Genomic DNA, 268136 nt, shown 5'->3' on the forward strand with positions numbered 1-268136 from the left:
ATGTCATAACTCCAAATAAATCCTCATGCCGTACAGATTTCTCATTCCTTGCCTCCAACCTACTTCAACAAGATTCTATTTGTGACTAAAATACCCCAATCCCATGGACTGCAGGATCAGCTTTTCCTCTGTTATGAGGAAAAATCACACGATCCTGGATGGCAGGAGACAATACCTTCTGTAGTCCAGTAATCGGACCCCCACTGGGAGTGTTTGTACAGTCAATGTGTGTGTTTTTAGGCACTTATCTGCACACACAGCCCCTGTTCAAACCCGGACAAAAGCCCACACAGTCATTGAAGGATTGGGAGGAGAGAAGAGATGGATGACAGAGTGTGTGTGTGTGTGTGTGTGTAAGGGGGGGGGGGGGGGGGTGTCCTCCTGTTTTTTTTACCCCCATGCCACCCCCCCAAGTTAACCACCTCACAACTAGTAGCAATATAAAGTGGATTTCCTCTCACAAGAGCAAAATCTGCTCTCTTATGAGAGCACTGACACTGTCCTCCTTTTAAGGCACTGTTTCCTTTTGAAATTCACTCAGTTCAAGGGCAAAGCAGCAAGGCTGCTGGCTGTAGCAAATCTCTCCAGCTGAAGGGAGTGACAGAGGGAGGCATAAAAAAGAGACAATTGAGGGACGTCATCCCATGTGTCTTACAGAAACACATCTCCTTGACTATGAGTCAGTGTTAGGTTACAGGATGTGTAAAGGCAGTGTCTTTCACATGATGACTGGAGCGTGACAGTACAAAGGCACTTAGTGCAGGTCCCCAGGGAGGCCTCCAGGTGCCACATGTGGGGCAAACTCACTACTGCCCTCAGGAAGTAAAAAAAAAAATTTGATTACTCCCCCAAATGTCTCTGATAAATGAAGCATGTCCAGCAGGACATTCCCAGGAAAACAATTAGGAAGACCAAGGAAGGAAGGAACCAAGGAAGACTTGGGTGTTTACTATGAGCAATGGCTCCCATTAAGGCTGGAGGCTACATTCTAAAAACCAAAACCTATACCATTAACTACCTAAGATGTGACTCTGAATTTCTGTCCTCTAACTAAACCTCTAACCAAACTGTCACCTAACTTCAAACAGCTAGCATTAGCTAAAGCTAAAACAAAATGTATTCACAGTTTATTTTTCTGTATTTGAAAAATATTAGTTAACTGAATACATTTCTTGGGAATTTAGTTTGTTATTCCACATAACACCTAATTAAATTCACCATTAGAACTATAACTCCAACTATAGGCTACTAATAACCATAGACAGTATAAAAGATAGACGCAACTGCTGTGATGTCACCCATTGGTTTCTGAAGTACCATTTTAATGTGCATTCCGGCTGAAGGTCTGAAAGTCAGAATTTCTGAGTTCCCAGTTGGAATTTTTAAATGGAATTCCCCCTTCAGTCAGGTTTCCAATTCAGAATGTCAGAGCAGCACCACCAACCCTGACATAACAATCCAAGATGGCGGCTAAATAAGCCAACCACAGAGCACTGACCAGGCTCTATCCATGAATGTGCTGTACTGCTGTTTTTGAGCAAAAAAAAAAAAAAAACTGGCATTGCACTGTATTTCTAGTGATGCACGAGCACACATCCTGTTTTTCCTTGGTTTTCTGGGTTTTACCACTGGAACCCACAAGTCACTTCAAGCTCCAACAGCTGACGTCCAAGGTAAATGGAACTCAGCATGAATCCCCAAGATGAGCATTTCCACCATTGCCATTTTGCTTGCAACGAGGAAGGGCAGGTCTGGCTGTGAAACCCCACAGTCATTGGCTAACGTGGTATGACCAAGATTTTAAAACAGGCATAAGTTTTTATTCAATATGTCCCATAATGAGTGACTGAGCCCATGAACTCAGCAAGAAAGTTTTTACAGAGCTCAAGTCAGAAACAGCATTTTTCCAATCTGGAAGCTACATCCATGTTTTATATTTTGCAACTAGCCTAGCAGTCATCTTACTGTAGCTTGGGCAAGATAAAATACATTTAAAATAGTAAAATAATTCATTAAATTGATTTTGTTATAAATATTGATAAGGTGAGGCATCTAGCAAAGCAACAATATGGTTAATTTCAATGAAAACAGCTAGTAAAATTGGGCAAGAAAATGAAAACTATAAAATACTATTGCTTGCATTTCATTGCCATGAAATACAGCAGGATATAGATTTGTATCTGTGTTTTATTCCACTGGATATATGAATGTTATTTACATGCATATAATTTACATGCATTAAAGTATGAAATGAAGGCATTGCAACTTTTTTTATTGGCAACGCAAATCCTCAGCCTGAAAAATCTCCTATCTTCTTAATGTTGTATAGAAACTTAAGCTTCAACAACAGAAACCTCACCAAAAAAAAATGCTAAGGCATATTTTGCTTATTTAACTGACGGGATTTGAAAACAATAGTGAGACCTTAGAATAAAGATATTGCAGAAAAAATATATATATGTATACATATTATCACTTTTAAGTGGGTTATTTTATCCTACACACAAATTCCTATTAAAGTTGTTCCCACTAGTGAAGACACTCTCTGAAGAAGCACATCTGTTTTTGTGGAAGTAAATGGCAGAAAATTCAGGATTAAAATAACCATCAAGTTATGTGGGAATACAAGACAAAGCTTCATCTTTAAACCATTTATCTACTCTTTGCTTTCTCTGTGGTTCCCCAGGGAGCCACTGAAAGATCCCACTTCAAAACCTGCTGTTTCAAAGCACACAGGAGACTGAAAGCCTTACACAAACTAAAGGCAAAATAGAAAATATGTGTACAGGTGATTTTAAACAGGAGATGATAATGAAATGGGTCACACAGCATAAAACAAAAATGCAGACAACATGACAGTCTGATCAGGATTAAAGCATAAGTAAAAATTTAAGAGTTTTCTTTATGAATTTCTTGGTCAGGTAACATCACAGCTGTTATCAAGAAGGCTCAGCAGTGACTTCACTTCCTGAGGGTCCTCGGGAAGAATAACTTGGACTCAAACCTGCTGCTGACCTGCTGACATACTGTGTCACACCATGGTATGTCAGCTGCACTGAGGCAGACAGGGTGAGGCTTCAAAGGGTAGTGAAGACAGCACGAAGAATTGTTGGCTGCCCTCTCCCCTCCCTGATGGACATCTACACCTCCCGCTGCCTCAGCAGAGCCAAAAACATCATCAAGGACAGCTCACACCCTGGCTTTGAACTGTTTGACCTGCTGCCCTCTGGTAGGCGCTACAGGTGCATCAAAGCCAGAATGAACAGACTCAAGAACAGTTTCTTTGCAGAGCAATCACCACCCTGAACTCACACACTCACCCACTCTAAGTGTGCAATACCCACATCTCTGTGCAATATTTTATTATTTATACTGAACAATATCTATCACTTCTATATTGTGTAATATCCAATATTCATTCACTGTGCAATTTCATTCACCAAGTGCAATAGTCACCATTTTCATTATTACATGTGTATATATATATATATATATATATATATATATATATATATATATATATATATATATATATATATCTATATATATATATGATATAGCCCATGTATAATATCTATACTAGATCTATCTAGATCATATATCTAATCTATAATATATATATCATATATATATATATATATATATATATATATTATACATTCTGTTTTATTTTCTGTATATTTTTAGAAGTTCTATTTTATATTTTTGAAAGTGTGACTTTCTACAACATGGCACTAAACAGTAGCCTTCCAATCTCATTGTACCTTCTGTATAATGACAATAAAGGCATTCTATTCTATTCTATTCTATTCCAACTTAAGTCCATTTTTTTTGATGTAGCAAGATTACCCATAGTAATTACCCCAGGCAACCGTCTGCTTGCTGCCTGGTTCTGTGCAATGCTAGTTTGTATCTTGACCTCTGAACTCTCTTGAAGTCCCCAAGCCCTTCACACCTGGAGAAACCAGGGATGAAATCAGAATGGACACTTATTGAGCTGTTTGTTGTCTCTGTGTTGCCACTGATGGCTGCCTCACATGGGCTGTGTGAGCTACATGGTGACATGTTAAGAACTCCATAATCATGTCCTTAAGAAAAAAAAGTAACCGAACCCGATGCTCATGGTGAAATATAACGATTATTCAGTGCGCCTATGCCCCTCTGGTTTGCCTCGCTACAGCATAACAGTGACTCTACAAGTGTGAAGAGCACAGGATATTATATTTCACATGCACATGAGATTTGTTGTTTAGTCGGCAACAATTACCCATGGGGAAATGTTGTGCCCAGTGTTGTAAAATAGTGTAATGCGTGCGTTTAACGCGAAAACCCGGTCTTGCATTGTTGGAGGATGCGCGCTACTGGACCCCCAGAAGAATTTGAATGTCTAATATTTCATGAACAGCCATTTCAGCGATTTGACAGAAACTGCATGCATCAGTGTCCAAATATAAACCAACTGCGTTGATAAACTGAGGTAAAGTTTAAGTTGCTCTGTCTGTGTAAGATTTCTCCCGACTGGTTTTTAAAGAGCTTCCTCTCTGTATTGAAAATAGAAGCAGTTTGTTTTTACTCAGAAGCGCACAAAAGAGTTAACTCGAGGTCAGGTGAGTAGCCAAAAATATTTAAAACTGACGTAACGCGCAAAGAAAATAGATAAAGTGATGGTTTAAAAGTAATGAGCGCCGTGTCCTACCTTGCGCAGCGAGGATCACCAGCAGAAGGATGTTTGTTAGTTTCCCGGAGAGACTCATGGAGACATCGGCGTTTGGCGAGGCGTTTTGTGTATAAATAGCGATGCTGAATACTTTCTTCTCGTAATAATCTGCTGTAGATGTCTGTGAAGCTTCACGTTTAGGGCATCTTTTCCTTTGCGCTCCCGAACGTGGAGAGGTTGGTGCGCTCTGCCTACATGGGTAACTTCTGCACGTCCCGCCTCCCCTCTGCCTCCCCCGTCCCTGCGTCCCATACACACGCACGCACGCACGCACACGCGGGCGTGCACACACAGCCTAAGCACACACACATCCGAGGGCCAAATCTAGCAATCTGACTCAGAGTGACTCAGAGGTGATAGGTCTGGAATAATTAAGTAGTTTTCGAATATGGCTCTGGGATGGTAAGGAATGTACAAGTCCCCGTGCAAAAACATTCATATTAAAAATATTCTCTTATTTAATCTTTGATGTAGATTTATATAAATTTAGCAACATTCCTCCAAAATTTCTCCCAAAAAAATCAACTCAAATATTCCTAAGTCAGAGAATTATCCCCACCTCTACGCAATGAGTAGAGACAGACACAGCACTCACCTACACGCATAAAAGATCCCATATTTTCAATACTGAGCTGTAAATGACCTATTTAGTCACTTAATTGATTTTGCAAGCATAACAATGCAGGCAGCTTAAAGCATTAGCTGCTCTATAATAAAGTATTGAAGGCTGCAGAGTCTGCCCGATTCATATAATGCAAAACCATTAATGTACAGCAGTACTGTGTGGAATCACAATGAAATTATTCTGGAGCACCCAAGTCTTATGACTGACTTCTGCCTCGTCCTTAAAGGAATAATAATGTAGTAGTTGCTTTTGGATATCTGTAAGTGAAATATCAGGGTTAATTTAGCTCTTGAAATATTTTCCATTCGTATTTTAGTTTAAATAATATGCTCTTTCAGCTTCAGCTAAATAATTTTACCATATCACTGAAACCCGCATGCGACAGCATAAATATCTGGATCCAAAGTGTCTTTTCTATCTTTTATAAATTCATCTTTCATAAAACTCTTGTTAGACATGCACAGAATACTAATGTAGTAGAAACTGCTATATACACATGCACTGCCATACACACACACACATAAACACATATGTGTGTGGGCATGCGTTGGCCAAGATTAGTTCACCTTTAGTTGCAGTCAACCCCTCTACAGTTGTGTGACTACATAGGACATATTTTTTTGTTGATGTTTGTGACCATGTTTTCCTTTTCCCAATCAAATCAAAAATAGTAATTCAGTTTAATATTAGAGTGGTAGCAGTGAGTTTGATGCAATGTGTGCTGTTAACTGTTAAACTGCAAAGTACCTTGTATGTTGGAAGTTGGCAGGTAAGAAGCCAAGAGGCTAAAGACAAGTGTTAACTGCTCGGGCCTCAATTTTAAGCTCAATTAGGTTTGTCATTGATGAGTGAAGGCTTGCCCGGGAAAAGCTGCAATTACTAAGTGCCCTACATGGGTCCATAGGAGACCCTAAAAAAAAAGAATAAGAATAAAAGTGAGAAAGAAAGCACAGTAGTGTGTAAAGAAACATTCGACAGAGAGAGACAGCGAGAGAGAGAGAGAGAGAGAGAGAGAGGGAGGGTGTGACTGGTAAAATTAAAGAGATATGTACAACTAATATGCAGTCAGATCAGCTGACCATGAACTGTTATAAATGACCAAAAAAGATGTGATGTAGTGAGGGAGCATGAAGAGAAGAGAAGAGAAGAGAAGAGAAGAGAAGAGAGAGAAGAGAAGAGAAGAGAAGAGAAGAGAAGAGAAGAGAAGAGAAGAGAAGAGAAGAGAAGAGAAGAGAAGAGAAGAGAAGAGAAGAGAAGAGAAGAGAAGACTTCTCAATTTGCAAGATGAAAAGAAAAGCTAAGGAGCCTCCACTCTCTGCCTGAGATTGGAGAGAAACAGGGGATTTCTTATTGTCTTTCATTCATACTACTTTGTTGTTTTTGATTTACCTTTTTCATTATTCATTTTCCGTCTCTTTTGCTGTTGCAGAACCCTCTGCTTCTTTTTTTTTTAACCAACAGCTTAAAAATAGCGAATCATTTCCTGCTGCAGCCAAGATGCTGAATGTAAAGCAAATACTTGCAGACATTTTCCAGCATTGATTTCTAAAGACAAGATTCCAACCTGTAACCTTCATCCATCCACGCATCCATTTTCTTCCACTTATCTGTGCCGGGTTGCAGGGGCAGCAGCCTAAGCAGAGAAACTCAGGCCTCCCTCTCCACTGCCACCTCCTCCAGCTTATCCAGGGGAACAGTGAGGCATTCTCAGGCTAGCCGAGAAATAAAATCTCTCCAGCGTGTCCTGGGTCTGCCCCGGGGCCTCCTTCTGGTAGGACATGCCCGGAACACCTCACCCAGGAGGCGCCCAGGAGGCATCCTAGTCAGCTGCCCTAGCCACTTCAGCTGGCTCCTTTCGATGTGGAGGAGTAGCGGCTCTACTCTGAGCCCCTCTCAGATGATTGCGCGCTTCACCCTATCTCTAGAGGAGAGGCCAGCCACCCTTCGGAGGAAGTTCATTTCCAACACTTATATCAGCAATCTCATTTTTTCGGTCACTACCCTAAGCTCATGACCATAGATGACCAACCTGTGACCACTACTGTAAGTTTTAAGTGATGGAATAAACAATGTAGGTTTTCAGTAAGGATCTCTTCTGAAATCACGTTAGAAGCATTTGATGTAAATGTTGATTGATGGATTTCTGGTATCATAAAGAAAACAAAATATTAAAAGACAAAAGAAAAAAGAGTTTAATACTTTGTAACCTCATGTCAACAAGCATAGAAAACAGTGATAATGTTACTGTGGGAACTATAAAAATTTAATTTCAAACAAATGATATTTAAACATCCAAACAATCCATGAAGTGTGTAAGGAAGACAATAGGATTTATCATGCATTTTAAGAGATATTATATACTCAGCATACACAGAAATCTGAAATTAGTGAACATTACACAGGGGTTGTGTGCATAAAAGTATTTTTTTGCTACATTTGTTATTCAGTGAGTGCAGATTAATACTTGGGTTAGTGCCCATACTGTATAAATACTGATACGAGACAGCACAACAGACTGTAACACACCCACATAAACCCAGCAAAGCAAGAAAGTCAGATGAAGAAAAGGGAAGTAAAATAGAATCAGTTCATAGTCACAGAGCATCTGCAGGGAGACAGGAATTAGTCAGGTGCATGAGACAAGGGCATTGCTCCGTAGTGTCAGAATCAGTCAGTTGATGTCTACGAACCGTCTCAAACTGAGGTGACATCCCAGCCTGTTTACTCTCTGAAAGAGCACCAAATGAGAACCATTCTCTTTATACCACTTTTTATCACTTTGTGACTCATCTATGTTTGTGAAAGGCAAAAAAACCACTGAATTAAGACAGAGTTAGGGCTGAGCTCTCGTGGATTTTGTCAGTGAGATGTTCACTGTCACCCATCAGGTAACGAAATGTGTAATGAGATGGAACTTTATGTACTCACCATTATTTTTATGACTGATTGTTAAGAGTAGGTTTGTATTTATTGACACATAAGATATAAGATCCACAGCATTACATGACACTATAATCAAAAAGAAGTTTTTCTTTTACATGAGCCACCAGCAAAATAAGAGAACATATGTATGTCTTCTTACCATAGACAGACAAAAATAATGTGATTATACCAAACAGAAATGGTTCTGTGTGTGCAGAATAAAATTTAATGCACCAGTAAACTTGCGGAACAACAATTAAAAAAAAAAAAAAAAAAAGCAAATGTCTTTGCAAATACGTGGAGTACCTACTGCTAGTCTGCAAGTGTGGTGAAGTCCAAGCATTTGCATTCAGCCGAAAGGAAAAGGGCAAGAGTAGCTACAGTGTGTGCTAGACAGGACTGTCCTGGCTCATCCACATCAACCTTATACACGTTTTCTTTCTCCTAGGCTGAATGTATTTCCCTATTTTTGTTGCTTGCTACACTCCTCTGTGGCTTCTTCTTGCTTAATCTTTTTTTTTCTTCCTTTCTTTTATTTATTTATTCTTTGCTTCTTTCCTCTCTCCAGCTTAATTTTTGGATATTTCACCCCATAAGTCATAAATAAGGTTTTCCTTTATACCCTTTTCACAGTTGAAAGTTTAATTTGCCAAACACAGGTGGGACTAATAATATTACTCCTGCATCAATTGCTGGAGCAGAGCTATCAAAGTAATTAGTTCCACAATTTTTCCTGCTAAAACAAGCCAAAATGGCTGATATAAATAGAGCAATTTAAATTTAAATATAAACAGCAGCTCAAGATATGGAAGATCTATTAGGAGAGATCAAATCTGAGGGACATAAAAGAGAAAAGCAGAGAGCACAAGTAGGTTTAGTCTTTCCATGCCTAATTAAGTGTATTGTAAGTTCTTGTCTTTTCCCGTCAGCTAGCAGCTGTCTCATCTCATTACTTGTCAGTCACGCTGACGTCTGCATATGAACAACCTGTAGTCTGATGTTACTGCAAGTCTGATCCTTAGCTTGTATTATTGATCAAGTTGTGTCTGTGGCAAATTTAGGATCAACTTGGATTACAGCTGACCTCCTTTCAATCATACAGTAAGCATATTTAAAGCAGCACTCGTAAATACATGGGGCAGATTTGATCCCCATTCAGTTTACTTGAGCTTTAAGCATCTTGAAGCTCAGTGTTTTAGTTTTTCACCCTAAAACTGCATTTTGTTTTTCACTCTAACAGCTCTGCTCAGCATTGTTGCAGGCAGCAGCAGACAGATGTTTTCTGATCAAATTTTAAAAAAGGCTCTACACTACCATCCCTGCACAAAACTGCAAAAATAAAAAAAAGGGCAACTATTATTATGAAAATTTTATGCAATTTAAAAGAAATGTAATGAAGAAAATGAAGATTGTGTGTAGTAATAACCTCATGAGGTCATTTTTTGGGAGGGGGGTACAGTACAATATTTAATCTTGCAATAAATTATTTTAACTAGAGCATCATATTCATTTTCATTTGGTCATGTTAACTCACTTGGTTGGGGAAGGGGAAGATTGTGGTTTATTCTAATCCTGAAAAGGGCACCTATGTTTGTTTAACATTTAACCAAAACCTTTTTTATTATCTCCTTTTTGCAAAAAGAGTTAAGTGGGATTCCAGTTCTAATCACAGAGATATGATTTATGAAAGAAAATCTCAAATTTCCTCTTTCTGTCCTTGCTCTTTGACCTAATCTAAAACGCCTTCTTCCCCATAATCACCATCTTCCTTATGCTCTAATTCCACCACTCCACCATCACCACCCGCCGATATTCCCATTTTAAAAGCTCTTAGCATCCCCTTTCCTCCCACAGCTTTTCCTGATCTGCTAGCCACGCTACACTTGGTGACCCCACTCAGCCCTCCAAGCATATACGCCCTCAACCCCCAACCCCCAACCCTACCCTTTACCACTGCTCTCGTGCCTCCCTCCTCCTTCACCCTCCTTCTCCAAACCCATTAATGACACAGAGTCCATTTCTTATTCCTCATTCATGCAGTGTCCACTATAGGCAGTCTGTGAGGCCATGCTGTGGTCTGTTCCAGCCAACAGCAACTAATTAAAGTCCCTTCACTGCTCAAATCACAGTTATCTGATCAAAGCCCTTTGCTGTTAATTAAACTGCCATTTCTCTCTGCCATGCTTTTCCCACAGACTCTCCCTCCCTCCCTCACATTCTCTGTTCTCTCACAAAACATAAATCTAAAACATTTTGCACTCAATACATCACTCACATTAAACTTCATGTTTTATTGCCTCTTTCCATCTTGTTCTCTGAATGACCAGCAGTGTTATTTTCAGTTAAGCAGCTGCAGCCTGAGGGGTTAAAGTGAGCCACGCAAAGCTTACTCATTATCTGGCCCACTCATCTTTGTCCTAAGATGAAATCCAAACTGTTTTCTGTCTCTTTTTTGCTGTCACAGATGATCATGGCTGCAAGTGATGCTTGATCAGTTTGAAATGTGTGAAGAACTTTTTTAATTAATATTCTAATACCCTTCATAATCCTTCTCATTGGCCTCGAGGCAAGTATCCAAATCAATCATCTCAGCCTTTTGTTATTTTGACTCTTACCAGAGTAAAGATATTTGGTGTATACTATTGCAATATAATGTGGAGGATGAGGATTACATTTTATTTAGCTTTTTTGTTTGTCATTGTTTTCCATGATAAACAGATTTTAACATCACACTCTAGCTCTCTTCTGTTGCTGGGGAAGACACTGAGCTCTGCAGTATCTCACTTTATCCACTAGTGAGCAGCAGTAGACATTCAAATCTGTCAGCAGGTAGAAGACTTGAGGAGATATTTATTTCTCTGGCCAGGACATTACAGCGCAACCCCTGAGCCAAGTTGAAAACCCTCTAAAGTGTTTAGACCACATCTCTATGTCCGTCCCTCATCTCAGAGGCTCAGCAGCTCAGAGGAGAGGATCGATGGTTCCCCTGACTCAACTGCACGGCAGCTACACATTCTGTAATGCAGTAATGTAGTTCATAAATATCGACCACAGAGCTGAAATGGCAGGTATAAATCCTAAAGGAATGTCCTGTGGAGGATAATGGGGGAGATGGAGGGCAACGACCAACTACAGGAAACAGATCAAACTGCTGACGCTTTGATGCACAAGAGGCTGATTGCAGCATGCTGCGGGAATGAAACTGAAAATAGACAAAGAGTCGCAGCAAGTGTGCCATGTATGTGTGGATCTTTGAATGACCCACCTCTCAAGCATTTCCTAATCCAATTTTCTATCTATCAGACCAGCTTCCTGATCTTACTTCATGAGGTCAAAACTTCCTCGTGAACTTATTTTTGATCGAAGCATCCACTGTAGCTATACAATAAATAACATTTCAACACAATATACATGTATGTGTTTGCAATGAAGAATTAATGCTTGTTGATCTCTGACTACAGCATGAAACAGTCTCCAATGTCGCCTCCTCTGTCCGTCTAACAGACTGAAACAGTCCTGTGTTTCTTGTTTATGACCGACCTCGCTGATCTCTGTCGTCCTCAATCATACCTTTCCCTCTCTTTTTCTCTCCCGTGCTGCTTGTTACTCCCCTCACTTCCCTCTCCCTCCCCCACATCCAGTTTGATCTCTTTGGTCACACTTCAAGATCACACCTGGAAACTGTAAACAGCATCTCTTGCTCTCTCTGCCTCTCTCTGCTCTCTTTGTCCCTTCAATGTTGGATTTCTGAAGGAAAAAGTCTGCATGCAGTGGTGCCATCTCTGAAGAGGTACACCTCTAGAGGGACACAAGCACACACACGAGCACCTTTATTGTATCTAAGAGGTAGTTGAGCAGGTTGCTGACTCCACAGTATACAGCCTAAGGGTCATATGGGTATAATACGTGTGCTGCTGAAATCTGTGGAAAACCTACTTTCTTTTTTGCTTGTCTACAGTCAAAGTTGCCAGCTGAGACGATTTAGCCACAGCAGAAAAATTGCCAGGTCAGTCAGCAACCTTGGTTAGATTTAAGATAAGCTTGAAATTGATTTCCGTTGGATGGTCCTTTGCTTTAATCTTTGCTTAGGTTAAGTTTTGTCTTGGCTTTGTTTTGGGGGTTTTTTGGGTTTTTTGTTAGAGACCACTGTGCTGCAGAGGAAAGGATCGGTCTAGTAAAACCCTCTCACTGGCAAGAGAGAGGATGAAAAGATGACAAAGATCGAAAAGGTCACACATACAAATGAAGCACAAATAGTAGCAAATATGTAGAATAATCAAACTAAAACCAAAATGTAGTGTGACTGTGACTTTGCAGCCCTCCGAACCACCAACAACTTCCCACCACTCTCCAAGTGCATATGGCTCCTCTCTTATTGGAAACTGATGCAGATGTCAAGTATCTAATTTATGTGTCAGTGGAGGGATGATGGGGGTACAAATAGGAGCTATAATTGCTGAACCAAGCTGCTATTCAGTGGCTGTCACTACATCTGTAAGCTTAAGTCAGAGTCGTGTGTGTCTCAGATAGATAGATAGATAGATAGATAGATAGATAGATAGATAGATAGATAGATAGATAGATAGATAGATAGATAGATAGATAGATAGATAGATAGATAGATAGATAGATAGATAGATAGATAGATAGATTATATAATAATAACTGACTAATAAGAAAAATAATATTGTGAAAAATAATATTACATAATCTTCACACATGCTCCTGTTGTTGAAAATTTTGTTTTTCAAACTCCAGTTATTACTAAAAATGATACACTAATGAGACAAAATTAATAATGTCCAAAATTTAACTCTGATTGTGTGAAATGTGATTTTCTGTAACATGTATCTAGATATTTGGCTCAATCTGATACTTAAAAACAGAGTTATTATCATTTTGTATTTTTTAATTACCTCCACCTAGAAATTTAGGTTGTAAACCATTGAGTTTACAGACAAACTGATAAACAAACATTTGCTTATCATTTTATCTGTAAGCTTGATGGTTTGAAAAGTTTTTAATGAATTCTGATAAAACTTGTAGGGGTATGAAGTGGAGTCATGTTAACAATCTATTCAAATTTAGCTTATATCCACCAAGGACTTCATGGTCAACTTTACTGGTTTATTAACTTTATTTATTGGTTGAAAACTATTTGACTTTTTCTTCAAGGTCAATCTTTCATAAAATGTGTTTTATCTTTAAAACAATGTTGCAAACTATGTTATACCATTAAAGAAAGTACTGTCAAGAGAATGATCTTGTCATGGTCCTGGGCCGTCTGCCCAGCGTTTTGTGTTTAATTTTATTTTCCCTGTGTTTTCCCAGTTTGTTTTGGTTTTCATCGTTCTTAGTGTGGCTTTATCATTTGTGGTTTTCTTGTTCCTTCATCCCTGTCTCCCCGGCGTCTGTGTTCTGGTGTCTTTTTGTCCTTTTGTCTTACGCCTGACCTTCTATGTTTCCGTATTGAGTTTTATTCCCAGTGTTGTGACTAGTCTGCTTTTCTGTCCCTTGTCTGTGTCTCTGTTTCCCTGTGCCGTGTTCCTTCCTTAGTCACTTCCTGTTTTATTTTGACAGTCTTGTATTCCCCGTGCTTTGAGTTTAGCTTGCTTCCCCTGTTATTAGTTTCATTTGCTTCACCTGCTGTGCCCTGCTGTTTCCTCTTGCCCCGATTACCTGATGTGTATTTAAGCCCTCAGTTTTCTTCTGTTCTTTGTCGTGTTGTCATCTATGTCCAGCTGTGTGCGGTGCTGTTCCTTGTTCCCCCTAGTTTTAGTTCTGGCCACAGACCAGCCCAGTTTATTTGTTTATATGGTCCTCATTTTCAATAAAGTCCTTTAAGTTCATTTTTGCACCTTTTTGAGTCCTGCTTTTGGGGTCTGCCTTTCCGGCCTGCCACAGCAACCATGACAGATCTGCCTAGTTAGTTAAAAATATACTGCAGCATAATATTATATAAGCTCAAGTTATTCATGTCATTATTTTTAAATCAGTACCTATTATCCATTACATACTCCTACATAATGCTTGTGTAATCAAAGTAAACGTGTCATGATACCCTTATCTGATTTTTATAGCAGTACAAGCTTCTTAAAGTACATTTTAAAAGAACAAAGAAAAAAAAAAACAAATATATACAATATACAATACTATTACCTTAAATGTAAACACTGCTCAGAGAGGGAGCTGCCTCGGCAGAGGTTTGCACTCTGAGTGCTTCTTGTTTGTTTTTGTTTTTATTTCTTTTTTGCCTTTTTTTTATTCTTTAAAAATGTTTAGTTTTAGTTTAGTTTTTATTAGTTTCAGTGTTTTTATTAGTTTATTAGGTCTTTTTTGGTATTATTATATGGAGGGCATATTTAGAAGGATTTTAGGAAAATCAATATAGGTGTTAAATAACCTTTTGAAAGCAGCTGACTCACATTCTTGTAGACATCTAAAGTCTCAATAAAACCTCATCAGGCAAGTTAATTTTACTAAATTAACAATTAAAACAAAGGCTATTTCTACTAAATTTTCTATTTTAGTTTAGTTTTCCAACCTCGCAAAACTGTTTCAATTATTTTTAATTTTTTTCAAATGTCTAGTTTGTATTTTTATTTTAGTTAACTAAAGTGCTTTTTCCCATCTAGTTTTAGTTTTTAGTTCAGTTTTAGTCAACTATCTAGATTTATGACTGTGTGTGTATTCATTCACCCGCTGTCTCCCTTTAGCAGTCATACAGCCTCGTTGCCATCTAAAGCTAACAGAAGGTGAAGTTGCGAGGCCTGAGGATATAAGACTCACTAATGAATCTGCACTCAGCTGACTTTAACACTGACCCAGGACAGCACAAATAGAGCACATACAATCCAGAAATTTATGTTCAAAACACTTTTTTTAACTTCTTTATGTCCATAACCAGGTGAAATAACCTCTTATATATACCACAAATAAAGGAGGAAGCCAGTGAGGGAAAGTACATGTCTCAAGAGATTAATACAGAAACTGAGGCATGTTATGAAAAAAGACAGGCTAGAGTGATTAATGTAGATGGGATTCATCAGACATGTTTGTTGCTTTCATTACCCTTTATTGATTCATTTGAGCAAGACATCAAGTCCCCATCATAGTCCCTTACTGTTAGACAAAACTCAGCATGTCACCCAGCATGACTGTCTAGTGGGAATTCAACCATCCACCAAGAAGTCAAAAATGAAACAAATCAATCAAGCTGGATAAGAATAGTACACTTTTTTTTCCAGGCTAATGTTGGCAGCAGTGACAGACAAGTGCATTAGGAAGGTGAAAAATTATACAATGCTACTTAGAAATAATAACAGGACATGGTTTCAAGTAATGCCTCTAAGAACAGACCGGAAAGCCTACGATATGATGGCATATAATGAAAGTGAAGTGACAGGCTGTTTGGTCATTTTATCTAGGTCAGTGTGTATAAAATACTGTACAATATTATTGCTGCTGGTTTCTTGGTGATGGATGCTGACAAGCACTGCTTTTGGCCAGTGTACTGTACCTTTAAAAGACGCACAGTGAGCAGCAACAGCCTCACAGTCATTGGTTTGAAGAATTTTTCAGCACTATTTTCCCACCTTCACTTAAAACAAAGACGGTTTAACAATTTCTCATAGATTTAATCAGTTTATCAAGACAGCCCAGATTCTGCACAGTGAGTTGTGTGAGTGTAAACAAAAAGGTTGGGCACCCCCTCATACACACCCATCCATTATTATTTAAACAGTCCAGCAGTCAGCTGTTTCATGTTGGATGTATTTGTGGTATTGGCAAAAGGACACGGGGAGTGAGCATCTTCCGGGTGTCTTCACAACAGATTCACCTTCTTCTCTTCGGGTGCGTGTGAGCTGTGTGAGATCCACCTCTGCAAAATGAGTCTGTTTGGAAGATTCTGTTTCTCTTTGGGCTCTGTCACACTTACAGTTAGCAAAAAAATTCAATACAAAGTATCTGTTCTGCGTTGTGTGCATGCTAGTGCTAGTCATGCCCTGATACAGTCATTAGAATTTGATTTGGACCAAGATACAAAAGGGTAAGAAAAGAAGAAAAGAATTGAAATAAAATTAAGCCCTGAGTTGCTGTTTGTGTACATCTATTTTCTTATTTTTTCATTTTTGTTTAATATACAGGGCTGTGAAAAAGTAATTGCCCCCTAAAACCAATAACTGGTTGTGCCACCCTTGGCAGCAGGAACTGCTATAAAGTCTTTGTGATAACTCGCAATGAGTCTCTCACATCGCTGTGGAGAAATTTTGGCCCAGTCTTCTTTGCAGAATTGTTTCAATTCAGCCACATTTGGAGGGTTTTTGAGCATAAATGGCCTGTTTAAGGCCAAAACATCAATCAGATTTAAATCTGGACTTTGACTAGTACACTCCAAAACCTTCATTTTGATTTTTTTTTTGACCCATTCAGAGGTGGACTTGATGGTGTGTTTTGGATCATTGTCCCGCTGCATAACCCAAGTGAGCTTGAGCTTCAGGGCATGAACTGTTGTCTGAACATTCTCTTCAGGATTTTTAGATACAGTAAGTCGTCCAGGTCCTGAAGTAGTAAAGCAGCCCCAGACCATCACACTACCACCATCATGTTTGACTGCTGCTATGATGTTCTTTTTATGAAATGCTGTTAGTTTCACAGCAGATGTAACAGGACTCAAACCTTCCAAAAAGTTCAGCTTTTGTTTCATCCACAGAATATTTCCCCAAAAGTCTTGAGGATCATCAAGATGTTTTTTTGGCAAATGTGAGATGAACCTTTGTGTTCTTTTTGGTCAGCAATGGTTTTCTCCTTGGAACTTCCCCATGGATGCCATTTTTGTCTAGTCTCTTTTTTTTATTGTTGAATTATGAACTCTGACCTTAACTGAGGCAAGTGAGGCCTGCAGTTCTTTAGATGTTCTGGGTTCCTTTGTGACATCCTGTATGAGTTGTTGATGCGCTCTTGGAGTAATTTTGGTACGCCAGTCACTCCTGGAAAGGTTCACCACTGTTCCAAGTTTTCTCCATTTGTGGATAATGGCTCTCACTGTGGTTCACAGGAGTCCCAAAGCCTTAGAAATGGCTTTGTAATCTTTTCCAGCCTGATCGATGTCAATGATTTTGTTTTTCCATCTGTGCTTGAGTTTCTAAATATCCTGACATGATGTGTTGCTCTTTGAGATCTTTTAGCCTACTTCACTTTGTCAGGCAGGTTCTATTTAAGTGATTTCTTGATTCAACAGGTATGACAGTAATCTGAACCATGTGTGGCTTGTGAAATTTAGCTCAGCGTTCCAAAAAATGTGGTTAATCACAGTTAATCCATGATTTAACAAGGGGGCAATTACTTTTTTTACACAGGGCCAGGTAGGTTTGGGTAGCTTTTTCCCCCTTAATAAATGAAATCATCATTTAAAAACAGTATTTTGTATTTATCTTAATCTAATGTTAAAGTTACTTTGAGGATCTGAAATATGCAAATATGAGAAATATGCAAAAAAAAAAAAAACATTTTTTTAAAAGCAGGAATGGGTCAAATACTTTTTCACAGCACTGTGTTGCAGTTTCTCCCTTGTCTTTTGTTTCAAAATGCTCCAAATGCTCCAGGTCTGTCTGGCACTCCCACTCTTTTAAAACAAAGTGATGTTGTAATATGAACAAAATGCGGTTTAGCATTGTTTTGCTGAAAAGAAAACAAGGAATATTCTACTATTAGTGATGCACAGGTGCATACTAGAAAAGCTATGTCAAGTTTAGGCCTTGTGTGAAAAAAAAAAGCCAGAGTGTGGAAATGGATTCGTCAAGACGAAACCATTTCCAAAAGTGCAAATTAATTTCGTCATCCTTTTTATCCTTTTAGGTGGTTTTAATTTAGTAATCGTCTTGTTTTCGTCATGAAAGAAAGGGTCGTTGACGAAAACTATGACGAAAATATTTCGTCAACGAAATTAACACTGCTTCCAGAAGAGTTGCAGCTTTTATAGATGCAAAGGGTGGGCCAACATCCTATTAAACCCTATGGATTAAGAATGGGATGTCACTCAAGTTCATATTTGTGTGAAGGCAGATGAGCAAATACTTTTGGCAATATAGTGTACGCTGAGGATCTGGCAGTTCTAACACAAGCCTTTGCAGTGCTGCAGGCAACTGTATATAGATATTAGTGAAAGTGCGGCTGATGCGAGAGGCTACACCCAGGCTTGTGCTCTCTCTCATCCCACAACAGAATCTAAACTGAATTGAGAATGCAACCACATTTTTTTACATTTTACACAGCATCCGAGCCTTTTAGAAAAGCTGTTGTAGTAAATACTGTGACTCATGTTATAGCAGACAGTTTGGGTTATGAATGCATTTTTTAAACTTTTTTTTTTCTTTCTTTCTTTTACAAAGCTTGGGGGGTTGCAGAGCCTCTGAAATAAAAATATCACAGCTCCTGTGTGAGGGAAAGATGAGTGGACCAGAGGATGGCGGGCACATGGAGATTTAAAAAGGCAGAGCAGGGGCGGGGAGGAGAAAATGGAAAGGTTAAAATGTGTCATTTCCCAGTCAGAGTGTGGTGAGAGGCGGCCATATGATATGTGTTAAAATCTGCTTCTGGAAATAAAAAGCCACTTCTGGGTCAGGTCACAATGAAGGTTCAAGTTTCAGAATTATGCTCTATGTCCTCAATAATGGGGGTGTTATAACTCTGAAAAAGAGGCTGCATGAAGAGGCCCATTGTCCCAACTACACACACAAACACAAAGATCCACAGGAAAAGACGGTCAATCACCATCGCCACATATTTCCAGTCTTCAATGATCTGCAGAGACATAAAACAGTTGCATATTAAATGCTGCTATTGTGTTCATGAGCCTGAACAAAAGTGAACTGAACTTATTTGAATGGTTTTACTTATTACAGTTGATTTGTGATCATCATTTTCCCATGCTTCTTTTGTTTAAAAAAAAAAAAACAGTATCATGTGATGTTTTTATGACAACATAAAGTACAAATGCAATTCACCTGATAACTGGCACAGCCTAAAAATATACATTTCAGGATTCAAAGACTGTTGCCCTTTTCTATGATAGCAAATGTATTTATTTTCAGTATACTGACAGAATAATCTTTCTGAGACCTTAAAAAGCCAATAGTTGGCACTTTCAGGTAAACTTTAATGTCTTCATGCTAGCCTGCTTGTGTGTTTAACACATTTGCTGTCCAATGGTATGTGTCTAAAGGAGCACTTTTGGACACAAAAGGTGAGACAGCCTCCCAACATTAGACACTTGATGGGTGTTGCATTAGATGGTGTCAGATAGATGACACTTGCCTGCATCTAATTAGACAAACACCTCATGTCAGTGCCTGTTCTCAGATTTCAAAATGAAACCAACATGGTTACTCTTTGGCTAATTTTCTTTTAGATTCTGTCTTATATTTCTTCAATAGTTCACTAGAATGTCATTCTGAAAGGCTAATTTCATAGAAAATAAATAGGAGGGATAAAAATGATGGATCAGATGGACATGTAGAGTTAGGGCCATAAAAGTTTGGACAGTGATGTCACTTTTGTAATTTTGCCTCTGCACGCAGTTGCAGTGGATTTTAAATTGAACAATCAATATGTGGTTTACTGCAATAACTGTTTGGGAATAACAGCCATTTTTATACATTTTACCACTTTCAGAGGCTCAAAAGTCTGTTTGTTGTTTGATTTAAAATCCACTGTGGTAATGTACTTATGTATCATTGTTACGGCATGTTAAAATGTGAACATCTGGCAATAAGCCATGAGGAAAATGTGCATATATTTGGTTATTTTAAAAATTAAATAAATAAAGCATGGTATATTTTGGTATACAGAAGAGTTCACATGGCAATATGCAATATGGTCAAACATCTCCAAACACCTACCCCTTCGTCATCATCCTCACTCTTCATCTTCTCAGCAATATAGCGTACTCCATCAACTGCATCTTCCACATCAATGTTGCTCTTCAAGGTCATCCTCTTCCTGAACTCTGTGTTCTCTGACAAGTCACTGACCCTCCAGCCATAGTGTTTGGCCGACTCCTCATTAACAAAGAAGGATGAGGAGGAATCAGCCATTGCAGTGGAACTTCCACTTCCACCCTCTGCTCCACACCGCTTCTGGTCAGAGTACTTTTGCTTCTGGTGCTTTTTCCGGAATCGTTCACGGATGTTAGAGCTACCGGGTCTCCGCATGAAGAGGAAAGAGGGAAGCCGATACAGAAAGACACGCTTGACCCAAGGAGGCATGGTGTGCGTACTGGGTGACCGATGGTGCACATTGAGCACACAAACGCTGGTGACAATAGAGAAGGTGACCAGCACCATTGTAAACATTAGGTACTTCCCAATCAGAGGCACTGCTAGAGACGTAGGTGGCACAATCTTTGAGATAAGGAGTAAAAACACAGTCAGGGCCAGGAGGACTGAAATACAAAGAGTCATCTTCTCACCACAGTCTGATGGGAGGTAAAACACAAGAATAGCCAGTGATGTGATCAGGATGCAGGGAATGATCAGGTTGATGGTGTAGAAGAGCGGTTTTCTCTTGATAATAAAGTCATAGGTAATATCCAGGTATCTGATATCATTAGGGTCTTCATTCTTGCGTCCAGGCAGTGAAACAATATCCCACTCACCACTGGGTTTGAAGTCATCACGTGAGGCATAATCACTGAGGAGGATGAGATCAATCTCTGTGTGGTCGTAGGTCCAAGAACGAAATTTGAGAGTGCAGTTCTGCTGGTCAAAGGGGAAATCACGGACTTCGATTTTACAGGCCGACTTGTAGATCGCTGGTGGGAGCCAGGCCACTTCGCCATTATTGGAGACCACAGCATTGGAGTAAAAGGAGACTTCATAGGTGCCATCAGCACTGCAGAAAAGACAGAAGTAAAGTCAAGCACTCACAGAAGGATTGCTTATATCCCAGTCATTTAAACACAGAATTACTACTTCTTTGTATTTGAAGGAGCCAGCTGAGGTGCTTCAAGCATCCTTACAAAATATGCCAACAGAAAGCAAGACAACACTCAAAGTCATTGAGAAGAAGTTTTCCTTCAAGACTTTCTGGTAGTCTGGTAAAGTTATGAAAGGGTATGTTCTAATCCGAATCATATTTTCTATAATCTTACAGGTAGTTTTATTGCCTTGGCAAGCTAATATTGACTAAAAGCTCAAAATGATTCCTAAAATAAACCCCAGCTGTACTTGAACTCCACTGTTTGCCCTTTTCATCCAGAATAACATGCTTTTTGACAACTTTTCATTTTCAAAAACACAGAGTTATGTCAGACACAGTTTGAAGTAACAGAACATGATCCTCACTTTGAATATGTTTTCAAAGAAGTCCTGAATTTGTCCCTCTTAACAAATATATCTATGTACAGTGTATTTATTTTCTTATTTATGAAATGCTTTCACATAAGAATGTGGTTAGGGTGGTACCAGTTTCTGAAGCTACATTTAAACAAACAAAATTGCTTAATAAAGTTGTTCTTCTGCACATACCAAAAGAACTGTAAAAGTCCACTTGTGAACTTGGTGAATATTTTTTCTTTACCTGTATATAATTACAGCATAACATAAACTGATTGCTGCTGTAATGACTGCTAATCCAGTATCGGATGATGTTTCAGTATCACTGATCTATTTCTGATAACTGGATCGTATTTCATTGTCTCACTTGCTCCTGAAGTGAACCCCCTGAGTACCTGAAGCACTGCTGTTTTAATGTTTGTTAAACCCTGACAATGAATAGTGTTTTAACTAACATTTTGCTTCATTGTACTGCTTATTGACAATTTCTCTCACACCTTCGGCCTTACTTAATGAGAGCCACTGTGCTGTTGGTCACTCATTAATATCTTGTCACATTCTAAAGTAAATTCATTGATTGCATGCTGAGTAAAAGTTCTGACTACTTCCATGAGTCTGCAGAGGTGACTCGTGCAACAGTTTGAAGTCCAAAGGATGCATTTAGCATCTCAAGGAAAGAGCTTGGCCTGGGACACATGCTGGCATCAAGGCAACACCTGTCCCTCACACCTCAAATCTGCTGAGACTGACTTTTTTCTTCATCTCATTAAGCCTGCAGAGGATGCATTATAAATAAGTGGCCTATCAATTATAAAGTGGGTCAGGAATCCAACCATCACACTTGCCTCTAATGCTTTAATGCTGCTATGTATATCCAGACTAATAAAAAATGCAGCAGCCCCACCTACTTGCTGTGGCCTCAGGTCTCCAAACTTAGACCTTAACCTGCATCTCTGCACCTGAAGTTACAAAACAGGATTGATAATCACTGCTCGCTGGTCTCTTACGCTATTATGCCCTTCAGTTGTCCATTGTCCTTCAGCTGACCAGCAATCTAGGTTCATAAAAGTTGAATACCTGCAGGTACTGTAAAGTGCGGGATTAAAACACAAGAACTATATGTTTAAACAACTGTGAACCTGTCAGACTCTGTCAACCTCAACGGTTCCAGAAGCTGAGAAAACAATCATTCATCCAAGTCCAGGACCTTTTCTCTGTTTTTACTCTACTCCTTTTTTCTGAGTACTTTGGGGGCTTCTGTCCATGTTTGCTTAAAAGCCAAATTTAATTCATGAAACACAGTGATCATGATGAAAATCATGATTCAAAGTTCCAGTGCAGCTGTTGGGATATTTTATGGTGACACAAGAGCTTGCTCTGCTTTGGACCATTATAAAAGTTCAGATGATTTGGAGGCAGATGGTCCACTGTGGAGACCCATAAAAGGAGGAAGAAGAAGAGGAGAAAGAAAGAGAAAGATCAATAGATCGATAGATAGATAGATCTATCTATCTATCGATCTATTGATCTAAGTTTAGGTGAAACTTGGATAAATCTGGGCAGGGAGAGTAAAAAGCAGCATCTTGTTCTTCCCTCATTACCACCACTGAGATGCACTTGAACAAGGTTTCCAAACCCCAAATGCTCAGTGGACAGCTGATCAGATTGTGGTGGTATGGCAACTTCAGTGGCACATTTTAGAACATGTGTGTGGTCAAAGCTTGACACAAGTAAATCCCTCTGAAGTTTGTCGAATACCAGCATTTTAAATTTGTGTGAGGGGTGGCATTCAGTTACTACAGTTACTAGTTTACCATCAATGACTGGTTTGTGACTGAGATGGAGTAGGCGACAGCCTACTGAAAAACATAGAAAGTACACAAAAAGTTTCTGATGCTGCAGACAAAAAAGAAACTCAACATTCAAAGGAAAGATTTCAGTCTAATAAATTAAAACATCAACAGCAAATACAAACAGATCACCAATGGTGTGGCTTTTCTTCATCTTTAGCACACATTAACAGTGTTTGTGTAATTACTCTTGCAGCCCAAAGAGGCAGACAAAATTTTCACTCTTATGTTACCTTTTTTTCAGCAACTACCCCTAAATTCAGTTATAAAATTACTGAGTAATCAAAGAATTATCTTACTTGTGTTACATAAGTTCCCAAATTATTTGTACATGGGGCAGGTAGAAAAAAACATAATCATATCAACCGCCTTACTCCAGTTTGTGCTGAAGATAGATCTTATGTAGGCCCTCCTAGTTAGGACTGGAATTGATGTGGGCACATGTAAGATAAAGATAAAGATGTACAAAGTATTTTAACTAATTACTTTCTACAGAGAGTCCATACATTTTTAACAAGTAATACATAAAACATCTATTTCTTTCTCTTATCCAACTCAGGGTTAAAGGCAGCTAGAGGCTGTCCCACCTCTCAAGGCCTCTCACCCTATGACAGCTATTGCAGAGAGGCAAACAAGCATTCAAACTCACACTAACAACTATTGCCACTTCAAAATCTCCAATTAGCCCAACATGCAGGTTTCTGGATTGTTGAAGGGAGCTGGAGTACTTGGAGAAAACCCGTACCAGCCCAGGGAGCACTTGCAGACTCTGAACAGAAAAGCCCCATATCAGCTCTGTACTGTGTTGGCACATGGCATTGAGTGGAGGAATTGTATCTATAAACTTAGTTACAGAACTTTCAGAAAGGCATCTACTGTAATGACATTTATTCCCTACTGTTGTGTAAATGTAAATGTTATTAAGAAATGATCAGACAAAAGAGGGTTCTCAGGGAATACTGTTAAATGTTCAGTTTCTATGCCATATGTTAGAACATGATCCAGAGTGTGATGAAAGTGGTGGGTGGGCTCATTTACATTTTGAGAGAAGCCATTTGAGTCTAATAATAGATTAAATGCAGTACTGAGGCTGTCATTTTCAGCATCCACGTTAAAATCACACAATATAATTATTTATCTGAACTGAGCACTAAATGAAATTTAAAAACTCTAACTGCTTTTATTTATGATGCTTTTGTTCTCTGGCACAACAGAGAAAGAACATTCAATTCATTTTAATGGGGAAAATCAACAGTTAGTGTTTCTCAAGAAACTAGCAGATGGAGAGGAGACCCATCTGCTGACCTATATGGGTGACAGACGTGACATCCACAGGCCTTTGCATCTGTTAGTTGATTCTCCAGGGATTAAGGGCAGCACAACTTATTTCTCCAAGACTTTTTACAGCATTGAGATTCTGATGTATTGATTTTTCCCTGCAGCCATTTTACAGAGCAGCAAGATAATTTCCACATATGTCAAAATATTCTCACATCATGATTTGCATATCTGTGCCTGCTGTACAAAACAATCAATAATGTATAAGGGTGTCCTGTACTCCAGTGTAACTATGTTGGAAAGTTTGAATTTCTGTGTTTCTATCAGCACAGCAGTCGTGGGACTGTGTACTTTTCTGTGATTTTCCTCCATAGCTAAATTGTTAATGTTCAGTGGAAGCCTAATTTTGGCTTCCAAATTACTGCAAGCTGAAACTGAAAGGTAAATATTTATTATATAGTGTATACTCTGCTCAAATGAAGCAATGTGTATTATGTACTGCAAGTTTTACCTCAAATGGAACAGTGCATAATGATTAAACATAGTATTATTCAAGTGCACCAAAACTGGTGACCTTCTGGATTAACACTTAAAAGATAAAAATTTTTAACCCATAATCTCTCTGTGCTCAGTCAGAGCACAGAGAGATCTCACACCTTAAAAGCTCTCAAACCTTAAAAGATCTTTCCTGATTATGTAATTGTCTGCAGACACTCGACACAATGTCAACAAAATATTGTTGGGTTATTATTCAATATTTATTAACTTAAAAGAAGTGACAAGTGGGATAAAAAAGGAGCTAGGAGGATAGAGAGAGTAAGAGGATAGAATGAGAAACCTTTTAGCAAAATGGGGCTTTTGCAGCTAGTAAACTGAAGTTGCTCAATCTTTCAGTCTGTCCCTAGTTTCATCACTTAGTTTTACACACACACACACACACACACACACACACACACACACACACACACTCATTGTGTCTGTCACAAAGAGGACATACTTGTTGTAAAGGACAATGTCAGGCAGCCAGATGTGTTGTGACGGGAGTCGGATTTTCTTGATTCCCTCGTACTCTTCAGGATCCCACATTAATCTGTAGTCATTCCAGCCCTGGTGTAGAAGGGCACACAAGCAAATACAAACATATAAGAAAATATTTAAAATTAACAGTCACATACAATTGTACTTAGAAGTTTACAAATACTCATCATGAGCGTAGATGTCATTGTAATTTGGGGCTTTTATGATTTCTTTGACTTGCTCTTTTTCTGGGGTGAAATGATTGTACAGCAGATTTTAATGACTTTAAAAAAACAAGAATGGGGTGCACAAGTTTGAATTTATTTTGGATTTTCTCTAATCTGCACAGGATCTCCCCAGCCATCTCTTCCAGCTCGTCCGGGGGGACCCAAAGACAAACTGTGGTTTGCCCAGAAGTTCAATAGCAAAACACCACTCAGGTTCAGATTAGGCAGGCCGTTCCTCCTAATCACGCCCCTCCAGGTCTCAGTGTCATTGCCCACGTGAGCACTGAAGTCTCCCAGTAGGACAATAGAGTCACCAGATTGCGCAATCTCAAGCACCTCACCCAGTGACTCCAGGAAGGCTGGGTACTCTGAACTGTCATTTGGCAAGTAAGCACAGACAACAGTCACCTCACCTCATCCCCCCCCCCAACCTCAACACCCCCCAGGGTTGTGTGCTCAGTCCTCTGCTGTACTCGCTGGACACCCATGACTGCGAGGCCACATCAGAGTCCAATATCATAAAGTTTGCTGATGACTCAGCTGTTGTAGGATCTCCCACAATGAAGAGACTACAGGAGGGAGGTCCCCCACCTGGAGGACTGGTGCCGGCAGATCCACCTCCTGCTGAACATCAGCAAAACAAAGGCACTGATTGTGGACTTTCTTGTGATGACTTACTTCTTCAGGACCTTCCAAACGGTTGTACTGGCTATGGCCAATGTTTTTGCAATGGCTCTGGTTGATTTTCCATCTTCTCCCAGCTTCACAATTTCTTGTTTTTCACCAACAGATAGCTCTTTGGTTTTCATGTTCTCTAACCAGAACTGCACAGTCTGTACAGGCAAAACTCAAATCTGAAACTGAATGTAGATATTCAGCACTATTTATTGTTTGAATAATAAATGTAACAGGACACACCTGGGAAGCAAAACCCACCTGTCAATCACCCTAGGGTGGCTGTAGCTCAGTAGGTAGAGCAGGTCACCTACTGATCGGAAGGTCAGCGGTTCGAATCCTGGCTACTCCGGGCTACATGCCAATGTATCCTTGGGCAAGATACTTAACCCCAAGTTGCTCTCCGACCGTTCTGTCGGAGTATGAATGTGTATGAATGTAAGGTAATTAAAAAAGCACTTAGCTTCATAAAAATGGAAGTGCTTGTATGAATGGGAGTGCATGGGTGAATGTAAACAGGTTGTATAAGCGCTTTGAGTGCTCATACTGAGTAGAAAAGCGCTATATAAGAACTAGTCCATTTACCATTTACCTGTCAATCACATGAAGAACAAGAAAAATGGATGTTGATCTTTTGTCTCATATGCATTTTTTAATGTCACACAGCAAAAATAAAGGGAATGACCTCACTGTTCCGATACTTTTGGAGGGGAGTGTATGCTGTACAATCATTTCATCCTGAAAAAAAAACAGTTCCAAGAAAAGCCTCAAATTACCCTGACATTCATACCTATGATGAGTGTATATAAACTGACCACAACTGTACATACAAAAAGAGATTATCTATCAGTAACAACATGAAATCAAATACAACACATAAAATTACATTCAAAGGCCATTTATAAGTGTAGCAGTTCATGTAGTGATATTCAACCTGATTCTCAGAAAATAAACAAATAATGAACAAGATGTTTTAACACAAACCTGAGTGAGCCAACAGTTGGTGGTCATGATCTGCTCCCTCTCATTCTGAAACATAGACATGGCCGAAGTCTTTAAGCAGTGGCTGCACTGACTGCTCTTATTAGCAATAACAGTGTTCCCCAGTCATTTGAAATTAGTAAGGTATGACTCCATGATTATGGCATGTGCAGTTTTGGATTTGTGTGTGTGTTTTCTTACCACATTGATCAGCTGGGCTAGAGACACCTGGATGTAAATGGTGACCTGCTGGCTGGTGTTGACAGCTGGCCTAATGAGTTTGTTGTAGCGCTCCGGTGACAACAGGTGATTCACCAAACGTTCCTCCACCTCCGCACACAGGACAGCTGCACACACGCACGCACACACACACACACACAGAAAAGAGCTGAAAATAAGCTACATATGATTTAACAACTGATTATAACCCAAATTATGTACTATCAAATGCATGTTAAAAAAAAATACATTTTTAGTCTTCACTAGTTGAACACTACCTAATGACATACTGCCATATTTATGTTTTAATATTTATTTAAGTGTAACTCTATGCAATTGGTCAGAACAGGCTGCAAAAGCAGCAGCACTGGAAGCAGTCCAGCGTTGTACAAACAGATGACCGTGAAGGGGGGAAAAAAACAGAAAAAATTTAAATCAGTAGTTTTTACTCTAGCAGATTGCTGAATTTGTATGCAACCCTGTTTCACTTGCTCACAATAAATTAGCTGCAATTTTATTAGTGTAAAAGACAAATTTTATTACTTAGCATAAAATCACACCATAGCCCATATTTTTTCGACATACTGTGAGAACCTAATGGGAGCGACTCCAGTTTATTCTGTTTCACCGAGCGAAACGTCCTCTGGCTATTATGCAATCTCATTCTGTTGGCTGCCCTGTCAAAACTGTCAAAAATAAGCCTGATTTCATCATTTCGGTGGAGTGGTTGTTGAGATGAACCAGTTAGATCAAGGCTTACATTAGGCACTGAGTGCTCCTCATTTTGGGTACTGTGTGGCTTAAATTACTAGGTATGGTTAACTGGAGCCCTTGAATTTAACACAATAACAGAAGCATGCAAAAACGCACACAGATGCCCGGAGCTCTAACTGGTGAAGCGATGTTTAAATCTCGTGTTGTGAGGTCTCAACAATTATGTGCTGCAGTGATGCAGCATGCCGCACATTCAGAGATTTAATGGGTGTGTAATGAGAGCAATGGGAGTAATGTGTGTATATATATTTGTGTGTGTGTGTGTGTGTGTGTGTGTGTGTGTGTGTGTGTGTGTGTGTGTGTGTGTGTGTGTGTGTGTGTGCGCGCGCACGTGCGCTCGCGCCATGGTAGGAGTATTCATGTCTCACAAACAGGTCACCTGTAACCATATTTAGTGACAATCCAACACACATAAACACACAAACGCACACATGTTCTGCACCTGCCAACAGCACGGCCAGGCAATATGATGAACCCAGGCAGTTCATCATATTACTTAGTGTCTATTTCATTTTAAGTGCAAGTGTAATACATATGACAATAAACAGAGGGAGTGTCACCACATGCTACCCATGTAATCTCCACAGAACAATGTCTGAATGGAACAAAGAGTTTCATGTGAGCGAGTGCTTTAGAATAGAGACATTGCCAGACTTTGGTACTTTTTAAAGTGGAAGAAAAGGAAGCGTACCTTCCATGTTTATGATCTACCACAAAACAAGTCCACCAGAGCTTATCTTTACATTTTTACATGCTTTAGTGCAATTTTTTGGAGACTTTCAACTTGCTTTCAACTTACATCAAAACAAGCTTTATAATCAAATTTTGATAATATGTGTGTAATAAATCCATAGTAGGTAAAGAAATTGTGAAAAAGTGCAATAAACCACAAAGAAATTGAAAGTTGTCAAATAGGTTATATATTACAGCTTTATCACCATCCATTCTCTTCTGCTTATCCTGTTCAGGGTCGTGGGGGGGGTGGAGCCTATCCAGCTATTGTAGGGCAAGAGGCAGGGTACAACCTGTACAGGTCACCAGCCAACACAGAGAGACGGACAACCATTCACACCTATGGGCAATTTAGAATCACCAATTAACGTAAGCCCACTGGAGTACCGGGAGAAAACCCACACAAATATGGGGAGAACATGCAAACTCCACACAAAAAGTCCCAGGCCAAGATGGATTCGAACCCAAAGCTTCTAGCTGTGAGGCAACAGTGCTAACCACCACACCACTGTGCTGCCCTAATTTCATCAGGTTTATCACATATACAGTATTTTCATTTAAATGTCTTCTCTGTCCTCCTGTTTTGTCTTCAAGCTGTTCCTTCCAGTTTCTGCTATGTTTAGCCTTGTGTGTTTTTATGTTGTTTGGGGTCTGGGAGGCTTTTGTGGCAGCTTTTTGTGTCTGTGTGTGTGTGTGCTTCATAAATAAACTTTGCTTGACATGACTGATGGCTATGAATTTTCTGCCTACAGGACAATGTATAATGAAGGATGATGTGCAAAAAAACAAAAAAAATAAATAAATAGAAGAAGTGGATTGCATTAATACTGTGCAAATCTCAGCCCAAAGCAACCTAAACTTCCTGCTTCAAAAAGCATGTTACATAGTACATGTTACTTATGCTGAGTTCTAATCCCATTATTAGTTATCTTAAGAGGATAAACAAAATACCAGAGAACCAAAAAGTAAATGGGGTTTGTGTCAGTGTCTTAGTGAAGGGTAATGTTGCCAGTCCTCTCTTATGCAGTGTTGTCTATTTAGATGAGTCATCTTTGACTTTGCCAAACACAAAGAGTTTGAATTGTGATCTGCCTTTGCCAGGTCAAAGCAACCAACTAAAGCTGGAGGTGATCTTTTGCTTCTAAGAAGGCAGTCAATAAACAAATTGCTGTTTGATACACAGTATATCTAAACAGCTTTAGCAGTGAAGTCCATTTTCTCACCATATTCTATCCCAATAATGGTTTAGGACAGGTGAATTTCAGTGTTTGCATCAACTTAAAATAGCACACTGTTCTGGCACTTCACTTGCACAGGTTTGTAGCCATGCATTCGACTGTCTTATCAAGATACGTTCAAGAAAACAGTGTTTTGAAACATGTCAAAATCAAACTGAAAATGAGATGCACTGAGCTTTAAAGGCAGGTGATGGAAGAAGAGGGATACTCTACACTTGGTCACTTTACATTAACCTCCAGTGAGTCTCCATCTGAACAGGAGACAGGAAAAGTGTCCAGTGTCTGAGCAACTATGACAAGAAACCCTGAAGGTAAAAGTCCTCAGAGACAAAAAGCTGTGTCTGTCAGGACTAGACAGAGAGGAGACTGATGCCTGGAGAAGAGGACAATAGAGACACAACAATAAACAATAGGAACATCAGAGCATGAGACAAAACAATTCCCAGATTAGTATAATCATCAGATAATATTAAATAGGATATTGCTATATTTTTTCAATGAATAATGACAGGGATTCATGAGTTTTCTGTTAATGGGATTAAAGCCTGACAACAATTCATTGTTGACATGCAACAAACTGCCAGATGATGCCAGCTTCTACTTCTAATTAAAATCAACTGGTTTTACACATTAAGCTTACTTTACTAAGATGATGCCTTTACTGTCTTTTACCCTATAAAACAGCTGAATAGAGTCTTCTGATGCTCAGATCTTAGACCACAATCCTGTATAAGTTCAAAGTTTCAGAGGCATCATGGATATCTAAGATGCTTAAGCGTGAGAATGGGGGAAGAAAGGTGATTTACGTGACTTTGAATGCAGCGTGTTTGTTGCTGTCAGCCAGTTTGGTCTGAGCATTTCAGAAACCGATAATGCAAATAACCACTTGTTACAGTCAAGGTATACAGAAGAGCATCTCAGAAAACACAACACATGACTTTAATGTACTCAAATGGGCTCCACCGTCACCACATCTCAGTCTAACAGAGCAGTTCTGGGATTAGATCAGTGGTTCTCAAATCCAGGCCTCATGGCCCCGTGTCCTGCAGGTTTTAGATGTGTCTCTGCTTCAACACACCTGAATCACATATAGAAGTCATTAGCGGGACTCTGGAGAATTTGACTGCATACTGAGGAGGTAATTCAGCCATTTGATTCAGGTGTTTTGGATCAGGGACACATCTAAAACCTGCAGGACACCGGGCCACGAGGCCTGGATTTGAGAACCACTGGATTAGATGGAACAGAAGATTCCCATCATGGATGTGCAGCTGACAAATCTGCAGCAGCTGTGTGATGCCACCATGTCAATATGGACCAAAATCTCTAAGGAATGTTTCCAGTACCTTGGTGAATCTACGCAATGAAGAATTAAGCCACAATAAAGGCTGACTGATTCACTCTGCAATGTCCTGCATTTAGGTCCTCAGTCCAATCATCTAACCATGTCCCATAATTGTTCTCAAATTATAAAAGACATACAGTATTTGTGTCACTAAAGTATTTCAGTCTGCAGCTTTTACAGTTCCCTTGAAATCTAAGATTTTATTGTTATTGTGACCAAAGTCATTCTCATTGCCCTCTCTGTCTCGTTAAACATTTCAATGAGGAATCTTTTTGTCACAGAGAACAATCAGTAAGACCCAAAAAGCCATTTAGAGCATTAAATTAAGATGTCAGTGGCTATAGACAAAATTCAAATGCATCTATGCACTAAACAAAAAGAGAAATGCAAAAAAAACTTCAATTGAATAAATGCTGTGAAGTAATTAAATAGATGTGATTTATAATTTAAATACACAGCTTTATAGCCGTTTGGCCCTGCAGTGTGATTTCTTCTGTAGTTTCTTCAGCTTTTCCTTGGCTGCTCCCTGATTTCTGCCTGAGAGAAATAAGAAACGTCATATTGGCTTAAAAATGTGTGTGTGTGGGGGGGGGGGGGGGGGGGGGGTAATAAAAATAAATCCAGTACAAAACATTAATAAACCAGGAAAGACAATTGGCTTCATGTGACTGAAAGGGATTGAAAATGGTGAAAGGATGCAGTATAGATGGTATGGCATGGTGGGTTTGACAGTAACGGCTAAAATGGTAGATGATGCTAAAATAAGATGTGGATATGCCTTAAGTAGAGATGGAGCGGGAGGGAGTCTACCAGCAGGTCTCATCACACATGTATGCGCACACACTCACATACACACTCCTGTCTGCCTCACTGCACTCTCCACACCTCAATAATTCATTGCCGCTAAAATAAAAATGCCATCATCTTACTTGCACAGAGACTCAGACACAATCAGAGATTATTCTTCAAGTCTTTCTTATTCACATAAAATCAACACCATTTCCATCACAACATCAGGATAATTAAAAAAACAAACAGAAAAAGCTTTCAGGCATGCCGCTGAGTTTGAGTGATGCAGATGGACAGATAGGTTGTGTCACCAGTCAAGACTAGGGGGTGGGGGGGCTGGGGGGGCAAAAACAACAATTCTACATCCTGTAGGTTTCTTTTCAGGCTAGTGAATTATTCAGCGTATTACCATCTGTGGTAGCCTTTCGGAGGCCAAAACAATTTAGGCGTCAGCTGCCTTTGGTTTTACTCAGGATACCGCCCAAGTCGGTCATGTTATAAAATACAGTCCTACGTGCATATGCATCCACAGATTCTCACAAGTTCCAACAAGACATTTCATACTATACATAGCAAATCTACTGCCTGAGAGATTTTTGTGTTTTTAGACCCTCGTGGGATTTCTTTTGGTTGTTTTGCCCCAAACCTTTCCTCATCCAGACAGCCCTTCTGTCTGTGAGGATAAAACAAATTCTCTTACTACAATGATTTTTTTATTTTTATTTTTTTATCTGTCACAATCTCTCCCTCATATTTTTCTGTCCTGCTTTGCTCTTTTGTTCACAGCATGTCAGGAACATGTGCAAGTTTAGGATATAAGAGAGACCATTGGTGCAGTAAAAGTGTCTTTCTTTTGCTCTCAGCAGGCTCGTATCACCTTTACACAAAGCCGTTTTTAGGTTTGCAGCTTTTTTTGCTTTGCAACGCACTTTGATACTTCTCCTCATCTGGCGGCACCTCTCCTTCAAAGAACAGCATCCAAACAAGTGTTCCAACACAATGACTAATAGTTTACTATGAAGTGTTGACTCACTGATGCTGGCCCCTGTTGGTGAGATATACATCTGCAGTTATGAGAAACCAGTTTTAAATTCATGAGAAACTTCAAAACAAAACTAGGAGCTGCATGTTCCTGCCCACCCACATATAATACATCACGCATGAGCTACGGAGAAGCACAGGCAGGGCATGGGGATGGTTTCATGCAACATGTTAAATGTGGATAGTGTGTGAGCAAGTCTTCCAAGCATGCAATGAGCAAAACATGTCATAGGTTCTTGAGAGAGATAGAGAACACAGGAGGCAGGGAAATGTGTGATGCAGCACTGAAAATGTCAGATAAGTTGCAGCATAGGAAACATAAGTGCAAAAATATAGACTAAGACAGAAATGATGGTGTACAGGAACAGAGAGGGGATGGGACACAGAGTGAGAATTGTAGAGAAGCCAACACAATAAGACATAAAGCAAATGCATCCCAGCAGAGTGGCTGAATGGATTTCATCTTTCTCCTGGTCGCAGCCAGGAGAAAGTTTGGTAGAAGTGACAGGGTCGTACAATGAATCAGCTGCAGATAGAGCACAGGTGACAGCGAATGACTCACAGAAAACTTCACATTTGTACTTTTTTAAATGATATGAATACACCTGGCTGACGCTGCCCCAATTTTTAGCTGACTTACCAATTATTGAAAAAATTAAAGTAGCTTTTGTTGTTTTTAACTTCCTTGGTCTTTAGTCTTGCTGTTTTTAATTACTACAGCAGCTAATAAAAGATAGTCCCTCATATTAATTCATACTGTATATTATCTGCATATATAATGCCCTTCTTCCAGTAAAAATACACTCCACTGTTGGGGGGGGGGATTAAATCCCCAATCATTAAATTTAATTACACTGAAGTAGTTGTAACAATGTTCACTTGTACAGTTAGATAGCACTTATCTCAAACTAATGAGCAATTAAGTGGTTTTACAAAGCAGTTTTCCTTAATTTAAAACACTCTTTTCTCTCTAGCTAGTCATTAATATGGAGACGCAAACACAATGGGTACTGGGCTTTGCCCTGTTTAGTGCTGCGCATTGATCCAATTTCAGCACCACTGACAGCTCCAGAATAGATTCCCCCTTCCTGATTTAGGATCAGGAAGGATCTCATAGTTTCTCATAAGTTACTTTATTTGACTGGGGGGTGGTGTTACAGAAGATCATCTGATAGGTGTGATTCAAGTTAAAGTAAACACTCCATTTAAATGTCTGCTACTGTTATCAAAGTGTCTTGGTGCACTTATAGGCAAAGAAGCACAGCAAATGGCCCAAGAACATTATCATGAGATTTCATGTAGATCAAAAGCAATGCTTATATCCGCACTTACAACCACATAGCCAGCTGCTTAATGAGTCATGTGCAAAGCATGGTGCCAAATTTGTTATTTAAATTATTTAAATATGACTAAACATAGGCTTGGACCAAATTGAAAGCAGTGTAAAATGAATGCTCCTTACTCACATTTCACACCCTTGCCCTTAAAACGTAAATGTGATTATCACTCCGTGGGTTTGCTGCGTAAAGGGGAGCGTGTTAATTGAGGAGTGCAGAAAAATCACGTGCTTAAGTGTCTGGTGCGTGGAAAAGCCGCTACTTATTCCCACTGGCCTGCTTTCCAGTACCACCTATGTTTGTGAGGTAAAAGTGTGGCTTAAAACATTTTCCAAGAAATTATCCCTTCAAGAAAGCATAACGCTTATCAGAGCGTTAATGTGGTGTTTTCTGGCAATAAAATACATTACTTATCAGACCTATTAACTGGCATGCATGTGGCTCTAAGAGAGTGTGCAGTTTTCCAATGGCCAACCCAAGCCAGAGATTAAAGTTCAATTAAGTATTAGTCCCTCGTCCCGTTCTAAGAGGATTTGAAATGATTACTCACTTGCCACGGTGAGAACCAAGAGAGCCAGGGTTGCTTTCACCGGAGCTGCCATCGCTTCCTCCCCTCCAGTGTGGCTCACACTCGAAAACTTGCAGATGAGGAGTATTTCCCGCGTTGTCTTGTCCTCTGCGCTCGCTTTGCAGTAAGTAAAGTGTGAAACAAAAAAGAAAAATGAACAGGGTGGATTACATTGGTATCATTGCGAGGGGTTCCGCAAGTAAGAACCGGTAGCTTGGGGGCACTGAGGAGAGCACTGACTGCTGTCAGAACCGAGAGATGAAGAAGCTGGATGCCTTCTGCCAAAACGCACCGACTCCACCGCTGGTCCTGGAGCTGTGATTGCGCGCAGCGCAAACCGGCTGTAAAGATCAGAGCCCCCCTTACTTCCTCTAGAGCGATACAAACAACGCTTTCTTTGGGAATGTGAGTTAAGGAGCTAGTGGGGATAAGTCAGCCCCGTTATCGCCAAAGCAGCCATTCTTCAGATAAAAGATTTAAGTGCCCCCGATCCTTACATCACCCGCCCGCCCCAGTGCGCTCTCCGACCGGGCGTCAGTTTCGCTCTGCGCCGTCTTGATCGACATAGTTTAACATGTGTGACAACAAACAGGCGGCGATAACGGTTAGAAACCCCCTCCAGAGAACACATTAAATACCCACAAGCCACCTTATCGCCTCAATATAAAGATAATTTGAAGTGGAATTTTACTTTATAAAGTTTTTGTTAAAACTAGAGAAAAAACTAAATCAATCTCAACGGATTAATTGAATTAAGATAAAATATAGTTAATAATGAAGCAGGTTCTTGGCAGCAAAACAAAGGTCTTGTTGCCTCCATTAGAGTGCAGTATAAAATCCTGGAAGCATGCCACTTGGAGGAATACAAAATCAGTGTAAGATATTGAGCTGTGTTTGTCTCATTGGGAGGTCAAAGGTCAGAGTCCACTAAAGATTACTTATTAGAGGTTATCATGGAGAGATATGCAGGAAAAGGACAAACCTGTAATGAAGCCTGTACTTCAGCAGTGAAATACAAAACAGCAAGAACTCTCCATCCCTTCATATTCTTCAGTCCAACTTAGAGCTTCAGGGGTGCTGGAGCTTATAACCTGTAAAAGTCACAAGGTCATCAAAGGCACATAACATTGTCACAGCCACAACTACAACCAATTTTTAGAATCACCAGTTAACCTAACATGTATTTATTTGACTGGAGTACCCAGAGAACATGCACAGGGATCAATAAAATCATTCGTCATTGGTAGTTCATCAAACCAGTTGTTTGTATTTATCCAGAAACACAAAAACAGGCAAAGTGATAACAACACAGAAAACCCCAGTTTTGTTTAATGTCTGTTTATCAAATCTGTTTGCTCACAAAAGTCTGTGAGGAGGAATTCAGATACATTTTATATATATTTAACAAGTCAACTATAGATCCCCTATAGGGGAACTGGCCTCAGCTGGTGGCTCATGGATCTGGTTTGTGTGTGTGTGTGTGTGTGTGTGTGTGTGTGTGTGTGTGTGTGTGTGTGTGTGTGTGTGTGTGTGTGTGTGTGTGTGTGTGTGTGTGTGTGTGTGTATACTGAGAATGGAAAAGCTAGAGGCTTCCTGAGTCTGCACACATCAATGTAGTATAACTATCCCAGCGGTCCCTTTGGTGATGTGAGGGGAGGAGAGGGCAGAAGAAAGACATGGTCTTAAAATTTCCTACACAAAATGACTCCAGCTAATTATTTCACTGCATAGACAGAAAGGAGGAAGAGGGGGGAAAAAGCTGATTTAAGATCGCACATTAAATGTGAATAAAAGGCAAGCTTTCTTCCCAAGAATTAGCAGAAGACATGGATTACAGTTTCATGCTTGAAGTAAAACCCTGCATCCTCTTAGCATTTCATTAAGACTGGAAACTGAAAGGGGGATTCTCCAAAGATAAATAAACTTGCCTAATAGTGTATTTAAAGATCACTAATGAACACAATAACAGTTTATAATAAGAGTACAAATCATAGCCTAACTAGCAATGCACAAATTAATTCCAGATGTTCTGTGAGTTCCTGAAGCTGAGATATTATATATTACTGCCAGCTCAATAGAGCATCAGACAAGGAATTGTCATTCACACTTACTTCATACATGAATTGATTTGAAATCATGTTTAATTCAATGGCAAACTGCACCAGCCCCTTTATTAGCTACAGCTGTTCAACTGCAGCAACTCAATACATCTAGGCATGTTGGCAGGGTTCATTTCAAACTGATCATCAGAATGGAGAAGAAAGGTGATTTAAGAGACTTTGAATGTGGCATGGTTGTTGAAGCCTGAGGAGCTGGTTGGAGTATTTCAGAAACTGATGATCTACTGGTATTTTCCCATACAACCATCTTTAGTCCACAGCCTGAAAAAGAGAAAATATCCAGGGAGCTGCAGTGCTCTGGATAAAAATATCTAGTTAATCTCAGAGGAGAGTGGCTTTGATCTCATAGGAAGGCAACAGTAACACAAATAATCAAGAAAGGCGTGCAGAAGAGCATCTCTGAATGCACAACATGTCGAACCTTGAAGCAGCTGTGTTACAGCAGCTTAAGACCACACCAGGTGCCACTCCTGTCAGCTAGAACAGGAAAACTGGACAACAGAAGATTGGAAAAACATTACTTGGTCTGATGAGTTTGAATTTCTGCTGCAACATTTGGATAGTAGGGTCAGAAATTGTCATAAAAACCATGGATCATGAAAGCATGCATCCATAGTGCCTTGTATCAATGGTTCAGGCTGCTGCTGGTGGTGTAATGGTGCAAGGGATATTTTCTTAGCACACTTTAGGCCCCAAAGCAACAGTTGGACATTGTTTAAACACCACAGCCTACCTGAGTATTATTAGTGACCATGCCCATCCCTTTTTGACCACAATGAACACATCTTCTGATGGCTGCTTCCAGCAGGACAACACACCATGTCACAAAGCTCAAATAATCACAGACCGTTTTTTTGAAAACAACAATGAGTTCACTGCACTCAAAGAGCCTCCATGGTCAAAAGGAGGTGCAAACTAGTACTAGAAAGGTGCAGTGTATGCATCTATAAATACTCATGTACACATGTTTACTGTGTAAATCCATGCATCTGGTGTCAAGTTTGATAGAAGAAATAAATTTACATTTCTGAAAAAAACAGCTAACAGTCTTTTTTTTTTTTAAAGCTGAGCAAATTACAGTCTTAAGATAAAGTTTAAGTGCCTAATCCAGCTAATTTCATTGTACATCAATTTATATATGAAGAAACTGAACTAATGTTCCTTAAGTGATCAGCTAAGTGAACTAATCACATAAAGTGACTTGGCAGTGGCACTTGTTAATGGTGTGCCTCAGAAATCTATGACACAGCCTGCATTAAATCAAGCATTTGCTAAGTGTTACTTCTTTTCTTTTTCTTTTTTTTTCAAGTTTTCTTAGTGTGAACAGTAACACTATGGTTTATTTAATTCAGAAAATATAAAGTGTGATAACTGACCCATTGTGGCTTCATAGTCAGTGTCTTTATATGGTTTTCTGGCAACCAGCAGAGACCAAAAAACATATGAACAGAGCTCTGATCAGTCGAGGCATGGATATAGGACAACCTGGAGTGTCCTGTGTTGTCCAGCAGCACATCTTTTCAGTCCTCTGTGGATTGGACTTGTGGTGGCACATCTCCCACAGTGTTTGATTGGATTGGGAACTCTGGAATTTGGAGGAATTTTGATGGGATGCCCATGCCCTATAATATCCACAAATCCCAGGACAAAACGTTTTCCAACATAAAATGCAATGAGATTGTCAATGGTTTTCATGTTACCCATTTTCTGGTTTTAATGTTGTGGCTTGTTGTTGTTGTATTTTCTGATCTGATGTCTCAACTGGCAGGATGGTATATACAGCTACAATTCATTGTTCAAAGAAAATCATTAGTTTTACTGTATGGATGTCATGGTCCTGGGCCATTGGCCCAATGTTTTCTGTTCTTTCTCTGAGGTTCTGTTTTTGTTATATTTCTAGCTGTGTTTCTTAGATTCTCAGTTTGTTATAGTTTCTGTCCTGTTATTAGTTATTGTATTTTATCCTGGTTTCCCTTTGTTTTTGTCTTCTCCGTGTCTGTGTTTCTGTGTCTGTTTTGTTCTCGTGTCTTGGCCCTTTTCTGTGTTTAGTTTTGCTTCCCCTCATTTCCTTGAGTGTGGTGTTTAGGCTTCTGGTTAATCATGTACCTCTAAGTTCCCATAGCTTTAGAGTTTAGTTCTCCCTGTGTTTTCCCTTAGTGTCCCTCCCTTGTTGTGGAGTTTCTTGTTTGTTTTCCACAGTGTATTTGCTATTCCACATTTTGTGTCAAGTCTGCATTTGTATCATGTTTGGTTACTTCCTGTTTTATTTTGACAGTCCTTTGTCATGTGCGCTTTGTGTTTAGTTTTGCTTCCCCTTGTCTTGTCTCTGTAATTATTCCCAGCTGTGTCTCTCCTGTTCCTGATCCTTGCATTATCCTGTCTGTCTTTAAGTCTTCAGTTTTTCTCTGTTTGTTGTTGTGTCACTGTCTGTGATCCCTTAGCTGTGTGTTCCCCTGTTTAGTGTTTTCCCCCTTTTTCTCCCAGGCTTGTTATTAGTCGAGCCTTGGTCGAAATTTGGATTTTGTATTTTGAGTTTTTTGTATCCTGTGAGAAGATTCCAGCATTAAAAATACACTTCGAGTTAAGTGTGTTGTCCTGCATCCTGCATTTGGGTCACACAGCCATACACGACAGTGGATTAAATTCAATACTGTGTTAACATGATGTGAGCTTTCTTGGTAACCCTACAATAACACACGTGTTTTTTGCACAGATTCAAAGAAGCTGGTGGGCACATTTTACAGCTTTAGGACAAACCCTGCCAGTGGTTTCCAATCTTTTACCTAAATTTGGCTCTTCTGGGTAGTGACTCCAGCTTCATCAAGCAAAGATTCAGGAACAAAGAGACTGGCTTTCATCTGATCTTTAACCTCACTCCTTCCCTCATGCGATAATGGCATTTTACAGGTCATATGTTCATGAGCACACAGTCCATAAAATTAAGCCCTAGTCGCAGCTTCACAATCAACCAAATATTATTACCCTCCCATCAGAAACCATTACAGCCACACTCGAGCAACACGCGAGCATCCGCCTCCCAAAGTCCCTACCCGACACTGCTAATGAACATTATCTCTGCATCCTAAAAGCAATGGAGAGGAGCAGAGGGAGGCCAGATTTAATCAGCGCTACTTAGAGCTCACTGCAGGGATGGCTGTGGCTCTGAAGAGCCTACCAGCAAACACACACACACACATTTAAAGGATAAAATCTCTGTTCGCCTTGTTTTTACAGTGTAAACTGATATATGGGAGATTAACATTACGCACATCCACATACAAACAAATGCATAGACATGGTTTCATAAAAGCACTCGTAAAGACCCACTGATTCTGAAGGAATTAAGTACAAACCATGTGTATCTCTAGTATTTATATAACAAAGCACACCATTTAAATTTTACATTTTAGATTTTGCCAGAAAACATCTAAAACATTTAAAACAGCCTACACAGTTCTTTAAAAAATTCTTTGGACAATTGAAACCAAGATGAAAAGCATGATCCAAAGCATGCCGCATTATCTGTTTAACATGGTGGAGCCGATGTTATTGTATGGACATGTATGACTGCCAGTGGAACCAGGTAACTAGTGTTTATTGAAGATGTGACTGCTGACAGAAGTCTGCAGTCTGCTGAAAGAAGGAATTCTGAAAGGAGCAGGGCTATACTCTCTGCTCAGATTTAGCCAAATGCAGCAAAGCTGATCAGACGGCGCTTCACATTGTAAATGGATAATGAGACAAAGCAAAAGCAACCCAAGAGTTTCTCAAGAAGAAATGGGATATTCTTTAATGGCAAAGTCAGTCACCAGATCTCAGCCAAAAGGAGTATGCTTTGCAGTTACTGAATACAAAATTGAACGTAGAAAGATTCACAAACCAGCAGTAACTGAAGGCAGCTACAGTGAAGGCCGAGCAGGACAGACATTATTTAGTGATATCCACGATTTCAGGCAACCGTTGACTGCAAAGAACTTTCATCCAAGAATCAAAAACAATTCCTCCTCCAGGGAGGTTGTGTTTTTGGTAGCGTGTGCATGCGTAAACAAAACAGCTCGAAAAACTTTGAACAAATTCTGATAAAACTTAGTGGGGGTGTAGAGTGGGGTCATGTTAATAATCCAATACAATTTGGCTTACATCCACCAAGGTCTTCAAGGTAAACTTAATGATTTACTGGTCCAAAATTAACAAAACTATGATTCTTACAAGTGTGGTGTGTATTGTCAACATAAAGAAAGCAGTTGCAAACTTCTTAAAGTACGTTTAAAAAGAACAAAGAAAACAAAATGACAATACATTACTATTCCTTTAAAAGTAAATACTGCTCAGAGAGTGAGCTGCCTTGGTGGTGGCTCCGAGCGTGCAAGCCACCACCTGATCCACACTGCTGGATCAGTGGATATAGTTTGACTTTATTTTATTCTTTTAACTTAGATTTTTGTGTTCAATCTGGGTTTACAGTGTGAATAACTTTAATTGAACACAAAAAGCTGCCACCAAGGCAGCTCACTCTCTGAGCAGTAAATACTGCTCAGAGAGTGAGCTGCCTTGGTGGTGGCTTGCACGCTCGGAGTGCTTCTTATAGTTTGTCCAATTAATTTTTAGCCTCTGAAAATGCAGTACTGTATATAAAAATGGCTATAATTCTTAAATACTTAATTCAAAAATTTTTATAAAACCTCTTCAATCCCATATTGACAGTTTGATTTAAAAGTAAACTATCAGTACGTGATGCAATGATGTACAGAGGCAAAACTACAAAAAATATCTCTTTCTTCAACAAATTCTGGATCTAACTCACAAATAACACTTACAAAAGACTTTTAAGAACAGATGAATAACTGCATCTATTCCCAAAAGCTGCATCATTTTCTGGTTTATATTTGATCCAACTGGCCAACATCGCTGTTATCTAACATTGTGTTTCTTGCCTGCAGGCAGCATAGTCAGTAGCAGTGTTCCCAGTTTAAGCGGCCAGTTCCTGTGCTGCATTAATGTTGTCATAAATTCAGATCACAAGGGGATATTTGTGTCTTGGCCTGACAGTATGAGATGAGGCCACTCTTAAAGCCTGTCACACTTGCTCCAGTGGGACAGAATTGGTATGATGGGACATACTGGATGTGTAGTGACAAACAGAACTCATCGCCTATGTCATTCCAATTTTCCTGCTTACTTGTGTTTCTCAGCATCATCAATAGCCTTCAGTCTTTGCCTCTTTTACTTCTACTTGAATACTCCTTATCCAAGTGGACCAGCCTTGTGTCTGCTCACCTTTTCACCTTCAGTTCTTCTCCTTGAGTTGTTGCTGTCAATCTGCTCTTGTCTCCCTGGACTCAAACAGCATATAACCTCTAATGAGCTCCCTGGTGGTAGAAGAAAAATGACAGAAGTATTATACAGATTTTATCTGGACAGAACTCAGTTAAGTGCTTTGGAGCCTGCACCCTTGGGGCACATCCCAAACTACTATTGAGTGCCTGTGCTGCCCTGCACTATACTGGTGAAAAAGGAAGGTGGGTTTTCAGGATCTCATAGACAGCTTGCACACTGTTCTTAGATAAATACTAAACTACTCTTCATCAAATTCTGTTACATTGGAAGCCATTAGAGTATGTGTGACACAATGTGACATATTTGTAGATATGTAGATTTAATTTTGAAACAAGCAGGAGCAGGAGGTGAATGAAGCACAGGTCTATGACCTCATCTAAGCTGCATGTAAACACGTCAGTGCAGCTCTGCTGACCACACCATAAAGAACCAGATGTGGTTGAATTATCTGGTCTGGGCCAAACACATGACCCTTATAGAAGAGGTGAAAGCTGGGGCATGGAAAGGTTGCTGCTGTAGTGAAGTACCAACCAAATAAAAACAGCAGGGCAGCCTCATGGTCCTTTGCTTGGAGGGGTTATGATACTAGTAATGTTGCTGATTGATAAAGAGGTTATACAAAGGAATAACCTCTTTATCAATCAGCAACATTCCTAGTATCAGCAGCTAACATGAGAAATCTGTTGCTGTAATTGTTCTGCCGTAATAGTTTGTATAAAAAAATGTCGTTTTGTATATACTGAAAGGCTTGTTGACACCAGCATTTTAAAGTCAGGACACTGTTGACCTTTGAGTGTGCCCAAAAAAGACAACCGCTATTTATGCTTTTCAGCAAAGCTTAACCTGCACTAAACAAGCAGAGCTTATAGAGTCAGTGTGTGAGGGCAGAAGTTGATGGTACTTAAACTAAGGTTCTTAATCTGCTAAAAACCTTCGCGTGATTTTTGACCAACAACTGAATTTTGAAGCTCACATCTCAACGCTCATACAGTCTTGTTTCCTTCACCTCAGAAATGTAGCAAAAATCAAAGCTTTATTGTCATTCAATCATCTGGAACATTTAGTACACATTTTCTCCCACTTTCATTATTGTAACTCACTTTTCACACGCATCTCTCAGTCCTCCATAGCCCGTCTCCAACTGGTGCAGAACACAGCAGCAAGGCTGCTAACAAAAACTAGCCGTCTCTCACATATTTCACCCATTCTTGCGTTCCTTCACTGGCTTCTAGTGAAATTCAGAATGCACTTTAAATCCTATAATCAACATATAAAGCTCATTTAGCAGAGCTTCTGAGACCTTATCACTGCAGCTGGCTTCTCAGATTTTCTAACCTGGGTCTCCTAACATCCCAGGCTCTGATTTTAAAACCAGAGGTGATCATGTGTTTGAGGTTGTGGCACACAGACTCTGGAACAGCATTCCTCAGCCCATCAGATCAGTTGATTCTGTGATTTGTTTTAAATGATAAAGAGCATTGTGAAAAGGTTTTTGTTTGTTTGTTTTTCATTTTCATTTTTTTTTAAGTTTGAGTAAATTACTGTTAGAAATAACTTTTATCTCTCAGATTAGTTCAGCACACAGAATCACAATCACAGGGAAGACTGCTGACCTGACAGTTGTCCAGATGACCTGACAGAGTGCTGTATTGAAGCATATTAATGGAAAGCTGACTGGAAGGGAAAAGTGTGGGAGGAAAAGGTGCACAAGCAGCAAGGATGATCAAAGCCTTGAGAGGACTGTCAAGAAAAGTCTATTCAAGAACTTGGAAGAGCTTCACGAGGAGTGGACCGAGGCTGATGTCAGTGCAACAAGAACCACCATGCACACGTCTTCAGGAAAGGAGAAACAACTGCAGCATTTCTGATATTAAGCCAGTCCTGAACCAGAGATAATGCCAGAAGCATCTTACCTGGGCTAAAGAGGAAAAGAACTGGACTGTTGCTCGGTTGTTCAAAGTCCTGTTCTCAGATGGAAGAAAGTTTTTATTTAATGTGTAAATCAAGGTCCTAGAGTCTGGAGGAAGAATGGACAGGCACAGAATCCAAGATCCTTGAAGTCCACTGTAAAGTTTGTGCAGTCTGTGATGATTTGGAGCGCCGTGTCATCTGCTGGTGTTGGTGGGGGTTGGTCCACTGTGTTTTATCAAATCCAAAAGCAGCACAGCCTTCTGCTAGAAGATCTTAGAGCACGTCATGCTTCTATCTGCAAAGGATTTAGCACATGCCTGCAGCACCAAAACCTCTACTAAATGCTTTGTTGATCATGTTATTACTGTGCTTGACTGACCAACTCACCTGACCTGACCACCAAAGAGAATCTATGGGATACTGTCAAGAGGAAGATGAGAAACGCCCGACCCAAAAATATAGATGAGACGAAGGCTGCTATTTTTTTTTTTGTCAGCTCTCAGCGGAGACGGTCGCACTTTCCTTCTCTCCCCAGCCCTTCCTTTTTCCCCTGCTTTGCTGCTTGCTGCTTTAGAGCCTCTCTTCACACAACTTCCGAACTGGAATTTATAATTATGGATCTGGTCAGCTGGTCTCTCAACGCCATTGTTTTTGATCAATTTTTCACCATGAGGAGATTTAGGGAAGGAGAACCTTATTCCCTCTTATCAATTGACATTCCAGCTGGCTACGTTATGGATTCCTGTGTGGTGTGGAAGATGACGTGCCTGGCCATATTGTCAATGGAATACACATTTGGCTTATTGACACTGGGGTTTCTCCGAATTGGATCGGGAGATACCTGGTTTGTCGTTGCAATTCAGGAAGTCTAGGCAGCTGTCTGGCCTTGGTAAGGCTGCTTATGACGAGAACGTGGGAAGGGTACAGACTCAAACTCAGACTCTGTATATCTGGAGCTGATTCTGAGGGGTAAGATCTTGGAGATGTATGTATCTGTTTCTGCACGGCGAAGGAACGAACCAAGAAGATTCGGATGAATTGGATTTTTCGCCACAGAGAGGTGCCAGTAAGACTGAAGGCTGTCAACAATTTAATCAGTACAGTCTGTACCAAAACAAGTCGCAGAATCAGGAATTTGGCTCCCTGGCGGCCTTGGACTGCCGCTTATCAAATTGTCTCCGGGATTTTTGTAAACAGATGCTCTACGCCCCCGCTGTCCTGTCTTCTTCTGACCTGTGTTGGACTGATCTCCCTGACCTAGCCGCTGATGAACTCTACATCTTATCAGAACTGTTAGCTGAGGAGAGAGTTTGAGTCAGCCCCACAGTAGCCCGACCACCCACCCTCACCCCCCGCCTCCGCTGGCTCCCCTGTCCATCCCTCCCCACCCTAGTGCTCCCATGCTATATGTTTCTGCTCTGTCGCAGAGGTTTTTGTAACCTTATACTGTGTATGTGTGAATGTATACAAAGTATGAGATGATTTTTTTCCTCACTCATCCCTATATGTTTTCACTATTGTTTCTGTCTTTTTAATGGCAGCGCCTCCAGAAGGGGGGCAGCATGGCCACAGTTCACCTATCTCCCCATGTTTGTTCTGTTTGTCTTCTTGGATGGGTGTTCTGTTAACTGTAATTTCCCCATTGTGGGATCAATAAAGTATCATCATCAAACCAACCTGAGCTTAACTCACACCTCAGCAGTGCCATGTGCTGACTGCCTCCATGTCTTGCCACAATGATGGTAAAAGAGCCCCAATGAAGTGCTGAGTGTATAAATGAACATACTTTTCAGAAGCTGGACATTTCTATATTGTAAATCATTTTTTGATTGATCTTAGAAAATATTAGAATAATTTCAGATACTGGATTCCAGGTTTGCTGATGAGCTACAACCTATAATCATCAAAATTTAAAAAAAAAATGCTTGGAATATTTCACTTACATGTAATGAATACAGAACATGAAAGTTTAGCTTTTTGAATTAAATTAGAAAAAAAAAAGAACTTTTTCATAACAATCAAAAAATCTTTTGAGATGCACACATAAACTAACCAAAATTCTCTTTTTGTGCATTCAAGGACCTTCATTCATGGTGTGTGTGTGTGTGTGTGTCCTGTACTGTGTTACGTCACTATGACTCAGTCTCCCTAACCTCAGCACACCTTAGTCAATCTGCTTTCCAGCCTGCAGCCAATACCTTATCCTGAAATGGCATGTCCATAAACAAACACTACACACAGACCGGTGCCCCAGTTACACACATGCAGGTGAAAAGACAAACAAGAACACAGAAAAGTCAGGAAAAACTGTGTTTCCTTTCCCATTGATTCCACCTCATACTCATCTATGCTACTTTCATGTAAAAAAGAAATGAAAAAAAAAATTATTATAATAATAAGACGGATGGATGGACGACACTGTGAAAAAGAACAGTAAAAATAATTATCTTGTGGAAGACAATTTCTAAATCTTTATCTTCAGTATGAATAACAATGGTGACTGGATATACTATCTTCTCTCGTGGTGGGGAAAGACAGCAGCTGCAGCTCTGATCCCCTGGGTAAAATGGCCATCACACTGTCTATTGCATTATTATAATCATCATTTACTTGCTATCTTTGGAGCCTGTGGCATGATAATACTATCTCAGAGCCATCAGAGTGCAGCATATGTCGCTAAAGGTTTGATACCTATGGCAAAGTAGAACCTTGAATAAGTATGACTTTCTGCAGGTGACCAGGTCAGTGGAGTTCTACACTGCTCAAAAAAAAAAAAAAAATACTTTGAAAACACAGCAGATCCTGGGGGGGGGGGGGGGGCATGCTGAATATCTATACTGATATGGACTGGGTAATGTGTTAGGAATGAAAGGATGCCACATTGTTTGATGTTAATGAAAATTATCAACCTAAAGAGGGCTGAATTCAAAGACGCCCTGAAAATCAAAATGTTTCTGATGTTTCTGATTTCACACCAGTGGCCTGCTGGAGCTCAAATTGTAGCGCTGATTAAAAGTGTTACTTTAAATTTTTTAAGAACTATACTATACTGTCTAGAACTGCTTACCACCAGAGATGATGTTCTTTAATGTTTCAGAAGGCACAAAAAGGCTTAGGTATAGAAGATGAAAAAGGCTTTAGGTGAGCAGGCTCTTAAGTTTTTCCCTGTGTGGCAAGTATTACACTTCTTTCTTGATATGGACTGACTCTTGATAAAGACCAAACATTTTGCTGGAGCTTTCATCACCAGCAATGCTGCAAGGTCTGGCAAAGTGTCAGTCATGTCAGTACCTGTCTGGGGGATACAGCAGCACCAGCAGCATTCTACAAAGCTATCATGATATGCAAGTGAAAATGTACTAAAGAGGTGGTTAATGTGAGAGCCACACTTATCTTAAATTCACGCTGCCCCTGTAGGTTTTAAAGTATGCCCACCAGACACAGAAGGTAAAGATCATAAAGGAGTCAAATGCTTGGGGGCACTAAGGAGTGGAAGCAGGTGAAATAGGGCTGATGTGAAATCCAGCAGTGAGTGATTAAAGAGACACTCCAGCATAATGTGGTTGCTGCCTTTTGGCACTGCTGGTATCAGGTTTGACAGGGCTCTTTGACTGGTAACTACTAATACTACTCAGTGTAGGTATGATGGGTATTATGTCACTGAGAGTGATGTAAAGGCTGGAAGCAGGTGCCCATCTCTGTGCCTGGAAAACAATATTTGAAGGTTGTCATAATCCAGAGAGACTTTACTCATCAGAGCGTGAGAAGGTTCCTATTGTTCCACTGTAGAATGAAAAGGAGTTAGAGAAAGGCTTAGTTATCACTTCCTACTACTTGCTTCGTACCACTAACTAACTAGCGACTGTTTCTTCTGCTAACTCCTAAAGAAAGGAGGTCACAAGCAATGGTAATGGCTGGCTCATTTTCCACTTTTTTGAGGCATCAGTGCTTCTCTAGCTGCTTGGTCATGGCTGTTGAGACTCCTCTTGTAAGCACGACCCCTATCTGGCTTGAATGTTAAATGGTTGCATTCACAGTCTGCCTGCTCTTTTCCTGCTGTTTCTGTGAGTGAAGTTCAAAACTGGAGCCTAAACTCTGACCAATTTTTACTATCTGGAGGTCGGAGTCTGTGGCACCACGGTGCTGAGAGGAGAGATATTCAACATTGTAAGAGGCAAAGTATTTCAACGGCCAGTAGTCTCTGTGAGGTTGATTTGATTGTGTCTCTTGCATATCGAGGGTGCTGAATCTGTAGTGTTTAACAGGAACCCAACCAGCATAATGGATCGAAGGAGTCCAACCTCTGCAGACAGGTTGGGGATGGCACATTACAGAAATGACTGTGGTCAGATATTGTTATAGGAATGTTTGTTTATTCAAAACCTGCATGAAGTTACAGCTATAGCTCTCTGTCCAAAATCATAGTGAAGACTTTGAAGGAGGTGGGTCAGGTGACCAGGTGTAAAATGTAAGTTGAATCGATTCTGGTATTGATTTATAGACTAATGGAGTAATTTGCATGCTATCACAGTGAAGCTTACTTTGACCTTTCAGACAGAACATTTCTTTATCTTTATCTTTTCAGTTTTTCTTACATTTGTGTGAACTGTTGCTTTTGGAGTCAGGGTGCAGTCACAGTGACCACATTTTTATCAGTCGTTCCTTGAGTCCAAGTTAACATTTGTGCCAGGGGTTCCTGAGATACTGTATTCACAAAAATGGGACCCCCAAAAGTGGGGAAGAAAATTCGGATGATTGAATTTTTTCGCCATTGATAGGTGCCAGCAAGACTGTAAGGCTGTCAGCAAATTAATCAGTTATGATAGCCTGTACCAAAACAATTGTAGTATCTGAAATTTGGCTCCCGGCCTTGGATAGCCATATATCCCATTTTTCTCCTGTTTATGTAAACAGGTGCTCTATGCCACCGCTTGTCCCATCTTCTGACATGTGTGAACTGATATGACTAGACCGAGCTGCTGATGAACATTCCACCTCTTATCAGGAACTGTTAGCTGAGGCGGGAGCTGGGTCAGCTCCACAGTAACCCGAACCCACTCGCCTCCGCTGGTTCCCTTCCATCCCCGCCCCTCCCCACCCTAGCGCTCCCATGCTATTTGTGCTTACACTATGCTATGCAGAGGTTTTCTGAACCTCATATATCCCCCTGGTACAGGGCAAAGTATGAAATGTTTTTTTTCTCCTCACTTACCCTATTGTATTCGCTATGTTTCCATCTTCTTTTTAAAAGGGCAGCGCCTTTGATGGCTGCAAGGCCGAAGACACTTATCTCCCCTGTTTGTTTGATTTCTTTGTCTTTTCTTGAATGGGTGTTCTGGAACGTGATTTCGTTGTATGTCTGACATATAATGACAAATAAATTCTTCTGATTCTGATTCTGATTCTGACCATCAAAGTTTGTTCACCTCTTCCTTTTGTCAAATTGAACATTTGTGAATCATTTTAAGAAATCAAACATACTCCCAAGATACTGTAGAGTATAGATTACATAACCCACATCCTTCATGCACACAACATAGTTATTAAAAGTCTGTTATTGTCCGTTATTAGGTTTTAACCTTAACTAAGCAGGAAAAAAGATTCAGACAGGTGCTCAGGTCAGGAAGATCAGAGAAAAAAAAAGAAAGTCTGTATGTATGACATCACCTTAACAGGAGGTAAGACTGGCAGGCTTAGGTGCATCTCTTTTAGATCATGGCACAAACTGTTGCCAACCCAGTGTGAGATACAGGCCAACACTTCTCCATTTTCATTGTCTCAGAGTTTGCCTTGAAACCATTGCTTGAACACAGCAATAAATTGTATAAATTGTCCTTATTTGATATACTGGCATGAGCAGACATAAACCCAAGAACAAAAAAATGACCTCCAGAGAAATCATTGAGCCAGCTGGCATCAGATGTGCTTTCCAGCCTTGTAAAAACATATAAAATCACAGCAGAAAACTGATGTAATACCAAAACCATGAAGGCTTTAAAATGATAACCAAAAGGGCAGAGAAGGCGACGATAATATAAAGTCCGAAAATATTACTGCCCTCACCTAAATCAAACTATGATTCGAGTATTGGATGATCAGTCACACTCATTGCAGCATTTAAAGTGTTTTATGTGTCTATCTGTTCACCTTTATTGGTTTATGTGGGCACATGCATCCATTCAAATTGTGTGAATGGATGGATGGATGTTCGTTACAAAAATATTATGGCAGACATACAACCACAATTAGGTCCACAATTTTTGTAGTTTTGCCTCTGTACACCACCACAGTGGATTTTTTTTTTTTTAAAGGTCTCTGACTAATCAAGATGTGACTGAAGTGCAGACTTTCTACTTTAATTCGGGGGGGGGGGGGGGGTTGCATTAATCTTGGTTTCATCCAATCAAAAATGAAACCAAAGAATTTCTTCCAGCACTGTGACGGCTCTTTTAGATGCTACCTTTCTAGCCTTCCTGTTACTGAGTGTAACCAGTGGTTTATACCTTGTTTTAACCTCTCTGTATTTACATTCATGAATATATCACTTGATAGCAGCCTTTGGCAATGATACACCTATTTCCTCAAGTGTTCTGGACTTTCAACCACCAAGGAAAATTGCTTCAGTTGTCTTCTGTGGGCAGACAGCACGTGTGGTGTGGTGGTTAGCACTGTTGCCTCACAGCAAGAAGGTCCTGGTTTGAATCCACCATGCCTGGGGCCTTTCTGTGTAGAGTTTGGATGTTCTCCCCATGCTTGTGTTGGTTTTCTCTGCATAATTGGTGATTCTAAATTTCCCATAGGTGTGAGTGTGAATGATTGTCTGTCTGTCTGTGTTAGCCCTCTGAGAGGGTGTTCCCTGCCTCTCACCCTATGATAGCTGGGACAGGCTCCAGCGCCCCCGTGACCCGAAAAAGGATAAGTGGAAGAAGATGGATTCTTCTGTTGCTGAGCTGGTTGGTGCATTCAGTCTTTTTAAGAATTTTTAATTTTGTTGATTGATTTGGGAATCTTTGCCATCTTTCTGAAATTTATTTAAATTTTTCAGCCTAATGATGGCCTCCTTCACTTGCACTTTGCCTGACTCTGGCACTTCCATTGAGCCCCTAGTACTCCAGCTATTCACACACCCATGCACACAGTGGCAGACATGATTCTGTCTGTCTCTCTGTTTCTGTCGGGTCCATGTCTCATCTGTCTCTCTCACACCCAACACCTCATTTTCCACGAGTGACAGTGATGGCTTTTGACAGCTGGGAACATGATGACATGGCCAGCAGCCACCCAGCACAGTGAGAGGGAAATCCCTATGAAATAAATATTAGACACACACACTCTTCACTCAGGGAGACAGACAGGGAACAACCTGACCTGTTGACACATTCACACTTAACCCTCGCGCTGCTGAACAAGAAAAAAAATGAAACAACAGAAACAAAAATGGAGAAAGGAAGAATGCACGTACACTTGTGTGGGTATGGGTGTGAATGCAGGCGAGGCAGGCACCTCATTTTCTTTTTATATACAAGCAGGATGGCAAATTCATGTATCCTGTCAGCTTGGGAAAGCCTCCTCACTGACACACACACAAATACAGTTCTGGATTTGTACATTAGAAATGATGGCTGCTCAGAGGGCAACATGCTCTCTCTTTGTTGGCGAACAGAGAGAAAAAAGGGAGTGGTGCCTGATTTTCTGTGTTTTCATGAAAAAAAAAAGGCATTGTTTTGACTTCAAAGACAATAACATTTAGGATTATCATGGCTCAATTAACCATGTATATTCTGATCATGTAGATGTTTGCTGCTGGTGACGCACATACATTCATCCACCAGCCACTTTGTTAGGTACAACTGCTCTTTAACGCAAATATTTAATCAGCCAATTACATGGCAGCAGCTCAGTGTATTTAGGCATATAGACATGGTCAAGATGACCCGCTGAAGTTCAAATTCAGCATCATAATGAGGCAGAAAGGTTATTCAAGTGACTTTGAACATGGCATGGTTGTTGGTCCTAGATGGGCTTGTTTGAGTATTTCAGAAAGCTACTGGGATTTTCCTGCACAACTCTCTCTAGAGTTTACAGAGACTGGTCCCAAAAAAAGAAAACGTCCAGCAAGCAGCAGTTCTCTGAGTGAAAATGCATTGAGCTGATAGGAAGGAAACAGAAAATAACCATTTGTATCTCTGAAAGCACAACTATTCAAACCTTGAAGAAGATGGGCTACAGCAACAGAAGACCACGCAGGGTGCCTGTCAGCTAAGAACAGGAAACTGAGGCCACAATTTACATGGACAAATTGGACAATAGAAGATTGGAAAAGCATTGCCTAGTTTGATGAGTCTCAATTTCTGCTGCAACCTTCGGATGGTAAGATCAGAAATCGGTGTAAACAACATGAAAGGATGTATCCATCCTGTGACTGAGGCTACTGCTGCTGGTATAATGGTGTGGGGATATTTTTGTGGCACACTCTGGGCCCCTTAGTACCAACTGATCAGCATTTAAATACCACAGCCTACCTGAGTATTGCTGGTGACCATGTCTATCCCTCTATGGCCACAGTGTTCCCATCTTCTTGTGGCTCCTTCCAACAGGATAACGCACCATGTCACAAAGCTCTTAAACCATGTTCTTGAACATGAGAGTTCACTGTCACCAGATTTCAATCCAATAGAGCGCCTTTTTGACATTTCCAATGGGATAGTCACATCATGCATGTGTCACTGACAAATCTGCAGCAACTGTGTGAATCTATCGTGTCAACATGGACCAAAATCTGAGGAATGTTTCCAACACCTTGTTGAATCTATGCCATGAAGAATTAAATCAGTTTTGAAGGCAAAAAGGGGTCCAATCTTCTACTAGCAGTGTTTGCCTAACAAAGTGGCTGTTGTGTACATACACACATTTGTGAGGACATTCTTGACCCAAACTCATTCTGTTGAGATCTGCCTCACTTTTAACCGATTTTATACTCTTGATCTCAACAACAAATAAAAATAAAAATCTGCTTTTTTGCTGCGATTTTTTTTTTCTCAGAACCTAAAATGTATGCTTATATTGATTTTTTTTTTTTTTTTAAATAACTTGAGGTTGTGGCTACTAACTGGCTTTAACATATCGTGTACATTATATTTGCTTTATTGCTCCTCCATATGTAGTAGTGTTTGTCTGTGGTGCTACATAATCTAATAAAAACACAAATTACTTAACCCAAGGTACAAAAAAAAAGACTCAACTCAGAGAATCTATAATCTAGTAGAACACAGATCAAAAAGCTTATGTAAAAATACAAAAACAGGCTCTATGTTTTAAATTTTCTCTTTTTTCGCCCCTTTAATCTTCGATGTGAGAGTGACAGACTTAAAACTCTTCTTCTTCACAGACACTGTAGGACAAGCTGCCTGGAACATGTCACCAATCCAGGCACATCCTCAGGACAGAACAGACAGCTACTCACGATTGAGTGGAGAGCAGCTAACCAAGCAAACAGGCGGATATTCAAACCAGAACCTTTATCAGTTGGGGCCCTCCTGGCCAGCTAAAGCTCTACTTTAGGGAACACACAGTACTCTACGCTTAAAATTACTGTCATACATTTAGAAATTTTTTTGTAAGACAGTAAGTAGTGTTGTGATTCTGGGGATTCTAGCAGGAATCAATTATTTTTTAACTTAAAAATAAGCCACAACTGTTTGATTTCTACATTATTTTCATTTTGCAGTTCATTTGCACAATTACTTAAAATGTTGGAAGAAACTGAATTTTCCCACCATCAAGACGAGTTCATGTGCCATAAAAATTTGGGGAACTTCTGACCTCATACAACCATGGTGAAGAAATGATAGCTGAGTGAGTGGCAAAGAGAACATGAGGCAAAGCAGATTACGTGCTCCCTGGGAGTAACTGGGTAGTTTTAGACTGAAATCCCCCATCACTTCCACTTCGCTGCAGCGGAAGCAGGTTAAAGGAGTGGGTGGTGATGACAGCAGAAGCAAAGACAGAGAGGAGGAGGATAGAAGAGAAGATGCATAAGTAAAAGACAGTGAAAAGGAAAAGGAGAGTGGTGAGTGCCGATAGCTGAAGGAGACACGAAAAATAGGCTGGTGCAGGAAGAGGGGCAGAAAAGTCATTAAAGGAAAGGTCAACATGAGGTTATAGATCAGAAGATACAGGTCTAAGAGATGCGCAAGAAAAGGGGGCATTGAAGCAAAGATTTGGAGCAAGATGAAAACCAAAGAAAAAAGGGGAGGGGTTAACTGTAGGACAAAGTGGAAAAATAAGGATGGGAGGAGTATGACTCATCAGGCCCAGGCCAAGAGGCTTCTCATTTAATTAAACATGAACTCAAAATAAATATAAAGTTTTAGGCGCTTGATGCTTAGTTTGTTATCCATTACGCAATACCATCAGAGAAGCATCTGCTCAGCCCCAAATATATTCTAGTGCCTTAAAACAGATACAGCCAGCAAATAATTGTTTTCAGCAAAAAAAAAAAAAAAGTAGAAGTCTTCCAATAAATAAGCTGACCCACACACAGCACTGAAGTCACAGAGACTGCCTAAATGTACCACTGAACAACTGTGGTAAGCTCCCAACTGTGGTTAGTACAACCTACCTGCTAAATTTATTGGTCTTCAGAGTCTTCCTGGAAAACTGATCAATTTTACCTTCTGCAACACACTGACGATGGCGATGAAGAGCAATGTTTGAAACATCAGTCTAAAATCTTCAACAGGTGTTCAGGTGATTGAGATCCTGTGACTGCAAAGTTCACTAAATATGATTCACTGACCCCCAAGTGGTCTACAGATGGGGGCACTATCATTCAGAAATAGGCCACTCCCATCACAAAGAAATGTTTCATCACTCAGGACCATTTTATATGATGATTATCCCACAGACCCACAGTCATGCTAACCAACCCACTATCAGACCTTATTCTGATGCAGTGGGCCCTGTGTTCTGTGCGGGACAGTGCAGCTAGAGTGTGTATGCAGTTCCTAGATGAGAGGCTTTGATGCATTGACTGGCCTTGAGAAACTCTGGAACGTTATGCATCAGAGCATCCAATGCCACCAAACAGCACCACAGATTATCCAGTAGCTCACTGATGCCCTGATGCAAATCTGGGAAGCGATCCCCCAGGAGACCTTCCACTGTCTCATCGGGAGCATGACCAGATGTTGTCAGGAATAGAGGCCATACACACTACTGAGCCACATTATAACATAAGGTGGGTCAGCCTTTTAAACTTTGATTTTTTTGAGTAACTGTAATTTTAAATCAAGCTCTCAAAAAGTTGATTTTGATTTCCACTAACCATTGTTATGCTTTGTTTTTGTTCAACAAATTACAGTATAATTGTGGAAATGTTTCAACATGAATATTTAGTTCATCAAGATCCAATGTATGATTTGAGTGCTCCCCTAATTTAAAAAAAATAATTTTAGCAATATAGATTAATATGCGGTCTTTTTTAAGCCAGTTTCATGTAACGGCACTGATCATGAACCACAATGTCCCTGATTTGTGTTGGACTGTGTACATCTGCCATCAACTAATAAATGGCAAATATCAAAAGTAACAAAAAAAAAATTTCAACAGTAGCTCTTCTGAATAAAATATTTCTGTTCTGTTAAAGAAGCTTCATGCAAGCAAAAATGTAGCTTTGTACTGCAAAGACTAGAAGTGATGCTCAGCTTTTGCATTTAAATTTCAGTATGAACAGCAGCAGTTTGTGTTCTGTAATCAACAAAAACATAATAATAATAATAATAATAATAATAATAGGCCTGTTCCTGGAAACATGGTGTACACTTCTTCCCTGTCAGTGCTCAAACTTCAAGCAGACATTTACTTCAACACCACAAGATTTAAAGTGAAGGAACTGTCCCATTAGATTAAATTCTCCACTGTTGCCATTATTTGATGAGACATTTGTTCTCAGATTCATACACAGTTCTAGATACTGCACTTATTACCTCAGTTTATTATTCAACCAACTAATTTTTCTGCTATGCCATTTCATCATATTTCTTAAATACTGAATAAAGGTTTACCATTTTAACTTCAGTAATTATAATTTGTTCTAAAAATGACTGTGACAAGTGTGAGTGTACAGTGAGAGGTATAACAGTGTGACGGTTGTGTGTAGGTTGGCTGTCTTGCCATTTTGAACCAAAAACCCAATGTAGTCATTACCCAGAGAGAACATAATTTAGGGTTACTACCTTGTGAAAAATAACCAAAACAGCAAAGACCCAACAAACAATCTGCAATGTGAACTAGTTGCTACTACATAATTTTGCAATAGTTCTGCATATGGTTTCCATGAGGGGGACATTAAAATAACAAGGTCAGAAGATGGGGGAGTAAGAATAGTTTCAAAGAGCAGTAACACCACCCAGTGGTCACCTGAAAGCTGTTACACCTTCTGAAAAATATCTGGAAAGAAGAGTCATCCACATCAGCAGTCTGCAGTTTCATGTTCAGAAATCCAGCCCAACCAAACATGATGTTTCCCTGAATATATTCAGTAAAAGGGGGGGGGGAAGAATATACAAAATACTAATTTAAAAAGTTCATATCAAGCTTTTTATTTGGTATACAGATATTCATAGATTTATACAGTATATATATAGATTTATATATATATATATATATATATATGTAACATGTGCCACTGCAAAGTCACAGACAAACTTATTTTTGCTAAGGAAAAAAAAAAAAAAAAGGAAAAGAAAAATACATGTGCTTAATTTCAAAGTAGTGCTGTGAAGCACTTTTAATGAAAGATGATCAAAACCGGAATGATGAGGTAACCGCAAGGCAGGAAAATGATCACTTATAAAACAGATGAAGAATAATAATAATAATAATGTACTGAACAAATAGGCAACCGAGAACTATTGTGGCAGCATGGACCCTTAGTGTCAAACTAGAGAAGGTTTAAGTCTATAACATACATACACACAGTATGCATACAGACAGTGCATAAACGTACAAACAGGAAGTAAAGTCAGTCACACATGAGAGCAAAAACTCTCATATCGTTTCACTTGTCAACAGAATACTCAGACATACTTTAGGACATCTAAAAAAAAAAAAAAAAAAATCTCTCTCTCACACATACACACACACACACACACACACATATACCACAGCCCTGCATTAAAGAGTGGGCCCAATAATGCTTGCACAATTGTGGTGCATGCATGTGTATACACACACACAAAAACACTACAGCGGGAGAAACTGGAGGACTTATGTGCATCTGCATGAGAGAAAAGTGCGAGAGGATGTCATCCAATGAAAAATGACAGATGTACGAGAGCTGCAACATTTTTGGCAAAGAATGAAAAGAACAAAGGAGAACAGACTGCTGCACAAACTTATAAGGTTATGGTGCGAGTGTGTGTGTGTCTGTGTGTGTGAGCACGCACTTTTGCATCAATACACTGGGAGTAGGCAGTGCTGAACATGTCTGACAGACATTAAGGAGTGTCTGGCTCCCTCGTGTGGTCACTCCGAGTCTCTCTGGACCTCTGAGGCATCTGCTCGACAAATAGGGCACGTCCTGTTGGCCTGAGGGATAAAACAGCAAATTAGGCTGGAGAGATGGTCCTTATTTTCCAGTCGTGACACTGATTTTAACATTGTTAACTTAGATATTCAATGTGTAATCATTCTACCCCAATTCAGACTGAGGCTTTGTGCAATGCCTCATGCCTCTAAATCATAAGACTGGCAAGATTAGCAAGAACTTGGTATGAAAGAGCTTAATTTAGCATTGAAGTCTGCTGCATCTTCTGATAGTAGTGTCCTGGGGTTAGTGCGCTTACATAGATAAATACCATGAGGTGAATTTAGAAGCATTTCAACACATCTGGACTGAGGTTTGCTTTTGTCATTTATCAGATCTCTTGAAGAGTGAGATTCTCACTAGACTTCTATAATTAAGAGGTGTGACTGTATATTAATATTAATAGTGCTTGGACAGAGTGGGTTTATACCTTTCAACAACTTGAAATAGTTTTTCCACGTATGTTATGTAACACTTTGCTGGGTGACATTTGCCCTGTTCACACATGATCATGAGTGATGTTATTACATTTGGAAAGCTCCAATTTACACCTGCCATTAGAATCCATCACCACATCTATCTCAAGTGACAACTTGTGAGCGGCTCTCACTTTCATGCTTCAGATGCAAAAAAATTATGTATATCATTTCTCTGTGCACAGACCAAAGCAATGCAATTTTCAACACTAGTTTGCCAGAAATTAAAGCTAGAAGAAGAATTCAATACAATATTAAACTCAATTTATTCTTTGACATATTCCTGGCAAACCAGATCACCTATGATGTTTGACACACTCATAAATTACCATTTACAAACACTACCTAATTTGAGAACCAACAAATGAGCACCTAAGTTGTGGTTATGCAAAGATCACCAGTGAGAAGGTAGTCTTTTAAAGAGGCCTCAGGCATATTTGCATGCTCATTTCAAAACAGTGACCATATGTGGCAAAGACCACTTCAGAATGTGGTTTGGGTGATCACATCTTCCCTTAAAGTGTCTTGGGTGGACTTAGATCTCCATCTAGAGTGGGTCACTTACATTGATGTTAATGCCCCGTGCGAGCAGGGATGTGAATCTATTACCAATCAATACGCAATAAGCCTTGGCTGAACTCAAAATGTATGTGTACAGCAGAGATGAGTGTCAGCTGGTGGGCTGCATGCTGGATACACTTACCCTCAGCCACTTGTCGACACACTTTCCATGGAACTCATGACTGCAGGGCAAAACTCTTAGCAGTTGACGGGATTCAAAATCACTCATACATACCACACACCTGCAATTGGACATGTATTAGCATGCAAAGTGCAGCAAAACAAGAAACCTGTATAACACACTTTCCACGTGACAGACAGTGCATTCAGGCAGCTTTAAAGGGGCTGGTAACTGAGGGTGTCTACAGCATTTACAGTTTTACTAAATGGTATTCTTACAACATGCAAGTTGATTGCAATTATAAATGTCTGAAATGACAGACAGCTTTTCAGTTTGTTGATAATAGACTATCAGTTACAGGCTTTGTACGTTTTTATATATATAAAAAGAAAAAAGAAACCTGTATAAAACGTACAAAGCCTGTAACTGATAGTCTATTATCAACAGAAGTCCAAAATGAAATCCTCAACTCTGACTAGCTGAAAAACTAAAATAATAAACTGAAAATAATTCTCCTAGGCAATACTTACAGTGTTTGTTCAGACTGATGGTTATTTGGATTAAATCGATAAGAAGGAAGCTGTTCTATGTCCCCCTTGGTCAGTCCTCGGAGTTTAGCCTCTCCCAAGCGCTCAGCGAGATTCAGGAGGGCCTTTGGGAGAAAACATCAGCGACAACAGAAGAATGAGTCTTCAACCCCAAAGAAACAAACAAATAATACAGGAGAGTAAGAACAAACCTCATAATTTTCCACTTCACCATCATCTACATCCAGCTCTAGACTGATTGCAGGACCTGTAGGCTGGACTGGCAGCATTGATCTATAGGACAGAGATTTAACAAACATCAATAACATAGTGGCTCATTCAGCTCATGATTCATCACAATACACAGGTTAATGTAATGTGTGAAGTAAAGACAGAAAGTTAGACATTTTTCTTGTAACTAGTTGACTATATAGTACAACCTAATGAGAATCAGTATTATCTGCGTGTGGAAATGGAGAAGTGCCAACAAAAACCTTGACCTTGATCACAGTTTGGGTGAAAAGTCATTAGGTGATCAGGGTGTGCACGTTTAGGTAAGAGGAAGAAGATCAATTCAGCACTCACTGAATTCTTTGCTTTCCAAAAAATAAATAAAACTAATGTTTGTAGTGGCAAGGCCTCTTGGAAATTCCTTACCCTCAAGGAGATTTTCCACCATTCTCAAGTGTCTTTTACGAGAGTTTCAACAAAAACTGAATATCAGTTCTTGAGATTATTACTTCAGTTTTACCTTGTGGATGTGGACAGGGGATTTCTTCTTCTGTTCTTTTAGACACACAGCATAATTAACGTATTTATCAATAACATCCTAAAAATTCATCACATTCCAGCAATAAATATCAAGTTATCTAATATATATATATATATATATATATATATATATATATATATATATATATATATATATATATATATATATATATATATATATATATATATATATATATATATATATATATATATACACACACACACACACACACACACACACTATTCTCCAAGTAACTTCATTTCCTGATGTACTTACAGGAAGTAAGGCAGGAGGCTGGGGTGATAAGGTGAAGGTGGCAGCTGCTGTGCGCGGTACCGTCGCCCCGGGAGACGCCGAGGAATGAAGTTTGGATAGGACTACGTGACAATAGACAACAAATACAGGTCAGATGATTTGTAGAGCTTTACTTTTTTTATAGCAATACACATATTTTAAAAACTATTATAAATGCTCACCACTCCAAAGAATTCCTGTGGCAGGGGGTCATGGGAGAGAAAGTGGAGTTGTGTGGAGTGTGGAGTGAGTGCAGGGTGGGTGGCAGGAGGATAGTGAAGCCCAGCACCCAAAGACAAATGCTCTCCAAGTAGCTCCACATCATTCTCTATCCTCTGTAATGGCTGGGGAGACAAAGGGGCAAAATGTTCAATCAAAACAAGTACATGTTACTGCCCGGGATATTTCCAGTAGTAACAATAGGACCAATTTAACCACTCAATAAGAAATGTAATTAAAAAGCAGGAATAGCACAAAGGAAGAAAGTTTCAACCTTTAAAATATCAAGCAAATGAGCAAGTGCTCTAAAAAGAAGAAAAAAGAAAAGAGAATAAAATATTGTTGAATTCCAAATAAAACAATGTAATTCTCAATGAAAATGCTTTGTAATCAGTTAACTGGCAGCTGCTTCAATATGCAGCCAATATAAATTAAATAAAAGTAATAGATTAAAGCCACACAAAGACAAAATGTGCACAAAAGAGCCGTCATACCACAGTTTCAGTACATAACTTCATTTACTATTAAAACTGGCACCATTTCCATGTGGCAGCTCAAGAAGAATGCTACAAATTCCTTCAACTCCAATGTTTAAAATATGCATCATCTATTTAGCTGTGACACTTTAAATAAATAACAATAAAGGAGAGAAAAACGTTCTTTAAAAATGCAATGAATACTCACAAAAGCTGCATTTGATACCAAGTTATCAAAAGGTTTCACACTCACCGATCGTGCCTGCTGTGCTGGATATGGTCCAAACTGTCCAGGCTGTGGCAAATGAGGTGGATGGTGAGAAAGGTGTGTGGGAGTATGGGTGAGATGAGGTGGGGGGAGCAGGAAGGCTGGATCACTGGACAACAGTGATGGGAATGGGTAGGGCATGGGTAAGTGTTGCACAGAACAGGTCTGAAGAACCTAGCAGAGACACAGGTTTCATTTATTAAGTTATGTTGAAAAAAAGGATTTCTCAAATAAATAAAAATAACATAAGAACATGAAGCAACCATTTAACTAACACGGTTTGAATATGTGTCCATATTATTCTCACACCTTTTGAGAGCTCTACTAGATTAGGCTAACCTGCTTTAATGTTAAAAAAAAAAAATATGTATTTTTCTTCATGAAATACAGTCATATGAAACAAAGTTTTTTTTTCACTGTATAAAGTCCTGTAAAGCCTAAGTACACCTTTACTGCATCCATAACAATTAAACAGGTAAGTAGCTGCCAGCTGCTGCTAATCAAATGCACTCGATTAACTGACAGCTCTCTAAAAACAGAAGTTTTGGCAGTTTGTCGGTCTGGAGCATTCGGATGTGTGTTAACAAAATGCCACAATTGTCACAGAAGTGGACGTTAAATGTTACTTAACTGACATTCATTCCGAGGTCAGACTATGCAATGCTTAGAAAAACTGCAAAATACCCACGAGCTACATTTCAGACTACAGGCGTCAGATGGTGTTAAATGTTAAAGTTCATGACAGTACAATTAAAGTAAAAAGACTGAACAAGTATGGCTTGTTTGGAAGGGTTGCAAGCAGAAAGACACTTCTCTCTAAAAAGAACATGGAAGCACTGCTTAGGTTTGCAAAGTTGATTCTGAAAGAGAAAAAAAAAAAAAACAAGACTTCTGGAACAATGTATGTACAAACCTGTGTGCAAACCATGCATATGAATGTTTTACAAACAAATCAGTGATTTATTAATATTTTTGTATATGAATTTGTGTGTACTTTACAAACAAATTTAGAAGCGCCTCTGACCATGAGTACAAACAAATAAAGGCCTGGCTGTGTTGGGTCTTTAAAATGATTACTACAACATCTTTTGTTCATTATTTACAGTTTTTCAAATCACCAGAAGCCATAAAATGCTCAGAATTACATTTTTTTATTTAATTGCATGTAAAGAAAATAAAATACTAAAAGGGAAAGCTGTAGGTTTCAAACTTTTAATTCAAACATATTCTAGTATTCCTCATCTCATCTTATGGTAAATTAGCTTATCTGTCATTAACAATGACTTCTTACATTGTTGGATTTCATCTTTTTTAGTCTAATTTCTTGGCAGTATCCCACAGATGCTGGAGAAGCTGGGGTTTTTTTTTTGTTTTTTGTTTCGTTTTGGGGGGGGGGGGGGGGGTCTTTTCTCTTTTCATTGCCCCATCTTGGGGTAACAGATCACATGTTCCTTATTTCTGATCGATTGATACTCCCTTGGAAACACTTTGTAAAGTTGTGCCATTTTTGTCCTCAGATGCAATTGTTTAAGTTTCTACAGTCTGATTTTATCTCTTTTTTGCCTTAGCTGTGCAGGATTCTCTCCTACAACACTGTCACAGTTCTTTGCACTTCACGTCAAGATAAACTTGTTTCCTTATATAGAGAAATGGGGATGTGGCTATATGCAGATAGTATGCATATTGCAGGCACCGAGCACAGTCCCCTGATTTAGAGTGAGTTGGATTTATGAAATTTCAAGGTATTAACTAGCCATTAGGCAGACATTAAGTCAAAGTATTAGATAGTGACAGGTAAGTAACAGGGAGTACAAACAACATATTTAAGGAAGTATAGCAGCAGGGCTCTCTTTGGAAAAGAATAACTCCATCAGGAGTGGATTTTGGTAACTTTACAAAACCTTTGACATGCACATATAAAGGGGACTAAAAATAATTTTCAGAAAACCCCCAAAAAATAACACGAGCACTTTAAAGAAAACCAAGCACACTCACAGGAGGGGGGACACTGCAAACAGGATAGTGCTGACCACTGAAGACCACAGAGCATGCTGGGATCTGCTGTGGGGCAGAGCGAGGTGGCAGGCCTGGTGGTGCTCCCGGTGGAGTCACAGGATACGAGACTGGAGCTGAACCCTAAATATGGAGATCAGCAAGAAAAGGTTTACAACTTTATGGCTGTAGACTTTGATTTAAAGCTGAAGATCTGGAGTTAGTAAACTTAATCCACACTGTCTAGATTGTAAATAAAACCTTTTGAAAACTGAATACATCAGGGCCCCACAGATTTATATCTGTTCCGGCGCACATGTCAAGCTGATGATAAACCAGAGATCTTCATAAAGAGAAATAGCTGCATACACTCTTTTTCACGCAGATGAAAACTGGTCCTTCCATTTTTTTCTCTTTTTGAGTAAACTCTTTTCTGTCCTGGGGCCTCCTCCTGGTAGGACATGCCCGGAACACCTCACCCAAGATGCGCACACAAGGTATCCTAGTCAGATGCCCAAACCACCTCAACTGGCTTCTTTCGATGTGGAGAAGTAGCAGCTCTTCTCTGAGTCCCTCCCAAATAACTGCACTTCTTACCCTCTCTCTAAGGGCTTCAAAGGAAGCTCACTTCTGCTGCTTGTATCCACAATCTCGTTCTTTCAGTCACTACCCAAAGCTCATGACCTTAGGTGAGGATGACAACGTAGACTGACTGGTAAATCGTCAGCTTCACTTTCACGGAAACCTTCCGCCACTTGGCTACGCCTAGAAATACTGTCCATAAAAATTATGAACAAAAGCAGTGAAAATGCAGGTTGACTGCAGTTGTAAGGGCAGCCCTGGCACCAGGGCCAAATTTTCCACTTTGCCAAAAAACTTTCCTGCACTCCTACCAATTCAAAAAAAAAAAAAAAAAGTGTATTTTCCAAAATTGCACCCTAATGGGGGAAAAAAAAAAAAATACAAGCCAGACATGCTAATAGACAAACCTGTATTAACCATTAACCTTTTACCAGCATGATCAAAACAATATATAATTATTAGTCATCATATACAGACGCAAATAAGTTTTTACACCCACAAGTGCTAGGCTTTAATTTTCACACTGACTTATTTGTATCTTATAAAGTTATTTGCATGTTATCTCTCAATCTTGAGCAGAATAAATTGAAGACAAAAGCATACAAGATGATTCAGTTATAAACCGCAAGTCAGATTTTTTTTTTTCCCTCTCCTCAAACAAAGGCCACGTCATCTGCTTTGAACCCACCTGCTCATGAAGGTCCAGCACCACACTACTCTGTTGCTGGGAAGGGTGGGCGTGTGGGTGCTGTGGATGGGCTGCAGGGTGCATCAGCCTGGGAGACAGGTTTGGAGACTGGTGAAGAGGCCTTGGGGAGGGATTTGGGGGATGGTACCCAGGGCGTTCTTCAGGCCCAGGCCCAGGCCCGGGCCCTGCCCCAGGCCCTCGAGGAGGCTGCTGGCTGTAGGGCGGGTAACCCTGAGGAGGAGCTGGATGGCGGTAGTTTTCATCCTGATGGCCTGGTGATGGGCCATTGTGGGAGTGCAGGTGGTGGTGGTGGTGGTGGTGATGATGTGCACTGGGGTGATGGTGGTGGTGGTGATTGTTGTTGCTGTTGTAGTGGTGATGGTTGTTGTTGTGTGCATGGTGGTGGTGGTGGCGGGTCAGACGGTCTCTCCGGCCACGCTGACGTCTCATTGGAGGGCTGAGGTGGAAGAAAGAAGGAAAAACTAAAGAAGAGGCAGAAGGAGTTATGCTGACATTTGCATCATGAAATATATCTGATAAGCCACCTATAGCAAGATGCTTAAATTCCTGACTAAAACTTTAATTCTTAATATGTTTAATCAAATAAGTTTCAGAACCATTCAACAAGTGCATAGCACTCAAGTTAAGCTTTTTGAAATGAAATGTTTCATTCAGGTATTCAAATCAACTCTAAAATCCATACAAACTAACAGCCAAACACGCTGTAACCCGTGGAAATTCACAAATCTTAGCAGTTTGCTGTGATGCATTGCAATCTGCAGTGTATTTGATACCGTAATACATTCAAGTATTTTGTTTTTCCAACCCTTCAAAAGACCTACCCAATTTAACACACTTGATCATCACAATTTAATTATACTAGAAAATATGAGAAGATGAAAAACATTCAAAAGTGTTCCATTCACATTTACACAGAACACAGACACCAATATCCCTGCTGCTGCTACAACAACTAACAGTTTTAAGGCTCTTATCAGAACATAAATATTAACATACACTAATAAATTCTAAGAAGAGCAATTATGTTGTGGTCACAATTCCTGAATATTTGTTTTAGTTTGTTTCATGTCATTATTCAATAGACACCTTTAAGGTTTTTAAATGTTGGTTAGAGAAAATTAGAACTCAAAAACTTGATTTGAAATCTTTAAAATCGGTCACATTCATTACATTTATAGGCTGAAAATGACCAAATTATCAATAAAGTTCATGTTCATATGCATTTGTGTCACACACAAACCTGCGACGGTTTCTAAGGGGTGTGTGGCATCTCTCTGGCATGTAGTGGGGGTGTGGTCTGCGACTAGGAGGCAGCTCCCAGGGCCGTATGGGAGATGAAGGAGTAGAGGGTGGGGCGGAGTTTAAATCTAACATGGACTGCTGGGAGAGACGCTGCCTTTTCGGGCTTGGGCTGTCTTCCATCTGGACACAGAGGTGGAGGAGGAGAGGAAACCAAATGGTTGGTAGGAAAAAAAAAAAAAAAAGGAGAGAGAGAGAGAGAGAACAATAAGTGGGGGATAAATAAGAAAGAGCACAATGAAATACAAATTCTATTTAAACCAGGAAAAGAGCAAGGACAAGAGGCCATGGTCATGTTTCAATACTTACTTTGTCCCGATCCTCGCCACACACATTATCTGGATGAAAATGTAGCACTCCTCCTGCAGGCCGCACAGATAAACATAATCAGATAAGACAGACTGAGAAAAACATCACAAGACACATGGACATTTGTGAGCTAAGCCAACAAAAAAATACACCAACAGCAAAACACACACACAGCAGGTTGTCTCTGATTTTTATTTTCCTTTTCTTGCTTAAAAATTTCTACAGACTGCACAACCGCAAAAAAACAGAAAATAAAAATGTGCATCTGACACCTTGTTACACAAACAGTTACAGTGCTGTGTCCTCAGCTAGGTTTTGTCTTGCTTTAAAAAAAAGCAGACAAGAAAGCAAGTCATCTCTAGAAGATGTCACCCTGGACTTCTCTCTAGATGTCACAGACAAGTTACTCCCTCTGATCTTCCATGAAAAGCCCGTGCGCGCGCGCGTGCGCGCGCACGCACACACACACACACACACACACACACAATTAAGTATGTGTAACACGTAAGAGCATCTCGTTGACTTTGAAAATGTAACCTACTTCAAATACAAATGACCACTTTGCCCATCAACTTGCCATCACTTTTCTCAGTAGTGTACCATCAAAAAGGGAAACGGTTGACAAGGAAAATAACTGGCATCAACTGTGATAATAGGTTAAATTCCTATTAGGCAAACGTTCCACACATTTACTGATTTAAGCTTCACAAACGTCAGGATTTGTGCTTTTCCTTGTTTTAGAGTACTGAAAACAAAATGCGACAAGTTGGGACTCTTCACACAGAAAATGCACTCTTAAGTGAGTTTTTTACTTCATTGTAGGAACAAGTGATGAAGAATCTCTCTTCTAAGATCAAAAGAACATCACCAAAAAGGATTGAGATTTAGCATTTTTTTGAGTGACATACTAAACAAAAGAGAAAAATAACATTATTGAATAAAGCGCTAATGCTATAAACATAATCTCTGAAAAACAGTGCTCTCCCATCTGTTTATCTAACAGTCCACATGTGCAGTCTGGAAGCAACATGTGCACACAGACGTTTCAGCAGCTTAAGAAGGATGTCCTTGAACTTGGCTGACAAGAGTTTCCTCTAAGCAGTCCCCCAAAAAACCTTTAATCACCAAATGGGGGGGGGGCTCCTCCCCTCATGCTTTTCTGTTTCTTCCTCTGTAAGCCTCTCTCATCCAGACAGCCCTTTCTGCCTCCTCAGAAACAACAGATCTGAAGGCAGCCCCCTACCCCTTTCTTGTCTTTGCGACGCCACTCCACAGCCATGTGAAGTCTGCCGATAGTGACAGCTCAAAGATGCCCCGCTAGTGGCTGTGGAGAACAGAGGGATGGGTGATTGAGTGTCTAGCCAACATTTAGGCCAGTACACTGGCTTACATGTTTATTCATAATACCATCCCTTTTTCTTTAGACCTCATAGGGTTCTGGGCCTCAGATGGTCATGCATTTTGTGCAGAATTAGGCCGGTTAATGCTGATTAATCCCGGGGAAATAGGAGAACGGGTGGTGAGTCTGACTGGACGGGTTCTGTTGGTGAGCAGACATGACCTTGTATCCCTTCAAGCATGGCTGCTGGGAGGAGACTGACACCATTTCTTTCACAACAGACAATTGAGTCAGGCAGGGTAGTGAACTTAGAGCATCAGCTGTCATCAAAAAGCAATCTGCTCATGCTCTTTACTAAAGTTCAAAAACTCAAAATATCATGTAGGAGAGACAGGACCTAATTAGAGAAGCGCTCTATTTTACAAACATAATCTGCAGATGAAGATGCGTAAATCTGGAGTTGCAATCTCAGCCAGCTATTAAAGCTATACCAAGTGACAACATGCTTGAAACTGGAGGAGAAAAAGATGAGGGGGAAAAAAAAAAAACCAAAAAAAAAAACCAAAAAAAAAAAACCCAGAGGTAAGACGGTTGGATACATTTTTAACAACCCTAACTCCAACCCTGACACATACTGAATCAAGTGATGCCAAGAGGCGTAATACAGTGACATGTACAAACAAGCCTAGGCACACAAGAAATCTGTGATGCAGTTAAATATACACAGTGTTATTTTGCTTACACACACAGCACATTTTACACACAAACCCTTGCCACAAAGGATGAGGCGTGTGCAGATGCTAAAAGGGAATAAGAATATAGCTCACACAGATGGGAAATATAGCACTGAAACTCACTCAAACCCCACTGTGGTCTGTCAAATTCAGAAGCATGCGTTTCTGTGAGAGTATGTGTGGCTCATTTCGGGTGTTTGGCAACAGTGCTGCTATTATGACACGGCTCCATTAAAAGCCTGCTTTCATTCATTCATTGCACTTTTGTTTGCCTTTGAGGGAACCCAGTCTAGTTTTATAGACGGTTTCCAGTCACTTTTCACTGGAAACTTGCTGAACACTAAAGAGTGGTGCCAGTGGTGAGATAATAATAATTTAAATTTATATATAAAAAAAAAAAAAAAGGCTCAGGTGCAATTTCAAATTTGATTTTCTTTTATGTCAGCCTCATTCACATTTTCATCTTCTGTCTAAAAGGTTTACAGGTTTTTCTGTTGTCTTACTGATGAGTTTAAATTTGGTAAGGAAACACTACTAATTAAATAAACCTTTGATGGAAACTGGACAACACAATTAGATCTGATGTGACAAAGTGAAATGTGTCCATACAACTCTACTCAATAACATCAATCTTTACTATATTCAGCCATTCACAAGTAAAGAAAGATATGTTTGACTAATCTGAGACAATATCAAGCTTTACACAGGCTGAACTGCAAGTTGAAGAGTAAGGCTTAAGGATGAATAAAGGAAAACCGTATTATGCCAGTCTGCATCACAGCACTGAAACTAAAAATAAATCACTATCAAGAAAAGGACAAGGCTTGTTTCAAGGCTCCCAACTGCTCTATTAATCAGACTCCTCTCATACATGTCTTGCAGAAACTGAATAAGAGTATGTGGGATGTCTTAACCAGTGGGCTCATGCATTTGTCTCTGATCTGATAAATGAAACTGCACTGCTGCTCTATAGCAAATACAATTACAGTCTGAACAACTTATTTGTTTTATTCAATGTCAAAAGCAATTCAACTTAATTGCCAAATATCTCTCTCTAGGTAACTGTAATTTCAATGTCCCTGGTGTTACTTTCCTCATACTGTTAAATTGTATTCACAAGAGTAACACAATGTGACCTGGAGGCCTTCAGCACAACTGTGCTTGGATTATCCTAAAGAAAAACCTGCAGTGTGAAGTGTCTGCTAAAGGCCAAGATCATTTGTATTCTGAGAATAAAGCCTGACAATGACATACAAGGCAAAGTTTGTGACCTATTTTTTACACTCCATTCCTAGAGATGAGTGAAATATACATGCTCTAACACCACCAAAATTAACAATGATAAACTATTTTCCTTAATGCTCGACATGCATAAATCCAAACACATTTGAATTTTTTTAATAAAAACAATTCTACAGGGCAAAATTTTTTACCAAAAAACTTCCCAAAGTCCCTGTCAAATTAAATGTATATTAAACTTATATTTCTAAAATTTATTATATTATATATATATATATATATATATATATAAATAAAAGTCATTGGCCTTCCTCTTTAGCTACAATTAAGTTTATACACCCACAAGTTTCAGGCCTTAATCTCCACATTGCAAGAGTATTATTTTAACGTATCTGCAGTGTTCTGTTTCTACTGGTGGCCAATACAAGTTGGATTCTGGGAAAAAAAGTCAGGCAATGGCATACATTACAGAGTTTGTGAACTGGGTTTGCCCTGTTTACATGAGTAAATGCTTGCCAAACCTCTTAAGAAAAGGGACCACTGCAAACCCAACAGCGACCTATCGCTTGGCCTTTCAAGCAACAGCTGGCAGTGAAAGCACCAAGCCTTTTATGCTGCTAGTAATGTGGCTGCATCCCTCGGGGGTCTATCCTGTCTGAGTATGTAATGTAGATGTCATGCATCTAGCCGGGCTGCAGGCCCCGACTACTTAAGCCTGCTTACCGGCTCCAGGATGCCTGTGAGCTCCGTGCGAAGAATGGCGCTGCGCCCCTGCGGACAGGTAGCTCCCCTGGGTGTGCTGCTGCTGGTTCTCCGGGTAGCTACGACCTCCGTGGTGCGGCGCCCAGCTAGAGTTGCTCTGCTGCGGGTAGTTCACTCCTCCGCCGCTGGCGTTCACCAAACCCCCGTTACCGACCGAGTTACCGCTGCCGTTGCTTCCAACGCTGCCGTTCATGGCAAAATGAAAGAAACCAGACCGAGACCGCGACCGAGTCCTCGGGGGGTCCATAGCTAGAAAAGGACGAGGGCGGCGGTGGATGTACGATGTGGTGTACGGGCAGGTACCTCGCTCTTCAGACCGCTTCTCCGTGTCGCTCTACCCGCCCAGTTACCTCTGACGATCACCTGTTACTACGAGTGTTTTCTGAGGCATTAAAGCTATTGTTTTAATTAAACGAGACACCTGAAGGCAGCAGGTTCAAGTAAGCATAGCCTTCATATGTCGCACAAGCACCATCTGCATCGACTCCATCCACTCTTCCCCCCCTTTTGCTATCGATTCCGCTCAACTTGACGAAAACCCCTTATTTTCTTATCACCATAAGTATTAAAAAATACTAAATCAGCATGCGGTATAACAAAACGCGGGTTTATCTCTTAATTATCATCAGTGCTGTCCTCGTTACTAGAACAACGGTTTAACAATTTTCTCCTTTTGTGTTTTCACAGCGAAAGGTCGGGCTTTCCCACATTAAACAAAAGTATTTTATAAGCAGTGGTCCCACGAAATTAAAGTCTTAAATAAGTGAGACCACTGCCGACACTTATACTTAGAAACAACTGAAAATAACAGCTTGCCCTATACCACAAAAAAGCCAGCCAAATAAAATACTTCAATCCGACAACACAAAACATAGGCAAGATGGCTAGCTGTAAAGCGTTAGCAAACTAAAGAAAACCAGCTGTCCCGGTAGCTGCTTGTAAAATAAAGTTATTAGCATAAGTTTGCCAATAAATTAGAAGTAAATCGCAACGGATTGCCTACTGTAAGCAGAAAAGTTACACCCCTTTGCGTCGGCTAACTATACCTGCTTGTTCATTAGCATAAATTCGATTTTCCAGCTAGCCCAAGGCTAACAGGAAGCGAGGTCTAGAGGGGAAAACAAGTCCAACAGTGCCGACATTACGAGCTAGCGAGCGTCGCTCTGTGTCAATGTCAGGCTGGTCGGTAAGCAGTGCTAATAGAGAATATCCTATCTACATGACAAAGCGAACAGCTACCTTGTCCGTCAAGTGAGGTGGACAATATATGTCTAATTTAAATCCCCTCTCGCATTCGCTATCGAGTGTTTTCTCTAGTCAGCGGGGAGTGTAGTGGAGATCAATCAATGGGAGTTTCACATCGCTGTCAAGTCGAAACCAATCGAGAGCAGACAAATATGTAGCTCGTCACAAGAAAATTGCGAACTACTTTTAATATAAAATCACACAAAGTCGTTAAAAAAGGCACGGTGGAATTCGCAGAATACATAAGAGCGCGCGATATATTTCATTAGCATCGGTCAAGGTCGACTTTAACCGCTGGCTTGTTTTCGGAGTTGACTATTTTTGTCTGGCCAACCCCAGGCATCTGCTCCGCTCATTAATAATTCAGCAGCTTCAAAGCAGAAATACTATGAGACAAGGCTTTGAGAGCCGCTGGCATCCCGAGGCGTTTTTAGTTGGATGTACGCCACATCCACCGATACACTACATAAACCTAAACATCTTTCTTAGGTTTCCACGCATACGTCCCATAGTCTATCTTGTATTGTGATCACAAATCATGCAGTTCTGCGCAAAGGTCTTGAGTCACCCCTCATTTCTTTATATTTTACTAGAATGTGGGAAATAGGTGCAACGATTTATTGAAACAAACATACATGGAAAACATAGTTTGTGCAGTAGTAATGAGACTGAAAGTCAGTATGTTATGACTATCTTTGTTCTTCATCACAGCCTGAACTCTTAGGTAGCTTTCTTCTAATTTCTTTAAGTAGTCTTCAGGAATAGTTCTCTGGGCTTGTTGAAGGACATTCAAAGTTCTTCTTTGGATGTTGGATGCCTTTTGATTCACTCTGTCAAGATGATCCCACACTGCTTCAATAATGTTGGGGTCTGGGCTCTGGGGAGGCCAATCCATGAATGATGGTCTTCTATTGTATGTTTTTCTATTCAGGTATGCTTTTACTGCATTGGCAGTGTGTTTGGAATCATTGCCATGCTGAAAAATTGAGCTGTTTGCCAATCAGATGCTTTCCAGATGGTATTGCACAGTGGATCAAAATCTGACAGTAATTTTCTGTGTTCATAAATCCATCAGTTTTGACAAAATCCTCCACACATCTGTTTTACAGATGGCTGTAGACACTGTACCTCCCTCCTGACCTCCTCTGCACATATTGACAATGATTTGAATAAATTAAATTAAAATTTAGATTCATCACTCCATAAGACCTGTTGCCACTAATTTTCAGTCTAGTTATGTAATTTGGCATTTGTCCCCTTCTCCCTGTATTCCTTCCTTAAGAATGGCTTCTAGACAGTCACTCTTCCACTGAGACCATTTCTGATGAGGCTTCAGTGAACAGTAGATGGATCAACTGAAGGGCCAGATGTATCTCTTAGGTCCTGTGTCAGGTCTTTGCTGGATTTTTGCCCATTTCTTAAGGACATGACTTTAAGATACTGTTCATCTGCTGTACATAGTTTTTAGGCCAGCCACTTCTTCTGTTGTCCTCATTTGTCCTCAAATTATTTAAGGGCACACAGCACACCATGCTGAGATATCCCAAGCTTTCAGCTAATAACTCTTTAGGAATCACCTTGTTAGGGCAGAAATACTATTTTATGTCTGTTATCCTTGGCATTTTTCATAGATTCAGCCAAATAAACGGGAACAAATGGGATACTTTTGCAACAGGCTGTTAGAGCATGAAGATACAAATTTAAAATAGTTTTTTTGCTGTCTTCTGCTATGTGTGGACTTAACAGTGGCCCATTCCTTGAGTTAGGTGCATGTTTTCTGCGTGGATGATTAATAGGTCAGTGTTACGTGGCCTAACAAAACAAAAACAAACAAACAAATTAAAAAAAAAAATCCATCCATCCATCCTCTTTCACTTATCCTTTTCAGGGTTGCGGGGGTGCTGGAATCTATCCCAGCTATCATAGGGCGAGAGGTAGGGTATACCTTGTATGGGTCACCAGCCTGTCGCAAGTCTAACACAGAGAGACAGACAACCATTCACACTCACATTCACACCTAAGTGCAATGTACATTAGTTTTTGTCAGTATTTATGTTTTTCTGACTACTAGGCCAACCACACTCTCAACACATTAAATCTCAATAAAATTCATGTTATTGGAAAAAAAGATAATACTCAAAATTGTATAGGTGTAAAATATTAAAGTATTAAAGTACAAAACTAAGTACTAAGTACCAAAGTACATTCCTCTAACTGTATATGTTATTGTAGTTTTTCACACTGTCAATAAATACATAAATCAATAGATCACAGGCACAAAATGACTTCTTTGTAATCTAGTTACATTTATTAGCACTTAAAAAATAAATACATAAAAAAAAAAATCAACCGTCACCTTTTTCTGTGGCGCACTCTTTGTTTTGGAGAAAGAAGATTTACACTTCTGATATCTATGTCATCATGGGGATGCAAATACCCACGTTTTAGCCCTCCTCTTTTCTTCCACCTTTCTGCCTCTCGGCTCTTCCTGCTCTTTCTGCCACCTGTCTCATCCCTCCTCTTCTTCCGTGGAGGTGATGTGGACTGCTTGTGACCGTCGGCGGGCTGTCTGAAGGGGTCTCCAGGATAGGCTTCATCATCAGAGGTACAGTGGGACTTCATCAGTAATCCTCCTTCCCGTCTGGCTTGGGCCTCCCTCCTCAGACGCTTCACCTCGTGCCTCTCTTTGCGCCTCTCTGACCTCGTCTTCCTCGTGCCAGCTCGGCTGTGGAGCTCCTCCTTTGTCTTTGTCCACCCCTGGACTGATCGATTCTCCTCACCACTTGCCCCTGGTTTTTCAGACAGGTCTGAAAAACCATATGCAGGCTCTGAAAACACAATGATACAAAAGTCTTCCTTGATAACAAGTCTGATCCTGTTTTAACTGAATAATAGATTAATAGCAGCTGTTGAACTAATCAATGTTTTAGTTTATTATCTGATCAAACGCAGTGTGAAAAGAACACTTCATCAACCAACTCTGCAGTTTTCCTGAACTCTACAGAGATACTATGGCTGTTTTATGTTTTAATTCAGTCTCAGTGCTGTTTTCAGTCATTAACAGGCAGCACAGATAAACCCACCAATCTCGTCCAAGCAGCAGACTAAGTTGGCACATTTAAATGGTGAAGGGGAACATTTTTGCTACAGAGTTGTTAGAGCTCAATAAAGAGGTCCAAGCACTCACAATTCAGACCCAAAGTTACACCAATCTAAAGCAAGCATCTTCACACAATTCAAACGTGAATCTACTCTGACCAAAAAGAGGCACCCTCTGAAAATGGACCTTCGCCATTTAAAAGAGTCAGCAAAGATAAATGCCCAGCAACCTAATTTGTCATTTGATAAATGGTTGCCTTTGAAATGTTTTTCTAGCCAGGATGTGATCTGTCTGGATTTTGTATCTCAAGCCTTGTATCATTATCATGCTGTAATATTCCCCTTCTGCGATGTTTCTTGGGCAAAGTGAATAACAGTCTGGGTAGAATCACAACAAAAAAATATGATTAAGGCAATTCCAAGGGTGAAAAATGACAGGCCTTTCTAAGTAAAAAAAACAACAAACGTTTAGGTCCATATGTTTTTTGGACAATTACACTTTTTTTAAAAATAATTTTGTCCATGTACACCACCACAGTGGATTTTAAATCAAACAATTAAGATGTGACTGAAGTGCAGGCTTTTAGCTTTAATTCCAGGGGGTTAACTAAAGTATTGCATTACCTGTTTAGGAATTACAGCCATTTTTATACATAGTCTTCCATTTTCAGAGGCTCAAAAGTAATTGGACAATTGATTGACGAGCAGTTTCGTGACCAAATGAGGCCTGTTTCCTTGTCACTCTATGACAAATTAAGCAGATTGATCTTGATTACATTTGTATCTGGCAGCAATTCACTGGAAATCTCAATATGAGGCCCAACAAGATATCAGCACAAGTGAGGGAGACCATCATTAGGTTAAAAAGAGATTGCAAGAATTTTAGGAGTGGCCAAATCACCAATCTGATTCATTCTTAAAAAGAATGAATGCACTTCCCAGTAATACCAAAAGGCCTGAAAGACCACAGAAGACAACTAAAGTGCATGATGACAGAATTATTTCCATGGTTAAGAAAAACCCCTTCACAATAGCTAACTAAGTCAAGAACACTCAAGGAGGTAGGCGTATCATTAACAAAGTCTACAATCAAGAAACACCTTCTTGAATTTAAATATAGATGGTTTCCAACAAGGTGCAAACCACTGGTTACACTTAAGAACAAGAAGGCCAGCTCAGACTTTGCAGAAAGCATCTAAAAGAGCCTGCACGGTTCTGAAACAAAATCTGTGGACCAATGAAACCAAGATGAACTTGTACCAGAATGATAGTAAGAGAAAGCATGTGGAAGGAGAGAAACAGCTCATGATCCAAAGCATGCCACATTATCTGTCAAACATGATGGAGGCAATGTTATGGCATGGGTATGTATGGCTGCCAGTGGAACCAGAACTCTATTGTTTATTGATGATGTGACTGCTGATAGAAGCGGCAGGATGAACTGTGACGTGTCCAGAGCTTTAGTCACTGCTCAGATTCAGCCAAATGCTGCAAAACTGATAAGACAACACTTCACAGTGCAAATGGATAATGACCCAAAGCATACTCTAAGAAACCCAAGAGTTTCTCAAGACATGGGACATTCTTCAATGGCTAAGTCAGTCACCTGACCTCAAACTAACAGAGCATGCTTTTCAGTTACTGAAGACAGAACTGAAAGAGAGACCCACAAACAAGCAGCAACTGAAGCTGGTTACAGTAAAGGCCTGGCAGAGTATCCTCAAGGGAGGAAACACGACATTTGGTGATTTCCATGGGTTCTAGATTTCAGGGAGTCATTGACTACAAAGGATTTTCATCCATGTATTAAAAACAATCCTTGAATACATAAACTTATGTTAGTTTGTCCAATTACATTTGAGCCTCTGAAAATAGGAGGGGCTGTGTATAAAAATGGCTGCAATTCCTAAACAGTTAAAAAACTGAAGTCTGCACTTCAGTCACAAACTGATTGTTTGATTTAAAATCCACTGTGGGGGTGTACAGAGGCAAAGCTACAAAACAATGTGTCATTGTCTGTTCTGTTTGATGTTGTCTTCCTGTTGTCTTTGCTGAGAAATTTGGTGTTTATAAGTTTTTCATGTTCCTTTGCTGCCATCTACTGGGGAACAAGGGTAGTGTTTTTATGCTTGCGGCATCGACTGATGACGTCATGAGCAGTGGACATTGTTTGTGCGGGAAAACAAGCTTGATGCGCGATTTCTGTCTGTTGAGTTTCAAGTCAGCCCTTGAAGGCATCGTCGGTATGTTGTATTAATTATATGCATATAAAACAAGATCAATGTTAATCCACCTAGTTTAGAGCCCTGCTAACCTTTAGTAGAGTTCGATATTTGTTATTGTTGGTTAAGCTAATCTAGCTTCTAAGCTATTTTCTATAGCAGTGTCAAATCGCCCTCTGAATGGTATTGTATTTTGTTTCACAGTTTTACCCTACTTCAACTTACCATAAAGAGTTAACTGGAACCTGTCATCTGTGTGGTTTGTTGGAGAGGAGTTAACCAGCTGTCGACCCTGGCAAGGCGTTGGGGCAGGACAGTACAGTAAAACGACGTCTTCTGGCGGGCTGATTTTCGCAACTGGAGGACAGAACGACACCGTGTGAGTGACGGACCTGACAGAATCACAGTAACTGGATTGTCTTTTCAAGCAAGTACGATTAAAATCAGCGTCAAGATGTCGGAAAAAGCTTCGACCACACGATCCATAAAAACCAGATCAGATGCAGCCTGCTCATCTAAAAGGTCTTCAAGCTCCTCTGCTAGCAAGTTAGCTGCTGCTCAGGCGCGGGCAGAAGCAGAGGCTGCAAGGACTGAAGTGGCATTTGCTGCAAAAGAGAATGAACTGAAATTAAAGCAAGCAGAATTGGAATTAGAAAATAAGCGTTTGGAAATGACACTGAATAGAGTCCGCCTCGAAAAACAAGCTGCAGCTACAGCGGCCAAAGCAGACGTCCTAGAGGCAGCAGTGCAAGAAGAATTCAAGCAGGTTTTCAGCGACATTGATGTGCCAACCGAGAATTCAAAGGTACGCACAAAGGACTATGTTGAGGGAGCAGATAAATACTCTCCAGCAGAGCTATTAGAAAGCACTCCCGCCAGCATCCCAGACATTCAGACCCCTGAATATGCCCATCCCATTGCCTCTTACCACACCGCGAGTGAATTACCCCATCAGCAGAACCACATAATGCCACAATCACAGCACACTGACTATGTGCCTAAAACGACACCTCGCCCTGAAATAATGCAGAAGCCTTTAGGAAATGACTACAGTGACACTGCATATAACCAACCATTAGACAATTCCCACTTACTACCCAGTGTTGCTCACCAACAAAGAAGCCCTGTACATGCTCAGTTTGATGAAAACAGAGGAATATCAGACCTTGTCAGATTTATGGCCCGGCGTGAGCTTATCTCCACTGGGCTTGTGCAGTTTAATGACCGTCCTGAATGCTTTAGAGCTTGGAAAGCATCCTTTATGAATTCTATCAGAGACCTCAGCCTCTCAGCTAGTGAGCAGCTTGACCTTCTTGTAAAATGGTTAGGCAAGGACTCATCCGAACATGCTAGACGCATAAGAACTGTTCACGTGAATCACCCAGAACATGGACTCAGGGCTGTATGGAATCGGCTCAATGAGTACTATGGTGCACCTGAGGTAATTGAAAACTCCTTGTTCAAAAGGCTGGAAAGCTTTCCCAAAGTGCAGAACAAGAATGAGCTCAAACTAAGAGAGCTGGGGGACTTACTGATGGAAATACAGGCAGCAAAGGCTGATGGGGACCTGTTCGGCCTCAGTTATCTAGACACACCCCGCGGGATTAACCCTATTGTGCAGAAACTGCCATTCTACCTGCAAGAGAAGTGGCTCACATTAGGTTTTAATTATAAGGAACAACATAGGGTCACCTATCCCCCATTCAGCTTCTTTGTGAACTTTGTGTGCCTGCAGGCAAGGATGCGAAATGATCCTGGCTTCATGCTGGCAGCATCCAGCAACGAACAGTCTGGTTATCACAAGCCTGCATCAAAGTTAGAGAGCCAGAGGGCAGTAGCTGTTCTCAAGACAGGAGTGTCTCCTGATACCTCACTAACACCTTCTGACTCCCCATCTGCAAGTAAGTCCACCAGCAGAGAGGACCCAGCGAAACGTTGTCTCTTGCACAACAAGCCCCACCCTCTCCACAAATGCCGTGGATTTAGAGATAAGCCCATAGAGGAAAGAAAGGCACTCTTAAAGAAACATGGAGTGTGCTACAAGTGCTGCAAAGCCATACACTTGGCAAGAAACTGCAACGATGAGGTAAGCTGCACAGAATGTGGAAGCAACATGCATGTTGCAGCGCTACACCCTGGCCCAGCACTGAAAGGCAGCAGCTCAGAGAACCCTGCACCTGAGAATGGCGGGGAGACTCCTGTCTCGGCCACATGCACCAAGGTGTGTGGAAAGGACATCTCAGGGCGCTCCTGTTCGAAAATATGTCTGGTAAAGGTATACCCAGCCAACCACTCTTATGCTGCAGTCCGTATGTATGCCATCTTAGATGATCAAAGTAACCGATCACTTGTACGAACAGAGTTTTTCAGTATTTTCAATATTTCAGGACAGCCCTCACCATACTCCCTGAAAACATGTGCAGGAACAATAGAGACTGAAGGTAGACAGGCATGTGGCTTCATGGTGGAACCTGTGGATGGCAGCATTGTGCTGTCACTGCCACCATTGATTGAATGCAACGAAATCCCAAACAATCGGAGGGAAATTCCCTCACCCGAGGTCGCCTCCAGCCACACCCATTTGAGACATCTCGCAAAGCACATCCCCAATCACGACCCACAAGCCCCCATTTTGCTGTTGTTAGGCAGGGACATAATCAGAGCCCACAAGGTGAGAAGACAGGTGAACGGCCCACACAATGCACCCTACGCCCAAAAACTGGATCTGGGTTGGGTGATTGTGGGTGATGTGTGTATTGGGGACATGCACAAGCCGCCGCTTGTCCACTCCTACTACACCAATGTGCTGAGAAACGGACGCCCTTCTCTCTTTCAGCCATGCCCAAACAGCTACACGGTGAAGGAGAGATACTGTGTCACTGAACCCTTCTCACACTTCATCCTGCATGGAGGCAGTCATGCAAAGGCAATACAGAACACTTTGGACAGTGATGCGTTTCAGACAACAAAGGATGATGGCACAGAGGCACCGTCCATAGAGGACATGCAGTTTCTGAGCATCATGGACCATGGAGTCTACAAGGACGAGGGAAACAGCTGGGTGGCTCCTCTTCCTTTCAGAGCTCCCCGACCACGGCTGCCCAACAACCGTGCCCAGGCGCTGGAACGCCTCAATTCGCTGCAGCGCTCATTCAAAAGGAGACCTGAAATGAAACAGCAGTTCATTACGTTCATGGAAAGGATCTTTCAGAGCGGGCACGCGGAAGAAGCTCCCCTACTGAAACCCGGAGAGGAACACTGGTACCTATCGTGCTTTGGAGTTTATCACCCGAAAAAGCCTTCTCAGATAAGAGTCGTGTTTGACTCCAGCGCACAGCACAATGGCCTGTCTCTAAACCAAGTGCTCCTAACCGGACCAGATCTCAACAACAGCCTGGTGGGCGTTAAGTGTTTCAGGAAAGACAAGAATAGCGAACAGTGTCAGGGATGGCATCTTTGCTGCACACCTGCAACAGTGGATGTTCTCAACCAGAGCACAACAGTCATCATTAGAACAGTCCAGCAGGAGACCTTTGAGAGAGAACTAGAGTGCCTCTCATCCAACACAAACATTCCAAAGGGCAGTCTTCTCTGGTCCCTGGATCCCTTTCTTGACCAAGCAGGCTCGCTGAGAGTCGGAGGACGTCTCACAGCTGCCAATCTAGAACCCAGTGAGAAGAGACCGCTGATCTTGCCTGGAGGTCACCATGTAGCCACCCTCATTGTGCGTCACTTTCATGAACAGTCACAACACCAAGGACGCCACTTTACTGAGGGCGCCATCCGATCTGCTGGCTATTGGATACTGGGTGCCAAAAGAGTCGTAAACAAAGTAATTTTTGAATGCTTTGTCTGCCGCAAACTCAGAGGAAAATGTGAATTTCAAAAGATGGCTGACCTGCCACCCGACAGACTCAGCACTGAGCCACCTTTTACTAATGTTGGCATGGACGTGTTCGGGCCCTGGGCTGTTGCTGCACGTCGCACAAGGGGAGGACACGCTGAGAGCAAGAGGTGGGCAGTTCTCTTTACTTGCTTATCTGTCAGAGCCATTCACATCGAGGTCATCGAGTCTTTAGATTCATCCAGCTTCATTAATGCACTCAGAAGGTTCCAGGCCATACGGGGGCCAGTGAAACACCTACGCTCAGACAGGGGCACAAATTTCATCTGCGCCTCCAAAGACCTCAAAATCCCTTCAAATGCTGATGAAAAGACACTGGAGAGATTCCTCTCTGAGCAGGGCTGCAGTTGGACCTTCAATGCCCCACACTCCTCTCATATGGGAGGGGTGTGGGAAAGAATGATCGGTGTCACACGCCGCATCTTGGATTCAATGCTCATGCAAATAAGATCTAAGCTCACACACGAGGTGCTCACAACCCTTTTGGCTGAGGTCACAGCCATTGTGAATAACCGCCCACTTGTGCCTGTGTCTACTGACCCAACAGATCCTTTTATCCTCACACCCGCATCACTGCTGACTCAAAAGGTAGGCCCCTGCCCACCTCCAGCTGGCGAGTTTGACCACAAGGACTTACACAAGCAGCAGTGGCGCAGAGTTCAAAGCCTGTCTAACACTTTCTGGGACAGGTGGCGCAAGCAGTACCTGGCGACACTACAGCCCCGCAGGAAGTGGTCATCCGACCACCCCAATCTCAAAGAAGGAAGTGTAGTGCTTCTCAAGGACATTCACTGCAAAAGGAATGACTGGCCTCTTGGCATCATCACAGAGGTGTACCCCAGCAAAGATGGACGAGTACGCAAGGTTCAGCTGAGAATCGTCAGGAAGGACGGAACCAAACTGCTTCTCAGACCTGTTAATGAACTGGTCCTGCTGATTTCCCCAGATTAATAAGTGTGCAATGTTTCAAGTGTTAAGTAAAGAGAAGGTTTCTTAAGGTTAAATGAATGCATAACTGAGCCTATTTTGATGTTTAGGATAACGTAGGTAAAGGAAAGAAAAGTGTGAAACCCCCTGGGTATCAGGCGGGGAGTGTTCTGTTTGATGTTGTCTTCCTGTTGTCTTTGCTGAGAAATTTGGTGTTTATAAGTTTTTCATGTTCCTTTGCTGCCATCTACTGGGGAACAAGGGTAGTGTTTTTATGCTTGCGGCATCGACTGATGACGTCATGAGCAGTGGACATTGTTTGTGCGGGAAAACAAGCTTGATGCGCGATTTCTGTCTGTTGAGTTTCAAGTCAGCCCTTGAAGGCATCGTCGGTATGTTGTATTAATTATATGCATATAAAACAAGATCAATGTTAATCCACCTAGTTTAGAGCCCTGCTAACCTTTAGTAGAGTTCGATATTTGTTATTGTTGGTTAAGCTAATCTAGCTTCTAAGCTATTTTCTATAGCAGTGTCAAATCGCCCTCTGAATGGTATTGTATTTTGTTTCACAGTTTTACCCTACTTCAACTTACCATAAAGAGTTAACTGGAACCTGTCATCTGTGTGGTTTGTTGGAGAGGAGTTAACCAGCTGTCGACCCTGGCAAGGCGTTGGGGCAGGACAGTACATTGTCCAAAACTTATGGACCTAACTGTATATATAAATGGACCACTCATCATCACAGGAGATTATTTTGGTCATAATTCCCACTCAGTGCTCACTTTACATCTGTTTTTTTTTTTTTTTAGACCTAGCAGGCGGCTTTAATAAACTCACCCATCCAGCCCAAACAAAGATATAGCCGGTACATTTAAAAGAGAAGAAATGTATCCCTCTACAGCTTTAGTAGAGACCCAAAAAGAAGGCTAAAAAAAAGACTACTGTGCATCATTTTATGATAGTTTACATCACTGTAAAATAATAATTAAAAGCTATGATGCAAGCTTCGTCACCTTTCGCTCTTTCCTCTAGCCTGCGAAGTGGGAGAATGTCCTCCTTGGTGTCATAGTGGCAAACATAAGGCAATGATGGAAAAGTGCCTGTAACCATCCTCCTCCTAGTGCACTCCTGATACAGAAAGACAGGCAGTGACACAGATAAGGCAGAAGAAGAAGAAATGAGTTGAAGAATGGATCCAGGACAGTGGAAAAAGGATGCAACTGAGAATTAAATAGAGAGAGCATTTAGCTAAGATTGATTCAACACGAAAAGATTAAGGCTGGAGAAAACATTTTGGACAGTGGTGTAGCGAGGTGAAGCAAAAAGAAGAGAGAGCTGTGAGTTTAGGGGAAAAGGGATAAGCAACAGGGATAGCAGATGAGGCAGTAGAAATAAAGGCAGGCAAAGATCCAGTAAAATAAGGCAAGGATTCAATTTATTTATCACTTACATAACCATAATGCCCCCTTTTAGAGCAGTTGTAACAATGAACATGGCATTTCTTGTGCTTGAAGTTGTGGACTGTCTGTGGCCTGAGGGGCGCCTCTAACCTGATCTGGAAGAGAAAGGTTAAATGAAGGGCTTTTCAAAAAGATAATAGACATCTGTTGATTTATTGGTTGTTTTAGCAGTACGTACCTATCAAATAGGCTCCTGGCAACGGGTGTATATTGTACCATAATTGCTGTCTATTTCTACTTTGACTATCTAATAATAGGCAGGGGATAAAACTTTAAAAATTACCTAATTAAAAAGGTCTCCTGCCACCTGCTACCTAGATCAATTCTATTGCTTAATTTAGAGCAAAATCATTAAGAACTCCAATTAGGTTTACATAGTGAGCCAGAAAGGCTTGTTCATGTTCAGAAGCATTATGCATTTTGCTGAGAAAAGAAGATTAGATTTTAAAAGAAAAATAGAGCAGTCAAAAACTCACTGTCAAGTGGTACTGTCTCCACGTATCAGGGCAGGCCTGAGGAAAATACAGAAAACAGAGAAGAAATGTTTTCTTCAAGCAACAATGAAGACATAGAACTGTTTGCAAGAAATAAAATAACACTTCATAAATTGAGCCCACACACTCATGAGGCTACAGAATCTGTCAACAAACAACTGACAAATGTTTTCAACACTTCCTTCAACACATTATCACACTCTCCAACACCAACACTCAACGTGGCCAGACCTGCGAACTCACATCAGAAAGGTGCCCTGTCATCCCACAGCGCAGGCAGTGCTGGTTCCACACTGGAGGCATTTCACAAGGCTTGAGGCCGTGTGAAGGCAGTCCACATCTAGGACAGGGGCGACTAGGACATTTCCTCTGGATGTGACCCTGGATCCCACAAAGGACACATGTAGGAATTTTCTGCTGACAAAGAGACAAAACAGATTTTATTAAGATGTAAAGATGGGTGATATGGTCCTGTCAATCAACCTCTGCAGGTGTCCATGGAAATGCGATTGATGAACGAGTTTGTGTACCTTGCGGAGTGTGCAGCTTTTGGCGAGGTGGCCCATCCTGTTGCAGATGCGGCAGATCAGAGAACCACCAGGCGTGAAATAGCGGCTGGTCAGAGACCGATCCGCACCACACTAGATAAGATGAAAGATCCAAGACAAGACAGAGATTTTTAAAATGAGATTAAACCCATAACTTTGTCTTCACACTGCAAAATTAAAGGTACAGTAAGTATTTTTTTTTAGATTTTCAATAGAAAAAAAGGATATTGTACTCATGACTATACACTGATTAGTGTGCAATTGATGCATTGTCATAAACTTAGAATTAATCCATTAAAAAAGCAGGAGGAGGTACCGTGCTGCCCTGCCATCTTGAATACAGTGGCAGAGATGGAGTTTACTGTTCTGCCTAATCTAACTGCATTTTATGTATGTGAGACTGGCAACAGACGTTGTACACCTTATAAGTTACTTTTAATTTAAAGATCACAATAGCTCTTTCCGAACATTTGACATTTGTATATGTATACTCTCATCATCTCTTTCTCATTATGTTTTTCTCCTCCTCCACTACTGTTCTGTCTTTCCCTCATTTCCACCTCATCTTCCTCCCTCTCACCTCAAGCCTCATCTCCTTAACTGAAGTCAAGGCTCTAACACAAGAAAATGAGCATAAATATGCATATTTATTGCTAATATTCTCGCAATTACTTATTGTCAGCAGACATGCAACCCTCCCGTCTACGGACAGCTGACAAGAGCCAGCTAAACAACAACAGCTGGTTATAAGCTAACATTATGCCAGCTAAAGTTAGGCTTGAGTGTCCTAAAAATCTAACTTTCCCTCTGATAAACAGTTTGATTACACTCTGAGTGTCCGAGTTCAACAATGTTAGGGAAACTTTCTTTGAAGTATATCTAACACCAGCTACCAGAGGCAAAAACAGCTGCGCATACTGACCTCAACAAGTCCCCTCAGCCACACTGCCATCGGACAGAAGTGAGCTTCACATACTCATCGACTCATATCGGACTCCTTTCACAAAGTTTTACAGCCACCAGAGTAAATAGATGTGGACAACCAGCATACTGACAACTGAGGTAAACAGCGGACTGACAGCCTACACTCACTATAGATGAAGGGCAAGCAGAGTTGTTTGTCCTACAGCGGACACCATAGAATTGTGCACTTAAACTGGGAGGGTTAAGAAACAGAACTCAGTTGACTGCAATCTGCTGACATCTAGCCATGATATTTTACATACTGTACCTTTAAACTACGGACAATCGCTATTTTGAAAACCTTCATTCCGTCCTCTGACACAGTTTCATAGATATATATATGCTACTGTACTTCCCTACACAAATAAGCTCTCCTGTACTATTCATGAAAGCTAGTAGAAATCAAGTTACCTTGTCTTTCACTGATACAGCCCAGGTTTCTTTTACTGATTTCATCGTCTCATCCTTCACATCTATGTTGGAGAGAAAGACCAGGGGGAACATTAATAATTACAAGCAAATATTATCCACGATGAAATACCCAACTTTAAGTTGATCTCAGAATAGTTATTGAACAGCAACATCCAAACGAACCTTAAAAAAAAAAAAAGCTCAGGAGACTTTTCCAAGTATTCAGTCTTGTTAAAGCAGAAGCTCGAAAACATAATGAAGGGCACCTGACCTTTCTGAAGGAACTATCACTTATGTGTAAAGAAACCTAAAATTTTGCTGCTCCTGTGGAGCTGGTGGGTCAAATCAAAGTGGTTGTGTGCATCTCCCTGGTGTGAATATGATAATCTTCATCTAAAGCGCCTGGCTAAGCAAACTGTCTCTGTATACACTTTTAAAATAAATTGCACTCCCACACATTTACAAAAATAACTGCACTCACTGTGTCCATTTACTCTTTTTGCATGAAATGTATCTACAGAGATGTATTTCTAGCTGAAGTTATCTTTATTTTTCCACATTTTTCTCTCTATAGTCCACGTTGGAAGCTGGTACAGCCACACACAAAATAACTAAACTGTATCATTACAGCTTGTTATATAAAACATTACAGCTCATGGAGATCACTTAGGCTGATATTTTTTCCTAGGTGAAAAACACAACCATGCAATCATCCAGAGAATTTAACAGAAACTTCCCTAAATTTGCAGTATCAGCTGTTGTATATTCAGCACTACTGTGTAAGTAGCATTTGTTCATTGTTTTCACTGGCTGCAATTTAAATCTGTTTTCTCTCTAATTCAATAATTATTAAAGTACATTTACTGACGTCTGTCTTTTGATCACCAGCATCCAATTTTCCAAAGACAAAATTCTCCATTAACCATTCCTATACCAGTGAGCAAAAGCATGGGGTGACTTCTTTCTCCTTATCATCTCTTTTTTGAACTTATTTGAGTGCAAAATATCAAGTGCTAGTTTGATCATATACTGACATGCAAACTGATTATGCATGTAACTCATGGTTTAGAGACCTTCAGAAAAGATTCAACCCAATTATAATCAAAATAAACTAGTATCCTTAACTACCCAGGTCAGCAAACATTGGTGTTTGATGACTTTTGCAGATTGAAATGGTTAAATGTTCCAATGATGGTGGCTTACTTCTGTGTAATATTTATAACAAAGCTGCTCCATTATACTTTTGTAATTTTTTTTTCCCAGTATCTCATGGTTACAGTACCCACAGACATGATTTGTCATATGTTGCTCCGATTGTTAAAACACAAAGAGAAAAACCTTCAGATATTGTGCCATAAAACTCTGGAATGAACTATCATTCAACATGAAATATGAATGAATCTACACAAATCTTTATGTCAAAATGCAAAGTATTTTTGCTAACCTAAATGAAGAGAATTACAGAAAGTCAATTTACTACATAATTTTTACTGCATGTTTTTAGTAGTGGTGTGCGATACTGCAAAATTTGATATCAATCCAATACCAAGTACATACAGGTCCAGTATCACCGATACTGATACCGATACTTTTTAAAAATTATGAAGAATTTTCATGAAGTTTAAGTGTTTCATGATTTTTTTTTCCTTCATTCACTAATTTTCTGGATTTTTTCTTAAATGAACAAGCTGTACAAAATTATCACTCCAAAATGTTATAAAACATTTAAAACACATTCCTTTTTTTCCCCCCAAGTAAAATATCTTACATGTCACGTAATGTATAATGTCAAAACACTGTGGGGAGGGGAGGAGCAAAGTGTGCCTGCTCTGTGCTGTGACAGGAGCAGCACTGACACAGTCAGCTCACATCTTTGATGAAACCGCAGCATTATATACAGGAGAGAAACTGAAGCTAACGTATCGATCTCATTACACTGGTATTGATCAATATCAATACCAACATTGGTATCGATATTTTGGATCGATCCGCCCATCCCTAGTTTTTAGTTCAAGTGTTGAGGTGATGTAATGGTTAAATAATGTGCATTTTTTAAATTCATTCTAGGTGATTTTATTTGCTTTGTTTGTTTTGCTTAGCATAATTTTTGTTGTGTAATGCTTCCAAAAGATCAACAATGGAAATAAGTTGATCTTTATGGTTACTTTTTAATGCTTATTCTGGTTCTTGTTACATGCACAGTATCATGGTCTTAATTCAGATATGTCTGTGATAGTTTCAGTCTGTGATAGTAATCCTTTGGAATTGCATTTAATGCACATCAAATTCAAATGAAACTCCACCTTATTGAGAACATACATTAACCAGCCAAAAATTCAAAGGTGAAGCCATACAGTAGCACTAGCATTAGGACTACTGAAACCACAGTCTTAACCCAAAAGCTAACCCAGTCTAGTTTCACCTTCATCTCCAAAGTCCTCCCCAGAGCTGTTCCTGTAGCTCAGGTTGAGCTGGATCCCTGAGTCCTCCAACTGCTCCTCGCCGTCCAGGATCATCCACTCCTCTATGGGCTGGTCTTCATCTTGATCCTCCTCAACACTAGAAGATGAATCCAGCTCAGCGTCTCCAGAGCAGAATGGAAAGGCCAGGAGGAGCGGAGGGGAGCTTTCTCTGCTCAGCCGTGTAGCTTGTTTGCAGCTCATGTGATGTCTCTCCATTCCTCCTCCGTCCTCTGAACTGCTGGACCCCGCAATCAAGAAAAGGTCTTCGGAGCCTTCCTGGCCATCATCAACTTTATTTTCCTCAGTGTGCTCCATGGTCAGGTCTGACACAACCTGCAGGTGGAAAGCGCCACCTACAGGCCACTGTCTTCGCTGCTATCAGACAGCAGTAGCTGATGGGTCTTTTACAGGTTTTTATTATGTCGTGGATCCGGCAGAAATGAAAAAGTTTTGGTCTAAAACGGGATAATTACCGTGCGGGTGTGCAAACATTTAAAAATACCCTATTTTAACGGGAAAGTTGAGACTAAGCAGCGACGCAGTACACGAGGCGGTCAGCTACAGTAGCAGCTAAAAACGCAACCAAGTCAAATAACTTCCGTAAAGGCGATATTCGGCCTTTTAATTAACAAAACCAATACCTCGGATTCATTTAATTAATTTCAAATGAATGTTTCTTCCACACAGCGAAGATAAAGCTTGTTACTCCCGTGCTTGTTTACATATGTGAAGCGTTTTACCCGGCGTTTCCGGAAAAGGTTGGACAATCAAATCTGAACACAACGTGCACAGTCTGTCGAACAGTTCCCAGGTATAGTCACTGATAAAAGTGGCCCACATTTGGATCTGTTTTCTGTGGTTGGCTTTAGTTGTCAGCAGTTAGAAGCAAGACCATAGACCTCTAGAAGCAGTCAAGGTAATTAAAAGGTCATTTTAAAAAAGGAAAAGAAAAAATACATGATCTGTCAATATTAAAGTTTTACATACTGAAAAATAATCTCACAAAGTCTTGAAATTAAATACAAATGCAATGAGATGAATAATACATGGCATATTACACCGTATCGTTAAAAAACTAAGCCAAAATGCAGAAGCAGTGCGTGGAAAACGTATAACGCCACATGCTTCATCAGTCTGTCACATCGTTGTGGAGGAATTTTGGTCCACTCTCCATTATAATGTTGCTGCAGTTCATTGAGGTTTGTAGCCAGGGGCGTAGGACTGAGTTTCCTATTGGGGGGGACACATATCGGAAACCTGACAGATCCATAAATACTCTGAGAAAAGCATAAAAAAAATGCTATTTGATCTTTTACTTTCTTATTTTTCAAATGTTTCTTGGAAAAATAGTGTTGTGTACACTTATATGATTGCATGTATAATTTACATATGTATATGTTTTATAATCGTAGGACGTGGGCAAACTGGCTTGATCACAGATAAATGTTACCAGTGCATAGATAACTGTTACCAGTGCATAGTTACCAATGCACAGATAAATGTTACCAGTGCACAGATAAATGTTACCAATGCACAGATAAATGTTACCAGTGCATACTTACCAATGCACAAATGTTACAAACGAACAGATAAATGTTACCAGTGCATAGATAACTGTTACCAGTGCATAGTTACCAGTGCACAGATAAATGTTACCAGTGCACAGATAAATGTTACCAATGCACAGATAAATGTTACCAGTGCATACCTACCAATGCACAAATGTTACAAACGAACAGATAAATGTTACCAGTGCATAGATAACTGTTACCAGTGCATAGTTACCAATGCACAGATAAATGTTACCAGTGCACAGATAAATGTTACCAGTGCACAGATAAATGTTACCAGTGCACAGAGAAATGTTACCAATACACAGATAAATCGTCCCCTTAGAATTATAAGGTTCTGACATTTTTGACGAAACTGAGTTATTGTCATATACTTTTTGCTGACCCCTTATGAACAATATGTAAGAGATTTCTTTCAAATATATATATTTTGGGGCGTTTTATTCACAAAATAACAAGGTTCTATCTGCAAAATCAAGCTTTAACTTGGTACTATAAAGTTCTACCTGAGAACCAATAGGCACTTGAAATGTTCACAAGAGAGCCAATCAGGCTGCTTCTTTTTTTGTAATGTTGGTGCCCAATGTCAAGCAAAGGAGCAGAGGAGATGCTAGAGAAAATGTTTCATGGTAAGCTGGGGCTGTTTAAAAGACATCTAAAGCTTGAGGATTTCAAAAATGAGTTGACAACAGACAGAAGTACTAATGGCAGGAAAAGTCTTAACTTTTGATTTTTTTTTTTTAGATTGAGCTGTTTCTTTGCACTGTTAGCTACGAAGCTAGCGAGCTAACACTAGTTTTGTATTGTTTGTCTGTGGTCAGTGCTAACAAAAAAACAAACAATGTAGTTGGTAATATTGAGAATAGTCAAAGGTCATAATATAAGTTACCTCACGTATAAAATATTATTGATTGAAGAATGACTTCAGATTTTAATATAGTCTATGACCTAGCAGTGGTACCATGCTAATGAGCTCTGTCTATTTTTATTTCTGTCTTCAAACTCCAGAAGAGCAAGTAAAAGAAAAAAGCACCAGAAAAGGGATGGCAAAGAAATTGCTACATTTTTCCTGAATAAATACAACCGAAAGAAAACAGAATGATAGCAGAATGATTTTAATTAAAGATCCAAGTTTAAAAAATCTACCTTTTAAGTGGGATGAGTTTTTATTTGGATTTTTGTACTCAGTGGACATGGACTCAGAATCTAAATGTTTATTCAGAATTTTAAAGAATGCTTTTTCAGGTAGATTGCAGCTTGTAAAATTTAAAAAGATCTAGGATAAATGGAAAAAAAAAACATTGTGGTAAATTATCCAGAATTTGTCTGACTCTCTGTACAAATTGTATTGAAATTTGAGTTTGTTTATATGTAAAAGTATACTCCTCTACATTTATATCAAATGTTTATTTTGTTCTATTTATTTATTATAAATTTTATTTTTACTTGTTGGTTTTCATATAATTATAGGTTGAGTTATCTTAAGAAAACGTTGGAAAAATAAAGGATGGGGAAAAAAGAGGGCTCAGTCTGCCAACATGAGTTTAATGAAAAGTTAGATTTTTTTTTTTTTTAAATTGTACAATTTTAAAATTGTGTAACAGATGTTGTGCAGTAAGGCAGCATGGTGGTTAACACTACTGCCTCACAGCTAGATTGACATCTAGGTCTGGGTTCAGTTCCACCTTGGCCCGGGTCTCTGTGTGGAGTTTGCATGTTTTCCCCGTGTCTGTGTGGGTTTCCGCCCACAGTCCAAAGCCACCCAGTTACTGGGGTTGTGTTATTTGGTCACTCTAAATTGCCCATAGGTGTGAATGGTTGCCTGTCTCTCTGTGTTAGTCCTGCGACAGGCTGGCAACCTATACAGGGTGTACTGTGCTTCTCACCCTATGTCAGCTGTGATAGGCTCCAGACCCCCCCCCCCCCCCTCACGACCCTGAACAGAATAAGCGGAAGAGAATGGATGGATGGAGATGTTGTAGCATTGAAACATTCAAAGATAAAACTTTGTCAAGCATCATCTTCTTCTAGTAAAGAAGTCTAGTAAAGTCTGTAAAAACAGTTTGCCATGAAAGAAGAAATTTTAAAAAATGTTACAGAATTCATTAAATTCCAGTGCACAAATAAATGTTACCAGTGCATAGATAAATGTTACCAATGCATAGATAATTGTTACCAGTGCACACATAAATGTTACAATGCATAGTTACCAGTGCACAGATAAATGTTACCAGTGCACTAGCATAAAGTTTCATTACAAATGTATGTGAGCTTGGGGGCCCCCTGGTGGTGGTAGCCGCGTATGTCGCCTATGCCTCAGTCCGGCTCTGTTCATGGCAATGATCCCGACAGACTGTTTTACCTCATTCAAGAGTTTCTGACTCCTGCCGCTGTCTCCCACCTCCCAAACACTCAGAGCCGTTCAGAGGAAGTGGGGGAGCGCATGTTGTGCCTTCAAAATAAAAGCACGCGAGTTAAAGATTTCAAAATCAAGTATTTTTCTCCACTGCTGTGTAATTTTTGGTTGGGACAAATGCGTCTCCAATATTGGGGGGGACACGTCCCCTCCATCCCCCCGGTTCCTACGCCTACGTTTGTAGCCATTCATTAGGCACAGCTCTCTTAATGTCCCACCCAGTGGCGGATCTCTGAGTAAGGGGCCACAGTATTCATAGAAGGGCCAAGTATTTGTGGTAGATGTGGTGATATACGGACCAATAAAAATTAAAGCCATTATATTAAAATTATGGTAAATCTTATCACCATGAGGTGTAGGAATTCAGTGAACCTATGTGCCATTTCACTAAATAACACAATAAGGCATTTCATATATTACAGCATTAACTGTTGTTGCTCTCTCTAAATGATTTCTGACCTGATGAAAAGGGACTGGAGGTGCCCTGCTCTTGACCAGCCTGTGGTCTACTGTGTTCTGCTGCTCTGTCCCTCCTCTCACCCTGCTCATTTTCAGCTGGCAGACTCACTCTTTTGTTCAAAAACTGCTGAATTCCCACCTAAGACTGACCCTTTCTTTTCATATTCTTCTCTATCGCTGCTAAACATTATAGTTAATGTTAACACACAAATGCAAATTACAAAGAAGTACATGAATTAGTATTACATGACAAGTAGGGCCCAGGGTTATTATAATTAACGAAAACAAACGAAATAACGAAAACTGAAATTGAAAAAACATTGTCGTTAACTGAAATAAATAAAAACTACAATTAAAAGGAAAAAACGATAATTAACTAAAACTGTGTTGTGAGTTTACAAAACTAACTAAAACTAACTGAAATTATTGTGGATTGATCATTTTTCCGCTCTCCAAGTTTAAGTTAGGAGCACCGTCGGGCAGCTGTGTGCGTGCGTGTGCACGAGAAAGCGGCAGAGTCGCTCTGAACCGATCGGGTTCAGAGCTGGTCCACGCTGCCGCAACGCTGTGATTAACCTGTTCAGTTCTTGTGCGTTTCCGTCTACTTTATCAGTGAGAGAATAACAATCAGGAATAATAATCAAAGCATTAGTATAAGGCCTCACAAATGTCAGCAGATTCCTGGAGGGAGACTGCTGTTGGAATGGACGTGAGGAAATGAAGGAAGTGGAAAAACAGGGACAAATATGTTTGCAGCCAAAAAACTGAGCACAAAGAGCAAGGACCAAAAAAAGTCCCAGCTGGCACCGCAGCACACGACCACAAGGTAATTAACACACACAACACACACAGCTACACAAGCTTAAATGTGGACATGAGGTCGGACACTTCTGTCGGTTGTGTACAGAGGCCACAAAGACCCTGCAAGTCTAATCAATGAGCATCTAACCAAGCTAGCTCCAAAACAGAAGAAGCTTCGGGTGGTGGAGAACATCAGGATGCAGCTGGATTTGACCTTTGACTCCTTCAAAGAGTTTGTTAGTGTCAGTGCAGTAGAGTTAATCTACTGCACTGACACTGGAGTTTATTAGAAGTTTATTGTAGAATTTATTGAGTTTGGGAGTTCATATTTTTCTTTGTTTCTCCCTGTTGATGTTCATGTGTGTCCTAATTATTACACATTTAGCATGTAGTGCTTCTGTCTTGTGAACTGTTGGTTGTTGAATATATTTCTTTATGGTATCTTGAGTTTTTATTACACAATAGTCACTTTTGCGCATTGAATCTTGCACCTGACAAAGTTTGAAAATACTAAAACTAATACTAAAACTAATACTGAAACTAACGAAACTAAACTAAAACTAAGCATTAAACCTAAAATAAAAACGAGCAAAACCACTCTGAAAACTAATTAAAACTAACTGAATTAGAGAAACAAAAGTAAAAACTAACTGAAACTAAACGATAATGTAAAATCCAAAACTATTATAACCCTGGTAGGGCCTCAGTTAACATTACTCTTAACTAACTTTGCTTCTTAAATTAATGTTTGTCAGACTTACGCTATGTGACAGCTGTGAGTAAAAAGGGATTTATGACTTATCTTTACCAACAAACTCCTCAAAATGTAGACTGACATCAGTTGTTGGTTAAAAAACTTTCTCCACGAGATCTTCAAATCTTCTATAAGCTTTATTCACGCTGAGCATTCCTATTTGGCTCATTAGCGCTATTGGTGTTTCGGCATGGAATTGCATCCACCTATAATTTGATCCTTGCTCTCAGACAAAGGACAGATGAGTGACGGGACAGGGACACTTCAGGGGGCCAATGAGATTTCAGATGGGGCCAAGGCCCCTGTGGCCCGGCCCCTAGAACCGCCCCTGGTCCCACCACAGTATTTCAGTCAGCATGAGCCAACCATTCTGCAGTAGATTTGCGGCTGTGCTTGTTCTGTTGCAGAACCCACTGTTGGCATTATTTACTGTCAGATGGCCTCATGTCGCTCTCTAGAATACTTTGGTATACAGAGGAGTTCATGGTCAACTCAATGACTGCAGGTGCCCATGTGCTATGGCTGCATAACAAGCCCAGATCCTCAGCCCTCCACCATCGTGCTTGACAGTTGGTATGAGGTTTTTGTGCCAATATGCTGTCTTTGGTTTTCTCCAAATGTGGAGCTGTGCATTATGGCCAAACATCTCCACTTAGTCTTGTCTTTCCAAAGGATATTGTTTCAGATGTCCTGTGGTTTGTTCAGATGCAACTCTGCACACCTAAGCTGCGCTGCCATCTTCTTTTTAGAGAGAAGAGGCTTTCTCCTGGAAAACCTTCCAAACAAGCCATACTTGCTCAGTCTTTTCCTAATTGTGCTGTCATGAACTTTAACATTTAACATGCTAACAGAGGCCTGCAGAGTCTGAGATGTAGCTTTTGGAGTTTTTTCCACTTTTTCTGAGCATTGCACTGATCTGACCTTGGAAGAAATTTGCTAAGACAGTCGCTCCTGGGAAGATTGACAGCTCTCTTGAATGTTTTTCTCTTGTGAAGGATCTTTCTCACTGTAGAGGAATAGAGTTCAGATTGATTTGGAAATGGCCTTACACTCCTTCCTGTATTGATGGACAGCAACAGTTCCATCTCTGAGATCACTGCTGATGTCTTTCCACCTTGGCATTGTGTTAACAAACACCTGAATGCTCCAGACCAGCAAACCAAAACTTCTGCTTTCATAGAGGTGTTCACACTTTTTGTATTTGCATAATTTTAAAATCCAAGGACCAGATTATTTTATGTCCTAGTACTTAAAATTTAAACAGGTTACACTTACTAATGCTCTTACACCTAAGCATGATTTGATGTGCATACTGAAGAGTGTAAAAGCAAGATAGCTTATACCCACAAGATGATTTACTCTAACTTAATATGAGTCTCTAACAAGATGCACACACACACACACACCTATACTGGACAAACCTCAGCTAATTATGTGATACTTTCACCTAACAATGTCAGACACTGAAGCAGCCTGTTTACTGCTCTTGCTTTTAAACAATAAAACTGATTTATAATCAATAGAAATCATCTGCTGCCCAGACTATGCATTGTGTATTTCTTTATAAGCATATCTTTCTTCTGTATATACAGCAAATGATGTCTATGTGTAATTTTATATATATATAAAATATCTCTATATTTCTGTGATAAATAACTTTTTGCACAGGATTAAAAATACATCGCCTCCGGGGACTTAAGGGGCTCCGCCTTGGGGACTTTGATTCACGACTTCTGTCTTTGTAAAATCCTGGTAGCCCTGCTTACATGAGCTGCTGCACACATGTGTGCGTCCAAAGGCTCGAGCCGCTGTTCCAGCGCGCAGGTGCTGAAAATTTTAGACAGGAGCCCCTGACCTGCCTACACATCGCACCACGCAGAACTTTTGTTTTTCAGTTTCCTGGCTAATTTTAAATGTTGCATCTCCCCTAAAAAAAACAACTACCTAGCAACAGAAGCAGAAGTTCAACAGAACTACAAGCTTTCTAATTTTTAGGAAAAAGTCTGTGATGGAAGTACATTTTGGACAGGTTCCGTTCACCGTTACGCACAGTAAGTAGCCTAATGATGTTTCTTGATGAGTGAGTTTATGAGGCACCATTGCGCAGACTTAGTTACAGCGTTGCCTTCCTTTAATTCTTAAGCAGTAAGCGACTGTCCGCGCATTACGCGCAAGAATCGCTAGTCTAAATGGTAATACAATTTAACTGATGTTTCTTCATTCACTCCGGTGCTCAGGGCACGGTGGAGTCAATCAACTTGGCGGTGTCTTCATTAACGGGCGCCCGTTACCTCACGTGGTGAGACAGCGCATCGTGGAGCTGGCACAGCAGGGCGTGCGTCCCTGTGAGATCTCCCGCCGCCTGCGCGTCAGTCACGGCTGCGTCAGCAAAATACTGGCCAGGTAAACGGACTCTGTAATGAGTAGTAGTAGTATTTGGTTTATTTAGTCGTGTATTATACACAGAGGTCTTCTAATAACGCAGCATCTAAATGACTTGTTAACGTTACTGATGTTTGCTCGGGCTGTTAATTATTAGTATATTATTAGAGGATGAAAAACACATATTTTAAACTAATTTTAGTTCATCTGGAAATCTGTGCCCTTGTTTTAAAAAATTGTCTGAACGTCCTACTTATATTAATAAATATATTTTGTGTGAGCCCCCTGGTGAATGTAATTTATTTTTAATGCTGTGATATTTTGTTGTTCTTTGAGCCTGCAATGAAGCTTGTTGTTCTCACTGGAAAAAAAAAAATTATATTACCTGATAATGTTCTTAAAGGTGAAAATCCTGGCAAGGTACTGTCTTGGTGTGGTTGTTATACAGCATTGCCCTCAGGTAAAATGTTAACCCATCTGATAGATATCGACATTGTTTCTTCAGGTACAATGAGACAGGAAGCATCAGACCTGGATTGATTGGGGGCTCTAAACCCAAAGTGGCCACTCCCAGAGTTGTGCAAAAGATCCTCCAACTGAAACACCACAACCCCACCCTGTTCGCCTGGGAGATCCGAGACAGGCTGGTGCTGGAGCAAGTGTGTGACCAGAACAGTGTGCCCAGCATCAGCTCCATCAACAGGTATGTGGCCTCATGTGTACGTGTGGGCCTGACTACTTAAAGCAAAAAAATTGAGTGAGTTCTCTCTGTCTTCACAGAATCATCAGGAAGACAGTTCAGTCCGAGTCTTGTGAAGTTTGTAAGTTTTTGTTCCAATTCTTCACTCTCATGTTCTCACAAATGTTTAATGGCACTAAACCTCTGACCCTGCAGTGTCCTCAGCATCATCAGATGCCATGGGAACAGCCTGTTCCTCTCGATCCAGCTTTTCCATTAGCGGGATTCTGGGAATCACAAAATATAGCTGCAAGCAACCAGAAGGTAATGCAGTCTGTGAGTGTGATCAGTAATTGTTCGTGTTGAAAGTATAGGCTCATAAATATATACTATTAATTACTTTTTCTTCACAGTTGATTACTTTTCTTACTGTTAGTAGCTCTTCAATTTTTTGTTGAACACTATTGAGGACCAACTCCTGCAACATCATGTAAAAGTCCAGAGAGAAGGAAATGGTAGGGTGCTCAGTGTCAGAGGAGCAAAGATTTTGGGAGATGGTTTAGAGATTAAACAGGTCAGAGAGGTTGTGAGAGGCAAGATCTCAAAGGAGCTTGTTGGTGACGAGTCTTTCTGGGTAGCTTTGCTGGATACTTCAGATAGTTACAATAGTTCAAGCAGAAGGTGAGAAATGGAGCAGAAAGAAAGGAAAACTAATGACAGTGGCAAGAGTTGCTGCAGAGGTGGACGTAAGCTCAAAAATGAAAAAAGGTGGTAGTTTAACCCTGGACACTTTTCACAGAAGAGATTCCTTATTTCAAAAGTTTTATTTCCTGTTTAAACAAAAGATAATAAGGCATAAGATCAAATCCAGGATAAACCCTAGGTCGTGGATGATTGAGGATGGGCAGATAGTAATTAGTCATCAACTTCAAGAGATAGGTCTCAAAACTTGCGTAGCTGTGCCTTTCACTAAACAACTATGAGTTCAGGTTTATTGTCTTTAAATTTGTGAAAATTAGGAAATAATCAGGTCTTGATATCACAGGGGCAGTCGGACAGGGATTGAGGAGGAAGTTTAGATACTGTTTGGTGGTGATGTAGCGTTGAGAGAAAGATGAGGCCAAGCTTGCTGATTTTCTGTCCAAGTCAAAGTATGTTATGCAGAAATGGTACTATGCCCTGGGAAGCACATTTGGTGACAGAGGTTTTGTTATTTTAGAGGTTGTTTTCTTTTAATTTAGCTTTCATATTGAGTCATACAGTCTTCTCATTTGATTGTATTCATGTTGGTGTCAGAAAACCAGAAAGGTTCAATTCCCTGGTGAGCTGGGGTCTTTCTTGTTGGAGTTTGTGGAAGTGTGGGCATGTTGAGTGATTTATCTGTCTTTCTGGGTTAGCACTGCAATGGACCACTCCAAGATCCCTGGGGGCAGGGTCCACCCTGATGACACTAGTTGGATAAGCGGTGAAGAAAGTGTAAAGTTTCACTTTTTAACCAAATCTCTACATTGTTAAGATGTCTTCAAATTGTGTATTTTTAACATCTTTTCAACGACTTTTTGCTTGATGCACCTTAAATCCACATTATTTTTGAAAAATAAATATCTTAAAATCATAAAAAGAAAATGACATTTTTCGCAAGAGAAATGAAACACGTTTGAAATTGCAAAATAAAGAAAAACTTAACTTCTACTTCTATTGTAAGGGTTCACAGAGATGGATGTATTTACAGAGCAGGCTCAGCGAATTGAGTTGATTCTTTGCAGTGTCTGACCACACAGCAGACGGATGTGAAAAGCCAACAGTCTTGTGTTAATATTAGTCTGACTAAAACATCCTCCACAGCATGAGGCCCACCTCAGCTCCCCAGGCTTGTGTCCTCACAGCCAGCAGGTTCTCTCCTCCTCACTGCCTCCTCCTCACCTTGGCCTCTCATTACAGGCCTGCACACCCTCACTCCTCCATCACTGCAAGCATTAGAAGAAGAGATTGCATAGACAAATATGCATAGTTACCCCTGGAAATGCAGGCATGCGTGCACTTTATCATTCTTCTAATTAGAGGAAGTGAAGATAGAAATGGAGGTAGGAAGGGAAATAAAAGTGGACCTGGGCTGAAGCTGTTTTGTTTTCCAGTAGGGGACATCTCCTGCACTGTGTACCATGACCAGCCATGTTCATGTTATGACACCTGGGGACAGCCTGACCCCTGCCTGACTGCTCTGTCTAGCTTGACTTCTTACACAAGTCTGCCAACTAATCATAATCCAGACCTGATGGGTTAGTATGCATTGAAATTTGATCACTCATCTCTCATATTAGTTCACCTTTAATGTGTATTTCTCTCATTCATCCTCTTGTTTAGGACCTTCGTGCCAGTGCAGCTGAACAAGGAGCCTCGAGAAGAATATTGTCGCTTTAGGGCCAAAAATCAGGATGATTTCACAAGTCTTTTAATTGTAATTAATATTTATTACTGACATCAAGCTGGAAAATAATCAAAAATATGCTGAAATAAAACCAAAATGACATACCTCACTTTTCATGTTGTATTTACATCATTTGAAGCACAGAACATGCTCGCACCATGGAGGCCTAATAGAGCTTCATCAGTCCAACATATTATCCCCCATCCCTGTCGCCCCTGTGGCCACTTTCTCCTCTGTCAGTGGTACAGGGGTAGCATCATTAGGGGCCCCATGATGGAGAGCAGTGACTGATTTCTCTCCTTTGTGTGCATCTCCCTGGCCTCCCCTCCAGGATGAGAGATTAAAGGAGAAGATGGGAGCTGCTAGAGAGAGCAGCAGGGTCACAAAAAAAAAAAAAACCACCACTGAGAAAGAAATCTGCCTAGTAGTAGACATCAGTCTGCAGGAAGCATGAAGAGAATATGCACGTGATGTAGGGATTTTTTTGTTGTTGTTTCTTTGCTTTTATGTGCATATCTATGTAAAGACGCAGGCACACACCCACGCATATTGTGTATTTACAGCTAAATACATGCAAGAACATTTCTGAAGCATCTTGACATCTGTGTGCAAATAATTCAGCATGCAAACAAAACAAATCACTTATATAGAGTCAGATTCACCTTTTAAATTTGAAACCCCTATTCTCTGAATCTCTTTGACCTGTGAAATAAAATTTCTTGCCAAAAGATGGAAGAAACCTCAAGAGCATCAATAACCAAACAAATCCTCCTCTCAGACGGGAAGACCCATAAAAGGTGTTATAGATGCAGATTATATAGAAATACCAAACAGTATAGATAAACACAATGACAGGAACGTGGCATAAATACATTTTTAAACAAACTGCCAGATTTATGGAGATGTGCCCACAGTCATTAGACTGTGAAACAGGACTTAGTTGCCCCACGTTTAGAAGTATCATGGAATACATCTCTTGAGCAACTACACACTAGATTGTCCATCAGCTTCTGTACATTGAATCAAAACTATCATAAATACAGTTCATATCCTAATTTGAACTTTATGTGCAACAAATGTAAATCAGCTCCTGGTACTTTAATCCATGTGTTTTAACACTGTTTCCTTTGCTTGCCTGCTAGCCCATCATCTTATTCTTTAAAACTGGAAAGGTCCCAGAGTTCCCTCCTGTGCCAGATGGATGAGAGTCATCATATTCCATTTGAAGTTAGAAAGAGTTAAATTCAGTACAGTGCAAAAGTTGTTGGTCACCCCTCATTTACTAGGAAAATGGGAGATATGTGCAGCAAATAATTGAGGCATGTGCAAAGATAAATCGTAATGCAATACGTAAGTCCACAGAATTTGTACAGTTGTAACGAAATGTGTGTGTGTGTGTGTATAAACTTGTGCCCACAACTGTAAGTTGGTGTGAATCATTGTCATTTAAAACTGGTAACAAAAGATGTATCCAGTGGTGGAGGAAGCGCTCTCTGAATGCCATTTTGCTATGATTTTTTTTTTGTTTTGGATTAAATGTTTACGTTGTTATCTACAGTGTTAATTTCGTTTATGAAATATTTTCGTCATAGTTTTTGTCAACGACCCTTTTTTTCATGACGATAACGAGACGATAACTAAATAAAAACTACCTAAAAGGATAAAAACGATAACGAAATCAATTGACACTTCCGTCAACGAATGAAAACGAGATGAAAATGCTTGGCGTGGACGACATCTAATCAGAACTTATTTATTTTTGTGAAAGGGCAGGACAAGTTAGGGAAAACATCCAATCAAACGCACCGTTGTGCAAATTTGGTCTAAACCCGGGAAGGACAAACTAGCCTGTAATTTGTCTTTACTTCCGATAGAACTATGTTATGTAAACAATGTCAGCAGGGAGAGAGAAGAGTCGATGTATGGACACATTTGTCCTTTGATGCCGTGACAAACAAAACAATGTGTAAACCATTTGGGGCGACTATCTCGGGTAAAAACACATATCTTAAACAACATCTGCAAACCAGTCATCCAGATCTGCATGCAAAGGTAAGCATTTTAATGTCATGCAGGGTAAAGTGTTTTTCCCAGTTTAGCATTTGTGTTTAGAGAAAATCTCCACACGGCGGTGGATTAGCCTTTCCTAATCTTAGTCCTGAACACTGCCCTGTACCTTTCAGAGTGTGTCCTGCTGTAAAACGCTCGTATTACCTCAGTAAGGTGGTGTTAATGATCAGGTGTGTGGGAAGCAGGTGAAACGCTAATGTTAATATTATTAATAATATTCCATAACTTTTAATAAATGTTTAATTTTGTGTAAGTGTGTATAACGACTAATTCAAGGGAACTGAAGAAAAAGCATTTACATTTATATTACATTTATATATTACTTTATATTTTAGTTTATATTTCTGGGGTTTTTCTTTTGTTGTGGGGTTTGGTTATGTTTTGATTTTCTAGTTTCTTGTGTTTCCCAGTGTTCGGTGTCAGGTCTGCTTCTCTGTTCCCTTGAGTCACTTCCTGTTTTATTTTGACAGTCTCGTGTACCCTGTGCTTTGTGTTTAGTTTTGCTTCCCCTGTGTCATTAGGTTCATTTGGTTACCTTGTGTGTATTTAAGCCCTCAATTTTCTTCTGTTCTTTGTTGCGTCGTCGTCACTGTTACCCCCTCGTAGCTGTGTGTTATCCAGTTTGGTTTAGTTTTGTTGTTTCTCTTCTCCCAGGCTTCCTTGTATTCTTTGTTCTTGCCCTGGTTGAGATTTTGCTATTTGTTTTGACTTATGAGCCTCCAGTAAATAAATACTGTTTGAGTTTAGCTCTTTGTATCTAATCCTGCGTTTGGGTCCTCCCCTCCTCACCACACAGCCCCAACTGTGACACTGTGACAGGAAGTCCAGGGGTCTATACTAGGGCGATGGATTTTTGGCTTATCCAGGTAACTTTTGGGGTTAATGCCAGGCTTTCAGTACTGTGAAGGTGGTCCACTTCTTACCGGGGTAAATCGCTTTGGTAATTTATACTGTGAGTCTAAGCTGCTCCGGAGCAGGTTATGTTCCAGACTAAAGTTAAACAAGTATGAAATCACCACGTGCTGGCCAATCAGTTCTCCAGGTAATAGCATCACCATTCCTAGAAGATCCCTCGGAACTGCCCGTGGGAAGAGCGGGAGGATCTAAAGTTTTTCAGTTTCGTCTAAAGTCTTTGTGTTTCCCTGATGAGCATCAGTAAGAATCACAGATTTATTCCTGGTCAGCAGCAAACAATTTTAGAACAGTTTTATTTTTCCAGGGGTTAATACATGATCCTAAAACAGGAACAGAACACCTATACTGCATCTGCAGACCTCATATCAAATTTGTACGTAGACTAAGCCAATGTTTGAATTCTGTTTTTTATATTCAGTTTTTACTTTGAAACCCTTTGACAGCACCGAGTCTGCAGCTGAGAGAATAAAAACTAATGACATAAACTAATTCCATTAAAAAAAAAAGCCTAAACCATGAATATTAACCTAAAATCAGTTTTACTACATCACAGTGTCAACTCTCATATAAGAAAGCTTTCTGAATGATTTTAAACAACTGCTGCTTATCTACAGTAACCATGTCTTCAATGCAAATATTAAGCTCATTTGCAATATGAAGAGCGCACGTGTGTGTGTGTGTGTGTGTGTGTGTGTGTGTGTGTGTGTGTGTGTGTGTGTGTGTGTGTGTGTGTGTGTGTGTGTGTGAATTCTCCAATATCTGTTTGCAGATTTAAATTCAATCACTTAAATTCAATTTCAGATAATAAGATTAATCTCCAGTAAATAAATGTAATTCACTGAAATGTCCTTGAAAGTGATGAAAACAAGTCTCTCTCTGTGTGTATGTGTGTGCCTCCATGCTTCGTTGCTCATGGTGTCCGGGACCAAAGTACAAAAGCACAGATTAATGTGGGAATTTTTTTTATAATGCCAGCTACTTCCTCCTTTATAAATCACTGTTTGCTCATTCTGAGCTCACTGGTAGCGCTGAGGCTGAGGGTAAGGGAAAGACAGGCCTATCTTTGCACATTTATAGCCTGGTAATTAACCCTCATATTCTAGAGACTTCATGTTTGTTCATTCCTGTTTTCAGAACTGCATAAGGAAACAAAAAAAAAGAACAAAGCTCGTCCAGGACTCAGTTGTTTTCCCATGACTAGTAACTACATTGCTGGACAAAAAGGAGTAAACTGAGCCAACGCTGAACCAAACCAAGGCAGAGGAAAACACTGATTTGAGAGACTACCGGACAATGTCAGTGCCTCCCAGAATTGTCCACAAGAGGAGGGAGACTATCACAGCTCTGCCTCTCTACTACTCCGGACACCTGCTGAAGAAAGACAGCAAAGACAAGGTAAGAGTGAAGATGGAGAATGAACAAGAGAATGTGTAAATAATTAAGAATAAAGCCAAAAAAGCTGCTCATGACTGTATTAAATTATGCCACACACAGAAGCCACGCAAGTCTATCAAAAGTAAGGAATCATAACACAGAATGACCAGTTTCAGCCTGTTAATGGATCTTTTCTCTTGGCTGACATTATTTTAATGATATAGTTCAAAGAGGTGGGTCAGAATACAGTGTAATGTTGGTTACATGAAAAGTTTTTGAATACTAATCCACTGGATTACAAAATATATGTAATGTAATCTGAATACTTTTGGATTACTGTAAAAACAATGGAGACAGACAGCAAATTTGGTGCTGCACAACAGAAAAACCAAACACAAAATTTTATGTCAGTACATTCAGGACTTACAGATTACAAAAACTGTGCTGTGATACACACAAATCATGTAGGACACATTTTTTATGAGCTTGTTTTACATACAAAGTGTAAGGGAGTAATGGCATTGTTATTCAAATGTAATCTGGGCTGATTGCAGTTATTTAAATCCAACCTTAACTGTTTCTGCCTTGTGGCAAAAATGGGACTAAATTTAACTACTTTTTTTTTAATTGCGGTAAAGCAGAGACAGGAAATTAGGGAAAGATACAGGGGAAGACAGGCGGGCAAATTGGCGACAGGCCGGGACTCGAGCCCACGCCGCCCACACTGCAATGCAGCATATGTATGTGGTCGCCGGCTTTAACCACTAAACCACCTGGGTGCCCAAATTTAACTACTTTTTAACACTTTTGGGTAGTTCAGATCTAATAGTGCATCAAAATTTATAATTGTAATCCACAAATAATTATATATTACATACAGGTTTTTATTTAAATACTTAATCTGCAAATAATCCTACAGTAGTTGGATAAATACAGTTCTGTAAAAAAGAAGTTTTTCACTAAGTCCAACCTTACTGCTTCCCAGGGAATTAAGAGTGTGAGTAGGGCGCCTGGGTGGCTTAGTGGTGAAGCCGGCGACCACATACACACGCTACGTTGCGGTGATGGGCGGCCCGGCGCCGATTTGCCCGCGTGTCTTCCCCTGTATCTTTCCCCCATTTCCTGTCTCTCTCCCCTGTCACAAAAAGCCGCTGTGGCCAAAAATGAAGAAAAAAAAAAAAAAAAGAGTGTGAGTAGCAGCCAGGTGTTGATGATCAAATGTAGATTAACTGATCATCAGCAAATGTGACCATCTCTATAAAAGCAAATATTTTGGCAGTTTGCTCTTCTGGAGCATTCAGGTGTGTGTTAAGACAATGCCACAGTCTGTCCAGGAGATGACATCCCAGCGAATTCATTACAAGGTCAAATCAGTGCAATGCTCAGAAAAACCCAAGAGCCACATCTCAGACTCTGCAGGCCTCAGTTAGCATGTTAAATATAAAATTTTGTGACAGTACAATCAAAAAAAAAAAATGACTGAATAAGTATGGCTCGTTTGGAAGGGTTTTTCCTCCTCTAAAAGGAACATGGCAGAACAGCTTAGATGTGCAAAGTTGCATCTGAACAAACCACAAGACTTTTCGAACAATGTCCTTTGGACAGGAGAGACCAAAGTGGAGATGTTTAGCCATAATCCACCGCACAATGCTTGGAGAAAACCAACCATAGCATATCAGCACAAACACCTCATACCAACCTGATTGAAATGCTGTAGTGGGACCTTAAGAGAGCTGCGCACAAGTGAGTGCCTGCAAACCTCAATGAACTGAAGCAACCTTGTAAAGAAGAGTGGGTGAAAATTCCCTCCACAGTGGTGTGAGGGCCTGATAAAGTCCAGTTACTCCTAAAGGTGGTTCTACAAGCTACTGAATCATTGGGTGTGCGTAGCTTTTCATAGGACTGCACAAAAATTCTATGAAAACTGTCTTTTTCGTATGTATAGCTGAAAAATTGAAAACAGTAAAGTATAAGTACTTTAATTGTGCCTGAGTAATACACGTAGCTACCTCTGCCCCTGTGTGTTTATCAAATGACTTTCAGGATTTCAAGAATTACTATGGAGAACTCCGTGGAGCTTCGTTGTTTCTGTACAAAGATGACACACAGGATACAGTAAGCAAACAGCTCTGTCTGTTTTAAAAATTTTATTCACATTGTGTGTATGATATGTAGAATTAGGAGTACAGCTGAAGGGCACTAAAGAAGAGCTGGAGGCACTGAACTGATTGTTATTTTTTTTTTCAGTACATAGAGAAACTGGACCTGGAACAGCTAAAGTCCATGGAGTTGGACTTTCCATATCAAAAGAGAACACCTACCATCTTCACTCTCAGCCTCAACACAGAGAAAATGCAGCTTAAGGTCTGTAGTGATAAAACTAACTTGTTATTTTTCCATCCTCAATAAAACATTTTAAGCCTCAGATCTATTTTGTAAACCACTTCAAATAATCCCGTTACATCTAATCTTGTAATTAATTACTGGATAGATTAGTAATATATGATCCATGATTTGTAAATTAGACATTACTTAGGTAAAGTGAAATTAAACTGACTATTATCACAGTTTTCATCTTTTAATATGCTTTGTGTGTGTGCTGTTTGTGTGTCTCTGCAGATGGATAGTGCGGACACAGGAGAGTTGTGGAGGGGTTTCATCCTGACTGTGGTCAAAGTGAGCCAACACACACTAATAGATTAAGCTCAGTTATTGCCAGTAATACAGGATACTGCATGGCAAAAGCTTTCTTTGCACTCATTGTCTGAGTTCATATCTGCTCCAAGATATTACTCCCAACAAAAATTGTGATCTAACAACACAACTTGTCATTTCTGTGTGCCCTGTCATAAATTGTCTGTTATATGAACCACAAGAAACAAATGTTTCCTGGTTTAATAATTAGACAGTTATTTGAATCACTGTGCTGTGAAGTCCAAACTCCACTGAAAATGCAGAGGTGTTCATTAAACCAACCTTTTTTCTTTTGTTTTTTTAGTAACACTTTGTGAAATGTTTTTTGTACTTTCTCTCAAATTTAAAGGCAGCCTTTTCACACATATATCAAACCAATACAAATTACATTTAAAGTTTTGAGGCCATTTTTGCTGTTGTTTTTTGTGTTTTTGAGTTTAATTTTCTAAAGGCTGCTATTGAATGCCAACAAAAACAGCAATACTATATTTATTTATTTAGATAATTTTTTAACCTTCACTTGGTACAGAATTCACCTTCTTTTGTTCAATTTTGGTGAGTCTGTGCAAATTATAGCCTGAGTTTTCAGTAGTGACACCCGGTGTGGTCTTTTGCTGCTGTAGCCCATCTGCTTTGAGGCTTGATGTGTTATGCATTCAGAGATGCTCTTCTGCATACCTTGGTCATAACGAGTGGTTATTTGAGTCACTGTTGCCTTGACCTCTGGCATCCACAAGGAATTTTCACCTAGAGAACTGCCACTCTGTGGATATTTTCTCCGTTTTCAGACCATTCTCTGTAAATGAGAAAATCTGAGTAGATCAGCAGTTTCTGAAATACTCAGACCAGCTCATCTGGCACCAACAACCATGTCAAAGTCACTTAAATTACCTTTCTTCCCCATTGTGATGCTCAGTTTGAACTTTATCAGGTCATCTCAACCATGTCAGCATGCTTCAATACATTGGGCTGCTTCCATGCGATTGGCTAATTACATATTTTTGTAAACAGCAGTTGAACAGGTTTGCCTAATAACGTGGCCAGTGTTCTGAGTCTAATGGCATTAAGGTCAAGCTTGTGTTTCCTCACAGAAGGAGATTCCCAGTAAGCTGCAGCTGATGCCTGGCCAGCTGTTGCAGCTGGAGGAAGTTCTCGCTCAGGAGATAAGAAGAAAAGTCCCATCGTCGTGTCCACCCCTCCCACCCCGACCAGGCTTCCTGACAGGCCCAGATGTTGGTGCATCTTCATCACCCAAAGACAAGCCGGTGTCAGGGATTCTTGAGTAAGTTAAACTGAAGTGCTTTCTGCTGCTGCTTCTGTAAACAGTGATCATTTGTGCATCCTGAAACTTCTCGGACAGACTTTGAACACGTTTTTTGCCTCTTTAATAGACCACATTTATAATTCATGTACAATAAAGCTTTTTTTTTTTTCTTTGAATCCTGTAGCTGTTTCTTTGATGTGACTCGAAAGGAGGCTGAGACGATGCTTGAGGAAAACCCAGAGTATGGAAGCATCATCCTCCGCCCGTCTGCCATGGCCAACAACTACGCTGTGACCCTGAGACAAGTGACAGCCAGGTCTGACAGTCCACCCACTGAACCACTGAAATGCACCGGTGAATAACAATTGCAATGCAAAATAGATGGTTATAAATAACTATAGAATTTAATCAATTAATGTTTTTGTATTATAACTTTCCTTCTCCTGTACTGGCAAGTCAGTCACACAGCTGTAAAGGAAGTTTCCACCAAGAAATAACTGACAATACAAACAGTGATAACCAGGAACAGAAATAAGAGAACCATAATGTGAATTTTGCTCTGTAAAAACCCACTGAGTGTGCACAGAAAGTTAAACACAGAAATATGACCTTCTTCTTGGTCATGAGTGTGTGAAGAATTTGACTGTAATCTAATCATCACAACGTTCCTTCTGTTTCAGTGGGCCTGCGATGAAGAATTACAGAGTGACCCAGACAAACACAGGGTTTGTTATTGAACTGGACACACCAGTAAGTCCTTACAGTCCCTCACAGCTCCTGACTAATGTGACACAATAACAGTGTGCTCTGGTGGGAGTAATAACCATCCTTCAAAGCCACCTGCTAAACCTGGAGCAGAAATGATTCAAAGAAAATTATGGATCAGGCTCCTCCATACTTTACAGTTACTTAGATTACAATTTCCATCTGTAGTGGTGATAAAGGCGTGTGTATTTTTATTTATTTTGAACTACAGGTCTACTTAAATTTTATGTTATAATATGTAACTGAATATGCAGCCATCTGCATAAATTTGAAGCCAGGTGCATTTTTATTCCAATGTTTTATTTAAAGTCTGTCAGAAAACATTTTGGACATCTCTCTCTTTTTTTTTTAATCATTTTTAAAGTGATAAATGCTCTCAGCAGATATAAAGTCATTTCATTTTGATTTTTTTTAGGATTACATTGTTGTTTAAATGTAATCTGTCAGAGAAATTGGACTTTAAAGCTTGGTAAATGTACAGTTCTACTAAAGGAGAGATTTTGTCTCAGAGTATGTGAAGAAGCTCCACTCTGATCTATTGTCACTGAAGCAAGCTAAATGTAGTGTGAAATTTGCCAGTTGTTACAAAACAAGATTATGGCTATGGATGCCCTGGATCAGTATGAACAGAGTGAATCTGACTGTAAATACAGTCGTGTGAAAAAGAGTTTTTCCACATGATTCTACGCTGCAGCTCTGTGCAGTCCTGTGAAAAAGTCCTTGATTCAGCAGAAACACCTTTAGCAGCAATAAGCTGAAGTAATTGTTTCCTGTCTTACTTTATCTTTGACTTTGGCTTGTCTCACTATGTTTGTCTGGTTTGTTTGTCTTTTCTTGGACAGGTGTTCTGGAACGCAAACTTCGTTATATGTTTACATTCTTCTTCTCCTTCTCCTTCTTCTGTCTCTCACATCATTGTGGAATTTAGTCCACTCTTCCTTACAATGCTGCTTTAGCTCACTGAGGTTTGCAGGAATTAGTTTATGCACAGCTCTCTTAAGGTCCTGCCACAGTATTTCACTTTGACTCGGCCCCTTGATTCTTTTCTTTTTCAGACATTTTGTTGTAGATCACTGTGGGTCACTGTCATGATGCATGACCCAATTTTGGCCAAGCTTTAGCTGTCAGACAGATGGCCTCACATTTGACTCTAGAATACTTTGGTATACAGAGGAGTTCATGGCCAAATCAATGACGCAAAACAAGCCCAAATCAGCACCCCTCCATCACTGTGCTTGACAGTTGGTGTGATGTGTTTGTGCTGATGTGCTGTGTTTGGTTTTCACCAAAATTGGTGCTGTGCATTTGGGCCAAACATCCCGCTGTTCCAGAAGTCTTGTGTGCTGCTATTCACCCTCCTAATTCCTATGGAAGCAGCAAGGGTGTTTTTCACAGGACTGCACAGAGACCTGAGAAAACTTTCCTTTTCATATTACTGCATGTGAGAATCTAATTCTACTTGAGATAAATCATTAGTAGCATCATTAACCTAATCTATCTTTTGCTTTTCTTCACGTCCTCTCTAGGTGACGGTCCCCTCCCTAAAGGGCGTGCTTACATATTTCATTGAAAAGACAGAGTACCGTCTTCATCCCTACATTCCATCTCAACCCTACAACACTCGGATTGGTGAGAGCGCTGCTTTTTAAAATGGTTGAGTTCAAATGGACAGCTCCTAACAATAATTTGTCTTCAACAGAGGCGTCACCAGTTCCCAAGTGCCTCAACATCACCTCATCTGCACCTAAAACAATACCAAAGGCGCAGGTGTCACCTATGCTGCGATCACAGACCAAAGAAGAGATTCTGCCACCTCCAAGCAAGCCTGATGAGGGAGAATATGTAGTTCCTGATGATCACAATCCAAATCACGGTGAGAATCAGAGTGAATATTTATTTAAAAAGTAAAACAAACAAACAAACAAAAAAAGCATGAGGTTTAAATTGAGGCTTCTGTAGGTGCAAATCTAAATGACTTGAATGCTTTTGTCTAAACCAGCTCACTTTGATGATGAGCTCAGGAAAGTCTTAAAAAAACGGAGAGAAAACGTCTACGTTATGACTGATGAGAAGGAAGTCACCCCTTATGACAAAGAACTACACTAACACAGTACAGTGGACACCTAGGACTTCAACACTGTGAACCAGGGACTGAAGGAACTTCTCATGTCTGCAAGTATAGTGTCAAACTTTTACCTACAGCTCAGAGATCTTTGACTAAATTCTGCCACTTCAAACATGCTTCAGATGAACGTTGAAATGCCTAACACACAGCTGTACATGTGTAGTAGTAAAGAAGTATAGTGGTTGATTCTTTAATACGTAACACAACACAGATTTTAGAGTTGCCGCTGCTAATGACAACAAAAATCTTAGAAGACATTGATTTTATCAGACATGCATTTTGTTCCAAGTTTTCGTGAACAAATAGCTCTGATTATTAAGGGAGTATTGCATTATGACAGTTCCTACCAATAAAACCAAATTGATGATGTCATAATGACACAATTTTTTATTTTAACACCCATATTGTAGTAATTTATTCTTGTGTATATGTAATTCCTGAAATTTTGGTGTTGATATCTTAAATAGTTGATTAGTTGTGAGGATTAAAAGCCATTCCCAGGAAACCCAAAAGAGCCTGATCTGAACAGGGCTGAGACTAAGTTTTTAGCACTGCGCTCACAGCTTTGAGCAGTGGACATCCAGCGCGCTTTTCTTTTCCTAACTCCTTATCAGTTTTCCTACCCATGTTTCATCAAGGTCAAGGAAAAGAGGTTAGGAAAAGGAGACAGTAGGGACTTTTGGATCGCTCCCCTTGTTTTGGGGGGTATATAACCTTGCTGAACGTAGATCTCTAAGTGATATTTTGACCTGACAGCCTGATGATGCTAGGTGAAAAATCTGGAGGATCAAAATGATCAGTGTTTATTTCAGAGACCACAAATGCGCACCTGTCTCTGAAATCCAGCTGTCAATAAAAAACAGAAATTTCACCCCATAGTCAGTCTCCCAAAATCTGTAAGACATGAAATGTTTGTACAAATCTTTGGATCTATGGATGGGGTCAACACTGGGAAGTTTACACCGCCATCCCTAAAACAATATTGGCAGGAGCAGGCTCTGAACATGAGGGGGGAAATATGTTTGAGAGCCCCAGATGGCTGAAATGATTTGTAGATAGGATTTTCACATTGCATTGATATGAAATTATCAGTCAATATCTTTAACATGTTCTTTAATGAATGATTGTTTACATATCAAAGCATAAGGCTGCATCACTAAACTGCATTTTTGTGTTTTTAAGAGCTCTGATACTGTCAGCAGGGTTGCTGCAACAAAGAACTTTTTGAATAAAATGACTATTTTCATAAAAGTGATTTTGGCAACCAATTGACAAAATAATTTGATTAGGTTTTGCAGATTAACTTTTGTTTTTGTCTCTCTGTTCCTGCTCATTATTCATGTTAAAATGTGTTTAAAAAAAAAAATATATAATAGCCGAGAGCACGACTGTATTTTTGATCCAATTATAATTAAACTGTAAACATGAAACTCTTATTCTTCATTAATAAATAAAAAAAAGACAAGCCAGGATGATCATTATTCTTTATTTTTCACACACAGGAGTAAGCCAACATAAATTTTTCAAATGTTAATAGTTTTATAAGTTATTCCATTGAAATTGTACTTTTTTTGCCATTTAATTTTTTTATCTTTATGGTGGATCATGTTATAGGTTTAAAGTTTAAGGATCATTCATCACTCAATAAAGGACAGCAAGACTGTGAAAAATATTGAATAAAAAAGAAAACCAAACACACTCTCCCTTTTGTCTCCTCCTTGACTAGTGTTTTTTTTTTTTTTTTTTTAGAGTAACAATCTCTTCCTGATTCACATTTCTTATATTCAGGTCCTTTACACTCAGTTGTAGCAGCCTTCGTGTGAGAAAGACAAATAAAATATCTGTAATAAGTTAACATCTCAGGATTTAAAAAATAAAAACAGAATAAATAAGATGATTGTTCCCTAATGTAGACCTGCCTCCACTGCCCTTGTTGGTGTTACATTACTTTTCGGTGAGTGACAGCTGCAAGATCCTCTCCAGCTCCTCCTCTTCCTCCTTCCGCTTCCTGCAGCAAAATAAGTTTATCTGTCAGAACAATGACAGTAACATCACTTTAAAATAACTTTTTCTTGGATTTAAAAGGCATCTAAAAGATTGTTTAATTCTACCTTACAGGTTACAGGTTAACCTGATGGTTAAATCTGCTCAGTAACAGTTCTGGATAGAATTCATGTCCCCTCAAGAGCTTCAGACACAACAGGCATAAGTTAGCATCTTTAAAGTTAAAGTTAAACCACAATTAGACCAAACAAGCCTGGCTTGTTTGGAAGAGTTGCCAGGATGAAGACTCTTCTCTCTAAAAAGAACGTGGCAGCACAGCCTAGGTTTGCAAAGCTACATCTGAAAGCAGACTTCTGGAACAATGTCCTTTGGACAGACGAGGGGTGATGATTTGGGCTTGTTTTGCAGCCACAGGACCTGGGCTCTATGCAATCATTGACTCAACCATGAACTCCTCTGTGAAGTATTCTAGAGTCAAATGTGAGGCCATCTGTCTGACAGCTAAAGCTTGGCAAAATTGGGTCATGCACCAACACAGCCAGCATGGCTGACTCAGCCTGACTGAAATGCTGTGGTAGGACCTTAAGAGAGCTGTTCATAAATCAATGCCTGCAAACCTCAATGAACTGAAGCCATGTTGTAAAGAAAAGTGGGCCAAAATTCCCCCACAGTGATAAAAGAAACCGATAAAGAAAACAATTCCTTCAAGTCAGTGCAAGCTACTAATTCACGGAGTGTACTCAGTTTTTCACAGGACAGTAGTTGCAATGTATATAATTGTTAAAGAAAATCATCCCAGACATATAGATAGAAAATGCTTTGAATGTAAAAAAAATTACACAGTTCTTGGTGAAAAGCGTGTGAATTATAAGTCAAGAAATTTACAAATGAAAAAGAATTAATTTATCATTAAAGGGGTGACACATGCACATTTAATTTGGGTTACTTCCCCAAACAAAAGGCAACAAAAGCAGTGAGCGATATCAGACAGAACTGGCAGCTTGTTACCATCTGACATGAAGGAGGATGGAAGAGTAAATTACTCCTAAATATGCACTGACTCAGCAGAGATAACTGAGGATGACTGTCAGTCATCAAAATATTCCTCAACATTTTGAACTGTAATCTGGTTCCTAATTATGTCATTTTCACTTTTTGGGGGGATGTGTTTTCACCAGAATGCAGAATGAGAAGTGACCCCCACAGCCCTCCACTGTTTTTCCTCTTTCAGTGAACTCAAGCATGACAGCATTCATTTTGGGCATTTAACATCTGATGAAAGCCCTCAAGCCTCCTAATGACACTTTTACACTGCGTGTATAGCTAATAGTTTGCAGGTTCCATTATGCCTCTTTAACAGCAGCTGTACTATAAGCTGCCATTAACAGCAGAAATAATGAGACCACTACAGCTGAGGGGCTGAAATAGTTCTAATATACATCACATAAAATACTGTGCTATTTGGCTATGATAGTGCTGAGTAGCACTAATGGGGTGTGGACAAGGAGTAGTTTCTCCCTCACTATCATCCTCTCCTTAAAAGATGAAAGGCTCGAGGTGAGAGGACCAACTTTTCAACCTTCAGAACTCTGCTTTTCTTATTTTATGCTTCATGTTTCCAGTCACTTCTCCACAGTGTACTCCACCTCTCACCCAATGAGAGATGGATAGGATCCAGCCCCCCATGACCCAGAATTAGATGTGTGGTTATGAAAAAGGATGGAAAGATGAGTGGATGGATGAATCCACCGGAATCCAATTGCTTTCCTAAGCACCAAAAATTGTCAGCAACATTTGTTTTTGGGAGATTTTTGACACCCCAAAAAGTCACAGTTGTTGTTTGTCACACCATAGTGCCAAAATATGAGTTTGAGATGGAAAAGCAGAGGGCGGCACTCTCTGTGTGCACACTCCATTAAATTAAAAATAAAAAGAAGACTAATACATTGTCTGCTTTATAAATTCTATAACTGACCCTTTTTTTCACTCTTTTCTTGGATAGCATGACACTGCAGGTGAATGAGGGTTTTTTTTCACCAGGTGTTGTTTCTTCCCTGTCTAACAGCAATAGGTCACATAAACCTACAACTACAGAAATAACTCATTTCGTCATCCATTTTTGTCTCCAGTCTTACCTGTCCATCTCCTCCTGCTCCCTGCACGACAGCTCCATGGCGATACGCAGCTGCTCATCGAAGCTGGTCGCCACACCATAGTGCCCAGACAAGCGCGGATCAGTCACTGTGCTGTAGGAGAGTGGGGAGTTGGCGGTGGGGTCCAACGGGGAGACAGAAGACGGCTGGCTGGGGTCGGCCATCTCTTCTCCCTCCCTGCTGGCCAGTGAGATGGACAGAGACTCCTGGATCGCCCTGAGACGGGAGAGAAATGAGGATACTGTTAAATAAAGAAGGGTTTCTTAACAGGAGACCTTCAAGGCTTGGCTTCATTACAGGATAAATTTAAGTTGCTGCTCTCAGGAGAAGAGGGAACGAAAAAGCTCATCACTGAACTCTACTTAGAAATGTGTAATTAAGTTTCTTCACAACCCGGGGATTTCCCTGTATGATAAGAAGAAAAGTTGAAACATCCTGATTTTTCTTTACAGTAACAACTAGAAAGGGTGTTACCCTTCACTCACCTTTCGACTTGTAAAGTTTGTTTTCATAGTGGAGCGAGAGGTGGACCCCTGGCCAAAGAATAGCCTATTACAATTGGTTGTGGAGGTGTTATCACTTTCTTAGAAAGTGCAAGATAAGGATTAAACTGCCCTTCTAGTTTTTGTTATACTCTTTTCTTTGTACAAAAATAAATGATTATCCATCAACAAATATAATACATATCAGAGAAAATGTATGGAGGATGTTTACCTGCATATCCTTATATCTCTGGGAGTTTTCTGACTCTTTCATTCAGGCATAAAACCTTCACCTAGACTCTTGTCTCCAGTTTGAAGAGTGTGAAAGTGCATAAGAACTAAAGCTGGGCCTGACAGCAGATAAGTGTTGCATAGAATTTAGACAGACTGACTAATCAAGACTCAAACTGTGACAGCAGACATTTGGTCTTATTATTTTATTTGGAGAACAAATAAATGTCAGAATGACCAGCCAACAGTATAGGGAGCAGTCATTAACATGTGCTGCACAGAGAGTGACTCAGCTGCTAGGTTTATCCTCCCCTCTGTCAAAGACTAGACTCAGCGGCAGCAGGAGGAAACAGCGTTGAGGTGTGTTGTATCCTATCTCAGAATCTTTTAAGTAATTGTTAAGGATGTGCCCAGCTCAAGAAAAGAAGGCAGGTAAAAATTTAGCATGCGCTCACCTCTCCAGCTGAGAGTCTTCCTCATACAGGGGAGACTGTGGCACCGGGCGGCTGTTGGTGAGGGCCTCCCAGATGGTCACCTGAAAACCGGGCGCAAGTGTTACAACCAGCTTTAGATCTAAAGCCAACCTACACAGAGACACTTTGAGCTTTTTAAATGATTCACAATGGAATTAATTTGATATTACAAAAACACTCTTACAGTATTATTCCCCAATCGTGCTTTTTAGATGAACAACAAACATGAGTTATTTTTCAAAGATGCTGTAAAATGTCACAAGAAAGGGAAATGAATAAACTGAGACAGGAAAGTATGAAAGAAAAGGAAGAACAAAACACATGCAGGGCTCTCTGACCAAGTGCTTTAACCTGGTTTCTCTGACCTGGTCGCTTTCTGTGCCAGCATCCAGCAGGCTCTGCTGAATGGCAAACTGCAGCAGGTTATCATCCTCGTCCCTCATTGGCTCGCTGCGGCCCGGACCGAGGGTGGTGTAGTCAGGAGGGGGCTCAAACACTGAGGGGTCCACCTCACAGTGGAAGGGAGGAGGAGACTGACCTGTGATAAGAGGAGTTGCTTGATAATAATAATTATTATAATAAGGTCAACCACAAAATGATGGTGTTTGAAAACTTTGTCACAGGTAACACTAAATGTTGAGTCAGTACTTACCAGCTTCTCCGGGGCTCTCCGGTTTGTGAACCGTCACAGAACTGACCGGCTCGTCACAGCCGCACAGGTTGCTAAATGTCACTCTGGCATTCAACACATGAAACAGAGGAATCTCTAAAGGGGAGATAGAGGGAGATTTGAGTCACACATGAGAAGTAGTGGACTACAGAATGCCACAACAACAAGGAGGGAACACATACTGACTGATTATCCATGCTGCATAAAAACATTAAAAAAATCCTACAAAACCCAGCAAAGTTAAGACTGGGAGGTGATTTAGAAGTCTATCATTTCTGGGATTATCAACTGGTTCTCTTTAATATTATCCATTTTATAACAGTACACTTCATATTTTCCATGCCCACATTTGAGAATAAAACCCTAATCAAGACATTTGCCACAACTATGCCACAAAAATAGCTTTATTACAGAGAAACAGACAGAGCCCACCAGGACTGGATCTGGTGGGGAATCTTTAGTTAAACATGCGTGCTTGAGTCCAGGTTAAAAATAGTCAGGTCATTTTAAGGGAGAAATGTGGCAGTCAAAAAAATCCCAAATAGAAATGGGAGAATTTTATAATGCTAAAAATAGTAGTTGTCTGACCCCTGCCCAAACAAAGTCTTGTCCTTTGTAATAGCTGAACCAGAAAACATGTGAGCCTATTCTGTTTTTGCACTGACGCAAGTGCACAGGTGAGGTCCGCTTTGTAGCGAAAATGCAAGTCATGCCATTCATTAAGCGCGCTGGTGGGAATGAAATGAAGCTGTATTGTCATAAAATTTTGCATGAGTAGTATAACTATAACCTGAGACAATCCTCATGTGGGGGAGAGTGGGAATTCTTTTTTGTTTTGTTTTATTAAGTGGATTTTTGAATAATGTGGTTTTTATGCCCTGGTGACCATAAAAATTTAAGTCATTGTTCTCCTCTCATTTGTTTAGACAGGGGCTTGGTCTTTTTATCCCAAAATAACTACCCTGAGGCAATGCCAAGTTGGCTGCAGATTTTCAAATAGTCTAATTCAAATAGTGCCATCCCATTAACACATATCTTTACCAGACCCACCTATCTTCACAGGGAAGCCGGGGGGCAAGCGGAGGGTGATGAAGTCACGCAGCTTGGCAAAGTGGGCGTTCGAAATGGCCATGAGGTCTATGATAGGTGTCACCTGTTCGGCCAGGGACAGAGGGTGACTCTCACTCAACCACAGCGTTGCTTTAAACCTAGAATGGAGACAGCACGATAAAAAGAACACTTTTTTTTTTTAAACCAAAAATCCACCAATGTGGTGGTGAATATCTGTGAATGGTTTTAGGCTGTGTACCTTGATGTGGTTTTACCATACCTCTGGACTTTGCTGGTAAGCTCAACTGGACGTCCAATGTCCCGGCCGTTCAAGTTGAACTCCGGGTTGAAGTATTCCTCAGCTGTGATGGCTGTGGGGTTGTGAGGACTGGCGCACTGGGACACATTGCTCTAAGAGAAATATGGAGAGAGAGCGTTAAGTAACAGTGCTCATTAAAGGTGGCTGAAAGTGGTGTAGGTGGCGTGTGTGTAGATGTTAATGCACAGATACTGTAGAGACTCACCCCATTGTGAGCTGTATGCTGTTCAGCAATCCCCAGGAAAGACTGCAGAGGAGTCTTAGAGCCTGAGTAGGAAGAAGAATAAGAATAAAAGAGACAACTATAAAACTGCTCCGCAAATCCATTAAATTCACTCAGTATGGTCCGTTTAAAGTGGACTGCTAATTTCCAGCTTCTGCCTTACTAGAGTAGCTTTAGATCACTCAGGGTTCAAAATAATCCTTATTAATCTTCTACTGTGCCTTGGTTCAGCCTCACATTTTTTTTTTATATATCAGATGGACTGATGAACTGAAATGGAGCACTTAGTGCAACTTGATGCCTGAGCTTTTGTCTCACAGGGATTACTCATACATACACTGACCTCATTATTTGAAACTTTGACCACATTTAACATGAATATCCACCCTTGTAGCAGTGTATAAATGACCGAAAATAAGAAAAAAGCATACTAGGTCCACTTTAAGGAAAGCATTGGATACATTAAGATCAACTTTTTAATAATACAGTCAACATTTTAATACAATAAGTGGGTGAAAAATCTAAAGTCAAATTTCTCAGCCGTCATTATTTGGCCAAGACACACCTCAGTTACACGTGCATGTCATGGACAACAACATGTGCTTCCAGTTGTGTGGCTGTGTGTATCAGTTTTTACCTTTGCTTCTTGACTTGTCCTGGTCTGACAGATGCTCTGTCCTCGACCGAGTCACCAGCTCCACATTGGTAGCGCTGTAAACCTTTACACAAAGGAAAAGCACCTATGAGCATTTTGTTTGCTTTTACAAAAACAATTTTTTTTTTCCAACAGCTGTAAAACCAAGGTGTAGAGTCAGGATTAAGGATCATCTGATGTGAATTCAAAAGAACAATATGAAACAAATGAATTAAAAAAAAATCTAAAACTTACTGGGCTCATCACACACTTACCTTGGCTTCATACCCACTGACAACTTCACTCTTCTCAGAACGCCAGCCCCAGATTCCAGACTTGTTCCTAAACACGTAAAGACATAAAGTAAGTGCTCATGGTTAACTCCTGGGATACACTCTGATTCTGCATAGACCATGTGGATTGAGATGCGTGAAAAAAATTTAATGATTCTAGTTTGTGTAAATGTATACAGTATGTTACCGCTCAAATGCAATATTGCGAGTGTTGAGATGCGTAGAGACGATAGGCGATGTAAGTCTCTGGGCTGTGTTCTCTTGAGACGGCTGCATAGCTGCCAGGAGCGAGGGCGCATCACGGGGGGACAACACAAGCGGCTCTGTGTACACAACCTGCTTCTCATGATCCACCTCCATGACCACTGCCCCATCATCTAAGAAGAGACAAACAGATAGAAAAACAGCTGGACTGAATAATCAGAGGGCATACAAATCTCTATCAAGATCCAGGCGCAAGGGAAAAATGACAATAATTTAGACAGACTGAAAGCCATCAAAGGCCTCATCATAAAACTAGAAAAGCAGAAATGCATTTTAGTCTTTCAGGGTGGGCCTACGTCAGCTCTGCTTGTGGCCTTAAGAGCAAAACACACACACCTCCACCCTTGAAGATATAACTGCGCCGTCCTTTCAGCCAAGTCATGTGTTCGAAACCCAGGAGGGTGGTGTCCACACGGAGGCAAGAGCCGCTCTTCCACACCCGGTAGACATCACTGGGACACACCTTTGACACTAAGGGCACTGAGAGGGAAGTTGAAGAAAATGAGATGCAATTTAGTAACAAATGAAAAAAGTTTATTACAGTGAAGTAAGCAATGAGTGATGATTTGAATAGCTAATGAATTAAAAAATAACTGATATACGTCTGACCATTAACAATTTTTATTTCATTTTATTAACTATCACTGAGAGCCCCTGATATTGAGGATATATATATGCTATGATCTTTAATAAAAATGGTTGGTAATGATACTCTGATTTTAATCCGCTGAGCAACATCTGTTTGCTGCTGTTGTGGGAGCTGTCCAGCTACTTGTGGTGCTGAAACTGACCTCTGTGGAAAAGCATTAATGAGCAAAACTCACCCCAACTAGTGAACTCCCATTTCATCTCCACATAAAAGTCTCTCGCCTGGAAAAGACAGAGGAAACTCTTAGCTCTTCCTACATTTGTGCACTCCGATTCAACAAAGCTTGAAAGCTACTAAAAACATACACTTAGACTTAAACTTTTTCCTTCAGTCTTCAACTAGGCACTGAGAAATTGAAGGAACCGATAAGGGTCGTCCCAGTTCAACAGGTCAGGTGTCAAACCCAGGGACTTACATTTTGCAATCAGATGGATCTACCTGTCTTAGCTTGCTGAGCAGCTCTGGGATGCCCGCCAGTCTCTCAGTGGCACGCTTGAAGTCTCTGTACTGAAGCACGAGCTGAACAAGCTCAGGGTCCCCGGTGCTCACTGCCTCCTGCAAGACTGAAACATGCATTCGTTTACAGAGGGTGTTTCTCTTTCCCTCAGCAGCATGAGGACAGGAAACAGAGGAAACAGCAGAGCACTCACTGGTCCAGCCCTGTGCGTTGCAGTGTGTAGGATCTGCAGAGTATCTGAGCAGCACGCGGGTAGACTCCAGGTGGCCCAGACACACAGCCAGTTCCAGCGGGGTGCGCCCTCTCGGATCCAAGCGCTCCAAATCTTGCTGCAAAACCAAACACACAAGCAGCAAGCGTCAGCGCAATGCAGTGCGAGATGCCCAAAAAAACCCCAAAAAACATTATCTATCAGCAGCTGCAAATAAAAAAAAAAAAAAACATCCGTCTTACCTCTTTCTTCTGCAGCTCTCGATCCAGCTCCAGGTACTGATTGTTCCAAACCAGATAATGCAAGGGAAACGCTTCTTGAGCCATGGTGGACGTCGGCTTTAAAGTTAAACAGCAGTAAAGCTGCGATTTCTGCAGCGACACCACAGCAGACGGTGCTGCGCCGATCGGCACCGCTGCTTAGCTAGGTAGCCTCGTTTACAGCAGGGAATTGGTAAACTGAATGCAAGAGGTGTGTCACTGAGGAAAAAAACCTCTACTGAGTAAATATACCCAAGTCGCTAGCGTTAGGCAACAAAAAAAAATGACTACTGTACGTGCCTATTGAAATTAGTGGGCTGAGTTAGCTAAGCTAACTCAGCCCACTAATTTGATGTAGTTAACGTTAACTAGCAGCTAGCTGGGCTAACGTTAGCTAACTGGCTAATAACATCGTTTCCCAATCCTCTTGACGCCTTTGTTCCATTATTCGCAACTGAAGACAGCCGAAAACGCGCCTCAATGTCCGCTCATTTTTTCCACAATGTCCTTGAAGAAGAAAAATAGCGGGTGAAATCGCCGGCTGATGGAGTTAGCTAGCTTCTCCCCCACTGCTGCTGCTGCTGCTGCTGCAACCATTCCCCCCTTTTCTATCGCAGGGCTGTCAAAATAACACAAGACACGGCCTTTACTCCACTTTCACATCCAGGTCCCTCGAGTTGGGGCATCCGAGAAGATGCTGACAGCTGATGCCGGACGGGACCCCCTGTCCTAGCAGGCAAACGCCTAACGAAGCGGATCACATCAGTCTGTCCAAATTCAAGCTTTGCTTCAATTCTGTGTATTTACAGCCGCAGCAGCAGCAGCTTTATTTATTTATTTATTTAGCCAACGCTTTATTTCCAGGTTATGGAGAGATGCTGGGTGGAGCCACCGAGGAGTGGATGGATTACGGTATAAACAGGAAAATGTTAGTGATGTAATTGCAGTGAATCTTCGCCACTTAACAAAAAAAAAAAAAAAAAAAAAAACTCGACCATTGTTTATCATTTATTTTTTTCTTGAAAAATAACACAAACAACATAAAGTGAAAAAGGCTTCTGAAAATAATTACAATGCTACAGGTTTCCCGTTTTGATAATCTAAAAGAGGAAAAAAAAAAAAACACATTTACACAAAAGTATACATTTATATACTTATATTCATTTTTAAGGGATATGGCCAGGAGAGCAGTCTGGGAGACCTTTGATATAGAGCCATAACACTATAAGAGAACAAACAAATGAGCAGAACCCCCACCTCCCTAAACAAAACCATACATCTCTACACTGAATCTGACAAAGTCATGTTAAAAGTAGATGGTCATTTTATTTATTTATTTTTTAAATCAGTGAAAACAGAACCAGCGTATCAAAGACAGGTGGGGAGCAGTTTCATCTATAATAGTTTTGTTCTAAATGTTGTCTGTACAAAAACAAAGCAAAAGGAGTTTGGAAATTATAGCACCTGAAGTCTAACGTTTGAAAATGCACCATTTATCTGACACCTTATCCTTGGCTCATCCCCTACACTTTAATGCAACCTGCCCTTTGTCGGGGTGAGGTCTTGTTGCCAAGTTGATTGCCTACTCACACTTTAACTTTCTTACACACTTAGCATCCATGTATACCATACAACTGGACTTGTGTCACAACCAGTGTCTTACAAAGCTGAATATACATCTGGTAAACACAAGCCATTCCTGTAGCTCACGTTTCCTGTATTACATCAAAGTCCTTTCACCTTTAGTTGTCTCTTTTTTTTTTTTTAAGTATCAAAGCATAGCTGTTGTGCATGAAGCATAAGTCATCAAACAACTGAAATGAAAAAAAATAATCATAATATGCTTGAAGCACCCAAAAGTAGCTGAAATCAGGTAAGTCCAACAAAACAATGCAGTTATGTCCCACGGATTGAATTCAAAAGTCTCTGCTTATCTCTTTCTCAAGGTGAAACCTTGTGACGACAGTGAAGTCTGTCCAAAGATTTGATGACTTTGTTATCCACAGGATGTGTAGTCTAACACAGCTAATGAATTGCCCATGTTCTCCCACTTATGGCAATTAAAAAAAAAAAAAAAAAAAAAAAGATGTCTTTTCCACACTACATTAAGTCCCAAAAGAACAGCAAAAAGGCTCCTGAGTTCTTTTTTTCCTTTTAGGTACATGGCAAAAAAAAAATATGCACTGAAAAGAGAGCACTGTCCCAGTTGTGACATCCCCTTTGCCCCCTCCCAACACCACCAGTCAAGTGTGCTGCTCCCAGTTTAGACCCCACCCCCTCCTTTCCGTGACTCAGGTGCATGAGCTTCCCTGCCTTACTGTGTTCTTTGAGTCACACAGATTCACAAGACACTCCCTCCACTTTTGCATCTCAAATCATGTCTGCAGCGAGGGAAGGCGAGCGCTTAGGATATCCGCTGGATCAGTTTTTCATCTGATAGGCAGTAGAGTGTGTTGACTGACAACTCAGAGATGAACGCCTCGCAGGCCTTCCGGGAGACACCTTTACAGCCTCGCAGGTCAAGCAGCAAGATGCAGGAGAGGCGGCGGAGATACTTCAGACAAGTGTCTGTCAGTTTACTGCAGCCTAGAAAAGAACCATGAAAACGTTAAATTGAATAAAAAACTGGAAAGGCATAGGTATACCCTTTCTATTCACTTCCCAACAATCTCTCACCTCCCAGGTTGAGCTCTGTGAGTGTGTTTCGCGTGGACGAGCCCACTGCAGTCAGCAGATTGATAGAGTGGTCAGTGAGACTATTGCAGTGGGACAGATCCAGTTTTGTCAAATGGGGCATGTGGCGGATCACAAGTCGCAGAGTGGAGTCGCTAATGTCCAGGCCTGCTAGCCGCAAACACTGCATGGACCGCAACTGACTTCGATTGTCACTGCCTGGACCGGAGATGATGAAAGAAAGCAGACAGACATTTTATACATTTGGTAAAGGAAGCGGGGAAAAAAATAAAATCAAAAGAAAGCAGGAGAAAGACAGAAAGTCTATTACTAGATAATTAACTGATATCATGCACATCTTGTGATCAGTCTGAGGCTACTTTTCCTCACCTGGAGGAGTGACTAGATCCCTGATTTGAGCATCTTTGACTCCGTCTGCATATCGCAGGTCCAGTGAACGGAGGAGAGGGCAACCAGAGGAGCACAGAGCTGAAACAGAGGACCAGGAACAGCCTGCCAGCATCAAATCCTTCAGCCCTGTAAGATGGATAAGATTTAGTGTTTAACATAATAGATTATAAAATGAATTACCCTTCTATTTGTTAATACTGTTGCATTTATTTACATCTATATTGACCCAATAATCAAATTCAATAATTGTGTGAGAGAAACTGAGTGTGCATACCAGGCAGGCGGTCAATAAGCCAGCTGAGCTGTTTTTTAGAGATGTTGGTCCAGGAAAGGTCGAGTGTGACCGGCTGTCTTTTTATGATACCTGTCAGGGCCTGAGGAGTAACCGTGCGCTTGATGCTCAGGTCAATTCGTGCCCAAAGCCGCTTGTCTAAACACCTGCAGATGAAAATACACGTGTAAAGAACACATCTGTGCATCTAGTTCTCCATTTGCAGATATATGGCCTGCCGATAGAACCAAAATAAACCATCTATTAGGCTGAAAACCTAATAAAACAAAGTAGGGGACAGGGATCACCAGCAGGCCTTTTATCAAATCCAAATCAAGATGGACTATATTCCAATCTAAATTCCTCTGAATGTCATCAAGATGTGCTTTGACATCTTCAAGGAATTATATTATATATATATATATATATATATATATATATATATATATATATATATATATCTCAACTACAAGACAAAAAGTCCACTCATGTTTGTATAGCTTTCTTAAACTGTGAAGCTCATCTGAATACAAACACCAGCGGCAGAGCTCACATTAACCAAAAAACAACCACATCATGCATCATTTGTAGCTGATACAAGTAACGTCAGTGATTTGTCATTTAAATTAGGTAGAATCAGTCTAAGTTTTCCATTGCTTTTGTGAATGTGGAGATTTATTAGTGAAGTGTCAGTTAGGAGGTCTTACCATTTGTACCAGTTCTTGCAGACTGCCATGCAGACACAGAGATCTGCTCGACTTAGGTAGCGGAAGACGGACACCCACACCTCTCTCTCACAACTTGGGTTATTCCCCACACTCCCCCTTTCTGCTTCACCCCCTCCTTCCTGCAGTGCGGACAGAGGGATGCGGAGATGGGGAAGCTCAGAGGATGAAGAGGAGGAAGCTCCATTGTTCAGTTTGGCTGGCCTGCTCAGTCTCATTCTTTTTGAGGCCTCAAGACTCTCTGAGTTTGAAGTGCGAGTGCCAGTGTGTCCACTGCGTGTTTGCGGTGGTGAGTGCTGATCAGGACAGGGGTTGCGATTTCTAATGGGGGGCCTGACAAGGGTTCTGGGCTGGCTGTGTATTGTGGAAGTGGCAGTATGAGGGGCAATAGCCTCTAATTTCGGGACAATGGCTGATGGGTCCTGCTTAGCTCTGGTTGGCCTTTGGAGTGTGACTTTATTAAAATATGTTGCATCTCTGTCCCCTGTTCGACTGTCCTGCTCCATCTCCTCCTCGTCATCCTCATCTGCTCCATTTTGGTTGGCCACCTCAAACCCTTCTTCTCCTCTTTCTTTGGCTGCGTGTCCTTCTCGTCTCAACTGTGGCTGGTTCTCTTTATCACCTCCCCTTCCACTGTTCTGCCCGCTCTCCTCTTCTTCATCATCGCTGCTGCTGCTATTGGTGCTGCTGCTGCTGCTGTCTTCACTGTCCTCTTCCAACTCTGTATGACTTCTACCACCTCTGATGCCTTTTCCCGCTCCTCCTCCTCGCAGCCTCACACCTCGTCCTCTCCCTCTGCGGGGCTCTCCTTTGGGCACAAGCACCAGACCGTGGGAAGACTGCTGCTGCTCCTCCTCCTCCTCAAAGGTCCCAGTTCCTATTGGACTGCTGTGGTAAGAGGAGCCATTTGCCCAGGTGGAACCTCGGCCTGTGCCCTGAGGTAGTCTGCTCACTGGAGAGCGCAAACGAGGCAGCACCCTGGAGCTCAACAGCCTCGGAGAATGAGCTAGAGATAAACGTTTCTGATTGGAGGTAAAAAAAAAACAAACAAGAATAAAACATGACATGTTTCAGACACCAAATCCAGAGCTACAATATGGTCTGTGCAGTATTGTGTCATTTAGCAGCAGAAATAAAACCTTAAAAGTTGACTGAACACATTTTACAATTGCAGGACTTTCAAATACAATACAGAATAACTACAGAAATAAATGCACTGCTTACTGTTAAGATTTTGCTCTGATCCAGTCTCATCTGCAATAAACAGAAAAGGAGTTGGAAGAGTGGGAAAAAAAAAAAAAAAGGTCAACTACAGGAAAAATAATCTATGAAACAGCAAACGAAGTGTTTGTTTAGAGTTTAAGTCAGAGACACTGCAGAGTTCTAGCTAGGGCTGGGCGATATATTGAGATTTTAAGAAATATTGATATATTTTCATACAAGATATAAGATGAGGCAATATCGTTTATATCGATATAGTCTATGTCGCGTTACAATCATACTTGTAGATCCACCAGTTCAGCTTTCTCTTCTTCCAGTTTGTCTCTGCACAACTTCACACTGCCCCGCCTCTCTCCCTCACTGCTTCACTCGTAAATCAGGCAGGAAGCGACAGCATGGCAGTGTTGCCAACTTAGTGACTTTGTAGCTAGATTCAGCGGCTTTTCAGACCCTGCTTAGTGGCTTCTTCCGGTGACGTTGGCGACTTTTGTAGAGTTTTGGAAACCTGAAGTCCTCCGCTGTTGCCGTGTGTTGTGGACATACAGCATTCGTACTGCATCCGTTCATACGCTTTGGCATCGCCCAGACCCCCAAAAGTACCTGGCTGCAGGCAAGAGGGCACCACCATACCTCAACTCCATAGCAGAAGTTGGTTTGTACCGTAAGTCACGTGACCTTAATAGCAGAAGTGAGTCTTTTTCATGTGCTCATGATGCAGCTGGGGGATATGTAGACATTGCACTGAGCGCATGGGCCTGTTGCTGTGATACGTCAGCGCATATATCTATGGATTTACTGAGCTAGCTAGAATCCTGCTGACTGAAGGATGGAATTTTATTCACTCAGTCTGTTTACATGTTTTATTTGTACAGAGTACTAAATGTACAGGAGTGCACACAGGACGAAGCACTTCAGTGAAGTCTACTTCACTGGAGACTGGCTTTTTAAAGAATAAGTCAGCGTTTTGCTATTTTTGATCTGTCTTTTTTGTTTACATTTTAATAGCACAGCTGTCAGTCTCTTGTTATGCAGGAAAGAAGCATTAATTTATTTGAGGAGCATTATTATTTAAATATGCCAGTGGTTTATTTTTGAGCAGTTTCTCATGTACATCTACAGCTGAGTGCTAACAAAAGCGTTACATTTGGGACATGTAGCTTTGACTCACAAGTGCCTTTTTCTTTATACCTTTTGGGAAGAAAAAATATAGAGATATACATCAAATTGCCTGACGCTGTGCCTTGCTGAGGTGCCGTTCCGCCGGGCTGAGAATTTCAGCAGTTAGCTACTGGAAAGGATCGCTACTGTAACAGTAAAATGACCCCCCCCGCAACTTACCCTCTTTTTATATCTGAGCTGAAGCACACTTGCTCTTTTGCGGCTCTCTTGATGCTGCAGTAGCAGTTTCTGAGAAGGCGGTGGTGCTGTTGGTCGGCCTTGGGGTCTGCTACGTTTCCCTTGACTTGCCTCTTCACCGACTCCAATTCCTTCCCTGTATGAAAGTTTGGACTGTGGCAAGGATGTTGAGCCTTCTGACTCTCCACTTTCCTCATCACTGGAAGACTGATGTGGGAGTGCCATTATTAATTTCTGTATCAACATCAACTATAGGGCAACAGGAAGTGGCTGATAAAGAAGGAAAAACATGTCCTAGAGAATGAATGAACTAAAATACTAAGAGAAGGAAACAAAGGGCAAGTAAATGTAAGAAATGTGTTGAGGTACCTCTGATGCTGAACCTTTTCCTTGGTAACATTTGGGACATTCCCAACAGCTGGGTAAGTCCTTATTGATCTTCCCCTCACCAGGTTCCTGGAACACAACAGCTTAACATTTGAAATGGCAATAACAAATCCTGATCACAAATGCAGTTATGAACGTAGCAAAAAACACCAATGCAATAACTGTGTAATGTACTTAGTTTATACTCCACAGAAGCTCTGAAGCAGACGCACCTTAATGCATTGTCGATGGGCAATCTGCGAACACACGGAGCACTCCATAAGGGAGTGAGTGCTTGGATTCGCTTCATCCAACTCCCCCTCTCCACATATGGCACATCGTGCTGTGTTTGGTAAGGCGGGCTAGATGGTGGACAAAAAGACGAAATTTTACATCTAATGTTGACATCAAACTTGTTAAGCCTTGATTATACTTTCAGTATAGTGTGAGACCACAAGTGCCAGACCATGCGGACTCGCCCCAGCCGGTGAACTTCAAAGAGGTGTAACAGGAATGACTACTTGGCCGTCGGGTCTCCAGCCATCCATGTCCACAATGGAGTATAATAAAGGTTTTAGAATGGTTCTCTAATTCAGTCTGTCATTTTACTTTAGAATGAGGACCTTCAGTAGGCCTCTTCAGTTCAGTTCTTGTAGAACTGAAGAAACCTTTTGGATGAGAGGCGAAACATCTTCTAACAAAAAGAAGTCGTGTCGCCCTTTTTCAAGCTCCAGAGACAACTATAACCTGGATGACTGAGAATCTACACAGACATATGACCCTATACTTTTTTCTTCTACAGACATTTACAGACGGGCAGCATAATTTGGCTTAGCATAAGTATGAAATCTTACTGCTAGACACTGTCTCATGATGCAGCTCTTCTTCATGCGTCCAGGCCCGCCAAACTTCCTCATGTCATGGCAGTACTGGCAGTTGCCACACTCCTTCCTGCAGCAGGCAGCACAGCGCTTGCACCTCACCCGTCTCCGTCTCAAGGCGGAGATGGAAGAGCGTTTGGTGGCCTTCTGACCCAGAGGCTTGGGGAGGGTGGGACCCAAGCGAGGACGGTAAAGAACAGGTGGAGGGGGAGTGGGAGGGTGGTACCACAATGGCTACATAAACAAGACCAGCAGGCAAGCAATAGAAAACGCATGTTATGATTGAGTCACACAAACGCATCAGATAGAAAATAGAAGAAGGTTACAACATATGATCCTAGATGTAACATATCTGCTCAAAGACATATCTCCACATAGGAGTATCCTCCTATGTATTTGCAGCAAGATTTAAAAACAGTTTACTCACCCTTTCAGGCCAGCTGACAATGGGCTCTCCAGTGTAGGCCAACTTAGGGTTGTCATTGGCACACTCCTTCAGAACAGCCTAGACAGAAAAAAAAGAAAATGAAAAACAGTATTTGGCCTAAATACACTAGATATTTCTAGTGTGGATCATGTGATTGTTATGTAAGCTGATCCACACAAGGAACTTAAGTGACACCCACCCTCATGTCCTCAAGCAGGGCTGTGGCATTCCCAATTCCTGCAGGGGCACACTTTTTGTGGGCCGGCAGCTCCTCCAGTTTCCCTAAAAGGTTCCACAGTCCTTCCAGCTCAAAGGGGGTCAGTACAGGCCGAGGTTTGGTAACTTGGACTGGTTGTTCTTCGTCGGTTTCATCCTCTTTGATCTTAACTTCCACAAGTTCAGCATCACTCTCAACTCCATTGGAGGCTTCATTCCCAGTGTAATCATTGTTTTCAAGGTCAGCCGGGGTTAAGCCTTAAGAGTGAAAGGATGCAGTGTTTAAAATTAACTGACAAATTAATGCTGGTGTCCTCTGTGATAAAGGGGAAAAATGAGTAGTCTTCGAGTTCATTCATCCTTACCTATACCAAGGGAGTACTTCTGGAATTCAGGGGTGAGGTGGGAGATACTGGTCAGACAGTAAAGGTATCTCTCCAGGACGTACCAGCACATCTCATAGTAAAATGGGTACCTGAACTTTGCTGGCACCTAGGGAATCACAATTAAACGGAACAGGAAAAACTGCTAAATAATGGTTATGTAGCACTCTAGTCAAACACTATAAAAGAGAAGCATTTGTCACAAGTTTGTTGTGGTTTTCACTTCTTAGAAATAAGTGGGAGAAACATGGTGTGCCTGCAGACACTGCATTGACATTGTCTCAAAAATAAACTTTATATTTCTATTGACAGATCTGACCTAAACTGTTTTACAAAATTAGCCTTTTTGAATTTGATTTCATTCACCAGTTATAACCCCATCTCCAAATTTAGCAATTTTTCAGATAATTTAACACCTAGTTTTTCTTGATTTTTTTTTTCAGAATTTTCAATGACCTAGAGCAGGGGTGGCCAACTCCAGGCCTCGAGAACCGGTGTCCTGCAGGTTTTACATGTGTCCCTGATCCAACACACCTGAGTCAAATATAGAAGTCATTAGCAGGACTCTGGAGAACTTGACTGCATACTGAGGAGGTAATTCAGCCATTTGATTCAGGTGTGTTGGATCAGGGACACATCTAAAACCTGCAGGACACCGGCTCTCGAGGCCTGGAGTTGGCCACCCCTGACCTAGAGGAACCTTGTCAATTCAGTCACAGTGGCTTAACAGCCACTCAATGCATTAAATAAAATTATTCTACTAGGAGCCAAAAGATGCACACGTTTCAAATTTGAGAAAAAGACAGCACTGGTATCAGATTTCTATAGTTGGAGTACTTGAGTAGACACTGAACATTTTTTTTAAATTAAAAGTCAAGTTGTTGAGAAATGTTTGCCACTAACGTCTTTCCTCCCCTCATCATTTCCACAAGACCCTGAATCATGCATTGTATAACTGCAACAAAGTTTACAGTGAATTGAGCTGCTGCTCACCCGTGTGCGATCCTCAATGGTGTAGATGTTGAGCTGCATTGGGATATTAAAGCTGTGGAGGAAATTTCCCCCAAACACCAATGTGTCCTCTGGTGTGTACACAGCATGGATCCACCCTACAACATATTACACACAGGATGCTCAGTCATGTGTGTGAGGGTTTTACAGATAAAGGTAGAGACAGTGTATGTAACTGTGCATAGAGTGTCTGTATTTATTAACACTAAATTATAGAACACACCTGATGGGATTATGAAGGTGTTGCCTTGGTGGAGCTCTATCCTCTGACAATCATGACACTTGTCCCCCAAGAAGATGTCACCCTGTTTTCCTGATAAAACCCAGTTTTCATACATCTCCAGGTTCTGTGGTGAGGGCGGAATCAGCCAGAACACCTGTAGGGGAGAAAAATAAATCATACTGTGGGGGGAAATAATTATTTCTGCTGAATTACTCTTCCTTCTGAATTTCTACGTTTGCTCACTTATTTAAAAAAAAAAAAAAAAAAAAAAAAAAAGGGGAAGTTTTTTTAGTTTTTTTTCCCCTAAGAATATCAACCAAAGATCCAGAAAAAACAAAAAAAAACAAAAAACAAAACAAAACAAAAACATCCAGTACATAAAAGTTATAAATTGATTTAAATGTCACTTAGTAAAATAAGTATCGATCCCAAGGCAAAACACCACTTGGTACTTGGTGGAGAAACCCTTGTTGGCAAGCACAGCAGTAAGACGTTTCTTTTTGGCTCATTCTTCTTCACAGAAACTCTAAATCCCTAAGATATCTTTGCTGGTGTTTGGCAACTTGAAGCTTCAGCTCCCTCCACAGATTTTCTATAGGACTGAGGTCTGGAGACTGGCTAAACCACTCCATGACCATAATGTGCTGCTTTTTTAGCCACTCTTTTGTTGCCAATCTTCAGTGTTCTGGCTGGGGGAAGGAGGTCTGGTCCATTGGCCCCTCAATGCATTGAAGTCATCCTGTACCCTTACCAGAAAAACAGCTCCAAAGCATGTTTCCACCTACATGCTTGACTGTTGAGATGGTTTTCTTTGAGTCATACTCCACATTTCTCTTCCTCCAAACATGGCAGGTCAAGCTGATGCCAAAAAAAAATTTAGTTGCAACTGACCACAGCACTTTCTGCCAAGCCTTCTCTGAATCGTTTAGATGTTCACTGGCAAAATTAAGATGGGCTTGTATCTGTGCTTTCTTGAGCAGGGGGAGCTTGCAGGTACTTCAAGATTTCAATCCATAATGATGTAGTGTGTTACCAGTGGTGTTCTTGGTGACTGTGGTCCCAAATGCCTTCAGATCATTAACAAGCTCCTCGCCTGGAGCTTTGGGGTGATCCACCACCTTTCTCATGATCATCCTCACCCCATGAAGCAAAGTCTTGGATGGAGCTCCAGACTGAGGACGATTGATGGTCATTTTATATTTCTTGCATTTCCAATTAATTGCACCACCAGCAGTCACCTTCTCACCAAGCTTCTTGCTGATGGTCGTGTAGCCCATTCCAGCCTTGTGCAGGTCTACAATCTTGTCCCTGACCACCTTTGAAACCTCTTTGGTATTCCCCATGGTGGTGGAGAGGTTTGAATAGAAGAAACTGATTCTGTGGGCAGGCTTACTTTAACACCTTTGGTAACAATGTACCTAATGGTGTATATCCCTTTCTATAGTTATATATTGTACTGTAATAATAATTTTCTGACAAGATTATGTAGGCAGAAGATGTTTGTTTTTTTTTTCTCTCCACCAAAATTTCTGTATTTTGACTGAAGGGGTTAAACACATAACGAGCTGAGATCAGGAGCCTCTGTGATCGATTGATTGACCACAACCGTTGTAGAGGATCAAATACTTATTGGCACGCAAGTCAATTTATAACTTTTATATTATGTGGTTTTTTTGGATTTTTGGTTGATATACTGTCTCTCTTCATTAAAATGAAAGTACCATAAAAATTAGAGACTATAAGTGAGCAAGATTATAAATTCAGCAGAGGATCAAATAATTATTTCCCCCACTGTACGAAGTGTGAGTTTGCAGTGTATGTCAACTCCATTATCTGATCTTCCCTCTGGCTTGCCAACAAAGATTCAATTCATTCAAGGAATTGACATGCACTCAAAAATTTCCGTATCACTAATTTAATGATGGGACATATGGGTTTAGTTTTTTTGACAGATGTATGCAGTTAAACTGTTAAAAACACTGAAATTGCTAAAAGAGAAACCAATGAGCAGTTAATTTTAAAAGACCTGTGTTTTTTCTTTTTTGAATATTTATATATTTCTTATTAATAAGACAAAAGTATTTCTTATCCGCTTACTTATCTGATCGATTATCGATAGAAAACTCGATTACTAAAATAATCAATAGCTGCAGCCCTAGTAGGTTAGTTCAGTCTTTGCTGTAAGTGAAAAAGGTTAATCCTGATTCACTGCTCTTTCTCGCTGGTTAAGGCTGTGAAGTGGGAAACAAATTCACTTCATTCAACACAGTTCCTCATGTGTGCCTCACAGTTAGGGTTACAATTGTGCAGTAACAACCCACATGCACAAAGAAATGTGCCAGTCAAACTCCTCAAGGTTAAAAACTATTCTGGTGGAAACTTTGTTAAATCTACGGTTCTTGTGTGGCGTGACACTGAGACTTACCTTTCCTCCTCGCAGAATGTGGTACCAGACGGAAGTGCCCCCAAAGTCAATGTGGAAATCTGTGAAGCAGCCCTGCACACTCATGAGACAGTACCTGAGAGACATGAAGGAAAGATTGAAAATAATAAAAACATAACAAGGTTAAAATGTTAAGAAAAACAGACAAAACAGAACAGAGATAGCTAGGGGTGAACCACCATAGCCTTTGCATTGATACAAGAGAGTTGATGTAATGATGATTCACTACAGCACAGCAAATGTTAAATGTTAATTTACTCACTTCTGTACTTTGGGATAATGCATGTCTATGATGGCATTGGTGGAGTCCCTCTGCCGTTCCTTGAGATGACGGGGCCACATGTTGTCCACCCAATCAATACAGTCCACCTGTGTAATACAGAAGAACATATTCAAACTTTCAGCACCAAACCCAAACCCAAGACTACTCTGATGACTGGCACAACTTTCTGCATAAAACACACCACAGCTGGCCGATAACAAAAGCTGGTGATGATGTTGTAGACCCCCCCCCCCCAACTGTAACACATACAGTTAATCGTATGAAGCTGTATGTACATCTGTAAACGTGATGTGTGAAACTGTAAAATCTCACCGAAGCTGGTCGTTTCACCAGATTTTCCAGCCTGGTGTGGCTGAACTCCAGGCTGATGACGTTGTAGAGTTTTTCTCTTTCCGACGGGGGCGTCTCGTAGTATCGTCGCCACTGAGCCATCGACATCTCAATTCCCTTCTGGGTGTTCACATCCATAACGTCTACAATACGTCGACTACCTGTATGCACATTGTCAACTCAGATCATTGCTATTAAATCCAAATTCAACAGCCTGATACTCATTACTTACAGTGTGTAACACTAGTCATTTTATAAGGAATATTTTATGACTTTACTGTTTTCCCAGAATGCACAAATCTTTGTGAACATAAGAAACTTTAAAACAATTTCATAAAGATCTTAGGTTTGTTTGTCTTTTTAAAAATGAAATAAAAATCTAAGGACTGAAAAACAGAATGAGTTTGAGGGCTACTTTCAGCTGCTCGCTTGCCACCAGGGGTCGCCACAGTAACTCTGCATGTTTGATTTGAGTTTTACACCAGATGCCCCTCCTGAGCAACTCCAAAAGGGGATTTTTATCTCCAGCTGGAACTGAACCGGCAACCTTTTGGTTGCAAGCAAATATGTAAATGAAGCGGAACAGTTTGCAAAATTAAAAATCAATTCATTATTGCTCCCTCGAGTAGTCACAATGCTAGAATTTCAAGCTTGATACCAATGCCCAGGGAAAACCTCAAAATCTTTTTCTATAAAACTGGTGTAAAAATAAATGATCAAAAAAAGTTAAGAGATAAAAATTAAGAGGTGTTTTTCATAAAGATTAGAATACAAAATATAACAGTGACATTATTTTTAAAATGACTGATGTAGTGCAAAAATATTAACAATTATTTATGAAAATATTTTAAGAACTATATTTTTAGGTTGCCCGAGGCACTGCTGTGCTTCTAGTGACTTGGCTTCACATTTTTGTTGCTGATCAAATAGAGTTGTTAGGGTAGCTACCATTGTTTCTAATTGCTGGTAGACTTTTCTCAACTTCAGTCTGGTACTTTAAAAGAAACATGACAGTTTTAAGACACAAATAATTGTGCTATCCTGTTATATCAACACCATCTATTATAATATTACAGATGGGCAGAACTGATAATGTTTGCTGCCTAGCTCCAACATGTTATCATTAGCCATAGCCACTACCTTAATGGTAACTTATCAGGCAACTAATGTGGCTATTGGATAAAGGTACTTTTGGCTGCTTGATTTTTTTTTTTTTTTAACCCACAAAGGCTGCCAATGTGGATGGATTCACGTTTGATTTGGCAAAACTTTTATGCCAGATGCACTTCCTGATGCAACCCTCCCAATTATCAAAGCTTGGGACTTACACTAGAATACACTAGCCTGTGACCCCTGAGGCTGGGTTGTGGCCATCAGTAAATTACTTAATCTGAATGGGGATAAAAAAGGAACTTACCTACAAACAACTTTACATCACTCACACTAAAATCAGGATCTGGCATTCTGTAAGAAAGGTAATAATTTCACTTTTACTTTTCTTTGGTGGAAGACACACAGTGAATAGTTTTCTCTAATGTCAGCAGTGGTGAAAACAGTCAAATCAGTCTCTTACTGCATGCCAAGGCCATCAGTAGTCTTAAAGATAATAGGGTCCCTGAGTCCCTCCCTCTGGATGTATTCAAATGTGAAATCTAAAAAGGAGATGCACACATCAAAGACAAAAATACGCCCAAAAGACACAAACAAGACATTTATAAATAGCCCACTTACAACAAAACTGAAACAGTGCAAAGTGGCATAGACTCTTATCCAATTAACACACTATCAAGAAAACAGAGTTTACCAAAAAAACAGCATGTCACCTTACCTTACAAAGCTCTAGATGTAATCACAAAAGATCCTGCTATTAAAAAATTTAAATATACTTGCTGATGCCTCACCTTTACCCTCCATATGTTTGACCAAGTCACTGCCAAATCTCCTACAATCCAGCTTCTCCTCCAAGTCAAACATTCGTTTTCCTTCAATTTCATCATCTGAGATTCCATCATCCTGATAGCGGCGCCGTGTTCCTGTACGCTGAGGACATAAGGTGGTTTTCAGTTAAACTCTGGATCGTGCCATTAGTCAAGAAGGGCTCCTACCTGAAACCCTTAGAATTAGCTTGCAGGGGGGGGGGGGGGGGGGGGGGGGTATTTTGTACAAAAAATTCAGGATGTTTAAACAAAACAGCAGAATTTGAAATTCATTCAGTGCTTTTAACTTGGGAAACAAAAATTGTATTAACGTAAAATTCTGTAGGCCTTGATGAATTATGTGATACAGACTGAGAATCCCAGTTTTGTACAAAAACCATCCACCCGGAAGAACAACTGGACTTTCCAGTATTTCCAGAGTTTATCTGAACTTCACTGTCTGCAAATATCTCTCAAAACAATATATCTGAAAAATACTATTTATTAAACAGTTTCTGAGGCATAAAGGGTAAATAAACAAGGCGCTATTTTGTCTCATCCAGAAAACCTCACGGGTGTGAGGGGAAATCCCCTGCTCAGCATAGCCACACAGGTTTAGGGGTTAGCAATACTGGTGACTTTCCTGTCTTCATCCTGTGAGGACTGTGATCAATCAGTTTCTTGTCAACCTACTTAAGCTTTGTATCAGAAACTTAATCATTTACAAATGTGATACGAGTATTTAACTATCTGCATGATCACTAAACCACAATAATTCAAAGAACAGACAGTCTGACATCTTCAAGTTGAATAGTCACCGAAAATAAAGACAAATACATGAAATCTGTTCAGTGTTTAACTTTTACTAAATAATAAAAATAAAAAACGCATAGTTTTCATATGCTGTATCATGCATACTACAGTTATCTCACAAAAAAATAAATTAGCTGAGGGGCGGCACACTACAATCTATAATAGGGGTATCTATACCCCAGCAATAAAGAAAATACTAAAACTACCTTTTAGTGGCAGTGAGAAAGCTTTCAACAAAGAGCAGGATAAATGTAAACCAATCCAAACTGATCTTTCAGCTAGATACAGAATCAGTTTATGTGGTCAAACAAACAATACAGTATTACAATAGCAGGGGTTAATCTGCTACACACTGCCCCCCTTTAACCCCCTGCTGCCATTCACCCTATGCAGCACTGCTTGGCAAGACAGATGGATGAAACACAGCAATCCTGTCCTTAGATCTCCCCACCCCCATCTCTTCACCACATATGTAGTTTTATTTAAACATTAATGCTCCTTACTTTCGCAACTGAGGAGCATTGTATCCATTAATATGAAACTAAAGCAAGTTAATATTACAAAAGAAACTCTGGCTAATGCTTCCAGATAAAGTAATAAAATCAGCAAAGGGAATTAATAAAAACAGAATTAGGCAACCATTTAATGTGTGCTGTTATGTGTTGTACAACAAAAATACCAATCAACAATAACAGGAAGCCTTTTTAATTAATATAAATATATTTTATATTCAGCTCTGATCCCGTCATTGGAATAACTGGTATCAGCTGGTATAATGTTTTGAGTACAAACCGCAGCTTGCAGTTTATTGCTTTACAGCAACAGGGAAGGGGGTGAAACAGGGTCACAGAACAAATGCTGTCAGTTTAGACACTGAACTTGACCTTTTCTTGAACCCAGAGCCTTTACACAGGTTCACTGCCGTCGTTATTATCATCATTAGGGTGCCACACAAAACAAAAAACCACTACCGTGAACACAATGTGCAAGAAGAAAAGCGGGCAGTCCCAGCCAAACACATAAATTCTCATTCACTAAATTACTTTGTGTCCATAAAAAAATAAATAAATAAAAATTAAACACGAAGAAGTCGCCCTGCTAACACAAAACAACGGATCTGGGGATTTAACAGTTGGGTGAAGTTAACTTACCAGGCGCTTGCTGTACCGTGTATGAGAATCCTCCATTATCCCTATAAGAGAAACACAAGTTTCTGGTCACCCCAATTAAAAATCCAACTAAGCCCGACTATTATAGTTTGTTTTTACATCCAATCGGACAGAAACACACCCCCTCTCAGCTAAGATAGCCCCTGCTAACGTTAGCGAGCAGTTACTTTAGCCAGAAAGCTACGGTTAGCATCACACATATAATTACCAGCATAAACGTTCAACATGCGTCATTGTATGAAGATCACTGCCTATAAGCACAGCTTCATTTTAAAACAAATACCCAGAACCACCGTGTCTATTTTCTGCCGTTTTTTAAATGGCCTTATCGGCTAGCATAAACTAGCTCAATCGGTAAGTCGTCCGCTATCACTAACGCTAGCTAGCTGTCGTTAGCTTCTGTACGCGGTAGTTGTAAGCTTCTTTATCGTTACCTCCGCGTTTTAACTCCTTTTAGGTGCAGCGGTCACAGTAACGTTTCCCAACTAGAGCGTCCAAAACCTCCCCGCAAAGTTTCTCCCCATGTTATGGGGTAACAGCTGTGTATATTGTTGTGTTTATTATTGTGCGATAAAGTTAGAACGACTCGAAGACCAGAGACGCCATTTTCAGCTGGTCAAAAAACACACACACATACACACGAAGCGGAAAAAAAAGGAAAAAACGACTAGGACCCGCCTCCCTATTTACTCCACTGCGCCGAGATATTAGCATAGAGCCGCTCTCATTGGGCACAGTGTGTGCTATTTAGAGCAGATTAGCATATGTTAACATACGAGTGTGTTTGGTTTGTCTTCTCTTGTGTGACCGCTCAAAGATGGATTTATTTTTACTTCAGTTCTCACACTGGCTCAGGAGGTCTCAAAGTGCCCCCCCCCCCCCCCCCCCCCCCCAAAAAAAAAAACAACCCATGATTGCCTGTATTTAAACTGTTCTATAATCTGTCAAACGTGACTCATGAATGATATCAAGTCATTCTGAAACAGAAAGAACATTTCTGTCATATGGTTGAAGCCTCAATCACTTTTTTTTTTTTTTTTAGCAAATTTAGTTTTATATATATCCTTTATTTATCCAGGTATAAAGTCTCATAGAGATTAAAAATGTCTTTTCCAAGAGAGATCTGGCCAAGAGAGCAGCAGAAATTGCAACAAGCATAACGTCACAGTTCTATAAAGATATTTGAAGTGGCTGAAAAGGACTCGATTGATTATAATGTAGAACACAGTCTCTCTTGAAAAAGAGATTTTAGACAGAAACTGTTTTGATGCCGAAGGAAATTAGGGCAATGAGACTTTACCTGGTTAAATAAAGAATATAGGGTAGTGAGGTAAAGGTTGTTTTTCACTTAGGTATATGGTCTGAGCTATTTAAAAATCTTGTCTGTGGCCCAGGTGAATATTTTCAGATTGTACTTTTAATACTTTAATGTAAAAATAGATCCTGTTTTTATCAACAGGATTTGAAGAATGATAATCTGTTTTATTGCTTTTTTATATCTGTTCATTGTAATCTTCTTATTGTTGTTTTTTTAGGTTGACAATGTTAAGATCTGTCCAGGGACAACAGATGAAAAATAGCCTTTTGGCTAATTCTGGTGCATTTACTATAATGTTAATTAATGTACACTGTCCCTGTCAAATAAACTAATGAAAAAAAATAAATAAATAAAAAATAAAAAAACAAGTACAAAAGTATTAGCAACAAATTAATGTGTATGTGGTATATACACCAATACACCAACTGGTCACCATATAGGTTGAACTGTTTGTTAACACAGATCTCTAATCAGCCAATCATTCAAACATGTAGGCATGTTTATGACAAGCTGTTGAAGTTCAAACTGGGCATCAGAATGAGGAAAAAATGTGATTTAAGTGACTTTGAATTTAGTATGGCTGTTCATGCCAGGTGGGCTGGTCTGAGTATTTAACAAACTGCTGATCTACTGGGATTTTCCCACACAAGCATCTCTAGGGTTTACAGAGAATGGTCCTAAAAAAAGAGAACATATCCAGTGAGCCGCAGTTCTCTGAGTGAAAATGCCATGTTGATGCCAGAGGCGAATGGCCAGACTGAGCTGATGGGAAGGCAACAGTAACTTAAACTTGTTACAAGTTGCGCAGAACAATATCTCTGAATGTGCAACATGTTGAACCTTGAAGCAAATGTGCTACAGCAGAAGAAAAACCACTCCTGTGAGCTAAGAAAGGAAAATGAGGCTACAATATACACCGACTCACCCAAATTGGACAACAGCAGACTGGAAAAACCTTGTCTTGTCTGAATAATTTCCATTTCTGCTGTAACATTCAGATGGTAGGGTCAGAATTTGGTGCAAACAACATGAAAGCATGGATCCCTCCTGCCTTGTGTCAATGGTTCAAGCTGCTAGTGGTGTAATGGTGTGGGATATTTTCTTGGCACAGACTGAGCATCATTTAAACACCAAAGCCTACCTGAGTATTATTGCTGACCATTGTTCCCTTTATGATCACAGTGTACCCATCTTCTGATGGATGGCTGATTCCAGCAGGATAGCGCACCATGTCAAAAAGCTCAAATCATCTTAAACTGTTTTCTTGATCATGACAGTGAGTTCACTGCACTCAGATAGCCTCCACAGTCACCAGATCTCAATCCCATAGAGCACCTTTGGGACGTGGTGGAATGGGAGAGTCTTACCTTGGATTTGCAGCTGACAAATCTGCACAAATTGTGTGGGTTCCAACCTGGTAATGGGGAGATGCACCTAATGAAATGACCAGTAAGCTTTTATTGTTTTATGCATCTTATTAATGGTAAAAGAACTTGTGCTCAGTGGTGTCTCCTACTTAAACAGGAGCTAAATATTTAATTATTAATTCTTTTTAGAGTGACATATCAGTATTATGACAAGTTGCTCCTGCTGTATTAGCATGGACATTGAATTTTAATGTCTAAATGTAATAGAAACACTCAGATAACACACACTTGCATTTTAAAATTGTGCTTTAATGCAATACTTAAATACTTGAGTACACACATGGCACTATTATACCAGAGGTGCAACTGTGTAACAACACCAGCACATAGTCCCATCTGATGTAATGACCTAGATCTGTTTAGCTGATCTATGGTTTCATTTCACATTCTAATCTTTAGATTTAAAAATGTATATATAATCTTTATATTTTGCTTTAATAAAAGTACTGTATTCCACACACTGTATGTACTCAGGAAAACGGACCCTTACTTTTAAATGTACATTTTATTTAAGTACAGTGGCGCCAGCTGAAACCTTAATATAGCTTTACTAACTTTTTATTTACTAGGCTCCCTGTTTTACCTGTTCTTATGTTGCTCAATTAAGTTTCTTCCGCTTCCCATTCCTGCTGACTCTCCAAACACCGAGCAGGAAAGCGAACGCACCCTCACCTAGTCCCCGCCCCGCGTCGTGTGGATGGGCCGGGCTTGGAGCTGGTTAGGAAGAGCAGCTAGATGGGGATGAAATGAGGTCAGGAAGGATCCTCATACGCGGATGCAAAGTCGTGCCTATATTAGCTGCTGCTTTTACATCTTTGACATAGGAAAATAAGTGCATATGGTCAGTACTATGCAAGTCAAAACAGGGACATCAGGAGCACCACGCAGAGGCGCTCAGCTGCGCCTCATGCAAGAAGGGAGCCGCACACAACACTTGGTGTAACGCACAGAAATCTTTGATTACATAACAGGCTTTATTGAGATAACACACAGCCATTGAGCGACTGACAGTCGCTGCTACAGAAAAGACCATCAGTACGAGCGTTTCAGCAGCACAGACAGATCACACACATTCACGCACAACAAAGTCACACACATTTTTATTATATTATGACAAACTGGCCAAAAACAATACCACTAAACTGGACGCTTTGGAACATACCATTTTGGAGCCAAGACAGCAAAAATAATTAATTTAATATATTTTAAAAAAATCGTCATGTATGCTTGTTAAGTTTTATGAAATCGTTGGAAACGTTTTCCTGATAATTACAATTTCTCTGAACACGGGATTTTCCCTTGATGCACCACCAGGAGGCAGTAGACTATATGGACCAATATGATTAGAAGTCACATGCCAAGCCACCTGGGTGAGAAATCTACACACAACACATTTCAAACACTTCACACAGCAAGAAAAATCATTACAATTCAGATTATAATAGAAGGTAAGGTGCACGGGAAAGATGTGGTTCTTCTAAAAAAAACAAAAACAAAAACAAAAAAAAAAAGCTTCAAATCAAGCTTGGGGTCAACGTCGAGGAGCATCAAGGGAATATTCCTATTTTTGGAGAAATCCTCATGCCTAGAAACATCAGAGACAAAAGAAAGGCAGTCTTTAAGCATTCAGTGAGCCACCAGAAATAGTAGTGCTGGAAGGCTTTTTTCTTTTTTTCTTTTTTTTACCTGTGTAAACCCTTTTTATGAGAAGAAGCTGTAGAGATAGGAGAACCCAACAATCCCAATGATGGCACAGCACAAAGTAATCATCATTTTTTTCTGAAGATGCAATCAGAAGCATACAGTAGTCAGACAACAATAAGAGGAATTACGCTTCGCACAATTAACTGACAGGCACAGGTTTGAGGAAATGATTGAGCAAAAGGAGAACAAAGGATTATAGAGGTTAGTGTGCAACTCTGTGTGTGCATGTAAAGAGAGAGGAAAGGTGAAACGACTTACCCCTTTTTGCACGTGCACCAGTCTTTAAAAGATGTACTTTGCAACACTGTGGTTAACATGCTGACAGCAGCTACTACACTCCAATAAAACACACATTCACACCACTCCTCTGCAGCAAGCAGTCGCCAGAAATGTAAAAATTCAGTTACATAGTTACGATTCTGCAAATCACATGACAAAGTAAACACCAGTCAATTTAACACATAAAATCTTTAATTTCTGGTAAAAATCACTGACACTTAAAAATGGATACAAAAGCTTCAATTTATTTTTATGTTCCAGACTGTGCTGATGACTCAAAATAAAAGAGCAGACTGTGGGGCTAAATGACGATGCTGGGGGATTCTCATTTTCAAGTGCTTCATGGAAAACCAGAATTTAAAAAAAAAGGCATTCATTTAGGTTTAAAATTACAAAACTGCATCACTGAAAAACTCCCTTACGTTGGCACTTTTCTCTTTATGACAGCTTGATATTTTACCCATGATACAGTGCTTTCATGCACAGCTGGCATCACATGCTTTAATTACCCTGTTAAAGCCACGGGATGGCAACCTGTGCACTTTGGTTTAGTAAACTCTCAGTTTCAATGATTGTCTTTATGAAGAAACTGAATGAAATGATGGCAAACAACCATTACTCAACTGTGAGGTAACAAATCTAATGCAAGCTAATACACAAAAAAAATCCTGGCTTGTGCATGTTCTTTTTTTAAAAATACAGATGTTTTCCATGTACATTAACATTGCTTATTAAAAAAAATAATAATAATGTTCACTTTAGATTGTTCAGTAAGACTTGATGGGTTTTTTTGGAGGACGTAGTTTGTGGTGCAATTGAACTGGTTAGAGTAAGAGGCGTTTCCCCCACCCGCCATTCACCAATGACGGCAGTCTAAATATTAGACACACCTGTGAAGTAAAGAGCAGCACAGTCCGGAAGGACACAAACAGCCTCCTTGATGTTCATGAAGTTAGACCATCTCATCTCTAAGGGTGTGCAAACAAAAACTGAACATTATAACTTTCACAAACATAAGCTGTACAGCAGGGTTGTGTCTAAAACTGGCAACTCAGTAGTAAGATCTAAAATAAGCCTGTTAAGGCTTTTCCCAGTAGTAAGACGACTAGCCAAGGCTACTTTACAGAGTGTCCATTTGTATCTGACTTTATAACATATTTTAAACAAGTAAAATAAATACAGAGATTATTCTGGCACTTATGGGAAACAAACTACTAGTGTTACTACCAGACTCTAAAATTCCTTTGGCATTAAAATATTTTTACAGCACTTTAACAGGAGGGATAACCGTGTCCATATACGCAAAAGGTTTGGTTTGGCTTTTGAAAAAGAATCAAATTACAGCTGCTGCAAGTGAGCAAGTTCATCACACTTGCCTGTAAGTTCATGAAATGTGTTCCCATAAGTTCAATCCTTCACATTGTTAAAACAAACCACCCCGAAGCTCTCTAAATGTACAAATCATTCGAGAGCACCCAACAATTCGTTTACATGACGAAATCTGAGCTACATATTTGGAAACATTAAAGTGCTGGAACTCCAAACCCCCCAAAACAAACAAACAAACAAACAAACCCTACAGCAGTGAACATTTAATGGGGAGCTTTTCAATCTTAAAATCAGCTGATTCTTTGGCAGCAAATGTTGATCAGTGAAATGTTTAGTGACACTGGAGTGATGGTCCCCCCCCCCCCCAATTCCCTTTTCGCTTTCACAGAGGTACAATAGAGAATGTACCTTATAAGTCAGCTTTGGTCTTGTTTCCTCATTTGTGGCAGAGCATCGTCAAATGTCCAAAACTGAGGGAGTCAAACATACCTCTGTTTGCCTTTTTTCGCCCCCAGAGGTCAAACTTAACACCAGAACTTCAGTCATACTCAATTGAGAATTTCTTCAGGTTAAATATTCTTATACCCATATGGAGTGATCAGTATCAGTTTTTCATCTGCGGGCTGGCTGATGAATACGATGAAGAGGATGTTGAATACACATATGAGATGATGGCAACGATCAGTCCTGCTATAGTGTCTGGGTGAGGACGATGATGAGGATAATGACAAGCAGCACAGCACAGGCCACGGCAATAATTATCTTCTTCTACAGAGAAGGAGAAACATACAGAAATAGTGTTGATGATGGGATACAAACAACTGAAAAGAACCCACAAACCAGAGCACCAGCTTCGACAAACTGACCACTGATGCGAAACAGGAGAACACCACACCAAAGTATTTCAAACAAACAAACAAAAAAAAACTCCAAAACAAACCATACACCTCGAGTAAGCCCCATGGATGGTAAGAAAACACACAAAGCCTCAAAGGAAGTGCAAACTCCTTCCCAAAGCATGCCTAACAGACACACACCCATTATACAGCAGGTATTTGCTCAGTTACTCACCTTTAGCTCTCCTCTTACTCAAATATCTCATCATCATTTCTTTAATCCCAATGACAATCCAATTGCCAGAACCACTATGATCACCAAGACCACCACAATCACAACTATTATCACCATTTTCTGTTGGGGACAATCAAGACACACATTGTCATGAGATCCAATCTCAGTGGAAAGCAACAGTACGTCAGGCCTGTACAATATGATAACAATGGATATATCAGACAACACAGATTATTATTGAGGCTTATTAACCACACAAACTGCACGAGTATTTCTCAAGACTGATAAACAGGTTCTCAAGTTGACAGTTATGACTTTGTTTTCATGCTAATACAACCATTTTTTGCAAACGCATTTTGTAACAGCCAGAAGCAAGCCCACATCTTCAAACAGACAACACAACAGATGTAAATACAGCAGTCATGTGCAAACTGCATATAAACACAGCAGTAAGATTGAAGCTGAAGAGAAAGGACAGAAAGAAAAGAGGTTGTCAGTGAGTGTGTGTATGTGTTGTAGTAAATGGGAGGGAGGGTGCTTTTTATTTAGGTACTTGTTGTTGGGCCGGTCACAGTGGTGTCTAAAGCACAGGGATCCACAGGCCACAAGGTGGTAACAACAGGTATAAGGGGTCAGAGTGCAAAGGTCACCACAGGTGGGAATGGTCTTCGTGTGATCAAACAGGTTTCCCAAAAGCAATTATGCCCAACCTGAAAATGAGACAACCATGAGCAGGAGCTGGCTTCAGGACTCCTGCTTTGTGGCTGAGGCCTGTATGCAGGCCTCTCTGGGATAGGATCCCTCTGAGGGCAGGAAATAACACCATACAAGAGGACGTGACGGGCTCAGTTTGTTTTGAACCATAACACTCAGTGAGACAATGGTAGTTAACCAAGTTTTATTTTCTTAAACAGTCTGATTGTGGTGCTCCACAGTAGTTAATGCTATCATTGTGTGTAAATCTAAATTAGAGTAGCTACTGCTACAAATCTTTTAATTTAAGAGTACCTAACAGACGACTGCAGAGCATGCCAACATGGTTAATGCCATTATAATGTTAGTTACCTAGATTAAAGTTACCTTAATTTTGTGTGTGCACAATCTTGTACTATGCTGCATAAACTTGAGGGCAGAACAGAAGTTTACCCAGCTGAGACTGGCCTCTTTCCCACCAACAGGGTTCCGGAGCCCGTGCCGTAATTTGAACCGTTAGGCGGGTTTTCCACCGCGGAAACACTCGGTGCTCGGCCGAAAAACGGGTTCAATTCCGGCCCCGCAAACTAGCTGGTCTGGAACCAGGAACGCGTGCCGAAAGCGGCAGAGGGGCGTGACTCTGCCGTCTCAACATCAAGTTTTCTACCATATTACATGTGTATTACATGAGAAAAGCGAAGCGATTTTCACGGCTGTGAATTAGGTTGGGCTCTAAGGCTGAATTTGCTGCTTTGTATCAATTCATATCACAGATAAAAGAACACAAAGTGCGTACTTGTCGTCTTGCTCTAATCGCTGTCTGTGTTTCCCTCTGTGCTGCACACAGATGCTGCAGTAGTTTGGTTTGGACCCTAAAACATATTTGCAGCACAAGAAAGGGGAGCGTGTTCTCCCACGTTTGTGCGCTTCGGCTTCCGTGTCCAGACGAGGACCCGCCCACGCTCATACGTAAAGGAGCAGTTCACAGAAACGCGGTGGGAACGCGGGCCCGTTCTTAATCGTTTCGCCGGTTCCTTGGGATCGGCACGGGAACTTGCTCCGGCTCCGGAACCACGGCGGTGGGAAAGTAGCAACTGTGCATCTTCACTCTTGTATTTTTAAACTGCACATACAGCTCATTGTGGACTGCGCATTTCAGAGCCATACTCACCGTATTTGTTAAACCATACAAGTGAGTGACATGAAACCACACCCTTCGTGCATTAAATTTTACTGACAGAACCCAAGGTCAAGTGTGTCACTCAAACAAATGACCCATAAAAATACGAGTTTGACACTAATCAAATGTATTTTTAACATTAATGTGACCATCACAATAAACATCAAATAAAAAATGCATATTAATTTTAATGCACTTTTTATTTTTAAATGAAAATATAATGTGCAAATACATAAAAATGGCTTTGTCCAAAAGTTCAAATAAGAATTCAAATGAAATCAAAAACATTTTTCCGTCCAAAACAGCTGAAAAGTTTACAGACGATTCAGTTCATACAGGTTAACTATTCAGAATGAACGCTGATATTAATATAAGGGGAAAAAATAGTAGCCAATGTAGCTGCTCCTATTGTCCTTCACTCGTTAGCTAACGTGACTGAAATGGCGGTGCTTAGCAAACATTATCCATGAGAGCTTGTTTCCGACAGGTAAACTAACAGAAACATTACTGTACAAACATTAACATGTATCAACGACGCACTAACGTATCCATCCAGAGCTGACGTCACAGCTCTAGGGTGCCGGGTTTTAAACGCTCAGTACTGCAGTGATGCTGCCGTGGAAGGAAAGCTCTCCTTTGCACAGTCTGCATTCAGCTTTATTTTTGTTTTCTGTCAAATGCTCTCACACCTTTGACAATCTGTCTCCATTTTCTTTAATTTTCTCCACACTCCTCTCTGTTCCACCAGCGTTATGGTGTTTGTTACTTTCTTCTTCGTTGGTATTGTTGTTGCTGGCAGACAATGGAGGCAATACTGCCCCCATATCTTCCTGTAGTGAATTACAAAATCACACGATAAACGGAACAAAATAGATGGATGGGTTTAAAAGTACGACGCTTCGACGATGAAATTCCACGTCGAGAAATTTTTGTAGTCGACGTCATCGATTACGTCGATGAATCGTTAATAATGAATCGTATAATAAAAGTCTTTGTTCCTAGGAGATACAGTATTTATGACTGTAATTATCATTGACAATATTAATACAGAGAAACAAGGCTTTAAATGTTCTATGTTGTTTTACCATTTTATGTTTCACTGTGATTACATATGGCACTAAATTCAGGCTGACATTTTTCTACTTTTGGTCAAGCTTCTGTCTTTGTAATCAAGTCTGAGGTCAAAGTTAAGCTACCTAAAATTTTCAAAAGCCAAAAAGAACTTATTCTGGTAACAGATTAGAGTACTTCACATTTATGACTACTTGGATGTCACAGGTTCTCATCAATATTTTGTTAGATGCATTACTTATAAAGAATCAATTATGTGTTTAAAGTACAGTATTCTTGTAAATGTATTTATTTGTAATCCAGTGGTCTTCCATATTACAATCCCCTCTGTGATGAAAGGTTACTATTTTAAAAAGAACGGGACATTACTGTGTTAATAATACAATCATCATGAATCACTGCTATAACAGCACAGTCACTCCACATTGCTATATTAATTTACTCTAAAGATCACAATGTTGACAAAATTACAAAAGTATAGCTAAACACAGTTAGCATAGCTGAAACTGTTTTTTTTTTTGGTTTTTTTTGGTGGCATTTCCCATTCTCACAGTAGATCAGTCCAGAGAACAGAGCCTGCACCCGAGGCATCCCCAAATTAGAGGTGTTTTCACACCATTTACAACCCGTTACAGCCTGCATCACAGCTGTATGAGGGTGCGGTTTCAGCAATACCTATTAGCTTCCACTTAACACAAGACAGAAGAAAGCTGTTTTGATGTACTAAACATATTTTAATGTATAGTCAAGCTTGAGAACTCAATGTTTTGCTCCGTGGTGTCCAATTTATTCTGTTTAGTTGTTCATACAGTATCCCTCCGATCTCTGTCCTGCTTGTTCAGAACTGTACTTTAATTAGTACATGCAAAGTAATTATTAAAATTTAAAAAAAAAAGAAAGAAATTCCATTGCTTTTGGGAAACCTGATATTGTTTTTGATAATAATTCACTCACACGGCGAGCCTCTTGCTGAAACTTTGCAGCTTTTTTAGTGTCTGCTACAGCCCGCTCCACAAAGCCCACCGACTGGTCCATGTTGCTCTCAATCCTGTCAATCATCCCACCCTGACGTGAACAGCATCAGTGGTCACGAAAAGCAGCAGTGAAATAAAACAGAGTGGGACAGAAAGAGAGAGAGAGAGAGAGAGAAAAAAAAAAAAAGAAAGCCGCCACAAATCCAACAGTTGCTGTGAACCAGCAATGCAACAATTGGTGCAAATGGCAATGTGTGAGAGTACTGGATGAGGGAGGGTGAGAGATGTGGTGAGGGAGGATATGCAGGCACACTCTGTGGTTTAAATGTGTCAAACAGCGAAAAGTGCAACAGTATATAGGAGATAAGCAAGAGAAACAGAAGGCACAAGCAAACTTGTGCAATAGCTGAAAATAAAATAAAATACATTACCTTGCGTGCTTTGGTCTGATACCTTACAGCTTTTTTGGTCTCTTCTTTTGCCACAGCTATATGGTCCACTGACTTGGATAAATTCTGCTCTATGTTCTCTACCAAGTCACCCTGAAAAACATAACATTCAGTAAGGTACCAACACTACAGCAGAAATTAGTTGCAGACTGGTTTAAACAGAGAGGAACACATGTGGTTAGGGACGTATTACATGTTCATCAACCAAATAGATTCAAAACCTCCACTGAGGATCTCAGAGATTCGTTTTGAAGTCTATCAGTTAACTTTCACTGCAATAATTTTTATAGCCTTGACAGAGATGTAAGATCAGTGGCAGCAGTAGGGATTACGTTTCTTAAAAATCAAAACAAAACAAATAAACAAAAGAATGAGGGCATTAGCCTTGGTAGCGAATTGGTTCTCCAAGCCCACTTCTAGTTTTCCTCTGCAAGTAAGCTCTTCAAATGTAAAACTGTAATTGGCAGAAAGATTTCTTTGGATTTTTTTTTTTCTAACAACAGTAAACATATGCAAAACAATGACCCTTACCTTACACAAGCCTTTTCCTCAGAAAGCATGGTGCAACCAGCAAGAAATGTGTGGTTATATTTAAGTAACATAATAGGCTAACTGTTCTACTGTATGTGTCTGTACCAATTAGTTAGAAGTTCCATTGATGCCGAGTGATGGGATGGAGATGACATTGGCAGAAGAGAGCAAAGAGCAAAGGAAAGACATGAAGCTAGAAAAGAGGAAACAGAGATAGCAAACAGAGTAATGAGGAGCATAGAGTTTGATGCAGTCAGGACTGAATATGAAGCAATGAAGAGGATTTAAGGATGAAGTCAATTATTGAACAAGCAAATTAACTGGAATGATAGGTAGGTAGATGAAGAGGAGCATACCTGGCTCTCAACCAGCATGGCGATGTCTACAAACATATCGTGCAGCTCCTTAATACTACTTTCCAGACGGACGATGTCTTTGTGTCTGGATTCAATCTCACTCAGGGCTTGTTTGGAGATCCCTGAGTCTACAATCTGCGGAAAGGAGAGGCTTACCATCACCACACAGGATCAGTTTAAACACAAGCATGAAAACATGCCTGTGTTGGTAGCCAAATAAATATTTGACAGTGACTAAAATCGAATGTCACTCTTTATTGGTTCAAATTAGGCGCTGTGTCTTCACTTAAATTGGGACCAAACAAGAAAACAGTTGCTATAAAAGAACTTAGAGATTGTAATGCAGCCAGTACCAGTTAAACTAACCAAATGTTCAAGGAAACCCCAGTCAAATCCTCTCCAGCAGTTTGACTATTTTTCTCCTTACCAGTTATGCTAGGTCAAAGTTCAACCTGTTTGTCAAAGGAATTTGAGACATCATATCTAAAAATGTCAAGTCAAGCTGTGTGTCCTTGTGCAAGAAATTCCTCCCAAGTTGTGCTGAAAACTATCTTCTTTATCAGTCTGAGTTCATAGAAGCTTGATTTTGGCTACATTTTTTTGTTTTACCAGCTGCTACATGTAGCCAAAGCACCGTAATACAATACTCCTTATCTCAGTGTGTCATGAGCAAACAGTGAAAGTCAAGTTGACTCACAAGCACTATTAATTAGCTGACACGAGCAGTTTTAAATTTTACTGAGAAACTGATAACTTGGCTTTTCACAGTTCAACCACATCTTGACCAAGTTAATGTTGAAGTACTGCTAAACGTGCACGTGCACCCGAACACATACACACACTCTCTTACCCCTGCAGTGAACACAGCAGCATTACCGCTCTCCAACATCTCCTCCAGCTCTTCATCTGTTGTTGCTTTTCCAGCTGGAAAGGAAGAGGAACAGGATTAATGACAAAGACGACAGAACCATCAAATCTTTGTTGGTGCGTACAAAATTGTGACTCACTGATCTCGAGCTGTCTCTGAATACGTCCTTTACTCCTCTCTCGGAAGTCCACTTGAGCTTCATTATACTTTGTCATTACCTCCACAAACTTCCTGGACAGCACTGCATGCTGGAAGAGAACAAAATAACAATGAAATGGCTTGTAAACAATCCTTCAGAATGTTACAATAACTCACAAATTTAAGCAGAAACTTGAAGACAAAGACAAAAACATTTTTTAATGTCAATCACCCACTTCTCTTTTATTCTCTTCTTTACCTAAAATACAACACATAAAACCACCAGAAAATAATCAACCTCATACAATGTCCAGCATACTTATTTTATGAATGAAAAGGGGAGGTTTTCTACGAAAGGGCCCTCTCAAAAGGATACTTAAATCACCTAAAGGAAATAATTTACCTGTGATTTACGTATCCGCATGTCAGCAGACACCCTCTCCTGCTCTTCTGACTCCAGATTCCTCTCAATAGCTGGGAAGAAGGCAAAGTTACTTACTTTGAGCTCATTACATACAAAACCACTATTCAGTTGTTTCCTAATCCAATAAAGAATCAAGTTATTTGAAATAAGTTCTATGTATTAGTGGGAGGCAGACTCACTCTTGAGTTTGTTTCTTGCACTGTTGGCCAACTTCTTTATGTCACTGGTGATTGCCTCCAAGTCCTCCTGTGTTTCTGTGCAGAAAGCAGCATAATGCAGATTCTCAATGCTGATGCATTTACTGATATGCAGTGGGTAAAGTAAGTACTGAACACGTCACCAATTTTTTAAGCAAATATATTTTTAAAGGTGTTATTCACATGAAATTCTCACCAGATGTCGGTAACAACTCATCCAATCCACACATGCAAATAAATCAAACCATAGATGTCCATAAAATGTGTAAATGATAAATGACACAGGAAAAAAAAAAAAGAAGGAATGAATACATGAAGAAAGGGAGGTGCAAAAAGGCATGGAAAGTCATGACACCAGCTAAAATCTATCAGCAGTTAGAATCCTGCCACTTAGTACAAATTAAATTATACTGGTTCAGCCCGAACTGATGGTGTCTCAATACCAAGGTGTCACACAAACATCTCACAATGGGTAAAGCCAGTGAGTTCTCTCAAGAGCTTTGCAATCTTCTTGTTGCAAACATACTGATGAATTGAAGAATGTCTAAACTACTGACGATCCCAGGGAGCACTGTCCATCCATCCATCTTCTTCCACTTATCTGGGGCCGGATCGTGGCGGCAGCAGCTTAAGGAGAGAAGCCCAGATCTCCCTCTCCCCAGCCACTTCTCTAGCTCATCTGGGGGGGACACCAAGGCGTTCCCAGGACAGCCAAGAGATAATCTCTCCAGTGTGTCCTAAGTCTGCCCCGGGACCTCCTCACCCAGGAGGCATCGTAGTCATATGCCCGAACTACCACAACTGGCTCCTTTTGATGTGGAGGGGCAGTGGCTCTATTCTGAGTCCCTCCTGAATGACTGCACTCCTCCTCCCATCTCAGACAGATGGGACGAAAGGTCGGCTATCCTTCAGAGGAAGCTCATTTCTGTCGCTTGTATCCACAATCTCATTCTTTCAATCACTACCCAAAGCTTGTGACCACAGATGAGGGTAGGGACATAAATTGACCGGTAAATCGACAGCTTTACTTTCACACTCGGCTCCCTCTTCATCACGACAGCATCCATATCACTGTCCAATCCGTCTGTCAATCTCCTGCTCCCTTCTCCCATCACTTGTGAACAGGACCCCAAGATACTTAAACTCCATAGTGTTCTTCTTGAATCTCAGGTTTGATTGATGGACAGACCCTCCTTTACAGCACCCTGGAATAGACTTTACCAGAGAGTATGCTCCAAATATCGGGGGATCACACTCTTCAACCTCTCCAGTGAGCATTGTTGGGGGCATAATCCAGAAGTGGAAAGAACATCATTTCACCATAAACCGGCCACAACCAGGTGCTCCCCGCAAGATTTTAGACAGAGGCATGAAAAGAATTGAGTTGTTGTTGAACTCTTTGGATGCCATAATACACATCATGTTTGGAGGTCAACTGCATTTCACCCCAAAAACACCATACCAACAGTGAAGTTTGGAGGTGTGAACATCATGGTGTGGGTCTGTTTTTCAGGATACGGCACTTACATTTTTCATATAATTGAAGAAAGGATGAATGGAAAAATGTACCGAGACATTCTTGATAAAAATCTGCTGCCATCTACCAGGATGATTAAGATGAAATGAGGGTGGACATTTCAGCAAAAAAATGATCCCAACACACAGCCAAACTCTCAGTTGGTTTTAGAGAAAGAAAATAAAGCTGCTAGATTGGCCCCACCAATCACCTGACCTGAATCCTGATAATCTATGGAAGGAACTAAAGCTCAGAGTTCATAGGAGTGTTTTATGTGGAAGAATGGGTCAAAAAAAAAATCACACCTGAGCAATGCCTGTGACTAGTTTCTCCATACCAGGAGGTATCCTGAAGCTGACATCACCAACAAAGGCATTTGTACAAAGTATTAAATAGACTTCAATAAGCATGTTCAATATTTTTTTCCCTGTGTCATTTCTCACTATTACAGATAATTTATGGACATCTATGGTTTGATTTCTTTCCATGTGTGGTTTGGATGGGTTGTTATCGACATCTGGTGAGAATTTCATGTCAATAGCACCTTTATAAATATATTTTCTTAGAAAACTGGTGACACTTATTTTACCAGCTGTATATTGTGTTATATTGCAATGAAAGAAAGAAAGAAAAAAAAAAGGAAATAAATGTCAGAGCTAGTGGTGTTATCTTACTCTGATCTGACGTGGGAGCAGACAGGATGACAGAGTAAAGTTTTTTCACTTCTGTCACATTCTCATCGATTTTATCAATACTGTTTCTGATTACCTCGATCTGAAACAGAGACACGCCACAAATGGCAAACGTGAAAATGAACACAGGTCCTCATAAATACAACTGAAGCAAAAACAACCACACTCAGCACACACACTGCATGCACTGATAGCAACATTTACCTCAGCAAAAAACTCATCCATGAAGGCTGCATTATCCATAGCAATCTCCACATCGTCGTCATCTTGATCACACACCTAAAAGAATAAAAATAAGAGAGCAGGACTAAGACCAGGAGGTGGACAGAGGGCTCATGTGAGGGGTATTAGACACTATTCTGAAGTGTAAAACAAGCCATCAGCACCTCAGGTCTAAAAGGCTGTTAAAATGTGTACTGTGTTCATCCATCCATTCTCTTTCACTTGTCTTGTTTGGGGTTGGGGGGGTTGCTGGAGCCTATCCCAGCTATCATAGGGCGAGAGGCAGGGGCAGGGTACACCCTGTACAGGTTGCCAGCCTGTCGCAGGGCCAACACAGACAGACAGACAGACAACCATTCATACTCACAGTCACACTGATGGGCAATTTATAGTGACCAATTAACCTAAACCCAGTAACTGCATGTCTTTGGACTGTGTAAACTGGAGTACCCGGAGGAAACCCACGCAGACACAGGGAGAACATGCAAACTCCACACAGTGAGAGGCCCGGGCCAAGGTGGAATCGAACCCAGGCCTGTGGGGCAGCAGTGCTAACCACCACACCACTGTGTTGCCCTCCAAGAACAAACAGGAGGTGCACTACCAAAGCCCTACAAAAATCACTTCTAGTGAAACAATCATGTGCATGTTTCTGATCAAAATGTCAGAAACAGACTCCGTGAGGGTGGCATGAGGTCCTAACATCCTTTAGCAGGACCTGTGGTCACAGCCCAGTACCATGTAGATCAAATGGCATTAGCCAAAGAACTGGCAGGTCAGCCGCTGGCACCTCGTTTTCTTCACAAATGAGATCAGGTTCACACTAAGTATGTGTTTAAAGGCATGAAAGAGTCTGGAGATGCCCTGGTAAACAATATGGTCAAAAATGCTATAGCCTGAGCCATATTATGACCAAGTTGGATGCACCTGTGGATCAGGTCCATCTAAGACTCTTCTCATCTCTCTCATCAAGCCTAAAAAATTTAATTGACTGATTGAAGAAAAGGGATTTCCATTACCTTTACTTTAGCATTAAAGTATATTTTCCCAATGATGTATGCAATAAGATAAATACACACAATGTTATTTATTAAAAATAAATAATGATATAAACCAACCATGATTCCAAACCATCCTTCCATCCACTTTCTTAACAACTGATCCAACTACTAAGGTACCGGGGACAGAGCCTACCCCAGCATCCCCCTGGGGGGTTCAAACCTCTGTTTAAATAATTCATAGTCATGCCTGTGTACATGAAATTTTGTACTTAAAGCTTCAACACTGGTGCAAATAAAAATAAAAAACTCATCTCGATGAGGTCAGCAGTAGAGGTTCCAGGAACTTCCTGGTCACATGGAAAAAAATTGGTCTGGTGCATATATTCACTTATAAATCCACACCCTGAAACTAAAACACTTTATAATGTGGTTATTAGTGACCTTTAGAAGTGCTGCTAGGCCAGACATTTCACACGTTTCCGTTCTCATTGCCAAGCTAAAAAGAAAAAGGCTGTTTGAGGCTTCATATTTACTTCTCAGACACCAAACCAGACAACATGAAATGAAGCATCTTCACTTCCCACTGTCACACTATACCTTTAGTTTTCTCAAAAAAAAAAAAAAAAAAAAAAAAAAAAGCAGCTGTACTTTTTTTTATTTAAATGCCCCTTTTTAATTTTTTTTTTTTTTGGAGCAGAAAATCCACTAAAAACCATTTAGCCTATGAGCCTCCCCTCAGAGCTATACTAATGAAATTGCTTCCTGGTTAGCAGCTCAGCATGAGACATCAACCAGAAACACTGGCCTGACCCTAATCAGTTTACATCCAATACAATGCTTCACTCTGCTGAATACACATGTCACAAGTGATGGTTGGTAAATATGAGGCAGAACTGATAGTGAATATTTAAATCTAGGACCAGGGGCAGGCCCCAAGAACTCAACCCAGTTTCCTTTTAAGCTGGTTTTAATAAAACCTAGGCATACTGAAAGGTCATCATGGCCACGTTGTGATGGGGGGGAAGAAAAAAAAAAAAAAATAATGAGGCAAAAAGTCAGTAAGCTCTATTTGTTTCTTCCCTTCTAATAACTTCTGCTTTAAAGCTAAGTAAGCTCTGCAGGGTTCTAGCCAGCGGTTGACTGTATTGGTATCGTCACACCGGGCTGAAAATTTCACTGGTAGGCTATCACCACAATTAGCAAACAGTTGATCCTCCAATACTGCTGGGCTGTGAATTTTTTCTGGCTAGAGAACCCTGTTCTGATTAGACATGCAATGAGTTGTTTCAGGCGATATAAATCTTCACATTTAGCAGTTTGTGCTTTGTAACTGAGTTAGTATGAAGTCTGTAGTCTTCAGGCGTATACCTTGGGTCAAAGTCAAGGCTTGGAAAATGTTAAGACGTCACAGCGTTTTATGCCTCTGATCTCATATCAACTGACTCACCCTCAGGCTTTATGACAGTAAACTCAAATATTATGGCTCATTCACACTGCACAAGACTAGCCCTGTATTACAATCATTCTTTAACTTGCTAATGGATTTAGACTGGTCCTGTGCTCCTGTTGTGCTCCCCTGTTATATTCAGTAGTAAACCTTTTCATTCCCAGTGCTCAGTTTCTGGGCAGTTTCACATTTCCTGACATTTTATAGAAAAAAAATGATTAACTGAATGAATAATAAACAGATTCATCAGTATTGAAAGTAATCGTTAACCATTCTGTGCACCAACACTTACTGCAACAGCACAAATGCTGACTTTTAGACTTGGCCTTTAACCTTCCAGCCTTCATCTAAAATTTGAATTGCAAATGTAGTTGAGACTATTTGTTTCAGGCTTCCGTAACTACAACAGTCATGAACAAAGTTTTCAGGACACATGCTGGCGTAGTGCTTGCTTTTGAATCACTCAGAGTGTTATTCAAACGCAGCACTTGGACTCACGCATAATGCGCTTTCTCACACTGCATTTTTTGCACTAGTGAGATAAGAACAAGCACTCACTTCCTTCCAGTGTCTCTCATTCAGCAAAAACAAGAGGAAAGGGAGTGATGTGTACACCAAACCAAACACACAGAGGCCACTGCTTGTAAAAACAACTTAATAATGACAGGAACAGTCAGAGGGGGTGACTTCATCCAAGTCACTGAGAAAAATTTAACAGAATTACTCATTAAATTCACTTGCTCATCTCATGACTTTCCTTCAAGATGTCAGAAGACAAAGAAATTCTTGGATTAAATGCTGATGAATTATTTCAGATCTGTGCATAAAGTTTGGGAGTTGGCCAAATCTTTATCATTGGTTTATGAGATGTCAAACATTTGGGAGGCATGTTTAGACAGGTGACCTAAGTTAACATGAAACAACAAGCTTTAAATGGTGCTGCAAGCCAAAATCCAGTTTGACTGTCAGTGAATTAGATTTGCTGTCTTTGAAATAAAAAAAAACAAAAAAAACCCTACAAGAATGCTATAATCTCATGCAGAAGATTGCATTTCAGGGGGTAAAATTTGATAAACTGGATGTCAAGATTACAAAACAGCAGACAACGCTGCACAACAACAATGCACAAATCAGTCTGAACAATTTCTTCTCCCTTTTATGTAAACAGTTTCATTCTGCATACAAAACACTGTCATGTTGCATAATTCCGCTCAACATGGCAATGACTCTGCAGAGTTTTTTGTACACTGAAGCAAACATGTTAACCTTTTGACTCATTAATGGCCAGAAAACTGTCCATTTTCACCATTTCAAATTCTTTCTGAAAATTTAGACATACACCAATTAAGAGTAATAAAAGCAATTGATAAAAATTTAACTCTGGAAGAGACTCACATCTTGAAGCCACTGAAAGCCAAGTTTCATTGTGATGTACACATATGCCAGTTAGTCTGACTGCAATCGTGACGCAAATTAAACCATCTTAAAGAAACGAGTAATTTATTTCTCTGTGTGTTTATATATATATATATATATATTATATATATATATATATATATATATATATATATATATATATATATATATATATATATATATATATATATATATACACACACAGAAATAAACATGTTTACAGGGTGTTACTGAAAGTACAGGAGATAGTTTTTTGTTTTAAACAAATTCACCAGTTTAAAATGTATTAGTGGGTAAATCTCTGTCTAACTATGCTGTAGCTGCTAGTAGAGCTGCAGGACTTCAACCCATCAGCCAAACAAAAATATAAAATAAAATAATTAAACATCAAAACATCAAAAAAAAAAAAAAATTCCAAAAAGTAATTTGTAAGGATCTGTTCCTTTTTTGTCATATTCCTGTTAAAATTAATCTTCTTCAGGTGAATATGAAATTTTTTTTTTTTCCTTTTAAATTTAATAAATAATAATGCAGAAAATAATCAGGTAAAAGCCATAACAATAACTGTTAGTTGTCAGCTGCCTGGGCACTAAAATTTCCTGTGGGATGTTTTAAAATGAGCTGCTAGCCTTAAAAGCAGTAGAACAGGGACCCGGGGTCAGATTTAGAGCAGTATAGTGACAGAAGCCAATTTACTCCCTCAGTGCTCGTGTTAATGCAAAGCATCTGACAAGGGATTTAAAAACTCCATATGCCAATGAAGATGCCATGTTTGTACTGTTCCATTTTTACCACTGGGTGTAAATTGCTTTGAGTGGTTGATAAGATTTTAGAAGTGCTGCATAACTGCACTCTGTTTACAATTTGTGCCAATATCCGAGCCAGGTGAGAAAGCAAAGTAACAATAATAACCCAGCTCATCACTGAAAACACAACTGAAAATCATATGGGCTTGAATGAAAGTGCATTTGAAACTACAATGATGGAACAGAAAGGCATAATGACAGAAAGTTGTGTTATTTTGGCTCACAAGAGGAGTTACCATCTTCTCTTAGTATTTCTTTCTCTAAGTGAACATACAAAACACGTGTATTTAAGCAGCTTGCTAAACAGGAGGTTGCCTGATAAGCTGCCACATAAAACAGCATAATAACTCCAGTAAATTATGATTCAATATTTCATATTCTCCATAAAACTGCTATGGCCTTCAGTACGTCAGGCGATGTGACTATGACACCAGCGGCATGAGCAAACATTGACGTGAGCACATACACACATGCAGCCTAAATTACTGTCAGCAAGTTAAACATTAGAAAGGAAACTCAAGGAGGAAACTAAAGACAGAGCGGAGCGTGGATAGGGTGGAAAAATAAAGTAACTGAGGCGTAAAGGCAGGTAAGAGTAGTGAAGGAAGCAAGGATTACTAGAGAAAAAAAGACAAATATAACAAAGGCTATATGCTGCCAACTTCCAAATTAAATAAACTGCCCTACTTCTGTTACCATTTGTACTTCCTTTGATGTAAAGCAGGTTGTGTGAGGTACATTTTTTTTTTTGGGGGGGGGGGGGGGGGGGGGGGGGGTGGGGGGGGGGGGGGGGCACTGTTCAAACAGTTTTAAAAACAAAGCAAATATTGGCCAGCAGTTTCAGGTAGCTATAGCAACACATCCTCAACACATCCCATCTTGGGTTACAAATAAACACACTAGCAATTTGGTGCCATTGTTATAACCCCTAAAAAAGCAGGTGGGAAGAGAATCCAATGGATGTGTTTTGTGACAATTAATATGAAAAGGTGTGGATTTGAGCTGTCTTCCTTACTATCTTAACCAATTATTTGATAAGATTCACTGGCCACTTTATTAGGTACACTAGGTAGCTAGAACTGGGCTGAACCCCGCTTTGCCTTAATTGTTCATGGCAAGGATTCAACAAGGTGCTAGAAACACTCGTCATTTTGGTTCATATTGTCATGACAGCAACACTCAGTTGTTGCCAACTTGTTGTGATGTGAATCTCCCATTGCACCATAATCCCAAAGGTGTTCTACTTTATTAAGATCTGGTGACTGGAGGCCAATTGCATATAGTGAACTTAGTTGATATTAAAGGGCCACACCATTACATCGCTACCAGCCTGAACCATTGACACAAGGCAGTATGGATCCATGCTTTCATGTTGTTTACGTCAAATTCTGACCCTACCATCTGAATGTCGCAGCAGAAATCAAGACTCGTCAGACAAAACAACTTTTTCCAGTCTGTTCTTGTCCAATTTTGGTGAGGCTGTGTGAACTGTAGCCTCAGTTTCCTGTTCTTAGCTTACAGGAGAGGCACCGGGTGTGGTCTTCTGCTGTTGTAGCTTACCTGCTTCAGGATTCAACATGTGCGTTCAGAGATGCTCTTCTACGAATGCTGGTTGCAACGAGTGGTTATTTGAGATCCTGTTGCCTTCCTTTTGGCCATCCATTCTCCCTGACCTCTGACATCAACAAGGGATTTTGCCCAGAGAACTGCCACTCACTGGATATGTTCTCTTTTTCAGACCATTGTCTACAAACCCTAAAGATGGTGGTGCAGGAAAATCCCATGCCACATCATCAAGTAAATCACCTTTCTTCCCCACTCTTTATGCTCATCATGGCTAACAAAGTGGCCAGTGACTGTATTTTAATAGCTTTTTGGCAACTAATATAGGATGGCAAGTAATATATTCTCATCAGTGGTTGGGATATTTTAAATTCACGGTTAAAAAAAAAAAAAAAAAAAAAAAGCCAAATAAGGAAATTCTCATGGTGCTGGGACCAGATGCTTTTTTATTAAAGAACTGTAGTGAATACATCCGTTTTATCAGGCAACAATGAAAACAGAGTGACTCACCTAGGTTATTTTTAGCCAGGATACACCAGTGCTAGATAAATTAAGCTCAATTTCACAGGAATCACCTGAATAATATGACCTGTGAGGCTGCAGTTTAGTTCAGAAGAATCAACCCTAGTTCAGACTTTGTGCCCAAAACAAAATCCCTTGGATCACTTTCACCCAACATTTCCATTTCCAACCAATATCCAAGCTGTAATGCCACTACATCCATCAAATGAGTTATATTATCGCATAGTTCAGTATTTTTCTAATGTCAAATATTAAGGGTAAAGGCTTAAATAAAAGTGAGAAATGTTTTTACGCCACTTAACCTGAAACATCTTAAATGACCGTTTTTCTGAGGGTTTTCACTGTACGGAGTCAATATTGAAGAGTAAAAAACAGACATTTTAAGAAAAGTCAACGTTTCCTGGACGCTACTCACCGCTTTAAGTTGCTCCAATCGGTCCTTCATGTTTTTAGGCGGTTAGTTTCACAATTTTAAAACAAAGAAATGAACACAATATTGTGCAAAAAAGGTTACAACAAACAAACAAAAACTAGTCCCAATCTCTCAATTCCTCAGCCAGCTGGCACGCTAGCTGTACAACAAAAACCCAACGCCAGTAAGACAGAAATTAAACTCCCCAAAGTCTGACAGATGTGTCTGAGAAAACGACTTTTTTCTGAAAACAGAAGTCTTTCCGTCGCTTTTCCATACAATATGCTGCTGGGTTTGAAGCCAGTGTTTTTTCTTGCTAAATCTCCTCGCTCAGGGGATTTAAAACAACAGTTGTGTGGAGACGTATCATCTGTTTCTCCGCTGGCCACCAGTAATCATTCTAAAACGCACTTTTATGGCTGACGCATGCGCAGACAAGTTCCCGTCCGCTGGGATGAAGCCACGCCCTGAGCCACCTGCACTCGTGATGCATTCGGTTGTTGTAGGAATAATAAACTCACTAACCTGCCGATTTGCTGAAAACCCTTGTGATAATATCGAAAAAGGAACGAAATGTGATGTCCTGTCAGGGAATTCAGAGAAAGAGATAGTATTATAGACCCCGAGGGCTGCACATAACTGTCTGCAGAGGGGTGTTAAGGATAAAAATTTGCAGCTGATGTACATTTCAAAAACATGTTGTTAAACATCAAGCAACTTGGTAGGTCCAGTATAAAGGTACCTTTGAAGGAAATAAAGCCAGCCTTAGTATGTTAGTATGCCCACTAACATACTAAGGCAACAATACTAACATTATACATTTCCACTATAGTTTGAAGCTTAATATGTTACATACTGTCATTAGTTTCATTGGCATGTGGTAATAAGCCAAAGTCCATCCATCCATCTGTTTTCTTCCACTTATCCAATTCAGAGTCACAGCAGGGCTGGAGCCTATCCCAGCTGTGATAGGGCAAGATGCTGGGTACACCCTGGACAGGTCTCAACTCTAGAGCAGGGTTAACACAAAGAGACACAAAATTGTTTAAACCTACAGCCAATTTGAGAATAACCAAACTACATGCATAAGTTTGCACTGTGGGAGGAAACCCAGAGAGAACATAAAACCTCAAATAGGAAGGCCTTAAACTGGGTCAGAACCTAGAAAACTTCTTGCTGTGAGGCACATCACTGTGCCACTTAATAAACTAAAGTAAATTAAAATGTTGGTTTTGTAATACTGGAAGAAGTGAAGTCAAGGTGATCAGCAATCATGTGGAAAACACGAGTATCTGACACAATGTCATTGCAATGGTTGTTTCAGTGTTTTGCCAAAACCACAAATGTGAAAGTCACTGCTGATGTTTTGTAATAAGTGATCCTCACAACTCACCCTCTTTTCACCATGAATGTCTGAAACAAATGTTACTTCAACTCACCCAGTAGTTTAAGAACCTTTTTTCTTTACTGTTCCTCTCCATTATTTCCCCCCCTTAACTTTATATAACATAAAACACCGTGAAACCCTTAGAGGGCATTTGAGGTCAGCTGAAAGCCAATTTAATTTGAACTTAAGCTCATTATAATGCCAGCGTCATCAAAGATATTTCATGTTTTTTCCCCATTTTAATTAAGGTGCCACTGTTTCATATTCCCAGCTCTACAAGTTACCCAGGACAGTGAAAAATGTAGATTATATATGTTGTCTATCCCATAAAATGTAAAAAACAGTAAACTGCACATGGCTTAGATTGTTTTTATTATAAAGGAGCACTTATAATATGCTCTTTCAGTGATGTTATCTTATTTAGCACATACGTTTTGTTGGTTATTAACTGTATTAACTGCACTTTACTATAAGGATTATATATTAGCTATTGGAAATGACAAATCTATAATTTATAATGTAACGTGAATGCACCATGAAGGGTTAACACACTGATGAAGGCCACTACGCCAGTATTAAGGACGATTTAGGTGGTTTTAATGGCAGTGTATCAAAAGCAAGATCGAATTAGAAGCCATTTTTTTTTTGTCTGCTGACTAAATGAAATATCATTCAGATCATGGTGATGTAGGTTTAAAGTCAGCCAATCAGGGGAAGGGACAAACACCCTGTTTTCCTAAAGTTCTTATGCATGTTATTTGAGTAGGGCAGCTTGTATCCTGTTATAATAACTGCATATTTTGATGCAGTGTGTGTTACTCATCATATTCCAAACAGCCAGCAGCAATAAACATGAATGTAGGCCTAATGTTACAGCTGGGTGTCAGTAATCAAAATCGCTCTCTCCTCACTCCCACCCTCACCTAATGCATCGTGATCATTTGCTCTCCCTCCCAGCTAAGCCGATAAAGAAGAGTTTTATTACAGCTTGTAACCAACGGGTGTACTGGATGCCTCCTTCCTCATTTGTGTGTTTATTTTTATTTATTTATTTTTTTTGTTTGTTTCAACACACGAGGTCTAAAAGGTTGCAAATAAACTAGGTCCTGAGTCTGAATCAGGACATATGGTGCTGCATGGAGGACGTAAGATGTTGCACCCAGCTCCACGTAGTAACCGGCACACGTCAGAGTGAAGGTGCAGCGGAAACCTGTTACGTAATCCTACAGCGCACGTTCACTGTGCTCTGAATATTAAAAGACAAAAAAGCATGACTGACACCTAGTGGCCAGCAGGTTATAAACAAGTCCTCCAAGTGTCTTTTGGTTGCGTTATTCCTCTTAGATGTCTAACTTTCCCTGCGCAGAGCGAGGTTATCAGATTGATTTTATGTTCTGCTGCCTCTGAGCTCACTTTGTGAGTTGAAGGCATGTCCCTGCAAGCATAGCTGGCTGTATCAAAAATAGCGTCGATGTCAATAGTGGCCTAGCTGGCAAATTACACAATAGTGGGATGTGGAAACTTGAACGCTGCACTGCACTGACATGCTTAATTGTGCTTCCCCGCCACTGGGAACAACTAAGGGATCTGAGCACGTCAGGAGAAGTCCCAGGCTGTGGCATGTGCCTTGTATCCAGTACATTTTGAAATGCCTTTTCACATTATTCATCTGTATTTTTCAGACAAGGCGGAGGGATAGATACATTTTCAGGAATTTATGCATAAATAAATTGATAATGTGTTAGCACTTTTTAAAAAACAAATAGCTTCATACATTAAAGTGTACATACACTATTAAACATATGTTCTTACATTCACTCATACGGTGCTGAAAAAGTTTTTATTTGCCCCATTTCTGATTTTAGTTTTTTGCGCATTTGTCACACTTACATGTTTGAGAGCATCAAACAAATTTTGATATTGGACAAAGATAATTTGAGTAAATACAAGTCAAGAGCGGCACAACCAGTTATTAGGTTCAGGGAGCAATTACTTTTTCACACAGAGGCAGGTAGATTTTGATAACTGTTTCCCATTATAAATTAAGTCATATGAAATTGCATTTTGTATTTACTCAAGTATTAATATTTGTGTGATGATGTGAAATATGCCAGTGTGACAAATATGCCAAAACCAACTAAGAAATCAGGAAAGAGCCAAATGCTTTTTCACAGCACTGTCTACACTTCCACGCAAGAATTTGGTATAAAGCCAAAAGTAATCTATAACACTGAGTTCTCAACCATTACTGATTCAACTGACTTGATAGGCCAATGAATAGCTTCTCCAAACTTTAGGTGCTACATCCACAAGTGTGCTGACCTCTGGTTTTAAAAATAAGTGTGTGGCACAGTCTAGAACTTGATCAGATGGAGAAGCAGGTTGCTGGAAAAGGGTTTAAGCAGATCAGCTACAATAAGCAGGAGCTTGGCCATGTAGGGATGTATACTAAATTACATTTTAAAAACGAATTCTCAAGCCAATCAACGTAAGTGAGAACATAACTGATAACCAGCATTTGCATTCTTAAACCCAATAAGCTAACTGGAAAAATGACTTCTAAAGTCTTAAAGGAGACTTACAGCCCTATAAGGTTTGCCCACTTTGTAAAATTAGTAACATTGCCTTAGACATATTATAAATTTCCTTCCGCTGTACCTGAAAGGAAGGAATCCAATATATAACCACATTGTGTTCACCAAGGTTATCATTGTCCATCTCAGCATCACTGGCCCAGATTTTTACACATCAGACTTGGCTCCAACAGAAGTGATTGGTAGATTTGGATGTCAGGTTTCACTGTGGTATAGCTTTATCTGGTTGTATTGGATCTACTGTAGGCAATGTTGCAAATTAAGCTATGGCAAGAGGTTTCTATGTAAAACATTTTCTGGTGAAGAGGGAACAAGATAAATGATTAGTTTCTTTTAGCCACCTCAGTTTCAGTAATCTACTGTGCATATCATTCTCACAACACTTGAATGTACTGGATATATATATACACACACACATATAAATATTTTTATTTAATTACTAGACCATCCTTGAGACCCTAAAGCCATGGACATGCAGGCAAATCACAACAAACAGCTGTGTTATATTGAGAATGTTTTTATTCAAAGTTTACTCCCCTTAGTGCTTCCAATACACCGTACAACAGCATTATGTGAGCTGGGTAAGTGCAGTGGAGGGTGCTCAATGATGAAGAGTAGCACGTTGCCATGCCAACAACAACACTAGGGTGGGTGTGTCTTATACAGCGAAATTAGAACCACTTTTCCACCAAGTTTTCTTTTTTACTTAAGTTTTAAAACAAAAAAAATTCAAAAATAAAAAAAATCTGAAAAGGGATTTTACAGTAAAGGGGGGCAAAACTCCAACAACTTCCTGTCCATGGGTGGGGGAGGAGGGAGAGACAAATCTAGGTAACAGGTTAGAGGTCATCTTCTTCATCTGGGAGTGCTGTTTGTGATGCAACCTGGATATGGAAGAACACAGTCATGTTTCAGAATCTTCCAAGGTTAGAAGCAGTTGAAGCAAAATTTGCAACAATCAGCCTAATCAAACAAGCCTTTAGACTGATACTCACTTGAAGCTCTTCCTCATACTTAGCAGCAAGGGATGGGTCCATCTGGACTTCAGGGGGAGCAAGGGCAGGCATTGCCACAAACTCCAGGTTGGGATCACCGATCAACTTCCTTGCTAACCACAGGAAAGGCTTCTCAAAGTTGTAGTTACTCTTGGCAGAAATGTCGTAGTACTGGAAACAGAATGATTTACAGCAGTTACAAATAAAAGTCAAAAGTGCTTTCAACAATTCAAAAATAACCACTTTTGCAAGCAGTTATTACCTGCAAGTTCTTCTTGCGGTGAAACACAATGCTCTTGGCTTTGACTTTCCTGTCTTTGATGTCCACCTTGTTGCCGCAAAGGACAATGGGAATGTTCTCACAAACACGGACCAGGTCACGATGCCAGTTGGGCACGTTCTTATAGGTGACTCGAGAGGTAACGTCGAACATGATGATAGCACACTGAGCTGTTAAGAAAGCAGGAAAGTTTTAATGTACTATTTGGTGAAGGTTGGGGGGTAGCTGAATTTAAAATGTACATTCAAGCAGCATGCAAAGGATGCAAGGAGCACCTTGAATGTAGTAGCCATCTCTCAAGCCTCCAAACTTCTCCTGACCAGCTGTGTCCCACACATTATACTTGATCGCTCCTCTGTTGGTGTGGAAAATCAGTGGGTGCACCTCTACTCCAAGAGTAGCTGAAATTTCAAAGACAAGATGAATGAGAAGGAGGAAGACGGATAAAGGCCAAGCAGGACAGGTTATTCCCTATAATAAAGTATCTAAATTAACTGCAAACCAATTTAAAATTTGACATTCAACAAATCTGAAAGCAGGCTATCTGATGCCAAATCTAGTTCCAGAAGCAGCCTTGAGATTCAAATTAGTATCATATCTTTAACTCATCTGGACTACATTACTGAGTTGATTGCCTTCCTGGCAAGGGAATACTCACCAACATATTTCTTCTCAAACTCTCCTGTGATATGCCTCTTCACAAAAGTCGTTTTCCCGGTGCCTCCATCCCCTACTAACACCAACTGCGAGGCAGAGACCACACTTAGTTTAGACTGGTTAGTACTGGTTCACCACACTGCCCGTTGTTAGCATAGCTAGCGCAGCTCCTTTTAATTAGAATGCTGATTAAGGGTACATAAAGTGATGTCAGACAGCAGGCACTTACCTTAAACACCGCCACCGGAACACACTGTGCCATTGAGTCCGCCGTGGTTGCGACTTTTCTATGAAACAAAACGAGGCGGAATGTTAGTTAGCACGTTGTCATCATTAACTACCAGTGGTATCAACTACCTTATATTCATTTCAAGAAGATAAATACGACAAGAACCAAGCTACGACTTGTTTAAATGCTATTTTGGGGTTTTGAGCGATTTCCTACGATTTAGCTTGTAGCTAAACTCCATAGCGGTAACTTCTAGCATTTTCCATCCAAGCTAACGGACACACACGCGTAAAGACTAAACATGTAATGGTGTAGCTATGTAGTATAAATACGTTTAATTCACTGTGTGAGTTTGAGGTCTCTTTGAGAACAACAAATATAGCTCGCTTCTAAATGCGTATTTCAACACCAACCATCGCTTGCTCGCTAGCCAGCAAAGCTAAAAACGTTAGAGTGCGCCATACAACGGGCGAGCGCACTTTTTCTTGTTCGACTGAAACAATCCGACTGAAAGCCCATCTAATGTGTTCCACGCCGCACTTAGTCAAACTTAGCCCAAATTAACCTCTACCCATCAATATAAATCCACACATACATACTCTACTTTTCCAGTAATACTTAATATATGTATTTGCAGGAATACGCGCGGGTCTCAAGAACAAAGCAAGAAAAAAAATGAGGGATAGCTGTGCGTGCTAACCTGTTAGCTAGCGCGGCATGGAAGCCATTCTTTTCACCGAGCTAGCAGCTAAGTTAGCCACACAAGAAAACCGCTGGCCTTCCCTTGTTGCCCCATTCCTCATATGGCTACAGCTACAACACCGCAAGACACAGCATTAAAGTTCCCCCCTTGTTTTAACTGACTCGCCCTCCAAAGAGATGCAAACTGAAATATAGGATGGCTCGCATTGGGAGAGAAATAGAGAGACTCACCGGTGTCACTTCGAAGAGAGGAAAGAGTAAATGGCTGCGTTCGCGGGAGATTCAGCGTGGACTATGAGTCAGTTTCCGCCCTTATCATGTGATCCCCGCAGCGGTAAAAACGCATCATGAACCACCGCGGTACTAACAGAACATGATTCAGCATTCAGCCTTTATTTAAAGATACTCATCCACTCCTGAAAGACATTCATATACAGCTAGAAATGTGTAATTTCACACTACAGGCCGCAACTAAGGCTGGGATTTGGATGCGGGCTGATTCTGAGGTAACTTGTTAAAAAAAAACAAAAACAAAAAAGGACAAACCGGGGCTTCAGCAAAGTCCCCGTTTCCCTGAATAACCTTTGGATCTACATGCACTATATGTGACATACAATAGTGGAAAATGGAGCCAAATATCCAAAATGTTTGATGTTATCCTACCAACAGCCAAAGATGTTTGGTAGGTTAAACCGAGCACAGTCGGTACACTTTTTCCATTACCACACAAAAGCGAGTGAATAAAAACAAGCAATATTTCACAAGATGTTTCCTTTTTTTGTGTACTACAAGAACAATAATGCTGCAAAGATGCCTCACCAATTCAATGCAAAAGCTAACACATTTAAAAAAAAAAAAAAAAATTCAACACAAATATGTAACTCCATTTAATGTATTAAGCAACAGTAGGAACAAGGGTCAAGTTTTAGATATGATATAAAAGAAAAGCAACACATCTCAGTTTCAAATTTGCAGATTTGGGGTTAGTTAAATTTGCAACAGGCCAGTCAATAGATTTAAAACAGGATTTATTTCACTGTCTTACATAGCCTAAGAAAAACACATCAGTAATATACTCTTGTCATATTGCTAGCTCTAATGTGCTACAGATAATGGTCTATCCCATACTGTGCAAATTCAACATCAAAAAGTACAGCTACAACACAAAACATACAATTTGTGCGTTTTTAAAGATTTTCCTCATAATGTGAGGCTGCAAGGCTTCACTGCTTGTAACTGTAAAGCTACAGGTAATCTCTTTAAATGCAAATCAGGAGGGCTGGATGTGCCATTTTCATGTAAGACATACAGAATCTCCAGAGTCAGTCTATCTGTACAGATAGTCTGCCTGTATGTTGGAGGCTATCTCAGCCTCCCATCGGTCTCCGTTGTTAAGCAGCTTCTCCTTGTTGTACAGCAGCTCCTCATGGGTCTCTGTGGAGAACTCAAAGTTTGGACCCTGAGAATGGAATTAAAAAAAAAAAAAGACATCAACTGTCTATCTGTCTAAATGTATACATACTGTTTTGAGGGAGGGATGAGTGGAATAGTGGACATTTTTTGCTGCACTATTAGAGCTTTGGAAGCCTAGAGACTTGTAGATTTATTGTATTGAACTAGAGTAAAGATTTTTTTTTTTTTCACACAAAACCAGATGTACAAAAATGTATTTGCTTGTTTAGCTTCATCAAACATTCTATGCAGGACACAATGTACACTTTTCCCCCCCCTTTTTACCTCAACAATAGCATCAACAGGGCAGGCTTCCTGACAGAAACCACAGTAGATGCATTTGGTCATATCGATGTCATAGCGTGTGGTCCTCCTGCTGCCATCAGCTCGAGTCTCAGCTTCAATAGTGATGGCCTGAGATCAACACAGGAAGGAACAGGTAGAAAAATGCCAGAAGTTTAAATAAGTATTGTGGTTTAACAGTGTGCAGTATTGTAATATCAGAGATTTGTGGGTATAAGATCCAACTTTGTTGTACAGTACCAGCCAAATGTTTGGACACACTCCCCAACTACTACACACACACGCACGCACGCACGCACGCACGCACACACACACACACACACACACACACACACACACACACACACACATATATATATATATATATCTGTAGCTTTACAGTTACAAGCAGTGAAGCCTTGCAGCCTCACATTATGAGGAAAATCTTTAAAAATGCACAAATTGTATGTTTTGTGTTGTAGCTGTACTTCTTGATGTTGAATTTGCACAGTATGGGATAGACCATTATCTGTAGCACATTAGAACTAGCAATATGATGATCTGAGGGGTGGCTCAAGACTTTTTCACAGTAGTGTAGATGCAACAAAGTGCAGCAATATGGTGATTGTGGAAGATGTTTGTGTCAACAATACTCGGGTAGACGTGGTGTTTAAATGAGTGGTCAAAAACGTGCCCAAAAATATCTGCCACACTATTATACCCATGCCCACCGAAGCCTCAGTTTCCTGTTCTCAGCTGACAACCTACAGCTGCTGCGACCCGTTTCAGGGTTTCAATGTGTTATATGTTCAAAGATGCTCTTCTGCATACTGTAGCTGTAATAAGTGGTTATTTGATGCCTTTTAATCAGCTCCATCAACCAGAGACCTGCCACTGTCTGGATGTTTCAGATTATTATCAGTAAACCTTAGCTGGTGCTGTGAAAGTCCCAGTAAATCATCAGTTTCTAAAAATCCTCAAATGGGGTCAGAGGCTCGCTGGGTTTTGTTTTCCCCAATTTCTAGTCCAAAAAATACCCAGGTGTTTTAAAAAGAGAACACATATTAAAAACAAACATATCTTAATAAAAGGGACTGTGTGTTTGTCTTCACCTGAGCAGGGCAGACGGCCTCACAAAGCTTACAGGCAATGCAGCGTTCCTCTCCATTAGGGTAGCGGCGGAGCGCGTGCTCCCCCCGAAAGCGGGGTGACAGAGGGCCCTTCTCAAATGGGTAGTTGATGGTGGCAGGTTCACGGAACAGGTAACTCATAGTCATCGCCAAACCTGCACAAAGGCATTACCAAAAGAACCAAAAACACAAAACATAATGTGCAATGGTGGTATTATATATATATATATATATATATATATATATATATATATATATACACCCAACCAACAATGTGCCACTCCCACATCCACTCTGCCTGACGCACATTTGTTTGCAAGACTTGAATTTTTGAAAATGGGTCAGAAATGTCTTGCTTTGTTTTTTTTTTTTAAAAAAAGGCTGAAAGATTTCCTAAAATAGATGCACACTGCACTTTTAGCAAACTGGATCAAATCTTGCAGTATTAGTGCTTTTCAAAGAGACCTATTATGCTAATTCAAACACCACAGTTTTATTATTGAGCTCTATTAGAGTAGCTTTGGATTATTCCCAGTTCAAAATAATCTTCCTTATTTATAATGGGTCTTGGTGCAGCAGTTCATCCACTGTCTTAAAGGAAGAGGAGTTTAACTGCTGTTTTAATTCCTCTTCCTTCAATTGTTCTGCTTGGTTTCTTCTTGCAAACAGAACATTTGTGCATCAGGTGGGTGCGGCTGCTGTGTTCATAGCCAGGGCTGTGTCTCTGAGATGACTGATTAAGGATATCTAACCTCACTGACATCATACAGGACAAAGAGTTGTTGGGAGTTTCTGAAATGCAGTGTTTAAAGTAGTAGGCCTTTGGCTTATAGCTGTAAGATGTATGTATGCTGACCTCGTTATCTTAAACTTTGGCTATGTTTAATAACAGCATATACACCCGTTAAACATTTTATTACAGTTTATTAGGTACACCTTTCTGGAACCGTCTTGAGTTTTCATGACCAATAGCTGGTGTATGTGGAAATGACTCAAGCAAAAGTGGCTGTTTCCATCGTGCAATAATGTGACACAGCTCTATTAGCACAAGAAAAGTTATATTGGGGCTATATTAATTATTTAACTTGAATTTTTCTGATTAATTTGGTTTATTATAAAAACAAATACAGGTATAGGATACAGATCTAGGCTATCAGCACAGAAAACACAACAAATGTGACCTCTAAAGAGCTCAGTCCAAAGCAGGGTGGTGGCTGCCCGGTCAGTGACAGATCTCAGGTCTGCAGGCAGCTCTTGAGCATTTACATACTCTGAAAACAGAATAAAGGGACAAAGGAGTGAGAGAGTAAATCATAATTTGACACACTGGTGGTCACTCCACTGAAGATGTATGTATAAACTCTTGGTGTGTATACTTACTGTAGCCTTCTCTCTGCACACTGAGACTTAGTGGGCGAATTGCACCACAGCCATATCCAAATGTACCTGCAGAAGTTTACACATGTGACGTGAACATGCCTGATTTTATGCACTTAAATATTGCCATATTAATGACTCCATCAGCACCTTGTCTGGAGTAGCAGTGGAGAAGACGTAGACTTAGTGCTGCAGACATCTGACCAGAGAGGACTTCTGAAAGAGTAAAGACTAGTTAGAAGAATGAACATGCACACAGTAAATAGTCATGTGAAAAAAAGATGTGTCACACGGCTCTTTGCAGTTGACTAATTGATCATCAGCAAGTGTGACAACCTTTTTAAAAGCAGATGCTTTGGCAGTTTGCTGTTCTCGAGCATCCGGATTCACCCCAAGGACTAATCAATACTCAGAGAAACTGACGGTACACGTGGCCAGGAGAAAGTCTCTTCTCTCCAGAAGAGCATAGCAGTACAGGTTAGGTTTGCAAATTTGCATCTAACCTCAGATGAGACCAAAGTGGAGATGTTTGGCCGCCACCTTTGGTGAAAACCAACACAGCTTATCAACATAAACACTAATGAGTTGGGCTTTGCAGCCACATGACCTGGACACCTTAAAGTCCTTGAGTCCATGAACTCCTCTGTATACCAAAGTATTCTAGAGTCAAATGTGAGGCCATCTGTCTGACAGCTAAAGCCTGGCCCAAATTAAGTACTGCAACAGGACAGTGATCCCAAATTTATAACCTCAACCTGACTGAAATGCTGTGATGGGACCTAAAAAGAGCTGCGCATAAACACGTGTCTGCAAACGTAAATGAACTGAGGCATCAGTTTAAGTGTTTACTTCAAGTTGTTGCTGCTAAAGGTGCTTCTACGAGCTACGAGCAACTGTAAAGGGGTCGTTTTGTGGGGCTAATAATGTGGAAAACATTTTTATAAATGTCGTGTTAACGCAGAAAAGCTGCTCTACTCTGAAACAAGAGGAGTAAAGAAAGAAGAGACTGCCAACTGAGTCCCGCCGTCCTTTTAATCTGGCGCCCCAAATCCCAGGTATTACGTTAGCGATTTGCTACATTCACGGGACGCTGTCATAATCGGAAGAAATCCACTCTCGGATTATCCCACGATTATTGATCAGCATTCACTGTATAACATCTTAATATACACCGAAAAGTCGAACAGCTGAATACGTTATCAGCAGAAACATTACATAAAACTTTACCATTTCTTAGCATATAATACAAAGACACAAAACAGTTGATGCCTTTACTGTATCAGTATTAATATAAAATAGTTATAAAAAAAATAACTAAAATAAAAAAAACCTACAACTAAAGCGGTTTATTACAACTGTCTGTGTTGAATGCTCCTACCAATGACTGTAGAAAAAGTCTTTTACTCAACATATTGTCTATACGATACACTTGAACGCCTCCTTTCAAATAACATGCCAACAAAATTAGGTTCGTCCACTGTAATGCTACCGCACATAGTTTCCTTAAAGCTTTAATCTGCTTTTTTGTTTGTTCTTTAGTTACATCTGTTCAGAAAATAAATGTTTAGATTACCCAACTGTGTTTCTTGAATGTAAACTCGTCGGTCAGCAACTTTACAATCATATTAGCCAATCAATATACGGTAATTTGGCATACTGGAGCTAACAGGGCACTAAACTGAACATGGCCTAATTTTCAACGCTAACTAGTGTACCTTGCTATTAATATAAATCTCTCCTGGACTTACCACTGACACAAATTTATGATGATCAACACTGAGCCGCTAACAGTCCCTGAACTGCGCAATACTATTTATGTTGCATTCAAGGGCTCCACGTTAATGTACCGTTCACTGTCAGGTAGGAAATCGCAAAACTATTTCAACTAGTTTATTTCATTTATCTTTGGCTTCCTAAAATATGCATAGGTCTACATATTTTCCCTGCAATTAGGAGGTCTTGTAAAGGACATAAAATGCCAAAATGTACATTTATCGCTCATATGTCATGGGTGATAAATCATATTTAAGCATGTAAGCATAATTTCCATGACAGTTAAAAAAAAAATAGACTCCTCCATAATTTTGTACTCATTGTTTGTTAGACGGAAGTTGATTTGAAAGCCGCATTTGTGACGGTGAGAGATGAAGGCGTGGTGAACAAATGAGAGCATATGTGAGAGAGAGCAAGAGAAAGAGAGAGAGGGGAAGTTTGTCTTCCTCTTCCATCACTGGAGGATCTCACGCTTCAAGTCCTCAGCAGCCAACTAATCAAATAGGACGGAAATGTAAAAGGTAACTACATTTAAATGCATACTTTAAAAGCTTTAACAGCTGTGGATATGTTTATGATTTAACATAGTAAGAAATTCACTACTTTACATCAATTCTTAAAGCTGAGCCAGCAGATTTCATAGACCCTGGGTCAAATAAGAGACGTGGTAAAAACGTGCACAGAAACACTTGGAAAGCTGCTTGAGTGGGATTAAGATGTTTAATAACATCTTTGAGATTTGAGATTTTAAACATCTCTGACACACAGACACACCCACACTGTACTGGGTGATAAGAGTCTCGTCGTTTCACTAGGTAAGATGAAGAATTCTTCGAGTTCAGCCCAGAAGAACCTCAGTGAAGAGGACAGCTCTGGATCTGAACCGGAGACAGACCGCTTTGGCTTCATCCTGACCAATGGGTCCACAGCTGGGTGAGCACATCCGCATTGACCTTGTCTACTCTTACTCTGCTGTCAGCGATCTTTTTGAGGCCAGATGTAGGATTTCTCTGTTTTCATTCTCCTATCAAAGAGATTCTTTTGTTTTAAAGGAATTTTAAAAAATGTAGAAAGATGTGCAGGGTGGAGAAGTTGTCGAGATTGCACAGATCGGATCAGAAACCCCAGGGACTTTGGTAGTAGTAGGGTTTTCACCTGCTGTTAAATGATATAATTTGAAATTAAATATTGAAATCATTCTTATCAGATTATTTAACGGCCAGCAATTTGTCATTGCATGACTAGAATACTAAAAACCATCCCATAAACAGGATCAAGTTGAACCAAGAGTTTCTTATGTGGGCACATAACACCCCGTGAAGCCACAAACAAAGCCAGGAAGTGCTAAAGCAGTATTTGAGAGTAAAGCTGCACAGTTGAGATGTAGAGAACAGGTCACACAAAAGTACCAACTGTGAAAGAAATTAAAATTCAAACTATACTGCTGTAGTGGAGAATGTGCAAGAATGAAGGTCAGTTCGAAGCACCTCAAGAAACAAAGAAATCAAGATGACCCCAGCAAAGAAAAGAAATATTTTTAAGGCCGTTTCATAGGGAGGTGATGATTTAAAAGGATTTAGCTGAGCGCAATTGTGAAAATGCAGAGCGGTTTCAGCCACACCGGGTCTTCTTCAGGGCGGAAATGGCACAGACAGATTGTTTACACCTCTTATTCTTTATATATGATCCACTGAAGAAAAAAAATATTGGCACAGCATTTGCAAAAACATAACAAATGAAGTGAAAGTGAGATTATGTGCAAGTTCACTTTTAGAATCAGCTGACTACATATTCAATAATAGCCCTGCAGGGGATTGCACACGAAGAGGCGTAAATTAAGGATTAAAACTAACTGAACAAACTGCTACCTGTCATCTTCGCTTTCTTCATTGATAACATCCTGACCTGTTGCCATAGAGACTTCACACTGCTAACGTGTGGTTTTCCTGTTTCCTGTCTTGTTTTTCGGAGCACTGTGTGTCTATAATGACAACACACTAAACAGTGTGCAGAGACACAGCACCATGAAGGTCTCCAGTTACGGTTTTCATTTTGAGAGCCTTTATCTTGTACAACAAACAGGTGAAACATGTCAAAAATACTTAGCTGGTGTTTCGTGTGCTGTCTTGTGTCAGGAGTGTGGGCCCGTCACCTGAACTGGTCAGGCAGAGGGAGGCCAAGTGGATAAAGATCATTGATCAGTGGGATCGCATCTTGTCGAAGAAGAGCAGTAAGGTGTGTCCCATCTAAGACACCTGAAAATGAATCCTAGCACCAACTGAAGGGTGCTGCATGACAGACAGTGTGACACATCAGGAAAAAGCACAGTTAAAGAAAAATATAAGCGATTGCTGAATTCTGCAAATTTTACACCTCTGGTGACAGCAATAAAATACAGAATCACATGGTTGTAACCATTTGTTTTCTGGGTCTCTGTTGCCACCTTCTCATCAGGTCAAAGTGCAATGTCAGAAAGGAATCCCTGCCTCGCTCAGAGCCAGGTGCTGGCCTCTGCTGTGCGGAGCTTCCAACAGGATGAAACAACATGAAAATCTCTACAAGGCAAGAGAAACAAACACTCTCACTGTGATGGCCTAAGAAAGAGCAGAAGCCCAGCTGCAACGACTGCAGTGTAATTAGTGCAAACTGTATGTAAAAGATGGACGTGTTGACTCTCGCTGGTCTTTGAAGCTCTGTTTTTCCATTTGGCTGTCGCCATGTTAGTTTTTTTTAAGTTAGACTTCAGAAGCAATTGCTGGATCTGACTGAGAAACTGAGGAGTTTACATGCTTGTAGGGCAGCAGCTCCTGAATCACACTGTAGCCGCTGCCTAAAACTTCCCCTTCTTTGTAATTCGTTTTAGTTTGAATGGGATGATCGTCACATGTTGAATTAAATATGAGTGCAGGTTAGCAACTGAGGCTGTAAACTCATCAGAAAAGTTTTTACTAAAGTCAAAAAGTAAATGACCAGGCCTCAAATAGTCATTTTGTCATTTTTTCTATACAGTCTGACTTCTATTTGCCACCGAAGGAGTCTCCCCTTCCTGACCATTTAAAAAAAAAAGAAAAAAAAAAAGGCAGATTTAAGGCATTTCTTCATTATTTGGACTGTGAGGCTACATTGTCTATTGTTTATGTCCAGTCTTTGGTTTATAATGCATGTATGTTAACAGATTTATATATCTCTATATTCTAAGTTGTGGGATCTTGTGATTATTGTTTTCTTATGTTTTATGGAGTAAATGTTAAATTATTTATAATAAATTTGTTATTTTAAAGACTGAAAAGTCTATTGTATGGCACATGGTCTTATTTTTTTTGTCTCTGTATCAGGCTCTGGATGAGCAGCCGGCTCTGCAGAGTTGGGTGGATGTGATTGAGAGGGATCTGGACCGGCAGTTCCCTTTCCACGAGATGTTCCAGTCCAAGGACGGACATGGGTAGGCAAGGCTTCTGCTATTTGTTTCTGTTATGAAGCCGAGAGCTGAAAAGCCGTTTATTTAGTTTTCAGTGGGACTTTCCAAACTTTTCATCATTTCCCTGCTTTAGGTAGCAGTTTAAAGCTTACTGGAACAAAACAGCAGTCATGTTTTTTTTAAATGTATAACTCTACTAAAAGGTGATCATTGTGGTGTGTGTGCAGGCAGCGTGGTTTGTTCCGGGTGTTGAAAGCTTACACCCAGTATCAACCAGAGGATGGTTACTGTCAGGCTCAGGGGCCGGTGGCTGCAGTGCTGCTTATGAACATGCCTGCTCAGGTAAAGACTAGTAACAGTTTAGCGCCTGACTGATAAACAACCCATCTCAAAAATATTAGACTAATTAGATTTCAGTGGAGAAACAACTTTTGTTTCATACATTGAATCTACATTGTTTGTTTCATCTGTTACTTTTTAAACTTTTTTTTTTTTTTTTTTTTTAAATCATTCAATGGCAAGCTTCAGAGGTATAACAGTGGTAATAAAATCCTGACAGTTTACTGCTAAATTTCTACAATGCAGCACAGTTATTGCACCTAATGTTCACCTTTATGTAACCCTGGCAGGAGGCCTTCTGGTGTCTGGTTCAGATTAGTGAGCAATACCTGCCTGGATATTACAGCCCTCTCCTGGTGAGGACATACACATTCTCACACGCATACCTTGTTTTTTTAAACCTTGCATAAAAACATATAATTTACATGTAGTTTAGCAGATGTTAATTTCAAGGCAGATTCAAACACAGAGGTGAATCATGTACTGACCCTTAAAGCTGAGCGGCTGTCTGAGCCTTCTGTGGTGTGCTGTGTAGGAGGGAGTACTGTTCGATGCGGCCATGCTGACCTGGGTTTTGAAAAAGACGTGTCCAGCTGCACACAAACATCTGCAGAACCATGGAGTGGAGCCCCTCATGTTTGCCACTGACTGGCTGATGTGTCTCTTCACACGTCACCTTCCATTCAACACACTTCTCCGAGTTTGGGACCTGTTCTTCTGCTATGGTAGAGCTGACTTCAACCTTACCCAACCCCTTCAGGATTAACAGGAACAGCAGTATATTGAAAGTGATCACTTTGTCCTCTAGATTTTTGATCAGTGTTTAAATATCTGCACAATTCTTTACATTTTTGGGCACATATTGAATGTTAGAACTAATTTAGCACTAATGCCATCACCCCTTATGTAGCATCTTCAGCAGGTCCTCCCCCCTCTCTCGCTCATCCTTTACCCTCATATTCCCTCATCTCTGCTGTGTAGGGGTACGGGTGCTGCTCCAGGTTGCAGCAGTGCTGGTGCGCCGGGTGCTGGGTCGGGCTGAGCAGAGGAAGCAATGTCAGGGCCAAATGGAGACTCTGGAGAGGTTAAGGGGTGTCAAGGAGCAGGTCCTTGAGGAAGATGATGAATTCATAGCAGAGGTAAAACTGCTAAACCTGATAGGCTTTGAGGGAAGCATCTTGTTATTTCAAGACAAACAGTTTTTATCTTTAAAAATATAGAGTAAGTAAATTAATGTTAATATGGTAAATAGACTGGTTCTTATAAAGCGCTCTTCTACTCTACTTTGAGGACTCAAAGTGCTACAACAAGCCTCATTCACAAACATTCATACAAGCACTTTTTTCTATGCCTCAGAGCTTTCTAACTAACATTCACACTCCACAAGTTACCTAAAACCAAATGTATATATATATATATATATATACATACATAGGTCAGCCACCTTACAAATACCTCCATGAGCATGGGAGCTCTGGAGGTGTCCTGTGGTGCTTGGCACTGGTATGTTTGCAGCAGTTCTTGTAGGTTGAAGGCTGGAGCCTCTGTGAATACAAATTACTGAAATGGATTATGATCTGGGGAATTTGGACGTGAGGTCTCTGTTCTGGGCTCTTTCTGTATTCTTCAGGCATCTTGAACAGTTTTTGTGTTGTGGTGGGACACGCTGTCTTCCTGGGGTGTAAGTTGTCTGCAATAATGTTTGGGTGGGTGGCATATGTCAAAATAACATCCACATGGATGCAAGGACTCAAGGTTTGTGGCAGCAGATAAGAGCAACATTATTCACTTCATCTATCAGAAGTTTAAATATTGTGGCTGATGGGTGAATGCAAAGGCACTTCAAATCAATACAAACTTGTGAAATGTATTATTTTTATCCTATATTGAAATAGTCTTTCCCATGATTACACTGCACAAGGGGGCTACTGAAAGGTTTGATGACATAAAAAATGATGGTGAATTTTAGCACTTTAGCACTGACCTGATTTCAACTTCAATGAACTGTGGCGAATTTTGTAATACTTTTTAGAGAGCACTCTCCACCGCTGCCATCAAAACACTAAGTGGAGGAATATCAGAATCCACACAAGCAGCTGTGATATTTTCCCTTTAATTTGTCACCCTGACTCATGAAAAAATGACAGTGAAGCAAAATCCAAGTCAGAGTTTCCTCTCGTTTCAGGTGTGCTCGGTGCCACTGTCAGGGAAAGATCTGGAGAAGCAGACAGAGAAGGAGTTGGAAAAATGGAGGAAAGACAGACCCTCATCCACATTTGACCCAAGAGGTCGCTGCCATGGATACCGGATGGCATGGGCTAGAGCTCGACAGAATGAAATGGAGAGAGAGAGGAGAGAGAGAGAGAAAGGGAACCTCTCTGTCCCTCTAACTCGCTCAGCTTCCAGTCTCTCACTGTCTCCTTCCCTCCTTCACAAGAAGTGGAGGAAAGGGGGAAAAACCAACACAGGTGACTCTGAACGCAGTAACAAAGTAGTGAGACATCTTTCAATGGGCGCAAGGGAGGACTGGAAAAGCTGGAATGAGTTTGATTTTAACAAGGTCCAAGGAGTCGAGGAAGAGGAAGATGTTGTTTCAGAGGGACACAAAGAGGGACAAACTGAAAAGAAGGCACTTTCACAGACACCTGAGAATATGGAACAAACCAAAAATATCCCAACAGAAGAAACAGTAGGAGTAAAGGAACAGAGTACAAATGTGGAAACAAGAATCGCTGAAAAGGAGGAAGGCAATGTTGGAGAGATGGAGGAAAGCAAGGCCGCAGAGACAGAGGAAAGAAAGGCCGAAGAGACAGAGGAAAGCCAGCTCAGTGAAACAGAGGAAAGCAAGGTTGGAGAGAGGGAGGAAAGCAAGGCCGGAGAGAGGGAGGAAAGCAAGCTCCGTGAGATGACGGAAAGCCAGCTCATTGAGACGGGGGAAAGCCAGCTCAGTGAAACAGAGGAAAGCAAGGTTGGAGAGAGGGAGGAAAGCCAGCTCATTGAGACGGAGGAAAGCAAGGTCGGAGAGAGGGAGGAAAGCCAGCTCATTGAGACGGAGGAAAGCAAGGTCGGAGAGAGGGAGGAAAGCAAGGTCGAAGAGACGGAGGAAAGCAAGGTCGAAGAGACGGAGGAAAGCAAGGTCGAAGAGACGGAGGAAAGCAAGGCCGGAGAGACGGAGGAAAGCAAGGCCGGAGAGACGGAGGAAAGCAAGGCCGGAGAGACGGAGGAAAGCAAGCTCAGTGAGACGGAGGAAAGCAAGCTCAGTGAGACGGAGGAAAGCAAGCTCAGTGAGACGGAGGAAAGCAAGGCCGGAGAGACGGAGAAAAGCAAGGCCGGAGAGACGGAGAAAAGCAAGGCCGAAGAGACGGAGAAAAGCAAGGCCGAAGAGACAGAGGAAAGCAAGGCTGGAGAGATGGAAGAAAGCAAGCTCAGTGAGACGGAGGAAAGCAAAATGCTTTCAGAACCAAAACGAGAAACAACTATAGCCCCAAATCAGACTGTTGAAAATATTCTCCCTCCCATTGATTATACACCTCACTGTGAACAGGAAAAAAAGCTGGACACAGAGAGTGACTCACAAGTTCTAGAAGAACAAAGTCACAAAAGCAAAGACCAGGAAGCAGAGCTTAAAGATAAAAATGAAGAGACAGAGAAGCACATGGCTGCTGTGTTGGAAAACCACAGTGAGACACCAAGAGAAGTCGAAGCAGATACAAACACACAAAAGGAGATGCAAATAGGTGTAAACTCAGGTGAAGAGCAGATAATACAGGTTGACACAATATTGGAGGAGAGCACTGAAATTGAAAATGTGCAGCAGGTTGAGACGGATACAGAATTCCCAGAGTCTAAAAGTGAGACAAGTGTGGAGACAGAAAGAGGTGTTGAAGCTTTAACTGTTGAAGATGATGCTGCAATAGAGACAGAAACAGAACAGGAAGAGCTGATCACGGAGACAGAAGGTACACTTGAAGTAAAATACCACAGTACTGAGTCATTAGTAGAAACAGAAAAGGAAGCAGAGTTCCACACCCAAAGAGAGACAGAAACCAAGGGTCTGACACAGATTCAAGGAAATCCAGCCATACAGGAAGATTTAAAGGCCAAAATAACAGAAGCAGATTCAGAAGAACGTGTAGATTCACGGACAGAGACAGAAGAAGAAACATTAACACTGTCTTTATCTGAATGCACTCAAAAAGAAGGCACTGGTGCAGTAGATGATGCAGAGACTGAAGCTGAGATAACAGTAGAAAAAGACACAATGGAGGGGTCAAGTGAGGCAACAGAAAAAATAATTTTGAATGTATACTCAGAGGCACAGGTTGAGAGTCATTCATGCATCTGTGCTCAAAAAATCACGGAGGAAACACCAAGAGAAACTCAGACAGATGAGAAGACTGCAGATTCTGCAACGCCCACAGAAACGGAAGAGACCTCAACATCAGCTGATGAACTAAACCACACCACTGTGCCTGATGAGGACAGTTCAGTACAAATTAGTTCCTCTGAGACACAAACACCTGAACAGCCAACAACCCAAGTCACTGTGTGTCCTGAACACTCAAATCAAAGCATTCAGCAAATAGATCCCATGCAGGAGGAAGAAATGACCGAAAAGGTTCAAGAAAATACAGCAGGACAGGTTGATGTCTTTATTTCTTCTGAATCAACAAATGTTGCCCAAGTCCAATGTTCTCAATCTGCAAAAGAGGCCCCAGTACAAACCTCTGAGCGTCGCAGCAGCCGGTCATCTGGTGATTTCTGTGTTCGCAAGTCAACCACCTCGCATAGCTCCAGGTTAGCTCGCAGGCTTTCCGAAGATCTCTTCACCACCCCCCAGAAAACTTCAGAAAATCAGCCAGAAACTAAACACACAGAGTCACAGTGCAATCCTGAAGCTGTGACCCAGAAACAAGCAGCTCCTGATGTGATGCTTTCTGCAGCAGCGACAGAGGAAGCCCCTGCACAGCAGCAGCCACATCCCGACCCCCCTAAACGCTTTGGTCTCTTCCGCAGACTGAGAGGTGAGCAGCACAAAGACACCAAGGCTAAGAAGGCAACAAAAATGCAAGTACCAAAAATCTTGATTCAGGACTTCAGTGATATGACAGGGACCGGGAACCCGGTTGAGGAAGCAGTGGAGGTGAAACTTACCTCTAAGGAGAGGAGGCGGCAGCGGAGGGAACGTGAAAGAATGGAGAAAGAAGAGGAGAGGTTGAAAAAGAAGAGAGAGAAGGAGCTAGAGAAAGAGAGGGAAAAGGAGAGGAGGAAACCACAGACAAGAGGGAAAAGTTTTCAAGTGCAAAAAGAGAAAGGTAGTGATGATGTTGCTCATCTCGCAAAGACTGGCTCACAGACACTTAGATATTCTGGTCCCTATGCCGAGTCTTACTTTTGACATTCTTTTTACTGGATTTCAGATTCTGCATCACTGCCTTTCTGTGTTTGAGCTCCACATTGGTTAATATGTGGAATATCCCTCATCCTAAATATTTGTCATACTTGAACTTCTGGACATGTAAATAAATAATAAATGATGTTTACATACTTTGAAAAATAAGTTTGTTTTATTTTGCGGGACTTACACTGCACCTTGATTACAAACCGGACAAAAACCAAACAAAAATAAACTGGAATTGCTTTAGGTCTAGTTTTACATAATGACAATTTAGAAAGCCTCTGTACTGCACTAAAAGCCTCTGCATATTTAACCAGGTCCAAGTACTATTTATACTGGACAGTAAGGATTAAAATTTGTGTCCATTTCTTCAGTTTCAAGTAATCCAGGTGTCTTTGTTTAACAGTGCAAACACATGCACCCACTGTCAGTTTAGTCCATGTCTCCTCTCGCCCATCAGTCCACAGTTCTTTATGTTTCATCATCACTGTCGCTGGCCAGCACCTCCTGAGATGTCATCGGCTGTGTGCTCATCTGAGACGATGGGGGAAGCACCGATCCAAAGAAGAGGGACCGAAACTGTGAGAAAAAAAAAGGGAGGGAAATCTAAATGTTAGATACCAATACTCTAGTAATTTGACAGCATATATAGACATACAATAACTTATGTTATCTGCTTAAATGTCCAGTGACCACAGAATGTGAGGTAGGTGTATCTACACCCCACCCCCAACACCACTTATTTGTTTTTTTTCCAAACATGGTGCTGTGCAATATAGCCAAACATCTTCACTTCGGTGTCTTCTGTTTAAAGGACATTGTTCCAGAAGTCTTTTGGTTATAAAAAAATGGACTTCAAATTGATTGGGAATGGCCTTAGAACCCTTCCCAGATGGATGGGCAGAAACAGATGGTTCTCTAAGGTCATCGCTGAAATCTTTCTTCCTTGGCCTTTAGTGGAAAAAGAAGTTACAGCCGAGGGCGAAGATACTGCAGCACCTGATGAAGTGGTGCCTTCAGAAGAGCTGTCATGCTGTTCTTGACTGTGCAGTACTACTGTCCATTCGCCACCTTCATTGCCATCAGTACTGCACAGCTACATAATTCATCATCTTCACCATTCATCATTGTAGTATACTTCACTTGTGAGTACTCATAGAATTTTATACGTTGTTAAAATTACATAGGTTTAAGAGTGTAGAAAGTGTTTATAAGAGTTTGGGAAAGGTTTATAAAGCCTTAAAATATATATAAATAATAAAATAGATATTAATACCGCTATTTTGTGGATTTTCACCTATTGCGGGGGTCTCTGGAACATAACCCCCACGATAGTTAAGGGATATTTACCTATTTTTACCTGTATTTACCTAATTTTAAGACCTGCTCAGGACCAGATGATTTTTTTTAATTACAGTGTATCACAAAAGTGATTATACCCCTCACATGTCTGCATATATTTAAGTATATCTTTTCATGGGACAACACTGACAAAATGACACTTTGACACAATGAAAAGTAGTCTGTGTGCAGCTTATATAACAGTCTTCATGTAGAACAACAATTCGCCCTTTAAGGTCCTCAGAGAGTTCTTTGCCATGAGGTGCCATGTTGGAACTTTCAGTGACCAGTATGAGAGAGTGTGAGAGCTGTACTACAAAATTGAACACACCTGCTCCCTATGCACACCTGAGACCTAGTAACACTAACGAGTCACATGACATTTTGGTGGGGAAATGACAAGCAGTGCTCAATTTGGACATTTATGGGTGTAGTCTCTTAGGGCTATACTCACTTTTGTTGCCACTGGTTTAGACATTAATGGCTGTATATTGAGTTATTTTGAGGGAAGAATAAATTTACACTGTTCTATAAGCTGCACACAGACTACTTTTCATTGTGTCAAAGTGTCATTTTGTCAGTGTTGTCCCATCAAAAGATATTTAAATATTTGCAGAAATGTGAGGGGTGTACTCACTTTTGTGATACACTGTATGTCCTGACACATAAAACCTTAAAATTAAAGGAGCGTATACTTTATTTTTCACATGAGTCCATGAGGACAATTGCGGTAATGATAGTTTTTTTTAAAGCATCAGCTATTTTTGTGGGAATCTTTTCCTTCTGTCCTCACTTCCTCCCAAGTGAAAGAACTGTACCTATTGTTTCAAGGAGAGCTGAAGCCACAACCTGTTGCCCTGCCACCTTCTTTCCTGTGAAACCAAACCCATACCTTTTTATTCGGTGGTCTGTCTAAATCATCTGTTTCTCCTTCTTCTTCTTCTGCCTCTTCCTCCTCCTCAATGTGTATCCTTGTCTTGTGGCTGACTGCAGCAGGCTGTTTTGAACATGTGGCATCAGCTAATGAGGGCGGGGGTGGACCTGTGGTGGAGGGACCTGGTGCAGTACTGGTATCCATGGCGATTAGGTAGGAGTCTATGTCGTCATTCATGAAGTCATCAGGAGGGGGTGGAGCCACTGTGTGTGCTCTGAGAGGAGGATGAGGAGACAGTTTGGAGTGCAAGTCAGACAAAGATTACGCACAAGATTAAAAAAAGAATGTCTTACTCCTTTTGAGCTTTATGATGACTGTTTTATTTTCTGAACTTGCACAAAACTAATAAATCAACATGATTAATGGGACTCTCGGCTAATAACGTTGCCAATTAGTTTCCATCTTATGCTTCTGTTGTGTTTCAATCCATCTTGCACTGTACACCCACTGGGCTTCATGGGAAGTCCACAAAATGTACCTGGTGCAACTGCAGATTGTGTCAAGACGCAACCACAAACAGCTAGCTTATTTAGTTAATTATAACATCAATTCGCCAGATTTTTTCCGTCATCCTCAGAATGACAAAGGTGACATCATGACTACACATACTGTATTTTAGACAGAGATTAGATGGTCTGAATATGAAAAGTACAAAACTAGTGGACTTGGAAGCCATTTTTGTCCATGTGTACCGTCTAAACTCTTGGAGCAAGTTTGATTTTTATCACATACAAAATCCTATTTACAACAACTGTAAATGTTCAGTATGAAATATAAAAACAGGCAGCTGTAGCTTACAATTCCCAAAGAAGAAAAAAAAACACTGTATGTCTTCATTTACATTCTAATCCACCAGGTGGCACAGTAGGATAAATGTTGAGGATTTCCTGCCTATCACAGAGCTGTTAAAAAGCCATTGTGTGAAGGGTAAAGTACTTTTGTTTTCATTTTGTTCAGTGATGAGTGCTTTCTAAGTACTTCCTGCTCACAGGCATGAAAAAAATCCAGCACGCAAAAACATTGTTTTTGTTGTTGTTACCCTCTGCTGCTGTTTTTACGGAGGCTGGGATCATCAGAAAGTGTGGCCAGCACAAAATTTCCCTCCAGGACACTGTCTGTTACCGAAAGCACCACAGGGCTGAAACACACACAGACAAAATATATGTGTCATTAAAAAGGAAGAAACAAGTGATCAGTAAATATAATCCACAGGTGGGGACTCTCACCTGCCAGGCTCATCAAAATACATAGAAATAGGGAGACCAGTTGACTCTGCAAACACCAATAAACCCTGGATGAGAGAGTTTAGTTAGTGACTGTGCAAACCTTGCAAGCATTGCAAGAATACCACAACGTATTGTAGCTGCTTTCATCTGCTCCATAAATAACTTTTCTCAGTCTTGTCAAATAACCACCCTCCCTAACTAACTTATGTTCACGTGCAGTGGCCCATGTCATCTCTCTCACCCGTAACTCCTTCAAGCAAAAGGTGACACTGTTGTGAGCTTGGACAGCAAAATGGTCAAACTCATCTGAAGCCAAACACAGCTCCGTCAGCATGGCTTTGGATGCCTCTGAGCGGGCAGAAAATTAAGACGACAAAAGCAGAGATGCTTTAAAAACATGATCACATATGTATGGTAATAAAAAGAATTAAATACACTCAAGCTATGTTTTATTCATCTGTCTTGATTTTTCTCCTGCTATTTAATAAATGTTTCCAGTTTATGACTGGCTAAGTGCAGCATCTGAAACTTATTTGTATAACTCTTGTCACCTGCTTCTTCTTCCACATGGTTCCTGACCCACATCCGTTCATCACTCACTGACACAGTCACTTCTTCCAGAGATGGAGGAAAATGCACAACTGTGTCTACCAGCAGCCTGAGAACAAGGGGAAACAAATTTAGCTACAGTTACAAATCAAGTTACAGCTTCATTAAAAGACATTTTATTATTTGTATTTATTATTTATTTATAAGTATTTATTCATTTAATCAACCAACTGCAATGTAAAAATATCTTTGTTGGTGTTAAAAAAGCCTCACAGTGTTTGCCATCATCATGTATAAGGAAAGCAAAGACTGACAGCAAGAGGCAGGCTGTCTTTACCACAATTTGTAAAATAAACAATGAAGAGAGATTTTTACAGACCGGGGCTGGGCTCTGAATACATTGGCACAGCTGTCCTTATCAAACACTGCCTGCAGGCTCTCACTGTCCTGGAAAGACAGGTTATGTGTCTTCAGGAGGCCTGCAGAGAAAAATCACAGCAAGTTCATGAGCAAACAGAGAGCATCATAATGAATGCATTTCAATAAATGCAAAATATGTTTATGTAAATGAGATATACAAGTGCCATATAGCACCTTATTTATAGAGGTTATTAAAAGTGCTGCTTTACAGGCTAAAGGTAAAATAAAAGCATGCAAAAGATGACATGTAGACTGAAGTGAATCAGAATTAATGCACTGAAAGGGCTCATTATCCGGCACCATGGAGCCCCAACTGGCATTTGCCATAGAATACCAGAATTGGCAGGTTCACCAATATGAAGAAATGAGGGGTGATTCAAGGCTCTTGCAGAGTATGGTATAATTAAAAATATGTAAAAGCCACTGAAAAATGTAGTCTTTCACTTAGCTGTGAAAATAGCTACAGTTGAGGTACCTCTAAGTTCCAAAAGGATTACAGCAGTGGGCAGTCTAATCATGTTTTATTTGAACTCTGGGCACCACTAACTGACCTGCAGGTCAGACCAGGTTTATGCTCAGTGAACTTATCTCTTTTTAAATTTTTTTTTTTTTATTAGCCTGTCATGTCCGGCAGTTTCACAATAAGATCATCCAAATGCATTATTGTACCAAACATATTTGCTTTTACAAGAAGAGCTCTTTAAGTTTCCTATAGGCTACTCTTGCTAATGTTTGTATATCAGTGAACTTATCTCTGATATATTTGGGGTCTACACCACCAACAGACAGTAGAGTGTAAGTAGGGACTTCTCTGTGAGTGACTGCAAGAATGAAGGAATTGGAGTAATGTGTTCTTACATTTAATATGTCTGAATGAGATGTAAGCCTTCTTAAATCATCTATGGAAAACACCTTGAATGATCTGAGAATAAAGTGAATGACTGATACCGTGTTTGCAGTGCAGGGTGAAGGTGAGCCGGTTTTTCTGTTCATCCAGATCAATGTGACACTTTTCCACTGTCTTCTCCAAAGTGGTCAGCGATCTGAACACAGACTGCACACTCTGGCACACGGGGGGAAGAAGTAATACTTATCAATATGCACTGAAATATTCTGGTAACAGTCAACAGAAATGAACATTTTAGTCACAATAACTCATGTTAGATATGATTGTTGCCTACTTTTACAGTGGCTTGCAAAAGTATTCATACCCCTTGAACTTTTCCATATTTTGTCACATTACAACTACAAACATAAATATATTTCACTGGAATTTAATGTGAAAGACCAACACAAAGTGGTATACAATTGTGAAGCTGAAAGAAAATTATACATGATTCAAAACATTTTTTACAAATAAAAAACTGAAAAGTGTGGTGTGCAAAAGTATTGAGCCCCCCTGAGTCAATACTTTGTGGAACCACCTTTTGCTGCAATTACAGCTGCAAGTCTTTTAGGGTATGTCTCCACCAGCTTTGCACATCTAGTGACTGAAATTTTTGCCCATTCTTCTTTGCTAAACAGCTCAAGCTCAGTCAGATTAGATGGAGAGCGTTTGTGAACAGCAGTTTTCAGATCTTGCCACAAATTCTTGATTGGGTTTAGGTCTGGACTTTGACTGGGCCATTCTAACACATGAATGTGTTTGGTTTTAAACCATTACATTGTAGCCCTGGCTTTATGTTTAAGGTCGTTGTCCTGCTGGAAGGTGAACCTCCGCCCCAGTCTCAAGTCTTTTGCAGACTCCAACAGGTTTTCTTCCAAGATTGCCCTGTATGTGGCTCCATCCATCTTCCCATCAACTCTGACCAACTTCCCTGTCCCTGCTGAAGAGAAGCAACCCCAGAGCATGATGCTGCCACCACCATATTTGACAGTGGGGATGGTATGTTCAGAGTGATGTGCAGTGTTAATTCTCCGCCAAACATAGCGTTTTGCATTTTGGCCAAAAAGTTCAATTTTGGTCTCATCTGACCAAAGCACTTTGTTCCACATGTTTGCTGTGTCCCCAACATGGCTTCTGGCAAACTGCAAACGGGACTTTTTATGGTTTTCTTTTAACAATGGCTTTCTTCTTGCCACTCTTCCACAAAGACCACATTTGTGCAGTGCATGACTAATAGTTGTCCTGTGGACAGATTCCCCCATCTGAGCTGTGGATCTCTGCATTCTGTCCAGAGTCACCATGGGCCTCTTGGCTGCATCTCTGATCAGTGCTCTCCTTGTTCGGCCTGTAAGTTTAGGTGGACGGCCTTGTCTTGGTAGGTTTACAGTTGTGCCATACTCTTTCCATTTCCGGATAATGGATTGAACAGTGCTCCGTGAGATGTTCAAAGCCACTGTATCTCTAGATGAAAACTTTGCTCTTCCAAAACATTTCTGAAGAGTAACAAATGACCTACTCTTTGTTACAACTGCCATGTACGACTGTTAAAACAAGGAAGCTCTGAGGTTTTTGCAAAATTTGAAACCAGATAACCACAAACATATGGTGGTAACACAACAGGAAAGAAACCATTTGAAGTTGTCAGCAGATACAAGATGTTAGTTAATTCATCTGCCTGTGCTTGCAATCCTAAGAATGGGATCTGCTATTCCTAACTATGGTTACATCAGGAAGGTACAAGTACTTTGATTCTGAGACAGTGTGATACTGATCTTTAGTATATTTAAAATTAAGGTAATCAATAAACTATCAACCACACTGCCATAACATGGCAATCTGTGAGTGAGAATTCATGTAAACTAGTGAGAACAGGAAAAAAAAATACAGCAAGTTAAGGTTGAAATATTTAGTACTGTGGTAGTGCTCATATCAATCCAAATCAGTAGACATAAATCAGACTGGCAGCTGTAGTTTCAGCATGTCTTGTGTGATGGAGTGAACTTTTCTGATGTGACTTAGAGGTTGTATGCAAGGTTAATATAGTTATTTAAATGTAAATGTGAATAAAAAACATTTTACTTAAAACTAACTAGAAAACATAAGCAAGCTAACTGAAAAGAATACTGTATACTGTGACAAAAATAAAAAATAAATAGAGGAATTATCTTTACTTTAAGATTCTGTTAATTTGGTCAAATCTCTTACATAACCTGCCTGATGGGACTTTGGTCAGCATGTTTACTGGCAGTCATGTGAAAAAGAAGATTTTCAGATGATTGTGCAATCCTGTGATAAACTATGTACACGCTTACCTGCTAATCAAATGCAAAATGCATTAACTGCTATAAAAGCAGAGGTTCTGGCAGTTAGCAGGTCTGGAGCTTTCAGGTGTGTGTTAACACAATGCCAAGGAGGAAAGACATCAGCAATAACCTTAGAGAACCAGCTGTTGCTGCCCATCAATCTGGGAGGGGTTATAAGGCCATTTCCAATTAATTTGAAGTCTGTTATTCTACAATGAGAAAGATTTTTCACAAGTGAAACACATTCAAGAGAACTGTCAAGCTTCTCGGTGGACATCTTGACAGATTTATCCCAAGTTCAGGCTCTGCAATGCTCAGAAAAACTGCAAAAAACCCCCAAGAGCTCCATCTAATACTCTACAGGCCTCAGTTAGAATTTTAAATCTCAAAGTTCATGACAGAACATTTAGGAAAAGACTGAACAAGTATGGCTTGTTTGGAAGGGCTGCTAACCTCTTCTCTCCAAAAAGAACGTGGCAGCACAGCTTAGGTTTGCAAAGTTATGTCTTAACAAACCACAGGACTTCTGTTTGGTGAAAACCAAACACAACATATCAGCACAAACATCTCACACCAACTGTCAGGTACGCTGGTGGAGTGCTAATGATTTCAGTTTGTTTTGCAGCTACAGGACCAGGATACTTTGCAGTCACTGATTTGACCATGAACTCTTCTGTATACCAAAGAATTCCAGAGTCAAATTTGAGGCCAGCTGTCTGACAGCATTAACTTGGCTGAAATTTAATCATGCAACAGGACAATGATCTCAAACACAGCAGCAAATTCAAAAGAGAATGGCTGAAGAAAAAAAACAATCAAATTATTACAACAACCCAGTCAAAGTCCAGACATTAACCCAATGGAAATGCTATGGTAGGACCTTAAGAGTGCACAAATGCTCTGCATAAATGAATGCCCACAAACCTCAATGAACAGAAGCCACACCGTAAATACTGGGCCAAAATTTCTCCACAACGATGTGAGCAACTGATAAAGTCATCCAGAAACTGATTACTTCAAGTTATTGCAGCTGAAGGTGGTTCTACAAGCTATGTAGTCATGCAGTGTATTTAGTTTTCACAAGATTGCAACTACAAGTTAAATGTCTTCAAAAATCGATGTGTTTCCAACATCATATCTAATCTGAACTTCTGAAAAATACATCTCTGACATACCCACTTTATTATAATAAAGAAAATTGAAAGCTATAATAACTGGTTGTTATGTCATCATAAGATCTATTGGAAATGAACTCAATATGATATGCAGACTGCATAAAGCCCTGAAAACCGTAGCTATCCATTTCTCTCACACCTTTATTGCCATCTTGCAGCGGAAGTTATCCCCACTGGTAGTGGAGTACCTGCACAAGAAAGAGATGGGTTGAAGACAGTTAAAGGGGCGATGTTCTCTCATCCACACACTTTCTTTTTCTCTCACGCAAAGATTCCGTTTATAAACACAGGCATGCAGTCTGCACCTGCTGAAGAAGAGTGGTGCGAACAGGAAGCAAGCATATGCCGACCGAGAAGAGTTCACAGACCGCAGGGCCAGCTATGAGAGAGAGAGAGAGAGAGAGAGAGAGAGAGAGAGAGAGAGAGAGAGAGAACAGACAAAAAAAAAAAAAAAAATCAACTTTTTTCACTGACGCAAAGTGTGCACTAACAGGAAGCAACGAGCCTATCTGCTTGACAGGAGGAAGTGATGGTGTGTAAGTCAGCGTCAGAGCAGCTCACCCCATCTTCCTGAGGCTCAACGTACAGATCATCGCCGATCCTGGACAGAGAATGGATGGCTTTGGCCAGCACTGGACGGTACAGACACACCCACCCACCCACACACACACACAGACAAGATAATTATTGGCAACAGCTAATTAACGACATATATTCTAGCTAAAAACAGGGTTTAACAAGCAGGAAATGTTTGCTACCTTTCACGTTTCCTCCCGTCACGACACAGTGCATCTCTGCAAACTTACTTTTCCGCTAAATTAGCACATTGAGCTAAAAGTTAGCTAAAAACTAGCAACTACGCTTCACCAAGAAGTAAACAACCGGGTTTTTAACCGTTTCCACACCGAGCACAAATCTTCCAACCGAAAACATATTCCGTTTAGTTATACTCTAAATGTATTTCTCTCGACTAACCAGAGTCTCTTTCATCGATCTCAGCGTTGTTTACGCCGCCATTACCCGCTTACACAGTGTGGACCAATCAGAGAGACGGGAACTCAAAGGGGCGTGAGTTTGATGGTACACATGCGCACAGCGGCTCTAAATGAACGTTTTAGACGCTGTTTTTCGCTATTTATTTATGATCAACTCGGTTCAAAATACATAAAGATGGAGTGACGAAAAACAAAAAATAAGGTATTTTACAGTAGACAAAAAGTATATTATTATTATTAATTATATAAACTTTTCTTAATGATTAGTATCTTTATTATACTGATATACGTTCATGTCAGTATCAGAAAGAAACTGCGCATCTTTTCAAGTATTGTAGTGCACTTAATTCTTATTTAACCCTGTAGTGTAAGCCATCACTCAGAAACAGGGCAGTAAAATTACTGTAAAAAATGTAAAAGACATATTAATTGTCAGAAATGTATTTAAAACAATTCGAGTTTATCAGGGAGGATTTATTTATTTAGTTTGTGGTGATTATTTATTTTTATTTATTTTACTGAATAAAACACATTTTAGTAAAAAGTAATTACAAAGTTGTAGTGTGGAACAATAGTTGGTGGCTAACAAACAGAAAAATTGCATATTAATTTCCAAGCTGCAGTACACAGTCATGTTTGGGGAATGTACTACTTTATTTCTACTTTAATCTACTACTTTAGCAAAGACTTGTTGACATTTATAGCAAAAACACAAAAAAGCGGCAACACTGTTCACAGATTTGATATAAAGTGGGTTATTGCAAAGCTCTGTGGAAACATTTTCCTATTTCTGTCATTTGCCAGGCACATATATAGCGGCTGCTCTTAATGAACGCCCTATAATTATCAGTTAAGGGTCACAGAGGGTGTGTGTGCACTTGTGTGAGCAAGCGTGCCAAGTAGAGAAATGGGAAGGAAGGGAGGGTACATACAAAGATGGGGAGAAAGACAGAGAGAGGAGAGTTAATGTCAACACACAATTATCTCACCTCACCAGTCTTTCTTGTTGGTCTGCTTCAGTGCGTAAGATCTGAGGAACGCTGCCGTGCACAGTCTCTCCTCCCCTTACCGGTGATATAAGTGGCTGCTGAAGAAGAGGTGTGACTACAACAACCCCAGTGTAATGAAACCATGGGTATTTAGTGAAAGAGAGAGACTTGAAGACTGCATAAACAAAAAAAAAAGGGTTTGTCACTTTGTCCTAGGACAACAGAAAAAGACTTATGCTGCTCTTCTTGAGGCTCATGGAATAGAGGAGGCAGTCTACACACACTATCACTGGATGTTTAACTGTATAAGGTGGACCTTTCTTCATATTTGCTATGAAACAACTGCAGTATCATGGAAAAGGACTGGATTATTCAAAACGGTGAAAGCAGCCATCACAGGTGTCTTTCAACAAGAACTGGACCAAAGGGTGATATCTTCTAAACACAGGTATTTTTCTCCTGTCATGGTCATTGACAAGCGACATATCATATTACTTGAGTGGAATTCATCCCTGTGGATCCGGATTTACTGTGGTGGTCACATGTGTTTCTGTGATTTCTAGATTTAAAGGACTTGTTGCTAGATGTCTCAGTCAAATAATCCAATAGACTCTCAGGCCCTGCTGCAGTCAATGTTACAGAGACTGAAACTGCAGCCGGGAAGAGAGGGCCAGGCACAAGTGCACACAGCCAGACCTATCACAGCTGGTTCCACATGGGGGCAACTTGGCAAGAGAGAAGCATCGTCTGACTTCCAGAAAGTTAACAGCAGCCCTGGTGCTAATGGTATCCCCTCAAAGGAGTCCAGGAACCCTGCTGCATTCAGTAACTTTAGCTTCAAATTTGGTGAAATACAGCAGCCAGGTAATGGAGATAAAGTGGACAGGGGTTTAATTTCCTTCCCTTCCCAGAAAGACAACAGTGATGGTGGCACTGGTGACGGCAGGGTGTTGGGACAGGCCACACAGCCTGCAATCACCCCAACAGGAACAGGGCAGCTGTTTCCTACCACATCGTCAAAGGAAGCATTTAAGGACGCTTCCTTTGAGAGGACCGATACCGAGAGGTGGAGTTTTGGCAGTTCTGCAATGAAAAGAAACATGCCTTCTAATACAGATGCTGCCCAAAGCATGGGAGTGAATGAGAACCAGGACCAGGGCTTTAAACCCAAAGTCTACCCGTGGTCTTTGAAAACCACAGATGTTCTCGCAGTAAGTCAAGACAATAAAGAGCTAAATGTAGTAAATGGAGAATTTGGAGTGATGGGCGAAAACAAAGATGTGCAGGTTGCCTTAGACAGTCAAAAAACAACAAACAGCAGCTTCAGAAGAAAACAGTCATCTGAGAATAAAACCAGAAGGTGGACGCTGAGGATCAAGGAGAGATGGAAGGACAGGCAAGGTAAAAAGGGAAAAGAAGAACAAGGAAGTACAGGAGACCACAAGACTGAAGTGAGTAGTGTGTTTTTGTTACATAATCATAAAGAAGTCGTGATGTGAGGCTGCAACTTGTTTTTCACACAGATTTCACCCCTCAAACCAGGTAACAGAAAATCTCATCGATGCATCAAATAAGGATGAAAGGACCCTTTATTCACTGGACGCCAGTGCTTCCAGTAAAACGCTTCCTACACACACAGAGGATGCCACTAATGACAGCCATATCAGGTAACTGGCATACAAATGATCCTAAATTGCACAAATGCACCCAACCTGCACAACAGCATCGTGGCACAAACTAAAAGTCCTTGCAGTTTATTTGTTTTATTTGCTTTAAAACCTCACCAGTACAATATGTGAAGTATTTGAGATGATTCCAACCATAGCTGTAAAATTAGGCCGACATCTTTATGTCTGATGTGCGCCTGTGGTCTGGTGTGCCAAACACACCCTGTCACTGAAGCATGCGTCATTAGAAACTTTCGCACTGTGTACAATGACATTTTTTCTTTAGAACCCGCTATAAAAGGAAACAGCAATAGATGTATACACATTCTGAATGAGTAACTCGTAGAGGACGATTCTCTCATTAGGGCTTATCACAAGATGAAAAGGCACTCTCAGCCCAAAGATATAAATCAATAAAATAACTCCACAATTAGGCTCCACAATTTCCTAAAACCACTGGACCCTGTCTCTGAAGCTGTAGTGCAAGGATTTCCTACAAGGTACACATCCTTAGTAGCCTTTGGAAAGATTGAGGAATTCTTAGTTGGGAAAAAAATACTAATTACAAAAACATAATCAAGCAGTTGTGTGTATCTGTGTTTAGGATTAAAACAGACACACAGAATTGGTGTAAGACTGGTCTTTAATGTATAGGAAATGCCACCTAAACACCACTTGTAGGAAATAACAGAGCATTAAAAAAATAGGTAAAGCAAGTAGAGTATATGAGGTAGCTAAAAGTAATAGAAAACTGGTTAAAATTTGTATTAATGCAAACTTGGTTCATGTCAAATGAAAAAAAAAAAAAGCCTTAAAGCTATATAAAAATATCTGAAACTTGACAGGTGATGTCTGAGGGGGTAACTTTTTATCTGGTGTGGCCACTGGGGTAAAAATAAAAAAGGAGGAAACAGAAACAGAAAGTTTTAAAAATTGCCCCAGTATGCATTTATAGAACCAGGACCTCTTTCGTTGCAAGGGATTTTACAGAAATTTAGCATTAACTGTTTAGGAATTAAAAGCTAGTTTTATACACACTACCCTATTTTCAGAGCAACAAAGGTAATTGGACAAACTAACATAATTTTAAATATAAAGATTGTTTTTAATACTTTATAAAATTCAAGTATTTGCAGTTAATGACTGCTTTGAGTCTAGAACCTATGAACATCACCAACTGCTGTGTTTCCTCCCTTGATATATTCTGCCAGGCCACCAACTGCCATTGCTGCTTGTTTGTGGGTCTCTGCTTTCAGTTTTGTCTCCTAAACTGAAAAGCATGTTCTGTTGGGTTGAGGTCAGGTGATTGACCTGGCCATTGAAGAATATCCCACTTTTTTTTTGCCTTGAGAAACTCTTGAGTTGCTTTTGCATTGTGCTTTGGGTCATTATCAGTTTGCACCCTGAAGCAGTTTTAATCAGTTTTGCAGCTTTTGGCTGAATCTGAGCAGAGAGTATAGCCCTGTACACTTTCCATTCATGAAGGCGTCCCTTGATTGTAGACTTTGATAATGATACACCTGCCTCTTTGAAAGTGTTGGTGACTTGGTTAGATGTTGCAAAGGGGTTTTTCTTAACCATGGAAATAATTCATTCATTGTGCACTTTAGTTGTCTTCTGTTGTCTTTCAGGCTTTTTGAGCTGGTCAGTGCATTCATTCTTTTACAGAATGAACTAGATTGTTGGTTTGGACACTCCGGAAGTTTTCGCCGTATATGTTTAGTTTGGTTTTCAGCCTAATGATGACCTCCTTCATTTGCACTTCATTCTTTAGGGCTAATTAAAATTTTCATCAAAAGCTCTAAAATACAAATTTAGAATTTTAAAATCAGCTTCAGATCTTCTGTTTGCTTCATGAAAAAACAAGGGAACAGGCCTCTCCTGCCTGTGAAAATGCACGTGGGTCAGCTGCCCAGTGACCTTTTAGCCTCTGATAATGGTGACTGAAAATGTAATTCCTAAACAGTTAATGCTAATTTTTTGTAACCACATCTTTAAAATCCACTGTGATGGTGGTGTACAGAAGTAAAACTACAAAAATTGTGTTTTTGTCCAAAAGTGTACAGAGCCAGCTGTACACAAGGGTCTATATTTCCACCACACCTCATCTGAGTGAACTTGTTATTTTGGATAACACTAGTTAAATTCTCTTCCTGCTGTTGGCACTGATGTGATTTGGATACTGAATTCTTGAGTTTACAGAAGATTTTGTCCCATTTCAGACCTGCCAGTGACTTTGAATTGGGCCTTGGGTCGTTCAGCCTACTGGAAGAGATCACCAACGGCCAAGAGTGGGCTAAGTTCCTCAATCCCAACTTTTCGGCCTCATCATCAAATCAGAGACCAGCAGAGGAGCCAATGAGCCAACCCAAAAACCAACTAAATCCTCACCACAGTGCTCAGCCAAATGGGATTTTGAACCCACTTGGAGGTGGGAGCAACCAGTGGAGCTTCAAGAGTACAGAGCCATCACCAGCTATAGGCTTCAGCATGGCACAAACACCGCCTGTTACTTTCCCACCTGCAAAGATAGACTTTTCAGGAGGAAAATGGCAACAGACTGACCAATCAGAACCGATGGAAGATGGTCAAAACCACCCAGATGTGCAGTCTGGAGCGAGTAGACTGGGACAGCAAATAAGACCTCCATCATTTGTAGTGGTAAGATATTCATCAACAAAAATATCTCACATTAGTCGGGTTAATATTGAAATTTTTTTTTAGCTATAAGTATAAGAATCAGAATCAGAATCTTTATTGTCATTGTACACAGAAGTTGCACAACGAAATTTAAAATGCATTCCTTTCTAGGTGCCTCAGACAATAAATAATAAAATAATAAAAATATGAGTGATAAAAATGATTACTAAAATACAGTGCACAATAGTAAATTAAGACGAATCTAGCCCCAATACACACACCAACGCACGCACACAGTCAGCACTACCACCCCACATCACTGTCCAAACCACACAGAGTTCAGTTCAATGATAGCCCTGGCATAAAAGCTGTTCCTCAGTCTGTTTGTTCTGGCCTTCATTGTCCTGAAACGTCTGCCTGATGGCAGTAGCTGAAACAAGGAGTGTCCAGGGTGTGAGGGGTCCTGGAGGATGTTCTGTGCCCTCCTCTGGCAGCGGGCATTGAACAGTTCCTGGAGGGAGGGCAGGGGACAGCCTATGATCTTTTGAGCCGTGTTGATGATTCGCTGGAGTGTTTTCCTGTCTGCTGCTGTGCAGCTGTTGAACCACGCGCACAGACAGTAGGTCAGGATGCTCTCTACACAGCAACGGTAGAAGGACACCAGCAGATTCTGGGTCAGATAGTTGCTCCTAAGAACCCTCAGGAAATGCAGTCTCTGTTGGGCCTTCCTGACAATGCTGGTCGTATTGATACTCCAGGTCAAATCATCCTGCAGATGTACTCCCAGGAACCTAAAATCTGAAACCAGCTCCACTTCATCCCCCTCGATGAACAGAGGTTGAATGACATGTGTTGTCCTCCTAAAGTCTACTACCATCTCCTTTGTCTTAGTGGTGTTCAGGATCAAGTTATTCTCACTGCACCACCTTGACAGCCGCTGCACCTCGTCCCGGTATGCTGACTCATCCCCGCCTGATATGAGCCCCACCACAGTGGTGTCATCCGCAAACTTAATGATGCAGTTACTGGCATGTATGGAGGTGCAGTCATGTGTGTAGAGGGTGAAGAGTAGGGGACTCAGCACACAGCCCTGTGGAGAGCCGGTGCTGAGGCTGATGGCTGAAGAGAGGTGGGGACCTACTCTTACCCTCTGGGAACGGTCTGTCAGGAAGTCCTTGATCCAAAGACAGGTGGAGCGTGGTATCCCCAGATCTGACAGTTTAGTCACCAGTCTGCCAGGAAGGATGGTGTTAAACGCCGAGCTGAAGTCCACAAAGAGCAGCCGAGCGTAGTTCCCCCCCTGCTCCAGGTGAGAGAAGGCAGAGTGGAGGGCCGTGGCAATGGCGTCCTCTGTGGACCGGTTGGCTCTGTAGGCAAACTGGTGGGGGTCTAGTCTGGGAGAGAGACTGGAGATGACGTGAGCCCGGACAAGCTTTTCAAAGCACTTCATAACAATTGGTGTTAGTGCTACTGGCCTGTAGTCATTCAAACCTCTGATAGTGTTCTTCTTGGGGATGGGGACGATAATGGTATATGACAAAAGTATATGACAAATTTGTGATCATCCTGTTCTCTGTTCTCCTTTGTAGTCGGCAGAAAATCCGCTTAACCAGGCGCCTAAGAGCCGACTCACTGTCACCAGAAAGAGACACCATCAGTCAGCTGACAGCAGAGACGACAGGCTCAAAGCTGACAAAATAAGTGATGGAGAACAGGCAGACAAAGGTCAGAACAGCTTAATATTCTGTTTTAAAATGTTTTTCTCTTTAAAGGTTAGTCCAACGGCAACCTTAACAATCAGTTATCAATAAAGAATAATCATTTTTGAGAGATTTAATTTGAATCAGTCTGGTTGGGAAACCAAGTTGTCTGTTTTGTCTCTATTTTTACAGAGGGGGCCATGTCTCCGCCGAACTCTACCAGCAGCCAGATGATGGTTGAAACAGAAGAGTCACAACACGAGGACACCATACCTTTATACGCCCTAAAATCTCATCCGCCCTCTCTTTCTCCATCCCCTTTTAAGCCTGTGGGTCGCATACCGCAGGGTGTTCTCAAATACACCACATCCCAGGAGTCAGAGTCCTCAATGGAGACAGTGAAAAAAAGGGTAAGATAGTGTGTATTGAAGCGCCTCCTTGTGGTTTCAAAAAACATTACTGTCCAGAGAGCGCCTCAAATCAGTAATTAACTTATGTTAATTGTAGGAAGTCTTTAAGTAATTTTTTTTAATACACAAAAATAAAATGACTGGGATGATTTGGGAAAACATGAGATTATTTTAAAATAATCTCTATAATAATATCTATAATAATCAAAGACTCTATAATATTTAATTAAATGCTTTTTGTGTTCCATGCATTGTTCTCTTTCAGAGGCGAGTGGAGGAGAACCGACGGGTTCGTTTTGCGGAGGAAGTGGTGACGATAGAATCTCCATACATGGATCTGGAGGATTCAGAGTTGGAGGATGATTCAGTAGTAACAGACGAGGACTCTGTGACAGAGCAGGAGTGTGAAGTGCATCAGCCAGCAGCAGAGGAGGTGGCACCGGCCCGGCGGACTGCCCTCCCTGCTTGGATACTGGCTCTGAAGAAGAAGAACACAGGCAAGAAGCGCAGATAGTGACTGTGAAACCACACAACATGCTGCATTCATTCTCATGGACTTCACTTTCCATAAAGTAAACAAATATGTTTAAAATCAGGGGATATAGTTTGTCTCAAGGTTCCTCTGGTTTAAAACTGTTTTTTTTTTTAAAGCGACAGTATTTTTCAAAGTCATATCTGACCAGTTGTAAATCTTAAAACTCTGAAACATGGGGATGCATCATCACCTTTTCCCATTTCTCTTCTGAAAGGTTTTGATATTAAGATGCAATAAGGAAATAAATACTATGTTAGGATATATATTTTCTGCAGTGCACATGGGAAAATTTCTAAGTGGATGTTTTTCTTTTTCTTTCGTTGTTTTATTGCTCCTGCTTTATCAAGCAAAGTTTGAGCACAAGCTGAAAACTTTTACGGCTGCACTAGTGATACAAACAGGACTATAATGTTCAAGCATCAATTATGGATTTTATTTTTATTTTTTTTATCATTTTGTTCATACATTTATGTTGGATATATGCTGCAGTAACCCAACAGCTGAATGTACTGAAAGGGTTTGGTTGATTTAACTGCTGGAGTAAATCTTGTTCCATCTCGTTTTCCAGCTTTTATCAGAGGTATTGTATGTCCTCCTCCTTCAGTCTTACACAAGACAACAGCAGACTACTGTCTGGTCTGCTATCTGCGTCACTTACTTACTCATCCCCCATATCCTGTCTCTGGGTAATGGCTCCCAGTCCAGCCATCATGGGGAATAACCCCAAGGGAGGAAAAATATCTGAGCTGTAGTGGTTGAAAATGGTCAGAGGTTTCTGATTGACTGCTGCTCTCTATTCAGTGCCGCCATTTGATTTTTGTGGAGATGGATAGAAGCACCTGAGCACTGAGCTTACTTATTTTAATGTGAAAGCAGACTCTAAAAAAAAAAAAACAGATTAAAGATGGATGTAGCGTTTGAGCCGTCACCATCCCATCCCATTCAAATCATATGTCACGAGCAAGGGGTGGATCTGACCGAGACACCAAAGATACTGCATACTCATATGTTAGCAACTTGTCAATAACAAGGCAGTCCCGCTCTAAATCAAACCCTGCTTTCTTTTTCTTCTTTTTTTTTTTTTTTTTTTACATCGGACCATTGTTTATAAAATTAACATCATTCTTTTTTAAATAAAACTTGAAACTAGCAACTGAGACCATAAAATCATCAGGAAAATTTGAGAATTAGGATTGTTTTTTTCACAGATTGCTGTACAAACAGTGGAACTGAACCTGATGGCCTTTAAAAATAAAGCAGGTCTAAGGCACTTTAGTTTTGGCTAAAGTTCAGGCACAGAAACTGCTGTTATCTTTACTGTTCACATACAGTCAATCATTACTGTTATCATCATCACAACTCACATGAACCTTTGTGATTTTTTTTTTTTTTTAACTAGTGCAGCAGTTATTTCTGTTTAGATGTAGCAATATGGGAGGTTTTACAAGGTTAAGACAAAAAATGAAGCAACAGAGCTTCAATTTTGGAAAATTTAGTTATTTATCTTCTTAAATTAAGTGAGAAATTTGATACCACTCTGATATTTGTACCTCTTACTTTTTATAGAATAAACAAATTAAATAAATTATATACAGACCTGAAAAAGAAAGTTCACCCTTACTGCTTCCATGAGAATTCAGAGGGTAAGTAGCATTCAGGTGCTACTAATCAAATTGATCATGAGCAAGTGTGACCATCTATATGCATGCAGAGGCCCAGCCTTCCATGATGGTTTCTTTTCTTTCTCCTCTTCTTTCTCAGGTTTCTGCTGCCTGATGTACTCATAGAATTTTGTTGTTTCATCTAGGATAGTGGGTCTGACACTCACTAGTCCTCGGCTTCCTTTGTTCTGCTTAGCGTACAGTCTCAGGGTACTGGATTTGGGATGAAACCGTCCATGCATGGTAAAGAGCTTTCTTGTCTTGATGTCAGTGGCTTCTATCTCCTCCATTGGCCAGCTTATTGCCCCAGCAGGGTATCTGACAACCAGCAGGGTGTAGGTGTTGATTGCCCAGATCTTGTTCTTCCCATTCAGCTGACTCTTAAGGACTTGCCTTACTGTCTTGGTGGTTGCAACTTTCCTAGCAGCCTCTCCATGGTTCCCATTTGCCTGTGGGATTCCAAGGTACTTGTAGCTGTGCTCAATGTCTGCATTGTTGCCTTCTGGTTGTGCAATCTCAGTTAAGTTATATAAAAGCTAACGTAAAATTTTTTCTAAAGTATAAGTATCCCTTTTCTCCTTTATCTATAAGCTGCCATTCTAATACTAATAAATATATTCAGCAGGTGACAGGTTGGTACAGTGGGCTGGAGGCCTTTCTCTGTGGAGTTTGAGCTTCCTCCAACAGTCCAAAGACATGACATGTTAGGTCAATTGATGATTCTAAACATGCCATGGATGTGAAGTAGAAATGGTCCTTAAAGTGTATAGAATAATACGCTATTGAAGCTGGTTTTTATTCTGCCAAAAGACGAGCTGCAGCTTTCTTTCTTTCTTCCAGGGAAACAGAATGGTTCACAGCACTGTGTATCATCATATTTTATTATTTCCATTATATGCATTATACTGATTTGTGTTATCATATTAGTACATCAAAGCTTCACACTAACTGCTGTTGTTTCCTCTGTGCCCTCCCCTGACAGATATCCTCTCTCATAAATCACTGTCAGAACCATTAAGAAGCTCTTTAGCTGATCTATTAGTGTCCTGGTCAGTCTATAGTGGAGAGGGAGCGGGCAGAAGTGAATGATGGGAAAATGAAAATATGTGACAGAGGGAAGTAGAGGGACAGTCTGACATGAAAATCTGCAAGTAAACCGGAAAAATTAACACTTAAAAAATTGTACAGACTAAAAACTGAGAAAATAAGAGTTATATTAGTCAGTGAGTCTGCACAGTAACTGCTGCATGACTGTACAACATCCCCCCAGGAGTGGACTAATAATGGACCATTTGCAAACCTCAAACCACACTCAATTTTATCTCACAGCAGCACAAACACACACACAAACCAAGATTTCCTGTGTCTCTACACCATTTAGAGACTTGGGCACTATTTTAGAAGGACAGTTGGTGTCTGTGTGTACGTAAAAAAGAAGAATAATCCCAAGTCTTATTCAAATAGTTTATTCCCAACAGTGTTTCAGTATTATTTTGTTTTCCAGTTCAGCTTGCTATCATGAAATAAAAAAAGGTCTGGGATTTATTCAGTTATGCTTTTCAGCTGACAAATGATGTTGAAGATTATTGCAGTTAATATGTTGCAAAATTAAACTACTTAGAAAAAAATGCATTTTATTATTACTACAAAGAGGCTCTAGTTTGCCAGTTATTGTTGTGAGCTACAAGCCCTTCGTTCTTGTGGAGATGGCAGCAACATCATCCTTCTTTACCCTGTTCCACAAACTTGCCACACTAAAAGTAATTACCTCTTATAATAAGGCAAAAACGGAAAGAGAAAGAGGGAGGGGAGTCCGTTTCTTCACATTGCTGCTGTCGGTTAGATAGGTTGGTCATAGGTGTTGAGAGAAAGTGCTCCAGAGTCATAGGAGCTCTTGATACCAGGTTTGAGCGACAGCTGGCTGCCCAGGCTCTGAGTTACGGAAGTTTCTATCTGAACTTCTGACACCTGCACGGACAAAACAACAAGGAAAATATGTGATAAAAAGTTTGAAAAACATGTAACTGCACCATAAAAAGCATTACCTGTTCAAACTTCTTGGCTTTGTACTGATCTGCCCCTTTCAAGAAGTTTAGTAAAATAACATCACAGAGAACTGTACCCTGCAAGAACAGATAAAAAAATATACTAATGTCAGCCAAGAGTAATGAGAACAATATTTTAAGTTGATCAGAAGCTCATACCAGTCCAATCGAGGTGAAGGCAGCCACCAAGTTGATCAGTGTTGGGACTGTGTTAAACTTTCCTGCCTGGAAGAGATGGAGTCACTTTAGATGACATGCTGAAAAGCATATTTATTTTAAAGATGGTGATTTATTTTCTAAATATTTATGGTCAGAGATGGAAATTTATAGGTAATATTTTCACACTTTGGTTAATATGCTTATTTTCTGTCTTGCTGAGAGAAGATTGATCATGTTCTGTGCCAGTGTGGGAAGAACCAAAGCCACCACAAACACACAGTTTAATCTGAGGACTGAACTCTGGGAAACAGCAACCAAACAATGATTCAAGATTTTTGAAAAAGCTGCAGAAGATAGACACCATACACTCACAAGCCATGTTGTTAGGTATACCTGTTCACCTGCTCTTTATTGCAAATATCAGCCAGTGAGAGTGGCAGGATTAATTTAGGCATGTAGACATGGTCAAAATGACTGCTGAAATTCAAACCGAGTGTCAGAATAGAGAAGAAACATGATTTAAGTGACTTTGAATATAGCATAGTTGTTGGTGTCAGATAGGCTAGTCTGAGTATTTCAGAAACTGCTGACATACTGGGATTTTCCCCACACAACCATCTCTAGGGTTTATACAGAATGATCTGCAAAAGAGAACATATCCAGTAAGAAGCAGTTCTCCAAATGAAAATGCCTTGTTGATGTCAGAGGAGAACGACCAGACTGCTTTGAGCCGATAGGAAAGCAGCAGTAACTCAAATAATCATTCGTCACAACCATGTATGCAGAAGAACTCTGAAGACACAACACCTAGAACCTTGAAGCAGCTACAACAACAGAAGACCACATCCGGTGCCACTCCTGTCAGCTAACAACAGGAAACTGATGCTACAATTCGCTCAGGCTCACCAAAACTGGAAATTTGGAAAAATGTTGCCGGGTTTGGATTTCTGCGGCAACATTTGACTGGTAGGGTCAGAATTTGGTATATACAACATGAAAGTATGGATCCATGCTACTGGTGGTGTAACAGTGTGGGGGATAATTTCTTGGCACACTTGGCCTCTTAGCACCAACTGAGCATTGTTTATGCCAAAGCCTACCTGAGTATTACTGCTGACCATGTCCATCCCTTTATGATCACAGTGTACCCATCTTCTGATGGCTTCTTCCAGCAGGATAAAAAAAAAGCTCACATCATCTCAAACTGTTTTCTTGAACACGAAAATGAGTTCACTGTACTCAAATGGCCTCCACAGTCAACAGATCTCAATCAAATTGAGCACCTTATGGATGTGGTGAGCAGCTGACAAATCTGCAGCAACTGTATGATGCTATCATGTCAGTGTGGACCAATGTGGGCTGAGAAACATTTCCAGCACCTTGCTGAATCCGTGCCATTAATTTTTAAAGGAATTCTGAAGGCAAAAGGGAGCCTAGCCTACTATTGCTGGTTGGTGAGTGTATTTGCTTATGCAACTACTGCATATTTGGAAGCTTTAAACCTTTTGTGTTTATAAAAACATATGTGGGATAGGCTAACCCTGTTTCATGTCATTGTTCTGCGATAAGCTAACCTGCTAGTAGGATTGCTTCCCACAATTCTCAGCTCCACAAAATTATTTCAGTTCATGTCATTTTGGCAAAGTTCCTTTCTCTTGTCATACATCAGAATTTTAAGCACGTTTTCAGTGAACAGAGTTCCAATAAATGTCCCAAAAAAATTTACACAAAAACACAATGCAAATTGTTTGGTTGCTCTTATTTCAGGTAACTCACTTGGCCAGTGACCATAACATCAAATCGGATCGCAAAAGCCTTATGAAGAGTCCGAAATTCAGTCCCATTCTCTGTCTTAAAATATTTGGCAAATCTGTAATCAGAGAAGAGAAAAGATTAAAGGCTGATTTTTTTTTTTAAAGTGACCTTGAAGAGGAAGAATCACTTTCACTACCTGAAGTTGTATCCTTTTGACACAGCATTCTTGGCAAATGGCGCATCAAGTCGTGTGAAAGAGTACTTGGGCATACAATACTCAATGTTTAGGTCCAGGTTGCACTTCCACTCAATGTTTATTCCTATTTCTCCACCCTGAGAGAGAAGGATTGGGAAAAGAGAGACACACCCTGAGGCTCAGGACCTGTAAATATGTAGTAAAGGCTGTGTATAGATACTTATGTTGCAGCATTTTAGCCTCCAGGGTAAACAGTGAGGACACTTTGACCTTCATATGACCTTCTACGATCGTGTTTACCTTGCGTAACAGTTCAGTTACATTCTGCTTGGTGTAGTTCAGCACATCCCCCACACGAAAAATGGGGCAAAGGGGGGCCTTCTCTGGATGGTAAATACATTTCTTGATGAGATCAGGTGTCATTGTGGATGGAAAGTTCCCCCTGAGATATAAAAACTTCATTTTACGTGTTTATATTTTAAAAAAAATTTTGGACACTTTTTAAAAGATTATGTATGACTATTAGATTTTTTTCCACATTATTATTACACTCATGAATTTACAATGGTGTTTTCAGCTGCTTCAGTTTAGGCATGTGTTTTTGTACAGCTGTGTTCACCTGGTGACATCGAAGAGGGGAAATCGAACACTGTTTTTGATGAAGATAGTGAAGTTTTTCACATCCATTGGTTCACTGTGGAAGATAAAGACAGAAACAAAGGGGATGACCACCGAGGATGACCGGTGGTTGAGGTGTAGTTTGTGTGTGTGTGTGTGTGTGAATCTTACGTATTGATGGCATCATTCTCGGATGGACACCATCCTTCAATCTCACACATACCGCTGGATTTATTGGAGTTTTTAAGGCAAGCACCTGTAATTACACCTGGTATGTGGGACAGAGAGTGAAAGGAAACTGTGCTCAGGTTATGGAAGGGAGACACTGACAGCCATAATAATGATCAATCAGTGATACAGTGCTGTGAAAAAGTATTTGATCCCTTCCCGATTTCTTTTTTGCATATTTCCCATACTTAAATGTTTCAGATCATCAAACTAAATTAATATTAGACAAAGACCTGAATCAAGAAAAACAAATTACTCCAAGAGTACACCAATGACTCATCCGGGAGGTCCGAAAGGAACACAGAATAACATCTAAAGAGCTGCAGGCCTCACTCGCCTCAGTTAAAGTCAGTGTTCATGATTCAACAAGAAGAGACTGGGCAAAAATGGCATCCATGGGAGAGTTCCAACTGCTGACCAAAACAAGCACAAAAGCTCGTCTCACATCTGGAAGGTTTGAGTCCCATTACAGCATTTCATAACAAGAACATCACACCAACAATCAAACATGGTGGTAGTGTGATGGTCTGGGGCTGCTTTGCTGCTTCAGGACCTGGACGACTTACGGTAACTGATGGATCCATGAATTCTGCTCTCTACCAGAAAATCCTGAAGGAGAATATCCAGCCATCAGTTCATGCCCTGAAGCTGAAGCTCACTTGGGTTGTGCAGCAGGGCAATGATCCAAAACACAAAATGAAGGTTTTGGAGTGACCTATACAAAGACTAGATTTTAATTCAATTGAGATGTTCTGGCATAACCTTAAACAGTCTGTTCATGCACAAAACCCCTCCAATGTGGCTAAATTAAAACAATTCTGCAAAGAAGAGTGGACTCAAATTCCTCCACAGTGATGTGAAACACTCATTGCCCATTATCACAAAAATGGTTGATTGCCATTCTTGCTGCCAAGGCTGGAGCAACCAGTTATTAGGTTTAGGTGGCAATTACTTTTTCACACAGGACCAGAAAGGTTTGGACAGCTTTTTCCCACTTAAAAAGTGAAATCGTCACTTAAGAACTGCAGTTTGTATTTACTTAGGTTATCTTTGTCTAATATTAAAATAGATTTAATTATCTGAAACAAGTTAGTGTGAGAAATATGCTAAAAAAAAAAGAAAAAAAGAAAAGCAATGAAGAAGGGGACAAATTCTTTTCAAACACTCTACATTTCTCATATCTGAAGTGATAGTGATCCAGTCATGAAAAGTTTTGTACAACACTTCACTTGCAAACAAGGTAAAATTGGAAATATTCACCCTACCTCTTGATTTTGATTTATACTTTGCTGATGCAGTTAATATTATCGTAAAATATGCTCTAAAAATAAAAATGCAAAATAAGGTAAAGGACACGGCTCTTTTTTGTGAAGATAGAAATATTTAAAAAGGAAGGTAATTTTACAACTTTAACAGCAGCTGGCTCATTCTACCGCAGATATATTCCTCTGGAACAATTTTAAACATATAAACATCGTTGCACATATTTATTTTGAAGAAGGTTTTGCCAGCCTGATCAAAATCATAGGAAGTTCTCAGGATAAAACTATTTAACACAGCTTTTCTTCCTGGGTAATAACCGTCACACTCTGATTGCTTATGCCTCAAAGGTAGAGAAAGCAAATGACTCTTTTTAAATTAGCTCTTGACTTTACAAATGTCCTGGTTAGAAAAACAAAGAAACACTTTTTTTTTTTTTGTTACATAATATAATTCATTTCCTCAGTCTTTAGCAATTTGTAGCCATGTCTTACTGTCAGAATTTATTTGTTGGGTTAAAAGTTTTTCACGATTATTTTTCCATTTAGTATCTACTTACCAAGCAACCCTACAAATCTGATTAAAAAAAGTTTAAAGACAACGAATGCTGATATAAGCAAAGGTGGATGTGACTTGTATGAGTAACACTACAGCATGAGTACCGATGTGAAATCTTGTGTTAAAAAACAAACAAACTCACCATTGGAAAGGTTGGTGCCTAAATGCTTGTAGCAGTCTTTATCTGTGGAGCATTTTAATTTATCCTCAGTCTAAAAAAACACACACATAGAAACATAACTCATATTTAAACTTTCTTTCAGGAGTTGCTGATAATATGTCAGTGGATGAATGGCAACGCAAGACAAGAGAAGATCAGTTTGACAAAGAAGACGGCTCAGGTGCTTATCTGTTACATCACTGTTACATCACTCAGCCTGCTAGTTCAGGTACTATGCCATGTTTTTTATTTGTTGTTGTATTAACTGTGTACTTTTCTATTTGACTTTTGATTGTGATGCATTTTATTGCATTCTGCAAAGCACCTGAAAAAGTGCTAAATAAATAGAGATTTATTGTTCTTATTGCCATCCACCATACTGCAACAGACTGGCAACCTCGGTATAAAAGCTGAGATAAGGGGGGATGGATGGATGATACTGTCTACACTGCATTGTGGCGGAGTTAATTGCTCAAAGTGTTTCCTCTGCTCTTCAGTTCATCACTGAATCCTCACATCACTCACACCTAAAAGCAGAATCATTTGATGTCAATGCAACAGAGAGTCAAATCTCAATGTGATTTCTTTGAACAAATAAATGTATTAATAAAGCTTTACCGAGATATATGACCATGTGTGTATCCATGTGTTTTATTTTGGCATATTTTATGCTGTCTGGGAATAAGAAGCTACACTCAGGAGCTCAGGAGGTGGTTAAAATACAATCAGTAAGCCTTGAAATCTATTGAGAATTATTGGCAAATAGTAAAACATGGCAAAACGTGTGTTTGAATATGTACTCACCTCTGCACATCGTCCTTGGAATTGATTTTCAGTGACAATAAGTTTGGTGATGATGCAGAACATGCCTGAACCCTAAAACGCAACCGAATACTTAACATGTGCTTTGTGTTTATTTATTACTACACAAACATGCCCCACATATGAGACTTGGCAGAATAAAACTCATTCATCATAAAAATAATTTTAAAAACACATTATTGATAACTCACAGAAAACTGCAAAGTTTAAGTATTTCACATTATCATCAGGTCACTCACCTGAGGGGGGGACACATAGTCGGCCACATCCATGACACGATTTTGATAGAGAGTTCCAATATAACCAAAGCCTTTTACTTTGGTCATCACAGAGGACTCAACATTGGAGTCTGTCAGCTGATAAGCTTTCTCATGGATGAAGACCCAGCTGCACAACAAACATTTAACAGTAAGTCACAGGTTGCGGACATAATGAGATTTCTGAATTTCCCGCAAGTGTAGTTTTTTTCGAGGTGGTGAAAAAATATGCCCTTTGTAAGTTAGCTAAATTGATCTTTTTACAAGAAAAAACTACAACCACAATTACACATGAAATATGGGGGAAAAACAACAAAAACAAAACTACAGATCACTGACCCGACAAAATACGTGATGATGAGCAGCTGTACGATCCGGTTGATGATACCCACAGACCAGCTCTTGACCACCACAGATTTGGTGGTCTCGTAGGTGAAAAAGTCGGTAACTAAACCCCACAAAAAGTAACCCATTGCAGTGCGTCAGTGTGAGTCAGGTAGCAGCGACTCTGAGAGAACAGTGCAACTCTTCTCCCCAACAGGTGCCTTCTTGGAAATGTAACCCTTTCACAATATTGATATTACTTCTGGTTCAAATAAAAGAAATATGATCCTAATCTTCAACCTGATTGTATCTTTTCCTAGTCTGGTCTGTGTTTATCTCCTTCCTTGGATATTTGATGCCTTAAGTTTACTGTTTCTCTCCTTTCCTCTCCTCTCACTGTATCTTAGTTTTGTTGGTTTATGAAACTGGACCTCCCCTTTGCACAAAGGAGTGGGAGGAAAATGCCTCTTCTGTCCCTCCCTCCGCCTCTTTCCTCTCCACATTTCCCCATCTCCCACGTCTCTTTCCTCAGCGTCTGTGGCTGGAATTGAAAACACACTAACCATGCACCAGTGCATGCACAATTAGTCTGAGACAGTAATTGATAACCTATAAGTCCACTGTCATGCATTCAGTAGGTTTATAATTATTTTCATCATTCATATTTAAGTGTTAGTGTCTGACTGAGAGGGAATCTAACCCCCACACATTTCACTCTTAGTAAACTGTATAATAACAGGATGCTGAAAAAATAATAAAATTTGATGCTTTATTGGTTTAGTTCATAAGGATGAACAGACATTACAATAAACCAGTGAGAAATCATCAGAAGGCAGCGTTTATCTGTTATTTACTGCCAGACATTAAATTATAACAGAGATCACAACCTCCTGGTTGGCTGGGTCCTTTCTGAGTGGAGTTTGCTTTTTCTCAGTTCTCTAGACTCAAGTTTCCTCCATAATCACCAGATCTCATTCTAGTAGAGCACATTTGGGATGTAGTGGGAAAGGAGATTAACATGATCATGGAAGTGAGGTCAACATACCAGCAGCAATTGTGAATCTATGTCACAAAGTATTAAGGCAGTTCTGAAGCCAAAGATGGTCCAACCTGGTACCAGGAAGATGTACCTAATAAAGTGTCTGGTGAGTGTATATAATGATGTGTAGAGTGTAATGGTGAGGATCCAAAATGCAGGATAAAAGAGGCCAATTTCAACAACACAAAGGCGAACCTTTAATAGACGCAGTTAAACAGAGGTCCACAAAATAATCAATCATCCAGAGCAAAGAATTTCACAGAGCTGCACACAGGAAACAAAACAGATGTCGTGACATCAATTTATACACAGAGGGTCGATGTGAGAATGAGAAACAGGAGGGAAACGAGACACAGGTGAAGACAATCAGGACAATCAGGGGAGACAAACAGGAAGGAAAATTAAACAAATACTATATATATATATATATATATATATATATATATGGATTATGATATAGAAAAAAGGATAGCAAATTGTCCTTTAAGTGATCACTGCATTATCAATTTAAAACTAAAAAACAAAACAGTAGTAGCAAACCTAATAATTATTGGAAATTTAATTCAAAGTTTCTTACAAATTTAGAATTTTGTCATTTTATTAAGGAACTTATCCTAAAGATAGCAAACGACAACACTACTGAAACACCAATTCTTAAATGGGAATACCTGAAATACAGCATTAGAAAGCATTCAATTAGATTTGGACAAGATTTAAACAGAAAAATGAAAGCAGAAGAAACAATGGTGGTCAAGGAGCTTATGTCACTTTACAGTAAGTTAAGCTGGAGTGATGATGATAAAGTAACTATAAACACATTACAGTCTAAACTTGACAAGATATACATAAATAGGGCAAAAGGTGCCAACATAAGGTCCAGGTTAGTAATAAACAACCATAAAATAATAATAAGCCAATTCGCAGATGACACAGCACTCTTCTTAAAGAACAAAGGGCAAATACCGTTGGTTTTAAAGGAATTAGAGTTGTTTTCTCAAGCCTCAGGGCTGCAGCTGAATATAAATAAATGTGAAATTATAAGTATTCATAATAGTACTGAGTCCTCCATTTCCAATATATTCCAGTTAAAAAAGAGATAAAGTATTTAGGAATCTGGATCACTAAGTGTAAAGATACTAGTGTAAAAAAGAATATACAAGATAATATTGACAAATGCAGTAAGATATTAAATAATTGGCTTCAAAGGGACTTGACGTTGTTTGGTAGAACATTGTTAACAAAAATTGATTATATATCCGACATATTCCTTAGCTGTCCCTCCAAGACTCATAAAAGAGATTAACAGAATAAATTTTAACTTTATTTGGAAAAACAAACACCATTACATCAGAAAAAGCGATTTGCTAAAAAATTACGAAGAAGGTGGTATCAACGCAATTGATTTTGAAATTATGAATGGAACACTAAAAATTAGATGGCTCCAGTCCCTGTTAAGAAATGGTGATCTTATTTGGTTTGTAATGCCGACATTTGTATTTCAAAAAGTTGGTGGTATTGAATTGTTATTGAAAAGTGATTTTGAATTATCTAAATTACGTCTTCAACTCTCTACTTTCCATCAACAAGTTTTGTTACAGTGGAAAATTATGTTTAAACACAATTTCAGCCCTCATAATGTTCCACTGTGGAATAACAGAGTCATTTTGAGTGGGAGGAAGTCTATATTTATGGAAGACTGGTGGAATAAACAAATCTGGTCAGTTATTCACTTATTGGATGAAATGGTAATATCCTTAATTTGGGGGATTTTAATAACAAGTATGGAACTGATTGTTCCAAAGTAAACTACAAGAAAGTAATACAAAACATCCCTAACATCCTCATTCAGTCAGTTAAAAACAATTTACCTAATATTACAGCACCAAGATTACACAAGATTCAAATTGATTATGTGGATATTGTAGATAATAAATGTAGCAATAAGGTTTTAAACCAATATTCAATAAACAACATGTACCCAGGAAGAGCCAAAAATACACTCGCCTTACAGCTGTACAATATCTAAAATCGGGACAAAATATTTAAAATTCCCAATTCCTCCTAAATATAAAGAATTACATTTTAAAATAATAAATAACATTTATCCTTCAAATGAATTCATAAGAGAGAGATTTAAAATTGATGTTGAAAATTGTGGTCTTTCTAAAACTCAGCTGGAAACAACTAATCACTTGTTTTATGAGTGTAGAGAAGTTCAAAATTTATGGAGATTGCTTCATAACTTTGTGTCCTCTAAAGGCATAGATACAGACTTTTCACACACCAAAATATTCAGTTTGGCTTATGTGTCAAAGGAAAAAATGTGGAATTTTGGTCAATACCGTAATTATTGTAACAAAATATTACATTGTGCTCCCCCTCTTTCTCCGCTCTTAAAAACGAACTCTCCTTGTTCAAAAAATGTCTAGAAAAGATGCAGAAAACAAATGCTATAGGATTGTACGAAATAATGGAAGAATTTCAGATAGGAACCCCCTAATTGTTATTTTCATTATCTATTTTAGTTATTTTTCTTTCTTTATTTATTTATTTGATTTTCTGTTTTTGTTTTGTGCTGACTACCCATGACTTGCAATTGTTTTTTGTATACATTAGGAGATGTGTTTCCCTTTCTTTTACTGTTAGGTATTGACATATTGTTATAAGAAAAGTCGTGTTTTGTTAGCCTTACTAATAATAATAAAAAAGAAAATTTCCAGAAAAAAAAAAAAGAACGATGCGGCCCCTGAATTTGGACATTGTGCGTCAATATAATCTGTATGCCTGGAATTCATGCACTGAGAAACGTTCCACGGTGCAAAGTGCAATTAAAATGCGTTAAAAATTTTAATTCGTTATTTTCCCCGTAATTAATTAATCAAAATTAACGTGTTAAAGTCCCACCCCTAATATATATATATATATATATATATATATATATATATATATATATATATATATATATATATATATATATATATATATATATATATATATATATATATATATATATATAGTCCATGCTCAAAAAGTGGCTCTGTTGATTACTTATTGTCTTTTAAGATTTATGCTAAATGTAATACAATTCATGATGTAAATAGATGCTGAAAGAGTGTGTTTGCTTTTAGCCACACACAAAGTTTTTTTTTTATTTAAGTATACAAGAAAGCCAGACTGGAGCGCAGTTGTTTGTGGTTTCATGTAAGTGGCTGAGAAAAATTTGAATGAATGAAATAAAACCAGTGTGGGGGGGGATCTTAATGTTCAATATGCCCCCATTAAACACAATTTTGTCACATTTCTGCACATCAGCAGTATAGAAAAAAAAAAGAATACGAGTCCATACTTACAGATGACGCTCCAGTAAGAGCACTACAACAAATTACAAGTGTGCAATAAGTGCGACATATGATACGATTCATTTTCAATACACTCACAAGGACCAGTAGCATTAAAGCCTTTTACATCAGGGAGATAATGCAATGCAGTGACAGCATTTGTGTGTATGCGTAGTAGCATGTCATTACTTAAGTGGATCCATTATGTTTGTGGTCAGCTAATGGTGAGCTAATACAATAAAAAGATACATATACACAGGCACACACACATGCTGGGGACATGCAAACAAGAACACAAGCTTTCAGTCTGCATCTAACTGTAGTCTTTCTCACAAAGGAAAACTGGAAGCATTCCTGTAATAACCAAAGATACTTATATTTAAATATCTGTACACATGAGACACTATTCTGAGTGTAATATGAACAAGGAGCAGACGACTGCGTCATGGGTTCGTTACTGAAAGGGGAAACATCAATTCATCAAATGAGTTGCAAAGGTTTGTAAAATTAAAATAATACTTTATCATTTAAATTTGCTTTTGTCAACTGATCACTTATTTGCAGACCTCTGGCATTAAAGCTATCAATTTGTTGAAATAATCTGGATCAATTTCAGCCCACGCTTCCTGAAGTGTCTCCCACAAATTAGATTTGTATAATAGGCACTTCTTATGTAACATATGCTCAAGCTGTTCCCACAACAGCTCAATAGGGTTAAGATGCAGTGGAGGGTTGGTCATAGATTCAATACCTAACTTTTGTTCTCTTAATAGTTCCTGCATAGTTTGGAAGCTGTGCTTTGGGTTGTGGTCCTGGTGCAGGAGGAAACTACACTGCTCAAAAACTTTAAGGGAGAACTTAATCATCACAGTATTACACAGAGTCAGTTACATTTTTCAGATACTAATCTGTCTAATAACAGTTTCACCTGGATTCATGCAGATGTGAATGAGCATGGAGACACTGTGGCATCTGTCACATGTGCACAGTGTGAAGCTGCTCTCATCTATGAAGACAACAGGGCGCCAAAGGGTGACCTGCCAGCTTTGGAGTTCTCTGGCGAATGTTGATCTGGGTCGTATGAGTCAACATCTGACACTGACAGCAACAAACCTGGGAGTAAAACTGGACAGTAATCTTAAACTTGATGCTCAAACTAAGTCAGTAGTTAAGTCCAGCTTTTATCAGTTAAGACAACTGGCCAAGGTGAAGCGATTTCTTTCACGGCACCACTTTGAGATTTTAATCCATGCTTTTATTACTACCCGCTTAGACTATTACAATGCACTTTATGTTGAGCTGAACCAGACACTACTCACTGGACTACAGATGGTACAAAATGCTTCTGCTCGACTTTTAGTTGGTGTCGAAAAATGTGAACACATTACACTGATTTTAGCCTCATTTCACTGGGTCCCAGTTCATTTTAGGATTGATTTTAAAATTCTTTTATTTGTCTTTAAATGTGTTCATGACCTTACCACACCATATCTGTCTGACCTTCTCCACTTATACGTCCCTGCACGCTCCCTCAGGTCAGCTGATCTGTCACTGTTAGTTATCCCAAAGACAAAGAGGAAAATGAAAGGAGACCGTGCTTTTCAGTCGCTGCCCCAAAACTGTGGAATGATCTCCCTTTGCATATCAGGCGGGCTGACTCACTCTCTGCTTTTAAATGCTCTCTTAAAGCACATTTTTTTCTCTTTGGCTTTTAACTCAGTCTGAGATGTTGGTTCTTATTGTTTTAATTGCGGTTTTGCTTTTTTTGTTTTAAACCTGTTTGCTCTTACTTGTGTACAGCACTTTGGCCAGTGGCATTGATTTTTAAAGTCCTTTATAAATAAAGTTTAGTTGAGCTGAGTTGAGTTGAGAGAGAGTTGAATGTCAGTCAAGTTGCACGATGCTGGGCTCTGAGCACAGGTCCCACTAAAGGGCCCTCATTCCAACTTCATAGAATCTCTTTCTGACAGTTTGGTCAGAAACATGCACAGACTGCTAGAGATAATTTACCAGGCTCTGGCAGTCTTCCTGCTGTTCTCCCTTACACAAAGGAGATGATACCAGGCCTGCTGAGTGTAATGGTCTGTCTCCTGGTATCTTCTCCACACTCTTGAAACTGCGCTGGGAGACACAACAAACCTTCTGAAATTTCCTTTTTGGGTGGTTGTCTTGATGTTACGTCTCCAGTGGCTTTCATTTGCAGCAAAGCAGCTGAAGTGAACAGTAATTCAGTTCAAGCAGTAAAGCATTTCAAAAGGCTTTCAGAGATTCATATGCGCTGGTTCTCTTATTCTTATACTTCTGGTGAAAGCCAGAACAAATCTATCTTTAGCTTTCTTTCATGGAATAGCCTACATTTATATAACATCATTATAACATTTATTATGTGTAAGTATAGAAGGATTACTTTCAGAAAAAAGTCACTTTTTGACCATTTTAACAGTAGAAAATCAATAATTTCTGATTAATGATTCCATTAATGATAGATCATTCATTATAATTTACATCATGTCTGATTTAATGCTATGTTCCTGTTAAAAGGGAGTTTTTCCTTCCAGCTGTTGCCAGGTGCTTGCTCATAGGGGGTAGTTTTGACGGTTGGGTCTTCTCTGTAATTATTTTAGGATCTTTATCTTGGAATATAAAGTGCCTTGAGGTGACTGTTGTGATTTGGCACTATATAAATAAAGATGAATTTAATTTAATTAAAAAAAAAGAGATTTCTAGGTGAAGTTACACTTTTAGGTGGAAGGGGGGTATATTTACAAGAAGAGGTAAAAAAAAATTTTTTTTCATTTAATTTGTTAAACTTTTTGACTGAAATCTATTAGGAAATACTGTACGGATTTCCATAAATCTTGGTTCACACATTCATGCTTCCGTCACAGTTATCACTCTGGGAACAATTGCACAGCATTTTTTATTCCTTGTCCCCCTGTCCAACATCTTGAGATAATGTCTCCAATTTTGACTGGCTCTGCAGGACACCCACTTTTCTAAATTCTTACCTAATCTGCGTGAAAGGAAGGCTTTTAGCTTAAGTCAAATGAAGGTTAGTCTGTCTAGTGCTATAAGGGAAAGTTTCAGTGACCAAAAAGTCCCACGCTTTGCAGATTGTGGTGAATACATCACATTTGATGGAAAATACCACAAAGAAAATGAAGCCGCAGAATCTTCTGATAAACAGCTTTAGTCTTTTTTTTTTTCTAGTAACATCATCAGGTCCAAATTAAAACACTGATTTTAAATAACTGAGCCACATTTAACATGATCTTAATAAACATGCAGGATATTTCATCAGTTCTGCAGGAGAATACGGGAAGAGCATGTTATTGTGAAAACCCACATTAAGTGGAGATGAATTTTAGAGCCGGTAGCGTTTGGCTCTTAAAAACCACTCTCCAAACCACCTTGTACTTAGACCTCTATGACTCACTGAAACCACTGTCTCTCCAGCTTTGACTAGTGCTGTTAACACCCATTCCCAAACCACCCTGCCTGGTTGAGCAAGCATAATGTGCAAACAAGTGTAGGTCCTGTGCGAGTATCTTAAGAGCTTTTATTTTCATTCTGTGTTGAAAAACTACACTAAGAAACACTGAACATGATAACTTCTTCAAGGATCTTTATACCACATGTGGAATTTGTACACGTGGTTTATATGGTTGAACTCTTCTGGAACTATCTGTTAGAACTATCTGTATAGCTGTCACGAACATACTCTATAGACTTCTGATCAATACTGACATGTTTTTAATTTACATTTATTTAAAGGGATGTTTTTAAACTATATTTCTGATAGATAAAATGACCCAGTCTTTTTCCATGCAGATGTATTCACACAAAATCATGCAAAGTCAGTAAACACCCATTTATTTGATCAGCAATTTTGGTCCATATCGACATCACAGCATCACAGTTGCTGCAGATTTGTCAGCTGCACATTCATGATGCGAACCTCCTGTTCCACCACATCCCAAAGGTGCTCTGTTGGATTGAGATCTGGTGACTGTGGAGGTCATTTGGGTACACTGGACTGATTATCACATTCAAGAAACCGGTGTGAGATGATCTGAGCTTGTGGCATGAGATGTTATCCTGCTGGAAGAAGCCATGTTTTTCCTATTTTGGTGAGTCTGTGTGAATCACAGCCTGTTTCCTGTTTTTTGGCCAACACATGACACCCGGTGTAAGCTTCTGCTACTGTAGCCAAACTGCTTCAAGGTTTGATATAGCGTGCATTTAGAGGTGCTATTTTGCATACCTCAATTGTTTACACTTGCATTTGATTTTGCCTTCCTCTCAGTTCGAAGCAGTCTGGCCATTCCCCTCTTTTATCAAATGTGCTATACAATTTATCTTTTATTCACACACAATTGTACACCAGTTGCAAGCCACCTTGCAACATGCCAGTCTGACCATCAGGATCAGTTTTTGTATTTCCCCATGAACACAAGCACAGGAACATATGGAGAAGGAGATCAAACCACCACCTTTGCCATTAATGGTTTCCAAAACATCCAGAGATGTGATTCAAGTGGTCAAGTAAAGAAAAGAAGAAGAAAAAAAAAAAGAAAAAGAAAAAAAGAGCAACCAGTTGAGGATTTATTGAAAATGATTCATTTATTTGTTTTGGCATGAAAACATGACATTGAAAAAGCCACACAACAAAATCTCCAGTCACAGCTTTGCATCTGATAACTAATACCTCCTGCAATCCTTGGTGCTATGTAACTAAAACAAATATACCCACTGGTTTGATGGAAAACCCTTCAGTATTTCCAAAGGTACACGGGTTCTTCATCAAACTATTCAAATATCATTACATGGGTTTTCAGAGTCAGTCACAAGATGTGTGTGTACTCATAAAACGAACCACAAAGAAGAAACAAATACAACTCAAGTCTGTTAATTTGTCTGTCAGTGTGGTATCAACAGAGAGAGTATAAACGCTTGGTCCTTGGTATGTATGTGCGAAGTGGAAAAGTGTGTGTGTGTGTGTGTGTGTTCAGTCAGACTCCTCCTCTGAGCTTGCAGGTGTGGAGACTGCCTCTTCTTCCTCATCTTCATCTGATTCCTGCTTTAAAAGACAAAAAACCCAAAAAGAAATGTTTAGACCAAGAAGATGTTTATAATATGAGCTCATGTCAGAATATGATGGGTCGCTGCAGTCCAAATGAAACAGTTTCACTATGTTTACATCAGCATTTTCCATTTAATTAGTAAATACGTTGTCAGATTGTGCTTTGTGTCTGTTATCCAGATGTGAATATATCACATTTCTTTACAGGTAAACTCAAACTGTAGGGAACAACTTAGGTAAACAGGAAAAGTTTTCCTATGCCACCTCATACCCCTGTCACAAATATATTTTAACAGGAACCATAAACACAGACACGTTCAAATAAAAAATTCTAAAAGTATCTTCATTACACAGTTTTGTTTTTTCCCTGCTCTCTTTAGTTATACATGCATACGATGATACAGCGATACATTGTAGATAACTGGAGCTTTCTCAGTCTCGTGTCTTTCCCTCTTTCTTACCTGCCATCTCTGTAGTATGTGGCCTGTTTCAGTTACAGGATTTCCCTTGAATGCTTTTTCCTGCAGCTGTCCCTCAATCAGCTAACAGGATTTTAAAGGCTTCTCCTCCTAAAGAAAGTGTCTAGTTTTCACTGAGCAGCCATCAGTGTTTTGAATCACAAAAAAGAGTTTGCTGCATTAAAGACAATCATCTCAGTCATACTGCAGTTTTTGATTATTCTGCCAGGCTAAAAAGATAAAAAACTAAAAGCCACAACTATTTGTCTTCTACGTCATTCAGTAAGAAACAGAGTCAAGGAATCATATGCCAGTGGTTACAGCGGCTGCATGTCTGATAATAGCATTTACAGTTACTGGATTTACCTTCTTCCTCTTGGACTTGCTCTTGTGGTCAGAGTCTGACGAACTCTCCTCGCTGGTCTCGATGAACTCGCGGCTCTTGAAGCTGTCGTTGCCTCCCCGCTCCCTATCCTTATCTCCTCCGGCAGACTTCCTTTTCTTCTCATCCTTTTTGCCTGCAGATTTTTTACTCTCCCTAATGAGTGAAGGGTGCAGAGAAGATATATCACATATTTAGATATGACTAACTGTATCAAGAGTTATAAAAAAAAAAAAAAAAAAAAAAAAAAAGACACGACCAAGTTGCAGGTGCTGTGTCTTGAGTGGATGTGTTCTTGAAGAAAAAATCCTCACTGACAAAGTCTTAATGCATATATACAAGTTTATTATAAAAAAGACAATATCAAAACAGGCGCTTTTTTCCTAGCTACCTGGGAGAGGATTCCCAATCTTCCTAATTCAACTCAGCAAGGGGAGAACAAAGGTTATATACGGTTGGTGAAACCCCCGCATCCTAACTTTCCATATATGGCTTTGAAAACAGCTTCAAGCCATATAGCTGAACATATAATCATTTCCTTATATGGAAGGCCAGAGACCCTACAAGGGCCAATGTGCGGATGTCCAAATCAAATTACCGTTTGCATGAACCCATTAAGGAGGAAACCATACATGCATATATTAAGTTTAACATAGCAGTACAGACACCACACAGGCCTTACTTCTTGGGACTGGAAGTTCCTCCACCGCTCTCTTTGTACTCTCTCTTTGCTTTATCATATTGTTTTTTCGCCTCGCCGGCCTTTGATTCCCACTCCTAGAGGAAACAAAAGTGGGAGATTTTAGGGGTTATCCACAAATTAAACAACATGGAATACATTAGGCACAAAGACAGGACTCTTTATCAGTGTTTGGGTTTAATGAAACACTTATGCACATTTCTTGAGATGCTTCACAAGTTAAAATTTTGATATTAATATTGTTTTACTGCCTTGCATTAAGACAAATAGGTACAAATTGATATGCGACAAACAATTTTTACAGCTCTCCTGCTGTATGCATCTGTTTTTTTTTTCCTTTGTAATGCCAGAGGCAACCTTTTTAAAACTTAAACTAATGTAAACTTGCTGCAGAATTATGATCATGTTTCATGTCTGTTTAAAAACCATTATTTTAATGATGCATCAGAATAGAAGTGCAGAGATTCACAGATTACACAGAGGAAGATGTTGCAACAGTCTGATAAGAAAAAAACAAAACAAAACAACAACAAAAAAAAAAAAACCTCAGACATTTCCTTTCTTCCAGTTTTGATTTTTCCTCCTATATCAGTGCTGATATGGAGGATTTTTGTCTGCATGGTAACACCTATCCTTCAGGAGAGTACTCCAACAAGTACTCATGCCCTCAGCGCTCGTATAAATGGTAGAGAGCTGTGGCAACGTCAGTGTTTGTGTGCAAAGTCACCAACGCAGAGAGCGTGCAGTTTGTGTTTTCCCACTTAGGGTGGTGTCCTTTTTTGATGTTTCTTTTGCATGTATTTATTCTGGTACTGCAACACATGCATAAATAGGTGGACAATGGGTGTATTTTGTTCCTATCTATTGTTTTAAACTATTTTTCATAGAGGGGAAAAAAAAAAAAGCTAAAGCAATTTCTCACTCTTCATCCTCACCTGCTTCTCGTCTTTGCTCAGCTGTCTCCACATCTCTCCAGCCTTCTTAGAGATCTCTGTGATGGAGATGCCGGGGTTCTCCGACTTGATTCGCTCGCGGCTGGAGTTGAGCCAAAGCATGTAGGCACTCATCGGCCTCTTGGGTCCACCAGCATCCTTCTGCTTCTTCTGCTCACATTGAAGAAAATAAAGAACTGAGTAAAGAAATGTTTGAAATCGTATGACTTGACGTCTTTTTGTTTGTGACTTGGTGGCTGAAAAAATATATCTTTTTCGAGCCTGTCTCACCTCTTTGCGTGGCTTTCTTTCTTTTTTCTCCTTCACCACTTTGGGTTTTTTGGCCTTTTTCTTCTTTGCGCTCTCGTCTTCGCTCTCATCTCCTCCTTCACTGCTGTCGCTCGCTGAGGCATTGCTGTCATACCTGATTGATGAAAGAGACGTCAGTTATATTAGTAATGTTAGCTGGGTGAAATAAACCAAAGAGAAAGATAAAGCTGGCGGAAATACAAGCTTGTGCCATTATCAGTCACTTACTCTTCTGCAATCTCTTCGTCTTCCTCTCCGGGGTTGAAAGACTCATCTGAAGAAAAACAAGAAAAATTCAATCAAACCTGCTGATCTTCTCAATATGCGCTCTACCTCTGTCATAAAGACCTTTACTCACCACTTTCACCATCTGATTCATCGCTGTCATTGCCCTCCTCCCTGATCTTGCCCTCAGCCTTCATTCTCTCCAAGTAGGCGTCGTGTTGGTCATCGTCAGAGTCGCTGTACTCGTCAATTTTGCCCTTCATGCCCTGGAAATACACTGCAGGGTCAAAAACAAAACACAAAACACACAAAGCAACAGAACAACAGTACCCACAAGCTACTACCTACTCAGAGATAAATTACCCACATTTTCTTTGTTGATTAATTGGTGAGCCAATAAAAACAAAACAAAACAAACAAACAAAAAAACAAGATCCCACTCAACAGCACAAATATTCCAACTGCTTGTTTTTTTTTTTTTTACCCCAACATTTTTAAAAGCTCCAAGATATTTAATTTACAGTGATATTAAATCAGCCAGACAGACAAGTACAACTCAACATATGACTTTTGCATGTTTTGCTAAATAAAGAACTATAATTACCAAAAGTTGTTTTAGTTGATCACATTTCTGTCAAACTGAAGATAATGCAGGTTTAAAGGTTTAATCTGAAGGGATAGCTACCTTATTAGGCATATGAAATAAGAAAGCATTTTTGCTACAAAAAATGATGAATATTTATGCAAACTTTTGTGCCTTTCGCAAAACATGGATGTAGCTTTGGGTTGGAAAAATGAAGCTAATGCAGAAGTGCCTAAAAACCTGCATTATATTTTGATGGCTGTAGTTACAAAAAACAACTTCCAGTCCTACAGAATTCTACAAGAAAATCACTTTCTGACTTGACCTCGGTAAACACTTTCCTGCTGAGTTTATGACCTCAGTCACCAGGTCATACTGTGCTTCAAAATGGAGGATTGTATGTGGTATGAAACCACACACTCATTGGCTAACAAGGCTAATGGGTTTCTGGTTATGTATTTATATGAGATGGTCTGAAAGGGTTAACATAAGCCAAAACCACTGGAAACCATGAGACTACAAGTCAAGCATAAGACCACATAACATTATGTGGAGTTGTTACATCGTGAAATCCTGGAAACATGGTTCTCCATTTTTATCCCATTCAGCTTAACATCTTCCTTATGCAAAAATAAAAAAGGACTTTATAGCTTGAAGCTATGTTGTAACATCCGGGAAATGAAAGTCAAACTATTTTCTGCTTCTCCTACGTGGTCATCTCCATCAAGTCCACCAGTCGACGGACAAACGGGGAGGCTGCTGCTCAAACACCAAGAGGAAATGAAGAGGAGCTCCATTCATTTTCATTGACCTCTGCTGACCCCATCACCACGGAAACAGATGGGATGGCCTTGTTGAAAGCAGCTCATATATGTCAAAGAACATTACGGGTAATGCAATCAGCACTGCCGATGTAAGGCAGTGGTTGTGATGACAACTGTGTCGAGTGTTAAAGCCCACCAAAAGCCCCCAGGCCACACATTAGTCAGCATGACGCAAACACGCACTCACACGCACCCCAAACACACACACTCAAAGAGGGATCGTCAGAAGCTCCCTCATCTCCTTGTCCCATGATTAGTCATAAATCACTATCAGGTTCAACACCAACCATATTGGTAATATCAAACCAAATCAAGATCAATGGGCATAATCCTCAGAACACGCACACACGCCAGCAGCACGCCATGCAAGCAGGAAATCACTCCAGACCAATAAAAAAAATCAAGTGCCTAATCCACACGACACCCATGACCATACCCACCTTCTTCTACATGTGTACAAGGACAAACACAGAGGAGAAGGGCAACAAATATCAATATCTGGGATAGAAATCTGTCAAAATGTAATATCTGTACAAACTGGGAGGTGTTTCAGTGACTTGGGCGTTACCTCTTTGAAGCCTCTGTTCTTGATGTTGAGCTTCTTGGCATTAACAAAGTCAAAAAGTTTGCCGTACTCCTCTCTAGAAGGCAGAGAAACAAAGCAGGGGTTATTTATTTTGGGGAAGAAGATAACTGCACACAGTTTACCACAATAAGTAACCTAACCACCTACACTGTTGGGATGTTTAACAAGCCTCAATTCAGCATCTAACACTGTATGCTTTTACCAGTTCTTTAAAGAATAGTGCTTCAAATACAGACTTTACTCAGGTGTGTCACCAGTGTGTGTCGCCAACTCAGCTTCTGCAGAGTGGCCCTTGTCTCACAGTGGAACAGCTTCTACCTCCACAGTTTTGACTGCAGGGGCATAAAAAGCTCACAGAGGCTGCTGACAAGAACACGGACTATTGTAGCCAAGCACAGTCCAAAATGGCAAAGTTGTGCTGATGGACAATGATGTCGGTGATCAATGACTCACCAATCAAGTCAAAGTTTTGCTCTTTTCCACCACTAATGCATTAAATTAACATGTCATGACATTAATAATACACTGAAACTGCCTTACTATCATTTCATCTCCACATATAACTGACATTTACAACACAGACATGTCACTGACAATTCCACATGGGGACAATCAGACTATGGAGAAGATCACCCAACCCTGAAAATCCATTCAAGGGGCATGGCACATGCTCCTATTTATTTAGGAGAAGTATTTAATAATTTTAAAGGAGTGGATGAGTGTCCTTTCACAGAAAACCTGCGGTGCATCCTCTCCCATATTTTGGCGTCTGAACTTATATCATAACTGAGCAACTGTCTGAGCAGTACGGTGTTATTAAAACCTGAATACAAAAAAATCAAAAGGACATGCTGTTAGCAAGATGCAAATTTCTGAGTAAATGAAATCTCCTTGTTTCAGAAGGCACTTTAACCAGGTTTCTGCAACTGCATGCTGAGCTTGAGTTTTGGAGCGGATAGCATAAAATGAAATGAAAGTCTGACAACTCTAATCTGGAGGATCACTTTAGTGCTTGGCAGTATTATGTTACATCAGTGGTGATAAGATGGAGAAGCTGAATCAGCAGAGTGGTAAATGCAAACAACCAAAAGCCAAAGTGGATTTACTCTCCTCCTCTAAAGTGAGTTATTATAAGAAGAAGAAGGGAAAAAAAGCATATGATGAGTGAAAAATCACATCTAGACTTACATATGAACACATATCCCCCTAAACTTTCATTCAAATGTGAAAAAAACTGCATGAAACAAGGATAGCTCTGCTCCTGTTAACAAAAGCATTACAGATATTCCTGAATTAAGACTTTGTGTGCAGTGGCCTCACCTCTCAATGCTGCTAAAAGTGTACTGGTTTCCCTGTTTGGTCTCAATCTCAAAGTCAAAGGAACGTGTTGTGGTGGTGCCTCTAGCAAAGTTGACACAAGAGATCTCTTCAAAGCGCAAGTGAACAGGGGGCTTGTGGACGTAGATGAAACCCCTTTCCAGAGGATAGAGGAGGCCTGAGGATGCCTTGTAAGAGCAAGTGATGCACTGAGCTCCTGAGTGCCTGAGGAGGAAGAGATGAAAGAGAGTGAGACAGGTACTCAATTTTGTTAATAATTTTAAAAAAGGCTTTTTTTTTGGGTTTGTTGTATTTTTTAAAATATCAGTGTGTGAGATGCCTACCCTTGGAAGTTTCCGGGTACTGTGATTTTACGGTTGACCAGGGCCTTCATCACTCTGCTGACCATCTCATAAAGAGATCCTGACATGAACTTACTGAGTTTGCCCTCAAAACGACGCTCCACATCTTCTCTGTTATACACAGAAGAAAGAACAGAGTTAAAGCTGTAAAATTAAGTTTTGGAGGAGTTTTTAAATAATGCAAAGAACAGAACTTATTAGAGATGTTACTGCAGAGACATGGAAATTACTCAGACCTTTAGTTCCCCCTAGTGGACACATGCTTCACAACATTATAAAAAAAACAAAAAAAACATGCAGCGATCACACACAAATGCATTAGTCAAAATTAACTCTTTAGCCAATCTGTAACATAATTCATTTTGTACTTGTGCTATTTGCACTCACTCGCTCATGTTGAGGGTGAGGTTGATATCTTCTTCCTTGGAGAAGAGCAGAATGAGAAAGTGATAACGTGTCTGACCCTGCTTGATAGGAGGATCCAGACTGATCTATAAGGAAAACACAAAAACGACAAACAAAGAGGAAGAAGATCAGAAAATCTGAATTTAATGTGAACAATAACAAAAGTCACACGGCAAAGTCCACACACCACAAAGAACATCTGCCTCTGATCCTTGTGTGGCAGCAGGAAAAGACGGAGGACGGTGGTGTAGGGAATCTTGTAGTCGAATGTTTTACCGTGCAGGTGAAGAAATGTCGGGTAGATACGGATGTCATATCTGAAGAAAGGAAAAAGTTAATCCAGTTAATTTTCCAAAGTAATGTGAATTTTAAATAATACAAATGTATTTTAAGGCTGTGACCAGTAACACTGCCATTTAACCACAAGTACAGCTTCATGAAAATGCAACATTTATGTAATCTTTTGTAACAACTGAGGTATGCAGAAGAGCATCTCTGAACTCCCAATACATCGAACCCTGGAGCAGAAGACCACACCAGGTGCCGCTCCTATCAGCTAAGAACAGGAAACTAAGGCTATAATTTGCACAGGCTCACCAAAACTGGTCAGCAAAAGACTGAAAAAACATTGCCTGGTTTGATAAGTTTGGTTCCTGCCTTATAGTAATGGTTTAAACTGGTGGTAGTATAGTGGTGTGGGCTAAATATTTTCTTGGCACAATTTGGGCCCCTTAGTACCACGTGAGTATCATTTAAACACCATGTCCAGCCTTTAAGTTCAAGTTCATATAATCTCAAATTGGTTTCTTGAACATGACAATGAGTTCATTGTACTCAAATAAGCTCCACAGTCACCAGATCTCAATCTAAAAGAGCACCTTTGGGATGTGGTGGAATGGGAGGTTTGCATCATGGATATGCAGCTGGCAAATCTGCAGCAACTGTGTGATGTCATCATGTCAATTTGGACCAAAATCTCTGAGGAATGTTTAAAGCACCTAGTTGAAGCCGATCCAACCTAGTACTAGTAAGATGTACCTAATAAAATGGCTAGTGAGGGTATACCCTCTGTAGGTGATTGAATTTTAGTGCTTAAATCTTTTACCTTCCTCTGGGTGTAAGACACTGCAGCTCCTTGAAGATACAAACAGCATCTCCTGTAGCCTGGATCACATCAGCCTTAGATAACACATTCTGAGCAAATGCCTGAATGGAAAAAAACAGTTTTAGAACTATTATCAACAAAAACAAAAAAATAAAACTGCAGAAGTAAAGCATCCTTTGTCACCTCCACGGGGTCTTGTCGTTCATCAGACTGGCTGGGTGGGACGTAGAATCGGACCTCCATGAGGGAGACTTCTGTGTCGTCATTCTGGTGAAACTCCAAAGTGACTTCGTTCTTCCCTGTGGCACACTGAGAAACGTTGGACAGTGGGATCTCAAACGCTGTGTTGTCATTGACTTCGAACGATAACAGTGGCCCTGTGAAAGCAAGAAATAGGAGATGGTTAATATTTTGTATCTTCTCCCAATTGCCATGTGGGTTCTCAATGCCAGAGAAACAACTTATCTCTTCTTATAACTCATTTGAGTTTATATTAAAAAGTGTACAGCAAACTAATCTTCTCAACTCAACTGCTGATTTTCCCCTCACTTATCATTTTCACTATTTCAGACATTACTAATGCAGCATTTTATTTTTTTTTTACCTGAAAACTTGGCTGTTCCCCAGTTCCAGCCCTTCACACACATGTCTTTCTCTGTCAATTCCACCTTGTAGTTAGCCTTGAAAAACTCTGAAATCTTCTCAAAGTCCTGGTGAGGTGAACAGAAAGCAGGGAAAAGGATGGAGAAAGAGGTTGACAGAAGAGAAGGAGGTGAAAACAAAAGGAAGCGAAAGCCTCAAAGTTAGCAATGCAGTCAAAGCACTGGCTCCACATGGGTCAAAGCTTATAAAAACACCACCTAAGAAGAAGAAGGAATGGGATAATTAATCACAACGCAACTGTAACTATGTCTGCAGTTTGGGCCTCTTGGGAACACAGGAGGTGAATGTAATCCATCCACCCTCTCTGTCTTCTTTCCCTCCACACCATCACTGACAATCAGCCTGTTTATTTATCCTGCAGGACCCCTTACAACTGGAAAGGAATCACACAGAGTGACAAACACATGGTCGATCACACACACACACATACACACGGAGTCTCGGTAGTGCAAACACATGTGGAAGTGATTGTGGTGTGTGAGTGTGTGCAAGGTAGAACGAGACTCTGTGGGAAACCAAATTTACGCACCTGGATATCTGCCTGTCCATGAGGTTATTATAGCCAATTAGAGCCCAGAGAGTCAGAATTGTGTGCGCGCGCTCGTGCTTAAGTTCATCAGCATGTTTGTTGACCAGAATTAAGGCATTGTTTAGATAGGAGAGCATGCGCAAGCAGATGTGTAAATTCATAAAATCAGAGTTTGTGCAAGTTCTCAACTCCTCGAAGAAGTTTTGGCAGATTTGTTGCTGCCCAGCCCATTAAGTCATAATAAACACAAACCACCAGAAGACACACACACACATGCTTACCCAACATGACCACCCTGTCTGTCTTTTATTAGTCCATTTTAAAGCCTTGCTTTCCCAAAAGCCTTCATCCACTTTGTTAAATAACTGGTTTCATCATCTCAGTATTATACACGTGTGCTGACACTAACCATACAAAACAATGTGCTTCATACAGTTAATTAAAACTAGGCTAAAAACAAACAAACAAAAAAACCCAAAAACATTTGAGTTAACTGAAATAAATTCAAACAATGTTTTGCATTTACAAAACTAAACTAAAATTAAAATGTAGAGGTTAATGCCTGTAATTTTAGTCTCTCATTGTGGTCAAATCTTTCATCATGGCCAGCCTGATGAGGTGGTTTGGTGGTTGTGTTTATTGAGACTGGGATGTCTACATGACTGAGTCCAGTGTTTGTATTGTAATTCCTGTTCTCAACTCAAAACCTGCCCCTTGGAAACTTGAAAAAAATTTTTTAAAGTTTAAAAAACAAACAAAAAAAAACACTCCTATAATCATTAAAACAGTAAAACAGTGAAATCTAAACAGTCTGAAAACAAAGACTAAACCAAATACAAACTACGTAAAAATTACAAATACATATAACTATGATAGCTATTATACAAGAACTTGTTTGATTTTTTTTTCCTGTGGCACTTTCTTCATTTAACAAAACACAAGATCTTTTCTTAATGAGCTCTTGTACAGCTGTCAAGCAGCTGTATAAAGTACCGTCAACATCTGGACCGAAGCCGTTCCAATAAGATTATTTTAAACAGAAAAGAACTAATGAAAAAGTAAGTTTTCAATTAGGACTGAACCTAACAATTATTTTACTATAACAGTAAGGATTAGGCCTGTCCCCCAGAACATCATACTAAATAATCAGTTGATGACAGGAGTCTTGGTTGTGGCTGGTTGTGCACAGGAAAGTCCACCACAGGACGTAGCTACAGACAGACATTATCCATTTGTCAGTGCAGCTACACACTGTGTGACGGGCTTCTTTTTCAGGAGGTAAAAGATGCTGAAGAACGCATCATTCAAACTCTGCAGGTATTATTCTCCACAATTCTCAAAAATTTTAGAAAAACTTTTCACTGTTAGTTTGGATAAATCCACTGACAATTACAAACTACTACTGACAGTTAATATGGATTTAGAACAAGCCAGTCTACAACTTTAGCATTAACAGATCTCATAGAAAAAATTACAAATTCCATGGAGAATTAGAGTATTTCTTGATGTGAAAAAAAAAGCATTTGACACAGTTAATCAGATTTGGGATAAGGGGGTTGGTGCTGAATTGGGTTAAAAGCTATTTAAATAACAGGCAATTTGTGAAGATGGGAGAGTATAAATCAGAATGTTTGGACATTGTGTGTGGTGTACCATAAGGGCCATATATATATATATATATATATATATATATATATATATATATATATATATATATATATATATTAGGGCTGGGACTTTAACGCGTTAATTTCGATTAATTAATTACGGGGAAATTAACGCGTTAAAAATTTTAACGCATTTTAATCGCACTTTGCACCGTGGAACCTTTCTCAGTGCGCGAGTTCCCGGCATACAGATTATATCGACGCACAATGTCCAAATTAGGGGCCGCATCCTGCGAAGGACCCGGCCCACGTCTTTCGTAGCCCACGAACACCACAAAGGCCGGAAGTGAGTGGCTAGCCTTCATATCAGCGTCACCTGCCGTCACCTCTGCGTAGCTCATGTCGCCTAGCAACCGTGAGTGCGAAGCACAGCTGTGTAAAAACAGCTGGTTAAACGGAGAACGAACTTTTGCTCCTTTTTGTGGTTTAATTTTAAGTCTTTAATTCAAAATAAGCTGTTAAAACAAGCATAACACATTTCAACATCAAGGAATACAGCTGAGAGAATGATTAATTTCCAACTATAACAAGTGAGACATTAATGTTGAATAAAACTATCCAGTTATGATGCTTAACTTTAATTTCAGGTGTTTGCTTATCACAGGAGCACTTCCACCCTTCGTTGGTCTGTGTAGTAGACTGGTGGGAAAATGAACAAAATTTTGAAGTTTAAGCTTATGTATATTGATTTATTCATCAACCAAACTTAAATTAATATTTCTCATGTCAAATATTGAAATGCGATTAATTTCGATTAATTAATTACAAAGCTTGTAATTAATTCGATTAATTTTTTTTAATCGAGTCCCACCCCTAATATATATATATATATATATATATATATATATATATATATATATATATATATATATATATATATATATATATTTGCTGATGACATATCTTGTGCTCTGATCTTGTGCTCTGATGTAAATTTGTGAACTTTTGCAACAGATCACAATTAATAAAAAAAAAAAAAATGGTTTGACAAATACATTATCACTAAATTTTCTAAATCATATGTGTATATGTGTAGGCACCATCAAAAGCTTGTTTTGAGCCAGGAAAAACCCTGTAGAGCAGGGCTATTCAATTAGCAGCCGGGGGCCACATCCGGCCCGCGGACCCCCTTTGACTGGCCCACCCCCCGACTGACACAACGTAAGCTGCAAAAATGCAATTAAATCATATTTGCTGTGATAGTTTTAAAAATTCCCACCCTTCCTCTTGTACTTGAATGCACCGCTTCCAGTATCGTAGCAACGCCAGCCCAGAATACTCTCTCCAAGTACCACTGACAGGTCAAAAACGTAAAATTGACAATGAAAATCGCCATTTTAACCCTGCTTGGACTGATAAATGTGTTTATTTTACCCCAAAGACTGAACTCTAAGACTGAACGCATTAAGTCAGCATTACTTTGAATATGCAAAAGAAGCTTTAATTTTACAGTTATTAAATGTTCACTTGGTGCAGTTTCTTTTGTTGAAATATTTAATGCACTGCATCAGTTGGCCGTTCTAGTTCAACAAATGCACTATTGCAAATACATATAAAATGTTATAGAAGACTTTACTGTTGAAAAATTGTTATTATTACATTGTTTTGTTTTTTTAATTAAACATATGTGTGGTGAAATTTGCCTTGTTAAAAATATTCTAGTCAAGGTTTGGGCCAAATGTTAAAATTTGCAATACACTTGAATTATTTGGCTCATCAATAAATGATGAAGTATAAAGCCTTTATTGTGAATTCATTTATTTATTTTTATGATTTAGTTCAGTTGGTAGCATATTTAGAGTTAAGTCTCAAGAAATAATGTGAGTAGGGGTCTTCGGCCCAGTGGCATCTCAAAATTTTCAAATCAGGCCCAGAAGAAAAAGTAATTGAATAGGCCTGCTGTAGAGGTACAAAGACTAGGCGACTCATTGTTTGAAATAACAGCTGCCAGAAAAACCTTTGGGCAGTGCTAGTTCAAACTATAAAACCTCAAAAAAACTGTACAACAATAACCTAAAAACTGAGGTGTTGTCTTGCTTTCCCCTAACACACAAACAAGCTGTTTTACAACATTAAATACTGCTCTGTGATTTAAATGATTAACTACCTATGAATTGTTTCTGTTACCTGTCAAACTGTTTCAACTTTACATGCAGTGTGTTAGCCTTTAGCACCTGACAGTTGGATACATGAAGGCAAAAACAGTTTTGAACCCTAACAGTAAAACTCATCCACAGTGGGCTGCGGCATACATTCAACACCACACTCGTAATGTCAGCAGCAATGTTACGGGCCAGCTGCTCTCTAAATATATGAGTGACATGAACATAAGTGAAATACATGCTTTTACACCTTCTGCTTCTCCAGATGACAGTTACAGGTCAGCTATATAACAGACTCTCTGGCAGAGGCTCACCATCTTGCTCAAGAACGCTTCTCAGGGACAGATGAATTAAAGCGTCTGCTCCGCACGCCAGCAGCTAAACCTCCAGCCAATTCTCGATTACCGACACTAACCGTGGGATAATAAACAATGACATCACGGCCTGCGCGCCAACTTGAGAGGATCCATCTTGAAAAAAAATATGCTGATTAACCCCAGGAGACAGCCGCAGACTCCAGGTTAATACCCGCTCCTCTATCTCAGTGTTGTACTTCTGTGTGTTGACATTCCCCACACACTCAGAGCAGCAGGGAAAAGAGAGAGGGGCAAACAAAAAAAAAAAAAAAGAAAGAAAAAAGAAAATGGAGTGATAAAAAACAAACATGACCACAATTTTTTCTTGTCTGTTTTCTGAGCCAAATTGTTTCAGTGGATTGATATAAACACTGACTCACATGAGCCGATGATTACACTGTTTATGGAACACACATGCTCGCGCTGGTTTCGCTCATTAATCCCATTAGGAGCTTCGGGGAGAAGCGCCGATTCATTCGCATACTTCTGAGACGCACACACACACAGACACACACACGTGGTGGCATTTTCGCAAGATGGTAGTGTTTTTCTGAGGAAATGTCAGACAGGGAATTTGTTTATCAGAGGTCCCCTTGCTTGAGTTACATCCCTGGTTATAAACACAGCGCTGAACAAACCAGCAGTGTGTGTGTGTGTGTCAGTCTGAAATATTCCACTGCTGCCTTGTTCTCCTCCAAGTAAGGTAACAATTATTTCCCAGAAACAGAGAGAAAAGATTTAGATCCCGGGAAAAAAGGAGGGAAAAAAAAAAAAAAAAAAAAAAAAAAAAAAAAAAGGACAAAAACTTCAGAGACTGATCAGACATCTGAACCCCACACACACACACACACACACACACACACACACACACACACAAAATCTACAAAACAGCCTGCAGGCATGCAATGTGCATCCAAAACTCACTGTGTCCCTGAAGCCATCGTATTTGTAGACGTGTCCTGCGCTGGTGCCAAGTTTGATGCCGTGACCTAAGCACACCCGTCTCCACTGGGCCAGGTTGAGCTCGCTGGCAGGGATGTTATCCACCTTCCCCGTCTTGCTGCTCTTATAAACCACATTTTGCTTGCTGAAACGCAGCCGTCCGTCATTCTGCAGCAACATAAGGAAGAATTAAAAGCTCAAATGATATTTTATTCAAAGTAAAGCTAAAGATGACCTAATTGTTAAAGCTAGTTCATGATAAAAATCAAAACACTGATTACATCATCCCAAATGTGAATTTCCTTGTCATTTATGATAAACTTATCTTTGAATTTTGACTGCTGGTTGAAAGAAAAAAAAAAGCAACAGAATACATTTTCCTTTTGATGATTTCTTAAGATATAGATGGATTGAATAATAAAATAAATATTTTTTTTTTATTATTCCTTGCTTCCGTCCTTGTTCACAGCAGCAACCTCTTTACAACAGTGATTGCGCAAAAAAATAAAGACTAATTGTTTTCTTCACAACACAAAAATTCTGCTGCAGAGCTGATGAACACAAACTTTTAAAGTCTTGGTAAATAGACAAACGCTTCACTCGTTTCACACTCATGACTAACATACTAATATAATACTAATATGATAAAGGCATTTTAAAATTAACATGCACTTATTTTAACATGTTTGTTATGTAATTATGCAGTGATGTGAAAGTATTTGCACCCTTTCTGTTTGTTTAGTATTCATCATGCTTATGTTTCAGATCATTAAACAAACTTAATAATAGACAAAGATAACCTGAGTAAATACAAAATGCAGTTTTAAAATGATGATTTTAAAATAAGCCTACCTGGCCTTGTGTGAAAAAGTAATTGGACCCTTTCATTAAATCATGAATTAACTGTGATTAACCACATTTTTTGGAAAGCTGAGTTAAATTTCACTGGCCACATCCGGGCCTGGTTACTGCCAGTCCTGTTCAATCAAGAAATCGCTTAAATAAAACGATTCTGACAAAGTGAAGTGGGCCCAAAGAGCTCAACATCCAACACATCATGCCACGATATACTGAACTGCAGGCCTCATTTGCTTCAGTTAAGGTGAGAGTTCATGATTCAACAATAAGAAAGACTGGGCAAAAATGGCATCCATGGGAGTTCCATAGAGAAAACCACTGCTGACCAAAAATAACACAAAGGCTCATCTCACATTTGCCACCCCCCCCCCCCCCCCCCCCCCCCCCCCCCCCCCAAAAAAAACAACAACAACATTCTGATGATCTTTAAAACATTTGGGGAAATTTTCTAAACAAAAGCTGAACTGTTTGTAAGATTGCATCTGTTGTAAAACTAACAACATTTCATAAAAAGATCATACCACCAACGTTCAAACATGGTGGTGGTAGTGTGATGATCTGGGGGTTCTTTGCTGCTTCAGGACCTGGATGACTTGCTGTAACTGATGGAACCATGAACTTTGCTCTCTACCAGAAAATCCCGAAGGAAAATGTCCAGCCATCAGTTTGTTCCCCGAAGCTCAAGCTCACTTGGGTTATGTAATGAATGAATTAAAACAATTCTGCAAAAAAGAGTGGGCAAAAACTTCTCCACGATGTCAAATACTTGTTGCTAGTGTTCGCAAATGCTCGACTGCAGTTCTTGTTGCCAAGGGTGGCACAACCAGTTATTAGATTTTGGGGGCAATTACTTTTCCACTTAGGGCCAGGTAGGTTTGGATAGCTTGATTTCCCCTTAATAAATGAAATGATCAGTTAAAAACTGTATTTTTTTACTTACTCAGATAATCTCTGTGTAATATTAAAATTTGTCTGACATTTAGGTTTAGGTGTGACAAATATGCAAAAATCAGCACTGTAAATAATGATGCTGTGACATCTGCAAACAGGATCACATCTACTGATACCAATGACCTCAAAAGAGTGCGATGAAGACCTGAAAGACAGTTTGGGAGCAGAGGCAGTTGGTAAAGATACTGACCCAGGAGCCTTTGACCTCCTGGTAGATCTCATTGAACTCCAGTGTGTCTCCCATTTTGGCTGCAGGCGATGACTGATGCTCTACAGACAGACAGAGACGGAGGAAGCTGCATTAAACACAACCAAACATCTACAGCAAGGCTTATGTCATGCATGGTTTTCAAACCATTCCCAGATTGTGGCATGGTGGGGTCTGCAGTTTGTTGCTTCTCCTCATTGTGGGAAACTAGTGTTGTGTTGATGAAAACATAACCAAGCACGCAGCGACTGAGCCAAAACACCGAGAGGCAGAAAGCAACTATCCTGTGACTGCGTAAACACTATAAGCAGCTTTATGTCGAGTTTGGTTTTGTCGTATTATTTAATATTTCCGTTTATTAGTGTTTAACGTGCTGAGTAAAGTTGTGAGCCAGCAAAAAGCTAACTTTCGACAGTTAACAGTAAAATCTAGCCAGCAAATACTATCTTACGACAGGAATCTGTTAGTAATGGCTGGGTCTTTGTGTTTCTCAAAACAAACTATAACTATCATCCATGCTGCGCCACTAACAATAGCTAGGCTAACTTCAACTGCACAGGGACCGCTTGTTTTATACAACGATGCCGCATCGTAGACAACCGAGTCCTCAGATTACAGACGGCGTGCGTTAGAACGCCGCCCCGCTCGAAAAGGTACGTGCATTAAATGGAGCGCTCCACCAGCCGTAGGCCGGTAAAAAGAAATCATGTAATGTTTGGAGTTATTGTAGCAAACGACGTGGCTCAAAATAAGCACTCGTGCGCCACGTACTTCCTCGTTACTTACACACACCAAAGAATATATTTCTATAGCTGCGAGAGTATACAGTTTCAAAAACTTCAGGTCTTACTGTGACAGTGTTCAGCAGCTTCGCCTGTTTCCCGCGTGTAGCATCGGGAGCTAGTCACAGGAAAGACTCAGGGGAAGCTCGTATTTGCTTCCGGTTTTGAGACTTATTTTTTCCCCATCTTTTCAATCACAAAGGTATTTAATGGAGAGTAAAGTATAAAGACTATGACATGTTTTGGAAGCGAAACTTGAACAATGGAAACGTTTTTTTTTTTTTCAAAAAACTGAATTTCTGTTACGGAGCCTGCACGGGACAGAATGGGTTGTAGTGACCGCTCATCACCACTGGGTGGCATACAGCACATCTAGTGAAGCTGATGTGCCCCCCCCCCCCCCCCCCCTCCCCCCTTTAATGTCAAAAAATTTTGATAACACAGTATTAAACATAGACTGTAACAATACCGGGGGAGCTTATGTCTAATAATTTACAACAAAAGATAAATTATTACTAATATATCATTCTAAATAGTTATTTAAACTCTTATAATACATCATACAGACAGAGGTAGGAAGGCCCTCGATCAAACAATACGTACGATCAGACTAACCTTCAAAAAAAAAAAACCCTTAAGGCAAAATATACTTTAATTTGTTTTAAATCAGTTTGAGAAAATGCAACATAAGCCATAAGGACAAAATAGAGGGTGGCCAAATAAATGAACCCTTTCCCCTCTTTAAAACGGGGCCTCTGTAGGCCTACATTAAATCAGGACCCATTTAAGGACCTTATCATTTCAGGTTAGTTTAAAAGTTCAAACACGTAAAAAAACTCTGTTACATCAGCGCATGCATCTGAAAGAAAGCAAGAAGCTTTTGGTAAGGCCCTTGAGGACACCTTCCTCCCTTGTTTAATACAGCCTTGAGCATACACTGTCATTCCGCATAACCAGCCTACTTTATTCAATCACATGAACCGGTGGGCCTGACGGATTTGGAATATCTCAGCGATTACGAAAGAATTTTACTTGGATCCAGGACAAGTAAGAGTATCAACAGCGATGCTTTGGGGCGCGACAAGGCGCTGCGTGCCACGGGCTGATGTTCTGACTGGCGTGCTGAGTGACAGCTGGAGGTGAGAGAAGAAGATCCAGAATAATCTCACTGTCAATAAAAAACTAAGAGCCGAGGAATGGGGGGAGAAGAAAAGAAGCGCAGTGGAAGCAAGCAAACACTTGCCTTCATCCTCCCACAAAGAAAAAGAAAGAAAAACAGGCGCAATACTCTCTTATTGGGACGCAAATTATTTCCTATAATATTTGCGTACCAAGCGAGTCTCATATTACAGGCAGCTCAATTAAATCCAGCTTCGATATTTGTCATATTATTATGAGATTGATGTGCAATATTTTTAGGCCCATTTTAATAGTTTTAACGCATATGTTTACAAGTTTTAAATTAATTTGGGTCTGCGTAAAGACGACATGGGAGGAAAAATCGCTCCTCTTTGTTCATTTTATTTTTACTCTAAATTACACGTGGTAGAGTAAATGCACAGTATAAATGTAAAATAATAATAATTCAAATAAAATACAGGAAGTTAGAGAAAAAAAGAGAAGGAGAGCATGAAATTTATTCCGTATTTCTTGGACGATTTGAAGGTCACGCTGGCCTCCGGTGACCGGATCAAATCGGACTAGCACCTTATTAAAGGGAAGCAGATTTAAGATCAAACGGCGGCGCTCACATCGGGTTCACGAGGATGACGACAGGAGAGAGGGGAAGAAATGAGTTGTGACAAGTCCCGTGGTTCAGCGGCTCTGTCAAGTTGAGCCGTGATGCGTCAACCCGGTGAATCACCACCATTACCGAGGAGGAGGAGGTGGAGGATAACGAAAAAAGAAGAAGAAGACGAAGAAGACGAAGAGACAGGATGGGAAGGAGGGGAGGAAAGAAGGGGAAAGGGTATAAAAAGAGGAGGAGGAGGTACATAAAGGCTCCACCGTCGCTCAGTCTGTCACAGACCACACGCACCAAGTCAGCGGATCGTCAATTTCAGCGCCATCCTAAGACGCAAATGTAAGACCCTGAATATAACAAATAACTCCTGGATTGGCATCACTTGTGTTTCACTTTAAAGTCTTCTTAGCAGATCTAATTGAGCAGATTTTTTTTGTTTTTTTAAAGTTTGCGTCTTTTTTTTTTAATCTCCAAGAGGAGAGAGGAGATCATTATCGGGTTATTTCTGCGCTTAGTGGATGAACTTCTGAGTGCGCACCGACGTGGATAAAAGGATTTGAGGAAAATGAGGAGGTTCTGCGGAGGTAAGACCATGAATCTAAAACCTTTTATGGAGGCATGGGGGGAAAAAACAAACTTTGTCGCCAGACTGATTACAATTATTTAGCAGGAATTTTTTTATGAGCTTTTTATTTATTTATTTATTTAGCCTTGCATCTTTAATGATTATTAAAATTGTGAATAATTTAGAGCGTAATTTCTGCAAATATATTTCCACCCTGCGCATCTTTAGGGTTTAATTGTTTAATTGTTTCTTCCACTTAAAACCAAACATCAAATTATCCCAAACATCCAGTCAAAACAGTTTTTATAAACCTGGAATGAAATCACTTAATTTCTTAAAAAAGTTTTTTTTTTTTTATTCAATTTTCTTGCTGTTATTTTAAACATTTGTAATGAGTTTAAAAGTGGCTGTGATTCATCTCTTTGCATTTGGAAATTAATGATGAAGAGGCACACTTGGGTTTAGTGGCGCATCATCAAACTGCCAAGGATTATCAGGAAAAAAAATGAAAAAAACAGAGAAAAAAACTAGAATGAAAATGTGAATGGAACAAAAAAATAGAAGAACATGTAATTTTAGGGTAATTTTTTGTTAAATATAAATGTGAGAGGGATGAGAGAAACAGTGTGAAGAAAAGAGTGAGAGAAAGGCTGAGAAGTGTCTGCGAGAGAGAAAGATGGATGGGGAGGGATTCTTATTCCCAGTAAAGAAAAAAAAAAATGACAGGGGTTGAGGGGGTCAGAGACAGCTAAAGCCCCTGTCTAGTTAGCTGTCACCGATATGAGAAAGTACATGATTCACGTTAGTCACACACACTCCCCCCTCCCAGAACGACTGGTGCGGCTGCTGCTCCGTGTCTACAATATGAAGGGAAAAGGAGGTGAAAGAAGAAGGAAAGATAAGCAGCTACTGCAGGATGGCCCCGTAATGAAATGATGCTCTGAGCAAAAGATCAACAGCTCTGCCACTTTCTTCCTCCTCTTCCTCTGTCCTCCTCCCCTCTCTCGAGTCTCACATCATGTAGTGTAACTTTAGAAGGACAATAAATAGAAAGCTGAGTACAGAACAAACTGATACTCAGAGCAAATAAATGCACAGAAGGCTCAGCTGTTAAAGGACATGCTGTCTTTGTCTCACGCACACTTTGGCTTTATCTCCCCAGGTTGACATAGATGCACAGATAGATGTTTTTCCTTGTCATTATCTGACTTGAAATGGACCCAACCTCTGTGTACACACACAGAGACAAAAACAGACAAAGCCTGTTATTGCCCAGAGGCTTGAATTAGTGTCAGTGTGTTTCAGATAAAAGCTTTAGTGTGTGCTGGGCCAGTTAGCTCCAACACGCTGGCTAAAACGGAGGAAACAAAGACAGAGTGAAAAGACAGAGAGGTAGGGATAGAGAGGGAGCGAGCAGAAGAGGTGGAAAAGAGGCTAAAGTGAACCTTTCACATCTTTTGATTCGCTGCAGCGCCATCCCCAATTCTTCATGGTATATATGAATGTCAAGAGGATGTGTGGAGGGGAGAGGTTGTGTGTGTATGTGTGTGTAAAGAGAAAGGGGGGGAGAGACAGATAAAAGTAAATAGAGAAGGAGAGAGGGAGAGAGAAGAACTGGCGGTAGAGGGGTTAATGCAGTGCAGATTGACAGAAGTTAGCAGGACCCAGAGGGAAAGAGAGAGGAGAGAGAAGGGGGGGGGACTGATATAAAATGAGTCGGTCACGCTTTGAACAGTTACACATGCTGTTTACATTTTTCCCAAATTAACATGGCCCCTCGCTTCACAAAACTCTCCCTCACCGGCTCCCTCGTGCTCCCCTCCACCGACCCCTTTTCCTCTTCCTCCTCTTCTTTCCCTCCCTCTATCCTTCAAGACTCCAAAATATCTTCCTCACTTCCAGATCAAGATTTCTTTTTATTTGCAGTAAAAAATTTTTTTTTAAAAAATCTCGCTTTAAACTGCCATTAAAGTAGCAGAACAGCAAGTTTTTAGTGTATGTGTAGCCAGTATTTTAATGTTGCTGTGGTTCTTTTAGATTTTTATATACCGTGTGTTACTTTAAGTGACTATTTAACAATGCATCGTATATGAGAAACACATAAACACTTCAGCTGGAGTGACGTGCAAGGGAAGCTGTAGAATAAATATAGTAAAGTAAAAAAGTTCTGTATAAAGTGGTGTAAATTGGTGAATTTACACTGGATCCCCATGCACAGAGACCCCCCCCCCCCCCCCCCCCCCCCCAGCAAAAAAAAAAGATACACAAGAGAACATATAAAGACAGCTGTACAATGCCTGAATAAAAAGCTGGCCCATAAGTGATGCAACTTAAACTGAAACAGAAAGTGTGTAGTAAACATATAAAATGAGCCCTTTCTGGAGGTCTCCAGCTAACACATATTCACATTATTGGCAGTTGTGCCTTTTACTCAGTTATTTTCCTAAAAATGAAGGTAAGGACTTTAAATCCCTTGTTTTGCGGCTATTATTTTTACTCTCATATAAGACAATAAAAAGCACTGAATCAGAAGAATTTAAGAAGCTGGAAGTAAAAAATATTTAGTATTTTTCCTTGTTATTCTGAATACTTTTATACTCTTCCAGTATTTCGATAAACTGCTCCTTACTTTCCGCCTCCGCTCTTCGGCTTTCCATCAAGGCCGTAACAGAGCAGGGAGTCACAGTTCAGCAGTGGATTCTTCTCTGATTCTGTTTACAGGGTGTTTTTCTAAGCGAAATCTGTGAGTTCGGGATGGCAAGTGGTGGGGGTTTGTGGTAAATTAAAAACTGAAGGTCTGACAAAAAGGGGACGAAGGGAATGAAAGATGTTGATGGAGGAAACGAGTGGAGCCAATTAGTGAAAGGAAGAGAAGGGAAAGGTAATTAGGGATAGAAAGGAAGTAGACTTTAAAATGGAAGTTTGATGTTTCAGGGAGATTTAAGGAGAGAGTGGCAGAGATGAAGCGACAAAGAAATTGAAACCAAACATGGCGATAAAGCATGGAGCCACTGGAATCCAGTGATTTAAAAAAAAAAAAACAAAAGTGGGGAGGGGGGGGCAAGGATAGATTGCTTGTAAGGGGAAGAGGGAGACAGACAATGAGGCAAGAAGGGCAACCGAGCAGAGGATGTTGAGTTTACGACTTGCGAGAAATGGTTGCAAAGAGAGATTCTGGGCATAAACATGATTTTTATTGGATTTTTTTTAATGTGTGCTTTCTTTTGCCTTTGTTTTGGGGGGTCATTGATGTTTGGCAACCCCAGAGTGCATCCAGTGCCAAGAGGATTAATGTGAAATTCACCATGAACAAACTCCAGAGGAAGGACTCTCATGAGGGAAGGGATGGGAAAAGTTTGCACATGTGTGTGTTTGTGTTTGAGTATGAAAAGGTTTGTTTATATGTATTTGCTCGGTATGATGCCTGTGCATACATGGATCTACACTCCAGTGTGCACTTTTGATACATAAGTGTGCATGTGTGTGTGTGTGTGTTGAGTTAGTGAAGGAATGCACATTTGATTGAGTGCAGACTGCACATAAATCTGGCCTTTAACTGTACACAGAAACACAAAATTGACCCTGACCCCAGAATGTCAACCTTCTGTCCACTTGGCCCGTGCTCCCCTGTCCTTTACTGCAGTATGCCGATGCGTGTCTTCATCCCTGGCGTCCGCTGGTGTGTTTATGTTTTTGGTATATGTTATATGACAGAAGACAAAATTGCCCCCAGGTACAGTGCAGCCAAATAGTTAAAAAACTACAGCTCCTCTGATTTTTGGCTCGGATGCTTCTTCTGTGTCATCAGAGCCACACTGAGGCTCCAGCTATGCCTCTGCCACGTTAGCTGGAAGACAACAAACACACAAGACAATGCAGAGGATCAATTTTTTCATTTAGTGGCTGCAGTATGTGGATTTTAGCAAACACATATTAATAATTTGTGAACACGCTGATGTTGGCAGTGACACCCACGCTCATGATGTCTGATAAAGGTTGTAACACTGAAATGGAGCTTTTGTATAATGTGGTCAGACTGGGATGGACAGGAAACGCTGGGGGCGGCTGCGGCTCAGGAGGTAGAGCGTGTCGTCCTAATCAGAGGGGAAGCGTCCTTGGAAAAGACACCCATCCCCAAACCGATGCATCCATCAGTGTGTGAGCTTGATAAAGTGCTTAAAGTTAATAGAATAAAGTGTGTGAATGGGTGACTGTGGCTTTTAACATAAATGCACATAGAGGGGTCGGTAAGGCTAGAACAGCACTGCACAAATACCAGCCTTTTTACTATTTGTTCCATTTTGTGGTGTTATTTTATTGTTTTTGTAGTGTTATTATTTGTAGTGCTGTCTTAACAAATTGAAACAGTATGACTTTAGTTTACATTTGCTTAATTAATTCTATTAATGTTCATATTAAAATTGATTTAGAAGTCCCTGCCAATGAAAGAAATACATGTAGGCAATTGCTCCCAGATGTTAGCTGACAATGCTTTTGTTGGTTTTTTGGTTTTTTTTTTGGTTTTTTTTGTTTTGGTTTTTTTTTTGAGCTGTCAAAAGTTTCTGATATCTCTGACTCACAATTACAATCATAGTTTTTGCCGAGTTTGCTGCCCAGTCCGAGCATGATGTGAGTCCGGTCATTTTAGCAAATATTGAACAGATTATATCAAGATTTTTTTCTTCAAGTCTCAAAAGACTAAAGCACATTAATAATCAGAACTGACACATAACTTCAATATTCCAATCAAAGATTGTAGCAAAATGGAAAATGTCTGGACATATCAGTCATTTGTGTCCCTTATGTTGCTTGATATTGTCCTCTGTCAGAGTGGAGAAATTCTGCAGTGACTGGATACAACTGATGTGTGATGAGTGAGAGAATTAGCAAAATTCCTAGATTTTAGTTCTGAAAAACATGGCTTGGGCCAAATGTATGAATGTATATGACAACATCCAATCCAATCAGTGTTATGCAGGAAATGATAAACATCATGAATCTAGACCTGATTTACAACATCTTCTACATACTTAGGTTTCATCTCCTGTTTAAAACCTCTTTCAAGTGGTTAGAGCGATGGAGGGCAACCTTTTTTGGCACCGGAGTGAGTTTTTCCTGGACCAGACTGGAGAGATTTACTTGCACATGGTTTTCCCACAATACCAAATTCTGTTTAAGTGCTTGTATAAAACCTCAAATGGTGGCGCATGTTGGGAAAGATGAAATACTAGTCATCTCGAATGGAAGCAGCGCAGCACCCGCAAACACTGGGTCACTGGTTCACCAAAACACCGTGTGGAGGGTAAAATGCCAAATGTTTTTTTACCCATGAACACATTCTTGCGCCCCAACATTCAACTCTGAACTTTGACCTTGTGCTGATGTTTAATTCGGAACTATTTGGAGCGCACAAGCTCTGCCGCTAGAACCTCACGTTCAGCTCTGCTCTGCAGATGGTAGCCAGACTCCAGAGTGCCAGATCTGACTTTACACCAGTGCACAAACTGAAGATAAAAATATGATCTGTTGCAAGTAAAGGAGCCCCCTCCTCCCCCTCGTGTGTGCATATGTATAACTCTAATAAGTACATGTGTGTAGACTCACACACACAAGTGCACAGAGGCAGGTCACGGTCGGCCGTTGTAGGGAACTCCTGTGTTGGTGTAATGCAATCCTCCCATGGAGAATGTTCTGGTTTCAACCCTGCCCTGCGGAGTGTGCTTCCATTGCCAGGTACACAGACACAGTCCCAAGCCTACAGGGCTCGCCTTGAAGTCAAGCTATATGCCGACTATACCAAAGTTACTCAATCTAATATTATAGAACAACAACATGGCTTTCGGTTTGAGTTATCTGAGTTTCCTTGTACAAAAGAGCGGTTGTTTTTAGCCGCAGCAGAGGCTGCTTTAAGACATGTCAGTGCTCAATCAAAACAACAAGAGCCTTTCACGTCTGGCAATCATCTCCAAGCATGTGGCTGCAGACAAAAGGAAACGGTTTGGAACAGTTTGGGCTGATTTTTGCCAAGAAGATTTTTCCTTCTTCATCCCAGGATTCTTTTTTTGGTACCTGTTTATTCCCTTTGAAAGTGACCCTCCCTGCACACTGTGAGTCCTTTTCCTTCAGGGTTGTTTACTCTGAGAGTCAGCAATGTCATGTTGGTTTCGGAGTGTTTTGATGCTAATAGAGGATGTTCAGTGGGAGGAGCCAGCTGCTTGATGAACTCCAAATGTACAGCCATCACTGAAAGATGCTTAAGGCTTCTGACAGGTGATGTGGAGCACGGAGGAGGCTTGGCTGACAGGGGTTGCCCTAGATGACTAACTTCAAGGTGTGTGTGTGTGTGTGTGTGTGTGTGTGTGTGTGTGTGTGTGTGTGTGTGTGTGTGTGTGTGTGTGTGTGTGTGTGTGTGTGTGTGTGTGAGAGAGAGAGAGAGAGAGAGAGAGAAAGTTGCCATGGGCTCAACAACAGTGATTTAGAAAATATTCTGGGAAAATGCCTTGATTTAGTCGTCAGCTTGGGGTCAATGGGTAGTGAAGAATCACCTGCTATGAAAGCAGTTAGGGAGTTGTTTGTTCAGATTTTGTCCTGTCACTCAAAGCATGGCGCACATTTTTAATCCTATTTTAATTTGAAACTGTCTGTCATCTTTCATCAACTGAGGCTATAATATTAACTGTTACCATGTTACCATTGCAATTTTTAACATAATCAATTGGGGGTAAGTTAATTAAACTTACTTGCCAGTGTATTCTGATGATTTGCTTTAGTTACTGGTGTTTGGGTGAGTCATATCTTATCGCTTACTTATATAAAGAGCAAATTCTCTCTGCCTCAGTGCACTTATTTCTGGGACATTTTTGCAGATCACTCAGTTTCAACCCAACCCTGTTTGGGAATTCATAGTGATATGACAAGTATGAGTGGCTGAGTCAGAGAGAGAGAGAAAAGAAAAGGTGTTGACTATTTTAAGTTGAAACTATTTTATTATTATTTTTAATCATGCCCAAGTGCGAGCTAAGGGTAAATGTTCTGCAGGGTGTTGAAGTAATTCACTTAAAATCTCATATTTGTCCTGTGGGGCCCCGTAGTGAAAGATCAAAGGGAGAGAGAAAAGGGAAATTGAGGAGCAGTCGAGCTAATCAGGGTTAATTGTCTGCTGTTATTTCGACCTAAGGCACACAAGAGATAAGATCGCTGAGAGGAGAAAATGAGGATAAAGGTACGGCAAGGAAGAAAGGAACGTTTGAGTAGAGTGTGACTAATCTGGAAGGAGAAAGGGATTGCATTGGTGAAGCAACAGGACACTTGAGGTGTGTCTAAGTCAGAGAAAGACAGAGTGAGTGAAAGCGAGAAAGCCGGCACGCACACACACACACACACACACACACACACACACACACACACACACATTGTGCAATGCATATTTCACACCTGTTGAGCAGCAGCACAGTTTGCCCATAATTACGAGCATGAATCACAGCCGGTGTCAGGAGGATGAGAGGGGGGGAGAGAGAGAGAGCACGGAGAGGATGATGGAGAGCAGAAATGAAAAAAGGAAATGTTTGCTGGGCTCCATCAAGAGGCTGAAGGAGTGCTGATAGAGAGTCAGCGAAGAGAGAAAGTGTGAAAGTGTCCAGAGAGAGCGAGCATGGCACGAAGAGAAGTGAACGTACATAAAGATCCTTAATGTTGAAAATCACCTTTCAACTCCAATTTTCCAATTTTCTCAGTTTGAAACCAGAGACAGGGGTACTGAAAGGTTTCCACTTTTACAACCACACTGCCCCCCCCCCCCCCCCCCCCCCCCCCCCCCCACACACACACACACACACACACAATCATTGCATATACTCTCAGCAATGCGAATTTAATCCACATATATAATTACGGCTACAAACATTCTCACAAACACTCACACAGTAACATGAAACACCTACACAAACACTCTGAAACCTAAACAAGAACTCCACAGCAAACATACAACCCATACAAACACATTAATGTTTGTGATTGTAAAGAAAGCCACATGTCTTTGTTTTCGGGTTATCGGTCAGGAATGAACGCGTGTGTGACAGAGAGTGTGTGCACGTTCAAGCGGCTGTTTTCCTGACAGACTGGTGCATTGAACATAGGAGCCATTTGTCTGACTGTCTGAAGCTATTAAGCCAGGTTTTATTTGAAGCCAGAGTAAACCTCCGACAGCCAGAAACCTCTAAAATTAGATTGGAAGCGGAAAAAGCTTTATTGGCAGTGTCAGATGACTCTGACCTGGCAATATGTAAACAGACAAGGCCATCGTCATAGAGACAAAGAAATAAACTGGAATATTGTAAAATTCCTATAAACAGTGTGATGCGACTGGAGCAAGGTTTGGAAACTGTTGCTGGAGGTGATTTTTTTTTTTTTTTTTTTTGCCTGTTGAGCTCTCAATCATCAAATTCATTAAAAAAGTCCAAGTTAAATAATGACAACATGTCTGAGAAAATAAATAGCTGAAATAAATTTCACCTCTTTGTTTTCATTACAAATACCTCCACAAGCGTGCGTTAATTAACACTTGGACACCCAAGACGTGAATGTCATTAAAGACACATCTCACAGTGTTGTTTTTTTTATTTCTCCACAGTCGATCAACACCAGCTCGTCTTGCTATTGGCCACTGCCATGGCTACCGCTGTGGATGCTCTCCACAACCTGGCCAGTGAGAGGAGTTCAATACAGAGCACCTACGAGCTCACTAAGTACCTGGAGTATCAGCTGAAAGAGATCAAAGACGTATATGTGAGTAGTTTTGTGATACTGGTCAGTCATTTATCAAAATCTCTTCATCAGGGAAACAAAAACAAAATAAAAAAACTCCCATATTTTGTGGAAATATCAATAATAAATATACACACTTTTAAAGCAAAAAATAGCTCAAAACCACAAAAGTACACTATTAAAATGGCTAATCCGTGCCTTTATTATAAGAATGTGTTAAATGATGATGATAATAATGATGAAAATAACCCCTCACAACAATGAAAACAATAGACAGTTAGTGAATATTTAGCAGATTAAAAAAAACAGATACCTTCTTCAGGAGTTGGTTCCTTAGGAGACCAGACAGAGTTAAAAGAAGAATGAATATTGATCTTATACTTGATGGGTGATGTGAAAGTTTTAGCAGTGAAGTTACATGTCATCAAACAAGTACTTTAATATTTTGCAGTTATTTGCTGGTAGTTAAACATTCATATTTGCACTGTGCACATTTCTGCAGTTAACAACTGAAACTACAAACAATTTTGGGCCATGAAAGAAAAAGAAAGATTTTAGATTTTTAGTTGCCTTCTGTGTTGTCTGCACCTTTATTGTACTTGAACCCGATTTGAACAACACCATCTATTTTTCTCTTTCATCCTGGCTGCTCTGAACCTACAGGAAATGCACCCATTGAGCAGCTACCACCAACCATTTGACCTTTGTCAAGCTTAGCATGAGGAAGAATCAGTGTGACCATTTAAGAAAATACACTATATGCACAAAAATACAGGCCCACATACACATTACACCTCCAGGAACTGCTTGGCCATGGAAACCCATGCCATGAAGCTCCTGGTGCAGTTTTTGTGCTGATGTTAATCCCAGAGGAGGTTAAGAGCACTGCAGTTGAGTCAGCAGAGCAGAGCATTGGCGACTTTTACGTGCTGTCTGCCTCAGCACTTGGTGAACCTGCTCTGTAACTTTACATGGCTGAGTTGCTTCCACTTTGCAATAAAACCACTTACAGTTGATCGTGGAATACCTTCATGAGCTTACTTGTTGCAGTGGTGGCACACCAGTGCCAGTGTCACACACAAGTTCAGCGCACAAACCAGTCCTTCTTAAATTTTTTTAAAGGCTAGCCGATTGATTTATACACCTGTGGCAATGGGACTAAAAACAGCTTAATTTAGAGATTAAGAGGTGTGACCCAATACTTTTGTCCACAGAGTGTATATGACAACAAAACATCAGGAAAGTCTGATGGACATTGTATGGATAGCCAACAATAACATTTCTCCACTTTCCCATGAACAGAATTTCTTTTATTAATATTTTTTTTTATGGACCATGAACCTGTAAACAAGTAGGGCTGTGCAATAAATTCAACTGACTGCCATTTAGCTGACGTAACCTTTTTGCAATATATTGTATTACATTGTCAGGTTTTTTTTCTCAGTAATTCTAACCACTTTTCTGAAGTAGATTTATTTTATCAGTTTCTGCCTTGGGCAGTTTTGCTGTAGTTGAACTGCTCCCTGTGTGAATTAAATTTTTGGTTTGTAAACCACTTCAAAGTAGCTTTCCCAACACTGCCAGGCCAAAGATAATTAAAAAAAAATAACTGTAAAATTTAATGACAACTGGGAACATTTGTTTTTTTTTTTTTTTTTGAGTATTTAGTTTTAAAATGGCTAGAGTTGGGGTGTATCTAAGCTCCATGGGGAGCTGATTCCAACAGAGGGCAGCAGGATGGCTAAAAGCCATTTCACCATGTTTGGTTTGAGCTCTGGGCACCACCAGCTGACTGGTCCCTGTAGATCTGAGAGACTGCAGGCTTGTGCTCAGTCAACATATTTGTGATATTTTTTGGGCCAAGGTTTATGAACAACAAGTTGAGACTTGAATTCTATATTTAACTGAGAGACAGTGTAAGGATGCAAGAAATTGGAGTAATGTATTAATCTGTTGGTGGATCTGAAGAAGTTGCACTGTCCAACATCATTGTGGAGGTGAGCAATGCAGCAGTCCACCATACAAGAAATCCAAGCACAAATGAGCTTTAATACATCTTGCTAGGAAAATAAGTTTTTCATATTAGCTTTTAATGCCAGATTGCTACAGCTTTGATGCAGCCTCTAAAAATTTAGATCCTTATCAGTTATTACACCAACGCTTTTGCGGTTTTTCAGTGCCCCCGAGGTAAGCGCTGAGCGCCACCCTTTTCTTTTTTATTGCCAATACGAATTAGTTCAGTCTTTATGTTGCTGAAGGATGTTTTATTGCGTCCAGTTGTTTACCTTCTCATGGTACAGACATAGCAAATTTTCAGTCATTTGAGAGAGATGCATGGATCTGGCTGTCTTCTGCATAGCTAGTCTTGGCTGTTCAAGCAAAGAATTCAGCCTACATGTTGAATCTGAGGGGCCCAAACACCACTCCATGGGGGACTCTATACATCATGGTAGCCCTTCAAAGTCATAATTACTGATTCCAACTCTATAACTTCCTTTTTAAATATGAGCTGGACAAAATAAAGAACACACCTCAAAGCCAAGCCCACTTTTTCTGTCTATCTAGATGTAATTCCTGATCAACAATATTAAATCCTGAACTAAGATCTAAGGACAACCAAGGCTGTTTGACTCCCTGAATCATTATTGAGACAAACGTCATCTGAAATCTTTATGAGAGCAGTTTTTTTTTTTGTTTTTTTTTTGTGCAACGATATGGGCAGACATCTGAATGAAAGCTGTAAAGGATGTTTTTCAGCAGCGGCCTCACAGTTGCATTTTTTTTTTCAGTAGGACACAAAATTCCAGATGAATGATAGGCTAGTCTATAACTGAAGGCAGCTGTGGCACAGGACGTACTCATAGGAATGTCGGTGGTTCGATCCCCAGCTCCTCCAGTCTGCATGTCAAAGTATCCTTGGGCAAAATACTGAACCTGGAGTTGTCTCTGATACATTTATAAAAGTGCTTTAGGCATGGGGAAAAAAAGGTGAATGTATGGGTGAATGAAGCTCATAGTGCTTTGAGTGCTCAGTTGGAGTATAAAAGTGCCTACTTACAGATTTAAATGATGGTTTTATATGTTCTTTACATGAAATACTTTAAGCAAGGTGTTAATATGACATAACTCAGTTATTCATCTTAAATGATGGGACAGTCATGCTGATAAGTCTATTCACTTACATTCGTGATTACCTGCTTTTCTTTCTAGCTTTAAATGAAGTGCATGTTAATGCTTCTCCAAACATAATGACCACTCAATGTGCATGGCTGTATTAGTAACTACTTTTAAATTCTACAGTGCTTTTTAAAATATTATAGCTTGGTATTTGTTGGTAAAATATGTCTCTCTACTATATCTTTGTCCATGTTTGTGGTTGGACGTGCTACAAACTCTGTCTCTTGTATGTGAACAAGCTTATAGAAAATATCAAGTTGATACACATCATTATGTATGTTGAACTTGAACATGAAGAATTTGTCTCCACTATTTAGCTGGAGACTTCACAGTTCTGAAGAAACTCAAGCAACAAAACAAAACAAAACAAACAAACTTAACGCTTAACAAATTCATTCAGGTCTTTTTTTTTTTTAATGTGTGTTACTTGCTGAGATCTGGGACTTTGTCAAGACAAGAAACAGAAACTGCAATTTCAGATCAGACAGGTTTTTAGTCAAACCCTCTGGTTAACCAGATTATTTTGAAACTAAATTGGAATGAAAAAAAGAAGCCAAACTGAAAAATAATTGTCAAACATCACAGTTAAGCAGCTGACTTTCCCATTCAGCCTTCATACAGTCTATTTGTATGAGCTGTACATTGTTTTCCTGTGGATGTCTGTATAGGTTCTCAGTAATCCAGATCATGGTAGTCTTAAGAGCTTGAAAAAGGTGACTGGACTCTATTTGAGTGCTTTAGGAGCCCTCATTTTTTAAGTAAAAGAGAGGGCTCCTACCACAGTGCTACTAAGATTTCAATACACAGGAAAACTGGACTTCTTTAAATTTCACCTTTCATCCAAGAGGCTTCTTCAGTTCTAAAACTAAAAGGTGGAAAGTCCCAGGTAATTAAGCCCTAGTGGGGGTGGTCCCCTTCAGAGGTGGTCATTGACCCACTATTGATCATGTGTGTCATCATGTGACTAAAGGTGTGAAAAAAGGTGTGGGCCATTACCACCAGGAGTTTCAGGTGAAACCACAGTGAGACTTTGCCCTACCCTATCATGTGACCTATTGAGATCACCTAAAGTAAAGTGTGACTGGGGGTTGAGGCACTTGGGAAGTGCTCTCAAGACTGCATTGTAGCTGGTATTGTAAGCCACCACCTCTGTTCCTCTACAATGGTCATTCACATGGACATAGATGGCTTCTTTAACTCCTCTTTCAAACCCTCTGTCCTCCCGGTCCAAATTGCGAACATTAATATCCTCAAAAGTGTCCTTTCTCCTTTTGGTGCAGATGTACAGTTGAGTCTTGTCCTGTTGAAGTGGCTCTTCTATGTTGTACCATGCATTTATTGAGCGACTGTTTGGTTTCTCCAGTGTAGAGGTCTGAGCACTCCACAACATACACTGTGTTGCTTAGCTTGTGTTTAGCAGTTTTATCCTTGGGATAGACCAGTTTTTGTTTTAGGGTGTGGTTGACCCTGGTTTATCCCAAGGACAAAACACCCAAACACAAGCTAAGCAGCTAACCCCAACTCACACCTCGCTTCAGGTCACATGATAGGGTGGGACAAGGTCTCACAGTGGTTTTGCCCAAAACTCCTGGTTTGACCCATGCTTTTTTCATACTCATGTGATGACACACATGATCAATAGTGGGTCAATGACCACCTCCAAAGGGGACAACCCCCACTAGGGTTTAAATACCTGGGACTCTCCACCTTTTGGTTTTAGAACTGAAGAACATTTTCAAAAAACTTAAAGAAGTCCAGTTTTCCTGAGTATTGAAATCTTAGTAGTGCCATGATAGGAGCCCTCTCTTTTAATCTAAAACGAGGGCTCCTAAAGCACTCAAATAGTGGTTTAGATAATATGACCTTGCTTTTGATTTTCAGCCTGACAAGTTTTGCTTCATAGCAATTAAGCTATTTAAATTGTTATAATAAATGATTTTCAAACTATGAAAACAAACCTAAGTTGAAATGAACTATAACAAATCTTTATATCATCTCATTTTCTCTTCTCAAATGTCCTCCAGCTGACCTATCTTGGCCCTCCATTCAATGAGAAAGATTTTTCCCCTCCACGGCCCAACAGTACAGCTCTGACCCTACCGAGTGCTGCCACTCGAGTGGACCAGTGGCACCGCCTGGAGAACAAAGCCCGGCTGGCCCAGAACCAAAAGGCCTACTCTATTCTTCTGGGAGCCGTCAGAGAGCTTGCCCGCTCAACCCTCTGCCCTTCACTCAAGACCTCCCTGCTGCACTTCTGCACAGGTCTGGATGGACTGCTGGGTTCAATATCTGCACTGATGACTGCCCTCGGTGACACAAATCCTACACAAACTCCAAACATGAGAAGTAATACTGGCGAGCTGCAGTATTTACAGAGGGGAACAGGAGGTGACCGACCAGCTCCGCTCATGAGCCAGAACCTGTACAGATCCAGAGTCGGATCTAGATCGCTGTCTGGTCAGCGTGACAACCAAAGAAGTGGGGCAAAGTTAGTCAGAGGAGTTAGGGAAGATGGTGTCACTAAGGACCTGACAGAAAAAAGGAGAGGAAAAGAGGGAAGGAGAGCAGAGGCAACTGGACGAAGGAATAGTGGATTGAAGGAGAGGGTAAGGGGAGAAAGAGGGAGAAGAGAGAAGAGAGAAGAGCCAGAGAGAGGAAAATTGGGAGCCAGTGCAAAAAAAGCAGCAGGGAAGGAGGAAGAGGAGAGACAGGAGAGAAAGGGGGAGTTGGAGAGATGGGTGGGGAGGAGAAGGTTGTTGAATATCATGGAGGATGGAGAGGAGCAGGAGATGCAGCCCAGACCCTGGGTTGAAGTGTCATATCTTAGCACAGAAGGCTCTGACTCCCTTCAGCAACAAACAGCAAACCAGCAAGAAACCAGCAACCGCCAATACAGCTACAACCTGAATGCACATCACTTAGACACACTCAGAGCAGAGGATGGATTTATTGTAGAGGGAAACAGAGGCTCAGTGGTGGTGGAGGAGAAGCAAGCAGACACAGGTGAATATCTGAAGCAGCGTCGGTCACCTCGCTCACTCCTCTCCCCAACCCTCCAACCTCCTCTGTCCACACTCTCCCTCCTGTACCAGTTTGGAGCAGGTGAGGAGCACACCCTCCTCCCCCAACCAGTCCCTCTGTCTTTACAAAGGGGCACTTCCCTTCTCTCGCCTCCTTTCAGTCCACTCTTCACCTCCTCCTCCACCTCTTCCTCCTCTTCCTCCTCTTCACTCCTGTCAGTGCGGCCGACGATGAATGACTTCACCAGGAAGGTGGAGGGTTTCTGGATACTGCGAGAGCTGCAGAGCTGGCTGTGGCGATCGGCGAAGGACTTTAACTGCCTCAAGAAGAAACTCCGAGGCTGAGACACTGACAACACTATCACACTCACGAACACACGCAGACACACAAAAGTGCAGTATATCGGAAATCTATTATTTGCACAAAATCTGAGTGGAATCAAACTGACAGATTTAACAGACAAAAGCACATAAACACATGCATTCATACCATACTGGAATAAGTGAATGAAGGACTATTTGGCAGGCCACCAGAAGTGCTAATGGAATATAAGACACAAAGCCAACACATTGCCAGCACTGTCACCCGCCTAATGCACATAGCAGCTCATTGAACAAGACACACTGAGGCTGGGCTGAGTTACCGGACTTCACGGCTCATAGATCAACAGAAATACCACTGTAGGTGGTTAGACACACATACAAACGAGGGCAGACTGAGTGACAGGCGGCGAGACAGACAGTGCCTCCATTGAGTGAAAACTGATTCAGTCACCCCAGATGTGTGAATCAGCAAACATTCATTTTCTCTAAAGGACGAAGGGGAAAAATTCTGAATGGGCAAAAGACAAAAGAGGAGGAAAAATGGCCGGAGGGATGATGGGGGTGCAGAGGAGGAGAGAAAGAGGCAGAAAAGGAAAGGAAGCTGAGAGGAGGCGTGAGTCAGGGGATGACTCTGGAAATAACCAGCAGAGCGGTAGTGCTGAGTAATCACAAGTCAACTGGTCAGTTACAGTAACCCTACAACAGTGCTACACATACTGTCCAGACACACATACACACACTTATTGTGGGGTTTCCTGCCTTAACATGTCATCTACTTGTATGCCTTCAATTCAGCGCTTCTAGTTTTGTACAACCTGTTAAATAATTCACTCCACAGTAAGAAATATTTAATAAAATCAGAAAAACTAAAGAAATACTTCATCGCTACACTGCAGTGGAAAACATACTAATGTGCTTGCTGAGGGAGAGGTTGATGAGAATGTCAAAACCACTGTCATATTTGTACAATGAATATGAATCTAGAGCCAGGATTTGGTCAGCTTTATTAAGCATAAGGAAAATCATGAGAAAATCTACAAGCCAGCAGCTCTAAAGCTCATATTTGAACGTATTATTTTTTCTTTTTTTTTTTCTTTTTTTTTTTTGAACCAGGCAAAACACAACTTTTAAAACACCATGCTGCAAACCAGCAGAACCTGCAAGAGGTCACTGCTGTTTGGTAAAGATCAGTCCTGCTCAAAATCTTGAGTATAAAGTTGCATAACTTCAGCATCCATCTGATACCACAAATTGTAATTTGTATATGTATTTTTAGCAAATGAGATTTAATATGTTATGTGTGTGAGGTACTGGATAATTTTTTTTGTAGCCATTAGTGCCATGGGAACATTTTCTCCCTGTTCTCAACTTTCATGTGTGCTTCAAATGCCTTGTGCCATAGCTACAGCCACTGATTGTGCTTTCTCAAATGCAACCCCCCCACCCTCCAAAAAAACCAACCAAACAAAAAAACAACATGAAAGTGGACCTATTATGCTCATATTTATTTATTTATTTATTTTTAAATAATTGACTACTCTGCATAGGTTTTGTGTCACCCCTTATTTCTTTAGATTTCGCTTACAAGGATTGAGACCTTCTTGTGATTTTTAAAGTGGTCTTATAAGTTTTTTCCTTTGGACACTGGAAGAACGAAGTGGAGGAACGAAGTGACAAGGCTAAAAATTATCAACAGTAGATGAACAGTATCTGAAAGTCATGTCCTTAAGAAAAAAATCCAGCAAAAACCTGACACAGGACCGAAGAGATTCATCTGGATCTTCACTTGATGCATCTGCTGTTCATTGAAGCCACATCAGAAATGGTGTCAGTGGAAGGGTGGCTGTCAAAAATCAGGGAGAAGAAGCTGAGGTATGCCAAATTACACAAGAACTGGGCTGAAAAACAGTGGCAACAGGTCTTATAGAGTGATGTATCCAAATTTGACATTTTTGAGGTCAGGAGAGAGGTACAACTGTAAAACACAGTGGATGCTCTGTCAAGGTTTGGGGCTGCATTTCAGCCAGTGGTGTTGGAGATCTTGACAAAATTGATGGAATTATGAATGCAGAAAAGTACCATTGGATTTAGATCCTCCATGCAGCACTATTTGGAAAGGGTATGATTGGCAAGAGTTTTATATTTCAGTATGACAATGATCCTAAACACACTGCCAGTGCAGTAAAAGCACATTTGAATAGAAAAACAAACAATGGAACATTATCAGTCATGGACTGGCCTCCCCAGACCTCAAACCTCAATATTATTGAAGCAGTGTGGGATCATCAGAGAATGAAATAAAACCAGCCAACATCCAAAGACAAGCTTTGAATGTCCTTCAAGAAGCCTTGAAAAATATTCCTGAAGACTACTGAAAGAAATTAGAAGAAAGCTGCCTAAGAGAGTTCAGACTCTTTAAGAATAAAGGTGGTCACACCAAATATTGAATAGAATTATACAAAATCTGCCTTAAATACTGTATTTCCATCAGCGTTGACACATTTCAATAAATCACTGCACCTATTTCCCATTTCCCTTGCAAAATATGAAGAAATGAGAGGTGGCTCAAGACTGTTACACTGTACTGTATACTGCTACAGTGATGGCAGACAATTTTTTTCCTACTCTTTGCTCTGTGTCATATCATTGAAATACAGAGAATCCAAATAAAATATGGAGTTTTAAATGAGCATAATAGGTCCACTTTCCTGCTATCTCATTTACAGATAAAGGATTTATTACAGCAATGGAGATACCAATATGTTTCTGCTTCAAATTTCTGATGACTGATTGTTGTAACAACAACATGAAGCAAGTTGGAAAATTGCTATTTAATCTTATTTTCAGTGCCAAAATGTTGAACTTTTCCTTTAAGTAACTTCACATTCCTAAACACTAAAAAAAAAAAAAAGACATCCTGGGAGGTTAACAGATGGCTTCATTTTTTTCCAGAATAAATGTTATGTGTTTGCAATGTGCCTTAGATGATATGGTTAAAGGTTATGGATCATATCTATACTATTTATTGAACAAGATGTTTATTTATTTTTCTCCAGTGTGAAAATACTGTGTTGTAACTTGAGAGAGAATAAATACGAGCTTTTGTACAGAGCGCGGTGTTATTGGTCATTTGGGAGCCCATTGGGAGAAGAGAATAAAGAAATGCATATGGGATTTTTGTTTGCAATGGTTTCAGTTTTATAGGGATGGTTTCGGGTGATTGGCACAAGGGGAGAGGAGTTTGGGGTCAGGGCGTTCCCTGAAAAACAAAGGCCGGTTCACATTCGTCGCAAAAAAAAGAGTGAGAGAGGCGATGTATGAGAGGTTTTATTTGTCTGTCCGGGTGAAAATTTATGATCTTTTTCCTTTTTTCCTTTCATCTCTCTCTTCCCACCTCCTTCTTTGCTTTTCGTTCTCATTACACTATCTCACGAAGCTCCTCTTCCCACCAGAACACCCCCTGACCTGTGACAGTGAGTGATTTACATGAGGACAGGTACAAACACACTACCCATAATCCAGCCATGGTCTCTTGTTGTGTCTGTGTTTGCTCCATCTGTGTCACTACTTTTGATACTCTATTCTTTTTTCTTTTTTTTTTTTTTGCATGTCCATTGTCCGCTGCCCCCAGTCTTTCAGTCTTTTATTGCTTCTTCACCTGTTATCTTTTTTTTTCGTTCTTGTTTGGCTTTATTGCGCTCAACTCCACGTTTTTCCCATGTATTCTGCAGTGCCTCAGGCCAGATATTAAAGGATCAATGAGAATCTCCCTTCCATCACCTCCGAGGTACACACCTGCACATAACCTCACACTACCTCCCTGACACAAACCTCACAAACACCCAAACGTGGACAAATGTGCTGGCAAACAAGTGCACACATGAACCTTAAGTCCAGAATTAGCTGAGCAGGAAGTGGCTTGTATGGGAGGCTGACTGTGTTAATGCTGACGCATCATCATCATCATCATCATCATCACACAGACTCATGACTCTCACTAAGTGCTGGAAAGAGTTAAAAACCATGACACATATGTGTACACACACACATAAACACAAGGCGCCGTGTGTTTTTTTACAGTCAGTAAGCAGTGACCGAAGGGCTGCCAGCAGCCAACAAAGGCAGCTTTGTGGGGCCAATATGTGTGTGCGTTTATCTGTGTGAGTGTGTGTGTGTGTGTGTGTGTGTGTGTGTGTGTGTGGGTACCCTGTGTGGGCTTGCAAGTGCAGCACGTGTGTGAATCATTATCTTTATGTGTCAGAACTTCGCTGGAATGAGGCTTGTCATGCATAGCTATCTAACAGCCATCACTCACTCTCGTCTCTCTCTTTCTCTTTTCGGCGCTCTCTCCCTGTCAGCAAAGCAGAGACAAATTACTGTAACTAATACATAACAGGATAGCCGAGCCCTGTTAGTATGAGTCAGCTGGCAGGTCCTTCGATGTGAACAGATACTGAGTGACAAGGCACCGACATTATTGGCTTGTTTCGTCTATCAGGCAGTTGCTGCTCACACAGGCCTGTCTGTGTGACAGACAGGCCTATGATCTAATACAGTGGAGGAGCTTGGGCCATCTTGTTGAAGAAGAAGTTGTTTTATTTCCTCTTGAAGAACTTTTCTTTTTTTTTCTTTTTCTTTCTGGCTTCATTGCTCATTTTACTCCTTTACACTCCAAGGAAAACCAAGCTTTTCCTCTCTATTATCTCCCCTTTGAGTTCAAATGCTCTAGTGCCTCGTATTTTTTCCAACCATTTTCCATTTAGAGGGATTATCTCTATATAAGTTTGGAAAGATCAATATCAATTTTCTCCCTCAATGAATTGCAGGGTAATAGTAAAAGTCAAAACTCCAGCTTGTTTTGGCTTGTGGCCTACATCAGGATCACATGTTGAGAAGCCAAAACACAATGGTACAGCAATAAAGTTGCTGAAGTTTTGACCTGTTTGAACATTTGTTTTTGCCCTTCTCCATGAAGTAGGCGAAATTGTGCCAGATCCACTTTCTTTGTAAAAGCAATCTAGAGATTGATTTGAATTGGTATGTATTGTATAAAAGAAAAGCATCTAAAGGTATAAAAAAAAAGAACAACTGATATTGGAAATATTTGTCTCTAACAAAATGTGTAAGTCATATAAAGCATTTCAGTTATCCATCCATCCAGAAAAAGGCCAAGGATGTGAAACTCATTTTAGTTTGTGGGCCAAATATAGCCCAGTTTCAGTTTGATCTTAAATGGACCTATTAAACTATTAAAACACAACTTTTATATATATATATATATATATATATATATATATATATATATATATATATATATATATATATATATATATATATATATATATATATATATATATATATATATATATATATATATTTTTTTTTTTTTTACCTCTTTACATTTGCTTTGGTTGCTATTTGATTGCCACAATTGCCCATTGTTTCTCTATTTCTGGCCTGTCTTGCTCTTTTTACAGTTTCTCTATCACTTGAAGAGTAGTTAGTGAGTGTTTGCAGACTAGTTGAATCTTTAATGGAAACTACAGGCAAAGCAATTGCAAGGAGGTTTTCAGTGCTGCACTGTATACCTCTTTGTGACAATTTCACCCTGCAATTGCCAGCTACTAGTTCTCAACTGGTCAGGGAATACACATTTTTACCTGCATATTTGAAATCTCAGCTTAAGGCAGAATTAACAGTTTGATTTAAACAGAACCCCCTGTTGATGTGTGATGAAGAAAGGGGACTGCAGCAAAACAATGCAGGGTCACCCCCAGAGGAGAAAAAAAAGAGGCTGGTCCAGGCCTGACTGCTGAGGTAAATAAAGGTGACATCATCTAAGTAACTACACGTCCTGATAGATTACATTATAACAAGAGCAGCATATTTATGTTGTTTACTTTCATCACGATAAAAGACTAAACATTTGTTGATTGGATACATTTTTCCAAAATCCTGTCAGCGAGGATTACAGACTGTTAAGTCTGTAAACACATTAATTTTTCACTCAGGCTGGATTCCCAGGAACACATTTCAAATTCTTTGAAGAACTTTGCCATGTACAGTGTTTATTTTTTCCATTGTTATCTTACTGTAATACACATAAGCTCTGTCTGTCTGGGTGTTTGTTTGTTTCTTTGTCTGCAAAGTCCTCCTACACCATCAGGAGTTGCGCAACCAAACTTGACACACAGGTAGATCTTAGGCCCCTGAAAGTACTTATCTTATGGCATCATTTTATTATGTCATCATGTTGTCTAGCAACCACCTGGCAAAGCTTAAATTACCAGTTTTTAGTATTTATGCACTTATAATACTGTTTTAAAGCATAATATAATTTTTAGTTCGTGACAGTAACACCTCATTTATATCCACAAAAGTTGAATAATGCACAATTTATTATGATGTCATCATGTTGCCTGTAAACCACTTAGCAACAGGCCTGTTTTAAGCCTTTATGCACCTTATGAAAGTTTTAATTTCACAACAAATTTATATCCACAAAAGCTGAATTATACATGCCTAGTAAGCAGCTAGCAATAGGCTAAAATGAGCCAATTTTTAGCATATCAAAAACATCTACCACCCCTATGCTTTTCACTTTTATTAGTGTGATTAAGCATCTCACTTTACAAACAGCAGAAACAGGCCCTAATTCACTCTGTGATTAATTTTATTTACCGATCAAGAAGACTTCATCATTTTCAGGATCAGAATCATGAAAGAAAATTGTCATAGGATTTGGTTACATCGGCCCTGGTTACTTCCTGGGTGCTTGGATGCAAAGGAGAGTGCAATTCTTTTTAAGAGTTAAGAGATGAGGTTCCTCAGTGCACATGTAATAAAGGATATGCTAAATCCAAATATGTGTCTGGCGTGTCAAATTCAGAATACATTACTGGCATTAGAAAGTCACTTATGGTATTGGAATGCAGTAAAATACATCATAGTACACATTCTACTCTAAAGCACCTCAAAATAAAACTACATCATTGTAACCCATCAATGATGTGTACAGTAAAGGCTCATCATTTATGCTCATAGATGAACCAGAAATCCAGTGTATTCCTTTAAATTATATACATGCATTAATCGAGCTCTTCACGGTGCTCCTCTTTCTCCCTCTCTGTCTGTCGTCCTCCTGTTTGCTCTCTACGCCTCTTTTTGCTTCCTAATCTTTTTTCCATATGTGCCTCTGCCTCCCTTCACAGTGTCCATCCGTATGGCATCCTCTCTAACCACACCAGAAACCATTTTGTGTCATTTCTTGTCAGTTTTGTTTCATTTTCTCCCCATGTGTCCCCCTTTTCTCGGCTACAATCAAACCCTTTCACCCTTCCCTCAAATTCCCTCGGCCACCCCCGCGTTTTTTCCGCCTTTTTCCATCTGTCTATCTCTTTGTCTCTTCTTCTTCTTTTCCTCTCAGTCTCTTCCCTCTCCTTCCCTCTCTCTTCTGCTCACCTGCAGCACATAAAAATTCCTCTTTTCTTTCTCCAGAGGATAGCTCAGTCACTGTGGGATTTACTGCATTCCTCTATGCTTTCGCTCCCTCTTTGTCTCCATATCTGTCTCCCCTTGTTTCCCTCTGTTTTGGCAGCGCTACACAGCAGTGGATTCAGCCTATCTTGTCCTTTGTCTTTTTAACACATTTATATCCCTCTTTAAGTCCCTCTGTGCTTTCTTTCTCCATCCCTTCCTGTCTTTAACACATACTAATCCTATACCTGTTGATTCCATGACCCCACCCTGTTTTGTTTTGTTATTTTTCCTCTGGAGCACCCACTCTACCTGCTACACCTGGCCTCTCCCTCCTGCTGGGTTTCTTCCATGACCTGGAACATCCCGCCTCCACTTACTTAGCTGGAGGGTGCTGGGTTGGGCTGCAGCTTCTCACCACTATTTAGGGGTTGGAAGGTGGAGGGGGCGCTTCAGGGCCTGGGGCCTGGGAAGAGGTTGATTTATGAGTTAATCAATCGGTCGTCCGTGTGAGTGAGTAAAACCGCAGAGGTGTGTGAGCTCTTTCATGTCGCTGTCTGTGCTTGTTGACTCAGTCCCTTAGGAAAACAGCGGGAGCTGTCACTCCCCATGTTGTTCAGCTCTTCGACATGTTTTCAAAAGCAATTACGGAGAAATGGGGCTGGGTGTTCATCCACCTTGATGGTTGAATGCCTTGTCTGTGTGGATGTTGGTGTATGGTGTTAATGTCTTACAGAAGTCTCACCTGACCGTGAAAAACACTGACATCACAGATGTGCATCAGGGGGAATTCTATCTGAATCATTATTTTATGGTGTAAATGTCACGGCCAAAATCAGGATAAAAATAGATCAGTGACAACAGCAGTTCTGTTTGTTCAGCTTCAGATGAGTGATCTGACAAGAAGGCAGAGATCACAGAAAGTTGTGTTTATGCTGTCTCATCAGTTGTGAGTAGCTTACACACATAGCTGCCATTCATCTCCATTGTTTAAATTCACAACTGTTCACAGATTTTTAAGTTTTAAGTTTTAGTCTGGACTCAAAGAAAAACGTCTACAAATTTAAACACATTTAAGCAGCTGATCCAGGCAATTTACTTAACCCAATATCCACTTTTACTCCACTTTGGTTTGTGAAAGAAAACGACCTTTGAATTCGTCACTTGATAAATGATGAGAGCTGGTTTAAAGGAGTGTAAAGGAGTGGTGGAAAGAGTCATCACTCCTTGACATCACCCTTCTGCCATACAAGCTGTGTGCAATTAGTTCCTGTGAGCTTATATGCTGGGAGTTGCTGTCCAAGGGGCTGATAACAGGAGTGACCTGAACACTCGACTCCCTTCGAGTGGAAAACTAAAATAATATATAATTTAAAAAAGGGGTTTTGTTTTCCTTGGGTCCAAATCTTTGAATCTGTTACTTCACTGAGTCATTTCTCATGAAAATCAATCACTCCAACACTAGACTCATCAATCATTGGCATGGGTAGGATTAATATCGCTGTCATATTGTTTAGCAATTTCAAGCCACTGCTGTTCTACACTTGCAAGCAACTGCTTCTGAATGATGAAATGAGACTCATACCTATTTTTACTCTGTGGCAGTATGGTGGTACGACAAAGCATCATCTATCTATTTTTCTCCTTGACAGACTGTATATAAAAGATGGACAGAAAGTACAACCAGTGGTGAAGTGCTTTAAATTTTTATTCTTACCCAGCAGGTTGGGACTCTGGATGCATAAAAGTGGATGAGAAATGGCCTTTTAGCTCACTTGTTTTAGGACCTCTGTCAACACTTTCCTCATCAGTATGTTTTTCCACTTGTTAGATTTCATACTAAATTAATATTGCTTTGTGTTTTTAAAATTACAGTTCCTACTACAGTAAAACAGTAGGATAAAACCTACCTTGTAATTGGAAAGTAGCTACCACATAGATAGTTCAGTTTCATAGTCATATCCACCCTGATTAATGAACCAGTTTTGAATTTAAATTATAAATGTGGCTTTTAACAAATAAAAAATGAGCTAAGAATTTAAGTTACATTAACTTACATAAAATTGTGGGGGGTTTTGCATTTTTTTGCTATGAAGGACTTATTTTGCCTCGTGTTATAAATCAAGCACACCCTTTTTTTCATCAGGTTTGTTCAGCTTGAACCACTAATTACAGTAATTATTAAGAGTAATTATACCAAAACAAGGTATGAAGAAGACAGGACCTGGAGTTAACAAGAGCTATCTGGAAGTTGAAGCAGTAAAATGATTTTGTCTCCCAATTTTTGAGGGTCTCTCACTCAGTTTTTTTTTTTTTTTTGCTGCATTTGACTGAGGTGTTGGTAGGTTTCTGTCTTCAGCTCTTCATTGCTCTTTCTCAGCGGTGCAAATCACAGCCACCTGGGCCTCTTGGTGCCCCTGTTTGCATGTACAAACATCCTGTGATGTTGGATGCAAGTTGGTGGAAACACCTGCTAGTCTGGGTCAATTTCCTAATGGATAATAACCTCTGTTTTCTCATTTATTTAAAAAAAATTTTCATTCCAAGTTCAGGGAAATCCCCTGTAAAAATAGGTCAATTAAATTAATCACCACAGCACCACAATAGTGAAAACAGTGGCCAAAATGTTCAACTCAAGGCTTCAAGATTAGATTTTACTTTTTAAATTGTGGCTATGTCCGTCTTTTACCTACAGTCTATGGATATACTGGTCTCCATTGATTCGTGAGGGAAAACCAAATCCCTGTCTCCATTAAAATCAGTTAGAGTGGAGGCAAAATCACAGTGAAGATGGAAATGGAGTGTGGCAAGTTAACAATCACTTGCTACATCACTTACTTGTTTAATGATACTCAGAGGGATTATCAATAAGCATGTCAGTTGAATATATACTAAATATAATATCTAATCTAAGAGACTGACACTACAGAAGAAGCTACATCCTACAGCAAGGCCAATGCTCCAGTTTTGCCCCAAGAAAATCCTCACAAGAGCACAAAGTAAGGTGTCCTGCTGTGTTAAAGTAACAACCCATGCACCTCACCCAAAGTCAAGCAGAAAAGTCATGGGAAAGTTGTGATTTTTCAAATTTTGTAACGTCACAGCAAAGTGTACTGTAGTTAAACCATAAGCTGATGCTATGTTTATGCAGATTAAACAATGATGTGAATACCTGACCAATCAGAAATTGTGTTTAGATGTTATAACATCTACAGGATATTAGTTTTTACCAGCAGATTTCAGCTTCAGAGAACCATTGCATGTTTCCATGTAATGCTGTGTATTTTCTTTGCTTTCCCCAACTCTTTCTGTGTTTTTCCTTCTGCTTGTCAGTCTTTCTGGGGGTTTACATTTAACGTATGTTTGTGTGCGTATGTGGTGAGAGAGTGATGAAAAGCGAAAACAAGCAAAAGCTACTTTAGAGAGAAAAGACTGAGGAAAAGCAGAAGAAGCCAGATGACCAACAGATGACAAAGGAGAAATTTGATGGCATCTAATAAGTCTGATAACTAACAGGCATCCTTCCAAAATGCAAAACAGAGGGTGCAGCAGCAGGGATGGGTGTTGGGAGGTAGACACACACATCCAAACTCAAGGTATGTCAAAGTATGCACCTTTGTTCCCAGAGCCAAGCTATCCTGAGGTGATTCCAGCAACCACAGCCAGAAACTTCCCTCTGTGCATTTGTTTTGCTCATTT

At 40.1% G+C, this 268136-nt stretch overlaps 16 protein-coding genes across 39 annotated transcripts; 5 read left to right on the forward strand and 11 right to left on the reverse strand.

Moving 5' to 3' along the window:
* Window positions 1–17870: 17870 nt before the first annotated feature.
* Window positions 17871–35703, reverse strand: LOC115786987 (neuronal acetylcholine receptor subunit beta-2-like). Its single transcript, XM_030739531.1, has 6 exons — window positions 35652–35703; window positions 27828–27973; window positions 27630–27674; window positions 25724–25833; window positions 20165–21155; window positions 17871–19067 (listed from the first exon to the last, which is right to left on the reverse strand). The coding sequence occupies exons 1-6, from the start codon at window positions 35701–35703 to the stop codon at window positions 18903–18905; spliced, it is 1509 nt and encodes a 502-aa protein (XP_030595391.1). The 3' UTR covers window positions 17871–18902.
* A 22028-nt stretch (window positions 35704–57731) lies between these two features.
* Window positions 57732–72666, reverse strand: LOC115787373 (E3 ubiquitin-protein ligase RNF38-like). 2 transcript variants are annotated; one of them, XM_030740054.1, is made up of 12 exons: window positions 71266–72665; window positions 67231–67283; window positions 66863–67044; window positions 65602–66058; window positions 64335–64475; window positions 62325–62513; window positions 61559–61720; window positions 61359–61459; window positions 60523–60604; window positions 60314–60435; window positions 59805–59904; window positions 57735–58627 (listed from the first exon to the last, which is right to left on the reverse strand). In XM_030740054.1, exons 1-12 carry the CDS (start codon window positions 71549–71551, stop codon window positions 58565–58567), a joined length of 1938 nt encoding a protein of 645 aa, XP_030595914.1. In that variant the 5' UTR covers window positions 71552–72665; the 3' UTR covers window positions 57735–58564. The 2 variants fall into 2 exon arrangements, with proteins under 2 accessions (XP_030595915.1, XP_030595914.1); XM_030740055.1 differs by lacking the exon at window positions 64335–64475 and having other exon boundaries at window positions 57732–58627; window positions 71266–72666.
* A 2169-nt stretch (window positions 72667–74835) lies between these two features.
* LOC115786489 (zinc finger CCHC domain-containing protein 7-like) lies at window positions 74836–89782 on the reverse strand. Of its 2 annotated transcripts, none has more exons than XM_030738650.1 (8): window positions 89003–89782; window positions 86581–86642; window positions 85189–85299; window positions 84902–85072; window positions 84641–84676; window positions 84155–84259; window positions 83718–83832; window positions 74836–75377 (listed from the first exon to the last, which is right to left on the reverse strand). In XM_030738650.1, exons 1-8 carry the CDS (start codon window positions 89355–89357, stop codon window positions 74902–74904), a joined length of 1431 nt encoding a protein of 476 aa, XP_030594510.1. In that variant the 5' UTR covers window positions 89358–89782; the 3' UTR covers window positions 74836–74901. The 2 variants fall into 2 exon arrangements, with proteins under 2 accessions (XP_030594510.1, XP_030594509.1); XM_030738649.1 differs by having other exon boundaries at window positions 84902–85075.
* A 7110-nt stretch (window positions 89783–96892) lies between these two features.
* On the forward strand, window positions 96893–100634 carry LOC115787317 (paired box protein Pax-5-like). 3 transcript variants are annotated; one of them, XR_004020492.1, is made up of 7 exons: window positions 96893–97094; window positions 97281–97446; window positions 97931–98128; window positions 98206–98221; window positions 98321–98428; window positions 100243–100383; window positions 100469–100633. XR_004020492.1 is itself a non-coding variant. In XM_030739974.1 (7 exons), the coding sequence occupies exons 1-7, from the start codon at window positions 97052–97054 to the stop codon at window positions 100489–100491; spliced, it is 723 nt and encodes a 240-aa protein (XP_030595834.1). In that variant the 5' UTR covers window positions 96898–97051; the 3' UTR covers window positions 100492–100634. The 3 variants fall into 3 exon arrangements, 2 of the variants coding, with proteins under 2 accessions (XP_030595834.1, XP_030595835.1); XM_030739974.1 differs by having other exon boundaries at window positions 96898–97094; window positions 98206–98246; window positions 100240–100383; window positions 100469–100634; XM_030739975.1 differs by having other exon boundaries at window positions 96900–97094; window positions 98206–98246; window positions 100469–100634.
* A 3909-nt stretch (window positions 100635–104543) lies between these two features.
* LOC115787158 (signal-transducing adaptor protein 1-like) lies at window positions 104544–111741 on the forward strand. Its single transcript, XM_030739737.1, is given in 11 exon segments — window positions 104544–104557; window positions 104652–104912; window positions 106935–107006; window positions 107139–107255; window positions 107511–107567; window positions 108677–108867; window positions 109034–109165; window positions 109530–109599; window positions 111141–111243; window positions 111314–111487; window positions 111614–111741. Coding segments are annotated over 10 exon segments (1146 nt in total). The 5' UTR covers window positions 104544–104557; window positions 104652–104810.
* Window positions 111742–113454: 1713 nt separating this feature from the next.
* Window positions 113455–122955, reverse strand: ankrd13d (ankyrin repeat domain 13 family, member D). Of its 2 annotated transcripts, none has more exons than XM_030739987.1 (16): window positions 122095–122955; window positions 121835–121970; window positions 121623–121747; window positions 121360–121405; window positions 120872–121015; window positions 120459–120648; window positions 120254–120320; window positions 119982–120063; window positions 119327–119388; window positions 119083–119213; window positions 118803–118960; window positions 117735–117848; window positions 117448–117638; window positions 117065–117144; window positions 115879–116112; window positions 113455–113747 (listed from the first exon to the last, which is right to left on the reverse strand). In XM_030739987.1, exons 1-16 carry the CDS (start codon window positions 122176–122178, stop codon window positions 113684–113686), a joined length of 1908 nt encoding a protein of 635 aa, XP_030595847.1. In that variant the 5' UTR covers window positions 122179–122955; the 3' UTR covers window positions 113455–113683. The 2 variants fall into 2 exon arrangements, with proteins under 2 accessions (XP_030595847.1, XP_030595848.1); XM_030739988.1 differs by having other exon boundaries at window positions 117448–117620; window positions 122095–122954.
* A 149-nt stretch (window positions 122956–123104) lies between these two features.
* On the reverse strand, window positions 123105–140045 carry kdm2ab (lysine (K)-specific demethylase 2Ab). Of its 3 annotated transcripts, none has more exons than XM_030739234.1 (23): window positions 140007–140045; window positions 139213–139253; window positions 137234–137372; window positions 136906–136984; window positions 136750–136796; window positions 135315–135493; window positions 134982–135088; window positions 134702–134795; window positions 132277–132430; window positions 132036–132151; window positions 131025–131151; window positions 130643–130917; window positions 130444–130521; window positions 129990–130250; window positions 129369–129497; window positions 129139–129225; window positions 128752–128976; window positions 127417–127446; window positions 126175–127214; window positions 125471–125634; window positions 125176–125322; window positions 124789–125004; window positions 123105–124698 (listed from the first exon to the last, which is right to left on the reverse strand). In XM_030739234.1, the coding sequence occupies exons 2-23, from the start codon at window positions 139246–139248 to the stop codon at window positions 124517–124519; spliced, it is 3912 nt and encodes a 1303-aa protein (XP_030595094.1). In that variant the 5' UTR covers window positions 139249–139253; window positions 140007–140045; the 3' UTR covers window positions 123105–124516. The 3 variants fall into 3 exon arrangements, with proteins under 3 accessions (XP_030595094.1, XP_030595093.1, XP_030595092.1); XM_030739233.1 differs by lacking the exon at window positions 140007–140045 and adding an exon at window positions 139665–139904; XM_030739232.1 differs by lacking the exon at window positions 140007–140045 and adding an exon at window positions 139439–139658.
* A 2397-nt stretch (window positions 140046–142442) lies between these two features.
* On the reverse strand, window positions 142443–163260 carry stx3b (syntaxin 3b). Of its 6 annotated transcripts, none has more exons than XM_030738987.1 (12): window positions 162840–163260; window positions 155652–155726; window positions 155430–155529; window positions 153222–153296; window positions 153022–153092; window positions 152620–152728; window positions 152463–152536; window positions 151613–151747; window positions 150708–150818; window positions 150257–150367; window positions 143662–146478; window positions 142443–143560 (listed from the first exon to the last, which is right to left on the reverse strand). In XM_030738987.1, the coding sequence occupies exons 1-11, from the start codon at window positions 162867–162869 to the stop codon at window positions 146392–146394; spliced, it is 978 nt and encodes a 325-aa protein (XP_030594847.1). In that variant the 5' UTR covers window positions 162870–163260; the 3' UTR covers window positions 142443–143560; window positions 143662–146391. The 6 variants fall into 6 exon arrangements, with proteins under 6 accessions (XP_030594847.1, XP_030594842.1, XP_030594843.1 ...); XM_030738983.1 differs by lacking the exon at window positions 150257–150367 and having other exon boundaries at window positions 142445–143560; window positions 143662–146055; window positions 146359–146478; window positions 162840–163259; XM_030738982.1 differs by lacking the exon at window positions 150257–150367 and having other exon boundaries at window positions 142444–143560; window positions 162840–163259.
* A 4058-nt stretch (window positions 163261–167318) lies between these two features.
* ran (RAN, member RAS oncogene family) lies at window positions 167319–170009 on the reverse strand. 2 transcript variants are annotated; one of them, XM_030739122.1, is made up of 7 exons: window positions 169912–170009; window positions 168979–169036; window positions 168751–168835; window positions 168368–168493; window positions 168075–168262; window positions 167813–167983; window positions 167319–167701 (listed from the first exon to the last, which is right to left on the reverse strand). In XM_030739122.1, exons 2-7 carry the CDS (start codon window positions 169009–169011, stop codon window positions 167657–167659), a joined length of 648 nt encoding a protein of 215 aa, XP_030594982.1. In that variant the 5' UTR covers window positions 169012–169036; window positions 169912–170009; the 3' UTR covers window positions 167319–167656. The 2 variants fall into 2 exon arrangements, with proteins under 2 accessions (XP_030594982.1, XP_030594984.1); XM_030739124.1 differs by lacking the exon at window positions 169912–170009 and adding an exon at window positions 169392–169416.
* Window positions 170010–170554: 545 nt separating this feature from the next.
* ndufs8b (NADH:ubiquinone oxidoreductase core subunit S8b) lies at window positions 170555–175758 on the reverse strand. Of its 2 annotated transcripts, none has more exons than XM_030739125.1 (7): window positions 175670–175758; window positions 174072–174137; window positions 173925–173990; window positions 173726–173815; window positions 172527–172699; window positions 171418–171546; window positions 170555–171139 (listed from the first exon to the last, which is right to left on the reverse strand). In XM_030739125.1, exons 2-7 carry the CDS (start codon window positions 174118–174120, stop codon window positions 171008–171010), a joined length of 639 nt encoding a protein of 212 aa, XP_030594985.1. In that variant the 5' UTR covers window positions 174121–174137; window positions 175670–175758; the 3' UTR covers window positions 170555–171007. The 2 variants fall into 2 exon arrangements, with proteins under 2 accessions (XP_030594985.1, XP_030594986.1); XM_030739126.1 differs by lacking the exon at window positions 175670–175758 and adding an exon at window positions 175495–175618.
* A 371-nt stretch (window positions 175759–176129) lies between these two features.
* On the forward strand, window positions 176130–185052 carry tbc1d10c (TBC1 domain family, member 10C). Its single transcript, XM_030739385.1, has 10 exons — window positions 176130–176215; window positions 176510–176627; window positions 177830–177929; window positions 178149–178256; window positions 179030–179136; window positions 179340–179454; window positions 179742–179807; window positions 179987–180176; window positions 180433–180590; window positions 181637–185052. The coding sequence occupies exons 2-10, from the start codon at window positions 176515–176517 to the stop codon at window positions 184847–184849; spliced, it is 4170 nt and encodes a 1389-aa protein (XP_030595245.1). The 5' UTR covers window positions 176130–176215; window positions 176510–176514; the 3' UTR covers window positions 184850–185052.
* A 139-nt stretch (window positions 185053–185191) lies between these two features.
* Window positions 185192–194717, reverse strand: rad9a (RAD9 checkpoint clamp component A). Of its 3 annotated transcripts, none has more exons than XM_030739389.1 (12): window positions 194442–194717; window positions 194245–194315; window positions 193989–194062; window positions 193823–193871; window positions 190268–190382; window positions 189279–189378; window positions 188902–189008; window positions 188592–188698; window positions 188351–188415; window positions 188164–188262; window positions 187083–187338; window positions 185192–185428 (listed from the first exon to the last, which is right to left on the reverse strand). In XM_030739389.1, the coding sequence occupies exons 1-12, from the start codon at window positions 194473–194475 to the stop codon at window positions 185321–185323; spliced, it is 1185 nt and encodes a 394-aa protein (XP_030595249.1). In that variant the 5' UTR covers window positions 194476–194717; the 3' UTR covers window positions 185192–185320. The 3 variants fall into 3 exon arrangements, with proteins under 3 accessions (XP_030595249.1, XP_030595250.1, XP_030595251.1); XM_030739390.1 differs by having other exon boundaries at window positions 194659–194707; XM_030739391.1 differs by having other exon boundaries at window positions 194245–194284; window positions 194442–194472.
* Window positions 194184–203181, forward strand: LOC115786901 (uncharacterized). Of its 2 annotated transcripts, none has more exons than XM_030739387.1 (7): window positions 194184–194322; window positions 195699–197118; window positions 197210–197334; window positions 199557–199995; window positions 201564–201699; window positions 201867–202084; window positions 202350–203181. In XM_030739387.1, exons 2-7 carry the CDS (start codon window positions 196252–196254, stop codon window positions 202596–202598), a joined length of 2034 nt encoding a protein of 677 aa, XP_030595247.1. In that variant the 5' UTR covers window positions 194184–194322; window positions 195699–196251; the 3' UTR covers window positions 202599–203181. The 2 variants fall into 2 exon arrangements, with proteins under 2 accessions (XP_030595247.1, XP_030595248.1); XM_030739388.1 differs by lacking the exon at window positions 194184–194322 and adding an exon at window positions 194810–194880.
* A 2574-nt stretch (window positions 203182–205755) lies between these two features.
* p2rx3a (purinergic receptor P2X, ligand-gated ion channel, 3a) lies at window positions 205756–213039 on the reverse strand. Its single transcript, XM_030739828.1, has 12 exons — window positions 212678–213039; window positions 212321–212468; window positions 212064–212135; window positions 211242–211311; window positions 209225–209321; window positions 209055–209129; window positions 208736–208877; window positions 208436–208572; window positions 208261–208354; window positions 206485–206550; window positions 206326–206403; window positions 205756–206248 (listed from the first exon to the last, which is right to left on the reverse strand). The coding sequence occupies exons 1-12, from the start codon at window positions 212809–212811 to the stop codon at window positions 206120–206122; spliced, it is 1242 nt and encodes a 413-aa protein (XP_030595688.1). The 5' UTR covers window positions 212812–213039; the 3' UTR covers window positions 205756–206119.
* An 8604-nt stretch (window positions 213040–221643) lies between these two features.
* Window positions 221644–239500, reverse strand: ssrp1a (structure specific recognition protein 1a). Of its 7 annotated transcripts, none has more exons than XR_004020489.1 (20): window positions 239437–239500; window positions 238569–238648; window positions 236552–236737; window positions 230915–231020; window positions 230494–230687; window positions 230311–230411; window positions 229393–229522; window positions 229188–229291; window positions 228783–228911; window positions 228442–228663; window positions 227104–227176; window positions 226976–226981; window positions 225262–225394; window positions 225132–225177; window positions 224886–225018; window positions 224598–224765; window positions 223645–223739; window positions 222947–223118; window positions 222584–222714; window positions 221644–222116 (listed from the first exon to the last, which is right to left on the reverse strand). XR_004020489.1 is itself a non-coding variant. In XM_030739878.1 (19 exons), exons 2-19 carry the CDS (start codon window positions 238620–238622, stop codon window positions 222048–222050), a joined length of 2121 nt encoding a protein of 706 aa, XP_030595738.1. In that variant the 5' UTR covers window positions 238623–238648; window positions 239437–239500; the 3' UTR covers window positions 221644–222047. The 7 variants fall into 7 exon arrangements, 5 of the variants coding, with proteins under 5 accessions (XP_030595738.1, XP_030595737.1, XP_030595739.1 ...); XR_004020488.1 differs by having other exon boundaries at window positions 221644–222119; XM_030739878.1 differs by lacking the exon at window positions 222584–222714.
* A 1649-nt stretch (window positions 239501–241149) lies between these two features.
* On the forward strand, window positions 241150–258913 carry clcf1 (cardiotrophin-like cytokine factor 1). Its single transcript, XM_030739532.1, has 4 exons — window positions 241150–241451; window positions 241588–241696; window positions 250307–250461; window positions 255642–258913. Exons 2-4 carry the CDS (start codon window positions 241678–241680, stop codon window positions 256980–256982), a joined length of 1515 nt encoding a protein of 504 aa, XP_030595392.1. The 5' UTR covers window positions 241150–241451; window positions 241588–241677; the 3' UTR covers window positions 256983–258913.
* Window positions 258914–268136: the final 9223 nt, after the last annotated feature.

Source organism: Archocentrus centrarchus, chromosome 10 (genome assembly GCF_007364275.1).
Source record: "Archocentrus centrarchus isolate MPI-CPG fArcCen1 chromosome 10, fArcCen1, whole genome shotgun sequence".
In the NCBI taxonomy this organism is placed as follows: domain Eukaryota; kingdom Metazoa; phylum Chordata; class Actinopteri; order Cichliformes; family Cichlidae; genus Archocentrus; species Archocentrus centrarchus.

Excerpts from the sequence above, each read along its gene's own strand:
- LOC115786987 (XM_030739531.1), bottom strand. The coding sequence starts at position 35,703 with ATGGCAGCTCCGGTGAAAGCAACCCTGGCTCTCTTGGTTCTCACCGTG. Across the intron at positions 27,974-35,651 it reads CTTGGTTCTCACCGTGGCAA|CTGTCCTGTGTGCGGAGGTG; the intron begins GTGAGTAATCAT and ends GCGTGTGTGCAG. Across the intron at positions 25,834-27,629 it reads CCAACTGTTGGCTCACTCAG|GGCTGGAATGACTACAGATT; the intron begins GTTTGTGTTAAA and ends CTTCTACACCAG.
- LOC115787373 (XM_030740054.1), bottom strand. The coding sequence starts at position 71,551 with ATGGACCCCCCGAGGACTCGGTCGCGGTCTCGGTCTGGTTTCTTTCAT. Across the intron at positions 60,436-60,522 it reads GTGAAGTGGAAAATTATGAG|GCCCTCCTGAATCTCGCTGA; the intron begins GTTTGTTCTTAC and ends TTTCTCCCAAAG. Across the intron at positions 58,628-59,804 it reads GTGTCGACAAGTGGCTGAGG|GCCAACAGGACGTGCCCTAT; the intron begins GTAAGTGTATCC and ends TTTATCCCTCAG.
- LOC115786489 (XM_030738649.1), bottom strand. The coding sequence starts at position 89,357 with ATGGAGCACACTGAGGAAAATAAAGTTGATGATGGCCAGGAAGGCTCC. Across the intron at positions 86,643-89,002 it reads GGAGGACTTTGGAGATGAAG|ATGTGAAGGATGAGACGATG; the intron begins GTGAAACTAGAC and ends TCTCCAACATAG. Across the intron at positions 84,677-84,901 it reads TGACAGGGCACCTTTCTGAT|GCCTGCCCTGATACGTGGAG; the intron begins GTGAGTTCGCAG and ends TATTTTCCTCAG.
- LOC115787317 (XM_030739974.1), top strand. The coding sequence starts at position 97,052 with ATGGAAGTACATTTTGGACAGGTTCCGTTCACCGTTACGCACA. Across the intron at positions 97,095-97,280 it reads TCCGTTCACCGTTACGCACA|GGCACGGTGGAGTCAATCAA; the intron begins GTAAGTAGCCTA and ends TCCGGTGCTCAG. Across the intron at positions 98,429-100,239 it reads TAGCTGCAAGCAACCAGAAG|TAGGGGACATCTCCTGCACT; the intron begins GTAATGCAGTCT and ends TTTGTTTTCCAG.
- ankrd13d (XM_030739987.1), bottom strand. The coding sequence starts at position 122,178 with ATGGCTCAAGAAGCGTTTCCCTTGCATTATCTGGTTTGGAACAATCAG. Across the intron at positions 121,971-122,094 it reads GAGAGCTGCAGAAGAAAGAG|CAAGATTTGGAGCGCTTGGA; the intron begins GTAAGACGGATG and ends TTGGTTTTGCAG. Across the intron at positions 119,389-119,981 it reads GGACAAGTCAAGAAGCAAAG|GCTCTAAGACTCCTCTGCAG; the intron begins GTAAAAACTGAT and ends CTTCCTACTCAG.
- kdm2ab (XM_030739232.1), bottom strand. Across the intron at positions 136,797-136,905 it reads ACTGATGGCCTTGGCATGCA|AATGCCAGATCCTGATTTTA; the intron begins GTAAGAGACTGA and ends CCTTTCTTACAG. Across the intron at positions 132,431-134,701 it reads ACATTCTGCGAGGAGGAAAG|GTGTTCTGGCTGATTCCGCC; the intron begins GTAAGTCTCAGT and ends TCTCCCCTACAG.
- stx3b (XM_030738987.1), bottom strand. The coding sequence starts at position 162,869 with ATGAAGGACCGATTGGAGCAACTTAAAGCG. Across the intron at positions 150,819-151,612 it reads CCATGCTGGTTGAGAGCCAG|GGTGACTTGGTAGAGAACAT; the intron begins GTATGCTCCTCT and ends TATGTTTTTCAG. Across the intron at positions 150,368-150,707 it reads ATCAGACCAAAGCACGCAAG|GGTGGGATGATTGACAGGAT; the intron begins GTAATGTATTTT and ends TGTTCACGTCAG.
- ran (XM_030739122.1), bottom strand. The coding sequence starts at position 169,011 with ATGGCACAGTGTGTTCCGGTGGCGGTGTTTAAG. Across the intron at positions 168,494-168,750 it reads GTTTGAGAAGAAATATGTTG|CTACTCTTGGAGTAGAGGTG; the intron begins GTGAGTATTCCC and ends TTGAAATTTCAG. Across the intron at positions 167,984-168,074 it reads ACCGCAAGAAGAACTTGCAG|TACTACGACATTTCTGCCAA; the intron begins GTAATAACTGCT and ends TTCTGTTTCCAG.
- ndufs8b (XM_030739125.1), bottom strand. The coding sequence starts at position 174,120 with ATGTCTGCAGCACTAAGTCTACGTCTTCTCCACTGCTACTCCAGACAA. Across the intron at positions 171,547-172,526 it reads AGGCCGTCTGCCCTGCTCAG|GCCATCACTATTGAAGCTGA; the intron begins GTGAAGACAAAC and ends TGTTGATCTCAG. Across the intron at positions 171,140-171,417 it reads CTGTTGATGCTATTGTTGAG|GGTCCAAACTTTGAGTTCTC; the intron begins GTAAAAAGGGGG and ends TTCCATTCTCAG.
- tbc1d10c (XM_030739385.1), top strand. The coding sequence starts at position 176,515 with ATGAAGAATTCTTCGAGTTCAGCCCAGAAGAACCTCAGTGAAGAGGAC. Across the intron at positions 176,628-177,829 it reads ACCAATGGGTCCACAGCTGG|GAGTGTGGGCCCGTCACCTG; the intron begins GTGAGCACATCC and ends GTCTTGTGTCAG. Across the intron at positions 180,591-181,636 it reads ATGATGAATTCATAGCAGAG|GTGTGCTCGGTGCCACTGTC; the intron begins GTAAAACTGCTA and ends CTCTCGTTTCAG.
- rad9a (XM_030739389.1), bottom strand. The coding sequence starts at position 194,475 with ATGCACTGTGTCGTGACGGGAGGAAACGTGAAAG. Across the intron at positions 189,009-189,278 it reads GTATTCAGAGCCCAGCCCCG|GCTGCTGGTAGACACAGTTG; the intron begins GTCTGTAAAAAT and ends CCTTGTTCTCAG. Across the intron at positions 185,429-187,082 it reads ACAGACCACCGAATAAAAAG|TTTCGGTCCCTCTTCTTTGG; the intron begins GTATGGGTTTGG and ends TTTTTCTCACAG.
- LOC115786901 (XM_030739387.1), top strand. The coding sequence starts at position 196,252 with ATGTCTCAGTCAAATAATCCAATAGACTCTCAGGCCCTGCTGCAGTCA. Across the intron at positions 197,335-199,556 it reads ACTAATGACAGCCATATCAG|ACCTGCCAGTGACTTTGAAT; the intron begins GTAACTGGCATA and ends GTCCCATTTCAG. Across the intron at positions 199,996-201,563 it reads GACCTCCATCATTTGTAGTG|TCGGCAGAAAATCCGCTTAA; the intron begins GTAAGATATTCA and ends TCTCCTTTGTAG.
- p2rx3a (XM_030739828.1), bottom strand. The coding sequence starts at position 212,811 with ATGGGTTACTTTTTGTGGGGTTTAGTTACCGACTTTTTCACCTACGAG. Across the intron at positions 209,130-209,224 it reads GAGAATGATGCCATCAATAC|TGAACCAATGGATGTGAAAA; the intron begins GTAAGATTCACA and ends TATCTTCCACAG. Across the intron at positions 208,355-208,435 it reads TCAAAAGGATACAACTTCAG|ATTTGCCAAATATTTTAAGA; the intron begins GTAGTGAAAGTG and ends CTCTGATTACAG.
- ssrp1a (XM_030739877.1), bottom strand. The coding sequence starts at position 238,622 with ATGGGAGACACACTGGAGTTCAATGAGATCTACCAGGAGGTCAAAGGC. Across the intron at positions 231,021-236,551 it reads ACGATGGCTTCAGGGACACA|GACTTTGAGAAGATTTCAGA; the intron begins GTGAGTTTTGGA and ends TCACCTCACCAG. Across the intron at positions 223,740-224,597 it reads TGAGCAAAGACGAGAAGCAG|GAGTGGGAATCAAAGGCCGG; the intron begins GTGAGGATGAAG and ends TGTTTCCTCTAG.
- clcf1 (XM_030739532.1), top strand. Across the intron at positions 250,462-255,641 it reads AAGAGATCAAAGACGTATAT|CTGACCTATCTTGGCCCTCC; the intron begins GTGAGTAGTTTT and ends AATGTCCTCCAG.